Consider the following 288,358-nt stretch of genomic DNA (forward strand, 5'->3'; position numbering starts at 1 on the left):
TTTGGACAGTCTTTAATGTAAGTTTGATGTCTCTATATGCTGCAGGGACCACAAGGATTTCAAGGAAACCCTGGAGAAGCTGGAGAGCCTGGAGGAGCCGTATGTATTCAAAACACCTCAAACATTCAACCACAGAGACATTACATAATATATGGGTCAAACCTTCAAACACATCACAGAACATTACAGAACATCACATACAACATCAAACACCTCAGTACTGACTTTAGCAGTCAACAATAACAACATCACCTGATATAAACTTCCAAAACATCACATAACATAAAATAAAGCACATCGAACTCTTCAACCACAACACTACCTGTTATAAGCCTCAAAACATTACAGAACTTCACATCAAACACCTTGAACCTTTAACTACAACAACATGTTGTATCTATAGACCCTATAGACACACATAAGACACCAATGTATATGGGTATTTTTGTTTCTGCCTAACTTATAGAGCAGGGGTCTCAAACTCAAATTACCCGGGGGCTACTAGCCAGGTGGTGTTTTTCATCGAGGGCCAGTTGAGCAGTTCACCCACACACACACACACACACACACACACACATATATATATATATATATATAAAACAGTAACAAAGAAATAAAAAGTAATTAAGAATAAATTCTAAAAAAAACACAAAAACAAAACGGGTGTGAATATTTAACTAATTATATTTAAGTCTCATTTACCTCAAGTGCACATAAAAATATTTTGTTTGATAGCCTCCAAAATGTTTTAGTCCTCCTACTGTGCCCAGGTAAACTTCCCTGAAGTTTACTTTTTTATTAAAATCTCTCCTTTGGTTGACATGAATAGAGACGAAGGGCCTGACATGTGTTCTTTTCATTGTGTTTTTGATTTTTTTGCCATTAACACATAAGTGCCAGCTTTACAAACATTTGACAGAGTTGTAAAATTTACATCATGGTCTATTTTTACAATCATATTAGTTTAAATTTCCCTGGTATGCAGTATATTTGTCTCAAAAAAGTCAACATTTTCAGTAAAATCTAACAATACTTACAGTAATAATCATGAGACTGAACAAGCAGTTGTTCTAGAGAGCGAATGAGTGAGCGAGAGAGAGAGAATTGTAATGCCAGAATAATCACATAAGGATATGTAAACACGTGAAAACTGATGCGCAGTATGAAATACACAGAATATACAGTATGATGGTCCTAACTGTAGAAAGCACATCAATATGAAGACAGCCAAATCCTAGACATTTTTATCCAGTTTTCTAATTACCATCTCCGTAGATCATGATGGACACAATCAAGTTTTGTTAAATGTGGAATAAGCCATGTGGAATATATTAGGCTATTGTTTAATAATCCTTTAAGAGAACATTAAAGACCTAAACAAAATGTTGAAAGTTAAAATTAATTTGCGGGCCGGGTTTGAGGTTAAACTATTTACACTCACATTGGCCTTATGAAAATATCTCTTTAGATATCTACTGTAATATCAACAAAAAGGAATTTTATTTACAAAATGATAATCAAGAATATTCAACATGTACAAAATGGTACTAATATGCTAAAGAATACAATGAATGGAGAAGAAAAATAATGTGCTCGAGAAAAATAAAGATTCAAGTGGTTGCGTTGGATGTTGCTATGGTAGAGAATGGCTATTAACTTATGAAAAGATAAACTGCTGTTTCTCTGTTAACTAATTAGGTGAAGGCCTAATTTCTAATTAAACAAATAACTCAAAGATTATTTGCTAGACATTGGATGAACAAGTTATGCAATCTAAAGAGCATTAGGTAGTTATAAGCTGGTAATATACACTAATGCCATGGTGCAGAAGTTTGGATGTTGATATTTACATTCCGCTTAATTGAGTGATGAGCTTGGTGGTAGCGACATCTTCCACTGATTATGCTTGGCCACGTTGCAGTGTGAAAGGAGCTGGATTCCGTTTCAACAGCCATGAACATGAAGCATGGAGGAATGCTGATCCCCTGGAGCACCGGGAGGGTCATTGCAATCTGGAACACACAGATGAAGCCTTTTTGTCGGCACAGAAGTCCCTTTGATCACGAGAGCTTAACCGTGTATCTGTAGATGTCTCTCTCGTATGGGGACTATGAACTTTCCGTTGCTATTGTCTCATGGAGTGAAACTTGGTACTTAGTCGATCTGTTATTATCTCTGGATGGGAGACTCAGAACCTTGGATGATTCTGTTAGCGTTTCCCACCACTCAGGCTGGAGATTTAGATTTGGAGATGGATCCGTGGCCTTCTTTCCTGTCTTATATGAGGTGTTTGGAAGTTGTCAGAGCAGCTTTATCTGATGGCTGCTTGACATTTGTTTGTGTTGGTCCGGCATGATCCATTCAAAATATGGCAACTTTTCTTCACCATGTGAGTTAGAAAGGAGCCCTGCCATAAACTGGGGCCCTGGAATGCTATCTTGTCCATTGTTCACTACACTAATCACCTGATACAAATATCCAAAACATCACAAAATATCACAGAACATTATGTCAAATACCTTGACCTTCAACTACCACACCATCACCTGGCACAAACCTCCAAAACATCACTAAACACCAGTTCAAAACTCAGTTGTGAAAAATAGTTTCTTTCAACTGAGAAATATCGCTAAACTCAAATCTGTCTTATCATTTAATGACCTGGAGAAAGTAATCCATGCCTTTATTTCATCACGTCTTGACTATTGTAATTTATATCTGGGTGTAAGTCAGTCTTCGCTATCACAACTACAAAGGGTGCAAAATGCTGCAGCAAGACTGCTGACTAATACAAGAAAGAGGGATCATATACCCCCTATTCTGGCATCTCTGCACTGGTTACGTATTCATTTTAGAATACAATATAAGGTCTTGCTGTATGTTTTTAAAGCACTACATGGACTGGCACCAGATTATATTTCTGAGCTTATTAATTTTCACCACTCCCAGAAATCTCTTAGATCTAATAACCAGCCGCTCCTTGATTTTCCCCGGTCACGCTTAAAGGGTAAAGGAGATCACACATTCTCGGTCACTGCCCCAAAGTTGTGGAATGGACTACCACTATCTTTTAGATCCTCTGTAAACATGTTTAAAACCCGTCTTAAGATGTATCTGTTTAGCGAAGTCTTTGCTACTTTATAACGATCGTTAGGTGTTGAACATACGCATTTGTGATTGTTGTTATGTATTTTAATTAACTTTTATTTCCTTTTATTTATTTATTTTATAAGATATTTTTATTTTCTTGTAATTGTACAGCGCTTTGGTACACCATGTGGTTTTTTAAAGTGCTTTATAAATAGATTTGAATTTAATTTAATCACAGAACATTACATCAAACACCTTGACCTTCAACCACAACACTATCACCTGAAACTAACCTCCAAAAATCACAGAACATCACATCAAACACCTCAAACTTTCACACATAACACCACCTGATACAAACCTCCAAAACATCATAGAACATCACAGAACATCACATAACAGTACATCAAACACCTTTATCTTCTACCACAACACCATCACCTGACACAAACCTCCAAAACATCACAGAACTTCACATCAAACACCTAGAACCTTCAACCACAGCACCAAGTCAAGTCATTTTTATTTTTATAGTGCTTTTCACAATACATACTGATTAAAAGAAGCTTTACAGAAAAGTATGCTGTAGTGTCTGTAATGTCTTAAATGTCTTAGACTAGCCGCTTGTCCACTATTGGGCCAGTGCGAGCCAGGGCTATCAACTGACCAGATGGGCCAATAGCCTCAGACCTTGAGCTGCAAAACCAAAATCGATCTGCGTTCCCACCATCTGGCCATTAGCCCCACAGCATTGCCCTAAAACCCGCCTTAATACGCCGCCCTGGTGCCAACGTCACACACCTCGCCCATTTCACAAGCAAAAGGGAAGCTCAAGCTGAGGTATCATGTTATCTAGTTATCTAGATTATCAAGTTTATAGTGAATGTAAACATTAGCTAGCTAGCAAGATAAAGTAGCGATAACAACTCACTGGCAGTAACTGGATGTCCTGAGTGGTCTCTCCACTTACAGCTGGCCGATGTCCCAGCACACTGTCTATGAAAGTTCACCGAACCATGGAAAGTAATTTCGCTGCTTTGTCCATTGTGCGTTTTAACAGATTTGTACTGTGCACACATTTTTTATTAATTTTTTTCCTGAACCTGTACCGTTGTGCACTGTATACATATACTGACAAGTTCGGCGAAACTCCGCCTTTGCCATTGAGCCCACCTCAATCCCCAGTTGGCCTTGTTTGGCCCAAGGGTAATTGGCAGGCCAATTGGCTGTTGTCCCCGAGAAAGCCCAGAAGAGGCACGATGAAGCCCCGGAAGTGACAGTGGGAATGCAACTGGTCCTGGCATGCACTAGAACGCTCTCATTTGGCCCGATAGTGGAAATGTGGCAATTGGGTCAGTTTCATTGAAAATGTGGTTGTTCATAAGATGTTAGTAAATGGAGAGAAAAAAAAATCTTGGAAGAAACCAGGCTCAGCTGGGGGAGCCAGTTACTGTTTAGCTATACAGCATAAATATAATGCCAGTATCAGTTAGTAATATGTAATACAAGTCATGTATTAATTGAGTAAATTGAGTAGATTTTTGGTGAGCAATGTTTGGAACTGAAGGATATACTGTATACTGAACTGTAAGATTGATAATTAAAGGGATAGTTCACTCAAAAATGTAAATTCTCTCATCATTTACCCTCATGCCATCCCAGATGTGTATGACTTTCTTTCTTCTGCAGAACACAAACTAAGATTTTTAGAAGAATATATCAGCTCTGTAGGTCCATACACTGCAAGTGAATTGTGATCAGACCTTTGAAGCTCCAAAATTCACATAAAGACCACATAAAAGTAATCCATAACACTCCAGTGGTTTACTCCATATCTTCAGAAGTGATATGATAGGTTTGGGAAACAATACAATATTTAAGTCCTTTTTTTACCATAAATCTCTGTTTTCACATTTACTACTACGTATGAGGTGCTGTTTAGGCTGTAATTCAAAGTTTACCTCTTATATACAGACAGAACCCTCTCACATTTACAAGAAACATTCGCACATATACACAAAACGCATGCATATTCATATGAAACATACGCATATGCACACAGAATGCATGTACATACACACAAAATGCTCACACATACAACATTCATGCATTCACTTCTTTTAGCTCTCACACACACATATAATACTCACACATTCACTACTTTTACCTCTTGCACACACATATAACATTCGCACATCACCTGCTTTTACCTCACACACTCACACTGGGGCGGATTAATGCACAGGCTAACCTAGGCTGTTGCTTAGGGGCCTGCAGTGATCAGGGGGCGTTTTGCAGCTGCTGGACTTCACAGTCATAGGCCCGGGGATAACAACCAACCAGTGCACACAGGGAATGTGAAAGTGAAACTAAACAGGTGCCACATGTGACTTTCAGATGTGAAAGTGGAAGTGGAGATTTACAGTAAAAAAAGGACTTAAATAGTGATCTGTTTCTCACCCACACTTATCATATTGTTTTTAACGATATGGATTTAACCACTGGGGTCTTATGGATTACTTTTATGTTGCTTTTATCTGCTTTTTGGACCTTCGGATATCTGGCCACCATTCACTTGCATTGAAAGGACCAACAGATCTGAGATATTCTTCTAAATATCTTCATTTGTGTTTAGCAGAAGAAAGAAAGTCATACACATCTGGGATGGCATGGCGGTGAGTAAATGAGAGAATTTTCATTTTTTGGTAAACTATCCCTTTAACCTATACTGCACCTCCCCATACACATATTACACAGTCTGCGTAGGGCACCAACTCCCTAGGAGGGCACCATATTACCCTAGGGGGGCACCAGAAACTCCACCAGCTGCCCTTACTTTCACATTATACATTATTCAAGGACCCGATAGCTGTCGCGGTACAGACAATCGCCTCGTGCTCGGACTTTCACACCACGCCTCGCTACCTATTTTTTGGTAATTAGTTGTGGAAGTTGGTAGTTTCTTACTGACAACACTTTTTGGCTGTGTAGTAAACGAATATGTTGACAGGCTGAATATAAATGTATTCTTGTTGATATTATGCATCAGGGCCCTTTGGAGGGCCACGCAATTAATTGCAATAAAAACGCAAATGATTGGTGCATATCTTTAGCTTGACAAGATCTCACCAATTAGAGTGCACATATTAGGTAACAGTGTGAGAACAGAAATTGAGAATTTCTGCAAATGAATCTATAATTTAGGCAAGGCATTTTATGTGTTTATGTGAAATGTGTTTTAGAACACTGAAATGCATTTTTGAATTTAAAATGTGTAAATAAGAAACAATGTTTGCCAAAATAAGAAACACTGTTTGCAATTAAACTCACAATCACAATATCTATCAAAAAATCTCTAAAATGATATTTTGGTCCAGATTACACAGCCCTAGGGGCTTGAGGGGCCTGAGCATGCGGCTCAGCTCGAGCTCTAAGTTCCCCCCCTTCCGGACTACTTAACTGAAGTTAGTTAGGGTTAATCATCAAGGAGAGTAGTAGGGATGGTGGAGGGATGCCAGAAGAATCATCAGGGGAGTGAGGTAAGCTCTTAAACCTTTGTTTAGAACTCCATATTACAAATTTTCATGATGAATTAGTTGAGACGATAGTAAGAGGTACTCATGCGGGAGCACTCCTGTGGCAGTGGTGTAGTTGAGCCGATATATAAGGTGTTTCTATCAGAAAGACTCGTAGACTTAGTGAAGTTGACATGACATTTATTTTATGAAATGATATTGAACCACAGATTATATTTTCTCTTTTGGCATAAGCTCCGTCTGGCGGTCCTATGAGATTGCTACTCGAACCGTCAGATCCTGCCGGAGATAGGAGGCACGTGGCGAGGAGCCTCTCCCCGCGCAGGACTCGACTGGTGGCAGTGGGGAGGTGGAGGTTGCTGTGTTGGCACACTGAAAGAGCAAAGAGGTAGATTGAAAGCAGGCTTTTAAAGCAATGGCTGATGTATGATTTGCTCGGAGCTTACTAGATAATGGCATGATGATGTACAGCTGCGAGTCTCCCGCTAGAACTACACTTATGCATACATTCCTGTGAGAGCAGAGTGAAAGTACTGCTGTGGCAGTGGATTAGATTAAAATATTAAGATAATAGTAAAAGGTGCTCCTGCGGGAGCACTGCTGCAGCAGAGAAGTAGTTGAATCTATATTAAAGGTGATCCTGGGGGAATATGGTAAAAGTACTTCTGCCGTGGTAGAGTAAAAGGGGCCTCCTGTGGGAGGCAGGATTAAAGTGCTGCCATGATTTGTGTGTCAGTAGATGAAAATGATTAATACCTACTTTCTCTACAATTTAACGGACGCAAACATCCAAAATCTGAGGAGAATCATATTTTCTATGCATATAAAAAGAGCGTGTCACTGTCATAGAAATATGCCTGGCATTCATCAAGGACGCAGTTAATGCACAAAAGAACGTAATTTTCAATTCTTCTAATTCTTTGCTTATAGTCCATTCACACTACCGACTTCTTATGAATGTGCTGTCTTTGTTAATATTGCTGGTGCTTGTAGGAATGGAATATATAATAGGATGCAAAGGGTAGAATAACTAGAGAAAACCCTCAGAATTAAACTGCACTTGATCCAACCCATTTGCATCTTGCATGCGTGATTTTGCCTAGCCCACTTGCACCTAGACTTAGCGCATGCTTGCACGAAAATAGCCATTTCCACTGACTTTGTGCTTATGACTTATGGCTTAGCGCTGCGCTTATTGCTAGCGCTCTTAAACTAGGGACCGTAAAATACGGCGTGGGGACTTCTGGGAATCGGCATTTCACATTACACATTACTGGTGCACTGCAACTTGGTACAGCCATTAAGAACTCTTTAAAAATAGGTAATCAAATAATGAAAAAAGAAGGGATTTACAAATACTAAAATCCACCGATCAATATCACATATTGATTTTTGTGTCTATTCATGGCTATTTAAAATACCAATGTTTCAGTTTACACCCTGTATAGCTCAGCTGAACAGGGCATCCCTCCATTGTGGCGCGGCACGTCGAACGTTTTTAGTGGAGACAGCATCATTGATTTTAAAAGGAGGGAGTTGCTTTTGATGCGCTACATTGCTCGTGTCCTGTGTAGACAGAGTTTTTAAGGGTTACCAACCGTCCCGTATAATACAGAATCATCGCATATTTAACAGAGCAGTTTCATTTCCAGTATACACAAAATTATCTGGACTGACAGCTCAGGACTCATTCAAGAGCCGTTCAGCCGAATTTGAGAATCGTTTAGACTGATTCCTTAAAAAAAGAACATGCTCAAAAGAAAGATTTGCAGGCAGGTGCTGTGTGTTTGTGTCTGTGTGCAAGTGAGGTAAAAGCAGTGAATATGTGAGTGTTATATGTGCATGTGTATGCGAGAGGTAAAAGTAGTGGATGCGTGTTATATGTGTTTGTGAGATGTGAAAGCAGTGAATGTGTGAGTGTTATATGTATGTGAGAGATAAAATAAGTGAATGCATGAGTGTTATATGTGTATGTGTGAGTGTTTTGTGTGTATGGGCAAGCATTTTGTGAGTATACGCATGAATTATGTGTGTATATGTGATTGTTTCATGGGAATGTGCATGTGTTTTGTGTGTATGTGCAAACGTTTCTTGTAAATGTGAGAGTGTTCTGTGTCTATACGAGAGGTAAAGTTTAAATTACAGCCTAAACGGCACCTTGTAATTAAGTGTCTTTATAGTCCATCCCGAAATTGACTGTGGAAGTGCATGTAGATGCAGTGTCCTTTGTTATTTGGCTAATAAAAGCTTTAGTTGGCAGTAATTTATTGTCTATGCATTCCTTTTTTTATATATATGATGCAAGCTGTGGTCAGAGATAGGGCTGTCAAATTAAAATTTGAATATTCGTCGAATTCAAGAAAATAAATGCACATATTTTGGATGTGTGCCAAGCACTGACGATGACTTCAGATTGATCGCATTCTTGCATTTAAAAAGGCTAGACACAGCACAGCAAATACAGTTTAACAGAAAGCAGGTGTCTCAAGATGCTTTTTGAAGTTCTTCTTAATCAGACACAGCATCTAAAAAAACAGCGCTCCTTCACAAGATGCTGAATAAACAAAGCGAAACAAAGACGTTCGTCTAGCACGCTTTTACATAGAAAAACAAATGGATGGTTGCAGAAGTGTTCGGTGTGAACAGCCCCTTACACTAGGTGGTCTTTGGTTGTTACATCTTCCTCTCTTTAAGCATTTCTCAGATTAAGCAATGAGTTTTTTAAACGCTTTGTCAGAAAAGGAGTTCAACTTGGAAATGTGATCCTCGCATTCATTTCCATTCTGTTGTGTTCCATCTGTCTGAACAGCCCCTGGCCTGTACTCATTGTCTGAGCCGCTTCACCACCAAGTTAAGCCGAAATCCACTGCTATCTGGGAATATTGCTACCCTACATACAACTGTAATGAATAAAAAAATAATGTGGTATTTCGCTGTTATTATGAAGCTTGAGTCTGGGGTTGTATACTGTGGCATCAGTGCAATTGTAACACCATGTGAACTGTATATTGAAGCGTTTCCCCCCCCTAATTTTACTTTTGACTTTACATTTGAGGATATGGACTGACTAAAACTTTTTATTTATTTATTTTATGCACATTAGTTGAAAGTGGAATGCTCTTTTTTAACAGCCAGGAATGTTCTTTGCAATAGTATAACACAGTGTTGTATGGTTTATGTATTCAATGTGCCCTCTTGTGGACTAAGGAAACAAGGAAAACAACATCAATTTAAAAATCAGCTGACTTTAAAATTTTAATTTAATTTTAATTTTGAAAATATTTAAGGTAAAAATTTGAATTTAGTTTCTTTGCCCAATTGACAGCCCTAGTCAGAGAAGCATTACTCGCAATTCGATTGGATTACGGATGATAGCAGTTTATGCACTGTGTAGTCCATCCTAAGACCAAGATGATGCAAGGTGCTGATGATGCAAAATTATTAGTCAAAGAGTGTCATAACAAGCTGTGGTGGCTATTGCTAATGGCGTCTCTATGGCAACGGATTCTTGATTCACTAAAACATGATCCTTCACGTGATAGATGTGTCAGATTGTCCTCCTTAGCTGTCTGGAAAGTGTTAGATTCCATATTTGGAAATATCCAAGTGTCCCACGTGGGGTAAACAGACCCAGAGCGCACATACATAGACTGCGCACAAAAGGGCGTTCAACACACATTTTTTTTGGAGTGATGGAATAAGAAGCCATAGTGATCTGAGTTTTATCATTATGGACTTAGTTGATAAAATTGTCAATATTTGCATAGATTTTTTTAGATTTTTAAATTTCATAGATTTCAGTTATTGTAAAACCTGTGCCGAGTCAAATATGCAGATCATGGATGGTCCGCTGTGGCAACCCCTAATGGGAGCAGCCGAAAGAAGAAGATGAAAGTTTTCAGTTATTCTGTTTTATTGTTCAAGAAAACTTGCTTGGAGATGTTTTTGGGCATTTTGATAAATAAAAGTCCACTTTGGGAACCATGGTTCCAAATGCTTTATTTTTGGATTGATTTGCACTATAAACAAATTATTTAGTATAACTGACATATTGGAGAACAACACCAAAGTTAATTTGATGACTTTCCATACTTACTGCCTAAAAGGTATTATGTCAATCATGAATAATAACTGGAAAATATGTTTTTAACGCTCATGTGTTGTAGCATGAAAGTCTCTGAGCGTGATCAAAATATATTTTCTTCAAATTTTGAAAGGTTTTCTAAAAATTTATACCATGCAATTTACCTTCTTTGCCATTTTTTTTGAGTAATAAGCTCTTAATTTTGGGTATGCCATGACGCTAATAAATGCATGCAGGGGGATTCTTATTTGTGAACCATGTGAATCATTAACATAGACATTTTTAAATGTGGAAAATGTGTATGATATAGTATCTTAGTTAATGCTACTCTTGACAAGCTCAGATTTCTAAGCCGCGCACAATAAACAGAGACTGTAAATGGAGTAGGAGACCGCAGCCATCTGATCTGAACTTGAAATCACATTGTGCGCATTTTCATTCATAAAGTTTACACTTTAGTCATATTGGCTTTACAGACTCGTTATTTTGTTGTAATTTGGATGTTTATTTTAAATATCAAATATATGTTGGATAATCAGTCTAACACACTATTTTCTATTATTTGTTAGAATTAGTAATTCATTCATTATTTGTGCAATACTTAAGAAGGTATTTGGCTGCGGGCACATCCCTAATCCCTAATAATAGGGGTATGGGAAATTTCAGGAGGCAAGTGTCTATATTGTGTGGCACTGGAAATGACCAGTCATTGTTGCTTGAAGGAATTTTGCCCTTGTCCAACAGTACAGCCACCGGTGATTACATACTGTATTTTTACAGGTTGTTGGAAGATGTGCAAAGGTGCCATTAAATCGCATTGTTTGGAGTGGAGACTAGGAGTATGTTCGGTTTCAGCTGGACTGATTTCCAAACTGCCTTAAAAAGGGTGTGACTTTTATCTTGGGTAATGATCTAGCAGGGAGTGCGGTCTTGCCATGTCCCGTTGTGAATGATTCTCAGAAAGGTGACCTGACCAAATTATTTTCACAGGTATTTCTGGCATGTGTTGTTACTTGATCCAAAGTTAAAAGCCTGCAGGAAGAACAAGATATTAGCACCTTAGCTGATGCATTGCAAAACGTAGTTTCTCTTTGAGGATAGAAAAGAGACAATTTGCCTTTCTAAACTGCCTTTTACCTGAATAGTGTAAACTAGTGGATGTATATATAGAAATAAAGTTCTCAGAGTCAAAATAACAACTGATTACAAAACTGATTACAACATTTTGACAGAGAACCTCTCTGGTCCCCTTCTTTAATCAACAGGCACCAGATGTCGATTTTATAAGTGAAGGTTTATTGATGAAGATGAGGTGATCAGGAAGAATAATGCCAGTTCACACTGATTGTTGTGCCATACACACGCACTATGAAAAGTGCTACACCTGGTGGAGCATGGGTGGGCATTTGGGTATTTCAAAGACCTTGGAACATCTTGCTCATCACATTTATTGGCCTGGCTTATTGATGGATGTTGCAGAGTTTTGTAAATCATGCCATGTTTGTCAGTTGGTAGGGAAGCCTAACCAAATGCTGCCCAAGATACGATTACCCTTATTCCTGTGGTTTAGTAAAGTCATGTTGGATTGTGTTGGTCCATCACCCAAGACCAAAAATGGTTACCAATACTTGCTTAACATCATGTGCACAGCCACTCAGTTTTCAGAGTCTATTTCTCTGTGGCGGATTACTGCAACTAAGGTTGTAAAAAAGTTTTTCGCCACATCTGGCTTTTCTCAGGTGGCTCAAACTGATCGGGGTGCAAATTTGTCTAAAGTTTTTCAGCAGGTATTAAACATCGATGTTCTAGCTCATACCACCCTGAGAGTCAAGGTGCTCTGGAGAGGTATCACCAAACTCTAATGACTCTGCTAAGGACCTATTGTCAGGAAATTGGAAGAAGGACCAAAGATGCAGGATGGCAATGAAAGGTGTTTTATTAAAACAAAACAAAACCAATGAAATACAAACAAAACTCCCACGAAGGAGAAAAAAGAAATAACACAAGACAACAAAATAAACTAAGAACAAACCGACTAGAAAAACTGGACAAAAAAAGGAAACAAAAATCTCTCAAGGGAGAAACCAAAAGAACATGGAGAGAAAAACAAACCGACAGGGCAAACTTGACAAGAACCAACAGGACTAAACTGGAGACTGAACAAAACAAAACGATTGGACAAGGAAGACAAGACAAAGGAGAGAATGTAAGGGGAAGGAAGGACTGAAACCAGGTGCTGCCCATAAACACAAGCAGCACTAATCAGCAGCACCTGGGGAAACACGAGGGAGAGAAGAAAACACAAGCACATGGGACAACCTAAGAGCTGGGTGGAGGAAACTGTCATGACCCTTCCACAACAAGAATAAAACAAGTTCAAAATGGCAGGATAATGACACCTATAGTCTGGAGCCACGGTTTCCAAACTGGGAGGTGCACCTCCCCAGGGGGGCACCAGAGCATGTAAGGGGAGGTGCTGAGAATGATGATAAATTCAATAAAATTAAATCAAAATATAAATACAATAAAAATTTATTTGGCAGATAAATGAAAATAAATAGCTTAATAGATCATAGCTCTATGGCGTTATGATACTGTTAAATGTCGAGAGCACATACATGTCATGCGAGAGCACATCCATGTACCTTTTGCGTGAGCATGATTGTCTCTGCTTGCAAGCATCTCCCTGCTCTTGCTGAGAGAGTGCGTGTGCACACTCAAAACGTGTCCTGTGTACTCGCAAATGTATTATAATGCCAAATAGCTCTGCCTCTTTTCAATCGTACAAATTTTCTGCCTCTGTAGATGTATTATATCGAGGCAGAAACAATACTGGAGTTGGACAAATCAATAGGGGGTACGGCACAGTGATTAACAAGGAAAATGGCCCTTCATGTCAAAATTTTTGCAGAACCCTGCTGTACATAATTTAATGGTTATTTTAATGACTTTGCAATGTAAACATCAAAGTATTTACATACATTAATATGGTACCATACATGTTAGTATAGGCATAAAATGCAACACTCAATTTTATGCAATATGTAATGGGGGTCTCAGCTCTGTCTCTCAGTCAGTTGGACCTTTCTGTGTCCATGAACCCACTATGAAAATGAATGGAATAAATTGCCAGGGCGAAACCCACATCAAATCAAATCACTTTTATTGTCACACAACCATATACACAAGTGCAATAGTGTGTGAAATTCTTGGGTGCAGTTCCGAGCAACATAGCAGTCATGACAGTGATGAGACACATACCAATCTACAATAAACATAAAATTTACACAATTTACACAATTTAAAATCTAATATACACATAATTACACACAACACAATATACAAATAATAACATACAATGTACATTATACAATACACACAATATAGAATACACATTATACAATAAAAAATAAAATAGTATATATAGTATATATAAAATGTACAGTAGGTTGTATTGTACTGTATTGACATTCAGGCTGTCAGTTGATAGTCAGTTGCCAGTGTGTTGTTAAGATAATATAATTTATGACAGTCCAGTGTGAGATAATAAGATTAATAAAGTGCAGTGCTGATGTATATTGATCGTGAGAGATCAAGAGTTCAAAAGTCTGATTGCTTAGGGGAAGAAGCTGTCATGAAGTCGGCTGATGCGGGTCCTGATGCTGCGATACCGCCTGCCTGATGGTAGCAGTGAGAGCAGCCCATGGCTCGGGTGGCTGGAGTCTCTGATGATCCTCCAAGCTTTTTCCACAAGCCTGGTGTATATGTCCTGGAGGGAGGGAAGCTCACCTCCGATGATGTGTCTGGCAGTTCGCACCACACTTTGCAGGGTTTTGCATTTGTGGGCGGTGTTATTGCCGTACCAGGTGGAGATGCAGCCAGTCAGGATGCTCTCTAAAGTGCTGGTGTAGAACCGTGTGAGGATGTGGCGGTTCATTCCAAACTTCCTCAGCAGTCTCAGGAAGAAGAGGCGCTGATGAGCCTTCTTCACAACGGCCTCAGTGTGGACGGACCATGTGAGTTCCTCAGTGATGTGGACACCCAGGAACTTGAAGCTGCTGACTCTCTCCACTGGTGCTCCATTGATGGTGATGGGGCTGTGTTCTCTTTCTCTTCTCCTGAAGTCCACCACAAGCTCCTTTGTCTTACTGACATTGAGGGAGAGGTTGTGCTCCTGACAACAGCGTGTCAGAGTGTGCACCTTCTCTCTGTAGGCTGTTTCATCATTGTCAGTGATCAGACTTACCACCGTCGTATCATCAGCAAACTTAATGATGGCATTGGAGCAATGTGTTGCCACACAGTCATGTGTGTACAGGGAATACAGGAGTGGGCTAAGAACACAGCCCTGCGGGGCTCCAGTGTTGAGGGTCAGTGATGAGGAGATGTTACTGCCCATTCTAACCACCTGGTGTCTGCTTGACAGGAAGTCCCAGATCCAGCTGCACAGTGAGCTGTTTAAGCCCAGAGCCCGGAGTTTCTCATCAAGCTTGGAGGGCACTATGGTGTTGAATGCTGAGCTGTAGTTTACAAGCAGTGTGTATTGTAGATGCAATGGCATCATCAGTGGAGCGGTTGTTGCGGTAAGCAAACTGCAATGGGTCCAGTGATGGAGGCAGCACAGAGCAGATGTAATCTCTGATTAGTCTCTCAAAGCATTTGCTGATAATGGGGGACAGAGCAACTGGACACCAGTCATTTAAGCAAGTGATTTTGGATTGCTTTGGAACAGGCACAATGGTGGACGTTTTAAAGCATGTGGGGACTACAGACAAAGAGAGGGAAAGGTTGAAAATGTCCGTAAAACACCAGCCAGTTGGTTCGCACACGCTCTGATGACACGGCCCGGAATGCTGTCTGGACCCGCGGCTTTACGGATATTCACCCGTTGGAAGGATCGGGTTACATCCGCTACAGAGACGGAGAGTGAACTAACCTCTGTAGGTTCGGCTGCGGGAGCTCTCTCCTCGAGGGCGGTGTTATTTCCCTCGAAATGAGCATAAAAAGTATTTAGCTCATCCGGGAGAGAGGCAGCAGTGTTCACGGTGGAGTTTTTATTCCCTTTAAAGTCCGTGATGATATTAATTCCCTGCCACATGCTTCTAGAGTTGGTGGTGTTAAACTGTCCTTCAATCTTGTCCCTGTACTGGCGTTTTGCTGCTCTGATTGTTTTTTGGAGGGCATAACTGGCTTATTTATGCTCCTCCGCGTTCCCGGCATTAAAAGCGGAGGTCCGCGTATTAAGCGCTGTGCGAACATCGCTATTAATCCAAGGTTTCTGGTTCGGGTAGATCCATATTGTTTTGGATGGAACAACATCCTCTATGCACTTTCTGATGAAATACATTACGCTATCAGCGTAAACCTCGATGTCATCATCAGAGGCGGACCGGAAAATCTCCCAGTCCGCGTGATCAAAACAGTCTTGTAGCATAGAGTCTGATTGGTCCGACCAACACTGGATCGTTCTGAGGGTGGGTGCTTCTTGTTTCAGTTTCTGCCTGTAAGCGGGCAGAAGCAGAATGGAAGAGTGGTCCGATTTGCTGAATGGCGGGGATTTGTAGCCATCCCGGAAGGGAGAGTAGCAATTGTCCAAAACCCGGTCCCCTCGTGTGTTAAAACTGATGTGTTGGTGGTATTTTGGTGCAATTGATTTAAAATTGGCTTTGTTAAAGTTCCCGGTCACAGTAAACGCGGCCTCGGGGTGATTGGTTTCCTGCTTGCTTATAATCCCGTACAGTTCCTTGAGTGCCCGGTCTGTGTCGGCTTGTGGGGGGATGTACACAGCTGTGATAATGACCGCTGTGAATTCCCTCGGTAGCCAGAATGGTTGACACAGAAGCATGAGAAATTCCAAATCAGGAGAGCAGAAAGACTTGATAGAATGCACGTTCCTCTGATCACACAAGGATTTGTTGATCATAAAACATACACCACCACCTCTGCTTTTACCTGAGAGGTCTTTCGTTCTGTCCGCTCGGTGCACGGAGAACACCGCGGGTTCGATGGCTGAGTCTGGCAGACATCCAAGTTTCTGTAAGGCAGATAATACAGCAGTCTCTCGTCTCTCGTTGGAAAGAGATCCGCACTCTCAGCTCGCAGAGCTTGTTGTCCAGAGACCGAACATTTGCCAGTAGAATACTGGGTAGCGGGGGTCGATTTGCGCGACGTCTTACTCTGATGAGAACGCCGGTTGTGTTTCCCCTTTTCCTTCTGTGTTTTCGCAGCCAGAAAAAGGGCTCCGCTGGCGTGTTTGTAAACAGTGGGTCGGCATTGAGGAATCTGAAGTCTGGTTTACAGTGTGTAATTGCAGAACCAATGTCCAAAAGTGTTTGTCTGTCATAGACAATAAGGCAGACAACATCCAAGACAAAAAAACATAAGAAATGTAAACAAAACAAACAAAAAACTACAATGTTGTTTCGGAGCTCGCAGCAGCCATACTCGGCGCCATCTTGCATATACATCACACCCAGAGGTCATACAGATTGCAAATTTGATATGATGGGACCCTGAGGGCCCCTAATAATTATTCTGATGACATTTATCAATCAATCGAAAAATGCATTTAACCCTTAAATGCATGGTCATTTTCCCAAACACTCTTACATATTCAAAAATGTATGTACAAAATGCCCAGATAGTGTAACATTTTAAATATATTTTCAAGACAATTAGAAAACAGTAAAATAAAATATATTTTGATGTTTTATTGTTCATAAATTAAAGAGATAATGCAACAAATCAGGACAAATCAAGAACAGGATTCATTATTTTTACACTGAAATTTCATGAGATGCAACTGGCTGTCAAACACATACTGAGTTACACATAACACATAATCTACACATGTGTAATGTATGAGTAACTTGTGTGTAGCTTATGTGTAACTTATGTGTATTTTCTCAGGCACTTGTTGAGTCTAAATAGATGCACAACTTACATTATTTCAGTAGTACACCCAAATAACAATAGTCATATCATACTTTTCATGTGTTGTAATTGCAATAAATTGATGTTGTTTCTTCGTCAAGTAGCAATGTCAAATGTAAATCCAGTCAATCACTGAAACATCAGCGCCACCTTGAGTAAGAAATAACATGTACATTATGTATGTGTATACGCATTTAAAACACTGATAATTCACCATTATTGATAGTTCATTGTTGCACAAAAAGTCACCGTAATATAGTATTTATTTGTATGAATATAGTGCTCATTTCTCTTGTAATTAGTGCCTGACCGATATATCGGACGGCCGATATTATAGCTAACTAGCTAATCACGTACTTTCATACCTTGTCAGCGTGTAAACACGTATTCACCAAACTGTTTTGTTCAGGATTCACAGTTTGGTACCTCAACAATTCCAGTCATTGCATTTATAAAATGTAATATTTACAAGTCTGGTTTTCCAGACATTAAAATAGGATACGTAATAAAAGTAGATTTAATAAATAGTATATTTGCCCTGTGTAAATAACAATAAATAGGAACTGTATCTAAAATAAATAAGGGGTGATAAATAAATGCTAATACAACAGGCTGGAAAAATAGACATTTATCCATTTTAATATCCTATATAAATTTTGAATGTGTTGAAACTTGACGCCGGGCGATGCACCCTAAAAACTGCACCGTTGATCGGTTTCATACTGAAGAGCCACTTAAAAGTACTTTTTTTCTCTCTCTCATAAATGTAAACGAGTGTAAATGCCAACACCATTATATATGTCGAAAGGACTGAAGACTGTCAACCAAAACATGAGCTCATTGATGTCATTAAGTGAGTCTGCTTTTTTATTCCATCAGTTGCTCCTTGTCGGAGGTTTCCGTAAATATTTAGTTTATACGTAGGGTTACGTCCTACATAAATGTAATGGTGCAATGCTCAAATATTTAGTAGTGCATACATTTTGACTTAGTGCCCATTTACGCCACAACTAGGCCAAGTTGTAATGTACATATAGTTGGTGCAACCGGCCTCTGATGTTTATTTAGGTATTTGTTTTATTTGAATTTATTCTTTATTTTAATGGTCAGCATTTGACTGATACTAAACATACAGTACTGATGTTTATTTAGCTATTTATTTTATTTTTATTTATTCTTTATTTAAATGGTCAGCATTTGACTTATACTAAACATACATTACTGATGTTTATTTAGCTATTTATTTTATTTGAATGTATTCTTTATTTTAATGGTCAGCAATTGACTGATATTAAACATACAGTACTGATGTTTATTTAGCTATTTATTGTATTTTTTATTCTTTATTTAAATGGTCAGCAATTGACTGATACTAAACATACAGTACTGATGTTTATTTAGCTATTTATTGTATTTTTATTTATTCTTTATTTTTTCAGTGTTCATTTCTAGAATTTGTTGACAATGTATAATAATAATGTCAAATATTCTTTGATACAAATATTTGTTTAAGAAAGCAAATATTTGTATTTGTACACTCCTTCTGAGTCCCTTTGCATAGTCATATCGGTGCAAAATCGGTGCACAATCCACAGAGAAAAGGTCTGTTTTCATTCCAGCTCAAAAATTAGCTATATCGGCCACCATATCAGTAATCGGTGAATTTTCCCCCTCTAAAATCGGTATTGGTCTCAAAAATCCCTTATCGGTCGGGCTCTACTTGTAATACACAAAGAAATAGATATCCTGTGATATTAAACTTAAATAGATATGAAATAATTATAAAAAATATAATTTATGGAAGTGCTGCAAAAAAAAAAAAAAACACACTCTTACATACTGTACCTCGCTTTTGGACCCTATACATTTTTGTTACTTAAACCATTATATTTAAAAAATTGTTTGCAATTTTGGCATTTTTTGTGTGACTATTTATAAGATATAGATTGAGGAATACTAAAGAGTTGTGTGCACAACTCCACAAAATAGATGAGGTACAGGGGGTGGAATGAGGTTCCGGGTATCTAAAGACCAGAGGTATGTGTTTAAGGGTTAAAGGGCTCTGGGTGAAATTGATGAATCGATTATTCACCCTATGATGAAATCAAGTGAACAAAATGCAAAAAACTAAAACAAATATTAAGCACCGGGAATGACTGGAAACGCACTTAATGGTTTTGAGGGACAACTGGGTGCCATCCATTTATGGTATTGGGGGGCACATGGGGGCAAAGGCATGCATAACTGGCAAATAGTGGGTCTGTGGACAGAGCAAAACAGGTTAAGTGGACATTAAAGTGGCTATGTGGTCTATAATGGTACTATATTTATAATGGTACATGTCAGAGCAACCACAGTACAGGTCGTAACAGTGGAAAGTAATATAATAAAGAACAAATGAATAATAAAGAATGAATAGGTGTCTCCAAAGTTTAGACTAGTGTAGTGTAGTGGAGTTTAGCTGTTGTCTGTTATTACTGTTATTGTTTCTGAAATATTAAACACAATTAGATAAACACCTATAGAGTTTGATTTTGTTTTATGTACAGTGTCTTATTTAAATTAAAATGTTTTCACTTATAGTAAAATTTTGAAAATTCATATGAATTTTCAGATTCATATATATCTGGACTAGGGATGTGCCCAAATCCGAACACTTTATTATTCGGAAAGGATGAACAATGACTTCAAAACGAATAGTGAATTCTGCTCAATTACAAAAAAACATATTAGACTGTTTTACTGATTATACAATGAACGCAGTGATAGAGATATTTTAAATAAACAGATCTAAAATGACAATGCAATGGGGAGTCTGTGAAGCCAGTGAGACTAAAGTATAAACTTTATGAATGAAGCTTTGCACTTTGACCCCAAGTTCAAATCAGATGCAGTCTTCGTATATTTTGTGGGTTTAATAAATCTGAGCTTGTCAAGAGTAGCATTGACTAAGATACTATATCATATATATGTTCCACTTTTTAAAAATGTCTATGTTAATGTTTAAAACCTTCCGAGTGAGATATACGATGTTCAGGCAAAATATAAGTGCTGGTATTACTGGACTTCAGTGCTGCTTTTGACACTGTCAACCACAATATACTTCTAGACAGATTGGAAATCTGGCTAGGGCTCTCTGGGATTGTCCTCAGATGGTTCAGGTAATATCTAGAAGGGAGGGGTTACTATGTGAACATAGGCAACTTTGAATCTGAGTGGACATGCATTGTGGAGTCCCACAAGGCTCAGTTCTTGCTCTGTTCCTGTTCAACATGTATATGTTCCAACTAGGTAAAATTATGAAAAATAACCAAATTGCTTAACATAGCAGAAACCCAGATCTACCCAGCCCTATCGCCAAATGACTACAGCCCCATAGACTCTCTGTGCCTGTGCAATGAAGAAATAAACAGTTGGATGTGCCGAAACCTCCTTCGGTTAAACAAAGACAAAACAAAAATTAATTGTATCTGGCAACAAATATGAAATTCTCAAAGTGAACGCATACCTTTACTCCAGGGGTCTAAAGACAAAAAAATCAAGTAAGGAATCTTGGTATCATTTTTGAGTCAGACCTTAGTTTCAGTAGTCATGTCAAAGCAATAACTAAATCAGCTTGCTATCATCTAAAATATAGCAATAATTAGATGTTTCATGTCTAGTCAAGACTTAGAGAAACTTGTTCACACTTTAATTGCCAGTAGAGTAGACTCCTCACTGGCCTTCTCAAAAAGTCTATTAGACAGCTAAAGCTACAAACAAAAAAACTGACCATATTACCCCAGACCTCAGATCTTTACACTGGCTTCCAGTCACATTTAGAATTGATTTGAAAGTTCTATTACATGTTTACAAATCACTCAATGGCCTATGACCTAAATACATTGCAGATATGCTTGTTGAATATAAACCTAATAGACCTCTCAGATCATTAGGATCAAGTCAGTAAGAAATACCAAGGGTTCACTCAAAACAAGGTGAGACAGCGTTTCGCTTTTATACCACCCGCAGCTAGAACCAACTTCCAGAAGTTATATTTACTGCAACAGAAGCCACATTCAAATCCAACCTGAAAGCACATCTGTTTAGCTATGCATTTACTGACTGAGCACTGTGCTGCACATACTGTACAGCACTGTATCATTTTATTTCTGTATTCTGTATTCTTTATTCTTTCATTTTTACTTTTTTATTTTCATTTTCTTGTTCTTAAGTGATATTTAAAATTAACTTTTATGTATCTTTTTTTCTTCCATGTAAAGCACTTTGAATTACCACTGTGTATGAAATGAGCTATACTGTATAAATAAACTTGCCTTGCCTGGCCTAATAAGAAAAATAATACAAATAATATAATAGAAGAAGAAATTATTTTTTGAGTTATACAAGGAATATTTGTTAAATGGATTTTATAAATGGAATATAATCACATTTAAAATAGGCTTTTCATTTAGTTTGGAGGCACTTATGGTTTAAGCCCTGCCTACATCCAGTTCTATCTGAATACAAATACAGATAATTTTTCCATTGTTACAGATATAGACACAGATACAGAAAATGGCTTCGATGCACACCCCTAATCTGGACCCTTTTTAAATCAGTTTGTATAATTTCACATTTCTGCTTTCTCTTTTTGTTTTGATAGGGCCCACTTGGTCCTCGTGGCCCCCCTGGTCCACCAGGAAAACCTGGAGATGATGTAAGTATTTTTCCTCCACACATAAACCTCCAGCAGTGCATTTCAAATGACATGTCATTTTTTTTAAAGAAAAATAGCACAAGCACACTTTTTAAGCAAAATATTTGAAAAAAAAACAATCATTTTAGGTTTGAAATGATAAAACAATATATCTACTATTGAAAATCAAGACTTTTTGTTTGTCAGTGTGTTAGTGGAATATGTTGATAGTTAATGTGCTAAACTCAACCTGTGATTACTCTGCTAGGTCACCTGTGTGAACTTGAGAGGAAATGACTTCATACATCCACAAAAAAAAAAAAAAAAAAAAAAATCAAATTGATTCATAGAACATCAGTTGATTTTAAGCCATTGAGAAAGAATCACTTAGAAAAGTGAAGTTAGATCTGAAAATATCTCCATCAGCATTTGAGACACGCAGGTCACACTTGATTTAATGCAAAGACATTCAGATATCTACATGTGTAATTAGAGGTTAAATTGGGCCAGAACGGTCCAGAACGACATTCTGTTAATTCAAATTTACAGAAAAAAAAAGGTAGCTTGCTTGTCAATCCATTCCATTTGTTGAATGCCCGGGTCAGGTTTCTATTTGTCTTTAGTGAGTGTAGGCTACTTGCTCAAAACATTACAGGTTCATTACATTAAGTATTATACCTATAGTGATGGCATATTTGAGAGTGGCACTGTTCTTCAGAAAAACACGAGACGTGCACCCCGAAATACAGATGCGCACTACACCTCTCTATTGCTCCGCAGTCCGCTCTCTGTTCCACAGAAATAGTGAAATATGCAAACAACTTTGCACCATTTCTGACATCCACTGATATGCAGTTACAATTTTGCTTGGTTTATTAAAATGCAATATACACATAAAAGCTGTTAATAGGGGTTTATATAGGGGTACTGTGAGACAGTTTTGCTCGCATTTGCGATTTAAAAGAAAAATTATAATGTGCAACAACAAATTATAACCCATTCACATGCGTGTGATATGTGACACCTTCAAGCTAGGGCGTTGCAACAAAGAACATGTACAATGAGTCTGTCTGCTTTGCTATAGAGTGCAACAGTGCCCACCCACTTTTTCAGCCATCTAGGTTCCGAAAGTATTTTTCCCATTAATTTTTCCATAGACTTTTCATAAAATTCTCCATAAAACAGTTCTAAGCCATGAACCAAACAAAACAGCTCAGAGGTTAATCACATCATCACAAATTTGTTTTGAGGCAAAAAAAATATTTGAAAATTGGACAAAAAGACAAAGGTAAAATGCAAACTACTACCCATGAAGCATTGCAAATTATGTAATTGAATAAAAACTATGGTAATATATAAAACTGTTGAATTTAGGTTGTTGATTATAAGTATAGAAACAATTTATTTTACGTTAATTGCAAAATATTCCGATATGTACAAATAGATAACTAGTTTAAGGGTGAAGAGGACCAACTCGATTAATTCATTCATAGTGCATCATGGGAGTGGGTGGTTACCTCAAGGCAAATTTTGTGGGCTCGGTTGGCCTTGGTTTCTGATTGGTGAAGCGTTCTCTGCTGGACCATGGGTAATGTAGTTGTTTATCATGAATTCTGCTATCAAACACGATTTTTAAACAATTAAGCTTAAATGCAGGTTGATGTCTTCAACAGAAGCATATTTAATCGATTTCTTTCAAAAGCAGAATGAAATTATTATAATTTAAGATCAGTAAATGTGTTATTTATTATTGCATTAATCTTAGATAATTAATATCTTAATGTTAACTTTAACTTTAATCTGTTAAATTTTTCAAGGACCCCCTAGCACCCCCTTGCGGACCCCAGTTTGAAAACCCCTGCTCTAGACTATTCAAATTAGTTGTAGATGAATATGGAGTTTTCAGTGGTCTATTCTTAAACCATTACAATTAATGTTAATAAATGATTTAAAACAAAAATGATCATTGTAATAGCGAATCGGGAGGTTTGTGGCAATTCCCAGCCCTAGTTGTAAACCAGCCCTAGAAATTTAAACTTGCTCATTGTTGACAAAAATCTAAGGAAACATTCAGGTGTTTAGTCTCACCCTCAGATAGCATGCCCAGAGAATACCCACAGACCATTCATGGCATTCATGGCCCATCTGATGCATATTGCACACAAAATGGCAAGAAAATCCATTATGATTTGCAAGTCAAACAACTGTAAAAAGAGCAGTAGTAATAGTAGTAGTAAATAATAAAAAAATTAATAAGAAACGTCGTAAACGAGAACGGCGTTTTACTTGCACTGTTTAAGGATTAAGAGAAAGCAGTTTAACACACCTAGGTTTCTCCCGGAGAATGCGGATTATGTAGCCATGTAAATGCATAAGTGGAAGAATTCAACATTTCTGGATTACAGTGGAAAAAGGGAAAAACACTAAAAACTATACCCATTTATTCACACCAATTTAAAATATAGACTACTGTCCCTTACGTCCGAGTATGTGTGCTCAACTACATGGGGTGAATCCTGGAGTTAGACGTACTGTAAGAGGAAAACACCACTATTGCAACAATTCCACTGCAGGTTGCAATGGAAAGTTAAGGAAACAAACAAAAATAAAGCAAAGCAACGGAGAATAAAATAGTGAAGTCTTCCTCAGACGAAATGTTTGTTATTTACACAAGCATCGTGGGGATGCTCTATATTTATGTGTATACTAGCATGAGAATTTATTGATTTTTCCCACTGATTTTAGGGTTCTGCTACCTCCAAAATCCCAATTTAACCCCTGTGTGTGATTTAAGTAAACAAATAGTTTCTGGGACACTGAAAATCAGATGAGCTGAAAATCCTTATACTGTGATTAAGGGTTTGTGGTCACCCTTTATATTGCAGTGTTTGTATGAATTAATAAGTGGTAATAATAATGAACAGACTACATGTACTTACTGTGTTATACTATAAAACACTTTAAAAATGTACCCATCTCTTCTGTAAAGACCAACTACCAAATCTCCACAAATCAGTCTTATATCACCACTGCAATTCGGTAACTTCAACATCATCTCAGCACTCAGTAATGTTCCTCTCAGTAAAAATGCCAAGGTGTTTTTCCACAGTAATGTTCTCTCCATCTGTTCCGTTTAGACTCAACTCCATTCTTTCCATTCCTCCTGCCTAAATTCCAACACAACGCACTGAACCACAAGAGATATACCATGCTCTTTATAACATTACAGTTAGTACAGTAGCAAAAGCTTTTAACAAGAAAACCATTGGTAAATTAATATTCATCCATGTATTTTCTTAGCATTGTCTGTAAGTTCACCGCTAATTTAGTTTTATATCAGTAAATCTGATTTACAGTGCCCAAAAAATTATTAGTTCACTTCAGTCACACATGTAGATGTCTCTTGGATCACTTACAGTTTTATCTGAAATGGCTGTTTTTGTTTTTTTGTTTTTGATTTTTTAGGGTGAAGCCGGTAAACCTGGTAAAGGTGGTGAACGTGGACCTCCTGGCCCTCAGGTGAATGATTAATAGCTGAATCAGTGTTAAAGGGGTCATGTCATGCATTTATTTCCCCCCTTGAGGTTCACTTATAATGTTAATAAAGTTTTGTTTTTTTGCACAAAAAATATATGTAGTATTACACAAACTTTTTTCCATCATGTCTCTTGCCCTGAAACACTCTGTTTTTGTGTACTTCACCTTTAATACACATCCACTGTTATGATTGGCTAACATCTTTGCAGAGCAAAAGCAAAGCCTGAATCTTGGTTCTCAAAAGAATCCATAAAGAAATGTTCCACAAACATATAATTCCTCATTAATACATTATGGAACTTTGTTCGAAAAAGCAAGACATTCTTAATGTTGGGAGCCTTCTACAGGATTTGCAGTTTTTCCACAACCAGGAACACAACAACTTCTGGGGACCTTACTTGAAATCTTAATCTTTTCATTGGTTTAAAGCAAACTACAGTAACAATAGTACCATTTCAGTGTTGAAGTATGTCAGCCACTCTTTTTCACCACAATGATTATGTATATTGTGGAGGCAGGGCTATTCATATGAACACCACATTGTGACGTCACTATGGTTGATTTCAAAACGATAAATGCGCTTTTTGGAGAGGAAGTTTTACATTCTAAAACGTACAGTATATGTATTTTTTATAGTAAAATGGCCTCTTACATGTCAAAATATCAAGAAAAATTGGACTCCTCATGACATGACCCATTTAAAGTGTTTTGATCATGAGATTTGAATGTTGCGCACAGCTCAAGCTTTAGTCCAGATGTGAGGCTGCTGCTGCTGCCTCTTTTGTTGCCGCGAGCCAGATGGAGAAATAGGAGATTTCTGAATACTTTCGTTCAACTCATACCTCCTCTCTCTCTCTTTCTCTCTCACTCTCTCTCTAAACACAGGGGTCTCGTGGATTTCCAGGAACTCCAGGTCTACCTGGAATTAAAGGACACAGAGTTAGTGAAAAGTTTTTCATGATTTCATCATGTGGTACTATTTATTTTTCTTTTATGTAACACATAAGGTGATTGTAAGCAGAATGTTAGCCTCACTCAGCATTCTCTTTGCAGCTTTTTTTTTCCATAGAGAAATAATGAAAGTGAATGGTGACTGAGATTAAAATATTACCTAACATCTCCATCCAGGGAAGAAATAATCTGCTCCCTTTAATCATCCCCAATTCTAAACTGTTTAAAGGGGGGCAGTGATATAAAATGGGTCTGTACAATCGTGTTTGCAGAGGATGAAAGTTTCAGCTACAGTCAACCGTATTACTAAATTCTTTCACATTTCATGTCTTTAGGGTTATCCAGGTCTTGATGGAGCTAAAGGAGAGTCTGGAGCTGTTGGAGCTAAAGTATGATCTTCACAAATCACCTGAGCTCAGCTTTATCATCACATTTATGAGTGATTCAGTAGTTGAATCTTAGTATTACCCAGCATCATTCAGTTTAAAATCTCTCTCACAGGGTGAGGCGGGGTCTTCTGGAGAGAGTGGAGCTCCTGGACCAATGGTAAGTGTTTGGACTCAAATGTTCAACAGCCAAATTTTGCCAAATTTCAATTAGTTTCCCTTTATAAAGTAGGATTAGGGATAGGTATGACATGGTACTCCATCTACATTTAAAACAGTATTTTGCTAATTCTTTCATACTTATTATTAGTGTATTAAAAAATGTGTTAAAAAAAATTTACACAAATAACCATGCCCCCTGACCATGGATAAATCTCCCTGATAAGGATTTTTCCTACCATCGGAGCAATTCAAGCTTGAAGGACCAACTTTATGTTTTTACAGTCAGCAGGGGGTGGAAGTGAGGAGGGGGTAGCACAATATTTGCTCTATAGGCACACTTACCAAAAGCAGGCAGCACAAAATGAGAAGCCTCGCACAGCAGGACGCGTTCTTGCATTTAGATACAGAAGGACAGAGCACGAACAGAATGCAGAAGAGCCTCGAAGTGCACTTTTCAAAGTTTTAAACTATGTTTAACTTGACACAGTGTCCTAAAACGCAATGTTTATGGTGTGAGACACTGAAAATCAATAAGACACAACGCAGCCAAAGTGAGACGCTCAAAAAGTGCCCATCTGACACATGCGTACATAGACCAACAAAAATAGCGCAGACTGACGCAAGAACGCATCCTGTAAAAACATCTCTAAAGACTAATATATACACACCATACCTTATACTGTACATTCATATAAATATTCACCTAAAATCTTAATGTTAAACTATATACCGTTGCAGTAAGCTCTAAACACCTGCACATCTCTTTTTCAAATCAATAGTGTGGTTTACAATGATATGTTATGAACAGTTAAAGGAAGAGTTAACTAAAAAATAAAGTATAATTTAAATCATTTCTCAGTTCATGAGCACTATGAGAGAAGCTCGTTCAAAAAAATTACTAACATCTCACCAAAACCGTAGTTTCACCAAAATCTCACCAAAATTACACGCTATCAGAAGACTTGGAATATGACACATGAGTCACAATACAGCAGTCCTTGTATTGAAAAGACACCCCGGAATATTGTTCACTAAAAGCATCGCTGCAAAAAAAAATTCATATCAAGGAGAAAATACTGTAATATGGCATTGCAAATTATCATATTATCCCATAGGAAAGAAAAATCACAATAGAAATCTCTTAAATATCTCAATTGTTTCTCCTACAAAGCAGTGAAATTAAACGCAGACCAAATAGTCACTTTTGCTGCTGCTGAGAAATAGACCCTAGTAATCTCATATGTGTCTCCTCTGGAGTTTCAGAAGAGATCTCAATAATGTCTCAAACTGTGCTCAGGTTTGCCAAGATACCAAAGTCTGCAATTAAAAGTCAGAGATCTTAATATGAACTCATCTCCCATTGAACTCTGCCATTGTAAAGCTCTATACTCTTACAGTATAACAACAATTGATTAATTTGTGTTTATTTTTATTTCTCCTAAGGGATTATATGAGAAATCTCAGACAAAGTTGATACTCTGTTGGAAAATGACTTGTGCATGTAAGTAAATGTGTGTTTGTTGTCAGGGCCCTCGTGGTCTTCCTGGTGAAAGAGGACGCCCAGGACCTTCTGGAGCTGCTGTAAGAATCACACACTTCACCTTCATGAACCTTCTTTTTTGGATGATCTACAGAAGATTGTCGGATATGTACACAACTGTACTGTACATTCCTCTAAAAATGTATTATGTTGGCTTGACAAAGTCATAATGCTGTTATAATGCTAAACAACTTCTTCTTCTAAGACAAAAATGTCTAACTCCTAAAGCTTTCAAGCTTAATCCACCAAACTTGGCACAAACCTTCAGACTATTATGTCTTGGTGTGCTACATTTTTTCTAACCAGTTAGAATTTCGGTTTTGTATCAGACAGGAATAAAAAATCCCTCAACAATCCAACAGCCACCTACAACACCTTAGCATCTGCTTAGCATGCACTCAGATTACATTAGCAATGGCTTAGCAAGAACAGGGAAAGTTGGCCACATACAATAATGGGAAAATTGTCATGCCAACTCCAACGTTGTAGTGCCAGCAATCAAAGTTTGTCTTGATAAACTTACCTTTTCTAGCTCTTTTTCTACACAATTTTTGGAAATTTATTTATTCAATCTTTATTTTGTTGGTAATTTTAGTCTCAGATAATTTCAGTCTGTTTTTTGTTTTTTTATTCAACTCTCTTTTTGTCCTTTTAAAAACTTAAGAAATTTAAGATTAATGTTTGAAATTTTCCCATTTGCATTATATATGATGTTCATCATGCAAAATGTAAATTTTTATTGCATACTGAGTAGAGCGCAACAGTTGGGTTCTGGAAGTAAAAATCACATAATCTTTTTCCACAGGCAAATTAATTTTCAACATTAACTTATAAACCTTTTAATACAGACCTACCATGAGCGCAGAGGTAATTAATCAATGGTATATGCTTCTGTTGAAGCCATCAGTCCCTTTTATTTCAACGTATTTTTTTAAGAAATCGTGTTTAATAGGGAAATTCCTGGTGAAGAACTACACTAGCCATGGTCCTGAAGGGAAACGATCAACCAATCAGAGAATCGAATTCCAACAAAAGTCCATGCCAAACAAGTCCTGCAGCGACCGCCCACACCCATGACATACCGGTCTTCCTGCACTCTCAAACTACTTATATATATGTAAATAACTGAAAATTTTGCAATAAAATTAAGATATATTGTTTTTATACTTATAACCAACTACTTAAAATCAGTAGTTTTATATTTTTCCCTCATTTTTAATTCAGCTACATCATTCGCAGTGCTTCATTGGACTGTAGTTCATGCCCTGAGGAAAGACTGTACACAGTCTTGTACCTTTTGTCTTTTTGTCAGATTTTCAACTAATATATGCTTCAAATCAAAGTCTGTAATGGCATGATCTATTTAACAAATAATCTATAGCCGCCTATACACTGCAAAGACAGTGTTGCATGTGTGGATTTTTGTGTTCATTTGACAGAGAACCAGACACATACAGAGAGTCCCAAAGTTATCCAAAACTTTAGCTCTATCAACTGTCCAGTTAAGTCCAGAAAAGAATAAAAAATTCCAAGCCATGGGTTACCTTAGAATAGTGGTTTTCGATTTGAGTAAAATAAATTCTGGTTAACAAGAGACTCATGTTTTGTTCTATGATATAAATTACACAGTTATGCATCAATTAGGAATAAAAAAAAAAAAAACATTCTGTTGCTATGTACGCACTACAGCTACCACAATGATGTGAATTTATGTGTGTGATGAATTGGACAACCATTGCAGTTCTACTAAAGCAACTTGTTAGTAACTTACCTTATTTTTTTAAGACAGCAGCTTCAAAATTTATGTTTGATATATGATTGTAGGGCAGGGTAAAAATATAGATTTTTATACAGGGTTTTAGATGCCTCGCGATATCGTTTCTTAAATCCCAAGATCGATTTTTTACTCCATGCGGCAACCCTCCACAACGCAAGTAAAAACACTTGTGTTGTGCGACTAAAGTGATCAGCCACTAGCTGGTACATTTTCTGATTTCTTGTGGGCAAGAAGTTTAGTACTAAGGTCCTTCCACTACGTGTTGAGAGTAAAAGTTTGGTTTGAATCATTCCATGTAATGTGTGTCTAAAGACTCACTGGAAATTCCAGAGGGAGCCCATGGTGAAAGCCTTCCAGGTTGACCTATAAATTGACATCATGACAGAACAACTCTATTCTACTGCTTCCTTGCAAGCACATTTAGTTTATTTCCTTTCCTACATAGTACAAGCAGTAGATAATATGTGAGTGTCTACAAACTTTCATGCATGACATCACCGGTTCATTATCAGACATCTAAGGTGAATTTGAATTCTATGAGATTTTTCAGAATTTAATTAACTTAGTATAAACTTTTTAAGACAATAAAAAATATTACAGTTTACACTACTAATATATATACACACAACAAGAAAGGTTGCATTATTTTAAATGTCTGTTTGTGTTTGTATTGTACCAGGGTGCTCGTGGAAATGATGGTTTGCCTGGTCCTGCTGGTCCTCCGGTACGTTTTGAGATTTTAACACTTTCATCAGTTTTAATAACTCTATATGAATGTTTATATTAAGATGCTGTATTTAAGGTTAGTATTGGGGCATTGTATTGTTAGTAATGTCAGCATTGCATACAGTATATCTTGTGTTTATTGTGCTTAGTTTAAGATGGTGTATTTGAGTGTTGTCAGTAATGTCAGTGTTGTGTTTGTTTCATGTTTTTAGGGTCCTTTGGGTCCCGCTGGAGCTTCGGGGTTCCCTGGATCCCCTGGTGCAAAGGTGCTACATCTCTTAATTCTCTGTCACAAATCAGATATGAAGTACTGCTTTATTGTGCATATCTCACATTTGTCATACCATTTTGTCCCTGTGTAGACCTGGTATTAAGATGCGTTTCAGGTGATCCGATCACATCAGATGAGACACATCGGAATTTATACCTGGTATTAACGTGTCTCAGATGCATCTTCTGTGACCACTTGTGTTCAGATTTCAAAGGAAGGGTCTTTGATTTCATGACAACATACCTTATGTCAGTGTGTTACTGCATAATGATAAACCACAAACAGTCTGCACATTGTTGCTTCTAATATACTTCCACATTTTAATCTCACTGCAGATATGACATTTTGAGTGGAATGCACATTGTTATTTTATTGGAGTACCTGTGTTAACTGAGCTTTAGATGAGTGTGCTTCTCATCTGTCACTGCATGTTTATATCAGACACACTGAAGAGGTTCTGTGAAGTTCTCATGCAGGCATACAGTATGTGTGTGCTTTTTCACATTTTCAGATCAAATGGTTATTTTATTTTAAAACTGTGCAACTTGCAGTGTTTAAAACTCTTGCTGTCCATTTGTGATCAGATCAACTGAAGCATTTCTTAATACCACGAATGAATGGGCGGGGTAATAGATACCAAAAATAGCAATCATATAACATAGTTTAAGATAATTTATATGCCATATGTGACAACGAATGAAATTGCAAATATAATGACAAAATGGTTTGCCGAACACCCCAGCCCCAAAATATCATTCACAATAAGACCAGGTACATGTATTAAGAAAGTAAAAACAGTCCATTTTGATTTCATGTTTACTTTAACAATGTCTAATGACTTCAGTGCCACAATGTACAGCAAATGAATCATTTCAGTATTATACTGTATATGAAAATTATACGAATCAATTTATTTTCTTGGTTCCCTGCCTTCACTCACATAACACTGTAAAGTCATTCATATTCTCTGTTTCTCGCTGATAAGAATCTGTCATTTGGAAATGTAAAGGAGAATGGTTTTAGTAAATGTCTGACTTTCTGAAATTAATTCAGATCGATATGCAAAGTCGGCACTGGTAATGAAGTTTGGAAATGTTGTTGTCCATTAGAAGAAACAGTCCTGCAATAAAGTCAAGATAATAGACGAATGAGTAGTTTGTATCATGTTAAAGTTGTGTTTTGTTTTTTTCTAGGGTGAAGCAGGGCCAACCGGAGCCCGGGGACCTGAGGGAGCACAAGGACCTCGTGGAGAGTCGGGCGTCCCTGGATCTCCAGGACCTTCTGGAATTTCTGTGAGTCACCATAGAAACAAAAACAATTATTTTTGTAGACAAAAATGTCTTTGGCTTGTCATGACAAAAAGTCATGATAGAAATATAACAAACAAAGTACTGGTTAAAATTCAGGGCTGGTAACTGGAAGGTTGTTGGTTTGATCACTTTGATCAAGACACCAAAGGGATCACTTTGGATTACTGTATCTGCTAAATAACTACATATAAAATGTAAAATCTGCTGAAAACAAATCAAGAAATTTAGTGGGCAGTCTCAATGTTACATTAAATTCCTTTTGTACTAGTTCTGTACACAGAGCAACAATTAGGTGGTTCAAATGCACCAGTATAAGAAGAACTGAACAAATGACAAATTCTGTATAACAGGATTTGTCAAGCTTTTTTAAACAATGGACCCTTTGGACCCATCATAACAAACATCAAAGAAACAATATAGCAGCAAAACCATGTTTTGTAATATGTAAATTTATGCATTAGTATATATTGATCAACTGAATCATGTGCTTTATTAGCAGGAAATTACTTTATGTCATACACTAGAAACTTAAAATTGGCTTGCCTATGTTTAACATGCTCTGTCACACTAACACTAAAAATGTCTAGATGGAACTTGCAAGACTTTCATACATTTATACTTATAGTCAATGGCCTAAGTATAGAGACATCCCGTTCATTAATGAAATGAATGTACTGGTACACTTGTTCATGAACGACAAAGGAGGAGAGGTGAATGACAAAAACAAAAAATTACACAAAGCACTAACAACATGTCCTGGAACAAACATAATACATTAACTAAACTCAGAGGCATGGATGTAATTTTAGTTCATATAAAAAGTGTTTTGTTTGGCTAAACTGTATTTATCAAGATTCAAACATTTCCTATGCCCCCTCTGGCAAAGCACAGTTGGTCTATTCCACCCTCCTCTTAGAATTCCCAGAAACAGTTCAGTTTCCTGTTTGCACCTCTTGGCTACCAGTCCATCTTGAAATACTAACAGCAGGTACCAAATATTTTAGTTCAAGAAATTATAATAGATCTATATCATGTTTTAAAATGATATTTTAGTCGAAAGGAATTGTAGCAGTTTTAATCAAGTGTTATGGTCACATTTTAGTCACAAACAATTTTAACTGGTTTTATATGGGATAGGAAGTCAGCTGTAGTATTACTTTTTCCAGGGACATGCTGGAGGGTAAACCTATAAGGTTGTATAGAGAGTTACCAGCGGGTAATTCTAGCATTCATATCCCGCATTCGGTCCATCCTCTGTAATGGTCTGTGATCGGTTTCAAGGAGAATCTCTGCCTAGGAGGTAGTACCTAAAGGTATCTAGGGCACATTTCACTGCCAGGCACTCCTTCTTAACTGCAGAATACCGTACCTCCCTTGTATACAGCTTCCTGTTGATGGATCATCACATAAAGCAGCTGTTATTTCCTGAAAAGCTTTCTCTGCTTTCTTGGTCCAGCATATCTGGTCGGGCAATTATTTTGGGTCAGATTGATAAGGGATGCTTCACGTGTATGACCGGACCTGGGACTTTCTCTGTGGCAAAAGACAGCTTTATATAGCCTTAATCTTTTTAACCCTAGGTTCGCCATCTCCCTTTTAGCAAAGGCAGACTTAGATGGATTAATAGTGAGACCTGCTTCCTGAATGCGTTGAAACTATTCCTTCAAATTTGTTGTTGTTCCGAGGATGAGCTATAAACAATAATGTCATCCAGGTAAGCTGCTGCATGGTAATTGAGGCCAGACAGGACTTGGTCAATGAGTCTATGAAATGTAGCTAGGGCCCCATGTAAACCAAAGGGCATAACGGAACAAATGGAAAGCTGTCAACTATTTTGGTCGAGCACTTAATGGGACCTGCCAATAGCCCTTACATAAATCAATAATGGTCAGCCATTTAGCCTTGACCAGACAATCAATTAGTAAATCAATCCTAGATGTTGGATAGGAAACAAATTTAGACACAGAATAAAACGTTGAAAGTCCACACAAAAGCATAGACTACCATTCTTATTAGGAACCAATACCACCTGGCTACACCAGTCACTTCGGGAGGGTTCCGTTATGTTCATGGCCAGCATCTGATCAAGCTCCTCTCTTAGAGTTGTCAAGAGATGTTCATGGACATTGAATCTCATGCATCGAGTGGCTGCTTTGTCGCAGAGTAAAATGTCATGCTCTACCAAACTGGTTCTTCCAGGATTTTTTTTAACAGCTCTGGGCTACAGAGATCTTAAATCTCAGACTGCTTATGGGCTGAAAGGTTATGCTGGTCCAAAGTAGCATTAGATGGATTTGGCAGGTATTGTTCATCAACTTCCTTCTCATCTTCAACTCTACGAATCTTCAGCACCACTCCTTTTCCCAGTCTTTCATGCCATTCTTTTAGCAAATTGATATGCAGTGCTCGTTTGGATCGCTTCTGCCCTGGTGTAGCAATCTCATCTGTGGTAGATCCCAGCCTTCAGACCACCTCAAAGGATCAAATTTCTGAAACATCTTGTTGCATTTGGACTATATCTTCTCTACTGCCAGCTGTCCCAGCCCAGAGTGGTTACACTGCTAGGGGACTGGTGATGTCACTTGCTGTCTGTGACTAGGGCTCTTCTGGAACACTTGAAAGTTTGTTGCATGGAAAGCTCAGTCATGCTGGTTGCTTCAGCCAAGCCCCAGATTAGGTACAGGAGTGATTATTCCATAATTAAGCTAATGCCTTTACCGTTTTTCAAGCTTAACAAACCAGCGTTCCATTTAAAAATAGTATATCACTAAAAAAAATTATTTGGCCTTCCAGGGCACTATCTTACTACTTATTACTGTTTTAAGCACCATGCATTAATATGGATTTTTATGGGAGAGAAAATGCTTAACATGAAAATAGTGTATTTCTCCTTGGATTACAGTGTCATTGTTTTGGCAGTGAATAGTGTTTATCACAAGGCAAATGTAAGAAAATCACATTAAGCATTTTAACTAAACCTGAACTGCATGTTTATACTAAAAGTGCTGCAGTTTTCCTCACCATCATTTAGCTGAGTCTCTCTTCCAGAACAAGCTTTATGCAGTATGCAATGCAATGTAATGACATGCCATTAATACAGTAGGTGCATTACTGGTGTTTTAGAATCACAGTGGTAAGAAACACTTATCATGCACTCAAATGCATATGTTTGAAAAAATTCTTCAGCTTCTGATTGAAAACATGACAGAAAATGTGCGCTGATTGTCAATGATCTTTCCTCCAGCCGCTTCTGTTAAATGTGGCATCTGTGTAACCTTTAACAGCCAATATCTCACACAACTCACGCGAAAGGTGTGTGTGTGTTTTAGGTCCATTTCTCTCGGTTTATGAAACTTTCTCAGCAGTTTGGGTGTGAAATGACAAAATACGGGACAAATGGTGTTCCTTATGGATTTCATTTCACTTAAATACGGGACAATTCTGTATTATATGGGACAGTTGGCAACCCTAGGAGTAGTGCGGACATGTACCTCCTGTTGAAGCTGGCTAAACTGATAAAGGTGCACACTTACTACTCTGTAGTACATGTATCGGGCCAGTACTGGGGGGAAATGCTAGTACTTAGTATCTGTGTCATCATTTCATATTTCCGAGTAAGAGTACATTAACATGATGTGGTTGGCACTTGCTAAGCATGGCACTTCTACAACCACTTCTAAGACCAGTTTGAGGAACATTTTGATGTTTAAACCATTTAAATCTAGAACACCATTTAAAACTAGCACATGAGCTTTTATTTCATCCATCTTCACGTGATATATGTGACTTCTCTCTCTCTCTCTCTCTCTCTCTCTCTCTCTCTCTCTCTCTCCTCTCCCTCCGCATGCTTGTGTTTGAGGGAGAGCAAAAGAGTGCTTTCATCTGACTTGCCCCAGATGGTCTTTTTTGTCCTAAACACCGTGATTCCAAAAATACGTATTATGTATAAAAATGCTGGTAAAAGAGATTGAATACTAACATTTCTTGTTGAATACTTGGATTTCACTTGAAATCCAGAACAAACAATCAATACCAAGGCTGCAATGCCTACTCCGTGAATGCACAGAATAATATGCATAAAATAATACTGTTATAGCATGAATAACATATCATACATGTTAAATACTTTTGAAGGTAAGCTACACCCTGGTGAAACATAAAACTGGTAAAACGTTCCTAAATTGTCATTTTTAATTACTGAAAACACTTTTATTGGCTACATCAAGATATCAAATACAAATAGAAAGGCATACGTATACAAACATAAAACTAATCATAGAATCAGCCTAAAACCTCAAACTAGGTACTTGGTACTTGTATTGGTAAAAATTGGTATCAGTGCATCTCTATAAACTGGTGATGTAGGGACTTCCACCTGGTTTCCTGACTGGCAACACCCTGACAAAGGTTTCCCAATTCCATCTCAGTACACTCCTCTCCTGCCATGGCTCCTCCTATAGCTTCCTCAGCTTGCCCAAAAAATAGCTAAAATACCACTCACTACTCCCCACTATTGACCATCCCACCACTGCCACCAGTTGTGATGGATCTGCCATAAGCATTACAAACAAATCACAAAAAAGTTCAGAAGCCACAAAACTAGGGACAGAATGAGGGTGTATCAGTGAAAGTGTCTTTTATTAGAACTCGCTCAAGCAAGTAAAAACATTACGTCCAACATCAACAATTTTGAGAAGGAAAAAGTAAAAAAATTTAAAACATTTAAAAATGCAGTTCAAATCAGAAGCCACATGTAAGAAAAAATTTATTTCAAATGACAGAAAGTTGCATTTGCTCTAGCCTCTTAACCCTCTCAGAGGACAAATAACATTAAGCATAATGAGGGCCATGCACTTCAGAAACTACCAGCATTGGGAGGGTTACTTGATAAATATAATAAGTTAAAAATACTTATTAGCTAATAAAAATGTAATGAGTAAACCAATAAAATAACTAAAATAAGAAAGGAATGTAATCATATTATTTTTAAATACTTCTGGATTACCAAAAGGTCACATGTGTGAATAAAGTCAAAAGAAAAGCAATATGATCTCGAAGGTTTTTAATCATGTCTTCTAGGTGCAAACAAAACATTTTTTGTTATGAAAGTTATGAGTAATGTAGCTATTATTGTATTTATAGAAGAAAAGAAAAAAAAACATAAAAAGCAGGGACACTGCCTCCTTAATAGGAAACAGAATATAATCAAATGTAGAACAAGTATTTTTAAACAAATCAGGTGAGTCCTCTATCTGCTATAAAACAAAATACAGAAAAAGAACAGATGCACTGAATTATGTCTTGGTTAACCATGTATTGCAGTTAGTGTGTAGACCAACCCTTGTCCAAATGTTTTCTATTTGGGGCCAGATGCAGAAAAAAAAAAATAGGTATCACGGGCCATATCGCTGCTATCCAAGGAGTAAAAGGCATGTGCCCACTCAGCTGGGTAAAATTTGTGATTAAACGGGTTAACCTAGCTAATGTGATTTCCTTGTGGGTCTTACCTTTAAATGCTTCTTTAAATTATATGTCCTAGCAAAACGACAGCATCTTCACAGCTTAAAGGCATAAATTGCACTAAACTGTTATGTTGTTTCCATTTTCTCCTTTGAAGAGACAAGAATGTCAAAATTTCCATGAAAATAATGCAAATACACCTGTGGCTATCACGGTGAAGCAGCCCTTTAAATGTCTTGACCTCGTTTGTCTCGAGAGCACAGTTGTGATGTGAGACAGGTGTTATTTTGCGCATGCGACAGTAAGTGGCACTCCTGACTTATGTGAGTCGCGAGAGAGAACCAGAATAGCTGTCGTGCATGGATCATAATATCTGTATCACTCTAAAGCAAGCAGCGGTCTATATCATTAGAGGGAGATGCAAAAAAAAAAAAAAAACTATTTCACAAACCACTAACAACACATGTCCTGGAACAAACATAATACATTAACTTAAATCAGAGCCATGGCTATAATTTTAGTTAATATAAAAAGCTTTTTGTTAGGTTAAATCACTTTTATCAATATTACCATTTTTGCTATGTCCCCTCAGGTAAATCACAGTTGGTCTATTTCACCCTCCCCTTAGAATTCCCATGAAACAGGTCAGTTTACAGTTTGCACCTCTTTGCTGCTGGACCGGTCCATCTTTTGATACTCATAGCAGGTACCAAAAATGTAGTCAAAGATATTATAATAGATCTAAATCACGTTTTAAAATGATTTTAGTCCAAAGGAGTTTAAACTGGTTTTAATTATGTTGTTTTCTAGGCCAGCTAACTAAGCCCATACACTAACTTAGTATAATTGCAAATAAAAGTTGTAAATGAAACCAGTGGAGCAGTGTTCTTTCATTTCTTTATAAGTACAAATATAAAACATAGAAGCCATGTGTGACCTAAATCGTGGCCATCACATTCATGAACATGGATCTGCTGACCAACTGAACAAGAGGAGGAGTTATGTTGTACGTTCACTCAGTTGGACGATCTCCTTCAGCAAGAAAAGGGGCCAGATGAATTCTAAGTAAATATGTGATGACCACATAATGTATTGCATTTTGCATTTTGGTTCAATGCAATGACAAAGATTTGTCGTCACCTGGCAAAAAGGCATAATATGCAGAAATGTTCACTGAACGAATCAGTGAATGGATATTTTTGGTCAACAAATTTAAAAGACTTGATTCTCTGGAATTAATCAAAATCCCTACCACTACTGTATAATGACAGTCAAAATTTTTACTGTATTTTAGTTTTACCATTAGTGTTGACACAAATTGCTTGATGTAATTTGCATTACAAGATGACTTAAAATGTGCGTAGGGTGACATTAATGAACGGTCTTACCTGGCCCTAAGTCCAGAGCTCCCAAGTCCCAGGGAGACACTATTCGCTGTGTCCCCCCTTCAACAGTAGCGGAAGGAGTGCTTGTAAACGCGTTTAGCCAGAGACACTGTAATAAACTGAATATCTGAAATAAACTGATGTTAAAACATGGAGCCATCTAGCACGTTCACAGTGTCCATACCTGAGCCGTAAATGTCAAGTTACTAATCAATCTGGAGTTGCAGGAAAATGGTGACATGACAACAGTGACTGGCTGATGTTATCACAAGAACACACACAGTCCCTAATCACTAGCCACTATCCTGAATTGTGGTGTCAAGGGCAGCAGACAGGAAAAAATATAACTCCATTTCACACTATTAAGAGCTCTCCAAAAAAATATTCTTTGACTGGCAAAACATCTTCTATAATATAACGAAATATTTGTGATTTATATAATTCTTGCTAAAAATATTATTTCATCAGAATAAATGGCAACTTTTGAATGGACATCTTTGGAGAAAGATGCTTTTTTGCCCTTATTATGGTGTAGTTATTGCCAGTTGTCAACGTGCAGGAGCTAACTGGACCATGCTTACCAGCCAAACCTTTACCCCTTTGGGATTAATCATCAGAAGACAAACAACAAGAATGAAATTCAAAATAAAATTACACAAATAAAATAAGACACAGTTCCCCCCAGTAGTTGACAGGGGATGTTCAGTAAATTTTTAGTCATAGTCTAGAGACAGGAAAACAGTCAATGTAGCAGGCTGTTTCATTCAATCTGAAGTCAACAACGGCATATTGAAGGTCTTGTGTGCAAGTATGTGTACATATGCCTAGGTTTGAGGTGGTGAATTTAATACATTTAATTTTGGCATGATAAAAAACAGCTTTCAAAGAAATGTCTTAAAAGACATTTTACTGTATTCTGTTCTGTGACTTTCAATGTATTACCTTTTTGAAAACAGCAGCATTTTAAGAAGTACATTCATACATCCACCACAATTCAACTTGAAACCAGTTGATTGAAATTCATTAGCCACTTTCACACTTGAAACCTGGTAAGTTGCTGTAAAATTGTTGGATTGCCTTTACTGCTACCATATCTGCTATTTATACAAACATCTTTCTGTCTTTTTTCTGTTTTTCTACCATTCACACATCAACACTAAAATGCCATTAAACTCAGAGATGTAGTTATTTTATCAGTCAACAAAATACTTCATCTGCTTGGAAGCTCTTTAAGACTGGATTACACTTCTCAACTTCACAGAGGATCACTCCGGCTGTCAAGTCGATCCAATCACAAAATCACGCAGAAACACACGCCCCTGCTCTACGAGACACATGACAGATGTAAACAAACATGGATGAACCGAAGCTTCTGTTGTTGTTGCTGCTACTCTGTTCCGAGGCATTTGGGTGTGTTTTTGTGTGGATAAAGAATGCACCGCGAGTTGAAAATGAGTGGCGTTAAAAGTTAAGCTCCACTTTGAGCGCTTGTTCGCCACCTGCATTTCTTCATTATCCAGTTTCTTGGCCCCGTGTGCTCGATTTCCATTTGCTGCTCACCATATGACTTTATATTTGAGTTGTGAAACATCATAAGCTACAAGATTTCTTCTAAAATATCAAACATGTTTGATATCCTCTGACTAAATGGAATCATTTCACATTCTGTCCAATTTGATGACATATCAACTGAAACAGTAACTGAAACATTCAGAAGAACATGGTGATTGGCCCAAAGCAGACTTCTTATGTCAGAGCATCCTGACCTTGTCAGCATAGGACAAGGGGCATAGCACAAAATTTGGGCCCCAGGCACAGAACTATTTTAGGGCCCCCTGACCAATTTGAGTTTGTGGGTATAATATCCAGTATAAACATTTTAGATGGATATTTAACAGTGCTAATTCATTACTTTTTATGTTCAAACACAAATATTATTTGGATCAAGCAATACATTATAAAAAAAATATACAAAGCCTACTTAACAAAATGAATTATACATGTATAAATTTGTGAGTTTTCTTGTTGACAAAGTCACCATAACATTTGTGAAATTAGAAGAGTGCCAGGTTGTTCAGTTTATCCTGAGATATTTCTGCTCTCAGGTAGTTTTAGAAAGTCTTAACATGCTAACTGATATTTTGGTGACAATTTCCATTTAACTTAAACATAAAATACATTCTTTCTTAGCTCATGCTGATAATTATGAAGGGACCTTCTAACCTTCTAGAGAACCCATCTAGATACAATTTGAAAATTTTAATTTTACAAATTACCTGTATACTTTGTCAGTTTTTCATCTTATTGGTTGCATTTTAGCTTTTGAAATTTTTTAGAATTCCTTTATATTCCATCAATAAATGTCTTTAAAATTGTTCTGTTTACAATGATTTACACTGATACTCAGAACACATGTTAAATCGGTACTGTCTTTTTAAATAGACAATGGCACCTGAGCACAACAACAGATGATATTGTTCCTCACATAATATTCTTTTTGTGGCTTAATGTGAGAAATTTCACATGTATTTCATGGAGTTCTGGAGAAAAATGACATTTAGGATCATAGATAAACATCTGATGGCAAATTTTGCACTGAAGTAAAATATGTTTATACAGTAGATGCGTGAGGTTGATGTTGACAGTTTGATTTAATTGTGCACATCACTTTATTAAGCAAGCACCTGATTGTTGTTCACTGTTTAATGAAAATCATGTAATGATGTAGTAATAATGTTACCAACCACCCGGTGAATATTTCCATGTTATTTTCTCGCCAAAAGCCTTTTTTTTTCTCGCAAGTGTTAATTTTGGACCATGTTTACATAAATATCAAACAAATATTCACCTATAGCCACATTGACAGGTATGGCTCATATTTCTTCTGTAAAAAAATCTGCTACCTTCCGCTCTGTCTCTGCTCCTTTTTCTTTTGAATGTCCGATTTTGGATTCATTTCTGTAGATACATTAATGGACTAAGCAAATTATATCATGACATGTGCTCAGTTTGGACTGCGCAATGGCTGATGGACCAGACCACTTTCGCTTTTGTTGAGGGGGGTGGGGGTCATTAACATGGGAGGAGAAGGCAGATTATAGGGGAACTCCCCATTTTTACAGTCTTTCTTGTGATGTTTTATTCCAACCAACAGCATGTTATTACTATACTGAATATATATATATATATATATATATATATATATATATATATATATATATATATATATATAACAAATGATAATATGATGGAATATCAATGAAGCATTTCTATGGGCCCCCTCCAGTAAGGGCCCCTGTTACTCAGGTCTATAATTGCCTGCGGTCTAATGCCCCTGCCTTGTACATGTTTAAATCTATAATCTTACTGCTCTGTTCGCACAGAGCATCAAAACTTAACTTTTCAGGTAATGTTACAACTTTTCATTCAGGGTAATTGCCAGAGCTGATTAACTGGTATTTTCAACTGGTTTGTGTTTACACGTGACCTCTAAACTGAAAATTGCAGTTCATTTTCTGGAAAATGCTGTATGTGTTATAGCAACTATTGAGAAAAAATTATTCAAAAAGTGAAGTTGGTTCTGAGAAAAGCTCCACCAGCATTTCAGCACAGATAGTACTATTGTTTTGTCTGATGCAATGACATTCAGACATTTACAATTGTGAACTAAGTGAACAAACACTTTTGGTGCCCACTGTCATTTAATACATAAATAGATTTACAGCATATAAATATACAACAATGGCTGACTGTTTGTTCTCACTGAATGTGTAGGGCAACCCTGGTACTGACGGCATCCCTGGAGCCAAAGGATCCTCTGTGAGTTCATGCATACATGTATCTTCTCATAGATCAAAGTACTGTAAATAAACTATACTTCTAAATGTCTTTAGTTTATCTGAGCAGTCTTGCATCATTGATTTTGCAGTATTTTGACATGAAAGTCCTTTTTTGATAGTTTTAATGACTCAATATAAGTTGCTTGATTGTGTTTTTAATGTACCGTTGATTATCTATAACTCTGTCTCCTCCTGTAGGGTGCTCCTGGTATTGCTGGGGCTCCTGGTTTTCCGGGCCCTCGGGGCCCTCCTGGACCTCAGGGAGCGACCGGTCCGCTGGGACCAAAAGGACAATCTGTGAGTTTCCACATTTATTTTAAATTATCCTGTAAAGATAACGAATGCTGCCGTCTAAAATACATTATTCAGTTGCACATGATATAGAGAGACAAATTAATAGTTTGAACAAAATTAGTGACTGAGTGGTGAGCAATTAGTGTCATACTCAATGTCATACTCTGGCCTGTGTTGTAGTAGACTCATAATGGCTTCTTTCATGGCAATACTGTTAAGTATCTTCAGAAAACCTGTTTTTAAAAATCAGCTTTGAACTGGATCCTTCATTCAAATTTTCATGTACATGTGTACAGTGACTGCAGATTGTCACGTCTCCTACTTCTCCACAATCACAGCACCAGCATTCAGAATATCTTCTGGTCTGTTTATAATAATTATGCTCATGATTATTATAATAATGCCACTTCATTGCACTAAAAATGTAACTTGAACCTACTCTAGAATATACCAAAGAAACTGAAAATATAGTAGGCAAAAACAAAAAGAAAAAAAAGACCACAGATGAGATCACAAGCTTCTTGATGGCCAGTGCAAAGAAATAAAGTTTGCTCAAATGACTGTGATTTTTCATCATCTTTAGGGTGATCCAGGCCTCGCAGGGTTTAAGGGTGAAGCTGGTCCAAAAGGAGAGATTGTAAGTTCTGTTTATGTTCACATTATTTTCATACACCAGTAACTTCATTATGTGCATTACTATATTAAATAATTATGCAAACACTTCATTGCAGTTAGCAATTGTTTATATATATATATATATATATATATATATATATAGCATTTTTGGATCTCTGAGCTAAAAAATAAATAAATTAAAAAATAATTTGTCTTTAGGCCTGCAGTGAGCAATCCAAAGGCGACTGTGGCAAGGAAAACAAAACTCAATAAGATGTTAGTTAATGGAGAAATAAAACATTGGGAGAAACCAGGCTCACTGGGGGGGCCAGTTCCCCTCTGGCTAAACAGCATGAATATAATGTCAATATTAGTTATCTATGTGCAGTACAAGTCATGGTTTTAATTAGTAAACTGAGTAGATCTTGGTGGCCAATGTATAATCTTAAGGATTTTGTATGAACTGTAAGATTAATAACTAAGTGTCCTTAAAGTTCATTCTGAATTAACTGCGGAAGTGCACAGTTACTAATTGGCTGATGAAGGCTTTAGTTGCCATTATTTTATTGTTTATGATTTCCATTTAAAGAGAATGTAGTCCATCCTATGACCAAGATGATGCATGAAGAGGTCAGTGAGGTGCATCACAGTCCAGCTGGAAGCTTGTGGCAGTTCATTTAGTTAAAGTACATCCTATGCTTAAAGTATCCCATGCTTATGGTTGGGCTTGGCAGTAGTTCATCCTCTGTGATGTCCATCGTAGTAGACTGAAGTGATGCAGGCAGTGATCATCAATGCGCCCCTAGCTGTCTGGCTGGCATAGGCTACGGTGAGTAGTCATCTCTCAGTGACACATAGCAGTAGGAGTGTGCCATCGTGCAGGACCAGCTCTGGCAGGATCTGGTTACCTCTGGATATGTATCCCGAGGATGAGACAGGAACAAATAGAATAAAATTAACGTAGATGCCATTCAATTTAGAGCAGAATTATAGAATATGAGAAGTGTTTCCAGTTCCGGCAGACCTGACTAATGCAGCAGAACGATGAGTTGAGGGATAAATTAGGTGTATGCCTGGCTGAAGCGATGAGTCTTTAATCTAGACTCAAACTAAGAGAGTGTGTCTGAGTCCTGAACAATACTAGGAAGACTTCCTTAATTTAGAAGCCGAATAGGAAAAGTTTCTAACATCTACCTTCTTTTGTGGACTTTGTCATTCTAGGTTGAATTAACAGGCCATAGTTTTGCTATTGTAATGAACGTGATGGATTATAGCGTGATAGAAGGTTGCTGAAGTACTGTGGAGTTAGACCATTCAAAGCTTTGTAAATAATTAACAGAATTTTAAAATTAATACAAAATTTAACAGGTAGCCAATGTAGCAAGGATAAAATGGGGATAATATGATTCTTGGTTCTAGAAAGCACTCTAGCTGCTGCATTTTGGACCAACTGAATCTTATTTCATGAACGCATGAATTAGTTTCAGAATCAGAAACAAAAAGGATGTGTTATATCTTGGCAATTTTTCTTAAGTGAAAGAATGCTGTTCTACAAACATTGGAAATGTGATTTTTATAGGACAGATTGCTATCAAATACAGTATAACACCCAAGTTCTTTATTGTAGAAGATGACATTACAGTACATCCATCGAGAGTAAAATTATATTCTAGCCTCTTATTTTAAGAGGTTTTTGGCCCTCTAATAATTAAAACCTCTGTTTTGTCAGAATTGAGTAGAAGGAAATTTCTAGCCATCCAATCTTTGATATCACTGATGCTAACTTGGAGAATTGGGAACTTTTGTCAGATTTTGAGGAATTATAAAGTTGGATATAATATATAGGTTTGGACACATTTGACTTAATATATGATTGTGAAAATGTTTGTCATGTCTTCTATACCTTTTGATCTAAAGGCGTATGCTTCTACGTAAAGTAAAAGCAGTGAACAAGTGTCCAGCATGTATGTGAACTCCTTCAGTACCGTTTAAAAAGCATCCTGTTATGTACTTCATGTTGCTTGAGAGAATGAACAGAATCTACACAAACAAAAACCTCAACATTTTACTCACTACATAATTCCTATTCTTCCATTTGTGTAATTTCATAAAGGATTATGTGTGTCCAAACTTTGCACTGGTAGTGTTTTTTGTAAGTGTAGGGTTTAGGCCATTTTGATCACTGTAATATTTGTAATGTTTTAAACTGACCTTTTAAATCTAAAATGCAAGGTTTGCATTTAATATACAGTTTTATGTTAAACACTAAACATGGAAGTTGAAAGCAAGAATTTAAAAACACATCTGAAAAGAATGGATTATACTTTGTGTCAACTTAGAGCTGTCATAGTTCAAATAAACAAAATATAACAAATGGCTTGTTTAGGGTAACGCTGGTCCTCAAGGTACCCCGGGCCCTGCTGGAGAGGAAGGGAAGCGAGGACCCAGAGGAGAGCCCGGTGCTCTGGGACCCATTGGACCGCCTGGAGAGAGAGTAAAAGACCACTCATGATTATTAAACAACTTCTGATATGCAGTACCACAATCAATATTTCAAAATTCCTAGCATGGGTTAGATGGGGTCATTAGTTATTTTAAGTGAAGTATAACACTACATCTTGTTATCACTGAATAAGTATTACGTGTTTTTCTGTAGGGTGCTCCTGGTAATCGTGGTTTTCCTGGGCAAGATGGTCTTGCTGGTCCAAAGGTGTGACATCTCACTCTTTATTTTACTGAAGGCATAGAAGACATAGTCGAAGTTGGCTTGCACTGGAGTTGGGTTCATGAATGAATTGCACCCACTGATTTGCATGCACTGTCTGTATTGTTTTAGCGTACAGTTCATTACAGGAATATGTTAATCAGATTATGGAACAAACACACCCTAAAATCTGCACAATGCAATTCCCCATCTTGCATTTCAGTGTGCTAGGTTGTGGAGGTTGCAGTAGACTACCACAATCTGCCATACTTTAGTGGTGCATCTTTTTATTAAATTTGCCTCTATATATGTTTTTAGTTATAAATGATTTTAAGTTCAGTCATGAAACTACATGGTGCAAGCTGATTCTTTGAGCATGTTATATGTTAGCCAATTAGCTCTTGTACTTCATGGCCTAATCTGATAGGTCCTTTGACATGTCATTTGTTAGGCAATCAGGTAGTGTACTCCCTTTTGGTCTAACATTTACATTTCCTCAGTTGTTTCTGGTTTCACTGCAGGGCACTACAAGAGTATTCTCTCTGAAACCCTCCTCCTCCCCAGCATCAAATGTCTAGATCTGCTTCACAGGGATTTCATTTCTAATTGTGTAGTGACAGCATGTCTTACATGCTTGACACAATATGTCTGTGTAGTTCTAGCAGTAGAAAGTCTTCGTACTTGCTCTGCAGCATCAGTGTAAGCAGATCTAGTCTACCAAGACCAAACCTACTAATCCATTGTAATATTGTAAAACTTTTTTAAAGAGTTATGACTAAACTATTTTTTAGGAAACTTGGTTATAAAAACCATAACAGGTTTTTATATCTAAAGATATGAGTTCAATTTCTATTCAGATTTCAATATCTCATCATCTTGTTGTGTTTCAGGGCGCTCCAGGCGAGCGTGGAGCTCCGGGAGTGTCAGGACCCAAGGGAGCCAGCGGTGATCCTGGACGACCTGGGGAACCTGGTCTGCCTGGTGCACGGGTAAATCAGTGGATCTGTGTGCATTCAGGCAGCTTAAATGCACATTAGACTGAACATGTGTGTGATACTCACATGTGTCTGTCTTTATGTAGGGTCTGACCGGGCGTCCGGGTGATGCTGGCCCACAGGGCAAAGTCGGGCCATCGGTGAGTATCTGCGTTCTACATCACATTTTCACACTTTATAGGTTTGAAGCTGTTTTTACTATGGTTAATAGTTATTTTGTAGTAAAGCTGCCTGTTGGAAAAAGATAATAAGGTAAAGAATTGAATGAGGTTGTTAAAAATTTGTGATAGACTGATGAATCTAACAGATCGATAAATTGGCATTAGTACAACTTGTGTCAGCTATAAAAAAATCAACAGACAGCCCTCTCAAAGGATAATTAACTTTCAAATATTTGAATTAATTTGGATCAATAACTTGTTTTATTCTTTATGTATGTCTGAATTATATCAGCTCTCTAGATATCAGCATCGTCCATTGAAAACCCCATATTGGTTGAACACTAGTAATAATGTATTTCAGGGTTCTTCACTGTCATGGAAAAGCTTCAGGGAATTTTAAAATAGTGTTTTTCTGGCCTGGAAAAGTTATGAAATTAATTATGCAGTAAATTTTTCTTGTTATGCTTTAAATTATTGTGTGTACATATATATATATATATATATATATATATATATATACTGTATATATATTATAAAGAATAAATATATATTATAAAGAATAATACAATTTCTATGATAAATATATAAATATAGATGATAAATAATATATAGTATTTAATGTATAAATAAATTATTTAGTCAGATAGACATTGTGCCTGTGTTTTATAAAACTTGCTTCCAAGCCATAGTGATGTGGAATTTGCAAGCAAATCATTCTGAATCAGTTCTTTTCAATATATTAGCCAAACTTATTCACAAATCGATCTAAACAATTCATTAGTGAATCATTCTGAATCTAAATGATTCATAAAAATCCATATCCATTTATCACAAACTGCATGAAAATTCGAAGACAATTTATTTGTGAAAAGGTATGGGAACACTAGTATGTGTATGGTGAATAATTGTTGTCTTTTATTTATCCTGTGGTTTCCGTGATGATTCTGGATGGGGTGTAGGGCGCTCCTGGTGAAGATGGCCGCCCTGGACCCCCAGGTCCTCAGGGTACTCGAGGTCAGCCTGGTGTGATGGGATTCCCTGGACCCAAGGGTGGAAATGTAAAAATATAAACTCTACTATAAACTGTAAATACATGTTTGTGTGTGTTGCTTTGTGTATCAGAGCACATGAATTAATGTATTACTAATTGTTATTTTTATTTTTTATTTTTTTTGTTATTGACTATTATCTCTATAATTGAAACTTTATTTTATTACTGTGTATTTTAACTACTTTAACATGTCACAAAAATTCAGACACTGGCTGTACATGTTTCTCTCACTGCAGGGTGAAGCTGGGAAATCTGGAGAGAAGGGACTTGCTGGAGCTCCTGGTTTACGTGTAAGTTACTCATTTTTTTTTTTTTACAGTATCTTCAACAAATCGGCTGTTTGATACAAATCAATTTCAGTAGAATACAATACGACACAAAAAACACAATACAGTGCAGAAAATATAGTACAATACAATACAGAAAAAATTTATTAATCTTCATGGTGCAATTGAGTTTTGGGCATCTAAAATAGAGACACAGTCACTGGGGTACAGGTCAAGATTTGTGTCAATTTGACTGTTTTGCATTAAATATATAGGTAAATGATACATGATATGCAGATTAGTTATTCAAATTAATGCCATAGATCATATTTCTACCAGAAAGACTCGGATACAGCATTGCATATAAAAAGTTTATTAAACATTTAATAAAACAGAAATATGATAAAGTTCTTTGGCGTAAGCCCCTGTCCGATGGTCAGTGAGAGAATCTTGAGTGATGGTGATGGAGTGGTGGTGAAGGAGTTGGGGAGGTTGACATGTCGGCACACTGTAGGCTGTATGGTAGGCTGTTCACAGACCTATAAAGCGAGAGGTGCAATATGGTTGGTTAAACGAAATTATGAATGGGAGAGTAACGTGCCTGACTACAACGAGTCTTCCTGATAGAACTATCGCTATGATTTCATTTCTCAAATATATTGTCACTGGTTTCAACATCAGTGTACTTTTAAACATTTTCAAACTAGTGAAGGCAAAGAGGTGTTTAAAAACAAAAAAATCAGGACTTTGCATGACGTAAAATATACATTTTCCCTTATACTGTACATTCATATACATTTTAGCCTAAAATCTTGATGTTGATTAAAAAGAAAGTCTAGGGACACATTATGCATCCACTTCCCCAAGGCTTTAATGGTAAGAACCATTTCCAGTACCTCTGAAATTCTCTCTTTATGTTTCCTTGTCATTGAGTCTCCTTGAATTTGGATCAGGAAACTGAGTTTGTCCAGACTGCCGCATGTCTGTATGAATGAGAGAATATACAGTCAGTGTAAAGAGTCACTGCTTTTTCTCATTAGTGATGCCAAGTGCTTTTGGCAGTGTTTCCTCACCCATTATTCTCTTCTAAAGCTGAAGAGGTAACTTATTTTGTTATGGGAAAACTGGATATTTGGATGCATTTTGGAGGCTCTCATGTATATATATATTCAGACAGACTTCAAAATTCTGATGAAAACGTTTCTAAAAAATGTAATGCATATTTTCATGAATAAATACCAAATAATATATATATATATATATATATATATATATATATATATATATATATTGTATTTTAGTATTTATATAATGTACATATGTACTGTATAATATATTATATATAAAGAGAATCATTTTCATTTCAAATCAAATTTATTTGTATGGCGCTTTTCACAATAAATTTAATTCCAAAGCAGTTTTTTCAGAGAATATTACCTCATAACCCCTCTCAAGCTATATAATTCAGAAATGTGTGTTCATGTGTAAGGAAATACAGATGAACACTCTGTTTTGTTTTTGTTTTTAGATGACTGATTTATGCAAAAAACTTCTCATCAAGTAAGATTTGAGCCATTCCAGCTATTTCTCTGAAATACGAGATCAGATATCCACTCAGTGAATTAAAATCTTATAAACTCTTCTTTTTTTTTCATATTCTCATGATATCAAAAGCTGCACTGACATGAAGACTAAAATAGGAGCACTGGCCCTCAGTCTAAGATTGGTTACAATCACAGCACAAACCAATGCCGTTTCTGTACTTTAGTTATAACGAAAACCTTGTTGATATTTCTCAGCTAAAGACTACAAGTTTTACTTGTTTATATGGGAAGGGTTGAAATGGGCTGGACATTGTTAACCACATTCATTTACTTTTCTTTTTGAGTAGATGTTTTACCAGAGCAGTCTTCGAGGCATTTGAGAAATCACAAACATCTTAAAGTTGTTGGGAAAGGGCTAAAATTGCATGCAGAAGGCATTCTAATAGTTCTAATAGTTACCTGGTTAGCCACATAAACCAGCTTCATGGTACTGGTTACAAAGTCATATTACAATGTTCCTACTAATTAGATGCCAATGACCTGGAAAGCAACAATACAAAGACGGATGTACCAGTTGTTTAGAGTTATCTTTGAAGAAAATATTGCCACAATAGTAGAAGACGAGGATCAGCTACGTCAGTCCCATTATAAACATTTCAATTACCTTTAAAAACACTGTACAGCCATCTCTGATTGGTTAGGGGCGGACACGTATTGTGACAATACATGTCTGCTACATTCAAAGCACTCCTTTCATACCTCCCTCAGCTTCAGCTTCATGTTAGTTCACAGCATCAGGGTGGATTACCACACAACAACCTGCTCTACATCTGATGTTTGGAGATGTCTGTCTCTGTCTACTGTTCAAACGCTCACTCTGTCCTCTACAGGGTTTGCCTGGTAAAGATGGCGAGACTGGCGCAGCAGGACCCCCGGGACCAGCTGTGAGTATCTCAACAAGAACTATGTAGTTATACTGTATTTCTAGATTTCTACATCATCATTATTTAACTATATTAGAGTCCCAGATAAATCTGTGATGTCTTTCACAGGGTCCTGCAGGAGAGAGAGGTGAACAGGGTCAACCCGGACCCTCTGGATTCCAGGTAAATGTGAACCTTCTGTTAACCAGTTGTTTACCACGGTTAAGGGAGTTTAAAACAGCCCGCTTGCCATCACTTCTTAAAACTCTAGTAAAATCACTGTTATGCACGCCTCTCGTGGCTTATTGTTTTACATTAAAGGTGCACTCAGTGATGTTTTCTTTATGTTGTGCTAGCTAATATGGCAGTCATCTTGGACATATTGTACACTGATGAGCCAAAGCATTATGACCACTTACAGGTGAAGTGAATAATGTTGATCATTTCCTAACAAGGCCACGTGTCAAGGTCTGGGTAGATTAGATGGTAAGCGAACAATAATTTCTCGTAGTCAACGTGTTAAATGCATGATAAATGGGCAGGAGTAAAGACCTGAGCAACTTTGACAAGGGACAAATTGTTATGGCCAGACGACTAGGTCAGAGCATCTCTGAAATGGCAAGGTCTGTGGGGTTCTCCCAGTAAGCAGTGGTGAGTACCTACCAACAGTGGTCCGAAAAGGGACAAGCCACAAACTGGCGACAGGGTGTTGGTGCATCCAAGGTTCATCGATGCGCAAGGGCAACAAAGGCTATCCTGTCTGGTCTGAACCGACAGAAGGTCTACTGTGGCACAAATCACATCAAATTTTTATGATGGTTACGGGAGGAATGTGTCACAACACACAGTGCATCGCACCCTGTTGCATATGGGGCTGCATAGAGGCAGACCGGTCAGAGTGCCCATGATGACCCCTGTCCACCATCGAAAGCACCTAGAATGGGCATGCGAGTGTTGGAACTGGACCTTGGAGCAGTGGAAGAAGGTCGCCTGGTACGATGAGTCCCATTATCTTTTACAACACGTGGACGGCGTTGTACGTGTGCGCCGTTTACCTGGGGAAGTGATGGTACTAGGATGCACTGTGGGAAGATGACAAGCCGGTGGAGGGATTGTGATGCTCTGGGCAATGTTCTGCTTGGAAATCCTGGGTCTGGCCATTCATGTGGATGCCAATTTGACATGTGTCACCTATCTAAACATTGTTGCAGACCAGGTACACTCCTTCATAGCAATTGTATTAGCAGTGGCCGCTTTCAGCAGGATAATGTGCCCTGCCACACTGCACGCATTGTTCGGGAATGGTTTGAGAAACATGTTGAAGAGTTCAAGGTGTTGCCCTGGCCTCCAAACTCTCCAGATCTCAATCCAGTTGAGCGTCTGTGGGATTTGGACCAACAAGTCCGATCCATGACACCTCCTCATCGCAACTTCATCTCATGGGAGTGGACGTCATTTTAAACAGATTTTTCAATAGTACAAATCATTTTTTTTTTATTATTATTATTTTATTTTTTTGAGGTAACACTTTTTTTATGAGAAACAGTTTACTGACGCATATTTAAGTTAACATGGCAATTTTGAACAATAAAAATTTAATATACTGTATAAACAATTCTTCTCTCAAGTAGTTATATTTCATTATCCTAGCTGTAGGCTGTTTATGGTTGCCAAACAACATAAAGATCAAAGGTCATTATATGAAGGATGTAACTTTATCTGGGCATTTCCACTGATGGCACATTATTTAATTATTTATTGTGCAGTGGTTTCAAACACATTAACACATTAGCCAGCACCATACATTTTATATAACCATTTAAACCACAATATGTATGTGTTCTTAATTTCAATTGTACAATTAGACCTGAATCATGATTGGATTTATGAGTTTCACATTTAATTTAATTTGTCATATAAAATCATAATTAAAAGCAATATTAGATATGTATCTACTTAAATAGTAATACTAGTATTTTTAAAAAAAATATGTTTAACCCTTAAATAAATACTTTGGGTCTTTAGTAACTTGGGGCCTCATTCAACCCCCATTTACCTTACCCATTTTTTTGGATTTATGCCCCCAACCTTTTTAGTATTTTTAACTATTATCTTATGAATAGTGTAACAATAAATAAAAATGGCAAAATTGCAAAAAGAAAAAAATTAAATGCTCATTCTTTTTATAAACGCTTTCACTTACAGAGTAAATTAACCATGGCTGACAACAATTAGGGCAATTCTACAATGGCATTAGAAACTGAGAACTTCTGTGTCAGTGCAGCAAAAAAATGACTTTGTGCACCTTTAATGTTATAGAAAATCTAAAAATAGCTGATTATTTTTGTTCTAAGGGCCTGCCTGGACCACCTGGCCCCCCCGGTGAAGGAGGTAAACCTGGTGACCAGGTGAGAGTTCATGAATATGACTGATTTCAAGGAGTGCAATGAAACATTTTTGCTTGATATACCCTAAGTGTTATATAAATATTTTACATAGTAATGTACACTGTATCTGCTCTTGTAGGGTGTTCCAGGTGAGGCTGGTGCTGCAGGGGCGACGGGACCTAGAGTGAGTCTCAGCTCTTGAGTTTCTCTTTGGTTTGTCAGTATCTTGCCGTGTTTGGTGTTAAAGAGCCTTATGTGATGTTTCTCTCTCAGGGTGAGCGAGGGTTCCCAGGGGAGAGAGGAGGTGCAGGGCCACAAGGCCTCCAGGGGCCGCGAGGCCTTCCAGGAACTCCAGGAACTGATGGACCTAAGGTCAGAAAATCCATCCTCCCACCCATCCATCCATCCCTTTACCCACTCACCCATCCATCCATCTACCCACCCACCCATAAATCTATCCATCCATCCATCCATCCACCCACTCATCCATCTACACACCAATCCACCCATCCATCTACCCATTCATCCATCCATCCGTCTTTATACATTACCCTAAAAAGCCTGGCATATCATATTTGATGCATGATTTTCTAAAGCCTCTACATCAGCAACATGATCAATATATGTTGTATGCAATGTACTAAATGTCTACTATCTCATAATGAAGTTTCCATACTTTTCTAGAAGCAGAAGACCTTGTAACATAATTTCCAAAATGGCCACCTTTGGGTTGTGATGCTGCACGTCTTTTGTAAATCTTTGCTGATTTTGACAAGTAACATTAACGTTTATATTGTTACTGATATTTCAAAATTAATATCTGCTGAATTGAAGCAACTGCTTGGTTAAAATTTCGTACATAATTTTATAATAACATCACGTTGAATTTTGCGGTATATTGTCTTTTTATCTCACCAACATTTAGACGTCTAATGGACATTCACAACTTTCACAACATTCACAACTTGGGAAAATGTGTTTTCTTTTGCTGTAGATTCTGCAGTGGGGGAGCATACACATTTTTTGAGAGCACCAAAAAACAATTGTTCGTTCCGGTTTTCTTTTTTCGTTCCTTGAACCGTTTTTAGACCCTGCTCCTGAGACCCAGCAAAAATAAAGTTTTACAGTTTCACTTTTTTTTTGAACGTCAGTATAAACAACAGACACAATTTATGTCAATTCTGTTTAAACAATTAACTGAAACTCTCAATCTAAGAATAAAATGAAAGCAATATCAAATACCAAAGCATGTGTAAATAAAGCATATCACAACACAACAAAACACTACAGAAAATCACTACAGTGTCCGCACAGCCACTCAATAATTACTAGACTATTGTGAAATATATTTTTTCACATTCAGTGTCATATTTGCCCCAAGTTCTGATTAAATTCTCAACCTGCCTCACATACTTATATTTCTTTGCAAGTGTAGTTGTGGCTACACAACAGCCCTTAGAGTTGGCACAACACGCATGACCAAAGTCTTTATTTTAAAAGTAAGGGTTATGAGATTCCTTGTTTAAGGGTTTAGTTGATTGTAAGTTTTAACAGTCTTTTAATTCTTGTTGTTTTTTTTTTGTTTTTTGTTTTTATGTTTAGGGTGCTGTGGGTACTGCAGGTACTATTGGTGCTCAGGGTCCTCCGGGATTGCAGGGAATGCCTGGAGAGAGAGGAACCTCTGGAATACCAGGACCAAAGGGTGACAGGGTACGTGAAAACAACAACAACTACAAACACTGCAATTGTATGATATTAAAGTATTAGAGCATGTGAGATCTGCCTGCCAAATGTTCAAATCCATACACATGTAATCAGTGTCTATGAAACTATTCTTTTATCATACATATTTTTTCGTATTTACACATTTTATCGTACAAATTTACTACATTTTAAAATATATAATAAATGTATGCTGTTTATGGAAATGTGGCTAATGCTAAATTGAGGAGGAAACTCACTTATAAAATACTGTTGATAAGTAAACAATATAAATAGAATTATTATTGCTAATATGACACTTTCAACCTTTATTTAAGGTTTAACATGATTTTTTAAAGGGGTCCTTGGTATTTTGACATATTAAAAGGTCATTGTACTATAAAAACAAACTTTAAGTTTCAGAACTCAAAACTTACTCTCCAGTCCAAAAAGAGCATTTATTGTTTTTACTCGTTTTGAAAATGGCTACACTGGAAGGCTCGAGGGGCAGAGCCATGGAAGATTAAGGGGGTAAAGCTGCAGGAGGTGGAGACTCATGGGGCAGGGCCACAGGAGGCGGAGACTCATGGGGCCGGAGCCAAAGGAGGCGGAGACTCGGGGGCCGGAGCCACAGGAGGCAGAGCCATGGAAGACTCACTGGGCATAGCCGCTGGACAGGGATCAGCAGACTGGATGGCAGTCGCTGAATAGGGGTCATACTGGAAGTGGGTTGCCGTGGACAATGAACAGACTGGTAGCTTGTGTCTGACAGGTGCTGACCACTGGATTTAGCAACAGACTTGTCGACAGCTGTTGGGGACCGGACAGGATAGTCGACAGTCACAGGGGACCGAACAGGCTCGAAAGCCACCGGGGGCTGGACGGAGTCATCGACTGCCTCAGGGTACTGGACAGGCTCAATGAGTACAGGGAACTGGACAGGCTCGGGGAACCAGGCAGGCTCGTCGACAGCCTCGGGGAACCGGGCAGGCTCGTCGACGACCACCGTGGTCGGGAGCACTGGCAGCGACTAGGAAACAGCTTCTGTGTCCGGGAGCGCTGATAGCAACTGGGGAATGGCCTCTGTGACCGGAAGCGCTGGCAGCGACTGGGGAATGGCCACCGTGGCCGGGAGCGTTGGCAGCGACTGGAGATCAGGTGCCTTTCTCCTCCTCCTCTTCCGGACGGCGGGAGCACTGCTGTGGGAACGGCCTCCGGGGACACTGGCTCTGGGGCGGGCGAGGCTTCAGGTGCTGGCGTGGGTACATGCTTTTTGACCGTGGCAGGTGTTGGCCCTGGCAGTGGCACAGGATTACTGCCATACCCCACTGTGAAAGGGGAGAATGTGAACCTCAAAGCATAGTCAATGAATTCGACCAAGGAAAGTTCACATCTGCCTCCTGCCAGACAGGCTCATTAAGTCCAAACCAATAGCAGTCCTTGAGACAAATACCTCCCCAATTAAAATCCTAGGTGAGAGTGCAGAACTACTCTGTATATTGCTCAATGTTATCACCTCCTTGTCTGAGAGACAACAATTACCAAGCCACTAGATCCATAGTCTGGTAAGTTGTTCTGTAACTTTTGCAGGAAAGAGGCGAGAGAAGGGGATCTATGCGCAGGCTTTTTAATTAATACTCAGAGAAATAAACATAAAAGAACTTAAAACACAACAACAAAATAAACCGTTACATCCATTAAAAGTTAACAACTGACCAAAACAGAGAGAATACGAGGGCAATATATACACAAGAACTAACAAGGGTAACAAAACACAGCTGGGCAATCAAGGAAGAAACCAGGAACAGAGACACAAGAAGGAAAACACAGAACTTAAAACTAAAAGTCTTAGTCCTCCTAGCAACCTCTAGTGGCCGCTAGGGTAAATGTCCCAAGTGTTACAAGAACACAGTGGGCATGTATATTAATACAAATGCATGACATAACCCCTTTAAAAACCCTGTGAAATCAGAATAGGAGTTTTCTGTATTTTACTTTGTGACTTTTAGCTTTGTGACTTTTAGCTTTATACTCCTTAAAGTTGACCAAATCAACCATAACAGAAAAACAATTGAAAATTTAGTCTTTGTCTTCTGGGAAAATGGACGAAAAATATTGATGACATACAGTATTACAGTCAAACATGTACCTAAATTTTGATCTTATCAAATGCTCTCTATAATGTGAATGTTCCTCACCCTGCAGCTGAGTAGCAACAGCAAGTGGCAAATCATAGTTCACAGCTGTGATGTAAACTAAAGGCTACCGCAAAGGACAAGTCCTTTAATATGTTGTATCCCAATGCCCTGTTTCAATAGGAAATACCTAAACACACAAAAGAGAATTGTGCCTGTCAAATGATTTCATTGGGTCTTTAAAGGGGTCATGAAATGTTTTTTTAATAGTTTTATTATCATCCCTGAGGTGCACTGATAATGTAAGTAAAGTTTTTTGCACCAAAAATAATATAGTAAAATATATCATTTTCCACCCTGTCTCTGGCCTTCTGTCTGAAACGCTTGGTTTTGGCCTAAGTGCCTCTTTAAAACTTTAACGTAAACGCCCACTGTTATGATTGGCTAACATTGTGCAGCCCCTCAAATACAGCCATATTTGAGACTCAATCTGAAGAGAATGAATAAGATCCACAATATTATGAAAAAAAATTTCAGGGTTTACACAACACACATCCAACACATTGCATCTGAAAATATTACTCAGTTCATCTCAAGCTGTTAAAACTCAGCTCTATAAACTATCAAACTATGAAATATTCATGAAAGAAACAGTTGACATACGTTTTGATCGGGTCCAAGTTTTTAACTGCCACATCCTTCAATAATAGTTCCTTTTCCAAGCTTGAATCGTATTATTCCTGGTTCACAAGCAATCCATGCAGATATGAGCACAATAAAACATGCAGTCCACGCTGATATGAGAAAAAAAAAAACACATACATAGTCCAAAGCATGGTGACTAGACGCACGCACATCTGTGGAAATGCATCAAAATTGTCAGAGACGTCCATCTAGTGCATAGTTTACATACACCAACAATTAAAAATAGTGTAGATGGGGGGCCTGGGTAGCTCAGCGAGTAAACTACCGCTGACTACCAACCCTGGAGTCGCTAGTTCGAATCCAGGGCGTGCTGAGTGACTCCAACCAGGTCTCCTAAGCAACCAAATTGGCCCGGTTGCTAGGGTGGGTAGAGTCACATGGGTTAACCTCCTCGTGGTCGCTATAATGTGGTTCTCACTCTCGGTGGGGCATGTGGTGAGTTGGGCGTGGATGCCGTGGAGAATAGCGTCTATATGGTAATGCGCTCAACAAGCCACGTGATAAGATGTACGGTCTTAGACGCGGAGGCAACTGAGACTCGTCCTCCGCCACCCGGATTGAGGCGAGTCATTACACCACCACGAGGACCTAGAGCACATTGGGAATTGGGCATTCCAAACTGGGGAGAAAATTGTGTAGATGAGCAAAAGAATGCATCCATAATGCGTTTGTGCTCAAAACAGCAAGACACAGCAGCTGAATAAAAGAGAATGGCATCTGCACTTCAGAGTTGTAACTTGACACCACATCTTTTAAAAGCAGCAGCAGATACATTACAGGGGTCATAGACATTTGTGTAGTGCATGTTTCTATACAAAATTATTTCAAAATAGTCCAAATGGGTCCCCTTTGGTATTCAGGAATAGTTAGAGGGAGCAGGACAGAAAGGCCTAGTGTGGCCTGAGTTTACGAACTGAAGCACCAGTGGGCGGGGCCAAGGATGTGATGACCAGGGGTGTAAAAGTGATCAAATTGCATAGTAGCTCAACTGACAAAGTGCTGAATATGCAATACAAAGGAGTCCTGAAGAGCACGCAAGTCGGCACGTGAGCGAAAGTGTCATAGAAGCACCACGAAATGACATGGTTGCTTCAGAAATTATTTTTTTATTCTTCAGAAAGTATTTTTTATGACACTATCGGTTAGGTTTAGGTTTAAGGTTTAGGGTAGGGAGGTCGGTTTTATTAATCTAAATCTCAATTGAACATTAACCTTAAAAACCTAATCTGTTTGGGAGAACATTTCACTTGCTTTTAGCACCACACAGTGGACATTTCCCTACGTAACTGCCCTGAGACGTGTAATGAACCACAAAATTGTATTTTGCAGAAACATTGCCACAGTCACGTAATGCTCGTTGCATGGGAGAAGACACTCACAAATTGCGATCTCAGAGCACCCCAGCACCTTGAGACATAGAGAAAAATTCAAATGAAGTTTTGATGAAAGTTAGTAATGTTGTTGGTTTTGTGAATTGTATTCTGAGGTTTGCTACCCAACTTTGCTGTTTGGCAGATAAAATAATTCATATTTACTCAGATTCCATTATTTTTATTATAATTATCATTGCTGGTTTTATAGTTATTATTACAATTAACAGTTGCCTAAAAACAACAACAATAAAAATTCAGCAAATAGGAGTAGAAATTCATAGATATGATTTAAAAATGACGCCAAGTGTAGAAATAAATGACATGTACACAAAAATCACAAAAGCTTTTTGTTTTTATATATATATATTTGCAACGTGAATGATAATTTTTTACTTCATAACTGTCCAATCTGTAGAAGTAGCAGGCATATAGAAAGTTCTAATACATCACATTCAGTTGGGCATTCACATACGGTCTAGTCGCACAAATATTTCAACGTATCCGAAGCTCAAATCAAATTCCACCTCTGCAAATGATCAGAACTCCACACAACCATTATGAGACACTGCATTTGAAATGACTGACCTCTGGTCTGTCATCTGCCATTTGTCAGATGCAGTGAAATGGCGGCTTCAGTCCAGTAAGACGAAAGAAAATTATCTGCAAAAATATAGTTAGTACTTTTCAAGTTTAAATAATATTGTAAGGAGTAAAAAGTACTATTTTGTCTTTGGAAATGTAATTAAGTAAAAGTACATGTATTCTGTTTAAATTGCACAAAAAAAAAATAATACTAAGTATAATACTAAGTATTTTTACTCAATTACTTTACACCCTTGGTGATGATGTAAAGTAGGCATTGATGTTTTTTCGCTGTAGAGGCGGTCATGAAATAATGGGCCCCCAAATGACGAAGAAAAGTAGCGGAAGTAGAGAATGAGACGTTTTTGCAGCTTGGTTTCAATAAATGCTTTTAATGCATTTGGGATTAAGTTTTGAGTTCTGAAATTAACAGTATGTTTTTAAAGTAGAATGACCTTTTATATGTCAAAATATCTAGGAAAATTGGATTCCTCATGACATGACCCCTTTAAAACAAGTATATGGAGTGTGCGCAGAATAACTTACATTAGTGAAGAAATACTGCTGTGTTTGATAATCCTAGTAATTCATTATATTCATAGTCATTATTGATGGATGTGAAGTGTGTAATAGCAGATAATAGCAAACATGACATCAGAAACTGTTTTCATACATTTTTGGATAAAAGTATTATAATGAATGTGATTTCTGAGATATCTCTTTTTGTCTCACAGGGTGATAATGGTGAGAAAGGACCTGAAGGTGCTCCTGGTAAAGACGGTGCAAGAGTAAGAACATTTACAATCATTATGATCCTCAATAGTTTCTAGTCAAATTACAATATGCGTGCTAATGATCTGAACTCTTAATATTCACTCTGATTTTGTCTTTTACATGTACAGTATGGTCATCTCTCTGTTGGACTATTTCAATACACTTTTTGATGTAATGTTATTGTACAAACCTGGGTTAGGTTTCTTTGAGACTGTAACTTCTTAGAATCTGTCTGCCTGTATGTCTGTCTGCCTTAACCTTAATACTGTATAGATAAAGTATTCATCCTACATAAAGTCTATAGAGCCTTCAAACTTCTAAGGATTTTACACAAGGCTTTGAGGATGCAGTACTTTAGGGGTGCTCTGTTTTGAGGGTGTTACTGTTTTGTGTTTTTCAGGGTTTAACGGGTCCAATCGGTCCTACAGGTCCTTCAGGACCCAATGGTGAAAAGGTAAACTAAAGTTCACAGTTAATTATTAGGTCATACAGCACTGCTCTGTGATGAATATCCAGTAGTGATTTAATAGTGACTTGTTTCAGACTGATTTTGTCAAGATTTCATCGGTTTAACTGCTTTTTTATTCCTCAGGGGGAATCTGGACCCGCAGGACCACCTGGCGCTGCTGGTACTCGAGGTGGTCCTGTAAGTCTCTCACAAATCTCTCAATAATTAATTATATATTCTCACAATAGTACCATTTATATGCTTTCCATTCCTTGTAAACTAACCCAATACATATTTTGCAACTTGTGAATGAGGCATGTTGTGTGCACCCAGAAATCCTTTTGAAATTAAACTTTATACTGAAGCAAGTAGTAATAAGACAGAGTAATAATAGCTGAGGGTTTATGTCTCTTTCAGGGTGACAGAGGAGAGACCGGCCCCCCTGGCCCTGTTGGTTTTGCTGGTCCACCTGTAAGTACAGCAGTCCAGTCTATTGAGCTCATTTATAGTAGTGCTATTAGTCACTTTAAGTAATGTTCAAGTCTTCAACTTTCAAAGTACCAGAATCGCTTTACACAACAATCTGTCTGGACATCTGTCATGTTTTTGTCACAGTATGCATACAACTCGGCTGAGTGCAAATAAAGCCCACAAATTAAAAGATATCCGAAAAACAGGGCTTGATTCATTAAACATAAGCAGAATGAATTACTGTGTAAAACAATTAACCATACATACATTGTTGAATCATGCTTACTGTGTATTTTTATTTTTTATTTTTTTATCTGATAAAGTATGTAAAATTAAGCATTTGGTCTCAATATTTAGAATAAGAAAAGTGCTCATAATAGAAAATACGTTTGGAAATTTTGGAGAGTTTGTGTTCAGATCACATAAATGTCAGTGACGGCAGTGAGCGATGATTTGTCTATGATCTAGGCTTTTAATCTGAGCTATGCTCTTGTGATGTGAACTTGCCTTTGATAGATCTGAGTGAACTATACTGTAAAGTTTAAGCTTTATGTTATGCTAGAGCTCTGGAAAGATTTGTGAATAACATGATAGGAAATTATCTGTTAATTATTATTGTTTTAAGCACTATTGATCTTTTTATATTTAAAAAAATATATAGAAAGTGTAGTGGAGGAACAAACAAAGTTTTATTAAAATTGTACTTCAGGACAATAATATATTTTACAACAAACCTGATTTTAATCTATATTTGTAATCAACCATAACAATCAGTGGCATGTTGTATTATAGATTTCAAAAGTTATTTTGATTGTGAATCAACTGCCTTTCTATCTTGATCAATGAGGGTTGCGTGCTCATTCTTACACCGATAACGCTAAAAAAGCCAACCATGTGTATGGGGATATAAACTCATTAAACGGCGTTCCCTCTGTGAAATGTTATAAAACTGCGTAAGAATAAACCGATCGACATGGGTAGATTTTTGCCCGTAACACCGATTTCGCATTGCACGTAAACACCTTAACTGTCATTCTTACTGGCTTATCCAATGTCCGCATGTGTTGTGCACATGCCTCTTCACGGTTTGACGTCAAAAGCAGAGAATAATGCAATTTCAAATGTCAGGTAAACGCAGATTTCTTGCTTTGTCCGATTTTTTAAATAAGCTGATTTTTGGGAGTAACGGTCTGCCTTCTCAATGTTTACTCTTGACCGCGAGGGCATAAGGACGCCTTCAATGCGTGCACACTACTACTGCTTTGTACAGTCAATGGTAGGCACATGTGCAGATGATGAGAACAGACAAGGACACTAGACACGCAAACTGTGCTGATGGCGAAATTTGTGACATGCACATTGTGCGCAAGATGTAAAGGCCTTTAGAACACTAACTTATTTTTATTGGATGGTTTGTGATTTTTCTTCTTTATTAGGGTGCAGATGGGCAGCCAGGTGCAAAGGGAGAGCAGGGTGAAGGAGGACAGAAGGGTGATGCTGGTGCTCCAGGTCCTCAAGGACCTTCTGGAGCTCCAGGTCCTCAGGTAACATGCGTCAATTTAATTTCTTTTTCTCAAGTATCCTCATGTTCAGGCTACAATTTCAGTTTTTATTGAAAATATGCATGTGGTTTTAGGGACCAACTGGTGTTTCTGGACCCAAAGGTGCCCGTGGTGCTCAAGGACCTCCTGTAAGTACATATAAAAAAAGGTGTTTATTTTACATATAGATCACGAAATGAAATACTAATGGTTTATGTGTTTTGTAGGGTGCCACAGGTTTTCCTGGAGCTGCAGGCAGAGTGGGACCACCGGGTCCCAATGTGAGTAAAACACTGTGGCATAAAGCTCATTTAAAAAGGAACAGTATGTTATGATGAACTTAACATCTTTCGAATGGAAAATATTTGTGTAATATAATCTTTGTTCAAAATGTATAGTCCCCAAAAGTATTTGTTCTCAGAAGTTAGTTAAAAATGGCAATGCATTAGAAACAAATTATCCAAGCAAGAAAGATAAAGCACAAGTACACTTCTCAAGCAAAAACATTTGACAAAAAGACGTTTGAGGTTTGAAATGCTAAAAGATTAGTTTTAAGAAAAGCTCCAGCAGCATTTGAGACACGTAGATCACACTGATATTTTCTCATCTAATGCAATGATGTTGTGTATGTTTGGGTCAGTCACTTACTTGTGCTGCATCAGCCCAAATTATTCATTTAAAAAAATCACCTCCAAGTGCATAAATGTCCGACCAGTGTCATCTCAGCACTCCTCCATCTCTTCATGATTTCAGTATTAATGTTCGTGTGATGATGTCATTCTCAGGGTAACCCGGGTCCCGCCGGTGCTGCAGGTCCTCCTGGGAAAGATGGGCCTAAGGGTGTGCGTGGTGATGGCGGAGCTTCAGGCAGACCAGGTGACGCTGGTTTACATGGGCCAGCCGGACCCCCTGGGGAGAAGGGAGAGCCTGGTGAAGATGGTCCTCCTGTATGTACAAACATGACTGACTTTTGAATGTTTATGAGTTTGTTATGAACATGCAGGAAAAAGAATATAAGAATCATCGTTCTCTGAGCACTGTGTGTGTCAGTGCAATAAACAAAGACCACATGTGTGAGATCATATTAAGGGAAGATTGGGGCTAGTTGTCACAAGGGCTATATCTCCGTAAATATAAGATTTGTAGTCAAAAGTCAAGTACATAAATTTGTGTTTTCTCTAGCAGTGCTTTTGTATGTTGGTTTTAAACACATAGTTCAAAATATAAATATTAGTCTCTATTTATTTATATGATTTTAAAATAATCATAAATATCCCTGGTATTTAACAGTAGTTTGTAAGAGCATTTGATGAGAATACCTGTGTGCTCTTGAAACAGTTCAGAGCATTTGCGGCACAGAGGACAAAATTGCTTGAATTTATAATTCACAAAGAAGAAAATACTGTATTATTTACACGTTAAGCCATCGCACAACGGAACCTGAATTTAAACCCCAAATATATATGCCATTGTTCAAAACTGATGCAGAGCAGAGAAATTCGCCAAGACATGCTATTTTGCACATCTAAAAGACGCAGTCCTACTTTTTCACTGGAGTAAAAAGTGTGACAACTAGCCCCAGTCTCCCCTATCCAAGGATGAATTTATCATGACTCAATATTTTGGTAGGCTTGCTGTACTACAGATTTTAAATGAAAAGTTCTTTATTTGAGACTGCTAATGTTGAAATAGCAGAAGAGTCTTAGGTCACTGAATTTCCCACTTCAATAACTCATCCGTTTCAGTGTTACTGTAACTTGAGATCAAACCTGCAATCTTTCAGTATGCAGTCTGTTACCTACAAGCCTTAAAGGAATGGTTCACCCAAAAATTTTAATGCTCTCATCATTTACTCACTCTTAGGCCATCCCGGATGTGTATGACTTTCTTTCTTCAGCAGAACACAAATGAAGATTTTTAGAAAAATATTAGGGGTGCACCGATCAAAATCTGCCGATATTTGTTCTCTGTGACGAACATCCGTGATCAGCGATCGGTTGATCGTGCCTAAAAGCAGGGCCAATCATTTTTGCAGAACGCAGTGAATCACACATACACTGCTACTCTAATGAATGACCGCTTTCTCAGCCCTTGAAGCATGACAGAGTGGCCTTTGAAGGGTTGTTGTTGTCAGTTATAAGCATTCACGAATTTAAACTTTCAGACATTATGTAATTCGCATGAATTTGCATTTTTTAATTTTTTATTTTTTTATTTTATTTTTATATAATGTGTAAGAATTACACGTGTATGAATATTAAGTTGGCCATTTTCTAGAGTCATTACGGTAGTAATTCTGACTCATTGCACAGTGGGCAGGAAGAGGATAAAGAGGCTGCAAAGGGGTATACAAATGAAATAAACAACAAATAAACATGCAAATACAAATATGAGGACACGTGATGTAATGTGAGTCGTGACAATCAGACATTGTGTGGAGCGATAGAGACTGTTTGAGCGATCATGAGCGCTTTTAGCTTTAATCTCTTTAACATGAGCGCTTTCTGTGTCAATCAAACATGCAAGCTCTCCAGGTGCTCTCAATATGTCATCATCAGTCACTCATCGCAGCACTATTCTGTGAGGATCCCAATTTAAATCAAATTAATGCTGGTCACAATACCACTAATAACAGATATAACTGTATATAACCTTCAATAACGGCACCGCGTTTTATGTATTTGCTTAATAATTAGTGATTTGTGTTACAAGATGCCAAAGACAGTAAACAAATCATAGATATTAATGATTTCTCACTGGAGCAGTTTTAGAGCTTGTAATGAATATGTCTATCATATTTTTGAAAGTATCTCTGCTATGTGTGATGCTCTCATGGTTTTTGGTTGCCAGTATGTCACAGTGACCTTATGATATTGACAACAGAACTATTCGTAACTGTTTTCATTACAAATAAATGTTAGCAATTCACAATGAATGTAATTTTAATGTCATTTTGGTAACACTTAATAAAAAGGTTTAATTTCTTAAACATTAGTTAATGCTTTAGGTATCATGAACAAACAATGAATATATTTTTACAGCATTTATTCATCATAATGTTAGTTAATAAATATACAATTGTACATTGTTAGTTTATGTTAGTTCATAGTGCATTAATGTGCATTAACTAATACAACTTTTGATTTTAAAAATGTATTAGTATATGTTGTAACTAACATTAAATTCATTAACTCATTTTAACTACTACAGTAATGTTGTTATATAATGTTAACAAATGGAACCTTTTTGTAAAGTATTACCATCATTTTAATGTGTGGGCAAAAACATATAACTGCAGCATATAACTTGCAAAAGTGTGGCAAAGGGCACTTTAAGAAAAAATCAGTATCACCAATCTTAGTGTTAAAATTGGTATTGGCCTCAAATTTTGTGATCGGTGCACCACTAAAAAATATCTCAGCTCTTTTGGTCCTTACAATGCAAGTGAATGGGTTCCAGAATTTTGATGCTGCAAAAATCTAATAAAACAGCATAAAAGTAATCCATATGACTCCAGTGGTTAAATCAATGTCCTCAGAAGCGATATGATAGGTGTGGGTGAGAAACAGATAAATATGTAAGTATTTTAAGTATCTTTCTTGCTTGGATAAAAATATATAATTTTTTTACTATAAATTCTCCTCCCTGCTCATTCAACCTCCACTTTAACTTTCACTTTTACATTGTTCTTCTTGTGTTTTTGGTGATTTACATTCTTCATGTGTATGCCCCCTACTGGGCAGGGAGAAGAATTTCTAGCAAAAATGGATTTAAATATTGATCTGTCTCTCACCCACACCTATCATATCACTTCTGAAGATATGGATTTAACCACTGTCATATGATTTACTTTTATAATGACTTATGTGATTTTTGGAGCATCAAAATTTTGGCACCCATTCACTTGCATTTTGAGGACCTACAGACCTGATATATTCTTCTAAAAATCTTCATTTGTGTTCAGCAGAAGAAAGTCATACACATATGGGATGGCATGAGGTAATGATTAATGAGTAAATGATAAGAGAATTAAATTTTTGGGGTGAACTATTCCTTTAAAACATCCTGCTTAAAACATTTTAGGGTCCCAGTAAATCAAGAAAGACAGTATAAAGCAGGCACGTGCCATGGGCTTTGAGACTCGGCAAGCATCAAAGATTTTTAATACACATTATTAAACGCTGTGCCTAAAACATATTATACGGGTGAGTGTAATGTTGTGGAAATGTAGTTGACGTAAATTGTTGCCTTAGAACCCACTAGTCAATGGGGAAAAAAAATTGTCACAGTGGCTAACTTCATGACCAAATTGTTTTAAATTCAGTACAGTAATATTGCTCATATCACACAAATTAAAGATTGTCATATACTGAGCCAAGCATGTTTATGTCCATTAAATCATGCAATGAACCATAGTGCCAGAAGAGCTTGTTTTGACATACAACAAACAGAAAAAGATTGCCAATTACTCGTTTCAACATCATAGGCCTCACATGTCACTCTTCCCACAGTTCAGACAACAATCTGAATGCACAAGGCTAATGTAACGTAGACACAGCAGTCTACATCCCTTTATATATATTTTTTAAACAGACACTGCGCCCTAACATTAACTATAAAACAGACATAGCATAACACAAGGACATGATTGCCAGATCAATACTTCATAGCCTCAGACTAACCAGAAACAATAGCCTAGTATCTATGACCTAGTAGCAATAACACAGATTTTTTATAAATATTTTAACTTACCTTTACTTGAACACAAAATCAATGCGTCTCTCCTTGCTAATTAACATCTCCGTCACTTTGTTGTAAAAAAGTTGTAAGTAAAATTTGCCTGCTTGTTGAAGTTTCGATAGCCTCTCTTTCTCAATTCCATGAAATCAACTTCACAAAATCCTTGTATGTCGCTGATGCTTACACTATATCCATTTTAGCGCTAAATAACGCATTAGTTATGTGAACTTGAGCGTGTTGACGTAAAAAAAAATCTATCAGATAGCGTAACTGAAGGAAGGAGCATTCTGATTGGCTTACTCATTATGGTAAGCATGCTTACCTTGGTCATTTGTAGTAGCGGCATGATTCAATTTGAATGAACGTACAGTGTTGAATGAAAGGGCGGTAAACAATGCTTTGAATCCAAGTCAGAGGAAGCATAACATAAAGTGCTCATACCTGAGGGTGTCGCCAAAGCGAAAACTGTCTGTGCTGCTCAACTTGAGTAAAAGATGAAGAATTTGAATGAAATCAGTAGTTTATATTAACGATTATATTTAAATATTTCATAGTGTCATTTTTCTTTTCACCCTTCTGTAAGGTAAGCACTGCTAAACTTGCTTATATGGATGGCATGTCCCTGGTATACAGTATAGAGAATATTCTCAGACCTGTGTGCAGTGTGTGTGCTGATTGCTGGGGCAAGAAGATCTTTTGAATTTTAAAGCTTATGGTTTGAGAATATGATGTGATTTGATGTTCATATATCCTCTTTCAGGGTCCAGATGGTCCATCAGGTCCTCAGGGTCTTGCTGGACAACGGGGTATTGTTGGACTTCCTGGTCAGCGTGGTGAGAGAGGTTTTCCTGGTCTGCCTGGACCCTCTGTGAGTTCAGCATTCTCACATAAACACACTGACATTTATAGTGCTACTGATGTTTTACTGGGCGATATGTTGATGGTTTATTAAACATACTTACATTTCTAACAGTGTCAGATATTTTAAAGATTCCAATAGGGATGTTCCGATCATTATCGGCCACCGATTGTTATCGGCCGATATCATAGGCATCATTTACAGGTGGGACGTGTCCCTACCACTTTTTGCCTTTGCCAATTTTGTCCCCACCACTTTTTGAAATAGCTTTCATCAGGTAATTGTCTTATGCAGAAGTAACATCTCCAGTTCTTGAGCAGGAGTTTCCACGTCATTTGTGTGTGTTAAAATAAGTGGCAATCCAGCAATGGATTTTGTTATTTTTTAATATAATAATGAGTGCTCGTTGTGGCTGTCATCAGTGATATTGAGTGACAGCAGGCAGCGAAGTTCTCTCCTGCATCCAGACCATTGATCTATACAGTATATAGAACTGGATCGCTGACGCAAAGGTAAACTGCCAGCAGGAGGTGAAGCCACCAGAATTGTTCAAGCGGCCATCTTGGTGTGCTCCAACTGCTACAGAGCATCAATGACTGACAGCTAATAACGCAGGCGTTTCACCGTCTCCGAGCTCCGGATACAACAGTCGCATGTCGCCCTCTAGTGACAATCATGTTTAATGTTTAATTTGCTTGTTATTAAATTAGATTATGGTATGGTATTACCAACAGGGTCATTCAGTTAACAGTGACAGTGCAGAAAGCTTACATACAGTGCATCCGGATAGTATTCACAGCGCTTCCTTTTTCCACATTTTGTTATGTTACAGCCTTATTCCAAAATGGATTAAATTCATTATTTTCCTCAAAATTCTACAAACAATACCCCATAATGACAATGTATTTAGGATATATATATACACATATATGGCGACAACGATGGGCGTGGAGTCAATAATTCCAAGTATACCACATGGATATCACACCTCAAGACATGTTTAGTGTGTTTATTGAAAAGTAATCAACACCTTAGAAGTCTGTCAATCAGAATCAAGCATTTAACAGTGTCATGGTATAATGTATATGTATTTATTAAGATGTTGCTCCTTTTAATAGCTTCAAAGTGGCTAACTACTTGTAGCTTGTAGTGTAGCTTACTACGTTTGCCTCTTGTTATTGAACTACGTTAAATAATGAGTAGCTTGTAGGCTTGGGATCGATCCCTTTTTCAAGCACTGATAATTTCCCTGATGGTTAATGAGCTACTGTATATCGGCATTTTTTTCAGATATAAATAGGGCTATTCGTTGCTACACCAAATCCTTAAATCTACTTAATTCTTCGCACAATGGGTCTCATTCATGAAACTTTCCTAAATATATCAATTCGGAGTCATTTGCACGTAAAATGGATCTTCACAAAAACTTTCCTCCGGATTAACGAACGCTTCGTCCACCCAGATTCGTAAATGGGGGCGTATGCATGTTCATTCATAATTATCATAATTCACGCCCATGAAAATGCCATATAAGGAAGGCATCAGGAAATTCAAATAGGGATATGCGGAACAGTAATGAAAGGATTTTAAAATGAAGGGCATTCAAATCACAACATTTTGATTTAGCAAACATTTTGGTGTGGTCACCAGGAAATTAGGAATTTACTGTAATCGCATGTTTTGGCTGCCAGAGGTTCTTTTGTGAATCAAACAGTCCAATAGGTCAATAAAAATGGTTTGACATGAAGCTTTAGTGTAAAAAATGTTCAGTTCTTTTTTGCAGGAGGATGTCCACCACCATTAACATTAGCCTATTTGGCTCAGTCGAATACATTGCCAACATCATTGGTGAACCAACTTGTCGGGTAAATCCTGATGGTAACAGTGATGTACTTGCAACTGGAAGAATCTTCAGAAAAATTAATAGAATGCCTGAAGAAGATCAAAGTTCGAAGGCCGAAATGCTGTAAGCTAATAAAGATTTGCAAGCTACAACAGTGTGCAGGGCTTTTTACTATTTATTTTTCTGTTGTATTGTGTACGCACCTGCCCGAGATGTGTTTATTAATAGGTTAACAGCATTGGCACTGGCCATACGTTATCAACTGAATGTGATTTATTGATGCCTATACTGAATTATGAAACCTAAATTATAGAGTTCATATCAAATAAAGAAACTGTCCAACAGTTTGTGTCTTTCCACAAACTTTTTGCCCCATGCCAAGCAATTCTGCTGGAAAAATTATAAACAATTTATGAAGCAGAGTTGGGAATAAACTTTGAGGAAATAAATGCAAGCAACAAAAACATTTTTTTAATGAAGTATATGGTTTAAAAAGATAATGACCAACCACATTTGTTTATTTTTAAGATTAATTTTACTTAGATCATTTTTCCATTACTTATTTAATTTCACTGCCCAATACAAGCAGAAATATTTTTTTTTTAGTTTTCGTATTTTCAAAACGTTAGTTGGTACGAACGACATTTACATCTGCTCCTGACCACGTGTAAATTGTGCGTAAGACATCTGAAAGTGTTGTGTTCTTTCAGGCAAACTGACATGACTACATTTTGATAAAAGTTAAATTAAATAAGTAATGAAAAATTAACCAATAATTAAATGAGTTTAAAAAAACTTTTAAAAAAATAACATAAATTAGTTAAAAAAAAATCTTTGATTTCTTTTTAAACCATAGCCTAAACTTAGTTAGAATCGTTTCTTTGCTGCTTGCATTTATTTCTTCAAATTATAGTGTATTCTCATATCTGCTTTGTGTTGGATTTTCTCGAAAAAATGAATCTAACGTGACTGGTTGGACAGTTTCTTCATTTGATATGAGCTCTATAATTTAGGTTTCATAATTAAGTATGCAATAAATAATTTGCATTCAGTTGATAACATATTGTCAGTGGTAATGCTGTTAAACCTATAAATAAACACATCACGGGCAGGAGTGTACACAATGGGGAAAAAATCGAAATATAGCTTGCAAATCTGTACTATCTTACAGTGATTCAGTCAAAGATCTTCTTCAGGTATTCTATTAATTTCTCTAAAGATTCTTCCAGTTGCAAGAGAGGAATATCACTGTCACCATCATGATTTACCCAAGAAGTTTCACGAATGATGCTGCACAGAAACAGAGAAGGTAAATAGTGGTGGACATTCTCCTAGCGGCATATATATATATAAAATATACAATATGTGTGTGTGTGTGTATATATATATATATATATATATATATATATATATATATATATATATACAATGTATACATTTTTACGTCAAACCATTTTTATTGACCTCTTAGACTTTTATTCACAAAAGAAAGTTCCCCACTTTTTTTGAGATGTTATTGTGTTTGCCGAATCTAAATTTTACTATGTGAATGCACTTCACTCATTAAAGCGGTTTCATTACTGTTCCGCAAAGCTGTTAAAAGCATTTACTATCAAGCCTGGTGCCTTCCTTATGTGGTGTTTTCATGGGGGTGACTAATGGTAATTGTGAATGAACATGCACATGCCCCCTGTTTACAAATGTTTGGAATTTACTAACACACGTTAAATGAGCAAGTCTGGGGGGGTGCTGATCGTTTGTGAATACAGAAGAGATTTTTTGTGAAGGTCCATTTTACAGGCAAATTACTCTGAATATTTAATATATTCATGAAATTTCATGAATGATACCCAATAGTCTTAGTCTCTTCACACATATTTCTCAACACAACGTTAGTCAATTATGAGCGGCAGGGTAACTTCAGCTCCTCTAACATGTTTCGGAAAAAGGGACTCTCCACCATGTTTAGTGGCAGCATATCTCTGACTATTAACTTAGCTACACAATTTGTTAGCTTCTTGGCCTGTGGCAATTCAATTGCTAATTTTTTCCAAGGGCTGACGTGCTTTTTAAATTCTTCACATGCGTTAACGCGTTAATTATGACAGCAGACATGAGTTAAGCGTTGTATTTAATTATTTGCATGATTTTAAATAAGACCCCCCCCCCAAGCATGTGCAACTTTCCAGGAGGTCTCCTGTTGCATTCAGGGGGGTCTAGACCCCCTAGACACTCAGTAATTCACACCATGATCATAACATAAAGTTACCCACAACGAAACACCATGCGAAACACCAGCTGCACAAATATAGGGGTTACAGAGGTGGCGATAACTTAGTATTACATACAGTATATGTTATGTCACCCCCTTGTGTTCTCCCAAAGCTATTACGCCAGACTAAATTAAATGGAAGGTCAACAGACTGAATTGGAAAGCACACAAATTAGGCTTCTAATTTAAATGTTGGCTAATATTAATATATTGATGCCTCAAAACCCTATCAAGAAAATAACGTGCCGATCAATAATCCATATTTTATGACATTCCTAGTAGCATTGGATGCTACAGTTTCAGAGTAGCTTTAACAATTACATTACAGATATGGTTACATAATGAGACATTTTCTCTGAACGTTGTTGTTTGTCTCATTGCACAAAAAAAATCAAAATATCTCCACTAAAAACTAAAAAAGTAATGTTGCTTAAAATGGGATTGTATTGTAAAATTTGCTGAATTGCACCTCATGTAATATAAAGAAAAATGCTGATAGGTAAGCTTGTAAATCACATTTCATTGATGAATGACAGGGTGAGCCCGGTAAACAAGGAGCCTCTGGAGGGCCTGGAGACCGTGGACCCCCTGGACCCGTAGGATCACCTGGTCTGACAGGATCTGCTGGAGAACCTGGTAGAGAGGTCAGTTTTAACCAGAGACCCTAACTTTTCCAAAATATTTCTTTAATTATTAAAGATATTCATTGAGACATACAGGTATGTTAAAAAGTTTACAGAAAAAAATGCCACATGGAAAGATTAGATAAATGTGTCTACAGTCACTTTTCTTACAAAATATTTTTGAATGACTTTTTGCTCTTGTTTTAAAATTGTTAAATATTCTCTATTGTTCTGTAGGGTAATCCTGGATCTGATGGACCTCCTGGTCGTGATGGTGCTGCAGGAATCAAGGTGACTTACACACTGTGCCTCACAAGGGTTTACTAAATATATTACATGATATTACATCATCACTTTACATTTGTCTTGCATTCTGTATTCTTACTGCTTACTCTGATGTCCATGGCCATCTTGTACATGTTCCACCAGCTTGTACACTCATTGTTTTATAGTTTGAATGATAACACTGTCTGATGAAGGGATATACTGTAATGCCTATGCTCTGTCGTGTTGTTTTCAGGGTGACAGAGGTGACACTGGTCCAGCTGGTGCATCTGGAGCTCCAGGTGGTACAGGTGCCCCTGGTCCTGTTGGACCCACCGGTAAACAGGGAGACCGGGGAGAGGCTGTAAGTACAGATTATCCAACTATCAGACAAAATTACATTCAAAATTTTCCATACAGTATGTCACACACAGTTTCCTTAAATAAATACAACATATTTGACAGAATATGTTCCTCAGGTAGAACTAACCATTGGGCAGTATGAGTCTGCTGTGAGAAATTTCTTTATTATTCAGAAAAGACATGTTGACCTCAAGCGGCTGAATACTGAATTTTTTCAGCTAAGATGTGTGAAATAAACTGTGAGGTATTTCCACCCTGTCAGTAACAAATTTCAGACTGCTAAAGCAAATTATTTTCACATCTGTGCTGTGCAATTGAAGCCTGATTTCATGTGCGCGTCTCGCAAGCTATTGCAGAATCACTCGCGGCAATTATCTGCTCTGTGCTATCTCTGGGGCATGCAGGTGCACACGTGAGTCAACAGGCTTCTCTTGACATGCGTGCTGCAGGGACGGAATTGTGCATAGCGGATCACACACGACACCATTGGGACTCAATTCGCTTGATATCGCAGCACAGATCACAAAATTACGCAACCCATTTGAATTCTACTGAGAAGTTTTTAACTGACGTGGAAAATGGTTACAATGCTGTGCCATGTGCCAAAATAAAGAGTTTTTAAACTACACATCATCACCCTTACTAAAATGTATCATGGTAAACTGTAACAGAGATTTTATATAGAAAATGATCTCTCAGGAGGAATCTATCTGAGACTTTAACATAAAGGCAAGCAGAATGTAGAATAAAGGGCTTTAAAGTCTGGACCTTTGGAATTATTAATAAATTATTAGCAAAGTTGTCCTCATCTGTAATATATGTTTTGTTCTAATGAGGTTTGATATTAGGAAACAAACCGGCCATGTTTGCCTTCAGATATTCACAGAGATTACTTAAATCATTAAGAGCCTGGTGAAAAAATATCTGTTAAGAAGTAGGAACAAACTTTTTCACTAAAAGCACATTTTCAACTCTTTGTACAGTCAGAATGTTAAAACTAGCCTTATTTCTTCTTCAAAGTATCTTGGAAAATCAAAGTCAAATTCAAAATGTTCTTGATGCTTAGATGATCAAAAATAAGTTGTATATCCAATGTATACATGATATACAACTACATAATTACGTTAAATATTAATTAATTGCAATTATGTATAAAACAACTTTGTGTGTGTAGATCACCGTGTACATCAGCCACCACCGAAGACCATTGTAACCCAGGAAAAACCCTGAATTTGTAATGTTAACTTACTGTATTGACTGCCTCTGTGTTCCCTAAATGTAAAGACTTCAGTTAAGATTTGTCTAGAAAAAATGTTGATCAGGGCATTGAACTTAATCATTCAAGTTATGTCAAGTCCCATTAAACAGAGTGGATAGCTTGGCATCATCTTTGTATATATCTGAATTAACACACTTATCACTCGTGATCTTTTAACTGCAGGGACCGAAAGGACCTTCTGGACCTCTGGGGCCTGCTGGAGCTCGGGGAATGCCTGTAAGTACTTCTCTTGCCAACAATTAATAACCCATGAGTCTTTTCTATATTTCTTTTATTTCTGACCTATTCCAAAAATTCAGATGCCGAAACTCCCAATTCTAGTTTCAGATGTCTTAATAATTAACATGTAGTTCATGTGAATACAGCATATCCATTTAATGTGCAGTTGCTCATGTCTGTATATGACAGGGACCTCAAGGGCCACGTGGAGATAAAGGAGAGTCAGGTGAATCGGGCGAGAGAGGTCAGAAAGGTCATCGAGGTTTTACGGGTCTTCAGGGTCTGCCTGGACCACCTGTAAGTTCATATTTCACTGTGACACATAAACTAGATCAGTGTTTCTCAACTGGATTTGCTTCAAGACCTACAGTATGGGGCCTGGGTAGCTCCACAAGCAAAGACGCTGACTACCACCCCTGGAGTCGCAAGTTCGAATCCAGGGTGTGCTGAGTGTCTCCTGCCAGGCTTCCAAAGCAACTAATAGGCCTGGTTGCTAGGGTGGGTAGAGTCACGTGGGTTACCTTCCTCGTGATCGCTATAAGGTGGATGATGCTGCGGTTAATAGCATGAGCCTCCACATGCACTAGGTCTTTGCGGTTATGTGCTCAGCATGCCACGTGATAAGATGCGTGGGCTGACTGTCTCAGAAGTGTAGGCAACTGAGGCGAGGCGAGTCACTGTGTCACCACAACGAATTAGAGCACACTGGGAATTGGCATGTCAAATTGGGAGAAAAAAGGGGATAAAATCCACAAAAAAAAGACCTACAGTATATTTTACATTGGACATCAAATGGTGACCCGACACAGTATTGAAATTGTTTATCCAACAATAGTAAAAAAAAAACTTCCTTAAAATCAAACACTGACTTTTATTATTATTATGTTCTTATTACATTTAGTGGTCGACATAAACCATGTTTATCCTTGCTGCAAATTAACCTGTATTTAATGTAGTCTGGGTGGTATTTTCTTTTACCTTGTGTAGTTTTGTTGATGATTTTGAGGATAAGGGCATTTCACACGACCTGTCCATGATGACATCTGCATAATTTGACGAGCTTCTCACATGTGACAGATTAATTTGTGATAAAATACCATAATGCAGAGGTATTCAGTTAACGTTCCAAGCAGGGACCAGAAACAGTTCAAGGAGCGAAAATGATCAACATTTTTGGCTGAATGTAACAGAAAACAGGATAAAGAAAAAAATGGACTGACTGTTGAATAGTGCACACATTTCTTCTCATTATAAACATAGCAGAAGACAACTCTAGTATACTAGTTAGGGGCAAAGCACCTTCTGGCAGCGTAGTGAAGTGGATTGTGTGCAGAACTGTTAAAATGGGCCTGTAGTTGGTGACTTCAGAAGGATCTAAACCTGATTTTTGTTTTTTGAAGAATTGTTGTGAAAGCAGCAGTTTTTAAGTCTACTGGAACAGTGGCAGAAGCAAAAGACCTAATATTTATCAAGTATGAGATGGGAGCATGTATACCAGATAAACATGTTTTGATAAGAACAGTAGGAGCAAGACATGAATGTTCTAGCGGTGGTCATTCGCCCACTTTTAATGTGAATGGACCATTTGTCTGTGATTCGTTTCACATTATCGTGCCTCTGGTGTGCAAAGGCCCTAATGTGTGCCCATCAAAGATAAGATCCATGCACTCTATTTTCTTTGAATAATGTCTCTTTTAACCCTTTTTGGTATTGCGGGTCATTTTGACCCGTTTTTAAAATAGTTCTAAATGGGTCTGAAAGTTCTGCAAGGCCAAGGGAGGGTTAATATCATTTCTGTTCTTTAAAGTCAGTTGTTGATCAAAAAGTAAAAAGAAACATTAATTCTAGTCAGACATAGCGCAGATGCGATAAAGAAACCACACAGCTTCTTTCTGGTTAATGTGCACTCGATCAAAAAACAAGTCTGCCAGACACTCGCTCTGAACTGCCAGTATTCCTAAAGAGACAGTACCATTTTAGCACTTGTCAAAGAAATTAATGTAAAAATTATTTCTTTTACTTTTGTAAAGTCATTGAAAATGAAAAATTGGTGGTGATTTCAGTCTTTGATTTCCATTCAATGATGCCTGTGGGAGCCCTGTTAAAAGCGGTCCTGTATATAAGCAGGTGCTCAGCGTACACTATAGAGTTGGCAGTCAGGCCCATTTTCCTGTTTAAGTACTCAAGGCATCTTCCAGTTGCTTTTGTGGAAGAAAATTATGAAAGTACAATAAAATAAGGTTGAGGATGAGAACAGAAAGCTCTAGAACAGAGCGAGTAAGAATGAGTAAAAGAGTAAGTTAGTAACAGAGAGAGCTGTAAGGAAGGGTGAGCAGAGTTTAAGAGGAAGTCAGAGATGAGTGATGTTGTGGAGGGGAACAGAGGAAATCAACTAAACAAAGTAATCAAGTATGTAGATGAGACTTCTTTGAATACATTAAGACTTTTTTGAATAAACTAGCTTTGTTAACAAGCTCCTTAAAAGGTTAAGAAATATGTTTTAACCAATCAGTAATTGCCATTTATATTTTCTAGTATAGGGGTATGTAATCTTACTATAGGATATATTGGTTTTCTTATTTGATGGGTGAAACTGAAATCAATGAGTTTATGGTCAGATATTCCAATCTTTCAGCCATAGGTTTGGACATGGTTGAGACCAGAGGAACAGATTGGGTCAAGTGTGTGACCATGAGGAGAGTTAAGGTTAATATTTAGCTTTAAATGAAGTATTGACATGAATTCATTGGTTTTAGCACAGACCGTATTCACATGGACATGGGTTTAATCACAGACATAGCCATCCATTTAATAAATTCAATATGTACACAAAATAGAGGGAAAACGACAGAAGTTCTAGAACCCAATCCGCCCATCAACAATTAGTCGCTGAAAGGACAGTTACTCAACCAGACAACACGGTCAACATAGTTGAGCAGGTGGTATACACTTACTAACTATTCAGACAAGCAGTGGACAGACAGGGAGAGGGCTTGTGGTATGCTGAAGCAGTTAAGAGGTTCTTTTCAGACTATGGCGGTATGTAATAGTAAACCAATCGAGAGATACAAACTTATGTGCAAAGTAGTGGATGAAACAGCAGAAAGTAATACAGTGTAATATACCCAGTAAATATGGGAAATGTCGGCAGCATACAAAACTTAAATAAGAAGGCCAGTACAGGGGTTGTCGAAGTCCGAAACACTACAATCTAGAGGCAGGTGGTCAAAAAGATTCCAACAAAGGTTAAAAAAATACAACCAGAGTGGAAAGTTGTGAACAAAACAAACAAACGCAAAACAGAGCAGTGGCAGCCAGTTACACACAGCATGATCTCACAGGATGGAAAGTTCCCACATACCAAGTGTGTGCTGAGAGATTTGTTGATTATAATAGGAATCTAGTTTTGTTGCATCACGCTGCTCGCTTCCAGCATATAAACAGTGTCAGAGGGTTGTCCTGTCATAAACAGTTGTCATAATGTCTCGCAGTCCGGATGGAATGGCTACCAAAGAATTTGATTTTATGTAAATCCTTTGTCAACAAGACATGGTAGCATTTTCTCCTTACTTATAAATGTTGTTCAGTCTGTTTATTTTGCAATGCTAACAAAATTATTGCATGGTTAGTAACAGTTTAGCATAGTTTTTCACTACTGTCCACAACTTTATGAGAAAAGACCTGCGACAACTTTTTGGGTCGCAACCCACCAGTTGAGAGCCACTGAACTAAAGCAATTCAAATGCTGCAGTAAGATGTTCATTTGTTAACACAATGACATTTGTCCACACAGGGGCAGCCCGGTGATCAGGGGGCATCTGGACCTTCTGGACCTGGTGGTGCAAGAGTATGAACTGTGACATTCAAGGATGAATACATACTAATCTTAACCCTTACTGATGTGTGCTGAGACTCACTCTGTCTGACTCTTTGCAGGGACCCCCAGGCCCTGTCGGTCCGGCTGGTAAAGATGGAGCGAATGGTTTGCCTGGACCCATCGGACCCCCTGGACCTCGCGGACGCTCCGGAGAGACTGGGCCATCCGTGAGTACCAAAGAAAACACATGCTGAAAAGACAAACATTAGTCTATATATCATGATAAAAACAAACACTAGTCATTATGTCCCGATCAGACAAACATTAGTCTATATATCTTGAAAAGAAACATTAGTCTAAATATCCTGATAAGACAAACATTTGTCTACATACCTTGAGTACACAAGCATTAGTCTAGTGGTCTCCAACATGGTCCCACGTTGATCCTGTGAGTTGCCTGTAGAGCCCTTAATAAATAGCCTCGATTTCAATCCTTGATGTCCTTTCATTTCTTTTTCCATAAAACCTGAATGAGAATGTCAAAAAGAGCTATTTAAACATTTAATGTAACATGGTTTTTCCAGAAATTTTAAATATATATATTTTCACAGTGACTCAGTGAAACGTTACTAGTTTTAAAGATATGTTTGTGTGAGAGTGAGAGCGTGTTTACCTGCATATGCCCTGGCTCTCAATGGCTTAAGTCACATTTTGACATTTGCCCCATTCAGCCTTCGCTCTGCTGTTGAAATTGCCAATGCAAAATAGAAAATAAAAAGCCTGGACCTTTGTGAATTATAGACAAAGCTAGTTTTCCTTCTGTGTAAAATCTGTTTTCTTCTAATGCTCTCTGATTGTAGAAAAATATAACTGGTTTTGTTTGCCTTCAAATTTCCAAGAGATGATTGAATTTGAATCAACAAGAGCCTGATGAAAGGAATCTCAATTCAGCCACACTGTCAGAATAATTTAGTCCTTTATAAATTAGGTGTTATCTTTTTAACTTTTTATAAATGTTATAGATAGCCTTCTTGGTGATGATACCAGTAAATTTACATCTGCATACCAACTCAAAATCAATGCCTAACTGTCGAATTAACATTTCAGTGGGGCAAAATATGCAATATTATTGTTATTTGCAGTTATTTTTGTAGTATAATAATAATATTAGTTAATAATTGATTAATTAATTATTTAATATTAATAATAGGCCACAGACTTCTGCCCTTCACTGGTGCTACCAAATGAGGTGCTGGTGTCACTAATAGACTGAACAGACTAATCTGGAGCACAGTAGACTGAACAGGACTGAATCGGTCAGGAAACTCACTTATGGTTTCGATGACTTACTCTCACTAAACCGCAGGCTATTATGTCTGACTCTAAATGAGCCTAGAACCGTTACTGTGTTATGTTTACTTTTTGAAATATAAATTCTGACTGGTTGTTCATATGAAATACATATATTCATATACAGTATATATAAATGGTGAAAGGTTTTAAAGTTAAGTATTTTTCCCTGAATAAAAAAGTTTTACACAATTAAATTAATAGTACTTTTAAAAAGTATGGTTAAAATAATGTATACTTACATGAGATATGCAGCACAACAAAATATAAAAAAATTGTTGTGTATAAAAATTTAGTATTGACTCTTTCAAGCTAACAAAATTAAATTAAAAGTGAAGGACAGTAAAAAATTTGATTCATTGCTCCTCCTCAGGGTCCCCCTGGAAATCCTGGACCCCCTGGTCCTCCTGGCCCTCCGGGGCCTGGCATCGACATGTCGGCCTTTGCTGGTCTGTCTCATCTTGAGAAAGCTCCTGATCCCATGGGGTACATGAGGGCAGATCAGGCCGCAGGAGGTGTTCATCAGAATGATGTAGAGGTGGACGCGACGCTCAAAATTCTCAACAACCAGATGGAGAACATCCGCAGCCCTGATGGCACTAAAAAGAACCCTGCCCGAACCTGCAGAGACCTAAAACTTTGCCACTCAGACTGGAAGAGCGGTGAGTTTGCATTGGAGGCATAGCCTAGCTGTTAGCATCCATGCTTCAGTCACATAGAGCAGCAATCTTGTGTAGCCAGACCTTTAAGTAAACGGCAAATGGTCTAGTACACATTGCTGCTTATTCTGGCCAAGAAACGCCCAGAATAAGAGTCATGTAATGCAGCCAGTCTCAGTTTGTTTTGTTTTTATGTGTGCTTTATGTGTGGTTTCTCTGAGATAGATTATACCACAATTTAGACTGGCATACAGAACATTAAAGGAATAATTCACCCAAAATGAAAATTATCTCATCAATTACTCACCCTCATGCCATCCAAGATGTGTATGACTGTCTTTCTTCTGCTGAACACAAAGATTTTTATAAGAATATCTCAGCTCTGTTGGTCCATACAATGCAAGTGAATGGGTATCAAAAATTTGAAGTTCCAAAAGCACATAAAGGCAGCATAAAATTAATCCATAAGACTCAAGTGGTTAAATCTGTATCTTCAGAAGTGATATTATAAGTATAGGTGAGAAACAGATCAATATTTAAGTCCTTTTTTACTATAAATCTCCACTTTTATTTTCACATTCTTCTTTTGTTTTTTGGCGATTTGCATTCTTCTTGCATATCGCCACCTACTGGGCAGGAGAATTTATAGTAACCACTGGAGTCTTATGGATTACTTTTATGCTGCCTTTATGTGCTTTTTGGAGTTTCAAAATTTGGGTACCCATTCACTTGCATTGTGAGGACCTAGAGACCTACAAAAATCTTTGTTTGTGTTCAGCAGAAGAAAGACAGACATACACATCTGGGATGGCATGAGGGTGAGTAAATGAGAGAATATTCATTTTTGGGTGAACTATCCATTTAAATTTAAATAATAGACCTTATTTAGAGTAGCGCCATATTTGATTTTTGAAAGGAATGAAAATGAGGCTGTGAGGGATAGAACTAAAGTCAGTTCAGTGGGTTGTACTGTTGCTTAAATTGGTGTTCATCATTCAGCTGATGGAACACTAAACATAAAAAACATATTTCCAAACATTTCAGTAGATAAAACTCCTGATAACATACATCTTTATACAGTGCATGCCATTGTACAGAGTGGAAGCATGGGTTAAATTGGAATTGTGAAGTTGGTGGAACCCTAAAATCGGATGGCGATTCTGGTGCCCTAAGGGAGATATGAGATGATGCCCCCCAAATTTGTGATGTAATTTCTCATTATTTGGACTTTATGTTATGTGTCAAGTGGCTTTTATTGTCATTTCAACCATATACAGCTAGTACAGTACACAGTGAAATGAAACAACGTTCCTCCAGGACTATGGTGCTACATAAAAACAACATGAAACAACATAAAACAAACACAGAACTACATGAGACTGCACAGAACTAAAAGACCTACATATTTCTACACATTTATGTCTCACAATATACTGCAATAAGAGGAATCTTTCAAGGAGGTTGTGTAGGACCATAATCCATCCTTGCAACAGGTGCAAAATAGCAGTTTGAGTTTGTGAGGTATCTTTACATTAACAATACTTGATTAATCGTTTCTTCTTTTTGTAGGCGAGTACTGGATTGATCCTAATCAGGGCTGCACTGTTGATGCTATCAAGGTGTTCTGCAACATGGAGACCGGTGAGTCCTGTGTCTACCCAAAACCCTCCAACATCCCACGCAAGAACTGGTGGAGCGCCAAGAGTACTGAACGCAAACATGTCTGGTTTGGAGAAGCCATGAATGGTGGATTCCACGTGAGTCAATAATAGCTTTGAGTTGGGTTCAGGAAAAATTTCAGTGGTATTCTGCAATGTGTAGTTTAACCTCTAGGTCATGAACATTCTCTGTCTTTGACCGCCACAGTTTAGCTATGGACATGACAATCTGGCAACTAACACAGCCAGTATTCAGATGACGTTCCTGAGGCTGCTGTCCACTGAGGCATCGCAGAACCTTACCTACCACTGTAAGAACAGCGTGGCCTACATGGACGAGGCCACCGGCAACCTGAAGAAGGCATTACTGCTGCAGGGTTCCAATGACGTGGAGATCAGAGCTGAGGGCAACAGCCGCTTCACGTACAGTGTTCTTGAAGATGGCTGCACGGTGAGGAAACACTTGAACAGTGTGCTTATTAGGTTGGGAATTAAGTGAAATAATTTTCATTATGATTTGTTGTTTACCACTCTTGAACATCTGCATTCTTTTGCGAACGGAACGCTGTAATAATTTAGTCTGATAGTGTTTCCAGCACTGCTGCTGAACCTATAGTTAAATTATGAGTTTGGAGTCTGAACTGAAATAAAGGACAGAGAAAAACCTTCCTCGCTAGTGCACAGAACTAAAATCGTTTAGTGAAATCATAATCAGAATCACTAAACTCCTACGATTCCCCTCTCTAGTGCTAATACAATGTGATTAATGCTTAAACCTGTATCTTCTTACAGTTGAGTTCTTTGTTCCTACAGAAACACACAGGGCACTGGAGCAAGACAGTCATTGAGTACAAGTCACAGAAGACGTCACGTCTACCTATCGTAGACATTGCACCGATGGATATTGGAGGAGCAAACCAAGAATTTGGAGTGGATGTGGGAGCAGTCTGTTTCTTGTAAAGACAGATGAAACCAGTAAACAAAATATGAGACACTCCAGTGTGAGGAATTAAGTAGGAGAGGAACTCAAGAATCAGATCTTTTTAAAGTGGGACATGTTTTTGACTAGATAAAGTCCTTCTGAAGGTGTTTTTTAGGATATGCACTGTTAGGCACTAGCAGTACTCATCTGCAACTGTACAATTCCTCACCAGCAGACACTCTCCACACGCCCTCAGCCCTCTGGGAACATCTCAAAATCCTACAGAATGGTACATAAGGGAATATGCCAGAGAGAAAGACAGGAAAACTATACGTGTGTCTTAGTTTTATTTATTTATTCTTAAGGTGCTATCCCTCTGCACATTTGGATCAACCGTTGAACATCACAAAGTCCAAAACTATTAGATTATCTTTTACCATCTATCACTTCCACATTTTTTTTTTAAATTTTTTTTTTTTTTACAAAACTCTGAACTTTGACAATCACATGCAAGTCACCTTTCTTATGACCACAGTGTATGTAAATTGCTGTGCATTAAAACATTATAAATGGTGCTAATCTTATAAAACGCCCTGTTTTTTTTCCAATAACTAGATATAAAATACTTTTACATTTTTATTTGTGTATATGCGTGCATGGGTGTGTGAGAGTTAGGTCTTTTATTTTTAATGTCTTTGCTAGTCCCTACACCTCTAATATCACTCTTTATTTGTGTATTTTTTAAAAGAGACCTTTTATATTTGTGGTCTGAACCCCAGTTTTGAACTTTCGTTTTAAGCTACCTCATGCTGGACAAAACATCAGATAAAATCAGCATAATCAAAGTGTGATTGGGCTATGTTCAAAATGTAAAAGATAAATTTCAGCGATCGGTACAAGAACATTTTATATTAAATTATATTCAAGAGTTCTTACATCCTTTGAAAATTTGTATTCAGAGTGATATATGATGTTGGCAAGATTAATAGATTTCTTAATATGTAAGAAATCTATAAAATAATTTTGTTATGGTTTTATAAAATGTAATTTTAATTGGAGATTTTAAAATGTAAAACCCATTGCTTGTTAGTTTTTTTCTTTCCTTTATCTATTTTTTGATGTTGGTTTTAGTTGCACTCTTTAGAAATAGGGTACAAGCCAGCTACTCAAGCACATCAACCCATCACGCTTCTGTGCGATGTGTTGCTTTTTGTTTTGTTTTGTTTTTTTTATGCTGAAATAAAAGGAGAATACTTTGTGTTGGTTTATATAGTATATGAGGAACAGAGGTGGGTTGATTTGACCTTGTTTTCCTGGAAAATAAAATGAGGATATGACAGCTTAAGTAAAATAGTTAAGACAATCAATATTTCAGATAATGTGTCTAAGTACAGTAGCACACACAGTAATTTGACCTTTGTCAGTCTGGTTAGTGTATGTTGAATAAGTAAATTTCAACTTGTACATTTGTGATCTGTTTTTCCCTGATTCACCGTAGCAATAACAGAATAATTTCTATGAAATAAATAGAGCAATTCTGGTATCTCTTTTATGTTGTTTTTAAGTATAATTTTGTAGCATGCAGTTTTACTTGTGTAAGAATTGTTATCAGAATCTTCTGTTATGAGTTGGGTTGGATCCCCACTGGGGAAAAACAAAACAAAAAACAGCTTAAAACATAAGGGCTGATCTGTTGTTCAGCTGGTGTGTGAATCCCTGGAAGTACTTGATACTGGCATTTTAACTCACAGACCCTCAGTTCTACATACAGGTTTTTGTTTTTTGAGCCAATCACCAGAGCAATACATGTCATATGACTAAACACAATGCTGATGTTACTACACGAAAACAGTATTGAGCCCTTAACTAGTCCTATCCTATCCTTGGTTGTGACGTCAAAGGCAGCAAAAGGGAATAATATGCCCATTTCACACTTTTAAGAGCCTTCTAAAAATGGTCACTGGCAAAACATATACAATAATATGAATTTTGAGATTTGTTGAGAGTTATTTTGTAAGAATACATGGCTACTTTTGAATGGCCGTCAACAGAGAAAGGTGTTTTTAGCCACCAAAATGGTGTAATTAAGTTATATACCAGCTAATTGGACCATACTAACCAGCCAAACCTTGACTCCAATGATACAACCAGCAAAGTTTTTGTCTATTCATCACAAGTTCAGGACGGGAGTGTGTTTTATGGTTAACACCATATGGTGACACCATGATATTCTATTGGGATGCTGCTCACCAAATCTGGATCAACATTTCTACCTGCTCTGAGAGTTCACCTCAGTCTTCACTTTGTAAGAAAAACTTGCCCTGTTGAGGACACAGCCCTCAACTAGGTTTAGTACTTCAAGAGGAGTGTAATATTTATAAACATATTATCATAGCTCTACTAAACCCTATTCAAGATGGATACAAAACCGACAAACCTCCTCCACTATGACCAATATCCAGAGTGATTTTCAGGCCTACTCTCAAGCTGCGCTTCACTTCACAGGGTCCCTAAGAGTGTCCACTAGGGAGTGCCCATAACTAACTCTCATAGGCTCTTTTCACATTTCATTGGCGTACATTATAGGAAATGTGGTCATAGTAGTGCCTAATCAAAAGTGATGTGAAATTGTGTTGCAGACGGGTGGGCAGACACCCAAACTTTGTTGACCCTTACCCTCTAGGGGCCCCAGCATTGCATTGTGAATGTGTGGCCTCACATGATTCCAGCTACATGGTAAAGTTCGCTGTTTCACACCCAAAGCAGACATATCGCTTCAGAAGACATGAGATATGTCCCAAACCGCACTATTCTACACCATTTTGTAGTGTAAGTAGTGAAAGTAGTATGTTTACACTGAAATGCAACAAAAAGAAGTGTACTATGAGTAATCAGATGATGCACTTCTTCAACCTTCAAAACGGAGTGTGGAATGTTGGACACTTCATGCACTCAGCGCTCATGGCTTGCCGTGAGTAGCAGAAGGGGCAGAAGCAAAGAGAAACTTCAAAGAAAGACAGCACCTTACAGGAATGTTTTACCATCACCCACACTGTGTTAATATGTTTATTATTTTAGATATAAGTGTTAAACTAAGTGGCAGTACATTACGTGCGTTTTTAACGTCACTTCCATCAGCTGTTAAGCGCTTCCGTGTAGTAAAAAATACATACTACACTTTGTAAATGTATACACTTCATGGCTGAGTGCATAGTATATTCTATAAGGGCATAGTGTATAGTGTGTCATTAGGGACACAGCTATGGATTAAACCACCCGAGTAGTGTATATTACCTTTATGCTGCCTTTATGTCCTTTTTTAGAGCTTGAAAGTTTTGGACCCCATTGACTTACACTGTATTGACAAAACGCATAATATATCCTTCAATAAATAAGGCGTAAGGTGAGCAAATTATGAGAGAATAATGTTTGGGTGAACTTTCCCTTTAAGATGAGGCAATTTATTCATATGTAGCATCATATGGGCCCTACCTATTAATATATAAATTTAACTTCATAACTTTAAACTTCATCACTGCATGTCTCCAAAGCGTTTAATTGTCGTATGTACATCTGGAGCTGCTCTGAGAGTGGTCAACTTAAACAGAGACAGTCGGAGATAATTTTTTTTACATTATGCAGTACTGTACCGGAAAATGAAACATAAAATGCATTTCATGGTCATAGTTTGTCTGTGCATAAAAGGCAAGACACAGGAAACGGATGACTCAATAATTGCATTAATTTATTTGAACGCATTAAACAGTCCACATTAATCACAGAAATTAGCATGTTAATTTTTCTCAGCACTAATTCTAATACTGCCAAATGTGGCAATCATTTTACTGAATAGATGAACTGAGACTACAGGTATGGAGGACCGAATGTGACAATATTAACCCTTTCATATGTAATAACTGGCCACCGCAGAGTAGCATCACACATACAGTATGTGTTTCTGCAACAGCCAGTTACGTTACAAGCTTCCAGATTCAAATTCAAATTTTGCGCCGACACACAGAGAGCGCCTGTCATTCATATTTGCACAAATATTAAATAATACAGTCTTTTCAAGCACATGATAAGTTTATTTTATACTCACATCCAAATGGTCACTAAAGTACAACGATAAAAAGTTTACAGCTCATATACGCAAAGTCAAAACCAGTGTTGGGGTTAGCATGTTACAAGTAACACGTTACTTAATCAGATTACGTTTTCGAGTAACGAGTAAAGTAACGTGATAGTTTTTTATTTTAGACCCATATCTGTTACTTTTCAAATAAGTAATGCGTTGCTTTTGCACACCTCTCCTTTCCCCGTATTGCGATAAATCAGGGATAAAAGTGTGCAAACTTTGGGGAGGAGAAGTAGTGCGTGATGGGCATTGTAGTTCTAGAGAGTGTGAGGCTTGAATACCAGAGATGCACAATGAAGTTGTAGTATATGTGCGCATGATGGGTATTGTAGTTCTAGAGTATGATGAGCCATGCTTATCAGCGATGGACAGAGCACAACAATAATTATTTTAGCCCACCATGAGATTTACTATATGTTTTAAAAACTGCTAAATATTGCTGGTAAAAGAATGTAAATCTGAAGGCTTCAGTGGAATCCAGTTGTACTCATCATTTGCAGTGCACTGATTTTTAGTGCACTAGAGCTTGCATGAGTAGCCGTCATGAACTTTGCTGTTGTCATGACAATCACACTAAGAGTTAAGAAATGTGTCCTCAACATTTCTTAACTCTTTCATCTTCAAGGCAGTATTTTGTAAAAAATGTAACATTTGGGTAAGTGAAACTTTGATTCTCGCGATTGATTCATGTACACTGCATTTAAAAGTGTGTAAACACATTTTGGTAGTATAATATAGCACAGGCATAAGCCCGGAGAAGTCTTCCCGTGGTCACGGCATGATTATACAGTTGCATGCAACGTGGAATGATCGCTGACTGTTTGTGCATCCAAATTTCTTTGTTTTAAAGCTGCCCGTAACCACTGCTCTAGGATCAGTTTGCATCTGAACTGCTCCGTGTTATGCATTTACTGTAACATTCAACATTTGGTTGAGTGAAACGCGATTGATTCATGTGTGCTGCACACTCACACGCTGCATTAAAAAATCAGTAAATGCGTTTAGGCAGAGGGATTATAAGACTAGCCTTCCACTGGCCACGGCATGATACACAGGGTGAAATACTCACTCAGTTCGCTGATTTATGCAGCCAAACTGCTCTGTGTTAGAGCTCATCCCTAGGAGAATGGGATGAGAAAAGCTGACTCTGGATCAGTGGCTGCGAACTTAACGTTCGTAAATGTGTACGAAGACAAAATGCCTTAATTTCATAAAATATTCTACATTTTTTTTTATAATAAACAAGTTATGTGATTTGTGAAACATACCGTTTTTATGACATTTTGGTAACATTAAAAATGATTCCATTCAAGTTGTTTCAACATGCACATTTGCAGTAGGCTGTGCGCTGTATGCACCATGGATCAACTCAAAACAAGCTTGCACTGAGATGACTTAAGTGAAAAACATTATTTTTTTCACCAGACTAAACCTTGGAACATGTTAGGTTCTCCACTGAATTTTATTCTGACTTCTGAAAAACATCTCAAGTTGACTCTGGGTTGTCGATGAGCACCACATATGATGACTTGTGATGCAGGTTCAGATGTTGAACTTTGTTGCATTAGGTAAGACAGTGGATATTCTTCATTATTCACGTTGGCTGCCATGTCAATGGAAAAACAAATCATGCATATTCCTGTTATTGAGTCTTTATTAAAAGATATGACATGAAGACCTACTGATTGTAGACTTTCTTAATATCTGTTTGTTTAGTATGTTTTTTTGACATGAGTGTTGTACATATAGCATGACCTGTAATGTCTCTTGTATGCAATGCATGGCTTATTTGTATGGAATGCATAGCATAGCAGAAGAGAGAGTGGCGGTGAGAAAAAAAGTAATGCAAAAATAATGCAAAAGTAACATAATGCTTTACTTTCCATAAAAAAGTTCATTTTTAATTAATTGAGTTACTTTTTTAAGGAGTAACGCAATATTCTAACGAGTTACTTTTAAAACTAATGTTACCCAACACTGGTCAACACATCAAACGCGATCATCCAATGTGTGCGGCAACGTTTGTTCACATTAGTGGATGCAATTGTCATGTCACAAACAGCTACTCAAACAGTCTTTTCAAGCATATGATACATTTATTTTATGTAACAGACAGCCAAATTGTCACCAAAGTACCACAATATCAGTTTACTCCCAGTCAACACAGCGCGGTTATCCCGTGCATTCAGCCGTCTCATTAGATGGACTCCAGAATGAAGCTTGGAGTACACAGTGAAATCTTGTGGTTGAGTCAAATAGGTCAAATAGGGAATGAATGATCTCTATTGAATGAATGACTTAAGAAGCTGCACTAGAAAAAAAAATGTCACTTTGGTGGACTGAGTATTTTCTGTCATGGTCTATCTTTAGCCTTCATTCTTGTTTTCGTTTCATAAGTACTGGGCCAACATCCAGGGGTGTAGCATCCATTATCATGGCACATACATGACAGTGGATATATGATGGATATTTTTTTACTTCTCAGGCACAAATATGACAAGACCTGATCTGATAAATAAATAAATAAATAAACAAATGTAGAAAAAAATAAATATGGAAATAAAAACCTACATAAATAATTGTGGGAATTAATAAATGTATAAATGAGGAAATAAATAAATGTGGAAATAAATACACTAATGCAAAAAAGGAAATAAATGTATAAATACCAATTTATTTAAACATTTTATTTAATTCAAAGTACACATTTTCATTTTTTTTATTTTTGTTTTTTTATTTCTTTGCAAATATATTTATTTATTTATCTATTTTTAATATTGTCACATTCGGTCCTCCATATATAGGATGGTTTCAAAATGATTTGCAGCTCCATCTACAGAATTTTCACCATGGTTAGACAGAAAATCTGAAAATCATATTTCTGACAGTGTAGACAAATAGTATGGACACAGCTGTGAAACCTTATTAAAGAGGTGTACCTCTTACTATTGTCAGAACAAGTGTTTTTTTTTAAAGATATATTAATATTTCTTATTTTCTTGAGTTTATATACTGTATATTTTCATCTATGTGTAGTGTAGGTTGGGGCCTATGAGAACTAGTTATAAACTTTTTGGAATTTTTTATCTATCGGCATCTGCCGATACATTTTTCTGTTTGGCTGATTAGTTTAGCAAGCCACGACCGCTCTGAGAATCACCCATTTGCATGTGAAGGAGCCATCTGAGGCATGTAAACAACCAATCACAGTTTGTTTTGCTGTAACGTGCCATCGTGTTACCTCAATAATAGACTGGCGTGCAACACAGTCTCATTTAAACAATAACTCCAGCCCAGGAGCAAGTGCACAAGCTCATGATGTTTCAGGTGCTCACACTTTTATTCTAACAGTTCATTATAACTTTTAACTGTCTTGTCTAATGAAAAAAGGGCAAATAGTACTAAAACTTATATCATATAATGTCTGCAAATATGTGGGTTAAATATCTTTTAAATACTTAACCCTTTAAAGCCTGACATATGAAAGAATTGAACTGAAGAATAACACTAAACCCACATATGACATTAAACTGTTTTTAGTACAGACTAGACAATTTATAGTAGACAAACTATAAAAAGAAATTATATATAAAAAAATTATCATATTTAATACATTAGGCTTTAAAGGTCATTATCCTCCTGAGGCCCAGCAATTCATTTTTGTGTAGGACATTTGTTATTTAAGTTTTTCTTAGCCCATACATTCTACAGTGTTAAATGTTGGGGTATTAACAGAGGACTCCCTGGGTTTTTCAGAGATGCCAAATATTTGAGAGTTTGGCTATGACAACTTTCTCTCCTTGGTCTATAAATATGAACTGAAATGTATCACCGTTCAGTTCAGCACATCATATAGAATATGAATAAAATATTAATTACATTTATCATTTACATTTATTAATTATTAATTATTTTTTATCATACTGTATGTATTTTATGCACCAAACACTATACTGACATTTAAAAAAGGGAAAATGTAAAAAAATTTCACTGAAGTCTCAGGAACTTATGGTATGATGACATCATAATAACTTGTAATGTAAAGTAATGAGATCTTTATAATGACAGAGCAGGCTGCATATATGAAAATACACAGAAATATTAGTTCACACTTTAAATGTATCTTATAAATGTATATGTTAGAATTTTCAAAGCTCTGTGATATTTTTGTGGTGGGCATGAATATAATGTAATGCCTATTGAGAGATATACCTCAAAAGCCTGTTGTATCATATTTGATACATGGATTTCAAAGTAGGGTTTTCAGTAAAATAATATTCAAAATTTTAACCAACCACAAGTTGCTTATATTCAGCAAATACTCATTTTAAAATAACAGTTACAATAGACAGTAATCATTACTGTCACTTTTACTTTATTAAAATAAGCTGTCATTTATCCCAACGTAAGAGTCACTTTTCGCACAAGTCCGCTACCATTTTGAATAGATCGATATAAACATTGAAACCACTTTTTTCACAAATAACCACTAGATGGTGCCATAAACATGTGAAAGTTACATAGGTTGTTTGGCTCGTCAGCTTGAACAGAGAGTGAAACAGGAGCCATCAAACGTTTGCACTTGCTGATCGCTGTGCTTACTGTGTATGTGTGCAGCTCTGTTCTCTGTTGTGTATTACACATGATAGTTTTTTCAGAGCGGTTCTGTGTCTAAAAACATACAAATTCCATCTCGTGCTCAGAGTTAACAGACATGCTCGAGTTAAGTTCGATGTGCCAACATGCACTGAGCGCTCTAGATTCACTAATTGCACATTTGGGTAATTCCAAATAAGCTTGGCCACTAAAAGTTACTATCCAAATCTAAAGGAACCCCATAACAGCAGGTTTTTGTAGATAGAAGAGTGATTGAGAGCATTTCACTGCATTAAAAGGCCATTGTCAACTAAGCCACAAACAGAAAATCAAAAAATAATTCCTTCAGTTATCCGCCAAAATAAAGGCTTGAGGGCTAAACTGGACTGCATAGAAATGCCACATGCAAGTTAAGAAATTATTACAGAAAAATTTTACTATTGTGTAATGTTAATAATAGCTAATAATTATTATTATTATTGTTATTGTTATTATTAACTATTATCATTACTGTTATTATTGTACTAGGTCTTTTTGTGGAAAAAAAGTGATTGCTAATGTGCACACCATCTGTGGTTACTGGATTACTATGTGCATTGTTATTTCCTTCTTCCTATTATTAATGTTTTAAATTTCTTTATGTGTTTGGGGGATGACTAAATAGAAACCGGGAGAAGCTGCTATCTAAAGCATACAAAAAACTATATATATATATATATATATATATATATATATATATATATATATATATATATATATATATATATATATATATATATTTTTTTTTTTTTTTACAAAGATTTCTGTGAAAGAGTAAATATTATGCTAAATAAAAGTTAATTAAAATTTTTAGCAATTTCATGTACATGTAATTTACTATGTGTGTATATATACTGTGGCAAGAAAAAGTATGTCAGCCCTTTGGAATTACATGCATTTCTGCATTAATTATTCATAAAATGTGGTCTGATCTTCATCCAAGTCCTAATAATAGACAAACACACTCTGCTTAAAGTAACGACAAACAAATAATTGTAGTTTTCATGTCTTTATTGAACATGTTGTTTAATTATTCACAGTACATGCTGGAAAAAGTATGTGAACCTCTGGGCTTCTGATTTCTAAAAAAGCTAATTGAGGCAGGTTTTCCAGTCAGTGAGCTGAGATTGTAGGTGTGGACTTTAGAGCTGCCCTGCTGTATAAAAACAGCACAATCTGGGTACTGAAAGAGTCTGAACTTCTTAAGAAGCCTTTGAACCATGTCCTGATCAAAATAGTTGTCTACAAAAGGATGCAATTCAGTATTGTTGCTAGTTTGACTACGAGTGAGCGTTCTCCACAGTTTACCCCAAGAGCACAACATGCAATGCTGAAGGAAGTTAAAAAGAATCCAAAAGTAAAAGCAAACGATCTGCAGAAATCTGTATCAATTATAAGGAAAACACTGAACAAGAATGGTGTTCATGGGAGGACAAAACGGAGGAAACCACTGCTCTCCAAACAAAACATTTCTGCATGTCTCAATTTTGCAAAAGACCACCTTGATGCTCCACAAATATTCTGGAATAATGTTCTGTGGACAGATGGAACAAAATTTAACTTTTTGGCAGAAACACACAACACTATATTTGGGGGGAAAAAAGGCACGCCACACCAACACCAAAACCTCATCACAACTGTTAAGCATGGTGAAGGAAGCATCATGATTAGGGGCTGCTTTGCTACATCAGGGCCTGGACAGCTTGCAATCGAGGGATCAATGAATTCAAAAGTGTAGCAAGAGATTTTACAGGAGAATGTCAGGGTAGCGATCTGTCATCTGACAGTTGGGGGATTCAAAAAGACAATGACCCAAAACACACAAGCAAATCAACAACAGAATTGTTAAAGAGGAAGAAAATGTGTGTCTCGGAATGGCCAAATCAGAGTCCAGAACTTAACTCAATTGAAATGTTGTGGCATGACCTGAATCCCAGAAATATTAATGAACTGAAACAAATTTGTAGGGAGGAATGGTGTAAAATCCCTCCTCTGTGATATACAAGGCTGATAAACAGCTACAGGAAACGTCTGGTGGAGGTTTATGCTGCTATTAAATACAAGGGTTCACATACTTTTTCCAGCATGGACTGTGATTAATTAAACAACATGTTCAATAAAACATGAAAACTACAATTATTTGTTTGTCATTACATTAAGCAGAATGTGTTTGTCTATTATTAGGAATTAGGTGAAGATCAGACCACATTTTATGAATAATTAATACAGAAATGCGGGTAAGGGTTCACATATTTTTCTTTCCACTGTATACTGGGTATCTGCAATATATCTCTTTAGATATCGACATCGGCCATTAAAACACCTTGCCTGCCCTGAAAGACCATTTGGAAGTGGTATTCGGCCTAGTATGGATTTAGTGTGTTAAGTGCACTAAACTTTGGCATGTTTCAGACATGGTAAAGTCTTGCAGACTTACCTGGTGCCACGTGCACTTAAGTGTGCAAGACCGCAAGTGTGGGTATTGAGACAGGGCAACAGTTTCAGGAAAAAACTAAAAATGTGTCGTTTGTTCAATATCAAGACGCCTTTAGCTCCAACGCTTCATTAAAACACATTTAAATTGTGATTAAATATATTACTCCCTGCATGCAGTAAAACTGTTAATTTCACCCGCACGTGTTTTAAAATTGCATCCATCAATATTAAGAAATGCATGTTTTTCAAAAGCTAGGCTAAAGTCATATGATGACGACGATGTTGTATGAGTTGAGGTGTAGTTCTACATTTGTCCCATCATTTGTCACTGTAGACTCAATCTACAAACACTCAAACTAAACAACATGGACTTAAGATGCATGCCAAAATATGTGTTTTTATGAACATACTGAGGATTTTAAAGCAGTTTTGTGAGTATTAAAAGTATATTAAGTGCATATATTTTAAGATGTTTTCACATTAGAACAAAACAACCAAGATACAATTCTGCTGTTCAAAAATCATCTGAAAAAACTGAATTACGCACTTTTATGGATGGTTTCTTAAAGTCAATTATCTTGCATCAACATCAAATACAAATACACCGATCAGCCACAACATTAAAACCACCTGCCTAATATTGTGTAGGTCCCCCTTGTGCCGCCAGAACAGATCTGACCCGTTGAAGCATGGACTCCACAAGACCTCTGAAGGTGTCCTGTAGTATCTGGCACCAAGACATTAGCAGCAGATCCTTTAAGTCCTATAAGTTGCGAGGTGGGGCCTCCATGGATCGGACTTGTTGGTCCAGCACTTCCCATAGATGCTCAATTGGATTGAGATCTGGGGAATTTGGAGGCCAAGTCAACATCTTTTTGTCATGTTCCTCAAACCATTCCTGAACACAGTTCTAGCCTACACCTCATTGGAACTTCGGCTGACATTAAAATATGCGCACTTCTGGCGAAAACATTAATAGTAGTATAGCATGGGAATTTACTGAAAAGGAGTGACTACTAGAGTCAGTGCTTTCATATTCTTGATAGAAAATAACGAACAAATTGATGTCTCTCTCACGCAATCAAAAGGTCAGGCTTCAGCAAACATTAACAAGTTATGGGCGCTTAAGAAACGTGTTTTATTAAGCTTTCAACTCTTATCAAACAATTTATTTTGATTTAATGCTCCAAACGTACATCACACTGGTTAAGTCATTTGATTTCAACAGCAGGTGTTGCCAGCGTGTGGCGGTAAGAGCACAACAAACACATTATCATTTACTGAATCATTTACCGAATAAACAGATTCACTTGATTCAGAGCTCCAAGAAGCTTTATGTAAACCACCATTTCAACAAACTCTATCACACTTAACTCAAAGGAACACTAATCTCACCCAAGGTAAATAATAAAAATAAAAAAAAGTCATAACATAAAACGACACAATTAACATTAAACGGAACTTAAAACATAACTATAACCCCCAATAACTTTTAAATGTTAATTAATAACACACCCAAACAGTCCCCAAAACCTGCACTGATGTACCGCATTAATTATGCAATGATGCAACAGCCAATAGCAAGACCTCAAGCATAAACAACAACAGATGTTAAAGTATATTCCTGGTAAGGTCTATAATTCGATGTAGTTTTAGTATCTGATATTCATTTAAATAGGTAAACATGCCATTTTGACCTTTGCACCAAGAAAATTGAATTAATGCAAATGTCTGATCGATTCATCTAACCACTGATCCACAAAAGCCCCCGAACCTGAATAAATAAAGCAAGAATTGAATGAAAGTTCATGAGGGCACTCTGGCTTGCTGTCACTGCCATTCTATGTTGTTTGTAGACACGTGTTGAACCATAAGGAGATGTTCCATTATACACAAGTCTAGATGTTTATGTAAGTAGTTATAACTTGCATGATATGACTTATATGATAGTCACAGAATTACCATATACTGTTTGCACAATGTTATCAAGCTTATCAAGTGAAATAACTGTTTTAAAACCTATGTGGGTATAGTGTTATTCTTCTTTCAAGAGGGAAATTTAAATGAATTCACAGTAAGACAAGACTGATACCGATGATCAGTCATAAAGTTAGCAGAATTAGACAAAGTAGGATAAAGAACAAATATTGCTTTTGTATCGTATTATTGGGGATGAGGAAATAACTTTAGCCTTTACCTTTTAAGTCACACAATGTCGAATGCAATATGCTGCTTTAAAAAGGTATAAAACACAGGGCATATTGTGCTTGTATAAGGTTGCTGAATGTGAACACAAACAATAAAACGACTGTCAAACGATTTAATAGACACATAAAAAGAGGGACCAATACACAAGAACACGCAGTTGAACCAATAAAGTTTTCCCGTAGTACCCGAAACCGAAGACAGCTGTCTCATCAAAGGTATGTGTGAACTGTGAATATAATGACAAGTGTATTGCCAGTCTGTCTGTTTCAGCGAAGAAGCAGATTTGAATCTCTTTAGTTAGATTACTTCAGCATTCTAACTGTGTATGTTAATAAATAACTAGTCAGTCACCGTGATTTTGACATTCTTGGAAGCTGGTCTGGTATAAATTGGCCATATTAATTTTTTTATTATTATTATTATTTATAAATTGGCCATATTGACTGCGGAATGATGTTGTGTTGACGTCACAACCAGCCTAGTTTGCGTAGAGTAGATATAAATCTGAGCATTTAGAGCATAGGTATTAATCTGTCCACAGTTAGACAAATTGTCTATAAATGGGCATGATTTAGTATTGTGGCTACTCTCCCTAGAAGTGGCCGTCCAGCCAAGATGACTCAAAGGGCACACAGCAGAATGCTCAGTGGGGTAAAAAAGAACCCTTGATTGACAGCTAAAGACTTGAAGGAATCATTGGAACTGGTTAACATCTCTGTTCATGAGTCTACCAGGGGTGTAAAATAACAAACTGCAAATACTCTCATTACTGTAAAGTAGTTTTTCCCAGGTATTGTACTATTTTAAGTAATTTAAAAATGGTATACTTTTATTTGTACTTGAGTATATTTTAAGTGCTGTAACTGTACTTTTAATGTGTTATTTTCCCTCCGTCTGTGTTCGCTACTTCTCTTTCCCGATTTTATTTTTATCCATCAGTGTGACTGGTTACGAGAGTCTTGTGACTCCTGTCCAGTGTTGAGTAAGTTACTTTCAAAAAGTAATCCACCACTGATTAATGATTACTTATGTAAAAATTGTAATCAGATTACTATACTAATTACTTCATGTGGAAAGTAATCCGATTACTAATTACTTTACTTTGAAGTTACGTTCTAAAACCAATCAAATCTGCGAAAAAAACAAATGTGACACTAATAAAAGAGCCGTTTGCATAGCGAAGTCTTTTTCAAGACTGATAAATTCTTTATCAGAATTTATTTCTTTACTGATAAAATTTAAATCATCAGAAATAAAATTGGAATTATGCAATCATCTGTCACAGTACCTCAGAAAACAGTATCTCATAATTTTCCACACAAGCAAATTCAATCCTTCACTGTCATAGGTCATGAAGAGCTAAAAAGACTTATCGAAACATCAAAAGCCACAACATGTATGTTAGATCCAATACCAACTAAGCTCTTAAAAGAGGTATTCCCTGTAATCTCAGAACCTCTTCTTAATATTATTAACTCCTCACTATCCTTAGGACATGTCCCAAGAAACTTTTAAATGTCCGTTATCAAACCGCTTATTAAGAAGCCACAGCTTGATCCTGGAGAATTGGCTAATTATAGACCGATTTCAAATCTCATCTTTATGTCAAAAATACTAGAAAAGTTAGTGTCCTCCCAACTATGTTCATTTCTACAGAGAAATAGTATATATGAACAATTTCAGTCAGGATTTAGGCCCCATCATAGTACAGAGACTGCACTTATCAGAGTTACAAATGACTTGCTCTAATCATCTGATCGTGGCAGCATTTCTCTTCTAGTGCTTTTAGATCTTAGTGCTGCCTTTGACACCATAGATCATGACATTCTCTTGAATAGGCTTGAGAGTTATGTTGGCATTTGTGGACTTGCATTAGCATGGTTTAGGTACTTATTTAGCAGACCGCTACCACTTTCTCTGTGTAAATGAGGAATTGTCAAATCAAACAAAAGTATGGAGTGCCACAGGGATCAGTTTTAGGGCCTCTGCTTTTCTCCTTATATATGCTTCCCCTGGGAGATATTATCAGGAAACGTGGAATAAGTTTCCACTGTTTTGCCGACGATACTCAACATTATATTTCTTCGGGTTCAAGTCTGGGCTCTGGCTGGGCCACTCAAGGACATTCACAGAGTTGTCCCATAGCCACTCCTTTGTTATCTTGGCTGTGTGCTTAGGGTCGTTGTCCTGTTGGAAGATGAACCTTCACCCCAGTCTGAGGTCCAGAGCGCTCTGGAGCAGGTTTTCATCAAGGATGTCTCTGTACATTGCTTCATTCATCTTTCCCTCGATCCTGACTAGTCTCCCAGTTCCTGCCGCTGAAAAACATCCCCACAGCATGATGCTGCCACCACCATGCTTCACTGTAGGGATGGTATTGGCCAGGTGATGAGCGGTGCCTGGTTTCCTCCAGACATGACGCTTGCCATTCAGGCCAAAGAGTTCAATCTTTGTTTCTCATGGTCTGAGAGTCCTTCAGGTGCCTTTTGGCAAACTCCAGGCAGGCTGTCATGTGCCTTTTACTGAGGAGTGGCTTCCGTCTGGCCACTCTACCATACAGGCCTGATCGGTGGAGTGCTGCAGAGATGGTTGCTCTTCTGGAAGGTTCTCCTCTCTCCACAGAGAAACGCTGGTGCTCTGTCAGAGTGACCATCGGGTTCTTGGTCACCTCCCTGACTAAGGCCCTTCTCCCCCGATCGCTCAGTTTGGCCGGGCGGCCAGCTCTAGGAAGAGTCCTGGTGGTTACAAACTTCTTCCATTTACGGATGATGGAGGCCACTGTGCTCATTGGGACCTTCAATGCTGCAGACATTTTTCTGTACCCTTCCCCAGATCTGTGCCTCAATACAATCCTGTCTCGGAAGTCTACAGACAATTCCTTGGACTTCATGGCTTGGTTTGTGCTCTGACATGCACTGTTAACTGTGGGACCTTATATAGACAGGTGTGTGCCTTTCCAAATCATGTCCAATCAACTGAATTTACCACAGGTGGACTCCAATCAAGTTGTAGAAACATCTCAAGGATGATCAGTGGAAACAGGATGCACCTGAGCTCAATTTTGAGTGTCATGGCAAAGGCTGTGAATACTTATGAACGTGATTTTTTTTTTTTTTAATAAATTTGCAATGATTTCAAACAAACTTCTTTCATGTTGTCATTATGGGGTATTGTTTGTAGAATTTTTGAGGAAAATAATGAATTTAATCCATTTTGGAATAAGGCTGTAACATAACAAAATGTGGAAAAAGTGAAGCGCTGTCAATACTTTCCGGATGCACTGTATCTTATGCAATGTTGTTTCTAAAATAATATAAATCAAATTTATCTTGTTTTAAGGATTTTTAGATATTTTTACAGGAAAACAATACAAAAATTATCAAGAATATGATTTTTACCCTAATATCAAAGGTCTTACTAGAAAAAAAGAAATTATGATCCAACGTGAATTTTCTTGATAAAAAAATATGATCGTACCTAGTAACGTGCATGTAAAATGGCTAGAAATAGCATTTTAGCTTAGCATAAAGCTGACCATTTACACAAGGTTTATTTCTATTTCTTCTGCTCCAAACTTACTTCTCTGTCTGCTCTTATGAATGTAACACATCAGAAGAAAGTGTTTCACTGCTGTTCAAATGCACTTTGGATCGCATCATGTATATGTATACATTTTTTCCATCTGAAAGGACTAAATATTAGATGAAACAAATGACAATAAAATGCAAAGTAATGTCTTCAGTAATCAAAATACTTTTTGAATGTAACTGTATTCTAATTACCAATTATTTAAATTGTAACTGTATTGGAATACAGTTACTTATATTTTATATTTTAAATACGTAATCCCATTGCATGTATTACGTTACTCCCCAACCCTGCTTGTGTATTTACTAGCTAGTCAAGTGTGTAAAGCATTACTCCATGTTGGATAGCAAGAAAAGTACCCACTGTTTTACACGTGATTTATTTAATAGGGTTTGCCACAAGTAACAGCAGGCTGCAGTGTAACCTGGACAGAATTATACATAAAAGTATAGAAATGGCTGCTATTTGGCATTTTGTACCATGTAAGTTTGTAATCATGTACCTGTTTATATATAATTTTCTTTAATTGACTGAAGAGGTAGTTAAAATGAAAACAAAAGTTTCTAAGCAGTTGTACACCAAAATATTCTTTGCATTCAGAATAGGCCCGGATACATTTCAGCCTAATAGTGCTACTTCACTGAATGGCCGATTTTACATATTTATGTATTTTGTGTATTTTCAAGATACAAAATACTATTTTATTTTGATAAAAAAATTCCACACAGTATTTGATATTTTATTTTGATACATTTAAACTGAGGTATTTTGTCTTTTTATTTTAAATAAATTTTCATGTATTTGTGCCCATCACTGTCTATACACCATCGTGCAGGACGTGACAATTTTTCTGCTTTTTTAGCATCGTTTTGAACAATGTTTTATGTGCAAAATAGCTCACTCTGTCACCATTAAAGGCAATTTAGACCCTACACACAAACTGATTTTAATGTATTTGTTTCATCATCCCCCCTGAAATCTATGCCCCTGATTCTGCCATTCCCCTGACAACCTGAAACACACACACACCTTTCATGTGAGTTCTATGAGATATCGGCTGTTGCTTTACACGCTACACTTGACAGAAACGGCTGGGGAAAGATCATTGACAATCATTGCGTGTTTTCTGTCAGAAGCAATATAATTTTGTCAAAATCATATAGCACTCAAGCGCATGCTAATTGTTTCCCACCATTGGGATTTAAAAAACACCAGTAACTGCACCTATTCATGACATGCCATTACATTTTATTGCACATGTCAGAGCTCATTCTGGTAGAGAGAGAGAGAGAGAGGTAAAAAAAAACTGGATTACTGCATTACTTCAAATAAAAGTACAGAAGTACAGGTGTAGTTAAACACGTAACATGATTTTCTTAGATTTTCCTTATGATAAACACTTTACTGCCAAAACGACACTAATCCAAGGAAAAATACACTATTTTCATGTTATGCCTTTCCTCTCTTATTCCTGGTCGTTGTATTAAAGAGTTTTTAATTTCAAGTTTAGTAGGGGACATTCACACTGAACACGTTTTTGTGTCCGTCTCGCACAGGAACGCCTGTTGTTATTATTGGTCATTCCTACAATTCTGTGTCATTTAAGTCCCCATTACAAGTGTGTGTGGCATTTATATTGTTTAATTTCACCCGATTGCAATTTTGATCACTCTTGTTAAAAAGATAATACTTTTTATAATGTTACACACTTCTGTGGGCATAAAAGTTCAATTGTAAATAAATGAAATCCTTTTCTATTGCACTATCACTGCCTCATATCCCAAAAACTGCACGTCAAACATCTTTGACAAAAAAAAAATAAGTGCCCCAATAATAATAAGTGCACAATAATTGCGGTTATCTGAAATAACTGCGGTTTTATCAAATAATCACGACATACCTACTAAGCAGTATGTAGTATGCACATTGTGATTTGAATGAAAATTTTTGCACTGATTACTGAGCACCCTGCACAGAACACCGTATCCCACAATGCAATGCGCTTGACTTGACCTTCCATTTCCAGTGTGATGAATGAGCAGCAAGTAATAAACCAATTTGATCAGACAGCCAAAAGTTTATTATTTTAGAAGAAAAATTTGATTAAAACGCAAAATAACCTTACACAGTGAATACAAATGTAAAATACAATAAAGCCTAACATTTGTTTTATATGCATTTATTGTCGTTTATGAAAGCTGTAATGGTAAATGTGGTTTAGGGGTTTGTTTCAGTTGCGTTAAGGTTGGGGTGCCATTTGTAGCGTTCTTTTGGCCATCTCTAGAGCGCCCTCTCGTGTCTTATTCCCGCCGATAAAACCGCTTGCATGGACGAAGATACAGTCAGGTATCCCGCTCAGCTCAGAGAGCGCATCATCACGAATGCCTCGCCATTCTTCTAGCAGACTCAATCTACAAACACACACATGCATCACATGATTAATGAAAACAAAAAGAAAACATTTGTTAAACATTTTCAGAAATAATAATAATAAAAAAAGTCCATAACTAAATAAAAAATAAAAATATTATTACCATCATTACATATGAAAATGCCACCAGATGCCGATAACAATAGACAGCTAAATAAAAGCTAGGGCTGTCAATTATACGTGTGATTAATTATATTAAAAATAACATGTTAAACAAGATAATGTAATTAATCATGATTGCTGACTTGTACGTAAATTCCGTAATAAACCTTGATGATTTCCATTCTGCACTCAGCGCAGCCTCAGCTTAGGGCTGTACCACAGAAATAGGAAAGAGTGGGCTGTACAATATAGGGGCGGTGGGCGTTTTTCAAAGTTTAAAACTACTTTTAACCTGACGCAGCTCACTAAAATGCACCGTTTATGGGGCGAGATGCTGAAACTTGACACAACCAAAGTGAGATGCATCTGTCTGATGCATGTGTACATAAACACGTCAAATAGCACAGATGGAATGTGTCCTGTAAGAGATGGACAAACTCAGTTTAAAATGGATTGCTGTTGGGTGTTGGTCAATAATAAGCATATGTTCAATTATATGGAAATAAAACACTGAATTTTAAAGCCAGTTTTTGTCTAATCAATACTTAATTGCCAAAATAATGTTATGTATTTGAATTGTGAATTATTATATTTACTACTTACATATTAAATAATCTTTATGTGGGGGCATTTCTTTTTTTTTTTTTTTCTAACAACAATTTTATTGACTCATAAATTAACAAAAAATACAACAACATATATATAATGAATCAAACACTTTAAACATTAAACCCCCACTATATCCCCTCCTCCTACCAAACTCTCAACCCACCCTGACCCCCCCACGAACACCCCTGTGGTCAATAGAATATAGACACACACACAGAAAAACTAAAACAACATAAAATAACATACAATAATCAAGTATAATAATAAAAAATAAAAAAAAAAAATAAAAAAAAAAATCTAAATTACTCCCTCCTCCGCCCAACCTCGAGATTCCCTAAAAAATGCTAAATAATTGCCCCATTTCTTATTGTAAGATTCCCTAACCTCCATCCTAATGCTCGACCCCTCCTCGAAGGCAGCCACCCTCCCCATCTCCACGCACCACTCCGGGAACGAGGGTTCCAACTCCTCAAAATAACCTGCCTACCAATCATCACACTGGTCAAAACCCAGTCCTTCAAGTACTTATCTACCAAATCCATGACCTCCCTATCTCCCAAAATACAGAGTCTGGGGCAGAACGAGACCCGAGTGCCCAAAACATCACACACAAAACTTTGCACCTTCAGCCAAAATTCTTGGATCTTAAGGCACCCCCAAAAAACATGGATGGTGTCTCCATCTTCAGTATGGCATCGACAGCAGATGGGTGTGTCCTTAAGACCAAGCCTATACAATCTAGAGGGGGTCCAATAAAATCTATGTAAAATCTTAAATTGCATAAGGCGAACCCTTGCATCTCTAGATGCAGACTTGATATTTTTTAGAATCCTAGCCCACACTTCCTCCTCCAATAACAAATTTAAATCTTCCTCCCATAATCTTTTGAGAGAATTTAAAGCTAAGTCCCCCAGACTCTGAATTAACAGGGAGTAATACACTGATGCCTCATGACCCTTCCCAAAAGCAGAAATCACCACTTCCGGAGTATCTGCCGCTCTAAGGGGGTGTATGCTACTCCCAAAAACAGAGTAGAGCAGGTGGCGCAGCAGCAAATACTTATAAAATTGAGATCTGGGAATCCCAAAATGTCGAATCAAATTTTCAAAAGATCTCAATACTCCACCCTCATATACAGTGCATCCGGAAAGTATTCACAGCACTTCACTTTTTCCACATTTCGTTATGTTACAGCCTTATTCCAAAATGGATTAAATTCATTATATTCCTCAAAAATTCTACAAACAATACCCCATGACAACGTGAAAGAAGTTTGTTTGAAATCGTTGCAAATTTATTAAAAAAAAATTTGAAAAAAAAAAAAAAATCACGTACATAAGTATTCACAGTACTTTGCCATGACACTCAAAATTGAGCTCAGGTGCATCCTGTTTCCACTGATCATCCTTGAGATGTTTCTACAACTTGATTGGAGTCCAACCTGTGGTAAATTCAGTTGATTGGACATGATTTGGAAAGGCACACACCTGTCTATATAAGGTCCCACAGTTAACAGTGCACATCACAGCACAAACCAAGCCATGAAGTCCAAGGAATTGTCTGTAGACTTTTCTCCTGAGACAGGATTGTATCGAGGCACAGATCTGGGGAAGGGTACAGAAAAATTTCTGCAGCATTGAAGGTCCCAATGAGCACAGTGGCCTCCATCATCCATAAATGGAAGAAGTTTGTAACCACCAGGACTCTTCCTAGAGCTGGCCGCCTGGCCAAACTGAGCGATCGGGGGAGAAGGGCCTTAGTCAGGGAGGTGACCAAGAACCCGATGGTCACTCTGACAGAGCTCCAGCGTTTCTCTGTGGAGAGAGGAGAACCTTCCAGAAGAATAACCATCTCTGCAGCACTCTACTGATCAGGCCTGTATGGTAGAGCAGCCAGACAGAAGCACATGACAGCCCGCCTGGAGTTTGCCAAAAGGCACCTGAAGGACTCTCAGACCATGAGAAACAAAGATTGAACTCTTTGGCCTGAAATGGCAAGCGTCATGTCTGGAGTGAACCAGGCACCGCTCATCACCTGGCCAATACCATCCCTGGAACTGGGAGACTAGTCAGGATCGAGGGAAAGATGAATGCAGCAATGTACAGAGACATCCTTGATGAAAACCTGCTCCAGAGTGCTCTGGAACTCAGACTGGGGTGAAGGTTCATCTTCCAACAGGACAACGACCCTAAGCACACAGCCAAGATAACAAAGGAGTGGCTACGGGACAACTCTGTGAATGTCATTGAGTGGCCCAGCCAGAGCCCAAACTTGAACCCGATTGAACATCTCTGGAGAGATCTGAAAATGGCTGTGCACCGACGCTCCCCATCCAACCTGATGGAGCTTGAGAGGTCCTGCAAAGAAGAATGGGAGAAACTGCCCAAAAATAGGTGTGCCAAGCTTCTAGCATCATACTCAAAAAGACTTGAGGCTGTAACTGGTGCCAAAGGTGCTTCAACAAAGTATTGATCAAAGGCTGTGAATACTTTTGTACATGTGATTTTTTTTTTTTTTTAATACATTTGCAAAGATTTCAAACAAACTTCTTTCACACTGTCATTATGGGGTATTATTTGTAGAATTTTGTGGAAAATAATGAATGTAATCCATTTTGGAATAAGGCTGTAACATAACAAAATGTGAAAAAAGTGAAGCGCTGTGAATACTTTCTGGATGCACTGTAGGTCAACAAGTGTATTAACCCCCCTCACAATCCAATCTGACCAACAGAAAGGGGACTTATTAATACATAGTTTAGGGTTCAGCCATATGTTCGAGGCTATGTTTAAATAAATATCAGAATTAAACACTCTGGACACTTTTGTCCATATCGAGTGCAAATGCAACATAACGGGGTACGACTTAACCTCTCCAGCCAGTTTAATCAAAAGGCTTTGCAGTGGCGATATAGGGGCAAGAACTTCCTTTTCAATACAAAACCAGGGAGGAGCTCTCTCAGGTGGAAGCAACCAATGAACCAAATGTCTAAGACTGAATGCATAATAATAAAATAAAATCTTGGGTAGGCCTAACCCACCTTTGTCAATCGGCCTATGTAACTTATTGAAATTTAACCTGGGACGTTTACCATTCCAAATGAAGGACTTCGCTATGCTATCAAATTGCTTGAAATAAGAGAGGGGGACATCTACAGGGAGAGATTATAGCAGGTAGTTAAATTTTGGAATACAATTCATTTTAATAACATTAACCTTCCCAATCATCGACAAGTGTAATGAAGCCCACCTGTCCACATCATTCGAAAAACTTTTTATTAAGGGATCAAAATTAACTCTGACTAAATCAGACAAATTTGCTGGGAATAAAATTCCCAAATACTTAATTCCCTGTTTGGGCCACTGGAAGGCACCCGGCTGGAAGGCCGTTACTGGACAATACGCTGTCAAAGCCAAAGCTTCGGATTTAGACCAATTGGAAAAGGAGTTAATAATTCTGTGGAGGCAAGGCATAGATCTAGTAAGGTTGGAGATGAATAATAAAATATCATCTGCGTAAAGCAGAAGCTTATGCGCCACACCTCCCGCCGTCACCCCTGGAAAATCATCCTCCTTTCTTATCGTGGCTGCTAATGGTTCCACCCTGCCGGGTGCCCCTATCCAGAGTAAAATAATTTGAAATTAACCCATTTGTTTGCACCGCTGCTATAGGGTGTCTATAAAGTAACTTAATCCAACCAATAAATGTACTCCCGAACCCATACCTTTCCAAAATCTTAAAAAGATAATCCCATTCTACCATATCAAACGCCTTTTCGGCGTCAAGAGAGATGGCAGCAACCGGAGATTGATCATTCACTACTGACCACATGATATTGATGAGACGCCTAATATTATCAGAAGAGCTACGGCCTCGAATAACCCCTACCTGATCTATAAGTGATGTGATAACTTTACTTAATCAATTAGCCAGAATTTTGAACAACATTTTTACATCTAACTGGATCAGGGAAATTGGGTGGTAACTTTTACACTCGCTTGGATCTTTGTCCTTTTTTAGAATCAGAGTGATCCGGGCTTGTGTCATGGTTGGCGGAAGCTTTCCGTTCTTTAATGATTCCGTATAAACTTCTAACAAAAGTGGAGCCAGTTCTGTGGCATAAGATTTGAAAAACTCAGAGGAAAAGCTGTCAGGCCCCAGAGCCTTGCCTGTAGGCAAGGCTTTAATTACCTCATCAAGCTCCTCCAAGGTTATCTCAGAATCAAGATAATTTTTTGCACAGTCGTCAGTTTAGGGAGATCTAATGATTCCACAAAGTTCCTAATATCTTCATCAGTGGATGAAGACGTGGAACCATAGAGATCAAGATAGAACTCTTTAAAGGCATTATTAATATCAATAGCCGAGGTAAATATTTCACCACAAGCAGATTTCACTGAGGGAATGATAGAAAAAAAGACTCTCTCTGCTTTATATATCTAGCCAAAAGTTTTCCTGCTTTGTCCCCCGACTCAAAGAATGACTGTCTTGCCCTGAATAACTAAAACTCCACTTTCCATGACAAAATAGTATTATATCTATATTTCAATCGGGTCAGTTCTCTGACGCCATCAGATGACATACGGCGCTTCAGCTCTGCCTCGGCACTTTTAATATTTCTTTCCAACTCTACAAGTTCTTGTGCTTTGGATTTTTTAATGAATGAGGCATACTGTATGATCCGACCCCTAAGAACTGCCTTAAGTGCCTCCCAAGCCACACCCACAGAGGATACTGAGGACCAGATGGTCTCCATATAAACAATGATTTCAGTCTTTAACATTTGTTGGAAATCAGGATTTTGCAAAAGGACACATTAAGGCGCCAACTAAATGATTTCTTTTTCTCTGTATAGGGCAACACCTTTAAACTCACCAGAGCATGATCTGAGACTAAGATATTTCCAATTGAGCAATCAACAACAAATGAAATGAGGGATTTGGATATATATATAAAAAAAAATCTATTCTAGAATAAATCTTATGGACTGATGAAAGGGCAACACCTTTAAACTCACCAGAGCATGATCTGAGACTAAGATATGAGGGATTTGGATATATCTAAAAAAAAAATCTATTCTAGAATAAATCTTATGGACTGATGAAAAAAAAATTATAGTCCCTACCAGATGGGTTCAAAAGTCTCCAAATATCTGTAAGACCAAGATTTACATCCTGTGAAGCGTCAATGTTGCTCTAGGGGACTTACACACTTTTGTTTCACTATGATCAAGGACTGAATCCATCATAAGATTAAAGTCTCCTCCCAATATTATATCATGAGGGGTGCCAGCGGTTTGCAACATCCCTTCAAGATCTATAAAAAAGCCCTGATCATCAGCGTTAGGTGCGTAAATATTAGCCAAAATCAACTTTTGCCCTTGAATTTCAGCTAAAACAATAATGACTCTTCCTAATTTATCTTTAATCTGTTTGAGACATTTGAATTGTAGATGTTTATTTACCAATATAATGACTCCCTTGCTCTTACTTGAGCCAGCACTAAAAAAAACATGTCCACCCCATATCTTCCCAAATTTTTCAGCTTCCTGCGGGGAGAGATGTGTTTCTTGAAGAAACACTACATCATATTTCTTACGTTTAAGAAAAGTAATAACCTTCCTTCTTTTTATGGGGTGCCCCAACCCATTCACATTCTATGTGGAGAGAGATAGTGCACTCATATTAACATTTTGATATAGTAGAAAAAAATAAATTGTGTATCAAAAACAAAATTATACAGACCACATTCCCCATTAGTGAAACAATCAAACCCCGAACTTCCCCCCGAACAAAACAAACAGAAAAAAGAAAAACGTGCGCTTCAACCCCACGCACGACAGCGCCAACCAGTGACAAACCCTCTAAACTCCATGAACACCCACGAGTCCCCATGAAAACTTTGCCATCGGATTACTCAATTTTGCCTCACAAATTTTTTCACAAAAAAAAAACAAAACAGAAAATACTTTGTAAAATAAGCCCAGTCAATAGGAAAAATAAACACAAAGAATGTGTAGATTCATTCACAGAACTGTCTCAAAGGTGTGATCTTCCACAAAACAAATTCCAGCTGATATAAAACCGTTCAGATTCCTCGGTCAGACAAACAAATGTTCAGTAAGCCAGCTGTTATGAGTTCAACGGATGAAGTATTCATTCCAGTGTCCCGTAAAAATACTCAACAAAACAAACCACAGCCAGCAGAAGGAATAAACACAAAGAACGAACAGATTAATCCACAGCTGTTCCAAATGAGTGTTATTCAATAAAACAAGCTCCAGCCGCTAGGCGGAACCAACGTAAAAAGAAACAAAACCGGCATCCCGGTACCCCGGATGGTCGAGTCAATTCACTCGGAGGCCGCATAAAAGTATATACCATGACTTAACACAATCCGTCAACTTTATAAAAGACATCCTTTGTGTGAGCATGTAGATATTTTGCGGTCATCCGCAGTGTCCACCCCCAAACCGGCCTGGAACTTCAATGCAAAAGTAATCTTTCGTCAATGCAAAAGTCTCTTCAAGTCTCTTTTGTGTTACTCACAAAACAAGCTCCAGTCGCTTGGCGGAGCCAACGCAGTTTACTCAGCCAATGATTCAATAAAAGACATTGCCTGATTTGGACACGTAAATACTTTGTGACCGACCTCCGTTTCTATTCTCAATTTGGCCGGGAACATTAGAGCAAACGAGATATTTTTCTGATGTAAGAGTTTCTTACATTACTTGAACCGATCGCTTTTCTCTCGTCGAGTTCGCAAAGTCCGGGAAAAAGAAAATATTATGGTTCTTCCAAGAAAGCTTCCCTTTGCTCCTCACCTGGCGCAACACCAGATCTTTATCGGATGATCTCAGAAATCTGGCCAGAATTAATCGAGACCTATCTCCCTCAGCAGATCTGTGAGCTGGGACTCTGTGAGCTTGCTCGATTTCCAGCTTGTGGCCTGTTATGTCGAGCAGACTCAGGAAAAGCTCGCCTAGGAATTTCACCATATCTCTGCCCTCCTCATGCTCAGGAATTCCAACAATTCGAACATTATTCCTGCGGCTTCTATTCTCAAGATCTTCAAGCTTTTCAAGAATACGTTCCAGATCAACTTTGGTTGCGGGCAGATTAGCAGATAATTCCCTCTCTGAAGATTCCAGAAAATCGATTCGTTTCTCAGCATCAGTCACTCTTGTAACTATCTCAGAGAATTTTATTTCCATTGCCGTAATCAATCGACGTATTACAATGAGATCCTCCAAGTCAGCAAGAACCTTTGTCAACATCACTGACATGTTGGACAACTGACGCTGGATCTCCTCTCCCACCGCGCCATCCAAATTGTCAAATTTTACCAAATTATAACACGAAAATAATCAAAAATTTAGCAAAGTGCGCAGAGCTCGTCGCTCACACGTCTGCTTCTTGCATAGTGTCATGTGACCCACCCCCATGTGGGGGCATTTCTTAATTGATATTGATGTATGTGCTTACTTTAATCTGCACATTCTGTAACAAATTTCATTCAATAATGTAATCAATTGACAGCCCTAATAAAAACTGAATATAATGAAAAACTAATAAAACAACAGTCATAGGGAAAATTAATCTACAGTGCAAATTCAAAACAAAATACTACAAACTATAGTAACCCTGCTTTCAACTGCACCTTACAAAAGAAAGCAATGTTCTTTATTTAAAATCTACTTTGAATGTATTAATTTACAACCAACAACAGTGAACATCATAAGGCAGCCATGATGCCTTCAGTTAGAGTCTTTCACATTTTCTTTTCGTGAAGCAGAAAAACTAAATCGCTCCCGTTATGATTAACAAAGCTCTCTACACTAGATAAGGCAGCTGATTTTATTTAGTTCAAACACCAACCACTTCATTTTCCCCATTCATCTGAACTTTAAATAATAATAAAAAAAACCTTACAAATATTGTGAGAGATTTTTTTTAATGATTTTTTACACATTTAAATAACTTTGGACTGTTGCATCAAAGCTCATCAAGTTTCTGGTCACTGACCTATTAGTATAAATCATGTTTTGTTTCCAAACATAAAGGGTACACATTGTGCTAAATTGTTTCGCTATTCTAAAACAGCCCATGCACAGTCAATTTTTATAGAAATGGATTTCAGTAACTAGAATAAAGGGGTACAAAAATTATTTTCAGTATACCGTTACTACATTTACTGTTAACTGTTAGCTTTGACACTTCCAGTCTCATAGACTCATGCGGGTGCAACATTACGTTTGAAATATTTGCTTGTCGTTAGCACGCCACTAGTACTACCACACATTGTTGTCATTTATATTATGGTTAAATCTGCTAATATATAGTGATTTTACACCGCACAGAATATGCATCAAAGTAGCAAATACACCGATCAGCCACAATATTTAAACCACCTGCCTAATACTGTTTACCAGATGGGCTGGTTTGAGTATTTCTGTAACTGCTGATCTCCTTGGATTTTCACATACAACAGTCTCTAGAATTTACTCAGAATGGTGCCAAAAACAAAAAAACATCCAGTGAGCGGCAGTTCTGTGGATGGAAATGCCTTGTTGATGAGAGAGGTCAACAGAGAATGGCCAGACTGGTTCGAACTGACAAAGTCTACAGTAACTCAGATAACCGCTCTGTACAATTGTGGTGAAAAGAATAGCATCTCAGAATGCTATTCTGAGATGCTGGTTGGTGCTGTTTTGGCAGCACAAGGGGGACCTACACAATATTAGGTGGGTGGTTTTAATGTTGTGGCTGATCGGTGTATACTGTATGATAAAACAGCTGACGGGTTTTGATATATGGAGTTTTTCCATCACAAGATTTGCGGTACGCCACTGGCCGCGACTATTTCGTTTAATATTTAAATAAATATTACATTAATTAAAAACTTCAGGGAAATCTAACCGAATCTGAGTGAGCTTTGCTTAGTCACTTGACTGTCATGTTTAATAGTTCTATTTAAAACATATTAGCAGATACAGTTAAAACATATTACAGTAGACCCAAAATGTATTTGTTAATTTAAGACCCTTAAAATCACGGTCACGCCAGTTGACAAAGTCAAATGAGCAAAAATGAAGGAAAAGTTAGTTCTGAAAAGGTTCAGCAGCATTTATTTGATATTTTGTATGTAATCTGGGGATTACAGTACAGTGTTAATTCAGTACAGTAAATTGTTTTTTTTTTTTAAATCACGTTAAAGAAATTGACGCAATTAATGATGACCACTGACCCATCTGTAAATTTAGTAATAAGGAATTTGTTTTTGTAATAAGGAATTTATTTGTAATTTTCAAGCAATTAAAAATATAGCAGAAGGAAAACAAGAAAGTGTTTTTCTAGTAGTGAACACCACTAATTCTGCCTCGAAGAGATTGACAAAATCGATCGAATGGATTGCTGTGAACTGTAAGCTAGTAAAAGGTTCATATTCAAATGATTAGGGGATAAAACAAACAATATATGAACTTCTAATGGTATGTTGACATGATGTTGGAATCAGCATAAGTACGAGATTCCGACTTGTAAAAAGCGCCCACGTCTTCGTAGAGCTCGCAATTACAAGTTGTAAACTCAGAATTCTATAACAGCTCAGACATACTTTGCAACAACATATAAAGGTGAATTAATGTAGTGATAAATATTTTGTTATTATTAACATTAAAGCCTTTTTGCCGTTATGTTTGTTGCCATAGAAACTAAAAACTTCAGAGGTCCCAGGATGTGAACAGCTCTGAGCAGAATCTCAGAGTTGCCATCTCGTTATTACAGTGTGAATGCAGCTTTAAGCCACTTTTTGCATTGGTTATTTGTCTGCGACAGCAATGTATTGTCTTTAAATTCATCTTTATTTGGAGGGAAGCTTCTTTTACTACAAAACCTACAACCTTTACAATAGTTTTCCTTTATAAATGGAAAATATAAATTTTTCCTTTGATGTGTTTCCTTCAGCACTTTACAGAATTAGCACTTTGTAGGGTAAAGATAGACTTCTATTACAGAGTTGTGCAATATTTTAAAAAGTATTATCCAATATTTTAACATTTTTGGACCCTAAATGTTATAAAAGTAATGCCACTTGAAGAACAAGTGTAATCACATAGGAAAATGTCAATATTTAAAATGTGTTAAGTTATTCTAAACAAAGTCTATTTGTTTGGTTTTCAGACTAAATGTTTCATTTCGTTGCATCTCTAATGTAATTAATTTGATTAAATAATCAGCATTTCCTGTAATAAATTCTAACAAAAGAAACTAACATTTTTAATCAACTGACAGCCCTAAAAAAAACACAAACTTAAAGACTTCAGAAACAGTTGTGTGTCTGTGTAAAAGTGATGTTGCATGTCACCTGTTTTGAAAGGTGTTGAGACCGGTCGGCACACACTGAACTCTCCAATGGTTGTTCTGATCTGTGTACAGCGCAAACTTGATGTTCACGTCCACATTCAGCTCTTTCTCCAGAGTAAACAGATGCTCTTTCCATGGACAGCCACCTTGAGACAACACCACAATCTCTCCGCTTGGATCCACCTGTACGAGAAAACTCTACATTCACACCAGCACTGCTGTGATTCGCTAGTCACACATTTAATTCTCAGACTTACTAATCAAGTTTAATCCTTCATTACATTAGACTTTATCCTAGTAATAAAGTGTCAAATGTCACTGAATAACATCCTTTATGTTAACTATTCTGTGTTTTGCCTTTGTCTCCATGGCCTTGTTCAGACAGGCTGCAAAAATCTGACTCAAATCTGTTTTGTGTAAACTGAACAGACAAAACACGTGAAATCCAATTTTTACAAGCTCGATCCAAACCACCACCAGATTTTTGGTAATGTGTATGAACGTTCAGACTTGATTACAAGTGTTTTTTCGTCATTTGTTGTGCAACAGAGAACAGAATTAGTTACGTTTAGTGTTGGTAAATGAAAATGTGTCACATGTCATACCTATGTCAAAAGGCAGGCAAAGCAGTGCAAACCTCTTTTACAATAAACCTCTTACGTAGTATTAACTAAAATCCAAGCACAGATACTAGTTACCTGATATCTGGTCTGAACAGCTTGTTCTACGACCTCTCTTGCCGGAAGCCAGGCCTTCATGTAATAATCCAAACGGTCCAGGAATTCAGCTCCAACCAGAGCCATGGCTTTATGAAACCCCTCCTTTGAAAGAAGAGTTTATATCATTAGTCCTTAATCTTTACTAGAGATGTGCCAGGGTGGTCGACTAATCAACTAGTCATCCAACATCTGACTAGTTGATTAGTGGGGTCGACTACAAACAGTAATATTTTTAGTGGTTGTGGTTTTAATGTGAGACGCAATTCTCAAATTAAGAAACAACTTCTTGAAGAGCATTTATGCATGTTGATAGCTTGCTGTAATTAACAGTGAAAAACAGTCAACACAGTAAAACCCTCTGCAAGAAGTTTTGTCTCTTTAATGCTTTAGGTTTAGTCTTTTTATGCGCCATTGTTTCAGTAATCAAAGCACCCCATTAACCATACATTTCTAGAGGATCACAGCTGGACATTAAATCCTCTGCTGTAAGTGATACTCCTGTATTTGTGAGGTGTTGTGGAGAGATTGAAGTCTTTTGCAGATTTTGTCAGACACTGCTTAAATAGTTTCCGTAAAAAGGTTTAAACTGATTGATGTCATGAACTAGACGTGTAACTGCAATATTATCTTGCTACACTGCGCATTTGAATGTGCAGTGAGGATCGGACTGAAGCACTCTGGTATCTGGCACCCAGACATTAAAAGCAGATCCTTCAAGTCCTGTCATTTGTGAGGTGGAGCCGCCATGGATCGGACTTGTTGGTCCAGCACATCCCACAGATGCTCAATCAGATTGACATCTGGGAAATTTAGAGGCCAGGGCAACACCTTGAACTCTTTATCATGTTCCGCAAACCATTCCCAAACAATGTGTGCAGTGTGGCAGGGCACATTATCTTGCAAAGAGAGGCCACTGCCATCATGAAATACCATTGCCATGAAGGGATGTACCTGGTCTGCAACGATGTTTAGGTTGGTGGCACGTGTCAAATTGACGTCCACATGAAATGGCCAAACCCAGTGTTTCCCAGCAGAACATTGCCCAGTGCATCACACTCCTGTGTAGACTGTGTCGTCTACCCACAGTGCATCCTGGTGCCACCTGGTGTTGTGGGTAGACTGTGTCGTCTACCCACAGTGCATCCCGGTGCCATCACTTCCCCAGGTAAACGGCACACATGTACACGGCCCTCCATGTGATGTAAAAGAAAACGGGCCTCATTGGACCAGGCAAACTTCTTCCACTGGTTCAATGTTCAGTTCCCATTTGAGGGAGCTTTCAACAGTGGATAAGAGTCATCATGGGCACTCTGACCAATCTGCTGCTACGCAGCCCCATATGCAGCAGGGTGTGTTGTGACAAATTCCTCCCGTAACCATCATTAAAATTTTCTGTGACTTGTGCCACAGTAGATCTTCTGTCGGTTCGGACCAGATGGGATAACCTTTGTTGCCCTCATGCATCGATAAGCCTTGGGCGCCCAACACCCTGTGGCCGGTTTGTCCCTCCTGGGACCACTGTCGGTATGTACTCACCACTGCTGACCGGGAGCACCCCACAAGCCTTGCCGTTTCAGAGATGCTCTGACCGAGTCGTCTGGCCATAACAATTTGGCCCTTGTCAAAGTCACTCAGGGTCTTTACTCCTGCCCATTTCTCCTGCATTCAACACTTTGACTACGAGAACTGATTGTTCGCTTACCATTTAATCTACCCAGACCTCACATGTGGCCTTGTTAGGAGATGATCAACATTATTCGCTTCACATGTGAGTGGTCAATGTTTTGGCTCATTGTGTTGGTACAGTATCTTTAACACCAACTAGTCGTTCAAAAAACCGACTAACAATTTGATTATGAAAATTGGTAGTTTTGCACATCCCTAGTTTCTACACGAGTATAAGAACTACAAAGACTGATCTTGCAGTGTATAATCTCTCTTTTGAAGATTACCATGTAGATTTGCTACATGGTTACTGTGATTAGCTGTTTTCCACACCTTTCCATCAATGTCGACAGAGAAACTGTGCAAACGTTTGATACAGTGTAACGTGATGCTAAATTAAGGTATATAAGACATGTGGTGAACTCTGCTTCAGACTGCATATTGAGTTTAGAGGTCTGAACCTGACCTGTGCACAAGACCCATACAGTTGTACAGTTCAATTGTATGACCAATCCAAACTCCAAATCACTCTCTTTGAGAGTGAACCCAGGCACGGTGTGTGCACAAAATGATTTGTTTAAAATTTAAACATAAATCAAATCACTTTTATTATCACACAACCATATGTACAAGTGCAAAAGTGGGTAAAATTCTTGGGTGCAGTTCCGAGCAACAAAGCAGTCATGACAGTGATGAGACATATACCAATTTTACAATAAACATCAGATTTACACAACACAATTTACAAATAATAATATACAATGTACAGTATACAATACACACAATATATAATACACATACACATAATATAGAATACACATACAACAAAAATAGTATATAAAAGTATATATAAAATATACAGTAGGTTGTATTGTACTGTACTAACATTCAGGCTGTCGGTTGATAGTCAGTTGCCAGTGTGTTGTTAAGAGAGAATATAATTTATGACAGTCCAGTGTGAGATAATAAGATTAATAAAGTGCAGTGCTAATGTATATTGATCGTGAGCGATCAAGAGTTCAAAAGTCTGATTGCTTGGGGGTAGAAGCTGTCATGGAGTCGGCTGGTGCGGGTCCTGAAGCTGCGATACCACCTGCCTGATGGTAGCAAGTGAGAGCAGCCCATGGCTCGGGTGGCTGGAGTCTCTGATGATCCTCCGAGCTTTTTTTCACACACCGCCTGGTATATATATCCTGGAGGGAGGGAAGCTCACCTCCAATGATGTGTCTGGCAGTTCGCACCACCCTTTGCAGTTGTGGGCGGTGCCATTGCCATGCCAGGCAGTGATGCAGTCAGGATGCTCTCTACGGTGCTGGTGCAGAACTGTGTGAGGATGTGGTGGTTCATTCCAAACTTCCTCAGCCATCTCAGGAAGAAGAGGCACTGGTGAGCCTTCTTCACAACGGCTTCAGTGTGGACGGACCATGTGAACTTCTCTGTGATGTGGACACAGAGGAACTTGAAGCTGCTGACTCTCTCCACTGGTGCTCCATTGATGGTGATGGGGCTGTGTTCTCTGTCTTTTCTCCTGAAGTCCACCACAAGCTCCTTGGTCTTGCTGACGTTGAGGGAGAGGTTGTGCTCCTGACACTAGCATGTCAGAGTGTGCACCTCCTCTCTGTTTCATCATTGGCAGCGATCAGACCTATCACCGTCGTATCATCAGCAAACTTAATGATGGCATTGGAGCTGTGTGTTACCCCACAGTCATGGTGTGTACAAGGAATACAAGAGTGGGCTGAGAACACAGCCCTGCGGGGCTCCAGTGTTGAGGGTCAGTGATGAGATGTTGCTGCCCATTCTAACCACCTGGCGTCTGCTTGACAGGAAATCCAGGATCCAGCTGCACAGCGAGCTGTTTAAGCCCAGAGCTTCACATAAAGCTTGGAGGGGACTATGGTGTTGAATGCTGAGCTGTAGTCTACAAACAGCACTCACACAAGTGTTCCTTTTTTCCAGGTGGGAGAGAGCAGTGTGTAGTGTAGATGCAATGGCATCAACAGTGGAGCGGTTGTTGCGGTAAGCAAACTGCAGTGAGTCCAGTGAGGCAGGCAGCACAGAGCAGATGTAATCTCTGATTAGTCTCTCAAAGCATTTGCTGATGATAGGAGTCAGAGCAACAGGACACCAGTCATTTAAGCAAGTGATTTTGGATTGCTTTGGTACAAGCACAATGGTGGATGTTTTGAAGCATGTGGGGACTACAGACAAGGAGAGGGAAAGGTTGAAAATGTCAGTAAAAACACCAGCCAGTTGGTTCGCGCATGCTCTGATGACGCAGCCCGGAATGCCGTCTGGACCCGCGGCTTTATGGATATTCACCCATTGGAAGGATAGGGTTACATCCGCTACAGAGACAGAGAGTGAACTAACCTCTATAGCTTCGGCCACGAGAGCTCTCTCCATGAGGGCGGTGTTATTTCCCTCGAAACGAGCATAAAAAGTATTTAGCTCATCCGGGAGAGAGGCACCGGTGTTCACGGCAGAGTTTTTATTCCCTTTGTAGTCCGTGATTATATTAATTCCCTGCCACATGCTTCTAGAGTCGGTGGTGTTGAACTGTCCTTCAGTCTTGTCCCTGTACTGGCATTTGGCTGCTCTGATAGTTTTGTGGAAGGCATAACTGACTTGTTATGCAGAGGAACACTCCTCCGTGTTCCCAGAATTAAAAGCGGAGGTCCGCGCATTAAGTGTGGCGCGAACATCGCTATTAACCCATGGTTTCTGTTGGGGTAGATCCGTTAGGTTGTGGTCAGAACAACGTCCTCTACGCACTTTCTGATGAAACTATCAGCGTAAACCTCAATGTTGTCATCAGAAGGTGGACCGGAACTTCTCCCAGTCCGCATGATCAAAACAGTCTTCTAGCATAGTATCTGAATGGTCCGACCAGCACTGGATCATTCTGAGGGTGGGTGCTTCCTGTTTCAGTTTCTGCCTGTAAGCGGGCAGAAGGAGAATGGAAGAGTGGTCTGATTTGCCAAATGGTGGGCGGGGGAGGGATTTGTAGCCATCCTGGAAGGGAGAGTAGCAATGGTCCAAAACCCGGTCCCCTCGTGTGTTGAAACTGATATGTTGGTGGTATTTTAGTGCAACTGATTTTAAATTGGCTTTGTTAAAGTCCCCGGTCACAATGAACGCAGCCTCGGGGTGCGCGGTTTCCTGCTCACTTATAGTCCCATACAGTTCCTTGAGTGCCTGGTCTGTGTCGGCTTGTGGGGGGGATGTACACAGCTGTGATAATGACCACTGTGAATTCCCTCGGTAGCCAGAATGGTCGACACAGAAGCATGAGAAATTCCAGATCAGGAGAGCATAAAGACTGTACGTTCCTCTGATCACACCAGGATTTGTTGATCATAAAACATACACCACCACCTCTGCTTTTACCTGAGAGGTCTTTCGCTCTGTCCGCTCGGTACACGGAGAACCCCACGGGTTCGATGGCTGAGTCTGGAATCTCCGCAGACATCCAAGTTTCTGTAAGGCAGATAATGCAGCAGTCCCTAGTCTCTCGTTGGAAAGAGATCCACGCTCTCAGCTCGCAGAGCTTGTTGTCCAGAGACTTGCCAGTAGAATACTGGGTAGCCGGGGTCAATTTGTGCAACGTCTTACTCTGATGAGAACGGCGGCTCTATTTCCCCTTTTCCTTCTGCATTTCCGCGGCCGGGCAGCCCAGACAAAGGGCTCCGCTGGCGTATTTGTAAACAGCGGGTCAGCATTGAGGAATTTGAAGTCCGGTTTTCGTATGCAATTGCAGAACCAATGTCAAAAATTGTTTGGCTATCGTATACAATAAGGCAGAAAACATCCAAGACAAAAAACATAAGAACTGTAAACAAATAAACAAAAACTGCAATGTTTTGTCAGAGCTCGCAATGCAGCAGCCATACTCGGTCCCATCTTGAGTCCAAACTTATTTGTAAAATGTAATCATGTTTTGATTACATGATTACATTTAATCAAAATGTAAAAAAAATGTAATCATAGTTGTAAAAAGAATATAATTATAGAAAAAAATTTACTTTTCATGAATTACAAACCAAAAGTCAACGCAAAACCAGAGTTACACATGACAAACTGACCTGAACAAGATCTGAAACCAGACCGTTGTGATCCAATTGGGCTCGGTTAGAGTAGCAGAAGACTATGTTAAAAACATTCAACACGTGTGTGTGTGTGTGTGTGTGTGTGTGTGTGTGTGTGTGTCAGTACTCTTTTGCACACTAACTTGTGTTTCCTGGTTCCTGCTGTTCCAGCGTGGGTTGAAATGACCGACACGGGCGCTGAGGGTGGTGGTGATAGAGTAACGTGCTTCTCCATCACACTGACTGATCCCATTATCTACAGCATCCACCTCCTCTACAAAGTTCTCGTACATCTGAAAGAAGAGCAATAAAATAATTGTAGATAAATCACATATGGATGACGGATTTAATTGAATTCAATAATATCACCTGATAGTTATTTAATTAGGGTAATAAATTCCCTTACGCAATTTAACAATGGTTTTACTAGAGTAACCTTAATTTAACCATGGTATTTTAAAGTAAAACCATATTAACCACAAAACTAACCATGGTTAAGTCATGGTTACTACAATACTATAGTAAAACCAAGGTTCATTTTCGTTAGGGTTAAAAAATAGGATGACAACATTACATTTAACAAATTTATACTTAATATACACTAATACTACTAGAAAACACCATATTTTAGATAACAGAATCAAAAGAGATATAAACAACAGCAATAAACTAAATATTTCGCTTAAAGGCTGCGGGGGGCTCAAGTGAACCAGTGAATCATGTGAACTAGTTAATTTACATGTGCTGTCAAAAAGAACTGACTCACTAAAGTGAAGTTGGACTTAAATTTATGGGAATTGTTTATTTTAACAGGTTCATTTATTTGAACAGTCCAAAAGAACCTATAAACTTCAATTATTTGGTTTTCCCAGAGCTAAAATAAAGAGAGAGAAAACGGTTTAGGTGAACGTGTTTGCTTTCTCTTTAGGGTCCATTGATGCATTGACAATACAATGTGACAAATGTAGAATTTTGAGATGCTACTCGCTGAGAAATGAAGCTCGCTACTGTGTAAATAGCATAACTACAGTCATGGTACTGAAAAATTTAGTCAAGTTAGTAGCGTCGCTACTTTTAGTTCACTACTCCCCAACACTGAACAAGAGGAATGTTCGTTGAAGACATCTTGACACATTGCTGTTTACACCTGTTAGTATCTGTCTTAAATATCTCAAATGTGTCTGCAGTGACCACTTGTGTTTGGATTTTGAAGGGAGGGTCTGATTTCATGACTGCATACATCACTCCCTACGTCAGTGTGTTACTGCGTGATGATAAAGTGCAAAATTCCGCAGGCGAAGACAAATTGGGCCAATGTGAAGCACGTGTAAAACCAGCAAAAAAAAAAACTACTCGTCAAGCAGCCTCTTTTTTTATGCTAAACTTTAAACTCAGGGAGAGTGAAATTATAAAGAAACTCACCACTAAAAAGATTTCCTTGTCAAATGTTAGGGCCCTGAGAAATCTATTTTATTTTTTTCCAAATTCCGTTTTATTTTTTCCCAAATCCATGCTTTATCACTTTTTTTAAATTCCATATTCAACAGTTTTATTCAATTTTATCATCACAATGCTGACTAATCAAATTAATTCATTAAAACTTCAATTTAAACAACATTGTATACTTTTAATCAAATTAAGTGGTTTATTACTCCTCAAAGCACAAACCAAAACACAACATTAGTTACTTTTGTAAAATACAGTGCAACAGAGAATCACAAAAGATATTGCTTCAATAAAACAATTACTTTTACAGTGCTATTACAGTGAATATAACATACTGTAACTCTACAGTAGTGATATATCTGTCTTTTTATTTTTCACGTCTAGTTATATCAAACTTTTATTTTCCTGGAAAACTGAGTAAAGCCCTTTCAGTTTTTTGTGTTTTGACAGTAGTTTCTCACAGCCTAGTAAGCAGTTATCTACATGGCCCAGTGTGCCTATTAAACCATAAAAAGCTGATTTAATTAAATATAGTCTGCAAGTGCTGTGCGCTGCAAAGTAAATGAGCATTTTACTCTCTGTCATGTACTACACACAAAGAGTGTGCGTCAATCATGATGCTTTGTTCCCCTTTAAGCCTGTTACTTCAATGCTGCGTAAGTAGCTGACGCTATGGGAACACCTTCAAAGATAGTCACTCCTGGGAGCTCTATAAAATCATGCCAATCTATTGGCAGATGGAGCTCGACACTCTGCCCCTAATGTGCACAGCGTCATCGCTGTCATATAAACCGGGGCACAGCACCATTTCATCAGAATTTTTCTCTTCATGGTTGCAAATTCATCTCTCTTGCTCTGGATGCCTGAATCTTCACTTTGTCATTAAAACTGCACACCTTAACAGAGAGTGGATTATTTCTACCTCCCTGCTTGTGCTCTGAAGAACAGTGTATCCTTTTTACACTTCCGTGTTTGATATTGTACTTTGAGTTTTGTTGTGTTTCTTTTAGTGAAAATAAACTAAAAGAGCGTTTTGCTTAATTTCTTTATAAAGATTACATTTTGCAAATGTTTCCACAAGCACATGAAAAAAATTTACTGTTTTTTATAAGCAGCACTTGTGAACGCATGAAACTCAAGACACTTTGCTTTTTGCTTGCTTTCGTTCTGAAAGCCGAAGCCGTTCCCCTCTCTGCCTGCTATTCTCTTCCTGCAGCTTCTGAGGATTTGCACGAGGGAGGTGTGCAAGGATGGGGAAAAGGGGGGGGCCTGGGTAGCTCAGTGGTAAAGATGCTGGCTACCACCACTGGAATTTGCTAGTTTGAATCCCAGGGTGTGCTGAGTGACTCCAGCCAGGTCTCCTAAACAACCAAATTGGCCCGGTTGCTAGGGAGGGTAGAGTCACATGGGTTAACCTCCTTGTGGTTGCTATAATGTGGTTCGTTCTCGGTGGGGCACGTGGGGAGTTGAGCGTGGCTGCCGCGGTGGATGGCAAAGCCTCCACACGTGCTATGTCTCCGTGGCAACACGCTCAACAAGCCACGTGATAAGATGCGTGGGCTGACGGTCTCAGATGCAGAGGCAACTGGGATTCGTCCTCCGCTACCCGGACTGAGGTGAATCACTACACGACCACGAGGACTTAAAAAGCACATTGGGAATTGGGCATTCCAAATTGGGGGAAAAAAAAAAAAAGGGGAAAAGAGCACAGAGGATTTTAGGAGGATGTGTTGCCAGCCCAGCCTTGCCTGCCTCCTCTCCTAAATATCAAGCATCTTTGTCCTATCAGAAAAAGCACTGTTCTTGCCTGGGCTGAGCCCACGCTGACACAGCATTCGCTGAGATTGATTGCCTTCATTGTGAGCACATGTAACTTGAAACTCTTCGATCTCAGCTTGCTTTCGTTATGAAAGCCAAAGCCACTCCCCTCTCCTCCCGACATACTCCTTCTGCGGTTCTCAAGGGACCACACGAAGGACGTGCGCAAGGTCGGAATATAGAGCAAGTTGAGTTTGAGGATGATTTGTCGCAGGCTTGGGCCTTGAGTCTCTCCTCTTCGCCATCTAAAGTGGCTTTGCCTGTCTAGTACAGCTGGTGGGCATGATACATCCACATTTGGCGGAGATCATGATGAGGGGTGACTATATCGCTTAGGTTTATCCCTGTCATGCACGCAGTGCTGGTTGAGATTGATTGTGTTCACTGCGAGCGCATGACACTCAAAGCGCTTCGCTTTTGGCTTGCTTTCCGGGAATTCTTATGCCGGTCCCCTCTCTTCCCTATATCTAGCGAGGACGGGATACGGAGCATGGATAATTTGGCCAATTTGATGCCTGTTTTTACTATTGTTGGTGACGTGCCAGAAGGCTGCAATTGCGTATTTGTGAGGCATGCATGCTGGTTAAACCCTACTGAGCGAGTTCTTCCACATTCTTAGAACAGCGCTCTCGCTTTCCCCACCATTGTATGCCGGGATTGAGAATACAATTCTAGCCTTGTAACTGTTGTATTGCCATTGATGGCATGGCAGAAGACTGCCATGCCCCAGCGAAAATGACAGACCTCGTTGTGGCTGCACAAGGCCCACCAGCTCTAATTGACCAAGTCTTGATGAGTCAACCTCCCCAAGGGTGGGAGGTGCACCGGCATTGATGTTCACTGAAGAACCTCTGTGCACAATGGTCAGGGTTTCCACTGGGTACTGAGCACAGAAAGAGCAGATATGTGCTTCAGTTCATGAGATGACCACCTCACTTCAGCAGTGTTTTGTCCTCTTCCATACGTTGCAGAATGCGCAAATTTTAGAGATACAGTGTCTCCTTGCCAATGATGTGTTAGGGCAAGTACTGGTGTGCAATGCACAGAAAGGCTTCTACAGCTGGTAATTTCTGGTTGCCAAGAGGGACGATGGGCCGCGGCCCAAACTGGAAGTCCTTGAACTGGACACTCATGTCTCCATTCAAGATGGTTACTCAAAATCAGATTTTGTTTCTTGTCCGTCCATTTGACTGATTTGTATCAGTGGACCTGGATGCCACCCCCTCAAGGATGAATCTCAAGATCCTTGCTTTGGCTTGTCCCTTGCTTCACGCATATTTATCAAATGTGTCGTTCCAGCTCTCACTTCACGGAGACTGGGTGGCGTCCGTGTGCTAATTTACGTTGACGATTGGTTCCTCTTAAGCACAATCAGAGGAACAAGCGTACAAGCACAGGGATCTGTTGCTCATGCATTTGGGGCTCAGTGTCAATTTGGCAACTCAAGAATGCCTCATCATATGTAACGACGCAAGCGCTTACATCTCCTTTTCTTGCACCACAGTGTGGACGCACTCGCTCTTTGGAGAATGCATTGTTCTCTTGGTCAAGTGTTGCGCTGGGCCAAGTGACCAGACGCAGAGTTGTCACCGGACAAACAGAACCCCTGGGCGCTGGCACCCTGGCTCACAAATGGCCAGCAAAATGTAAATATGCCATCCTTTCCGCTTACTACACCAAATTATGTGCAAGGTTTGGGAAGACAGGGAATCCGTGCTGTTGGTTGCGGTGGAATGGCCCAACTACCTTTAATTCCAAGAGACTGTAGAACTTTTGGATGCCCCCTCATTGAGAATTTCACTGAGAAGAGATCTCTCAGGCACGAGGCATGATCTGGCATCCTCGGCCAGAGTTGTGAAAATTTCATGTCTGACCCCTGAAGAGGGCTCGTCCGACACAGATGGACTGTCGCAGCCAGTGCTCGACACCATAATTCAGGCCAGAGTCCCCTCCACCAGACAGCTGTATGTCTTGAGATGGCAAATTTTGCTGACTGATGTTCCTCCCGAGGTGAGGACTCAACGCATTGCCTTGTGCAGACAGTGCTTCACTTTTTGCAGGAGCATTTGGATGCAGGACTCACTCTATCCACGCTTTAAGTGTATGTGGCTGCTATATTTGGCTTCGGTTAAACGTATTGATGGACCTTCCGGCCTCGTCAGTTCATGATTCTTGTTTAGAGTTCAGACCGGGATTGTCTAAAGCTGTTCTCAAGCCTGGGGGGGGGGGGGCATGAATTTATGCAAAGCATTAAAATATTGCACATTTTTTTTCCTTACACTTACAACTTGATTTACACATTTAAATTGTGCATGCAATTTTTTAATTTTCTGATCAGATGGTTATTTCATTTTAAAGTTACACGTAACTTGCAAAGTTTAAAACTCTTGTTTTAGCCCAGTGGTTGATTGACAGGTGAGGAGGCAATACTTTGTTTCAGTTTGGAAAGCATCAGTAAGGATTAGTGTTTTCACCTCAAATGCTATGTGGTCGAAAGCTTTTCATTTGTCCTCTGAATGTGGTTTTTGTGATCCGATCACAGAATATTTTGGTTGTCATTTACACCTGTATTTATTGGTGACCACTTGTTATTGGTTCACCCGAAACACATCTTAAAACAGTGTCGGGTCTGTGTCATACACTAGAGCAGGGCTTGGGAACCTATGGCCGGAGAGGTAATCACTGATGCGCAAGCAACATCCAGAGATGAGTATTTATTTCGAGTATTTATTTTATTTATATGATGTAATCCCTCCTCAATGACGCACATCAGGAGCCTCTGATACGAGGAAAAATTCATGACAAAATTAACTAGAAAGTAGAAACATTAAAATTCCACACAATTTTAGGTCTCAAATCAAATAAGCAAATTTGTGACATTAACCATGTTAACTCCTTTTGTACAAAAGGTAATGTTTTCTAACTTCCACTGAAGCACATAAGATGCTCTGTGTAACCTTCACAAAACATGCTGGCATAACATGGTTAATCAGGTTTTGCACAAAGTTTTCACTCAAACATTTCTAATGAAAAATAAACTGTATAAATACAGTATAATAAACTGCATTTTCACAACTGGACTTTTAAAACACACAGGCATACATACATAAAGTACAGTACATACATTCATGTCAAATAGGTTTCCGACCTGTACGGCTAGAGCATGTGTGCTCTGGTTAAAATAGTTTAGGTTAAACTGACCTTGTCATAAAGCACCTCTAGATGTTTGTCATCTGATTTCAGCTGCGTCAGGTGTGTGAGAACTCGTTTGCCAAAATGAAGGTAAATCAAACCTGCTGAGCTTAACTTAGTCACCCACCGCTTCTCTGGACACAAAGTGCTGAAGCTCTCCACAAAAGATCTGTAACAAACAATCAGTCATACAGGTTTAGAGTGACATTAGGATAAGAAAATAATGAACTTTCCTTTTTTTGGGGTGAAAGATCCCTTTAACATGAGTTGCTTCACCTCTGATTACGATCCTAACTGTTAATACAGGCTGCTGTACCTCTGATGATGATCATAACGGTGATGTTTTGGATCATATTCTCCACCCACATCAACCACAACATCACATTCAGACAGGACTGATGAATCTCTGCTGCGGATAATTTCAGCATCCTAATAAACACCAAAAAATGCATATATTATTCAAAGAAGTATATAAAACATCACAGCTTAATGTCAAGACTCAAATATGAGGTTTGATGTTCCTGATGTGTTGATATTTGATTTGGGTGCTGTATATGGGATTTGATCAATGATTTGATTTGAGTGTGTGAATAACTTACATTTCAATTGGTTCATCACACAGTGATTGTATGGCTTCAGAAGACTTGGAATATAGTAAACAAGTTGTACTGATTACTTTTACTGTGGTTTTATGGTGTTTTTTTGGTCTCTTTTGGAGCTTCACAGTTCGGAGTGACTATTAACTTTCATTAGGCTATATGGTGAAAGACTTAAAAATAACAATTTGCATTTGCTTTAACTCTTTGTATAAAATGTTTTCTAACGTCCATTGAAGCACACAAGATGCTATGTGTAACCTTTATAAAACATGTTGACATAACATGGATCATCAGGTTTTGCACAAAGTTTTCACTCAAACTTTTATGCTGATAATATAATTTGTAATGAAAAATAAACTGTATAAATACTGTATAATAATCTGCATTTTCACAACTGAACTTTTAAAACACACATGTAGACATACATACAGTAAATACATAAATGTGGAGGGGGGGGGGTTGGGACATCGGCACAGGGATTAACAGTGAAAAATAAAAATGCCAAAAAGGTTGCCGAAAATAATGATAATACAGTAATAATTAAATAAATAATGACAGAATTTGCATTTTTTGGGTGAAATAGTCCTTTTAAAGCCATGACATTTGATATTTAAAAGAATCTGAAAAACTGCTTTATTTTAGCAAGAAACTTCATATTGACCTATGATCATTGACAACGCAATAATAAAATGAATCTGTGCTGTGTTGTGTGCTGTCCATACAAATCCGTGCTATTAATGTATTGTTTAGTCCTTAAACTACATAGGACTGTGTTGATATTTATATATTTATTCATTTAGCAGATGCTGTTATCCACAAAAGTAATACTTCAATAAAAAATAAAAAAAAAACATTAGAAATGTTACAATAAAGTCGGTTTTCTGTTATTCGCCTTTAATGTGATACAAGGGGAAATGAAATACAGTGACTCAGTGCAGAACATTTAACAATGCTACACACACACATATATATATATATATATATTCACAAATTCATAACACAATTCACATTCACAAAATAAAATTATTTAGGACTGGGTAAAAATATACATTTTCCGATACATCTCGATATCGATTCTTGAATATCAAGATCGATCTTTTGCTCTTTGCGGCAAACCACTACAAAGTGATTCGTTTGCATATGTGACCAAATTTCGTGATATGGGAGTAAAAATGTCTAATTAGCCACTGGCTGGTAAACTTTCAGATTTTAGTAGTATAGTAGTGCAGTTTAGGAGAAGATCCTTTCACTGTGTGTTAAGAGTAAAAGTTTGGTTTGAATCGTTCCGTGTGATATGTGTCCAAAGATGAGATATACAATATATGCATACGTTTATTGATGGAATACACTGAATTTTAACATTTTACAAAAGCTAAAATGTGACCAATATGATGAAAAACTCATAAAAATATAATTTGTAAAATTAATATTTTAGAACATGTTCACTGGTCCACGAACATGTTTTATGGGGATATTTAAGCTAAAAGCATCAATTCTAGCTAGTTTAAGTATTGCAAATTAACTGCACAATTGTGCAGAATTAGCAGCAAAAAAAAAAAAAAGGGTATTTTGGTGTTGTGTGCTTCTGTTGAACAAATTTGTTCAGTTTCATTAACTGATTAGTTCAGCGTCCACTTCTAGAGATGCCACTAAGTGACTACATGAGCAACTTATGTGCTATGAGTAAGACATTGAAAAATTTTGAGTCGTTCATTACCGAAATCTATGAAGAGACTTGTTAGAGAATGTTTTTTATAAGAACAAAGCCGATCTATAATTTTCCTTCAGTTTGTGAACGGCTGAGCATGACAACATCATCCAAAAAGACAACAATAATAGTCTAATAATAATGAGTTTCAATAACGTTCTTAACTTCGACTTTATTAAAATTTGAATGTCAACAATCTACTGACTTCAAAAGAATGTTTAAACATAAGAACAAAGAAGATCTATCATTTTCCTTCTGTTTGTGAACGGATGAGCAATAATAGTCTAATAATAGAGTAATTGGACATGCTGCGGATTATTTTCAATATTACGCATCTTATTTTATACATTAGCCTACTGTTATTCTTAATGTACATTATATCACTGTATCTGCTTTTATACACCGATCAGCCACATCATTAAAACCACCTGCCTAATATTGCATAGGTCCCTCTCGTGCCGCCAAATCTGTGTCAACCCGCATCTCAGAATAGCTTTCTGAGATGATATTCTTCTCACCACAATTGTTCTAGGCCAGATAGTTCGAACTAGTCTGGCCATTCTCTATTGTCCTTTCTCATCAACAAAGCATTTTCATCCACAGAACTGCTGCAAAGTGATTTTTGTTTTTGGCACCATTCGGAGTAAATTCTAGAGACTGTTGTACATGAAAATTCCAAGAGATCAGCAGTTACAGAAATAATCAAACCAGCCCATCTGGCACCAAAAATCATGCCATGCTCCAAATCACTGAGATCAAATTTTTTTTTCCCCATTCTGATGGTTGATCATGAATATCAATTGAAGCTCCTGTCCCGTATCTGCATAATTTTATCCACTGCACTGCTGCCACACGATTGGCTGATTAGATAATCACATGGATGATTGTTGGTGCCAGACGGGCTGGTTTGAGTATTTCTGTCACTGCTGATCTCCTGGGATTTTCATGCACAACAGTCTCTAGAATTTACTCAGAATGGTGCCAAAAACAAAAAACATCCAGTGAGGGGCAGTTCTGTGGACGGAAATGCTTTGTTGATGAGAGAGGTCATCAGAGAATGGCCAGACTTGCTTGAACTGACAAAGTCTATGGTAACTCAGATAACCAACCGCTCTGTACAACTGTGGTGAGAAGAATAGCATCTCAGAATGCTATTCTGAGATGCGGGTTGGCTCTGTTTTGGCGGCACGATGGGGACCTACGCAATATTAGGCAGGTGGCTTTAATGTTGTGGCTGATCGGTGTATTATTCAGGCATTAATCCAGGCATTATAAAAAGAAAATTTGGGTCGGGAAGTCCGATGTTTGTAGAACAGCAACAGCGAAGTGGTCTGGTTCATGAAAGAATTGTCTGAACTGAACCGGTTCTTTTCAGTGAATGAGTTGAACCAGTTCAACAAATTGGACTGAATCGTTTGAAACGGTTCACGTCTCGAGTCAACACTGATCCACAAGTTACTCCATCTTAACCTGTCTCTCAAACATGCCTGGCACTCCCAGAGTAATATAATCTTAGAACTGGTGATTTCTGCTTTTCCTAACTCTTCTTTGCAATGAACCGCTCCGACTAGTTCACAAATCAGACTGAACACCTCAACTGCAACAGTTCTTGAGTCAACAGTACGAGTCGCTCGCAGCAGTTCTCAAGTCAACAATAAGTCGCTCACAGCAATTCTTGAGTCAACAGTACACTGAACTGAGAATCACATCTTTCGGATGTGTTCGACATGCTGAGAACTGATGAGCTGATAATACCAAGCATGAGTGAGCGTGTGGTTAAGGGGTACTAAACGTATGTTTCTGATGTATTTTGCTGAACAGCAGAAAGTATAACAAATAAAATAGTGTAAATATGTTTACGTCTTGATTGCATTACTGTTTTACCAACGTATGATGATGATCCGGTCGCAACAGTTCGAGTCAACAGTACAAGGATCCAGTCGCAGCAGTTCTCGAGTCAACAATACACTGATCCGGGGACAGCAGCTCTCGAGTCAACAGTATGTTGAGTTGATCATAGCAGCTCTCGAGTCAACAGTATGTTGAGTTGATCATAGCAGCTCTCGAGTCAACAGTATGTTGAGTTGATCGTAGCAGCTCTCGAGTCAACAGTACAATGGTCCCGGGACAGCAGCTCTCGAGTCAAAAGCACATTGAGTCGATAACAGCGGTTTCTTTAATAATAAATAAAATGTACTGGAAATATGCATTCAACTAGTTTTATTAAACAATACTTTTATTAAAACATGCAAAAACCTTTCAGTCAAGAGATGTAAATTAATTTATTTGACTATTGAGTATTACGCATGCACATTATATGTTAAGTTGTTATGAGCTGGATTGTTTTTTCTGTAAAATGGGTGTGTTGATAAAGACTGATTTATTCACTTTATATGCTTTAGACAAGTAACATCAACGTTTCTACATCAGTGTCTGTATTGGGTGCTTTAGGTGCAAAACGTATGAAACTTATCCAAGATGTAATCAATAGCTGTCAGTCGTATTCGAAGTGTAGGATCACTGAAACACTGATGAAAATAAACACCCTTATTATTATAAATTAAATTGAATAAAATGTAATTATCAGCCATATGGCTTTATTTGAATGTGTTTGAGCATGTATTCCACGAAGCTGGGTTGACGTAAAAGAACTGCTGAATCGGATTTTTGAACCGGTTCATTGAAACAAACTGTCCGAAAGAACCATTTCATCATCACTACAACCGCGCCGCCTACTGTACAGAGGGTGAAACAGTTTTTCGTTTCATTATTTATGGTTTCGGGTTGAATAGACCTTCCATCAGAAGTTAAGCTCGTGAAATCTACACAGATTTGGCGTGAACAGGCCTTAAAGGGATAGTTCACCCAAAAATTAAAATTCAGTCATTGTTTACTCACCCCTGTGTTGTTATAACCTTATAATGACTTTTTCCTTTTTCTTAACACAAAGGGAGAAATTGTGAATACAAATTTTGCTCAGTGATGTCATACAATGGCAGATTATGGTGACTACCTCTTCAAGCTTAAAAAAACAAAAACACAAAAGTATAAATCTGAAGTCTAATAAATTACTCCATGAGATGATTGTTAAGAAAGCATACGATAAGGTTTGGTGAGAAATAAACCATAATTAATGTACTATTCAGTAAAACTGTGGACTGACCATTGATCCCCTTTGCTCATTCTTTTGAAGCTTGAAGAGGCAGTTACCATAAACAACAATAATTTCTCGCTTTGTGTAAAAAAAGAAAGTCAGTCATATAGGGTCATACAGGGGTGAGTAAACAATGACTGAATTTTCATTTTTGGGTGAACTATTCTTTTAAGTCACCATTTGCGGATACCAATAAATGGGGAGAGTCATAAACTGACACCTACCTGTCGCAAAACTGTCCGTGACTTCTCTTATAAAACAGCAATTTTATCGTAGTAAACACCACACATGGTTCATTCCAAAAGGATTGTTTAGTGTAAAACATGTTGAAGATTACTGGACAGGCGGTCAAGTAATTAAGTGATGAGCTGTTTCCCCACTAAAGCAGTTTATTCAGAACCCTGAAGCATCTCCTCAATAGACATCCATTAAAAAAAATACGGCATCTTGTCACCTCGCCACTGTACCGCCATAGAATGTCTACGGGACAGAGCATTATGCTATTTTATCCTAAGCTTGTAGGCTCCCCTATGTAGAAGGGTTCTGACCACCCTCCTTTGCCTCCATGTCCTGAAATAAAATCATTTAAAGGTGCACTCAGTAACTTTTGTCTTTGTGTCATCTTGGACTTACACTGACACCTAGCGGCTTGGCTGCAGCATCATTTTAAATAAATAGTTTTCAGTTTCAGATGCCATTGTAGAAATGTAGTATTTACAGTCAGCCATGATTACTTGAATCAATGAGTGAAAGTGTCAAATAACAGGACGGTTACTGAGAATAAGCGAGTAGTATTCGGCTGGTCATGTGATTCTAACATGGCAGACCCCATGTATGGACTCCGTATAGATTAAAACTGCTTTTATAATGTTACTGATATGTCTTGAGTCTTCATTTTAATGTGATTGGTCATGATTTCCTACAAAACATGCAACATTACAATTCATGTCTTTAGGAGTTTAGGAGACTATTTTAATGAGGAAAAATACATATATATTTTTTTGTACCTTATATTCTTGCAGCTGTTTAATGAATTCTGTGTCAGTAATAATATTTAAAATGAATGTTTTGTACCTTATTTATATGCAGCAGTAGTGAAGCTTACGTCAGTAAATGTTCCATAATAAATGTACCTATTCCTGAAGCTGTTTAACTAATCTTGTGTAAGTAATTTTCAATATTGAATGTTTTGAACCTTATATTACTGCAACCGATTAATGAATCTTGCGTCAGATAAAATGTTTAATCATGAATGTTTCGTACCTTATATTCCGGCAGTTGTCGCAGCAGAAAACACGCCAGAACCTCATCACAGTGAAACGTGCCGTTATGAGTCCCGATCTTCATGCTGATCAAATGTTGTTTATTAATAAACAGATTAGTGATTCTGCTGCTAAGAAAGCAGCGGGTGATGCGCATGAAGTTAAACTATAAAGTTCTAAAACATCGATAATGACTGCACCGCGTTCGCTCATGTGCTTAATTTTCTTCTCTTGAGCTCTACAGCAGACTGAAGCGCTTTACTGACATCTACTGGACATGAGCAATTACACTAGAACTGTAGTTCCTGAAGGAAAGACCAGACCAGCAGTTCTGCAATCTTTTTGACATCCAGTGCCCTTTTATTTTTGCTGTGCCGAACACCCCCATCAAAAAAAAACAAAAAACGTACGTGTATGTGATTTTCAAATGTTTGAGTCCACTTGTGAAAAAAAAATATATATATATTTTGCATTTTTCTTGTTTAATCGTTTTATTATTATTCATATAATGATATTAATGATCATATCATTTAATTATCACAAATGATATGATCATCATAACAGTTATAGTAAAAGGTTTGTGCAAATCCCAATGATGATATCTTGTAAAAGAGCATCTTGTGAAAGTGCTTCAAACAGAAATTCTGTCCTTTTGTGCAAGATGAGTTAACAGTTAATGTCAAAAATGTGCTCATCTGATTAGTGATCAAGAAATTGTGGAATATTAAAAGTTTCTTATTTTATGTCATAACTTTTTCAAAATCATGCTGAGGGGTAATCACCAGCACGAAAGCAACAGCGAGAGGAGTAGTAGGCTATTTTATTTATATGAAATCCCTTGGCACCTGCATGCCAATCTACATCTTGGTGTATTCCTTCCTCATGATTACGCAATGTGTTTTCATGAGTGCTCCTGGTCAGCAGTGTTGAGTACCTACTGACAGTGGTCTGAGGAGGGACAAACCACAAACCGGGTCCAATGAGTCCTGTTTTTTTTTTTGGTTTTTTACATCAGGTGGATGTACGTGTGCGCCATTTACCTGGGGAAGTGATGACACCGGGATGCACTGTGGGAAGACGACAAGTCAGTGGAGGGAGTGTGATGCTCTGGGCAATGTTCTGCTGGGAAACACTGGGTCCAGCTATTCATGTCAACGTCAATTTGACACATGCCACCTACCTAAATATTGTTGCAGACCAGGTACACCCCTTTATGGCAATGGTATTCCCTGATGGAAGTGGCCACTTTCAGCAGGATAATGCACCCTGCCACACTGCACACATTGTTCAGGAATGGGTTGAGGAACATGATGATGAGTTCAAGGTGTTGCCCTGGCCTCCAAATTCCCCAGATCTCAATCCGATTGAGCATCTGTGGGATGTGCTGGACCAACAAGTCCGATCCACAGCGGCTCCACCACGCAACCTACAGGATTTGAAGGATCTGCTGCTAATGTCTTGGTGCCAAATACCACAGGACACTTTCTGGGGTCTTGTAGAGTCCATGCCTCGGTAGGTCAGTGCTGTTTTGGCGGCACGTGGAGGACCAACAGCATAATAGGCAGGCGGTCATAATGTTTTGGCTCATCGGTGTAAATACAAATAATGTTCAGAAAAGATTTTGAATCTTCTTACAGTTGTGCATTCTTCTGTTAAACACAATGCATTTTGCATTCATTTCTTATCCAAAATCAAATTTTTGAAACAGTGAATGAAACCTAAACAGGTTTTGTTTTTTGTTTTAGTTTTTTTTTTTTCCTGTATAGTTCAAATTTTCCCACCAATCATATTTTCATCTTTAGCATATTTTGGAAAATAATAATGAATACAAAATAATTTAATAGAATTTTATGACTAATTATTAAGCCTAATATTCTGATACATTAACAGGAATACCTACTCCATTGATGTGTCATTAATTTTTTTTTGTTTTTAGAAATCTAAATCATGCACGCGCACCCACCCAGCGACTGCCCCTCAAAATGTCTGTGCACGTCCCTGTTGTGGGGCGAATAGATTTGTTATGAAGAATGTTCAAAGTGGGCTCACATTGACCGATCCAATCACAATGGAGATTAATTTGTTTATAGAATACTTAAGATGTTTGAAAGGCCAAATGGGATTGAAATTAAAGAAAAAAGTTAACCCTTTTTCTGAAGTGGTTATTTTGAATAAGTATTATCTAAATTTGTTACTCAAAAAAGCATCTTGCTGTCTAAAAAGTATTTGCCTAAGTTGACAAATTTTGCCCTATAACTATTGTCCCTATATCTACACGATATTACTACAACCCCCCTCGGGGCCTTTAACCCATTTGTGGGAGCCTTTTACCCCAAGGTGTACCCAGGTGTAAAAGGCTCCCTCGCCAGCTTTAAAAAAAAAAAAAAAAAAAAAAAAAAAAAAAAAATATATATATATATATATATATATATATATATATATATATATATATATATATATATTTTTATCAAAACACCGTTCTGTTATTCTTTTGACATAAATTATGTTGGTCCATCAATATTCAATAAAAATAAACATATATATATTTTTTCCAATCTTGATAAGGGGCGCCATTACTATTTTTGGGCCCCCTATCATATCGCAACCCGTAAAAAAAAAAAAAAAAAATTCATTAAAAGATAGCATTATTAATAAACATGAACGCAAGCATGATTGCACATTCAATAAGAGACACTAAAAAAAAAACAATTTAAGTTTGAAAATACCTTGCATTGCATTTAATAGAAATAGCAATACAATAAATGAACATATACTATACATTAGAATGTTTGATAATGTCATTTTAGTGAGTTTGGACTTTGTTTATAATGGAAAACATTTATTTTTATGTTTTAAATGTTTATTTTAGTAATCTCTTAGATTGTCTGAAGGCAAACAAAACCAGATTTTTCCTCCTACAAGAGCATTAGAGTAGAACGGTTTTTAAACAGGTGAAAAACGGATAGCTTGGCCCATAATTCAGAGAGGTCCCTAATTTGACTTTTTTCATTTGTAAGAATCACCACAGGTTTGACCATGTCTTATCAATACTATAGCTATTAATTTTGTTATGGAAAAAACAGTAGCCTAAACATTAAAAATATATCTAACTAAAACTGTCTTTGTTACAATAAGAGTGGACTTCTTCACCTTTTATAATTTTAATTCATAACATTTCTGTCAAATCATATCTGTGTTACTACAGTTGGTTTTACTACAGTAATATGTCATTTTTACTCTAAATCTCCACTTTCACTTTCAGATGTGAAAGTGAAACTAAACAGGCACCACACGTGGCTTTCAGATGTAAAAGTGCAAGTGGAGATTTAGAGTAAAAAAGGACTTAAATTTTGATCTGCTTCTCAATCACACCTATCATATTACTTCTAAAGATATAGATTTAACAACTGGAGTAATTTGTATTACTTTTATGTTTCTTTTATGTGATATTTGGAGCTACAAAGGTCTGATCACCATTCACTTGCATTGCAAGGATCTACAGAGCTGAGATATTCTTCTAAAAATCTTAATTTGTGTTCTGCTGAAGAAAGTCATAAACATCTGGGATGGCATGAGGGTGAGTAAAAGATGAGAGAATTTTCATTTTTGGGTGAACTATCCCTTTAATGGTGCCAGATTACTAATGTTAAGAAGTTCCTTCCTTGACAAACTGATTATTATGTGCTCTTCAAGTGGTGTAATTACAAGTTCCTAGTACATGAATGACCCAGCAAAGTTGTATTTACAAATGGGAAAGTCGGAATTTTAGATGAAACATTAGTTTCCGAGTTGGGACTTTGTGGGCCGTGTCTACATGAAAGATGATGGAAACCAGTGATTTTGCAGTTATTTTAACTTCTGTACTTAATTAAAAAAAAAAAAAAAATGTTTTATATATATATATATATATATATATATATATATATATATATATATATATGACAGTCAACTAATGACTCACGCTTTGCGGTTTAAGCAAATTAATTAATAACTTTTTGGATACCATGCATTAATAAATCATATATGTTGTGTATAAGTGATGCGGGTTTACCAGCACAACAAAAAAGAGCTTTTGTCGTTGTTTGTTGTGTATTTGTTTGAGTTTGGCTTCTTCCATATTTTGTTTCTACTTGAATGTGTGACATGTCGTAGTAACGAATGTCCAATTTGGAGGTACAAGCTTCCTAGGTCCACTTGAAGGCAGCATTAAAAACACAGAGCAGACAAAAACATCAAAACCGGTACAAGCAACAGGGTGTCACAAGGTTGAAAATGTATTTATTGAAAAAGTGTCAGTGCTTTATAATTATTAGTCATGATACATTATGCAACTTAGATCATTATTACACAATTATCTTAAGTTGAAATGTGTTAAATTACATTTGAAATTAATTACTTGATTAATCACATTCACTTAGAATGGCTACATAAACCAAAGGATTAATTTCAGAACTATTTTATCGATTTGGAATTGGAAAATCCATTTCTTCATAAATTCCTCATCATTAAATTTGATCTACAATATATTGTTTTTGGATGTGAAATGACACTAATGTTAAAGCTGTAGTGTGTAACCTTTTCAAAGTTAAAACACCCCTATCCTAGCTTATTATGCAGAAACAACTATAAGCCATTTGTAGGTTGATTTTCTCGAGAACTGTAAACACTGTGGGCCCTATTTTAACATTGCTATGCCTTCTACACAGCACTATGCGACTCATCATATGCGTGAAATAGGTGGGCATGGCCATCAAGTTTTGGTATTTTCATGCAAGCATGAGCTAAGTCTAGGCACAAGTGGGTTTGGCAAAATTGTGCTCGCAAAGCGCTAATGGGCTGGGTCATGTGCACTTTTAATTCTGTGGTTCTCCTCTGGTTATTGCACTGTCTGCGTCCTATTATATAGTCCACTCCATTCCCTATCAAGCACCAGTGAAAGAAATAAACAAAGACAGCAACTTCATAAGAAGTGAGTAGGCCTAATGTAAATGGGCTTTACGCAATGAATTAGAAGAACAGAAATATGGACTTGTTGAATGTCTGACATATTTCTATGACAGTGACACTATCCTTTTATATGCATAAAAAATGTGGTTCTTGTCAAGACTTGGATGTATAGGCTCTGTTAAATTATAGAGAATTTAAGTATTATTGATCATATTGATCTGCTGACATGGCTAGTATCAACAGTGATTGTATCAGCCTAACAGGTGGAAAATTACCAATACAAATTAGATCATAAATACAACTGTAGATATAAAACATAATAATAATCGAAAAATAAAACATGACCTCTAGAAAGTTGAACAAATCTCATAAAGATTTGTTGCATAAAACAGCTACAACAGTGATTATCAGGGACGTAACAGGGACGTAATATGACGTTTCACTGTATTTTCAGAGTTTGGACATTAAATTTATTACCACATGCTAGTGGAATCTCCTGACTATAATAATACAAGTACTGATTTTGGAAATGGCCCCAAGAATAGATGTGCTTCTCAAACATCTCAGCACAATGACCAATTTTTCAGGAAAACAGCAAATTGCGCTTTGCACCACTTCATTAACATACAATTCACCCACAGTTTGTGCACATACACCCACAGACAGCGCAAACACCCCCACCCACTTGCGCTTTGCGCTGGCACAGAAACTGCACAGATTTAGTGCTCTCATGAAAATTGGATAAGACGATGAGCATTGTATGTTGCACTGCTCTTAGAGCGGTCACAAAAATAGAGCCCTGTGTCTCTGTGGCACTATAAAAATTCCTGTGCAGCGGCCCGTCCAGCCCAACACAACAACACTGACTCAACCAATGGCATGAAACTGGGGCGGGACTATCTGTTTGTTTGATCTGCGGCAGACAGGGCAATATTTAGGAAAGCTTTAAAAATATACTGTATACTTTTGCATTTCTGTTCTGGTGGTGCTAGTGGCACAGAAATTACACACTTCAGCTTTAAAATATAGGTGCTATTTCAAAATCAAATCTCAATAACCCAAAAGTATCCAGGCAAAATATACTTGAGTGAAAGTATTACAAAGCAAGCATTAATTTTAAATTTCATCTAAAGAAATTGATAAAATCAAGAGAGTGAAGATACTTTCTCACTGAAGTAACTTTGATGCATAAAGGAAAGAAACCTTTTTAATCACAATTCACAAATTGAAGCAATTGTCTGACATTTTAATATAGTTGTCAAATTTGCCCAACTTATAATTAAAATGCATTACTTTAGGTCAAAGACTGTTTTGGTGACTGTTGTACTGCAGTCAATTACACTCTTCACTGAAAGTACAATATTACTAGTAGTAAAGTACAATAAACTGATCAGCCACAACATTAAAACCACCTGCCTAATATTGTGTAGGTCCCCCTTGTGCCACCAAAACAGCGACAACCCGCATCTCAGAATAGCATTCTGAGATGCTATTCTTCTCACCACAATTGTACAGAACGGTTATCTGAGTTACTGTAGACTTTGTCAGTTCGAACCAGTCTGGCCATTCTGTTGACCTCTCTCCTCAGCAAAGCGTTTGCATCCACATAACTGCCACTCACTGGATGTTTTTTTGTTTTTGGCACCATTTGGAGTAAATTCTAGAGACTGTTGTGCGTGAAAATCCCAGGAGATCAGCAGTTACAGAAATACTCAAACAGCCCATCTAGAACCAGCAATCATGCCACGGTCCAAATCATTGAGATCACATTTTTTCCCCATTCTGATGGTTGATGTGAACATTAACTGGAGCCTCTGACCCGTATCTGCATAATTTTATCCACTGCACTGCTGCCAAACAATTGGTGGATCAGATAATCTCATGGATGATTGTAGGTGCCAGATGGGCTGATTTGAGTATTTCTGTAACTGTTGATCTCCTGGGATTTTCACACACAACAGTTTCTAGAATTACTCCGAATGGTGCCAAAAACAACCAGTGAGCGGCAGTTCTGTAGATGCAAATGCCTTGTTGATGAGAGAGGTCAACAGAGAATGGCCAGACTGGTTTGAACTTATAAAGTCTACGGTAACTCAGATAACTGCTCTGTACAACTGTGGTGAAAAGAATAGCATCTCAGAATGCTATTCTGAGATGCGGGTTGGCGCTGCTTTGGCAGCACGAGGGTGACCTACACAATATTAGGCAGGTAGTTTTAATGTTATGGCTGATCAGTGTATTTAACTATTATTATGGTGTACAATTACTCTGTTACTTTACACCCCCACATGATTATCCATTTTATTGCTGATGGTCATTTGGTCAGTTATCTGCCCAGACATTTGGAAATTAGACATAAATCTATTTATTAAGAGAGAGGAAAATAATCAGTGCATAAAAGCATCATCATCTTCAGTCAGAATCACTGCTGCTGCTACTGCTGCTCGAAGAGGAATGCTGCAAAAAAAAAAAAGATTTCAGTGACGATCCACTTCAACAACACTATAATTACGCAAAGGAGTTAAAGAAGTCTGGCCACATTGACAGTTAAAGTTTCATCACTCTAATTCAGGGGAGTTCAGCCTTTTTCAGGCCAAGGACCCCTTGGAGGTAGAGAGACAGAGCTTGGGCCCTGTTATAAACTGTAAAAAACGCACTGCATCTTCAGCTTGGCCAATAATATAAATATCTGTTTAATATGCAGAGTTGACTTATAAGGCTATGTCCACATTAATCCGGATCGAAGCGCTATCGTCCACACAGCCGTTTTCAAGCGTTTTCCAAAAGTTGCTTATCCACACTAAAACATCTAAAAACGCTTAAATCCCCTTACTGTGGATGCGAAAAATCTCAAAAGTTGTCAAAAGTGATGGTACTTCGGTACCAAGTCGATACTAAAATAAAAAAGATGTAACGATACCAGTGTTTCTGCAATACCGGTAGTACCGAGCACCGATTCAATCTGGCACCAGCAGACTGACACATGACTGCTTTAAAATGCTCACAGTCTTATTTTGAACGCGTGCTCTGTTACTCCTTTTACACTGAAATGGAAAATGTATCAAATTAAAATCGTGACATGTCCTAGTGTGATTTATTAAACCACTAACGGCTGCCATCTTAGTGGGGATGAGCTGTGTACTTTGAATGTATAAATCCGACCGCTCATACACTGGAAACTCCACAGCCTTTGAGAATCATTCATGACACGTTGTATCAGATGACAGAGCAGAGCACTGATCTACTGTGAATGAATGAATGAATGACCGTTACATTTATACAGCGCTTTTCTGACACTACACTCAAAGCGCTTTACACAGTGAACAGGGGACTCTCCTCAACCACCACCAGTGAGCAGCATCCACCTGGATGATGCGACGGCAGCCATAGTGCGCCAGTATGCTCACCACACACCAGCTATTGGTGGAGAGGAGAGAGTGGAGTGTTAGAGCCAATTAATGGATGGGGATTATTAGGAGGCCATGATTGAGAAGGGCCAATGGGGGAATTTGGCTAGGACACCGGGGTTACACACCTACTCTTTTCAAGAGGTTTCCTGGGATTTTTAATGACCACAGAGAGTCAGGACCTCGGTTTAACATCTCATCCAAAGGACGGTGCCTTTTTTTACTGTGAACCACGCAGCACATGTAAACTACATATTTATATAATTAAATCACAGCATTTGCACTTTAATCTCAACTCAACTTTATTTATAAAGCATTTAAAACTACAGAGTTGACCGAAGTGCTTCACAGTAATAACATTTCAAAATTACCACATACACAATAATCTAAAGTCCAAACACTCAAAAACTGTGTCCTACATTTAATTTTCAGACTCACAGGCCAGTGAAAAGAGATGAGATTTCAAACGTGACATAAAAGTCGTCAATGATCACACTGTGCCATGTCGCGAACTGTTTATCAGGAAAAGTGAAGCTTTCGGCAAAAGTCACTCATCACAATAAAAGCACGATTCAAAATAAAAGCTAGATGCCTGAAATTGAAGAAATTGTGACAAATATATAACAACTGTATAGTAAAATGTAATATTCACTGTAATAATAATAATCAAGCAATATATCACAAGCAAGACTGCTGTTGAATAAAAGTTTGAAAAAATAAATTCAATGACATGTTGAAACGTTCCATTTTCACTTGTTAAAAGTTTTAAGAATTCATTGATTAGACACCATTTTGATGATGAAATGTAATTAAACTTTAAAAACGTGGAGTTCTGGAAAATAATAATAATCATTAAACTATCATTATTAAAATAATTATTAAATTATAAGAAATAACAAAATTTGTGTGATCAGTAGCACATTATCATTGGTATTGAGACCCGTGAAATTTCACTTGTATCGGTACCGACTACTTAAATTTTGGTACCGTGACAACACTAGTCGCTGGACAGCAATTCCGAGCAAACTTTGCTTCGCCTATGAAGGAATGCATTGTGAAGGTTGTACAAAGTAACATTTATCTTTAACAATGCTCTCAAAGTGAATAACAGGCACAATAACGCCGCTATAATGTGGGCCGCCATCTTGATTGTTTTGGGTTGAATGGATCACATGACTGCGTCACATGACAACAAATACCTCATGGTTTTCAGATATCTCCGTCTTCCACATTCATACTACTACGTGAAGATGGCGTTTTCAAAAAAACTCAGTTTTTGCTGTCTAAAACGCTGTCCCAGTGTGGACGGAAGGCCAAAATGTGCGTTTTCAAACAAAAATGTATTAGTGTCGACGTGGCCTAAGTAATTCATTGCTAAGTTGATTCCCCTGAAAAGTGTAAACATAAACTCTGTGGTGTTATCAAAATATTGCTCTGTTTACGTGTCCTGACCAGCAATACTGACTCAACCAATGTTGTTAGCTTAGTGCGGGACTATCGGTTAGTTCACCCAAAAATGAAAATTCATCATTTACTCTCCCTCATGCCATTCCAGGTGTATATGACTTTCTTTCTTCATCAGAACACACTTGATGAAAAATAGAAAAATATCTTAGCTCAGTAGGTCTTTAAAATGGAAGTGGATGGTGATCCAACCTTTGAAGTTCCAAAAAGAACTGACAGTCAGCATAAATGTCATCCATAGGACTCCACTGGTTAATGTCTTCTAAAGTGAAATGGTCGCTTTTGCTGTGAAAAACATCAATATTTAAGTACTTTTTAAACTATAAATCATCGCTTCTTTTTGGAGCTTCAAAAGGTTGGATCACCATCCACTTGCACTTTAAGGACCTACTGAGCTAAGATATTTTTCTATTTTTCTTCAAATGTTTTCTGATGATGAAAGAAAGTCATACACACCTGGGATGGCATGGGGGTGAGTAAATGATGAGAGAATTTTCATTTTTGGGTGAACCATCCCTTTAATCAATGGAAGACGAGGGAGTGTTCAGCAAACCTGTCTGAAAACCAGACTGATCTCATTGTTAATTCTGTGACAGTCAAAAGTTGTTGTTTTTTTTAAGTTGCTGAAAAAAGTCTGTGCTTACCGAAATTTTAATCACTGGCCGCAGTGGCTAAAGCTGGAAGTGTTGTTGATTGTATTTGCACGTGTGAGCTCCAGTTTCCGGGTGAAATGTCCACAAAGTGGCACCAAAAGCAAGTTTTTTAGTTGTACATGATGCAATACAGTCAACAGTAAGGCATATTTTATTAACCATACGCCCTAACTCAAAGCCCAAACCTAAACCTAACAAGCAGTGGAATATGTTCTGCATGTTCATGTTGCTGAGAACAGTCAGTATTTTTGCAGTTCTGTTTGGTAACAATTTCACCTATTAAGTATTTGTCATGAGTTTTACTTTACTATCCAATTTAACAAGAGTTATAATTTCTACACAGTTGATGTCTCTCGAGTTCATCCACATGAACTAAATGTCTGCAACCCAACCTGGGCCCGACAGGACCTGAGAAACCACTGGTATCCGGGTTGGTTTCGGGTACGTTTTTCCAAGTATGACTTCGGGTTTGTAATTAATGAAAAAATAAACAGGCCTACCTAACTTGTTTCGCACACGCACTTTCACAGACATGTGCGAACAAACGATTTAGGGGCCGTTCACACCGAACTTGTTTTTGTACGCGTCTGCTCTCTTTTTCCATTGCTTTCCTATGTAAACATATGCTGGACTGTTGCACTGCATCTCGTTGTTTCTTCAGTGTCTTGTGCAGGACTGCCACATTTTTTAGACACCATGTCAAGTTATAAAAGATTACAAGTTTCAAAAACGCATGTCAAGACATGTTCTGTTCCATTCATTGCACTGCCTCTAGCTTGTTTTTAGCACAAGTGTCACAAAGATTGTGCTGAGGTCCCCTGTGCCTTCTTAAAATTGTGTATATTTATTGTTGCAAGTGTTGCCTATGATGCTTACATAAAATACAGCCTATTGCAACAATACTTGCTTGAAGAAGGGTCAGATAACAGTTTCAGGTACGGTTTGGTTTTCATTTTAAGGCCCATGCAGACCTCTAACCTGAACACTTAACCTGAGTAACTCAACATTCACCCTCTTACCTTGCCATGCTTCATGTGTTTGTGTTCCTTGTTAACTTTATGAGCTTTCTTGCCTTTCTTCATCTTCTTCATCTTCTTGTGTTTCTTATGACCAGGCACACTCATACCTGCTGGGTGTCCTCCAAACTCCGGGACAGGACAAGGGTACCCTACACCAGGAAATGGTGCATGTGGACCGGGGGCAGCTGGAGGAAAGGGATGTTGGTTTGGTGTCATGTAAGGGAGGGTCATGGGGTGATTCATGCCTGGTGGGTAGACAGGGTTCTGTTCGGGTGGGTGGGCTGGTATGGGCATGGCTGGATATGAAGGGTTTGGAGGTGGAGGAAATGCAGGATTGGGCGGCTGAACTGGAGGTCCTGCATATCACAGCAAAACAAATATGAGATGGACAATAACAGAAATTATTAAATGAATAAACATATAGAATAGATGGTAAGACTATACAATAAGGTTCTACATTAACATTAGTAAATGTATTAGATAACATGAACTAACGATGAACAATAATTTTTATAGATAGTCAGCTGGTCATCTTAATATGTGCGCCCACATGAGGCGACCTGCTCTATGTAAAAAAAAAAACAGCTTTTATTATGCTACTGATATGATATGAACTCTTCATCTCATGTGAGTACACATCATTTTAAACAGATCTGTCAAAAGTACAATTAATTTCTTTAGGAATAAGACTTCTTAAAGAGTTAAACATTACTAAGTGCACCATTAAGACATGCATAGAGTAATCATAACACAGCTCTCATCTATATTTATTTATTTTCTTGCAGAAAAATAAAATAATCTTCAATTTTCTTGGAAGATTGTCTGTGCTTCATATACTGCTGTTTTTCTATCATAGAGAGTGAAACAGATTAAATTGTTGACAAATAATTAATCTGAATGTCAGTTTTGAAATACTTTTGAATTACTTTGTGAGATTTGTTTTGTTATTTAATAAGATATAATAGTGTTTAATAATATAGACTTATACTTGCTATGATTCTGAACACTGCCTGTGATAAAAGATTTTGATAATGAAGATATTGCATGTTTCTGTTTTTACTGATAACATGGACTTGTGGAACAGGGGCATTTTTTATTATAACCAAGGTAAATGTGGAGCCATTAGACAAAAGTTAGAAGAAAATGTGAGTGGTGCTTCCAGTGCAAAAAATGTTTGCTATGATGCTAGGGTGTTGCGGGTGATTGCCAAGGCATTACTATGCAATAGAGTGCAACAGTCAGGTTCCTAATGTAAAAATCCCATTCATTTCTGATACTTAAAAGGGTCATGAAATGCTCTTTTTTATGTTAATAATGTTTTTTGGTTTGTTTGATTTTTTGCATTAAAACATTCATTATTTAGTAATATATGATAATTTTCCACCCTGTCTCTGGTCCTGTCTGAAACGTTCAGTTTTGGCATAGGCGCCTCCTTAAAACTTTAACGTAAATGCCCACTGTTCTGATTGGCTAATATCATGCAGCCCCTCAAATTCAGATATTTTTTAAACTCATTCTGAAGAGTATGAACAGGCTCCTCAATATTAAAAAACAATTTCAGGGGTTCCATTTTGCGCTGCATGCGTTGGTGCTACTAATGCCAACAACACAAATAAACGGTTTAGAAAGTTTGCGTCGATGCGCCCCATGTAGACAGCCTCAAGCAGTTGTGTCGCGTCACGTTGCGTCAATAGGCGCGCCTGGTATAAACAGGATGTCAGCATCATAAACTATCAAACAGTCATGACATTCGAAATATTCATGAATGGAACGGTTTACTTACTGTTTTGCATCGGGTCCAAGTATTTTTAACTGCCCCATCCGTCAATAACAGTTAATAATAATTAATAATAATTCCTTACATTTATATAGCGCTTTTCTAAGCACTCAAATCGCTTTACATAGTATAGGGGGAATCTCCTCAACCACCACCAGTGTGCAGCATCCACCTGGATGATGCGACGGCAGCCAAAGTGCACCAGTACGCTCACCACACACCAGCTATTGATGGAGAGGAGAGTAGAGTAGAGTGATGTAGCCAATTCAGGGATGGGGATTATTAGGAGGCTATGATAGATAAGGGCCAACGGGGGGAATTTGGCCAGGACACCAGGGTACAGCCCTACTCTTTACGAGAAGTGCCCTGGGATTTTTAATGACCACAGAGAGTCAGGAGCATGGTTTAACATCTCATCCGAAGGGCGGTGCCTTTTTACAGCATAGTGTCCCCATCACTATACTGGGGCATTAGGACCCACACGGACCACAGGGTGAGCACCCCCTTGCTGGCCTCCCTAATACCTTTTCAAGTAGCAACCTTAGTTTTCCCCAGGAGGTCTCCCATCCAGGTACTGGCCAGACTCAACCCTGTTTAGCTTTAGTGGGCAACCAGGAAAGAACTGCAAAGTTCCTTTGCAAAGCTTGAATCGTTTTATGACTGGTTCACAAGCAATACACATTGATATGAGCCGAAAAATATGCAATCCACACTGAAATATGCTGAAGACACACCAACATCCAGTTTCATCCTGCACTGAAATCGCATCACTGGAAATGCATCTAAACGGTCAAAAGACGTCCATCCAGTGCATGTTTACATACACCAACAATTAAAAATTGTGTAGATGGGTGAAAGAACGCTTCTATGATGCATTTGTGCTCAAAACAGCAAGAGGCAGCAGCTGAAAGACAGAGAATAGCTTCTCCTCTTCAGAGTTGGTTCAAGGGTGCAATGATTTTAAGTAGGCATCAATGTTTTGAGCTGTAGAGGCGGTCATGAAATATTGAGCCCCCAAATGACGTAGGGAAGTCGCAGGAGTAGAGAACGAAATGTTTTTGCAGCTTGGTTTCATTAAATGCTTTTATTGCATTGGGAATTAAGTTTTGAATTTTGAAATTTACAGTATGTTTTTATAGAAGACCTCTTATATGTCAAAATATCAAGGAAAATTTGATTCCTCATGGCATGACCCCTTTAATAAATTAAAAATAACTTGATTTTTGATGATAACTTATAAACAGACCTACTGTACCATGAGCTTCAAAGTTGTCTATCGATTGAATATGCCTCTGTTGAAGTCTCAGTCCACATTATTTTAACTTCATCGTTTCAAAATCATATTTAATTGGTAAAGAACTACATTATCTATGACTGAACAGATTAAAAAATTCAGAGTCTTGGCCACAGCGCACCAAAAAAGTTCTGCACTGACTGTCCACTCCCATGATGCACTGTAAACACAATCAAACCGATCTCCCTACACTCTCAAATGTATTTGTATTTGCAAATATCTATATAGTCTTTTTTCCTGTTTTAAATTTTTATAGATCACAATTCTTCATGGGATGCTTCATTCCATCACGAAAGATGGTATATACACAGTGTTGTATAGTACTTTGTCTTTTTGTTCTATTTTCAAACATTTATTGCTTCAAATCAAAGTCTGTAATGTTGTGATACACCTCTGAGCTAGTTGGTTTGCTTCATGGCTTAGACCTCTTTTATGAAGTACTTTATGAAATCTCTATGGAAGAAATAAATGTGAGAAAAGGCTACTTCTGGAACCAAGGCAGCAGAAAAAGTGGACGGGTACTGTTGCGCTCTATTGCTGAGGTGCTTGGAGTGGCTTGAAGCGCATTGTTATGCAGTTGCTACAGTTCTTTGACAGACCAACTCAAGAGTTCACCTACAAGTCTTTATGATATTCTGGTCTCTAGATATGACTCGAGTCCCTCCTTCAATGTATGTCTATGGAACCGTTTCAACTGTTTTATCGTTCACCAGGTTGAAATCATGTGTTTGATCGTTATGAAACTTTCTGATGCCGAGGACCCCCAAATATGATGGTCCCCTTGGTAGGGACCCTTTCCTAAAATATAAATGCAATTGGTGGAGGCAATCTTGCCTAGGGCACCAACAGAGTCTGGGTCGGCCCTACCATCTCATTCAATCACATAAACATTCAAACGTGGAATACAATGTGGTCAGAGTCAGTATTATTTTTATAATATGCTTCATTCATTTCGGTGCAACACAAGCGTAAATGTTGGTGCAAAAATCAATACACATGTAATAAATGATTTCAGTGAAAACTGAAAACAATGGTCACCTTGATTCGGCCACATGTCTGTCTTGTCCAATTGATCTGCAACGAAAGCAAAAACATACACAAGCAAGATTTTAAATAGCTGAACTTTCACTACTTAATTTATGGATGTAAGGAGATCAATAATTTGCATCCAATTGAAACTAATTTTACACCCATTTACTTGCATTATAAGGACCTGACAGAGCTCTATCTTCTTCTAAAAATCTTGGGATGGCATCAGGATGAATAAAAAGAGAATTACATTTTAGGGTGAACTATTCCTTTAAGCTAACAACACACAAACAATTATAATCTTTCATGTCTTTATTGAACACATCCCATTAAACATTTACAGTGCTGTGGAAAAGTAAGTGAACCCTTGGATTTAAAAACTGGTTGATCCTCCTTTGGCAGCAATAACCTCAACCAAGTGTTTCCGGTAGCTGTGGATAAGACTTGCACAACGTTCAGAAGGAATTTTAGACCATTTTTCCTCACAGAACTGCTTCAGCTCAGCTATATTCTTAGGATGTCTGGTAAGAACTGCTCTCTTGAGGTCATTCCACACAAAATCTCTATTGGGTTAAGGTCTGGGCTCTGACTGGGTCACTCCAAAAGGTGGACTTTCTTTTTCTGAAGCCATTCATTAGTGGATCTACTTTGATATTTAAGGTCATTGTCCTGCTGCATCACCCAACTTCTACTGAGCTTCAGCTGGCGCACAGCCAACCAAATATTATCCTGTAGGATATCTTGATAAACTTTGGAATTAATTTTTCCCTCGAAGATGGAAAGTGGTCCAGGCCCAGAAGCAGCCCCAAACCATGATGCTCCCTCCACCGTACTTCAACTTTGGGATAATGTTTTCATGTTGGTATGTAGTGCCCTTTTTAACACCATAAGTAGTGCTGCGTGTTCTTGCCAAACAAGACATCAGTCTACAAAACATTTTCCCAGTAGTGTTGTGGTGTCAAGTTGGTCTTCGGTGAAATTCAGGGGTGCAGCAATGTTTTTGTTGGAAAGCTGTGGCCTCCTTCGTGGTATGCTGCCATGGACACCATGGCTGTTTAATGTTTTCCATTTAGTAGACTCATGGACACAGATGTTAACCAATTCCAATGATTCCTTCAAGTCTTTAGCTGTCACTCTAGGCTTCTTTTTTGACTCACTGAGCATTCTGCGGTGTGCCCTTTGAGTATAGCCACAGTACTTTATCGACTCCATTTATAGATGATTTGCCTATAAGTGGACAGATGAACATCTAAGCTCTTCGAGATAACTTTGTTACCCTTTCCATCTTCATGCAAAGCAACAATTCTTGATTGTAGGTCTTTTGAGATCTTTTTTGTGAGGCATGATCGATGCTTCTTGTGAATAGCAAACTCAAAATGTTAGTGTTTTTATAAGTCAAAGTATTTCTAACCCACACCTCCATCTCCTGACTCTAATTAGCTTTTGTCTTTAGCCAAGGGGTTCACTTACTTTTTCAACAGCACTGTGAATGTTTAATAGGATGTGTTCAATAAAGACATGAAAGATTATAATTGTTTGTGTATTGTTAGCTTAAGCACATTGTGCTTTGTCTATACATGTGAAAACCAGCTAATTCCAAAAGTTTCACATACTTTTTCTTGCCACTGTACATTAGAGGTCGACCGATATATTGGATTTACTGATTAATCAGGGCCGAAAGTTGTGTTTTTTAACTATCGTCAATCAGAAAATATCAACTCTTGATTTTTTGTTTGTTTAATTCCTCCGTGGCAGGTGCTGGAGTGTTCAATGTTCATTACAGTATAATGGCGCCCTCTAGAGGTTAAATTAAAACAATCACTGACCCTGCATGTAGTTTGTTGTGCCATGTGACTAGACTATGCAGAGTGATGGATGCTTCAGAAGCTGATTTAAAGCATTGACAGAGAAAAGCCCAAATGACTCAGTGTTCACACCCCTTTCATAATTTATACAAATATAAGAGACAAAAAACATTTTTATTTTTTATTTAGTACTACCCTTCAGAATCTACATAAGCAGATATTTACATAAAGCATAGTATGCATATAGTAGTGTGTTGCCTTCTTGAGCATCAATGAATGTTTGCACCTTGTGTAATAGTTGTGTACCTCAATTGTCCTAAGTGTCAAAAGCTAGATCTCATATATATATATATATATACATATATATATATATATATATATATATATATATATACATATACAGGTGCATCTCAATAAATTAGAATGTCGTGGAAAAGTTCATTTATTTCAGTAATTCAACTCAAATTGTGAAACTCGTGTATTAAATAAATACAATGCACACAAACTGAAGTAGTTTAAGTCTTTGGTTCTTTTAATTGTGATGATTTTGGCTCACATTTAACAAAAACCCACCAATTCACTATCTCAAAAAATTAGAATATGGTGACATGCCAATCAGCTAATCAACTCAAAACACCTGCAAAGATTTCCTGAGCCTTCAAAATGGTCTCTCAGTTTGGTTCACTAGGCTACACAGTCATGGGGAAGACTGCTGATCTGACAGTTGTCCAGAAGACAATCACTGACACCCTTCACAAGGAGGGTAAGCCACAAACATTCATTGCCAAAGAAGCTGGCTGTTCACAGAGTGCTGTATCCAAGCATGTTGACAGAAAGTTGAGTGGAAGGAAAAAGTGTGGAAGAAAAAGATGCACAACCAACCGAGAGAACCGCAGCCTTATGAGGATTGTCAAGCAAAATCGATTCAAGAATTTGGGTGAACTTCACAAGGAATGGACTGAGGCTGGGGTCAAGGCATCAAGAGCCACCACACACAGACATGTCAAGGAATTTGGCTACAGTTGTCGTATTCCTCTTGTCAAGCCACTCCTGAACCACAGACAATGTCAGAGGCGTCTTACCTGGGCTAAGGAGAAGAAGAACTGGACTGTTGCCCAGTGGTCCAAAGTCCTCTTTTCAGATGAGAGCAAGTTTTGTATTTCATTTGGAAACCAAGGTCCTAGAGTCTGGAGGAAGGGTGGAGAAGCTCATAGCCCAAGTTGCTTGAAGTCCAGTGTTAAGTTTCCACAGTCTGTGATGATTTGGGGTGCAATGTCATCTGCTGGTGTTGGTCCATTGTGTTTTTTGAAAACCAAAGTCACTGCACCCGTTTACCAAGAAATTTTGGAGCACTTCATGCTTCCTTCTGCTGACCAGCTTTTTAAAGATGCTGATTTCATTTTCTAGCAGGATTTGGCACCTGCCCACACTGCCAAAAGCACCAAAAGTTGGTTAAATGACCATGGTGTTGGTGTGCTTGACTGGCCAGCAAACTCACCAGACCTGAACCCCATAGAGAATCTATGGGGTATTGTCAAGAGGAAAATGAGAAACAAGAGACCAAAAAATGCAGATGAGCTGAAGGCCACTGTCAAAGAAACCTGGGCTTCCATACCACCTTGCAGTGCCACAAACTGATCACCTCCATGCCACACTGAATTGAGGCAGTAATTAAAGCAAAAGGAGCCCCTACCAAGTATTGAGTACATACACAGTAAATGAACATACTTTCCAGAAGGCCAACAATTCACTAAAAATATTTTTTTTTATTGGTCTTCTGATGTATTCTAATTTTTTGAGATAGTGAATTGGTGGGTTTTTGTTAAATGTGAGCCAAAATCATCACAATTAAAAGAACCAAAGACTTAAACTACTTCAGTCTGTGTGCATTGAATTTATTTAATACACGAGTTTCACAATTTGAGTTGAATTACTGAAATAAATGAACTTTTCCACGACATTCTAATTTATTGAGATGCACCTGTATATATATATATATATATATATATATATATATATATATAGCTCTGGAAAAAATATTGAGACCACTGCAAAATTATCAGTTTCTCTGGATTTACTATTTATAGGTATGTGAGTAAAATGAACATTTTTGTTTTATTCTATAAAGTACTGACAACATTTCTCCTAAATAAAAATATTGTCATATTGTCGAGCAGCTCAGCTTTGTTTGATGGCTTGTGGCCATACATCTTGATCACATTCCAGAGGTTTTCAATGGGGTTCAGGTCTGGAGATTGATCCAGTGATCCACACCTTGATTGACCTGGCTGAGAGGCATGGAGCATTGTCCTTCTGGAAAAACCAATCCTCAGAGTTGGGGAACATTGTTAGAGCAGAAGGAAGCAAATTTTCTTCCAGGATAACCTTGCACATGGCTTGATTCATGCGTCCTTCACAAAGACAAATCTGCCTGATTCCAGCCTTGCTGAAGCATCCCTAGATCATCACAGATGATGATCAAGAGTGGATGGCCACAAGCCATCAAACAAAGCCGAGCTACTTGAATTTTTGCACCAGGAGTGGCATAAAGTCACCCAAAAGCAATGTGAAAGACTGGTAAAGAGCATGCCAAGACGCATGAAAGCTGTGATTGAAAATCAGGATTATTCCACCAAATACTGATTTCTAAACTCTTCCTAAGTTAAAACATTATTTAAGGTCTGATAACACTTAATCTTTTATGTTATTTTGACCAGTTGTCATTTTCTGCAAATAAATGCTCTAAATGACAATATTTTTATTTGGAATTTTGGAAAATTGTTGTCAGTTCTTTATAGAATAAAATTTTATTGCACATACCTATAAATAGTAAATCCAGAGAAATTGATAATTTTGCAGTGGTCTCTTAATTTTTTCCAGAGCTGTGTGTGTGTGTGTGTGTGTATATGTATATATATATACACACACACACACATACACACACACACACACACACAGGCAGCCAAAAGTTTGGAATAATGTAAAGATTTTGCTCTTATGGAAAGAAATTGTTTTTTGTCTTTTATTCACCAAAGTGACATTCAACTGATCACAATGTATAGTCAGGACATTAATAATGTGAAAAATTACTATTACACTTTGAGAAAAAAAAAAAAAAACTACTTCAAAGAGTTCTCATCAAAAAATCCTCCATGTGCAGCAATGACAGCTTTGCAGATCCTTGGCATTCTAGCTTTCAGTTTGTCCAGATACTCGGGTGACATTTCACCCCATACTTCCTGCAGCACTTGCCATAGATGTGGCTGTCTTGTCGGGCACTTCTCACGCACCTTACAGTCTAGCTGATCCCACAAAAGCTCAAAAGATTTTCTGTTTCAAAAGTGGCTTTTTCTTTGCAATTCTTCCCATAAGGCCTGCACCCCCCGAGTCTTCTCTTTACTGTTGTACATGAAACTGGTGTTGAGCGGGTAGAATTCAATGAAGCTGTCAGATGAGGACATGTGAGGCACCTATTTCTCAAACTAGAGACTCTGATGTACTTATCCTCTTGTTTAATTGTGGAAGGCCAGATGTACATCTCTTTCTGTCCTGGTTAGAGCCAGTTGTCCTTTGTCTTTGAAGACTGTAGTGTACACCTTTGTATGAAATCTTCAGTTTTTTGGCAATTTCAAGCATTGTATAGCCGTCATTCCTCAAAACAATGAATGACTGACGCGTTTCTAGAGAAAGCTGTTTCTTTTTTGCCATTTTTGACCTAATATTGAGTCTACTACATACTGTGGCAACTCAAAAACAAACACAAAGACAATATTTAGCTTCATTTAACTAACCAAATAGCTTTCAGCAGTGTTTGATATAATGGCAAGTGATTTTCTAGTAACAAATTAGCAATTAGCATGATTACTCAAGGATAAGGTGTTGGAGTGATGGCTGCTGGAAATGGGGCCTGACTAGATTTGATCAAAAATGACTTTTTTCAAATAGTGATGGTGCTGTTTTTTTACATCAGTAATGTCCTGACTATATATTGTGATCAGTTCAATGCCACTTTGGTGAATTAAAGTACCAATTTCCTTCTGAAACAGCAAAGTCTGTACATTATTGGCCGCCAGTGTATATAAGTGGTGCAGGATCTTGAATTATAAAGCCCTAAATACACATGGGACTCTTAATTTGAAATGTCTGTGCTCCCAGTTGTGAACTCACTGGCGGCTGATTCACTGAGAAAGTGACTCTGATTCAAACTGCTAACCTGAGCTCCAGAGTTCAAATCCTCAGTTCTTTATGGGTGATTGTTGAAAAAGACCCGGTTCAAAAGTCATTTGTTCACGACTCTCTCTCGCTGGTTTTGTTGTCGTGTGCAGTGCAGCAAGCTCATAATCACAACAAAACGGGTGAAAAGAGGCGCGCGACACACTGGTGCACGCTCTAAAACTGTATTCAATAACTCACAAGATGATATCTGACGAAACCTAATATGAACGCACACAACCTGACTGTCACCAATGGCGACAAGATTTTTAATTATTGTTGCAATCAATTATTTTTGGTCGCATTTGCAAACATTTTAGTCACAGTCTGGAGCCCTGCAAGGAATATATACATTACACTTTATCATTACATATATTAATGGGGGGGGGGAAATCTATCATTTAAGACAACTAAAGGTGGTTTGATAATTAATTTGTGTATAACCAATTGCTGCACTGGATAACTGTATTGCCGGTGGGGTGGAGAGGACGCTAACAACATTAGCTGTTCAAGTGGTTAGAACAGTGTTACAAAGTCAAGCTTGGAAGCTGCCTACCTTTCCTCTTAATTCGTCATTTTGAATCAAATAAAGTAACTTATGAGATGGGTTATGGGTTGAGGGGCGAGGGGCATCCAATTTGTTCCAGTCAGGTTATAAACATGAGTGCTCCGAAGAGGTTTTTTGCTAAGTAGATTAATATGAGAAAATTCTTCGAGTTTTTGCCTTTGATCGGCCGGCCGTTCGCTTTCTTCAGAAGATCAAGCATGAGTACAGTTCATTGCGTGAATGAACGTGCACAGGAACAGTTTAATATTTTTTTTTTTCATCATAATCATAAAGTTTCCCAAACTTTTCTTCATTCTGACAAAATAAACTTCTGTGCAAGCTTCCTATGTTATGACGTAGTTATGTGCAAAAGAAACATAAGAGCATGGTCAAGTATATAAATCTGAAATATAAATTTGATTTTCATGACAGGGCACACTGTTATATATAATGTGCTCATGTGAGGGCACATGAATGTATTACACACACACACACACACACACTATGCCATTCTAAAATTTCAGTTAAAAAGACAAGACATGAGTTGATGTTATATTTTGTGCATTATTCATAGATTTAATATGACAATTAAATAAAATAATAAATATTCTCTGTAGTGATGAAGTAGTAGCTATTTGGCTGAACAACAAACACATTTGACCTGTAATATTTTTGTTAATATTTTTATTAATTTCAGATGACAAAGGCTTTAATGAAGGTACCAGTGAGGGACAAATTTATTGAAGAATTGCCATGGAAAGCGATACTTACTTAAGTTCAGCACTATTTTACATTAAGTGAACACTTTCATTCATATTATAGATTTTAAAAATTATCAGCTAATTAATCGGCTATCGGCCTGTTTTCCCACCTTAGTTATCAGTACTGGCAAAACCCACCATCAGTCGATCTCTAATTCACACAGACGTGTAGAACATTTCCTAAAACTACTACTTTAAGACCAGCTGCAGGGACTTTGACAGAAGTGTTTAGGTCGAATGGCTTCTTTACAGCATCCAAGCTATGAGTGATGTGTCTTTTCCATGATCACTTAACCAGTCATTAAAAAAAAAAAAAAATTCCTTTATTTGAACTTTATTCTGTTTTGAATACTATTATGATGCTAGTGATACTTTGTAATACAGCACTTTTCATACCACTGTCTCCTAAGATGATTCGCTTATGTTTTCCTCTTTTGTAAGTCGCTTTGGATAAAAGCATCTGCCAAATGAATAAATGTAAACGTAAATGATTAGAATTAAATGTTTCTTTTGTTGTTTTTGATCAACAACTGACTGTAAAGTACACAAAAGATATTAAAAGAGCCATTTTTCAATGACAATTGGACTGCATGGATTTGGTCTTTGGACACACATTACACGGAAAAGTCAAAACTTTTACTCTCGGGGCCTGGGTAGCTCAGTGGTAAAATACGCTGGCTACCACCCCTGGAGTTCGCTAGTTCGAATCCCAGGGTGTGCTGAGTGACTCCAGCCAGGTCTCCTAACCAACCAAATTGGCCCGGTTGCTAGGGAGGGTAGAGTCACATGGGGTAACCTCCTCGTGGTCGCTATAATGTGGTTCATTCTCGGTGGGGCGCGTGGTGAGTTGAGCGTGGTTGCCGCGGTAGATGGCATGAAGCCTCCACATGCGCTATGTCTCCGTGGCAACACGCTCAACAAGCCACGTGATAAGATGTGCAGGTTGACGATCTCAGATGCAGAAGGCAACTGGGATTCGTCCTCTGCCACCCGGACTGAGGCATATCACTACGCGACCACGAGGACTTAAAAAAGCACATTGGGAATTGGCCATTCCAAATTGGGAGAGAGAGAAAAAAAAAACTTTTACTCTCAACATGCAGTAAAAAAAAACTCTGTGCTGAACTTCTTCGCCACTATCAACACAGTTCAAACCGATAGTGTCATAAAAGCAAATGTAATATGAAAAACACAACAGCTGAATAATCCACGTCATTCTGTGGTTCTTCTATGACACTGACATTCTCACATTTTGCTAAATAAAATTGTTGTTCATTACATGTATCGCTGCAGTTCTGAAGTGAATCGTCCACTGAGGGTGCGCTAAAAGTACGTTAAATGTTTTCCCAAAAAGATTAGGTTAAGGTTAATGCTATATGGAGTTTAAAATAAACAAAACCTACCTCCCTAACCTTTAACATAAACCTACCTAATAGTGTCATAAAAAACAAATGTGAAATGACAGAGCATTAAACTTAAAAACCTTAAGTTTTTCTAATTTTAAATAATAATAATAAATAATAATAATAAACGTCCCTACCCTAAATCCTACACCTAAACCGAACGGATAATGTCATAAATGCAAATGTGTGGTGAACAAAACTACCCTACCCTAAACGTAAACCAAACCAAGTGTAATAAAAGCAAATGTGAGATGAAAAGCACAACTGTAGCAACCACGTCATTTTGTGGCACTTTTATGACACTTTTGGCTCATGTGTTGACTACCCCAGTCTTCTTTGTCAAAGTCCAATACTCTGTCAGTTGAACTTAGGCATGTGACGGTATATCACAGTAATTAACATGCACACCATAAATAATTCTAGATAACCTTTTAGCTAAATTGTTTCGATTTTTCTGATCACAAATGGTTTTTACCCCACCAACGAATCAAGATTCAGAACACTGCGTGTATGCGGCACAAACGAACATGCGCACTCTGATGTAAACGAAAGCAACGTGGACAAAAGCATGGTGGAAGGAGGAACGCTTTATTCGCCTTCTAATAGTTGGAAGTATTCTGGGTTCCATAAAAATGCAGAAGGATTGTTGGTTGAAGATGGCTTCCCTTTGTTTAAAAAATGTGGCAGAAAAGTTACAGCAAAATTTTTGTTGTAGTAACAACTAAAATACATTTGTAATCAGCTAATTCTAAGTCCTGTAATTAATAATGGCAATGTGGCATAATGATGATTTAAATATTAAGTTCAAGTTGAAATACCACGCAATCGTATGTTGCCATACAGTGCGAGTGAAGTTGTTAGCGCCTAGCTATATATTAGCAACCAGCTTGTTATCCAGAGAAAAAAAAACATGCATACTATTGTTGCCGCCTAGTAGCTGGTCCGATAAAATTGGTCAAGCCTAACTTTAACATTAGCCTAAAAATGAGAAGTTGTAGGTCTGTTTCAGTAATGATTAGCGACCCCGTGGCATAGTGACCATTTAAATACTAAGACATCAACTTAAAGGTGCAGTATGTAAGATTCAGAATCCCTTGTTATTACTGACACCTGTGGCTGTTAAGTGAACTGCAGCCAGCTACCTGTTGCTTGTGCTCATGCACACACTCCAAAGGGACACGAGCGAGCATCGACCAAAACAATGACGTAACGTACAAAGAGGCTGAACGTGATTCACTGACATCATGCTGACAGATGAGGTAGCATAATTAAAATCACACAGTTATGATTGTTTTACTACAAACTTTGAGACTGTATATTATATTTGACTCTCCAGTGATGGAACAGGGCTAAAACAAAGTGTGGATATAGGTCTGGCTATGCGAGACTGTAGTTTGAAGTAATCACTTTTCTTTGCATGATACATTGACTGCATTTATACGATTGCTTATGACGGCATTAGCTAGCTAGCCAGCTTTATCAATAGCTGTTAGCTAAATTTGGTGGATGATGACAGTAGCTATTTAAAAAATAGACTGTAAATTATATGCTGACAATTCAGTATTGATGTGATTCCATCACAACTGTCATTTTGATATATCGATGCACTATTGTTTTATAATAATAGAATGTATATAATTTCTGTATAACCAAGTTTTGTTACACTAATGAATGGGTCTTTTGCATTATCTTGAACATTGTCTAGCATTCATTTCATGTGTTATTGTAGTTTACCTTGCTGAATAATTACAGATTAACATTATGTCAGTTACTGTGAATCAGCATACCTGACTTTTAGTATAAAGAAAAGATCGCTGAAATTATTTGAATGTTACGAAGCAAGGTAGCTTGCAATTCGTCAGCAGACAAGATCAAGTTAGCTAAAATGACACAGATCAATCCTTATGGCACTATATTTCACATGCTTTGCAGTTATGTAAGCTTACCTGTCCAATAAGAAGAATGCCAATTCAGGTTCAGTTTTGATCCCCAAAACCGAACGAAGGTCCCTCCAGGAATCAAATGCCCTGCCGATGTTCACTCTAGTTTTCGCTCAACCATGATCACGTTCCCGCTTAGCCAGACGGGATTCAGTAGATACATTTTTTAAAAAATGTTTTTGGCTCACTCGGAGTTTGTGTAGGAGTCGGTGATGTGCTGGGAGCTGGACGTTTGCTGGATTCCATCTCTAAGATAACGTTACCTAGTGTTGTAGACAGTTGTCGCTGTTAAATAGCGGAAGAGACGCACTGAGGCAAGGCTCTCGGGAGCTCGCATAAACGTCATCCTTTGGATTTTCCCGGCAAAAGCAACCTGCTCCCTTCACATGAAAATCAGTCTACAGGCTTTAATCGGCAACCTAGGAAGTCCAGGAAGGGCTCATTTTTTAAGTTGCGTTACAAGCCGTTCTCACATTGGCAAAAAAAAATAATAATTGTTACATATTGCACCTTTAAAGTTATATTTGGCTTTGTGTCTATAGTTCTAGTTGATGGTAGTTTTTTAAATGTTAAGGGTTATTTTCCAATTTCTTTGACTGTTGTCAAAATGTCAATTAAATGTCTGTTCATTTAAAAGGCTAGCTTGGTATTGAAAAAGTAATTAACCTTGTTATTAAGAGAACAGCAATACCATTTGTTACAGTAATGTGATTCTATGAGGCCAGGTTGGCATATCAACATGAGGATTTACACATTCTAAAGGACTAAAATCATGTACAGAAAAGGCAATATATATATATATATATATATATATATATATATATATATATATATATATATATATATAAAAATTTTGCAGTGCGCCACTGATCAAGCCCTCTTATTAGGGGCCCTGACAGAGTGGGTTTCCACCTGAACATTAAATCACATGGTTCAAATTATATTGTAGGATACACAAGCACAAAGTAAAAAGGCTTGCACATATAAAATTATATTAAACTTTTTAATCTAAATTCATCTAAAAGCGTTTACATTTTAAATGAATATCTAAAGATAGTTTAAGCCTCTGCACTTAGTCCTCCATATCATCTGGAGCTATCTGAGCGCAGCACAGGAAGACGCCCTGGATAAACAACAGCTTTTTGTTATACATGTCATTACTAAACAACAGTACTATCCATACTGGCCTATTGTATAATGTATGTTTCTTGCACACAGTATTGTATACTTGCACATTCACACGCGATTTTATTTATGTCAAAAACATAAAGGACTGTAAACAGCTTCATTGTAAACATTGAACATTAAATATTTCAAATAACAACATCAATAACGCCAATAATAACAATTATGTAAAGACGCCATACCTGCTTGCTGGGGAAACTAAGGCACTGACGCTCGTTTCCGCATTCAGCGAGCACACCTATCACCGTGGTGACGTCATCGTGTCGCGCGGACTCTGAACGGCCCCACCCTCGATGTCTCATGCTGCATTAAACTTATCAGTTAATACTAAGAAAATCACATTTCTATTGCATTAAGACCTTGTTTTACTTTCTAATTGGGCATATGTTATTTTTTTTTATGTTGTTATTATTATTATGTTTTGAAATGTGATCCAATTGTATTTTTGTTTGTACATCGTTTAATTCAGTGTTTGTATTGTTCTTTATACAAAGTACAACAAAAATTGTTTTAATGTTAACACATTATTTAAAGTATATTTTATATGTAAAAAAAACAAACAAAACAAAAAAACTAAGACAAAATAAGTTTCCTTCCATCTCACACCGATAAGGAGAAATATGTATCAAACATTTCATTGTGATATGTGGGAGAGTTTAGGTACAGTTGATATTTTGTTTTGTATGAGAAGTGTGTAACTTGTAGCCATGTGATTAAACCATGATCTTGAGTGGTTCTCGATCAGATATGCTGGCTAAATATTAACACTTTATATAGTATGGAATATGGCAACAGGGCTGTAGCTAGTGGGGTGAAAGGTTGTAACGATTCTAGGGGCCCAAAGGTCCAGGGGGCCCCACAACAAATTCTAAACTGTATGTTTTAATAGGAAAGGGGCCTAGAGCAATATACAGTCAGGGGGCCCAGATTATCTTGCTACGGCCCTGTATGGCATACTGTCTAATTTTACCTAACAAATTGCACTGTTGGCAGTTTTTAAAAGTAACAAATAGGGCCTAACATTGTGTATTTGTGCAACATGGCATCTGATTTTCCCTCCAGGACTTTTTCCTGGAGTCACTCTTACAGGAGAGACATATGTTGAGGTGCTCCTCAAATTGTGCTATTAAACACATTTCGGTACATTTCTCATTCAATAGTATTTTATAAAATGTTTTGCTTCATCTTTGATAAGTTAGGCCCAGCGTGTCCACGAGAGAAACAGTGAATTCTGCAGCTCAGTTTTAGTATCTTACTGCACTGAGGCACATCAGGTATTTAGACGACCTGCTTCTTCTTTATTGAAATGTTGGACATAATATGAATACACAAATAGTTAAATATAAATATCAAAACACGGATCTAAAGTATCCATACAATATCAAGAGAAAAAGTATCGCAATATATCGATATTTGATTGTTTCTACAGTTCGACGCAGTCCTAAACGATAGTGTCATAAAAGTAAATGTGACATGAAAAATGCAACAGCTGACAGTGAGCTGTCTGTCTTCACTGGTCTCAGAACAGTTCGAAATGCACCTTATTTTCATCCTAACTCCATATAAAGCCTCTGAATGCAACATTTTTCAGCTTTTGGATGAACCAGTTGATTGTCAATGTGAAAATGCACAGTAAACATAGGATTTCTAAGGAAAAAAATTGCAAATGTACAAATTAGTGTACATTGTGTTTAGCAGCGTGGCATTTCGCTATAAATCACTCAAATTTTAAAAATGGCACATCAGATGAAACTAGAGACTCTAATCTGTTGAGTCAAACAGGTTTCAATCTAAAAACTTAATTAGGTTTTTAACCAGATGTAGTTTTGTTGGCGTTTCTCTTAAAGACAAACTCCGCTGTGATCGGCACCATGTTGTTTTGCCACATGAACTGAGATCAGTCAGTTTAAATTAATTTAAATTATGCGTTGCTTATAACAAAGCCAAAATTCAACGTCCATGCATGTGTACGCATGGTCACGCGAGGTTAAAGGTCATTATCTTCCTGAGACCCAACAATTCATTTTTGTAAGGACTTATTTTTTTACGTTTCTCGCCCATACTTGCCAGAGCAGTAAATCTTGGTGTATCTTAAAAGGACACCCTGGGCTTTTCAGAGAGTTTAGCCATGACGATGTCCTCTCCTTGGTCTATAGCAGTGGTTCTCAATTTTTTCGGGTCACGCCCCCCTTTGAAACAAAAAACTTTAAGTGTTAACTGACCTCGTCACTCATTTGAAACTGGCGCGCACACAAGAATTGCCTTGTTTACACGAGCGCACCTGACATCAACGCTTTGGGCTGTCAAGAGCTGCGCACGCAGGATGCCCCACACTTTGAGCACCACTGGTCTATTGAAATGTATGACATTACAATTCAACACATCAAATACAATACGACTAAAAAAAAAATAAAAAAATCTATCTATCTATATATATATATCTATCTATATATATAAATAATTCTCATACATTTTCTATACAACAAACACTATTGATGTTTAAAAAAGCAAAACTGAAATTGTGGCTCAAAAATTTTAATTTGAAACAGTGAGGCAAAAGGGTCCTATAAGAGGGCTGGGGGCCCTCATAGTCACTAACCATTACAGTGTCAACCATAACATGATGGACCCAACCAACATGTGTATGCCCTACTGGGTGCAGAGGATAAAGTCATACTGAAGCAAGCAGGCAGAAAGACAACATGCTCAAAAATGTGATGAGTGCCAGGCAAGTGTCCAGAAGTTTCTCGCTGGTCACCTCTGCTAAACCCAGGATTGAGCCAGAGACCTTTGGATCTTCAACCTAATGCTCTCCCAACTTAAATATTTTGGCTACCATAACATTTACCTGTGCTCTGCATACTGTTTACGCAAATGTCAAAGAGAGGAGCAGTGCAGAGTTCTTGTGGAGGTCGAAAGCTCCAGCACAAAAGGCTCTGTGGTCCATATGCGACTGAATCCACTACCTTGTTTGGGCCAAAATCCCATTAAATAATTAATGGAAAATTGACACTGGGCAATTTAATTTACACTTTCGGCACATGGTAACCCAAAAGATGTCTAGAGAGTAGGCAGCTTCAAAGTGGAAGCCAGGCTTGTCCCAGATTTAAACCCAGGACTTCTCACACCCAAAGCTAGAATCATACACCTAGACCAATGAGCCAGCCAGTGCCTTAACTCCACGTTCTATAATCTCCATGATTCATAGTGCTCCAAAAGATGTTAGTTGGTGGAGGGCAAAAACCATGAGAGAAACCAGACTCAGCTGGTGGAGCCAGTCCTTTGCTTTACAATAAATGTATACATGCCAATATTATTTATCTATATAGTATGTGTAACACAATCATGTATTCATTGAATAGATTAAGTGTATACATTTTTTTTAATGACAGTAAGGCAATATTTAAAACTAATGATAATTATTAATTGTAAGGCTACTGATTACGAGTCTTTGCAGTCCATTCAAAATTGACTACAGGGATGTAGGCAGCAGTCAGTAAAGTGTCTTTTGCTGTCGGGCTGGTTGGCAGGCTTTAATTAGCATTAGTTCTTGGTCTGTAAATTCCATTTTAAGAGACTGAAGATGGTGGTTGGAGTGTCAATCGCTGCCCGCCTGGCATGGGCCACAACTGATAGTAGTTTATTCTCTTTCAATTCAATCATAAGATGAATTGATGATGCAGGCAGTGGTCAGTGAAGCATATATTGCTGTCTGGCTGGTAGTTGGCATTAGCTCATTTTATGTCAAGTCCATCCGAAGTGATACAGGCAGAGGTCATTAAAGCACCCTATTAAATAAAGTCCCTTTACACCACAAAAGCTGCTTTTTCCTGGTTGTGGGATACCACCACGCCCCATACATGGCACTGCTGAACAGGACAAACTGGATAAAATGGAAACAAAAGTAAATGATTGTTTATTTTGTAAATGTTTGGCTTTTTCCATATTTTGCTATGAAAAGTAAACACTATGTGTGAATATTATTTTTTATTTACTTGTGTAAATTATTTTTTTTACTTTTTACTCTCTAAATGTAAAATCACTTTGAGCTGCACTTGATGAAAGGTGCTATACAAATGTATTTTATTATTATTGTTGTCACTGTAAAATATAATGTATATGGTATGAACTCTACTTCCTGCTACAGGTTTGGAGGGAATGCATACATGCTGATCCATAACATCTCAAGCATGCTGTTAATTTGGACTGCTGTGGTCTCTTTAATTTGCACGGTGTTTGTTCTTGAATGGTGTAGTTTGCTTGTCTGTTTTAAAACTTTTTTAAACACCCTGAGCATGGGAAAAGCCCTATTTAACTCTGTCAAATTGAAAAACATTGCTAGCATTTCATTTGTTGTAAAATTTGTGGAAACCTATTTTTTGGGGGTAAAAAAAAACAACTTCTATTCAGGTACGGTAGTTTCTGCCCTTCAATTACAATTTATTGTAATTGAAAGTAGTCTAAATCAGTGCATCTTATCAATGTGAATACTAACAATGGGAATATAAAAACTTCATTTAGTGGTGATCACCATTTGCAAAACATGCCCTTCATCACTTATTTTGGAAGGGGGGGGGAGATACAAATTCATGTACACAGAAATACCACTTCAAACAATTTCAAAGTAGAGAAAGCAAATCTTAAATAACAATTACTAAAAGTATTTATGTAGTTATTTTTAATTTAAAAATTATAAATGCTTAACACCAAAGGAGTAACATTGCACCTGAGTTAACATATTATAGAAAGTGTAAAGCTATGGTTTAATTCAAAGTCATAAGATACCCCTTTTAAAAGCAGAGTTTAAGGCATTTCGATTTTTACTGGTGAAAATCATTCCCGATAATTTACTGCTTGATAAGACCATAGTGACCAAGAAAACGGGGACATTTAGCATTACTCAACAGCATGTATTTACTGTAACTTGTGTATTGTATATCAGGACTGAAGCAATACAAAAAAAAAAAAACAACAACTATAAAGCAAGTTATAGAGCACCTACATAATATAAAAATGGTGACATTTAAGTTTAAGACATAATTCATATACACATTCGCAAAACAAAGACAATTTCAGAATTTGCATGGTTCCATCCTTAGGAAAAATATAACTTATGTACAAAAACAAAGCAAAATGTTTCAAATCTTTTGTTTCTTTTTTTTTCTTCTTTTTTTTTGTGGTCAATACATGGGAGCATGATGGCTTTTGGGTACACTATTAAAGATTAAAAAAGACAACTATGTAATATAAGTTTCCCACTTGTCCTGTTTTAACCCAATTGATCATCTCTTCTGGACTTCAAGAGGATCAGAGTGAAACATTCATGAGCACAACATGATTTCAGTTCAAGGCATCAGTAAATGAGGGAAAAGGAAAGTTCAAAGGATTCAAAATACATATGGAGGGGATGAAAAAGAAGCGAGAGGCAGGAGTATCAGCGAGAATGAGGTAACAAACACCTTTGAGATAAATTACATCCCATTCTATCCCCTCTGAAAGCATCCCTCTTGGCTGTCGTTCACAGGCGGCTCTGTGCTTTACCAGATGTTGTAATGCCAACAATCTGCAGTGCATTCACCTTAAACACTCACTTCAGCCTTCATTAATAACCATTGCTGTTCAGATTAATGGAGTGCAAATCTGTGACTTGCAAGACACTGATGCCGCTGGAGGCTAACCGCGCAAACCCCTCTGATGACAGCGTGTCCATGGCCATGAGAGTTTGCTGATCGGTCGTAGCGTCGTCTGCAGTGCAGCTGTCAGTGGCGGCCACAGTGGTACCGGTGTTGTCATTGGTATTTGCGGCACCAGATGAACTTTTCTTATTCAAATGTGTCTTGATGTGTTTGGACAGGTGGTCGCTACGCATGAAACGTTTGGGACACACTGGGCATGGGAACTTCTTTTCACCTGCAGACACACACAAGTAAGTTTAATGTTTAGAGTAAACATTTAAATTAAGTGCACCACTGCAAAAACACTTTGTACCAAATGGAACACTTGATTGTGGTTGGTCAAATGCAAGTGTTCAAACATTTATCAAGCTAACATACAATTATTGTATTTAAGCTTATTCTTTTTTACTTATGAAATCAAATTCTTTAATAGTAACTCCTCCAAGAACTTTCAAGCTACATCCACCAAACTCAGCACAGATCTTCAGGCTGTTTTGAATGCTATCAGAGTTAAAAATGTGTTAATTTTTTTTACACAGTTTTTTTTTTTCCAAGTCAGTTTTAGACTTTTGATGAAAATGTCCTTTAAATTTAGTCAACATTTCATTATATTCAATCATTTTATTAAGTTTCACTCTGGCATATAGTTGATAATAATGTGCAAAATGACAAAAAGACACATGCCAAACTGTAACAGACCAAACTTTAATCAAATAATCCAACATTAATCCAGCACTGAACTGGTAAGTGGAAGGTTGTTGGTTCAATCCCCACAGCCACCACCATTGTGTCCTTGAGCAAGGCACTTAACTCCAGGTTGCTCCAGGGGGATTGTCCCTGTAATCAGGGCACTGTAAGTCGCTTTGGACAAAAGCGTCAGCCAAACTGAATATAAAATTTTACTATAGAGCTGTAATATATTTCAGCACAATTTCTTTAATTTCACGCAACCAGGTAGATAAAACTTATTTCGGAAGAAAACTGATTGAAGACCTTTAAATTTCTGTGTATTTGACAGTGGTTTCTCACCTCCAGATAAGCAGATATATTTAAAGCACAGCCTTTTGCAGTTTATTCATCACACTAAGACATAGTGATTTTATGCAATTTAATTACATTCAAAATAATCATTTTAAATTATAATATAACCTATAATTATAATAATAGGGTTAAAAATAAGCATTTACTTTGATTCTGAAGCAAACCAAGAAATCATGCATTTGTTTTGGATTGATCTATTTAAGGGTCATAAAATATTTAATCGTGATTAATTGCATATATTTCATAATCGCAATTAACCGCAGATTTAGAAAGTACTTAAATTTGATGATATACAGTATACACATCTATTCCTGTCAAAATGCATTTAGTTAACAATATGTAACAATGTTTTCTTAACATTTTCCAAACAAAGTTGGAATGACATGTTTTGATTTTAGCGCTGGCACTGAGCATGTAAATGATACATTATCTAAACTGCCCTGTAAGACGGAAGCACAACGCGACGCCGGGAAGATGCTGATGCTTCACTCCAGCAAGTCACGTGAATGCAGCTTCACAGGTCCCATCCGAGTTTGTTTTGAACAAAAAAAAAACAAAACAAAAAAAAAAGGTTAAAAAGGTCCTATCACCATTACTTGATCCTTGACAAAGAATCACTTTTAAGTCTGTTTGTGGTGTGTGCGTCAGTGTGATGACCCTGGGCGGACACATCACAAAAGTTCTGCCCTATCCCAAACAGTGTTCAGAACTCACACAGAGCTGAATTAAATGTAAATTCAGTAAATGCGTTAATCGCGATTAAGAAAAATTAATGCGATAAACTCTTTAAATTAATCGCGTGTTAACGCGTTAATGTCGACAGCTCTAACTAAAAAATAGTTTTAAAAATGTTAACAGATTTGTATTACATTTTATATATCTATAATTATATAAAAATAATATAAATGTGAGAGCAGAATAGCATCTCAGAATGCACAACTCGTCAAACCTTGAGGCAGATGGGCTACAACAGCAGAAGACCACGTCGGGTTCCACTTATGTCAGCCAATAACAGAAAGCTGAGGCTGAAGTGGGCACAGGCTCACCAAAACTGGACAGTTAAAGACTGGGAAAACATAGCCTGGTCTGAATAATCTTGATTTCCTCTGAGGTACACAGATTGTAGGCCCACTGCAGCCTCAACTTTCTGTTCTTGGCTGACATAAGTGGAAACCGACATGGTCTTCTGCTTAGCCCATCCGCCTCAAGGTCTGACAAGCTGTGCATTCTGAAATTCCATTCGGCTCACTACAATTGTACAGAATGTATCCGAGTTACCGTAGCCTTTCTTTTAGCTCAAACCAGTCTGGCCATTCTCTGTCTGGCACCAAAAATCATGCCACGGTTGAAATCACTGAGATCACATTTTTTCCCCATGATACACACACACAGTATGTATGTATGTATGTATGTATATGTATATATACACTATATTGCCAAAAGTATTCGCTCATCTGCCTTTACACGCATATGAACTTAAGTGACATCCCATTCTTAATCCATAGGGTTTAATATGACGTCGGCCCACCCTTTGCAGCTATAACAGCTTCAACTCTTCTGGGAAGGCTTTCCACAAGGTTTAGGAGTGTGTTTATGGGAATTTTTGACCATTCTTCCAGAAGCGCATTTGTGAGGTTAGACACTGATGTTGGACGAGAAGGCCTGGCTCGCAGTCTTTGCTCTAATTCATCCCAAAGGTGCTCTATCGGGTTGAGGTCAGGACTCTGTGCAGGCCAGTCAAGTTCTTCCACACCAAACTCGCTCATTCATGTCTTTATGGACCTTGCTTTGTGCACTGGTGCACAGTCATGTTGGAACAGGAAGGGGCCATCCCCAAACTGTTCCCACAAAGTTAGGAGCATGGAATTGTCCAAAATCTCTTGGTATGCTGAAGCATTCAGAGTTCCTTTCACTGGAACTAAGGGGCCAAGCCCAGCTCCTGAAAAACCCCACACCATAATCCCCCCTCCACCAAACTTCACAGTTGGCACAATGCAGTCAGACAAGTACCGTTCTCCTGGCAACCACCAAACCCAGACTCGTCCATCAGATTGCCAGATGGAGAAGCGTGATTCGTCACTCCAGAGAACGCGTCTCCACTGCTCTAGAGTCCAGTGGCGGCGTGCTTTACACCACTGCATCCGACGCTTTGCATTGCACTTGGTGATGTATGGCTTGGATGCAGCTGCTCGGCCATGGAAACCCATTCCATGAAGCTCTCTACGCACTGTTCTTGAGCTAATCTGAAGGCCACATGAACTTTGGAGGTCTGTAGCGACTGACTCTGCAGAAAGTTGGCGACCTCTGCGCACTATGCGCCTCAGCATCCGCTGACCCCGCTCTGTCATTTTACATGGCCTACCACTTCGTGGCTGAGTTGCTGTCATTCCCAATCGCTTCCACTTTGTTATAATACCACTGACAGTTGACTGTGGAATATTTAGTAGCGAGGAAATGTCACGACTGGACTTGTTGCACAGGTGGCATCCTATCACAGTACCACGCTGGAATTCACTGAGCTCCTGAGAGCGGCCCATTCTTTCACAAATGTTTGTAGAAGAAGTCTGCATGCCTAGGTGCTTCATTTTATACACCTGTGGCCATGGAAGTGATTGGAACACCTGAATTCATTTATTTGGATGGGTGAGCGAATACTTTTGGCAATATAGTGTGTGTGTGTGTGTGTGTGTGTGTGTGTGTGTATATATATATATATATATATATATATACATACATACATACATACATACATACATACATACATACATACATACATACATACATACATACATACATACATACACACACACACACACACACACACACACACACACACACACAGGTGGCCAAAAGTTTGGAATAATGTACAGATTTTGCTCATGGAAAGAAATGTTCTTTTACTCACCAAAGTGGCATTCAACTGATCACAATCTATAGTCAGGACATTAATAACGAGAAAATGTATTATTACAATTTGAAACAAAAGTATTCAGAACTTCTTAAACTACTTCAATGAGTTCTCATCAAAAAATCCTCCACATGCAGCAATGACAGCTTTGCAGATCCTTGGCATTCTAGCTGTCCGTTTGTCTAGATACACGGGTGACATTTCACCCCACGCTTCCTGTAGCACTTGCCATAGATGTGGCTGTCTTGACGGGCACTTCTCGTGCACTTTACAGTCTAGCTCAGGGGTCTTCAACTACGTATTTTCAGGCCAAGGACCCCTTAGTGGGTTGAGAGACGGAGCAGGGACCCTCCTTACATATTGTATAAAATTGAGTGTTGCGTTTTATGCCTATAAAAATGTGGATGGTAGGCTACCATATTACTGTATGTATACTTCATGATGTTTACATTGCAAAGCCATTGAAATAATCATCAAATGCTGCTCTGCTGAAAAGACCAGCTAAAACCTGCATAAGCTGGTTGGCTGGGATTAGCTGGTTGCCCAGCCTGGTCATAGCTGGTCAGGCCGGTTTTAAAGGGGTTTTGAACCCTTTTTTTAGCTGGTCAGGCTGGCCTTAGCTGATCAGGGTGGTCTTAGTTGGTTAGGCTGGTCTTAACTGGTCAGGATGGTCGTGGATGGCTTCCCAGCCTGACCAGCTAAAAAGTGTTCAAACCCCCTCTGAAACCAGCTAACTGACCAGAATGGCTCTTCAGCAGGGATGCACAGCAGTAAATCCTTGTGCCAAACCTCCTCCAAAAACAAAGAAAATGACAGACAGACAGACAAACAGACAGACCCTGTCCATGCAGAATAAAACAACTTTTATAAGGTTGCTAAAATGGAGTCATCTCATGTGAGTGATCAATTTCATACATATATTTTAAAATTACTGTTGATTTGAGTAAAAATGTGTAATGAGGAAAACAATGACAGAGTGCACCTTGAATTATGTTGATTTGAGTCACTGTCTTGTGTGTGTGGAATGTTAAGGACCGTGTATGCCAGCTTGATAATCTCAGTGGTAACTATTTACACCAGGCAAGTAAGCTATTGTTCTAAAAGCAGGCTGTTATCTGCTCAACCGCAGAGCGCGACCAATGCAAAGCAGACGCGTTTGCTCACGCGACCCTCCACTGCAGCGCTGCTGAACTGATGTGTGTCGCGCTTTGTGCAGCTTGTGATGAGCAGTGGTTGTGTGAAGGGTTTGTCCGGGCTGCACGTTTCTGCTGACTAGCGCTGTTTAGACACACTTTAAGATTTGGCATGCAGCTGCGAAGGACTTCAACATGTCGATAAATCATACTCCTGCCTCTCACTGTCGCTCACATGCGAGTGATTATTACAAATGCCACCAATGGTGGATCAAACAATAATTTGCGGATCCCCTGCAGTACCACCGCGGACCCCCTGTTGAAGACCCTTTGTCTAGCTGATCCCACAAAAGCTCAATGGGGTTAAGATCCATAACACACTTTTCCTGTGTCCAATGTCTGTTTCTTTGACCACTCTAACCTTTTTTGTTTTTCTGTTTCAAAAGTGGCTTTTTCTTTGCAATTCTTCCCATAAAGCCTGCACCCGAGTCTTCTCTTTACTGTTGTACATGAAACTGGTGTTGAGCGGGTAGAGTTCAATGAAGCTGTCAGCTGAGGACATGTGAGGCATCTATTTCTCAAACCAGAGACTCTGATGTACTTATCCTCTTGTTTAGTTGTACATCTGGCCTTCCACATCTCTTTCTGTCCTTGTTAGAGCCAGTTGTCATTTGTCTTTGAAGACTGTAGTGTACACCTTTGTATGAAATCTTCAGTTTTTGTTTTGGGTAATATCAAGCATTGTATATAGATATCATTCCTCAAAACAATGATTAACTGACGAGTTTCTAGAGAAAGCAGTTTCGTTTTTGCCATTTTCGACCTAATATTGACCTTAAGATGTGCCAGTCTATTGCATACTGTGGCAACTCAAAAACAAACACAATGTTAAGCTTCATTTAATGAATCAAATAGCTTTCAACTGTGCTTGATATAATGGCAAGTGATTTTCTAGTACCAAATTAGCAATTTAGCATGATTACTCAAGGATAAGGTGTTGGAGTGATGGCTGCTGGAAATGGAGCCTGTCTAGATTTGATCAAAAATGACTTTTTTCATATAGTGATGGTGCCGTTTTTTACATCAGTAATGTCCTGACTATACTTTGTGATCAGTTGAATGCCACTTTGGTGAATATAAGTACCAATTTCCTTCCAAAACAGCAAAATCTGTACATTACTCCAAACTTCTGGCCGCCAGTGTGTGTGTGTGATCTGTTTGGTGTTTTTTTGGGGGGTAAAAAAAAAGTTTGATAATTTATTTAATCCAGAGAATGTTGCCAACATGTATCAAAAGTAAGGTAATATAAATAATTTAATATAGACTTGGACTTATGTTAGTGTTCCAATAAACCACACTGAAGCTGTTCTCCTAGTATTGTGTATTTATATCAAATACATGCTCTGTATTGAGGTTTTGATATTTTAAAAGCAAATTTACAGTGAAGCAGTAGTTAGGGGCAAATTTTGCCATGGAGCGGACATGGAGCAAGGTTTCTCTTATCAGTGAGCGGGGAGGGAGTGGGGAGCGGGAAATAGACAACCTGGAGCAGAGTGATTATAGAATGCTTTAAGAGTGGAGGTGAAATTGTTACCGCTCCACACAACTCACGTTCACTGAACTGAACTGAAACGGGTTTTATACCACTTTAAATACTTGAACATTTTTGGTGACTATACACTTAATATACAGTGCATTCAAAAAGTATTCAGACCCCTTAATTTTTTTTAACGTTTTATGTTGCAGCCTTCTGCCAAAATGCTTTATTTTATTTTATTACATCAGTCTACACTCCATACCCCATTATGACAAAGCAAAGAACAGATTTTTGATAACTTTGCAAATTTATTAAAGAAAAAAAAATATCACATTGACAGGTATTCAGATCCTTAACTCAGTACTTAGTTGTAGCACCTTTGGCAGCAATTACAGCCTCTGGTCTGATGCAACAAGCTTTACACACCTGGATTTGGGGATTTTCTGCCATTCTTCTCTGCAGATCCTCTCAAGCTGTCAGGTTGGATGGGGACCGTCAATGGACAGTCATTTTCAGGTCTCTCCAGAGATGTTCGATTGGGTTCAAGTCCGGGCTCTGGCTGGGCCACTCAAGGACATTCACAGAGTTGTCCCTAAGCCAGTCTTGTGTTGTCATGGCTGTGTGCTTAGGGTCATTGTCCTGTTGGAAGGTGAACCTTTGGCCCAGCCTGAGGACCTGAGCACTCTGGATCAGGTTTTCATTAAGGATATCTCTGTATTTTGCTGTGTTCAGCTTTCCTTCAACCCTGACCAGTCCCCTAGTTCTTGCCGCTGAAAAACAACCCCACAGCATGATGCTTCTACCACCATGCTTCACCGATGGGATGGTATTATGCAGGTGATGAGTGGTGCCTGGTTTCCTCCAGTCATGACGCTAGGAATCGAGGCCAAACAGTTAAATCTTAATTTCATCAGACCAGAGAAACTTGTTTCTCACAGTCTGAGAGTCCTTTAGGTGCTTTTTTGCACAGAGGAGAGGCTTCTGTCTGGGCACTCTGCCATAAAGCCCAGATCGGTGGAGTGTTGCAGTGATGGTTGTCCTTCTGCAAGTTTTTCCCATCTCCACACGTGATCTCTGGAGCTCAACTAGAGTGACCATTGGATTCTTGGTCACATCTCTTACCAAGGCTCTTCTCCCTGATTGCGCAGTTTGGCCAGGAGGCCAGCTCGAGGAAGACTCCTGGTTGTTCCAAATGTCTTCCATTTAAGAATTATGGAGGCCAATGTGCTCTTGGGAACCTTCAATGCAGCCAAAACATTTTTGTAGCCGTCTCCAGATCTGTGCCTTGACACAATCCTGTCTCTGTGCTCTGCAGGCAGTTTCTTTGAACTCAAGGCTTGAATTTTGCTCCCGATACGCATTTTCAGCTGTGATACCTTATATAGACAGGTGCGTGCCTTTCCAATTAATGTCCAATCAATTGAATTTGCCACAGGTGGACTCAAATAAAAGTGTAGAAACATCTCAAAGATGATCCAAAGAAATGGGATGCACCTGAGCAAAATTTCAACTGTAATAGCAAAGGGTCTGAATACTTATGTCAATGTGATATCAGTTTTTTCTTTTTAATACATTTGCAAAGTTATCAAAAATCTGGTTTTTGCTTTGTCATTATGGGGTATTGAGTGTAGATTGATGTGGAAAAAAATAATAATTTAAAAAGCATTTTAGCATAATGCTGCAACATAAAATGTGAAAAAAAGAAGGTAATTTTTTAAATTGAAAATATAAAAAAGTTTGCTACATTTATGTTAAGGCGGAAGCGAGGTAACTCAGCAAGTAAAGACACTGACTACCACACCTGGAGTCGCAAGTTCGAATCCAGGGTGTGCTGAGTGACTCCAGTCAGGCTTCCTAAGCAACCAATTCGCCCGGTTGCTAGGGTGGGTAGTCACGTTGGGTTAACCTCCTCATGGTCGATATAATGTGGTTTTCGCTCTCAGTGGGGTGCGTGGCGAGTTGTGCGTGGATGCCGTGGAGAATAACGTGGGCCTCCACACGTGCTACGTCTTCACGGTAATGCGTTCAACAAGCCATGTGATAAGACGCGCAGATTGACGGTCTCAGACGTGGAGGCAACTGAGATTTGTCCTCCGCCACCCAGATTGAGGCGGATCGCTACACCACCACGAGGACGTAGTGCGCATTGGGAATTCCAAATTGGGGAGAAAAAAAAAAAAAAAAAAAAAAAAAAGGAGAAAACGCACCATAACAGGTCTGTGAAAAGGGTCTATAGGTCATGTACAATACAAGTTTTATTTTATTCACATGTGCTCAGTTAGACATTCAAAATTGTATTTATTCTCAAAGACTACAAAGGAAACTCACTGTTAAAGATCCAAGAGATTTTATTAATCAGAAACATACAAAATCAATATATGATACAAGTGTCTCACCTGTGTGTGTTCTCTTGTGTCGTTGCAGCTCATCAGAGCGTGTGAAACGTTTCCCACAGAAGGACCAAGAGCAAACGAAAGGTCTTTCTCCAGTGTGCCAGCGCAAGTGTGCTCTTAAGTGTGATGTCTTCCCATAGACCTTCCCACAGCCGGGGATATGACAGATGTGCTGCTTCTTTTTACTGGGGTCACTGCTGTAATCAAGGCAGGTCAGAGAACACAGTTACAAATGGGCCTGCATGGTTCAACTGCAGTTTAAAGCTCATGATGCTCAAACGGTTCCTGGTATCTCAGTTTAATGTTCAGTCAACTATAAAGATACGGTCTTTAAAAAACACATTATTTCAACTGTTTTTACATGAACCATCATGTGAAATCGCACAGCATTGTGCAGGCGGGTTTCTTTTAATTAAAATACATTTGTTTCACCTCACACAATAGGCACCAGGAGGTGCATGGAAGTCCCAAAGTTCTCTCTTTTGGATGCATTATATTGCATGCGCACTTTGTGATTGTGTAACCTGGCAAAATCACAAAGTGGTTTTCAAAATATCAGTCAAAATCTTTTTTCCTCTGATTCCTTGGCTCATGCAGTCAAATGCATACCATGGTTTCAATTTCCACCTGAATATTTTCTCTGCCATACAATTCCCCCCCCCTACCTTTTTCAACTCCCCCTAGGCTGTATATCTGATTTGCCTGAAATTTGGCACGTATCCATTGATGGTCGGCCACATTTCCAGTCCGCCATTCTTAATGAAATTGAAAACATCCTTTTCTGATCTCCTCCTAGTCCATACATCTGATTCGCACTAAGTTTGGTGTGTATCATCTGGGGACACTCGCTACAGAAGGTTATCAAAAGCTTTTCGATAGACAAAATGGTTCTTGAATAACGCATCAACGAATTTGTAGTGAGGCCGCCACACAGTATTTTATGCAATATCTTGGCAAATCTTTGGCCTATTGAAAAGAAACTTGGTATTTTACCTTATGGTCATGTCCTGAATCGTTATGTTAAGTTTCAGGACAGTGTCAACTAGTGGTCAAAAGCTATATTAAAAAAAAAAATGTATATCTACAAATAACAAAAAACTACTTGATTTAAAATTATGATTCTGGACAGATTATGCTGCTAAGATGTTTACTCTGCTGTTTAAATGCTTGGCCTTGATAATTGTTGCTACCAGCTATACTGTAGATTACTATTTTATCTCGGAGACCTCTCGGGTAGTGTTATATTTCCGAACATCCCAGCAAATTACAAATAAAAGAAATAGGCAAATGTGTTTTGAAATGGAGGACATCAATATTTAATTTATGCAAATATTGACCTCATTGCTGTGCCTGGTAAAACAAACCTGTTAAAATATTCAAAATAATTTATAATATTTCTCTTTTTAAACAGGCATGCCTGACACTGCAGCTTGTAATATTGCTAGTCAGGAGACTCGTGTGATGAACTATTAACCAGTTATTGTCATTCATTCTTAGAATTGCTATAATTATCAAGTAATTGTCCAAACCAGTTTTCTGCCTTTTCATTTAGGAATCTAGAGCAGGTATATAACTTATGTTCTATATTAAATTTAAGGTCTTAATTAGGGATGGGAAGATATGGTTCTCACAATTTGGTTCGATAAACGATATGAGGTTCACAATTCAATATAATCTCGATTTCATAGAACACTTAAAGACAGAATAATTTTTTTTTAATGTTTGCGCAAAAGGCACATTATAATTTAATTTTAATTAACATTTTATAATCAAGTTCTTTAACAATATTAAATAAGAATTAAATAAGAATTTCTCATATACCTTTATAAGATCACAAACAAATAAGCCTTCAAAAATTGTTGGGTACATTCAGGCTGATCAGGTGCAAAACAAGCAATAGAACTGAACAGAACATGTCCATGAATTGTGAAAGTGTGTGTGTGTGTGTGTGTGTATATATATTTTTTTTTTTTTATTTATTTATTTTTTTTATTATAACATTTAAACTTTTTAAAAATATAACAATTTCTACATTCTATCAATTAATTGTCATGAAATTGTATATATAATAATGATATGAGCTATCAATGTTTGAAATAATGTGTACAATTTACAATAACACTCATTCATTGTATTACAAGTGCTAAAAAGGGTACTGTCACTTTAAGAGTTCAACGTGCATCAAACAGACTCTCACAGTGTCCCGGTTTGAGAGAGAAATCTAGTTTTTTGTAGCGTATCCGTGCTATTTGTGATTAAAATTATTTATTTGAACTTTATCTGACTGTAAAGAAAAGAAAGGATATTTATAGACAAATTATTCTATGAAAGTTGAGTGCATGGATTTCATCTTTGATGGACATAGGGCTGTCAAATTAAAATCAGAAATTAGAATATTCGGCGAATTTAAGAAAAGAAAATGCACATTCGAATGCTAAAACTGTGCATTCGAATTTTAGATGTGTGCCAAGAATTGACGATGACTTCAGATCGATCTCATTCTTGCGCTAAAAAAGCTAGTCACAGCGCAACAAATATAGTTTAACAGAAAGCAAAAAGATGCTTTTTAAAAGTTATTTTTAATTAGACACAGCATCTAAAAAAACAGCGCTCCAGCACAAGATGCCGAATAAACAAAAAGCAAAACAAAGACGTTTGTCTAGCGAGTGTTTACATTGAAAAACAAATGGATGGTTGCAAAAGCATTCGGTCCCTTACAGTAGGTGGAGGTCTTTGGACGTTGCGTCTTGCTCTCTTATAAGTGTTTCTCAGATTAAGCAATGAGTTTTTTTAAATGCTTTGTCAGGAAAGGAGTTCAACCTCACATTTTGTTCCATTCTGTCTGTTTGAACAGCCACTGGCCTGTGCTCATAGTCTGAGCCGCTTCACCACCAAGTTCAGCCAAATACCACTGCTTTCTGGGAATACTGCTACCCTACATACAACTGTAATGAATTAAAACAATGTGGCATTTTGCTGTTATTATGAAGCTTGAGTCTGGGGTAGTATTCTGTGGCATCAGTGCAAGTGTAACACTATGTGAATTGTCTATTGAAGCATTTTCCCCCTCATTTTACTTTTGACTTAACATTTGATAACACTGAGCACCTAAAACTTTTTATTTGATGCACATTAGTTGAAAATTTAATTCTTTTTTTTTGTTTTGGTAACAGTCAGGAATGTACTTTCAATAACATAACAGTGCTGTATGATTTATGTATTCAATGTGCCATCTTGTGGACTAAGGAAACAACGTTCATAAAAAAATAAATAAATAAATAATACTTCAAAATTAGAATTTAATTAGAATTTTGAAAATATTTAAGGTAATTTAGGAATTTAGTTTCTCTGCCCAACTGAGAGCCCTTGATGAACACACATTATACTGAAGAAATGTTGTTTTAAACTCTAGAACCTCTCAACAAAACAAGGTGATTTTCCAGGTATTCCCGTTTAAGCACCTCAAGGACATTTAGCGAACCCTGTAAATGGTGGAGGAAAAAAAAAAAAAAAAAAACGCAGTAGGGGGTAAAATCAAGCTGTAGAGAGGTTATGTTTGACAGGTCATTTCATTTATGTTCACACAACAGAAAGCAATGTTGCAAATTTCAAAATATTGAGTTGTCTCGATATGGTTTGTCATTTTGTCTAGTTTGTGACATATCATCCCATCCCTAGTCGTAATGCAATAAAGATAGTTATCAGAATACTTTAAGGGTGTTTTGCAACTTCAAATGCTACTTATTGCCTACTGATTTACTTGCTTTATTCACAAACATAGGGTTCCTCCATTTGTCCTGAAAAAATGTGTCTTAATATAAAAATATCAGATTTTTTATTTTTATAAACACACACACACAAGGGTTTAAAGGGGTCCTCTTTGTTTATTTTTTTTATTTTATTTTTTGTCACATGACAACAGAATGGCTATCTGCATGTTGGTTACAAACCTGACCCTGACATAATGGACAAATTATAATTTTTTTAAACAATTGTTTCACTGCTTCAATAACTTTTCAATTGTTTTAAGAAATAATGATAGAAAACATTTAAATCTACTTATGCCTAATTTTATATATATATATATATATATATATATATATATATATATATATATATATATATATATATATACATATATATACAGGTGCGTCTCAATAAATTAGAATGTCGTGGAAAAGTTCATTTATTTCAGTAATTCAACTCAAATTGTGAAACTCGTGTATTAAATAAATTCAATGCACACAGACTGAAGTAGTTTAAGTCTTTGGTTCTTTTAATTGTGATGATTTTGGCTCACATTTAACAAAAACCCACCAATTCACTATCTCAAAAAATTAGAATACATCATAAGACCAATAAAAAAAACATTTTTAGTGAATTGTTGGCCTTCTGGAAAGTATGTTCGTTTACTGTATATGTACTCAATACTTGGTAGGGGCTCCTTTTGCTTTAATTACTGCCTCAATTCGGCGTGTCATGGAGGTGATCAGTTTGTGGCACTGCTGAGGTGGTATGGAAGCCCAGGTTTCTTTGACAGTGGCCTTCAGCTCATCTGCATTTTTTGGTCTCTTGTTTCTCATTTTCCTCTTGACAATACCCCATAGATTCTCTACAGGGTTCAGGTCTGGTGAGTTTGCTGGCCAGTCAAGCACACCAACACCATGGTCATTTAACCAACTTTTGGTGCTTTTGGCAGTGTGGGCAGGTGCCAAATCCTGCTGGAAAATGAAATCAGCATCTTTAAAAAGCTGGTCAGCAGAAGGAAGCATGAAGTGCTCCAAAATTTCTTGGTAAACGAGTGCAGTGACTTTGGTTTTCAAAGAACACAATGGACCAACACCAGCAGATGACATTGCACCCCAAATCATCACAGACTGTGGAAACTTAACACTGGACTTCAAGCAACTTGGGCTATGAGCTTCTCCACCCTTCCTCCAGACTCTAGGACCTTGGTTTCCAAATGAAATACAAAACTTGCTCTCATCTGAAAAGAGGACTTTGGAACACTGGGCAACAGTCCAGTTCTTCTTCTCCTTAGCCCAGGTAAGACGCCTCTGACGTTGTCTGTGGTTCAGGAGTGGCTTAACAAGAGGAATACAACAACTGTAGCCAAATTCCTTGACATGTCTGTGTGTGGTGGCTCTTGATGCCTTGACCCCAGCCTCAGTCCATTCCTTGTGAAGTTCACCCAAATTCTTGAATCGATTTTGCTTGACAATCATAAGGCTGCGGTTCTCTCGGTTGGTTGTGCATCTTTTTCTTCCACACTTTTTCCTTCCACTCAACTTTCTGTCAACATGCTTGGATACAGCACTCTGTGAACAGCCAGCTTCTTTGGCAATGAATGTTTGTGGCTTACCCTCCTTGTGAAGGGTGTCAATGATTGTCTTCTGGACAACTGTCAGATCAGCAGTCTTCCCCATGATTGTGTAGCCTAGTGAACCAAACTGAGAGACCATTTTGAAGGCTCAGGAAACCTTTGCAGGTGTTTTGAGTTGATTAGCTGATTGGCATGTCACCATATTCTAATTTTTTGAGATAGTGAATTGGTGGGATTTTGTTAAATGTGAGCCAAAATCATCACAATTAAAAGAACCAAAGACTTAAACTACTTCAGTCTGTGTGCATTGAATTGATTTAATACACGAGTTTCACAATTTGAGTTGAATTACTGAAATAAATGAACTTTTCCACGACATTCTAATTTATTGAGATGCACCTGTATATATATGTATATATATATATATATATATATATATATATATATATATATATATATATATATATATATACATATATATATATATATATATACACACACATACATATATATAAAATAAATACTTTTTAGTGTATTCAATGAATTGTTTAGTGTTATTTACATTATAAGTGTTTTTTGGAATAACTACAGATCCAGACCAAAAAAGGAAAGAGCATTATGCCATTGACCCATATGTAGCAATGTTTCTATATTTTTATAGCATACCGTCCCTCTCCATCTTTGCAGTATGGGCAGGTGCAGGCTTCCCTCCGTGTGCGTCTGCTGGCGGGTGTCGGGCTGCTCTCTATATTCTCATCTAGTACACTGCTGTCCTCCATACTGTCTGGTACCGTACCATCCACATCACCTGTAGAACAATCACTCTACATTACACCCACATACAGTATTTTTTTAACATGATAAATGACGTAAATAAGGGGCCCCTCCAGCAGGGTTTTTCATGAACTGAAAATTCTTCAGTGGCCATATAAGCAAATAAAATTATATTCTTACTGCTATCGTTCTTCTTATCTGAAGCAGTTTATTTTGTTACCCTAATACCACAGTTCGAAAGATTTTCAAAAGTATCACAAAGTGAAATATGATTTCTGATAGACATCAAGTACAAACGACTCTTTTTATAAGCCCCAAATAGCTAAAAACTTTATATCTGCTTTACCTTAGGCAGTTTTCTAAAAACAAATTAGCCATTTTTTACTTGTCTGTGAGCTTGCTTGTGCGAATAATCCAATGTTATTAGGGATATCATAAAATATCAATATATCGATTATTGATCGGCACATTATTATCATCAATATATTTTTGAGGCATTGATATTTTAAAATTGAAAGCCCAATTTGTGTGCTTTGCCATTCACTCAGTTGGCCATCTGTTTAACAGTCTGGTGTAATAGTGTTGGGAGACCACAAGAGGGCGATATACCAGTTACTGAGACCGGTCGTGGTCACAATCACACACGACGAGCTGATGCAGCGCAGGAGATTGCAGTCCAAAGTTACAAAGGTATTTGTACTTCTAGAATGAACAAAGTGACATTGATTTTGCAGGTTAGTGAAACTGGTGTAACTGCGCAAACTGAACTATTAGAAATGGTAACGTTTATTATGCAATTTCTCGATTAGAAATGGCAACGTTTATTATGCAATTTCTCTGTATGTAGCTTTGAATAGGTCTTTCATTCAAGCTGTCAAACCAGTAATAATTTCAGTAATTATTTTAGTAATTTTGAGGAAGAATTATTTGAAAATGAGGAACGCAATTCTTATTGGATTTACTGTCCTCTGCATTCTGTTACCAAATGATCAGATCCTTTAAGATTTCTATAGAGCAGATATAATAAATTAGAAATAAATTTGATTTTTATTTATTTATTTTTTTAAAGGTGTGTTTGCTGACTTTTTAGAGACTCTTTAATCCAGTTCAATAATTTATCCTAACTAGGCTATATTTAAAATAAAATAAAATTCTAAACAAGAAATGTGATGGTATATGCAATTAGTTAATTATTTTTTTATTATTAAATTCCTTGTATTACAAAACTCATGTATCTTTATACACTTTCATATGAACAAAAGTCAGTAACCGTTTGATTAAAGTCTCAAAGGTCTAAAATAACATGACATAACAGTAACAGTTCCAGAGACAATTTAGACTGTGTTCTGTTGTCTAATGTTGTACTTCAAGCTTGTAAGACTTATACAGTTCTTATTTAATTTCAAGTTGGACATTCATAACTTGCACATCAGTGTAAGATTAATACTATACTGGACTAGACCAGAAGCACCATATGTTTTGTGCTGTAGATTCAAAAGGACCGGCTCATATGAGTCATTCTTTCAGGAATCGGACTACACTGAAAGCACTGTTTCATGCTGTAAATTCAACAGAGCCAGCTCATGAGTCATTAATTTGTGTGTTTTATGCTGTAGACCCAGTAGAGGGCAGTGCTGCTGCTGAAATGCACTGCTGGAAACACTGTTAAGAGTATTTTAGTGCAGTGTTCCATCTGCATCGGCAGAAAATTCAAGCAGAAAAACCATAAACGGAACCGAAATTCATGCAGATCATACGATTCCGGTATTTTGTAAAGAATGGAACAAGGAATTGTCTGATCAAGCACAAGTACTGAGTGCTGCAGGGCAGAGCCGGCATAGACTCTGTTGGCGCCCCAGGCAAGATTTCAAATTGGCTCCCCTCCAACACCGGTAACACTTATTTCCAATTGAAATAACATACTAGTTTAAGTTTATTGTAATTATAAATGTACTGCGCTAAAGTTATTTCTCTTTAAAAAATAAATACAAAATATATAGGGACTTCTGGGCGGCGAGACAATGGAGTAGTCGGAGTTTGAGGCACACAATTTCATTTGGAGTTAAGAAACACTTAACATATTAAAAAATGGGATAGTTTAATCTTTAACACCTTCTACCTCCTTTGACTGTTGATTCCTTCTAAAATGACGAGTAAATCCGTTAAGAAATCAATGGCAAAGCAGAATTGCCTTGATAGCCCCAGTCTGAAACAAGCTGGCATGGAAGCCGCCACTAATGTTAGTAACACTAGCAACTGTGAAGACACTTCTCTGAATCGGAGGACAGTGTACTTTATCAGCTGACAGATCAGATGACAGATATTATCAAAACAGAGATGGTGAGTTTTCGCTCTGAAATAGGACTGATCATTGAAACATTGTGGACAGATACCAAGACCAAAATTGATACTCTACAAGTCACGAGGGAATTCCGCTCCATTCAGGCTACGTAGTCTATCACTGTGGCAGATATAGGAACATAGCTCAGCTATAAGCACAGCTCAATAGAGGCAATGGAATCAACAATTTTTAGTCTGCAAGATCAGATTTTAAAGCTACAAGAGCAACAACAGGATTTGTAATATAGAAGTCATCTCCAAAATGTAAGAATAACTTGTACACCTGAGGGTGCAGAGAATGGCAGGCCTGGACATAAATGACTTTATGTCCAGGTTTTTCAGAGAGGTGCTAGGTGATAATTTGCTGGAACTTCAATCAGTAGTGCTGGATAGTGCTCACAACGTTCCAGTTCCGAAACCCCGCACCAAAGACCCTAACCGCACCGTTTGCCTGCATTACTTTACAGACAAGGCCAGAATTCTCCAAACCTCCAGGAAACACAGCGAGCTTACTTATCATGGTGCACGAGTTCATATTTTTCCAGAAATGAGCGCCGAATTAAGCCATAGAAGAGCTGCCTTCAACCCCGTGAAATCCAAGCTCAAGCAGGCTGGGATTTCCTCCGGCCTACATCACCCAGCTGGATTGCTCTTCACTTTTGACAATACTAAATATTTGTTTAAATCACCATCGGATGCAGAAGGCTTTTAAGAAACACATCAAACCAACCATGGAAATTAGGGCTGGGTATTGATAAAGATTTCCTGATTTGAAGTCAAAGTCTTGATTCGATTTGATTCCGATCTCGATATCGATTAATATGGGTACATTTCTGCTTAGGTGTCCATTTTGCTTGTATATAAAATAAATTCTCATTTATAAAGGAAATTTCGTCTAATTATAAATGAACGAAGTACAATTTGAAAATATTAATTTTACAAATTAGATACGAGTATCAAATTGGTCACATTTTAGCTTTTGAAAAATGCTCAATTCAGTCTATTCTATCAATGTCTTCAAATTGCATATATTATGTTGCATATATTTTCTTCTTACATATTTTTTTCCTTGCATAATTTTTACTATTTACATTGATTTGTACAACATGTGCTTAATCGGTAGTGTCTCTTTAAGAGACATACGTCAGTCAGCACATATAATGAGAGAAGATGTGTGTAATTTCTTTAGCACATTCATGTGTGATTAGAATCAAATGTTTCTTTTTTGTTGTTTTTAATCAACAACTGACTGTAAAGAACAGAAACGGTATTAAGAGAGACATTATTTAATGACAATTGGATCTGTGGATCTCGTATTTGGACACACAGAACCAGTTAAACCAAACTTTTTACTCTTAACACCCAGTGAAAGGACCTCTGTGCTACTTCTTATCTACTATACTACTCAATCACTGGTGAGTGAAATCTGAACATTTACTAGCCAGTGGGTAATCATAGACATTTTTATTCGCATAGCGTGAGATTTGGTCGCACATGCGAGTGATTTACTTGCATTATAGAAGGTTGCCACATAGAGTGAAAGATCGATCTTCCAATTTAAGAATCGATATCACGATAGTTCAAACAGAGATCACGATGCATCGGAAAATCTATAATTTTTCCCAGCCCTAATGGATAGGCTATTTGTTTATTTAAATCTCAGCCTATATATGGTTTAATCATCACACTAGGACATATCATGATTTTAATTTGATTGTGCATTTATACATTAATTTCATCCCAAATATGTAAAATTCCATCACATTGTGTTTTATAGTTATCTATAAATGTACTTTTATCAATGGAATCCGCATTTCCGTCTGTGTTTTCTGCAATGCGGAAATCATAGGGCCCTACTACATTGTTGCCCATAGTTGACTGAAAATTTTAAGTTGGTTTATTTTGGACCTATTATTCATTCATTGCACGATATTCTCAACTGAGTGCTAAGAGGAAGTTCAATACATTTGTAAACGCTGAGTCAGTTACAAGTGGGGTGTTTCCTTGCTTTTCGTTTGGGGAGTTGCAAGGTGGGAGGGGAGGGGAAAGGATACGTGTTTGATGTGTGTACTTAAGCTGTAGGGTACAGTTGACTCAATTTCAGATGTCACCATTTCAAACTAAGGTGCTTTAGATAACCCTGGATAACCCGCTGCATAGCAAGTCAATTGCATTTAACTTCATGATCTGGAATGTGAAAGGGGCTTATCAGATTATAAAACGCGTCAAGACTATTATTCATTTAAAGCATTTGGATTTTAACAGCATTTCTTCAAAAAAATCATCTTGTATCGTCTGACCATTTTAAACAACGCAAATCATGGGCTGGGGTTATACCACTCAGATTTTCAATCTAGAGGGGCAGCAATTCTCATTAGCAAGAACATGCCGTTCATTATGAGTGAGGTCCAAGCTTAAAAAGGGGGAGATCTGTCATTGTGTCTGGCTCATTATACTGTATAATGTTCCTATAACACTAGCCAATATCTATGCTCCCAACTGGGATGATGTGTCATTTATGAAATCTTTCCTGACCAATCTACCAAATCTGAATACACACAAATTAATTCTAGGAGGAGACTTTGTGTTACATCCCACTCCTAACCACTAGAAGATAACTAAAACTGCTATTTCTATAAATGCATGTTCTCTGACCCATGGCATTTCTTGCATCCTAATTTCAAACAGTTTTCATTCTTTTCTTCAGTACATCATACATACTCTCGAATCTATTTCTTTTTAGTAGACGATCAACTTTTAACTTCTATTGCAGACTGTAAATATTAACAAATCATAATTTCAGCCCCGTAGTATTGAAGCTAGGTTTCCCTAAGACACCTACTCAGAGAATATGCCACTTTGATAATACCACTGTTTCTAGTCTATCCTTTGTGAATTACATTGATAATAAAATGTATTTCTTTGTCACTTAATAACACTAAGATATTATCAAAGCTAAACTTTGGGACACCTTAAAAGCCTATTTGAGGGAGGAAATAATTTCTTTTTGGGAGAGTAAAACCAGAAACCAGCACTTCAAAGACCTAATCAGTCAGATTAAACAACTAGATTCAACATATGCTGCTGCTGTGCCTACATCTGAAATTTTCAAGGAGAGAACACTCAGTACTACAGGTCTTCACGGGCCCAAATATTTGTGCCCGAACCCAAAGAGACCCGGAATTGTACTACCCGGACCCTTCTATTATTTGAAAGCTTGGACCCGTACCCACGCAGAACCGAGAAAAGCCAGACCCGGACCCAAACCAGTCTATTATTTGAAAGCTGGAACCCGGACCCGGCCGGGAGACACAGACTTGATCGACACCGATTTCACAGCTGATTGCTATTAAGTTAATTTAGAAGTTGTGATAAAACTTTGTGTCTTACCTAATGTAACGTTAATAGCCTTCTCCCCTGTGCCTGGCTGTGACGCATATAATCCATCCTCCTTGCCAAGAAAGTTGGTAAAATACATCCAGGTTTTCTGTGATTCCTCTCTTGCTGACTGAAACAGCATAGCTAATCCAATCATTATTTCAGCTTCAAAAGTCCACTTGTTGTCACGGTGACGGATGACAAATGCGACTTTAGAATCAGCTTTGCAGTGTTTTTGTATCTCGCATAAGATAACTTAGACTGTTTGCCCTTTTGAACTAATAACGATTGCTCGTTCATTGCCACGGCTACTAATGTTAGCACTGCTATTTTGCTATCGTGTGCCTTAACTCCGCTCTGCCTCTGATGTCACTCAGCTCGTTGTGGCTCCTCTCCGTTTATCACCTTATTTCCCACCCGCACTTTCTCATCCTAATTTTACAATGTTGCAACTTAGTTACAACACACACACACACAGCACCATCATCATCAGCGCTGTCTGATCACGGCCGGGTGTTCTCGGATCGACTCGGGTATTACACATTATAGAATGGGACCCGACCCGGACCCAGCTGACCGTATAAAACGTGGATCCTAAACCATACGGGTCTCGGGTCTCCAGGTTAGGGTGGACCCGTGAAGACCTCTACTCAGTACTACCAATAATTGTGCTGTATGTTATGTGCATTGAAATGCACATTTGACAGTACAGCATTTATTTTGAGGTTGGGATGCAGATGGAATTTATGATATTAACAAAAGTAATATCTGTGGAAAAAATGAAACCTAATTTTTATAGGGCTAAATTGAAATATACTGACAGTGTGACTAAGTAGGGTCTTCTTTACAGATTCCTTTAATCAGGCTCCTAAACTGAAGCCATGTCTTGGAATTTCTGAAAGCAAACAAAACAACCTACATTTTCCTACAATCAGAGAGAATTAAAAGAGTACAGATTTGGAAAACCGATGGCTTGGTCCATAATTATGAAAATGCACCATAGTTCTTCTACAGTATCCATAGTTTTAACAATGATATTTGTAATGAGACCATTGTAACCATAGGTCTGAACCAAAGGATAGACTAGTAACCACTGGTAGCAAACAGATATTGACCTAATAACAACTGAACAAACAACAAGCAACTTCTTCAGTCTCGTTCTAAATTATATGAACATTCAGACAAGGCCGGAAAAATTCTTGCACAACAAATAAGACAGTCTTCACTCTCTAATCTAATAACGTCCATCCGTAAGGATGATGGTGTAATCTCAAAAGATGAACTGGAAATCATAACAGTTTTTTAATAATTTTATAATTCCCTATATTCATCAGAAAATATGCATGATCCAACCGAGCTCAACTCCTTTGACTCTATAACAATGCCCCAAATTCATGTAGGTGACCAAACAGAACTAGAGAAGCACCTTAACTTAGAACTTAACTCTGCTATTTTGTCCAAAAGCTCCTAGCATGGTTAAAACTTCTGTATGATCATCCCTCTTCATCTGTGGTCACTAACGGCCTTAGCTCACATTTTTTTCCACTACAAAGGGGAAATAGACAGGGATGCCCCAAATGTCCTCTACTTTTCGCAGTAGCGACTGAATCGTTAGCTATTTTGTAGGATTGTAGGACTATTGGATAAGAACAAAATCAGTTATTCAGGGAATTATTAGAGGGGACAGAGAGCATAAATTATCACTATATGCAGATGACCTGCTCTTTGCATCTCAGATCCACATAATCCACTTCCTCATGTTATGGCTGTGTTCAAGCATTAGCATTCTTTCAGGATATAAACTCAACCTAGACAACAACAAAGACAGCCCTTATTAACTGGTCCAGGCTTCCCATCTCATCGTCTGGAAATATCAATATAATTAAGAAAAAACTCCCTACATTTTTATATCTATTCCAGACTATACAAATATATACATACATAAATCTTTTGTATATTTAAATATATTTTCTTTGTAATAAGAAACCTCCAAGAATATGCATGTTTTTTTTTTGTTTTTTTTTTAAAGAATCCCAAGTGGGACGGCTCTTCCACATTTCCAGTAGTATAACTGGGCTTGTAATTTAAGAGATTTAGGATATTGACGAGATTCACATAATACTAATTATATACCTGATTGAGTCCATATAGAATCCTCAGCTTGCCCTCCTTTTTCACTTCCAGCCCCTCTATTCTCACATTTACCAGTCAGTCTTGACTCTCTCGTTACAAACTATGGTATCAAATTTTGTTCATATCTGGGTCCAAATTCGTAAATATTTTGGATGGCAAAGAGGCTCTGCCTTTGCAACAATTGCTAGGAATTATCGTTTTTCCCAGCCACTTAATGGCCTTGCATACTTACGGCAAAAAAAGTAATTGCATCATTCAAAGACCTCCTTGTTGAAGGGAACTTTCTATCATTGCAGAATTAGAATATAATTTTAATATACCCAAGACTCGTTTCTTCAGATATCTGCAGGTCCGTGATTTTATATGCAAAAATTTCACCTAATTTCCTTCCCTTCCTGAACCAAATCCAACTGACCAGACAGTCTAGCTCAGAGGTACTATCTCTGTAATGTACATTCGATTTGCATCATTGTTGACAGCTTCCATTAACACACAGAGAGACACTTGGCAGCTAGATCTTAATGTCCACCTGACAGACAAAGAGTGGCATGAGACTAAGCGCAGGGTTCATGGGTCTTCTACCAAACTTTATCTGTCTAAGGCTCAGTTGGCAAAGATGTATACTTCTATTGACTCAACCTGCACGAGATGCAAACAGTCCTCTGCTACACTTGCCCATATGTTTTGTTTTTGTCCCATACACTTTGTTTTCTGGTAAAAGATTTTTAAAACTTAAACTAAAATATTCCAAGTAAACATCAATCCAAATCCTCTAAAAGCCATTTTTTGGTATTGTTAGTGAAAAGAACACTCTTTCAAAAGTGAGATCGACTGCATCACCTATACTTCTCTGCTGGCTAGGCGATTGATCCTGCTAAATTGGAAACAGATTTCCCCTCCTTTTAAACAGTGGGCTAGAGATGTGCTACAATTCCTACGTTTGTAAAGGATAAGACTGAATTTGAGGGGTTCTAGCTCAGAGTTCACTTTTATGTGGTGGCCTTTTATAAGCTATCTTCAGTATCAGCTGTAGCTGATATTTGTTGAGTTGATGCTGATACCTGACTTTGTATGCAATCTACTTAAATGTTTTTAATATATACACACCAATGTGTCTTCTCTTTCTTAAAGGTTTTTTTTTTCTTTTAATGTGAGTCTAAGTGTAGTATTGTCTCTTCTGTCAGTATGTAACTACGTATGTTGTGGATTGCAGTAAAAAAAAAAAAGTGGTTATGATCGACAACTGAAGATGGGCAGGTGGTTTACCTTACCAGCACGACAATGACCCTACAATGACAAACAATACAGTGGCTTAAGGATAGGAAGGTCAAAGTCCTTGAGTGGCCAAGTCAGAGTCCTGACCTAAATCCAATAGAAAACTTGTGGTTTCTTCATTCTACAAGAAGAGTGGGCAAATATTCCTCAATCTAGGTGTGCAAAGCTAGTAGAGACATATTCAAACAGACTGATGGCTGTCATTAAAGCTCTACGAAGAATTAAATCCAGGGGTAAGATCACTTTTCAAACCCTGTTCAATGTTTCCCCTATATGCATTTTGCAGCGGCGGTGAGCCACTGCTGAATAATGAGCGCCGCTGTTGGGATTTACCATGGTTCATTTAATATTCATGATGCAACATAACGCTTGTCAGCCCCAGTCAGCTGTGTGCTTTCTACACTGCGAAAGAGACCCCACAACACACACACACAAATACACGCACAAATTCAGTGACATCACCGCATAACAAGGGTCAAATTCGCTTAATTTCAAGTGGTCCGCAAGCTAATTTCTGAAACGTATGATGGCAGGGGATCGCAACGTTTCACTGAACAATCAGTTAACACTTTCCTTGTGAATATTAATGAGCCTTCCCATTGTCATTTGTATGTTTTGGAATGCATTTTGCTCACATCAAAAGAGGAATGAAACAGTGCAACATGGGTCAATTATCAACACGGCTAAATCATGGATAAAGCAGCATGGGCGCAGAGCAAGTGCAGTAATTCGTGGACTCGTCTCAATCGAACAGACTATTTAAAATGCGCTTGTGAATCGGTGAGATGTGCGGCGGGGATTGCAAAACCCGTTTGAATGCAGTACAGAATTGTCTGTTGCAAAACTCTTATGTCTCGGTGATGAAACTAGTTTAAAACAAACAGCCCCCACATTCTAAACGGCACTGACAGAGAAAACAGGAGAAAACAAGTTAGAAGGCTTTTCAATTCTTGAATCACAACACTAACGAACATTTACCATGGATTTACTGTAGTAACACTAACTGTACCTATTAACTATGGTAGTTAATAAGTGGCAGAAAAAGTTTCTAAATGTATCAAAAACATTTTTTTTTTCATTACAAAAATGCCATAGTTCTTTATACAGAAACCATAGTTACTAATCATGGTAGTGAGGAGCCATGCATGGTTTTACCTATGGTTACAATGGTCTCATTACAAATAAAAACCATGGATACTGTAGAAGAACTATGGTGCATTTTCATAATTATGGACCAAGCCATCGGTTTTCCAAATCTGTACTCTTGTAATTCTCTCTGATTGTAGGAAAATGTAAGTTGTTTTGTTTGCTTTCAGAAATTCCAAGACATGGCTTTAGTTTAATCAGTAGGAGCCTAATTAAAGGAATCTGTAAAGAAGACCCTACTTAGTCCCACTGTCAGAATATTTCAATTTAGCCCTATAAAAATTAGGTTTCATTTTTACCACAGATATTACTTTTGTTAATATCATAATTTCCATCTGCATCCCAACCTCAAAATAAATGCTGTACTGTCAAATGTGCATTTTAATGCACATAACATACAGCACAATTATTGGTGCTACCAAAAAAAGGTGCTGGTTCAACATTTTCAACAGGCCCTTTCATGGCCCAAATAAACCCTAATGTGGCCCATGCTGAAACTGAATTTGACACCTCTGAATTCCTCGACCAACGTGCGTTAATACGGGTCCGGCGTTGCGGGCTTGTGGACACGCACACAACAGCACAGCTGCTGAAAAAAATCCTAGGACAAACACTGCTGTTATTTTAGTTTTTCATCTTTTATAAATTTTTGTAACTGTTGCCTTTTTTTCCCTGTTACTTGAATGTAGGGCTGCAACTAACAATTATATTGATAATAGATTAATCTTCGATTATATCTACAATTAATTGGATAAAAATGAAATTTTATTTCCTGTATTTTATTAAAATATGATTTTTCAAAAAAACTGAAATGATAAAGGGCGTAAGGATTTGGTTTGATTTACATTACTCAATTAATTATTCTTTACTCACAAAACTTTGAACAAAGCCTGAATCATAAAAATTTAAGTTCAAATGTATTATTACTACTTTCAGGACATATGTGAAACAGTTGCTAAACTTAACAAAAAAATGCTCATCATTAAAGAGTAAAATGATCCATAGGGCATGGAGTGGAACAAAAGATCAGCCCAGCAGAGGGCAACAGTGATATGAGAACAGAAATTTTAATAATTCTGCCCAACTGAAAAAAGACATAATTATGTTAGATACATACAGTATGCTTGTACACTGTCACTGATTATATACATTTAATTATTTCAATATTATAGTTTTTAAAATAGTATTTTCACTGATTACATGTTTCTAAACTATTTTTTTCAAAAAATTGTGTATGTTTATCCACTAAAATAATGTTTGCCATTGTATAAATTTACTAGTGAAATCAGACATTACATGATGTGGCATTCAGGACCCTTAGCATTATTATACATTATATTCACTATACAGTTTAATATAGTACAATCATCTGTAAACCCTGTGCAAATTCACTCTCATGCTTGAAAAAACTCATCCCGGTGCTCACTGTATTACATGCATACTTACGTGAGCAGGAGAAAACACTTTAGAAACCGGCACACCTTGACTGAGACTTCAGTCTGATATCCATGAAAGCTTCACAACTGATTACATTGAAACTGAAATCGTGGTATGATGCTGGACAGTTTAATCAAAATGATTGCCATCCATGGTTGCTGGGCTACTGTGTGTACTGTTATTTCCTTCTTCCTAATATATTGACAATTTCTTCATGTGCAAATAAATTACTAAAATTTGATGACTAAACAGAAATCAGAAGAAACTGCTATCTACTAGGAATGGGCAGTCATCAATAATTTGGTATTCAAATTTTTAAGCTAATAAAAAAAACGAATACTCGAATATTCTATTATTTAAATGAAAGTAATTAATGAGAGAGATATTGTAAAATTATTTTTTTTAGTCATAAAGGTTGCATCACCATTTAAAAAAAAAAAACAAGCTTCTAATTACATCCAAAACAAGCTTATATGATGTCCTGTGTTTTTTTGTTGAAAACAAATTACAGAATGAAAGCATTTAAGCTCATGCAAAGCGAAGAAACAGAAACGCTAATAAAGTAGACTGACGTAATTAACATACATGATGACTATAAACACACTGCATATACTAGTTATGTTTATATTGTATCTCATGTCATGTTTTTGTTGAGAAAAACAAGCATATACACATGCTCAGTAATCTATACTCATTTATACACACCAGTTTAATTGATGGAATGTCCCTCTGCTAGCAAAGTCTTTCTCGGATGCCATGTTTGTTGTTTACAGAAGTGTCACAGGGATTACGTCGCAACAGGGATGCTGCTTTCTGATGAGTTGCACATATATGGGAGTAAAGAGTACACCGCTTATACAGTACATTTAAACAGGAACCCAGCTTTCTCACAGTAAGCCACATTCTCGCAATAACCCGCTTTTTGGTGTCCATCTAAACGTACTGACAGAACGGTTTGCACATCAAATGTGATCAACTTGTGTCCACACTCAACAGCGCCACCCAGTGCATTCTGTTATAACTGAGTTTTAGATTGCGTGTTCAGGATTTAACATGCATCTCACTGTATATATGGCCAGCAAAGCAAAATTTTGCAAAATTCGAATAGTATTTTTACTTTGAATACTTATTGCAAAACGAATACTCGAGTATTCGACTACTCGTGCACATCCTTACTATCTTCCATTTAAAATACAATATTATTTTATATTTAGAAGTCCAAGCACCAAAGGTGGATGTGTCAGGATTTTTATTAGGGGGCCAAGAAGTGAAGCTGTTGGAACCCTATTGTAATTGTACTGATTTTCTTCATAGTTTTTTTCTGCCCTAAAAGTATCTGGGTGTCAGAGACCATAAGTCATATGTGGGATCCCCACCAACTCAGGCACACAAACGCACACCCATCTGACCCTAGGTGGTGCTATAATAAACACTTTTACGTTTTGACTCATATCTCTGCAACCATAAGGGCTAGTATCAAGAAAATGTTCCCCTCTGATTCCTTGAGTCAAGTCCTGCAAAATGTATACCTCCAATTTCATGTCTAATTTTTTTACTGCCATTTTGAATGTTTTGAAAAACCTACTTTTTCTAACTCCCCTTAGACCGTTTGTCCGATGAACATGCAATTTGGTATACATCATCTACAGATCCCCCTGACAAAAATGTATCAAAAGAATTTTGATATGTCAAATCATTCAGAAGATATTAACGATACAATTCCTTCAGTTTAACGCAATTTGAGTAATTGATAAATATCTACTCAACCAAACTCAGTACACAGTCAACAGGACGTTTAGAAGATTTCAGCAAAGTTTCGTACAATTCCAACCCTAGGGGGCGCTACAACTAAAAAACTGTCATTACAGTCATTTGAGTGACACAGTTCAAAATTAAATACGCATCTTCTTTGGTTAAAATGCATACATTTTCTTAAAAAAAAAATCGATTCAACAAATTAACAAAAATGGCTGCCAACGGCCAATCAAATTTCAGCACCTTATAACTCTTATTGGGAATAGCAGAGGGTTATGGAAATTACTATGCATAAGCAGGGTGTCAACTCAAAGCCACATATCAAATTTTGTGACAATCGGCCACACGGTGGCGGTATAATTAGCTAATTCATGTTTTTGCTCATAACTCCAGAACCGTATAGGCTACAATACAAATTTTTAGCTTCTCTGAATCCACCAGTGCCCCCAATGATATGGCCACAAGGACTTCCATTTGCGCAAGAAAGCTTTTTTAAAATCACAAATATTTTTTTGAAAAACCTACTTTTTCTAACTCGTCCTAGGCCGTTTTTTCGATTTGCACACAAATTGGTATACATCATAACACCCTCCAGACAAAAAGTTATCATCACATACGTTTTGGGCTGTGCCCCATAATATCTAATTATCTAATCTAATTGTATCTTGAGCACAATTGTCAAACTTAGCAAAACCTTTAAATAAAAATAAAAACGATGGAAAAAGAAACATTATAAGGTCACTTACAAAACTGCATCAATTTGGCAGAGCTATGACAGAACAGCTAATTTTACAACTGCATTTTTAAACAGTTAGAAATATGGAGAAAGACAGGCTGTTTTACTGTTTGTCCACCAGAGGGAGCCACACAACAAGAAATGTATTGTTTTTTCTTGCACTACACATTAATCCTGCAGTAACACAGTAACGTAATGATTGATGTATTGCAGCTCGTGACAGATATAGGTGGGTCCAGGTGTTGTGTTAACTGAAAAATCTCCATCATTATCACGGTCCCGGTGAGTTTGACAGGTTTGTTCTGTGTGTGTGTGTGTGTGTTCAGGTGTTGCTTGGCGAGCGTGATCAGCGTTTCTATGGAGACACTGAACGCGCGGCTCGTTGATTATCAGCCTACCCGTCCTTCATTTTCTCTCCCTATATAACTCGTTTCTGTTGTTTGTCACCAGTTCGTAGTGTGCTTTTGAGTAAAGCCAGGTGAATACGGTGCGAGTTCTGACACTCGGGAGGTCGTGAGCCCTAGCATGTTACGAGTCAGTTTATCTGATAATCGTACAGATTAAATCGTACACGATACGACTTCACGACCTTGCGAAATCCAGAGCAATCGCATGAATTTTAGCGCTATTATTCATTATAAGACATAAAGCCAGAGGAGGACATTGCTTCCTTGTAGCTTGCGATTTAAAAAAAAAAGAAATAAAAAAGACTGGCATGGCCAGGGGCTGCATTAGCTGAAAACTCATCTGCAGATTTAAATATGGATAATTACTACAAATGCTGTTCAACATCTGAAATCTGAATCTGTCAAAGGGAGGCTGTGAGATTTTATGATTGCATACATCAATCATAATGTCAGTGTGTTGATGCTGCCAGTTACTGCATTATAAAAGTGCACAAAATGTACAAGATTATAAAGTGCGGAAAATTCGCACACCGTTTGTCGGTCATACTTGGATTTAATTTAAGCGCAAACATGACGTTTAGTGCAGAATTTTCAGTTATTTTAGTGGAGTAGGCTACCTGAACTATACAGCTTTACATGTAGGCTACGTCCTTTTCATCTGTCACTGCTTGCTTGTTGATAGCAGACATTCTGAAGAAGATCCAAGAAGGTCTTGTCCATGTAAAAGTTTATAAATCTTGTTTTAGTGCAGCAGTTGATTGACAGGTAGAACTTTCAACCTAGAATTCCTTTGTTTCACCAGACACAACCTTCTCCCGATTGGTCAACTTAGGTAGATCGCCAAATCGGCTCGTTCAACTGCACACACCTCACGAATTCAAGCCGACAGCAGATTAATTTTTTAGACTGTTTTAAAAAAATATTAGGAGGTCGTGAGCTGCTCGGCTCGACTTGTAATTCCTCACATGATGCAAGCTGCGACCACACGAGCACCAATGATTTCCACGTGATTTCTCCCGAATGAAATCAGACGCCCGTACTCACCTCCCAAATGCTTGCCTTGGTCGGTGTGTTTGTGTATTTGCTGTCTGCGTTTGCATGGACACTTTGTGTTTTAATCGGAATGAAATCATTCCGATCATACTGTTTACATGAACACTACATAAAGTGATCGGATTGATGTGAGCATTTATATGTATCAAGCATCAAATCGGAATTACTATTGTGATGCGTGTACACTGCACGATTATACAGCATTCCCTCGCCGTTTGAAGGGGTGTTCACACTTGTCTTTGAGCACACACAATTATTTCGGACGTCTCTACTAATGAGGACATGATGTCATGCGTGACGGTTTGTGGTTTTAATAATCAGTACATCACAAATAACAAAAAATTAATTCAAAATGTTCAAATATACTACCTGCTAATTTTCCAGCAACAATAAAAACATTCAGCTTTGAGATATACCACCTTTGAATAGAGCCAAGAAGTAGCCTTTCTGTGTTCTCTTGTTGAGCTAAAAGCAGATCTTACATTCATACAGGCAGAATCATCACAGACGTTTTGTAATATTGTGACCCAGTCAGACTAGAAAACAACACAAACATTTGTGACTCCTGAATGAGAAACGTTTACAGTGATATTCCGCTGCGCTCGCCGGTCACACGTCAGGCGCTCGGCGGTCACACGTCAGACTCTCCGGCGTCCGGAGATGAATCATGAATAAAATATATTTAAATGTCTGCGAAAGTCAAATCTGACAAAATTTCTGCTTACTTCAGACCTGTAAACACTTTTCCTGGCACTTGTCATGTATCAAAAGCAACATTTGGATGCTTTCTGATGTTGTTTCACAGATGTGAATTTACCGCTGTTGCTTCTTTACGCTGATGGTCACAAATATGGCCACTGTGATGAAAGTGCGATGTGTGCGTGAAACGTCATCACGCCATTACTGTGTCAGTACTGAACATATGCAGATCGTCCCAGTTTCACGTGCAAAGATGCATGAAAACTGTGATTGAAAATCAGGTTTATTACACCAAATACTGATTTCTGAACTTAAAACATTAGTATTGTGTTGTTTATAAACAAACATGAACTTGTTTTCTTTGCATTATTCAAGGTCTGAAAACACAGCATCTTTTTTGTTATTTTGACCAGTTATCAATTTCTGCAAATAAATGCTCTAAATGACTATATTTTTATTTGGAATTTGGAAGAATTGTCAGTAGTTTATAGAATAAAACAAAACAATGTCTTATTACCTGCCCTTGTCTTTTGATTTTCAAACCATTTTTTTATGTCTGGCTTGTCAGGTCCAAGTTGTCTGATGGCCAATTTGTCTGAATTTGCAATAGAATAGACATTGTTACACATGTTTATCAATAGCAGTCACCATGTTAGCAAACTGTAAGACTGCTGGCACACACTAAAGTTACCTTTGGTTTGATAGTTCATTATGGGCAGACTCGTTTCTGCCCCACTGCATCTCAATGAGGGCTCATTGCAGTACCATATTTGACCACAGATTTCCATAGGAAAAATGATTGGCACTGTGGTGTTCTGGAGGGCAGCAGTTTCTCTGTCCCACATGCACTTCTCTCTTCACACAGTGTAACAGTTTTCATTAATTATTTCAGACTTAAAAAATATTCTATACTAAAATATTTATATAATCAATATTATTGTTTTGTATATTAAAAAAAATGTAATTGACTAATTCAGATGGCAGAGAAAATACCTGTATATGTCAGATGGAGCTCTAGAGAGGTGGAGATGAGAAATATAACAGGTTTAACTCTGCAGCTGAGTAGTTCTATTAGCTTTACAATTCTTGTCAAAGGTGATGTAAAATAAGGAAGCGCCATGATTTGAAAGGCGTTAAAAAAAAACGCTCCAACCTCGCGCGCTTGCAAATTGCAACGTTGACAGCTTTGTTGATTATAAACAGAAGCATTAGTGTTAGCGCATCGCTCGCTTACAGAGATGCAGAATAACAGCATTTGCGTTTCGGATTAACAGGTTTATGAATGTTTATACACGTGTAACAGCGTAAGTTCAGTAAAAATGCGCTTGCTTGCGCTTCTCTGCGTGCGCTCACACGAAACTCAGAGAGAGAGAGAGAGAGAGAGAGAGAGCGCAAGATGATTTTGACTCTGCTGTTTTAGGCACGCCCCAAAACGTAAGACCTCAGTAAACAAAATTTAAGACTTCTTGTAATTTAAGAATTAATAAAAGTACATTTTTAGGACCCTGTATACAAATTAAATATTTTGACGAAAAAAAATGCGTAAACCCTAGGGTTGGGCAATATGTCTTAAATCATATATCGATATTTTTCAGCCTATTGATGACATTCGATATATATCTCCATAATTATGTATTCGTTCTAAAATGGCTCTTTTTTTTTTCTTTTTTGTTTTTTTTTTTTATCAGAGGAACCATAATTTCATCCAAACAGTCATTGTAGCCAAGTAGATTAAATATTTTGAATCATCTTCATTGATATGCACTTTATATTTATATTTCACACACAATAATACATAGTAGCTTAATTAAAAGCATTATTTACCTTCAAATATTTTTACTGTGCAAAGCTACTTTCCTGACTTTTTTTTGAAACCGCAGTTGAACATTGCATAATACTAAATTATTAGTGTGGGACACGTCAGGTTGATTATTATAATATAATGCTGAATTACCATTATTATTCTGATTATTAGATTTGCGTTATACATAAGTAATATATTTCTGTCCTGTTTACTTCATCTTCACCTGGAGCTTTTATTTTGGCACCGAAAAAGGCACTGTGTATTTGACAGTTTACAATGTTCTGCATTTCCTGAAACGCTGTAATCTCCTTTTCTGTTATTCTGTGCCACGTCTGTAGATTTGTATAATAACTTGCAACTGTTACTAATGTTTGGAATTGCGCGAATGCTTGAACCTGCATTACTTTGATTTCACAATGCACGTGAACTGATCTGAGAGCGCCACCATGCGTGCACACAGATCAGCATGTTACTGGTTTGTTCTGAATCACACACAGACCATGTTTATCTGTCTTTAAATCACAGCCTTTTGTGGATTAATAATCACATATGATCCAACTTGACATTTTGATGTTATTTTAACTATGCAGCCCTGAGGGATCATGAAATGAGTCTACTGATGTGCTCTTTATGAAACTTAATGGCCAAATTAAAGCACATGATATTGGTCAATTTTACATCGTCAGCAAAATTATCTAGATTATATTGTTAATATTCAATATATCCCCCAGCCCTAGTAAACACTAAAACATAAATTTAAACCCTAAAACAACCATAAAAACAACAATTTAAACAACTTTACAGCTCAAACAATACATAAGTTTTAATAGAATAATTAATGTAAGTGCTTTAATAAAAATAAGCTTCACATTTCTGTCTTTAAAACCTACAAAAACTGGCCCGACTGTAACCTCGATATTTTTATTAAGAAATTTGATTAAAAAAAAAAATTTTTTTTGTGGTAAATCAACATTATGGTACAAATGCTGTCGATTGAGCTTGACTTGTATTGAACCTGGATTATTCCTTTAAGACAACAAGAGGAAAACAGATGTTCTCAGTATGAGAAAAGAAGACTAACCTGTAGCATTGGTGATGGTGATGGGAACACCCTGCAGCTGATGCATTTGCAGCCCTGTGTTGCCAAGTGTGTTTAGGTTGATGGTTTGAAGACCAGACAGTTGCACATTTCCTGAGGTCCCAGTTTGTGTCAGCTGTGGCAGCTGTGCCAGTGTGATTTGCGTGTTAGCGGGACTCTGCAGCTGAAGCGTCTGCCAGCTCACCTGCCCGTTTGGACCAACGGTTCTAATCAGGATGGGACTACCGTTTGCAATGGTCTGGATCTGAACATTCTGCAATCCGTCCTGTGACAGCGTCTGCGTCGCAAACACCTGACCACCAGCCGAGATGGCACTGGGCTGAATGGTCTGCAGGACCTGCTGTGGCTGGATGAGGATCTGAGCTTGACCAGGTTTCTGTCCATCTCTGGTATCAGACATATTCTGGAAAGGTTTTCCCGCTTCACCTTTGTTGCTCTGGGTTGCATTGCCAGCAGCCATCTGCGTGCTGATGGAGGTGGTGCCGTACACTGTTGCGGCTGAAGATGACACATTCTGGAGCAGCTGTTGAGAAGTTCCTAACGTTCCTCCAGTGTTTGCATCACTTCCAGCTCCAGCAGGAGCACCAGATCCCACAGGCAGCAAGGCAATATTGGCATTTAGTGGAACAGGCACATTGGCAAGGAACTGCGTCTGATTGGGCAGCACAGTATTTCCCAGACTGATGTTTTGTAGAGGTATAGCTTGTTGAAACAGGCTTGGAACGGTTAAGATGTTTCCAGAGCCAGCAGCTCGGTTGGAGGAGGCCGCAATGAGCTGCTGGCTGCCATTGGGAGAGGACACAAGATGAAACTGTCCTGTCGCTGCAGCGGACACATCTTGAGGTGCGGGATTAAATTGGAGCTGGTGTCCGTCTATGGTCTGAAACTGTGGGATAACCTGATATTGGATATTTGGCATCACACCAGAGAGCGTGGTGAGCACTTGTTGACTTTGTAGGTTTTGGGAGGACGTCATCACAAAATGCTGTTGAACAGCAGCACTAGTTGTCTGTCTGCTTTTATCGTCCGAGCCCATCGTAGGAGAGGCTGCACTGCTAGAGCTGGTCGCGACCTGTGTGCCAGCGGGGATGATTTGCCAGCCGTTAGTGCCGTGTGACAGATGTGACTGCAGCAGATCAATCTGAGCGTCTTGGCTTTGTCGTGCCTGCTGCTCCACGGCATCGTTTTCGTCAATACGACTGCAGGTGGCAGCCAGCAGGGCTAACGGTGATGGCTGCTGCGAGTCCTACAGAGAGAAACATTTTAAAGATCACTGTTATCCTTATTTGAAGAATGCAATAATAATACTTTTTTCTTTTTTTCTACGTAGCTCACATCTTTCTTTAATCTTTTTCTTTCGGTATGTAGACAGCAGTACAACACACACTAGGCCTGTCGCGATTAAACCATTTGATCGCGGTTATTCGAGATAATAGCAATTATTATGCACTTTAAATTCCAATCACATTTTACTTCAAGTATGGGAATTTTAAGTGACTATATAAATGCTGTGTTTGTCTCATTCAATTGAACTCTGACCGTCTCACTGGCCTGCACCGTGGACCGCACTCAGAGTTGCTCTTGAAGAGAGGTTCACGCCAAATTCTTGCAAAACTTTAAACAAGTATTTGATAGTAAACGCAAAGTGTTCCAGTTTCACTTTAAAGTTTGTCTAATGGCAAATGTTCTTGGTCATTGCAGGTTTAAACACGCTTACACTACTTCTGAAGGATAAAATGAAGAAACATTTTAAATACACAGAATAACAAATGTCTTCCACAATGCGAAATAAGGGCTTGTGGGTTAAATCGGAGAGCCTAAAAATATTGTGAGAAAATGAAGAATTTAGGAGAGAAATGCTACTATTGCATTATATAATATAGTATAATATAATACAGTGGCAAGAAAAAGTATGTGAACCCTTGGATTTAATCATTGGTCAATCCTCCATTGGCAGCAATAACCTCAGTGTTTCCGGTAGCTGCGGATTTGACCTGCACAACGTTCAGAAGGAATTTTGGACCATTCTTCCGTACAGAACCGCTTCAGCTCAGCCATATTCTCAGGATGTATCTATTGGGTTAAGGTCTGAGCACTGACTGGGCCACTCAAAAAGGTGGATTTTCTTTATTTTGAAGCCATTCAGTGATGGATTTACTTCAGTGTTTACGGTCATTGTACTGAAGCATCACCCAACTCCTACTTAGCTTCAGCTGGCGCACAGCCACCCTGATATTATCCTGTAGGATATCTGGATGCATTTTGGAATTTATTTTTCGATGATGGCAAGCGGTCCAAGCCCCGAAGCAGAAAAGCAGCCCCAAATCATGATGCTTCCTCCACCGTACTTCACTGTTGGTATGATGTTTTCATGTTGGTATGTGGTGCCCTTTTTACACCATACGTAGTGCTACATGTTCTTCCCAAACAATTTATCCTTCGTTTAATCAGTCCACAAAACATTTTCCCAGTAGCATTGTGGAGTGTCAAGGTGGTCTTTGGCAAATGTTAGGCACGCAGCAATGTTTTTTGTTGGAAAGTAGCGCCTTCGTGGTGTCCTGCCAGACACCATGCCCGTTTAAAGTTTCCGTTTAGTAGACTCATGTACAAAGGTGTTAAATATTTCCAATTATTCCTTCAAGTCTTCAGCTGTCACTCTGCTTACTTGATTGAGCATTCTGTGATGTGCCCTTTGAGTAATTTTGGCTGGACAGCCACTTCTAGTGAGAGTAGCCAAAATACTAAAATGTATACATTAATTTTTGTCTAACTGTGGACAGATGAATATCTAAGCTCTTCGAGATAACTTTGTAACCCTTTTCAGCTTTATGCAAAGTATCAATTCTTGATCATAGGTCTTCTTAGATCTCTTTTTTGCAAGGCATGGTCCATATCAGCAATAATGTGTGTTATTTGTTAAAACAGATTGAGTGTTCATTATTGTAACTTGGATGAAGATCAAACCAGGTTAAGACACATTTGTAAATGCAGGTACTTCCAAAGGGTTCACATAATTTTTCTTGCCACTGTATATTATTAAGGTTGGCTGGGTTCCAAAAACAAAAAGGTAAAATTAGGAGTGGGTGAAATTTTTCACCGTTGCATTCTCTCTCTGATGACTCAGAATCAATTCTCAAATTTTGAATCTATTCTGAATTCACTTTAAACCGCGGCAGCACAGTGGCACTTATGGCACTTTTCCACTGCACATTACGGTTCGACTCGACTTGCTTTACTTTTCTGAGCTTGCTTTTCCACTGCAGTTTAGTGCAGCCTCAACGTGGGTGGGATTATAGGCTGATCGTCATAGTTGGATCTCCTCCTCGGCTACCAACGCGAGGAACGTCTGCACCTCGTTTATTGACCACGGCGTGGTTTTGCGCACAGCCATTTCTTTTTTACAATTCGAAAGTTGCGTGAACAAATGATACTGCTATCGCTGTTACTAACTTTAAAACTAGCAGGTTGATGTCCCGTGTCGCAAATCCAGTGAGGCTGGTAGTGACAATTCTCTCTGACCAATCAGTGATCTGCAGGGTTTTGACGTCACATTTAGTATCGGCTCGGCTCGCTTGGAACCTTGACCGAAGTGGTACTAAAAAAAGTACCAGGTACTATCCACAGTGGAAAACCCCCAAAAAGCGAGCAGAGTCGAGTTGTACCGTGAAGTGGAAAAGCCCCATTATGTGCATGGCAGAGATAAAGTGAGATGGTAGAAACAAATAGTTAGACACACATATACTAAAAGCCAAGCACACACTACACGACTGATCGCAGACTGGGTATATCAACCAAATGACCATTTGACCCTGACTGAAACAACAATCATGAAATTCATACACAAACTTATACAGAAACAGTAGAGTATTTTGTGATAAAATGTCAAAAAAAGAACATAAAAACGGGCTGGAGCCTGTTTTTGCACTGATTTTTACAGAACGGGGCGAACAAAAACAGCTTATTAAAATGATGATATGTTTGCGAGACGTAGGTGATTTTATTTTCTGTCTCTTGCTTCCCAATGCTTTTCTCTCCTCTTGCGCTCTCTCTATACATCATTGGCTGTTGCTCATTGCCAGTCTCTTGCTCCTCAGGAAAGAGTGAATAGGAGTTGCTTGATAGATTACTTAAGCAGCAACCCTGCTATTTGTGTTGCACCTGTTGTAAGGAAATGAAAAGCTGACATCCTGCACTCTCACAAAAGCAGATATCTCATGTAGCCAGCCTAAACCAGCGATCTCAAGTGTGGTTACAATAAAAAAAAATTATATATATATATATATATATACACATATATATATACACACACACACACACACACACACACACACACACACACACACACAAGGCTTGGGGTAGATCTAATTAATTTAATACTATTAAATAAACAATTAACAATGCTTTAAAAATAAAAAAAGAAGTACAATATAATCATTTGAAGTATTTAATTTAATAGATGCTATCAAATGTTTCAATAGAGAAACAATATTTATTTTCTACACAAGAAATGGACTTGTGGAGTCCATGCCTTGACGGGTCAGAGCTGTTTTGGCTGCACGAGGGGTGCCAGGTGGTTTTAATGTTGTGGCTGATCGGTGTATCTGATGATCTGGGGATGCTTCAGCAAGGCTGGAATCGGGCAGATTCATCTTTGTGAAGGATGCATAAATCAAGCAACATACAACATAACTTGTTTTCTTTGCTTTTTTCAAGATCTGAAAACACTGCATCTTCTGTTTTTGACCAGTTGTCATTTTCTGCAAATAAATGCTCTAAATGACAATATTTTTATATGGATTTTGGGAGAAATGTTGTCAGTACTTTACAGAATAAAACAAAAATGTTCATGTTACTCAAACACATACCTATGAATAGTAAATCCAGAGAAACTGAATTTTGCAGTGGTCTCTTTTTTTTTCTAGCTATATATACACAGATGTAGCCTTTGAGAATGCGTGTTTTTTCATGTGCTCTCATGCAAACCAACATGTGAAATCACGCAGAACCACGCAGACGGGCTTCTCAGAATTTAAATAATTTGTTACATTTCTCACAATATCCACCAGGTGGCACATGGGAGTCCGATATTATCTTGTGGGTGCATTACAGTGTATTTCATGTGCACTGATTTAACCTGGCTGGCAGAACTAGTTATTGTAGCTAACGTGAATAAAAGAGGTGCTTGGCAGCTAGAGTAATCATGCGTGTGGAGGATCAGCTGCCTATCATCATATTGTAGAATAGATTATTATTTTTGTGTCGGAGACCTCTCGGGCTGTGGAATATTTCCAAAAATCTGAGCAAATTACAAGTAAAAGATAAACAGGCCAAAGTATTTTGAAATGGAGGACAACGATATTTGATTTTACACAAATATTGACCTTTTTGTTGTGCTTGGCAAAGTAAACGTGTTAAAATATTTGGGGTATTTCAAGTATTTACTTTTTCTTTTTTCCCCACACAGGTATGTCAGACATTGTAACTTTATGTTGCTTGTTGCTTGGTTAGATATTAAGCATACAGGTTTTTAGGATAATATTTCGATTTTCAAATATTTTTGCTTGGAATTAAATATTTTAAACTGATTCATTTTAAACCTGGTTTATTTGTTTTACAACTCAGAAGCGTGTGGCTGGCCACGGTTGACGGGGATGTGTGAATTATTAATAAAGGGAAATCCGATGGTCACTACGGGAAAACGCTGGCCTGTAACTGCTGGTCTAGGATCAGCTTCCCCTCCTCAAATTCAAACCTTAATAACTAGTGAGAAGTGAAAGGCTGACTCTAGATCAATGGCTGTGGACTAATTCATCTTACATAGCTTGAGTGGTTTCGGCTGATCACTGCATCCATGCAATCATGGACGTGGAGAATGTCTTAATTTATGAAATAATTTCACATTTTAATATTAAACAGTACAATTCTTGGATTAAAGCATGGATTATAGATAATGGTAGCACTGAAAATGAGATCAAAAGTGTTCCTTTTTTTTTTTTTTTAAGTTTAGGCCTATCCATTCACATTCAAACCAGTAATCATCCAATCAAACTCTAAACAACTTGATGGAAATAAGACACATCCTCAAACTTGTGAAGACTCTCTCCACTGGATTTTATCTTAACCTCCAAAACTTTTCAAGTCATCGCTGCACAACATTGTTGGTGCAGACCACTGGCATTTTTGATTCAAACGGTCCAGATGTTTCCATTTTATTTTGCTTCGAAAATTCTTTCTAGAAAAAAATAAATAAAAAAAGTAGCCTATACACATGGAAAAATTGTTGCAATATTAATTTAAATGTCTAAAATACAAAGCACTTAAAAGTTCAATTGTGATGCATTTTGAAATATGTACATTTCTGGTTTATAATTTGCCTAGGTTGAAGTTCAATTAATATATGTAATGGTATGCAGCCTAACTGATGTTTGTAAAAGGTATGTGACACTATCATATTTAAATAAATGTATTGTAAACCAAAAAGTTAAATTTAGTGCATCTTAAATGCATTTTATCATATAATTCATTTAAAACATAAATTTTCTCTCCACACATTACTGTAGGCATAAAGTGTTTATTTTATAGTAGTTGTCCTGCCACAAATGGATTACTTAAATCTCAAATTCTTAAAAAGCTTCAAACTGCCCCATTCATGATTCTTTTGCTTCACATAAAACACGTCTCTCCTTTGTGGGAGTCAACAGGATATTGGGGGAGAGAAGGGCTTTATTTTTTGAGGTAGGCCTAAACGTTTATTGTAAATTGGTATGTCTCATCACTGTCATGACTGCTATGTTGCTCGGAAGTGCACCCAAGACTTTCACCCACTGTTGCACTTGTGTATATGGTTGTGTGACAATAAAAGCGATTTGATTTGAAATGTGATAAAGTGATCAGAATACATTACATTAGCTTAAATTACAATTCACAATGAAAGCCATAACTTTAAGAAATTAAAGGTACACGCTCAAGTTTATTATTAGCCACACTTACATTACAAGTGTAGGTGTGATAATACGAGGGTATAGGTATCTGCTGTAGGCGTGAATAGTCCCCTTCAATGTCCGTAATTTTAAGGGTTAAAGACTGTAAAAATGCTACAGTAAAAAAAAAAAAAATAATAATAAATTTTTTTTACAAATATATTTAAAAGACAATACTGGGAGTCACGTGAGGCCATGCAAGGTTTGGACATGTGAATGGCGAGCTCTGTGCACTTTGCTAGTTTTCATACTTTTTATGTCATAAACCAGTGAGATTCGATACACTCTGATCCTTAACTGTTCTAGAAGACAATATGTCAAAGAATTCACGATCCTCGGGCTCTGGAGACATTAAAAGACACTTGTATCTTTTATTTGGCTGGAGAAGTGAAGGAGATTCGGTGAGAATTGTTGAAAATGTCGGCAAGGTCGTTGCTGACTTGGAGGATCTTGCTGTAAAACGTCGATTGATCACTGCCATAAAGACTAAATTCACTGAGGTGGTTACAAGAGTGGGGGATGTCGAGAAACTGACCGATTATTTGGAGTCATCGGAGGGAATAAGCTGCTAATCTGATAGCAACCAAGGTGGATTTGAAGCACGTCTGGGAGAAGTTGGAAGACTTTGAGAATCGTAACCGATGGAATAACGTCTGAATTGTTGGAATTCCTGAGGACGGGATGTGGTGAAATTCCTGGACGAGCTCTTTCCAAGTCTGCTCGACATAACAGGCCATAAACTGGAGATCGAGCGAGCTCACAGGGTTCCGGTTTGGCGATCTGCTGAGGGAGACAGGCCCCGATCAATTCTGGCCAATTTCTGAGATCATCCAATAAAGATTTTGTGTTACGTGAGGAGTAAAGGAAGGCTTTCTTGGAAGAACCACAGCATTTTCTTGTTCCCAAACTTTGAAAATTCGACGAGAGAAACGTGATCGATTCAAGGAATGCAAGAAACTCTTACATTAACAGAAGGTCGCTTTTGTACTGATGTTCCCAGCCAAACTGAGAATAGATGCTATGGATGGCCGTAAAGTATTTACCAACTCACTGAACATTCACTTGATCGTCCGATGAAGCTGAGTGCCTTTTTTGTTTCTTTTTATGCTGGTTCCGCTCAACGGTTGGAGTTTGTGTTGTGTAGTAACATTCCTTCGGGACAGTGTTGTGGATAAATCTGCACGTTCTTTGTGCTTATGCCTCCTATTGGTTGGAGTTTCTTTTGTGGAGTATTTCTTGCAGGACATCTGAGTGACTGGGTCATTTATTGCACTCATGTAGGAGTCAAATGGGCCGCTCACTGAACATTCGTTTGACTGTCAGGAAACTAAAAGGCCTTTTTGTGTGTGTGTGCTGTTTCTGCTAGCGACTGGAGTTTGTTTTGTGGAGGAACACAGCTTCAGGACAGTTATGTGGATGAATCTACACATTCTTTGTGTTTATTCTGCCTATGGGCTGAAGTTTGTTTTATAGATTATCTTCTGTTGTGTAATTCTGTGTTAAATTTGTATAGAAACACTGGACTTGAGCAATCCGACGGCAAAGTTGTCGCGGGGTTCTCACAGGCGTACGTAGACTGTTTAAGTTTAGAGGGATGGACGCCAGTTGGTGCTGTCGAGTGCGGGGTTAATGCGCACGTTTTTCTTTTTCTGGTTTGGTTCGGGGGGAAGTTTGGGGTTTGATTGTTGCACTAATGTTGAAATGTGGACTTTATAATTTTCTTTTTGACACACAATCTATATTTTCTAATATGTCAAATGTTAGTATGAGTGGATTGTCTCTCTCCATGTGGAATGTGAACGGGTTGGGGCACCCCATAAAAAGAAGGAAAGTTATTTCTCTTCTTAAACATAAGAAATATGATAGTGTTTCTTCAAGAAACATCTTTCCCCGCAGGTAGCTGAAAAATTTGGGAAGATATGGGGTGGACATGTTTTCTTTAGTGCTGGTTCAAGTTAGAGCAGGGGAGACATTACAATGATAAGCATCTACCATTCAAATGTCTCAAATATATTAAAGATAAATTAGGAAGAGTCATTATTGTTTTAGCTGAAATTCAGTGGCAAAGTTTGATTTTGGCTAAAATGTATGCACCTAATGCTGATGATCAGGGCTTTTTTATAGATTTTGAAGGGATGTTGCAAGCCGCTGGCACCCGTCATGATATAATATTGGGAGGAGACTTTAATCTTTTAATGGACTCAGAACTTGATCATAGTGAACAAAAGTGTGTAAGCCCCCTAGAGCAACATTGACGCTTCACAAGATGTGTAAAAATCTTGGTCTTACAGATATTTGGAAACTTTTGAACCCATCTGGTAGGGACTATACATTTTTTTCATCAATCCATAAGATTTATTCTAGAATAGATTTTATTATATCCAAGTCCTTCATTTCATCTGTTGTTGATTGCACAATTGGAAACATCTTAATCTCAGATCACGTCTTGAGTTTAGAGGTGTTTCCACATATGGAGAAAAAAAAAATCATATAGTTGCCAGTTTAATGTATCCCTTTTGCAAAATCCTGAATTTCAACAAATGTTAAAGGCTGAAATCAATGTTTATATCCTCAGTATCCTCTGTGGGCGTGGCTTGGGAGGCACTTAAAGCGGTTCTTAGGGGTCTGATCAAACAGTATGCCTCATTCAACAAAAAATCCAAAGCACGAGAATTTGTGGAGTTGGAAGGGAATATTAAAAGTGCCGAGGCAGAGCTAAAGTGCCGAAAACTGACCCGATTGAAATACAGATATAATACTATTTTGTCGCGGAAGGTGGAGTTTTGGCTATTCAGGGCAAGACAGTCATATTTTGAGTCAGGAGACAAAGCAGGGAAGCTTTTGGCTAGATATATAAAGCAGAGAGAGTCTATTTCTATCATTCCCTCAGTGAAATCCGCTGGTGGTGAAAAATTTACCTTGGCCATTGATATAATGCTTTTAAAAATTCTATCTTGATCTCTATATTTCCATGACTTCGTCTACTGATGAAGACATTAGAAACTTTGTGGAACCATTAGAACTCTGTAAAACATTATCTTGATTCTGAGACAACCTTGGAGGAGCTTGGCGAGGTAATTAAGGCCTTGCCAATAGGCAAGGCTCCAAGGCCAGATGGCTTTGCCGCTGAATTTTTTAGATCTTATGCTACAGAACTAGCTCAACTTTTGTTAGAAGTTTATGCAATCATTAAAGAACGGAAAGCTTCCGGCAACCATGACACAAGCCCAGATCAGTCTGATTCTTAAAAAGGACAAAGATCCAAGTGAGTGTACGAGTTATCGTCCAATTTCCCTGATCTAGCTAGACGTTAAAATATTGTCAAAAATTATGGCTAATCAATTAAGTTACGACATCCCTTATACATATAGATCAGGTGGGGTTTATTCGGGGCCGCAGCTCTTCTGTTAACATTAGGCATTTCATCAATATCATGTAGTTAGTGTCGAATGATCAGACTCTGGTCGCTGCCATCTCACTTGACGCCGAAATGCATTTGATATGGTAGAGTGGGATTATTTTAAGATTTTGGAAATATACAGGTTCGGGAATACTTTAATTGGATGGATTGTTACTTTATAGACACCTGGTAGCGGCAGTACAAACAAATGGATAAATTTCAAATTATTTTACTCTGGATTTGTTCCATCTTGCCCTGGAACCATTAGCAGCCGCGATAAGAAAGGAAGATGATTTTCCAGGGATGGAGGCGGGAGGTATGGTGCATAGGCTTTTGCTTTACGCAGATTATATTTTATTATTAGTCTCCGACCCTACTAGATCTATGCCTTGCCTCTACAGAATTATTAATTCCTTTTCTAAGTTCTCGGGATACAGAGTTAATTGGTCTAAATCCAAAGCTTTGGCTCTGACAGCGTACTGCCCGGCTTTTCAGCTGGGTGCCTTTCATTGGCCCAAACAGGGCATTAAGAATTTGGTTATTTTATTCCCAGCAAATTTGTGTGATTTAGTTAGAGTTAATTTTGACCCTTTAATAAAAAGGTTTGAGCGATGTGGGCAGGTGGGTTTCATTACATTTATTTATTATTGGGAAGGTTAATGTTATTAATAAATGAACTGTATTCCAAAATTCAACTACCTGCTACAGTCTCTCCCTATAGAGGTCCCCCTCTCTTATTTCAAGCAATTTGATAGCATAGCGAAGTCCTTCATTTGGAATGGTAAACGTCCCAGATTACATTTCAGTAACTTGCATAGGCCAATTGACAAAGGTGGGCTAGGCATCCACAAGATTTTGTTTTATTATTATGCATTCGGTCTCAGACATTTGGCTCATTGGTCGCTTCCACCTGAGAGAGCTGTTGTGTTTGGTTCAACATTTTGGGATTCCCAGATCTCAGTTCTTTAGGTATTTACAGCTGCGCCACCTTCTCTGTACTATTTTTGGGAGTAGCATACACCCCCCTAAAGCAGCAGATACTCTGGGAGTGGTGACTACTGATTTTGGAAAAGGTATTGAGGCATCAGTTTATTACTCCCTGCTAATACATAGTCTGGGGCACGGAGCTTCAACTTCTCTCAAGAGATTATGGGAGAAAGATTTAAACTTGGTATTGGAGGAGGGACTGTGGGCTAGGATTCTAAAAAATGTCAAGTCTGCATCTAGAGATGCACCTTATGCAATTCAAGATTTTACATCGATTCTATCAGACCCCCTCTAGATTGTATAGGCTTGGTCTTAAAGACACCCACCTGCTGGCGATGCCAATCAGAAGATGGAGACACAACCAATGTTTTTTGGTGGTGTGTTAAGATCAAAGAATTTTGGTTGAAGGTTCAGAATGTTTTGTGTGACGTATTGGGCAATCAAATTTCATTTTGCCCCAGACTCTGTATTTTAGGCGATGGGTGGTTATTAATATTTGGAATAAACAAACAATTGGGTTCTCACCAGTGTTATGATTAGAGCCCGACCGATATGGGATTTTTGAGACCGATGCCGATTTTAGAGAGGAAAAATTCACAGATTACCGATGGTGACCGATATAGCTAATTTTTGAGCTGGAATGAAAACAGACATTTTATATGTGGATTGTGCACTGATATGACTATGCAAAGGTACTCAGAAGGCTGCTTTCTTAAATATTTTTATCAAAGAACATTGGACATTATTATTATACATTGTCAACAAATTCTAGAAATGAACACTGAGAAAAAGAATAAATAAAAATACAATAAATAGCTTAATAAACATCATTACTGTTAGTATAAGTCAATTGCTGACCAATTAAATAAAGAATAAAAATACAATAAATAGCTAAATAAATATCAGTACTATTTAGTATCAGTCAAATGCTGACAATTAAAATAAAGAATAAATTAAAATAAAATAAATAGCTAAATAAACATCAGTATTGTTTAGTATCAATCAAATGCTGACCATTTAAATAAAGAATAAATTAAAATAAAATAAATAGCTAAAACTTTAGGGGCCGGTTGCACCAGCTATATGTACGTTACAACTTAGCCTAGTTGTGGCGTAAATGGGCACTAAGTCACAATTTACGCTCTACTAAATATTTGAGTGTTGCACCATTCAATTTATGTAGGACGTAACCCTACGTATAAACTAAATATTTACGGAAGCCTCTGACCAGGAGTAACTGATGGAATAAAAAAGCAGACTGATATTTTATGACATCAATGAGCTCATGTTTTGGTTGACATGCATCAGTCCTTTCGACATATATGATGGTGTTGGCATTTACACTCATTTACATCAGTCATTTCAACACATTCAATATATATATATATGATATTAAAATGAATAAATGTCTATTTTCCCAGCCTGTTGTATTAGTATGTATCACCCCTCATTTATTTTAGATACAGTTCCAATATATTATTATTATTTACACGGGGCAAATATACTATTTATTAAATCTACTTTTATTACGTATCCATTTTAATGTCTGGAAAAACAGACTTCTAAATATTACATTTTGTAAATTCGGATGAAGGGGGTACCAAACTGTGAATCCTGAACATAACAGTTTGGTGAATACATGTTTATTGAATTAACTTCCACTCAGCTGACAACAATGAAAGCAGCTACGTGATTAGCTAGTTAGCTTTAAGCTTGTTGTCACGGAGAGTAAAAGATGGACTTTATTTACTTTCCAGCATTGTGCCTCACCAACTAGGCAACAGCGAAGCATGAAATCAGCACTCACCACACACAATCCACCAACGCACCATTGTCTGTTGAGCTGCAAAAAGATGCTCTGATGTTTACCTTTCAATCTGCTACATTACTTACTGCACTGACAAACTATAGCTGGCTAACAGCAAACAGATGTGATAAACATGAGTGACATGGATGTCAGGGACAGGGTTAACGTTATATTAGTTATATAAAATGATGGGGTCATTTTTTATTAACTCTCCAGTATGTATTTCACAAACTAGTTAGCAATTTAATGAGAAGAGATCGCTCAAATCGACACCGTTTAACTCCGCCCTATCTGCAGAGCCACCATCAGCTCAGAGTCAGCTCTGTAAACAGTGGAGTTGGAGCACGCTCTGCTGGACAAACTACGCTATGAGACCAATTCTTAAGTATTGTTTTCTGCATTATATGTTCTGAAAAAAAGTTTTCATATCGGCACATATCGGTAAAATATATGCCGATACCGATATATCGGCGAAAGGATAATATCGGCCGACCGATATATCGGCGAAAGGATAATATCGGCCGGGCACTATACCATACACAATTTTCTGGTTTACAAAAGAATGAAAAAGCGCACTTCTTGAGAGAAAACAGGCAGCTATCAGTAAACTTAAGATGCTGTACATTAGACGTCACACCGTGATGTCACTTTTGTCTTTATGGGATTGTCCCAGGATGTGTGTGAATGCAAGCACAGACTACGGGAAACCTCTTGCAGTGTGAATGTACAAATTTTGCAGTACCAGAACAGTTGCCGGAACGACTTTTCCCGGGATTAATCCCAGGATCTGTATGAAAGGGGCATGACTGGTAACTTGTATAGATTTTCATTAAATCTATTAGGGCGAATCTATCATTACAAATGCTACTGTTAAACAATTGTAAACTTTCAAATAGGCAAGTACAATTTAAAATGAAGGGGTTAAAACTTCTGTGAATTATGGACAAATGACAAAGTTTTCCTCCTGTTCTAACTGGTCATGTTTGCCTTCAAATATTCTAAAGGTGACCTCAATCGTTAGTCTTGTGTCCTGCTAAACTAATATAATTCTTGTTCCAAAAAAAAAATACACAAAAAAAAATCCAAACTGGTTACCCAGGGTTCCAGACTAAAAAAAAAAAAAGACAGGAGCCATTGGCTCCTAAACTGAAACATTAAGGAGCCAAATGGCTGTTTTTAGTCACCAAATCACAGAGTTGCTCGATTTAGATTGCTGTTCAGAAACAAGACACAAAGCCAAAAGGAAAACTGCAGATAATAACCCATTAATCTGAGGTTTAATATACAGTATATATAAAGAGCACCTATTATGGTTTTTCAAATATTACCTTTCATGTAGTGTTATATAGCTGTTTGTGAATATAAAAAAATTCTGCAATGTTTCAAAAAACAAAGTGCACGACAAATGGAGTTTTTGACTCCCAAAAGAAAGAACCGATTCTGAACACCTAAAACGAGTTGTTAGTAATTCCAGACTTACTTCCTGTACTAACCTACGTAATTTGGTAACAAAAAACCCGCCTCTGGTCTTCATTGGCTGTTCGCGAACAGCTTTGACCCGCCCTCAAACACTACACTAAGCGAGGCCAGTCACAACAGACTGGGACATCTGAACAATCAGAGCAGAGTAGGCTCTCTGAAAGGAGAAGTTTAGAATTAATCCTTTAGAACGGATCATTGAACGAGTCATTTTTGACACTGGGAAAAAACGGTAATGCTGCAATTTAAATTGAGCAAATTAAAGTGTTTTTTGAACTTGGATGCATGTAAATCTATTGTATGAGACCTTTCAAACAAAATTAGGCACATTTAAAAAACCATAATAGGTGCTCTTTAAGATAAGTATGGATTCCCCTTTTGTCTCAAATGTTTAAACCCTTTTCTTAACTCATACATACATAAGATTTATTTAGTACTGCCCTTCAGAATCTACATTACAGATATTTACATAAAGTATAGTGTGCATATAGTAGTGTTGCCTTCCTGAGTATCAATGAATGTTTGCACCTCATTTGTCCAAAAAAAAGTGTCAAAAGCTGCATCTCATTTACATACATCTCACTCATATACACGCACACACACAGTTATATCTCACTTTCAACTGCTTTTATTTTCAGCAAACTTAACGTGTAAATATTTGTATGAAGATTAAACAACCAAGACATAAACCGAACAAGTTTCACAGACATGTGACTAACAGAATTGAATAATGTGTCCCTGAACAAAAGGGGGGGGGGGGGCAGTCAAAATCAAAAGTAACAGTATCTGGTGTGGCCACCAGCTGCATTAAGTACTGCAGTGCATCTTCTCATGGACTGCACCAGATTTGCCAGTTCTTGCTGTGAGATATTACCCCACTCTTCCACCAAGGCACTTGCAAGTTCCTGGACATTTCTGGGGGGAATGGCCCTAGCCCTCACCCTCTAATCTAACAGGATTGAGATCCGGGCTCTTCGCTGGCCATGGCAGAACACTGACATTCCTGTCTTGCAGGAAATCACACACAGAACAAGCAGTATGGCTGGTGGCATTGTCATGCTGGAGGGTCATGTCAGGATGAGCCTGCAGGAAGGGTACCACATGAGGGAGGACAACGACTTCCATGTAATGCACAGTGTTGAGATCAGACCATGACGGATCCTCCACTCCAAATCGATCCCGCTCCAGAGTACAGGCCTCGGTGTAACGCTCATTCCTTTGACAATAAATGCGAGTCCGACCATTACCCCTGGTGAGACAAAACCACGACTCGTCAGTGAAGAGCACTTTTTGCCAGTCCTGTCTGGTCCAGCGAAGGTGGGTTTGTGCCCATAGGCGACGTTGTTGCCAGTGATGTCTGGTAAGGACCTGCCTTACAACAGGCCTACAAGCCCTCAGTCCAGCCTCTCTCAGCCTATTGCAGACAGTCTGAGCACTGATTGAGGGATTGTGCATTCCTGGTGTAACTCGGGCAGTTGTTGTTGCCATCCTGTACCTGTCCTGCAGGTGTGATATTCGGATGTACCGATCCTGTGCTGATGTTGTTACACGTGGTCTACCACTGCGAGGACGATCAGCTGTCCTTCCTGTCTCCCTGTAGCACTGTCTTAGGCATCTCACAGTACAGACATTGCAATTTATTACCCTGGCCACATCTGCAGTCCTCATGCCTCCATGCAGCATGTCTAAGGCATGTTCACGCAGATGAGCAGGGACCCTGGGCATCTTTCTTTTGGTGTTTTTCAGCGTCAGTAGAAAGGTCTCTTTAGTGTCCTAAGTTTTTATAACTGTGACCTTAATTGCTTATCATCTGTAAGCTGTTAGTGTCTTAACGACTGTTCCACAGGTGCATGTTCATTAATTGTTTATGGTTCATTGAACAAGCATGGAAAACATTGTTTAAACCCTTTACAATAAAGATCTGTGAAGTTATTTGGATTTTTACAAAATTATCTTAAATAGTGTCCTGAAAAAGGGACGTTTCTTTTTTTGCTGAGTTTATATATATATAATTTAAATTGTTTTCAAATATTGCCTTAGTCCTTCTTTACTGTTACCGATGGACCAGACACAGAGACTACAAGTGCAAATTGAATGAAATCCCAGATGCAGTTTATTGTGCTACTCCTATCCCAATCAATTACCAGAAGATTAAAAAAAGTGGTACATAATGCAGGACTTTTAATTATAAAGAAGCTCGAAAAACACAACATACTCTTATTCTGAAATGTCTGCTCTCCTAGTTGTGAACTCACTGACACTATGGCTGATTTGCTGAGAAAGTGACTCTGATTCAAACTGCTAACCTGAGCTCCAGATTTCTTTTCAGGTGATTCATGAAAAAAGTCATTTGTTCACGACTCTTGAGCTAGGTTTGTTGTTGCATGCAGTGCAGTGAGCTCATCACAACAGAACAGATGAAAAGCAGCACAAGACACACTGGTGCGCGCTACAAAGATGTATTCAATAACTCACAAGATAATAACTGATGACATCGCATATGAACGCACACAACCTGACTGTCGCCAATAGCGACTAGATTTTAAATTATTGTTGCAATCAATTATTTTTGGTAGCATTTGCGACCATTTCAGTCGCAGTCTGGAGCCCTGTTACCTTTACAAGTTGAGGGAATTTGGTTAGTGAAAATGCTTCGTGGGTAATAATCTTGGAACACTACTAGCCACAGTGGCCAGTGAGCCAAAAAGTTAATTTCAAACCCTGATCATAATCGTTGGGTTAAGTATCATAATCAAATCAAAGTCAGATTAAATACTTACACTCCTACAGGTTTTGTATTGATAAACAGGTATGAGCCTTAAACAGGGATCCAGACTAAAAAATGACTTAGGAGCCATTGGCTCCTAAACTGAAACAGAGTCAAATGGCTGTTTTAGTCACCAAATCACAGAATTGCTCGAAACAAGATAGTAAGCCGAAGACAGCTGATAAACCATTAATCTGAAGTTTAATAAACAGTAAATATAGTTGATAGTAAGATAAGTTTGCATTCCTTTTTGTCTCAAATGTTCACACCCCTTTCATAATTTATACAAATATGAGATCAGATTTTTTTTATTTAGTACTGCTCTTCAGAATCTACATTACAGATAATTACATATAGTATGCATTTTAGGGATGTGCCCGAAGCCGAATACCTTATTCGGAAAGGCACGAATAATGACTTCAAAACGAATAACGGATTCATCCGAATAATAGAAACAATATTCGGAAGACTGATCATTCAACAAGCACAGGCATAAAGTGATATTTTAAATAAACATATAGAAAATTACAAAGCAAGGATGAGTCTGTGAAGCCAATATTACTACATACTTATGAAAATGCACACGTGATTTTAAGTTCAGATCAGACGGCCGCATTCTCGACTCCGTTTGCAGTCTCCGTTAATTCTGTGCGTCTTAGAAATCTAAGTTTGTAAAGAGTATTAATTATATCATACACATTTTCCACTTCTTGAAATGTCTGATCACATTTACGATAAATGTTTCACACATAAGGATTTATAAACCAACCTGTACGTGAAGTTTAACTCCTGACCAAAGAAGTGATGATTTTATAGTGTTGACCTGTAAGTTGACCCCATTTATATCCACATTAATGTAATTATCTGGTTAATCATTTATTCCAAAAATGTTTTAATGCTGCATAGAGGTTTAAATACTTCATAGTGTAAATCTATTCAGAATATTCCTGCACACAGAGGATTTTTTTTTTAAATGCGAATCTTTTTTCGCTTTACATTTCTAGAAATATATAGAGGCTCGATCTTGCAATTTATTCCACTGCATTTCACTAATTCTGCACATGTAATTTAACTAATTATGTCCTCCACAAAAATGTGAACACAAAATAAGCAGAGTGTATCATAAAACTTTCTGATAGAGATTTAAGGTGCTTTCAGTTTGTAGGCTATATTATTCTCATTTATTTTAATATTCATAATTGTATTTATTATTTGCTGCAAAACGTGTACTTGACACCTCGTGCCTCCAGAATAACACTGTTACTTGCACACTGCACAGACAAACAAAAATGTTGTTTCAGCAGATATTAATGTCCGAAATACCAGGAGAAACACCAGTTAACAACATATTCCACAGTTTATGTAGCCTGCATATTCAGCTTCATCTGGTGTTAAAATAAAGAATATATCAATAATATAATTAAATTATTATTATATTAATAATAATAAAAAATAATAATAATATTTAAATAGGCCTTTCCGAGGCATACTTTATATACAGAAACTATAGCCTAAAATGTAAGAGTTATATTTTAAGATTTGTTTTGATGCACTTACGGTTTAGAACCGGGTGTGGTTTATCCGAAAACAGACACAGTTACAGATCATTTTGTCATAGTAACAGATACATATAATGGCTTTGCTGCACACCACTAATGCATAAAGTAATGTGTTGTCTTCTTGAGCATCAATGAATGTTTGCACCTTGTGTAAAAGGTGTGTACAAGTCCCTCAATTGTCCTAAGTAGTGTTGTCAGAAGTACTGGTACTTCGATACCAAGTAGATATTAAGATAAAAAAAAAAAAAGATGCAATGATGCCAGTGTTTCTGCAGTACCGACCAACGTCTCTGTCTGGTACCAGCGTGCAGTATGACTGAAAAATACTCACAGGCTTATTTTGAACGCATGCTCTGTTACTCCTTGTACACTGAAATTGACAATTAATCAAATTAAAATCGTGACATTTCCTAGTGTGATTTATTAAACCGCTAAAGGCAGCAATCTTACTGTGGACAAGCTGCGTACTTTAAACAAATCTGACCGTTCATACACCAGAAACACCACAGACATTAAGAATCATTCACGTTGTACGAGATGACAGAGCAGAGCACTTATACATTGTGAACCACGCAGCACATGTAAAATATATAATTAAAATCACAGCATTTGCGCTTTAATCTCAGCTCAGCTTTATTTATATCACATTTAAAACAATAGAGTTGACCAAAGTGCTTCACAGTAATAAAATTTCAAACATAACATGTCAAAATTACCACATACACAAACACCAGGGGCTGGTAGCACCAGCTATACGCAAGTTACAACTTAGCCTAGTTGTGGCATAAATGGGTACTATATCACAATTTACACACTACTAAATTTTCGAGCAATGCACCATTAAACTTAGGTAGGACGTAACCCTACATATAAACTAAATATTTATGGAAGCCACCGACCAGGAGTAACTGATGGAATAAAAAAGCAGACCGATATTTAATGGCATCAATGAGCTCACGTTTTGCCTGACAGACATCAATCCTATCGACATACCGTATGATGTTGACATTTACACTCGTCATTTACACTTTCGAAAAAAAAAACGTAAAAAACGGCTCTTGAGCATGAAACTGTTCTAACAGTGCAGTTTTCAGGATGCGTCACCCGGTATCAAGTTTCAACACATTCACAATATATATAGGCTATTAAAATGAATAAATGTGTATTTTTCCAGCCTGCTGCACTAGTATTTATCACCCCTTATTTATTTTAGATAAAGTTCCTATATAGGCTCTTGTTATTTACACAGGGCAAATATACTATTTATAAAATCTACTTTTATTAAGTTTCATATTTTAATGTGGCTATAATTTATTACAGCTGACAGTTAAGTGAGCAAGCAAGGTTTGAACATCAACAGTAACAAGATCAAATAGAAATTAACAGCTTTTTAACACATCTGTACACAAATTTGAAGGCTGCTTATTGGATCAATTAAGGTAAACATCATATTATGTGACTACGTATTACTTTACGGAGAGCTTATGACCTACTAGCTAAGTCTTGCCATAAGAACAGGTGATGCAACCAAATTAAGCACTGACTTAGTTACAAACTAACTAGAAGTTACTAAGTGTGAACTTTACGTCCCAAATTACGTGAGACCTTACGCACAGCTGGTGCAACCCTACTCAGTAGTCTAAAATACAAACTTTCCAAAACTATGTCCTACATTTCATTTGTCAGACTTAAAGGCCACTGAAAATAGCTGAGATTTCAGACATGACTTAAGTCTTCAATGATCACACTGCGCCGTGACATGAACTGTTTATCCGGAAAAGTGTAGCATCTGGCAAAAAGCACACATCATAATAAAAGCACAATCAAAATAAAATCTAGATGCCTGAAATTGAAGAAACTGAATAAAAATATCCAACAACTGTATAGTAAAATGTAATATTCACTATAATAATAATAATTCAATATCACAAGCAAGACTAAAAAGTTTGGCAAAAAAATTGCAATGACATGTTGAAAAGTTCTATTTTCACTTGTTAAAAGTTTTACGAATTTATTGATGAGACACCATTTTGATGATGAAAATAAATTAAACTTTAAAAAATGTTCTGGAAAGTTCTGGAAAATAATGATTATTAAAATATAATTATTAAAGGTGCTATATGTAAGATTGACAACAAGCGTTTAAAATGTGTACTGCAGTCCAAATTCAAAATATTGGAGAGTTGTCTGCCAGTCTAAGCTCATGCGGGTTGCCAGAATGTTGACACGCAAATTAGCCAACTCAGCATCAGTTTTAAAGGATTTCTGGGCTTTAAGCTGTCTCCATCTTCCAAAGGCATCTCCAATATTTATCCTTGTTTTACTACGCCTCTGGTCATGGTGGTATTTAAACGGATGGCGGGGCTTTTTAGGTCGGATGGAATCTGTTATCTCTGATCCAGTTCGTTTGCTGGCTTCCATGGCTACAGCACGCAGTGCTGTTTGCCTGCAAACTTGTTCAAATCTGGCAATCCGGCAGTGTCGAAATACTATTGGTGAGTGGGCAGTGGGCGGGATCACACAGGCCAAAACATAAACAGAAATTATGGCCCGGAATGGAAACTTCAAAGTAGAACATACTGGCTGTAGCATTGTTATTGGAGAAGCCAGCATTTCAACTTAGCATGTTTCCTAATTCTCTAATGACATATTATGGTCATTTTATGATTTAGTACAGTAAAAATATTAAATATAGCACCTTTAAAATCATTTTTAAATCATTAAAAATAACTAAACTGGTGTGTTCAATAGCACATAATATTAGCATATTTTTGCTGTGGTATCGCAATTGGTATCGAGAACCGTGAAATTTCACTGGTATCAGTGCAGACTACTGAAATTTTGGTACAGTGACAACACAAGTCCTAAGTGTCAAAAGCTTGATCTCATATTATATATATTTGTTTTAAAATATTGCCTTCATCTTTCTTTACTGTAACCGCATGGCCCAGACACAAAGACTAAAAGAGAGCAAATTGTATGAAATCCCCGATCCAGTTTATTGTGCTACTCCAATCCCAATCAATGGTTACCAGAAGAAAAAAAACTGGTACACAATACAGAAGCCCAAAATACACGTGGCTTTTATTTTGACATTTTTCTGACAGCTGATTTGCTGAGAAAGCGAATCTGATTCAAACTGCTAACCTGAGCTCCTGAGCTCAAATCCTAAGTTATTTTCGGGCGATTCATGAAAAAGACCCGGTTCAAAAGTGTCATTTGTTCACGACTCTCTCGCACTGGGATTGTTGTTGCGTGTGGTGCAGCGAGCTCGTCATCACAACAGAATGGGTGAAAAGCGGCACAAAACACACTGGTGCGTGCTATAAAGATGTATTCAATAACTCACAAGATGATATCTGACGAAACCGCAAATGAACGCACACAACCTGACTGTCGCCAATGGCGACTATATCTTAAATTGTCGCAATCAATTATTTTTGGTCGCATTTGCGACCATTTTAGTCGCAGTCTGGAGCCTTGCTTAAAGCAGGTTTAACCGGACCATGCGTTGGCCAATTGATTGAATCTGTATTCACGTACTTGCGTGGAGTATGTTTCAGCCTTTACTGGTTGTGCTTTGGGGGTATTTACGGCAAAAAAGGTTGGGAAACACTGCTTTAGTGCTACCAGTCGCGGTGGTTTTGGTAACTGAAGCGGCTTCTGACACGTGATCCAAATCTCATATTTTATTGGTCAGGGCATTTCGCCGCAGGGTGAAGAAAACAAAATTAACTGACATGCTCACCGTAAAAATAAGTACAAAAAAAACTTGCTTTGTAAGAGCTTGAACGTTCGCTCCGGGTGTGAATGGCTTCATAGGAATCCATTATTTCTATTAAAATATTCACTGTGGTAAGAAATCGCAGAGAAAATTCGCCTTTGGTGTGCAAAGGTATTTAGTTGTGTTGTATTTACAGTATAGGTTTTAATAGCTGACCCACCCATTTCCCTCCAAACAGGAAGTGACAGTAGTCACACAAGCTCTTAATAATTAAACCACATGTATACAACTTGCACGTGCAAAAACTACAACAAATTACTTAAAAAAATAAATTATGACTTTAGCTTGACAGACATCCTTAACTCATCTATACAGTAGTTGCACTGATAAATGTGTAAAACGACACCCTTCTTACAGAGTCTATGGCATTCACAAGATTTCGTGAGACACAAAGACCAACCAAACTGTTAAGTTAACCAAAGTTTGTTAAAAGTTATAAATGTAGTGAAATAAGAGAGTACTCACTTGAGTTGTGTTGGTGTTTCTCTTCTGAGTAAAGTTCGTGTCGTTTTCCACAAGCGCGGCCATTTCACGCTGCTGTGGATCTAACACACAAACACACAGAACTTACCATAAATTGACAATAAACCACCCACAAACTTACCATAACTTAGTATAAACTCATTTAATAAGCGTTAGTCTTGCACTGTGTTTATCTTGTGTGTGTTTATATATGAAACGATTTAGCAGAGTAACATTAGCTGAAGTGTCCTAACACGCGTTCAGTGGCTACATTATTTACGACTCAACGAGCTTTAATATTCATTCGCATAATAATCACAATAATTCTCTGACTTCATTGAGCTTAAAAGTGCTGTCTATGATCGCTTGTGTTATATACCTCGATGTAGGTCGCTGAAAAGAACAACACAAGTTCCACAACTCAGCAAACAAACTCAAGCTTACTCTCATTTACTTCAGAAAAATCAGCTAAATTTACTACGATCTCAGACAAATAATTTATGGAGGGATTATAAAAGGATTATTTATTCTTATATGTGATCACCATCAGGAGAACATGAACAACATGACTGAGTTTTTATTTTAAGAGAATCTATGACGATGATTGACAAAATAAATGTCACGTTAAAATCCACCAAATACAGTTGGGCAGACAACAGTTTATCTAAACAGTAATCATATTTCCGATGAACACACTAAGTTATGTGAAAAAATACATTACGTTTAAAGTAACTTACCACTCATAATGTGTGAAGGCGCGAGTTTTTCACGCTTCTTCAAGTCTGTCATGAACTCTCACACAACTCAACCAAACTTGACGAACGGAAGAAACAGTGTCAACCCAGAGCATGCAATAAGCCAATCAGAGGACGAGTTGCTTTCTCCTCACCCAATAGGATTCTTTAGTTTAGTCCTTTTTATGACGATGCTCAGAAACTTTCTTATTAGCTCACTTCTATACCGTGAGCGTCCGTTGACGCGACGCTCCACAACGGTTTGAAGCCTTGTTTATCCTTTCGCCTGGCAGCGCATCAGTATGGAGGACCGAATGTGGCAATATTAAAAATAAAAATGTAAATGTAAAATGTAAGTTGCAAAGACATGTAAAAAAAAATTTTTTATAATTATTATCCTCAGTTTGGCATGCCCAATTCCAAATGAGCTCTAAATCCTTGTGGTGGCATAGTGACTCGCCTCAATCCAGGTGGCGGAGGACGAATCTCATTTGTCTCCATGTCTGAGTCAGTCAATCCACACATCATGTGGCTTGTTGAGCACCTTACTGGAGACATAGCGTGTGGAGGCTTCACGCTATTCTCTGCAGCATCCACGCACAACTCACCATGCGCCCCACCCAGAGCGAGAACCAAACATTATAGACCAGGAGGTGGTTACCCCATGTGACTCTACCCTCCCTAGCAACTGGGCCAATTTGGCTGCTTAGGAGACCTGGCTGGAGTCACTCGCAGGCCCTGGATTTGAGCTTGCGACTCCAGGGGTGGTAGTCAGCGTCTTTGCTTTACCCTAATTGTACTTAGAAATAAATAAATACAACAAATAAATCTGAAATAAATTAGTATTTGTACATTTATTTCCTTATTTATGCTGTATTGTATTTATTTCTACGTGTATTTATTTCCTCATTTATTTATTTATACATTTATTTATTCCCAAATTTATTTACTTATACATTTATTTATTTCCACATTTATTTATTTCTCCATTTGGTAATTTCTCCATTTATTTATTTCCACATTTATGTATTCTGACATTTCTTTGTCCACATGGTTATGAGTGGGCATGTTTTCTACTTCAGGCATAGCAGTCAAGCTCAGAGTGCTCTAGAGTGAAGTTTTGATGCCACAGTGACATCTTGACTACGTCCAAAACACTTTTCTCACTAAATAGTATTGATGCTTCAGATCCATGTATCAATATTTATATTCAACTATGTGTGTATTCATATCATGTCTAGCATTTCAATAAAGAAGCAAGTCATCTTAAGTGCAAACTCTGAAAGCGCTGTTCCTCAGTGATGTCACAGGTGCTTCTATAAGGAGCGAGTGAGACTGAAACTGAGCCCGTTTCTCTCGCGGACACACTGGGTCTCTCTCACGCATTTGGCTCTAGGGTCGGGCAAAAAAATATAGATTTTCCCCTTTATCACAATCTTCATTTGAACAATTCCAATTTCAATTCTTAAAATCCCAAGATCGCTCTTTTTTCTACCTGCAAAAGATGCCATTCGACCAAAACACTTTTGTCAAAGTCCCTGCAGCTGGTCTTAAATAGACTATTTTAGAACTTGTTCTACATTTCAATGTATATACTTGCAAATAGTACAAATTATGCATGTAGAAAACAAATATGTTACATATATATATATATATATATATATATATATATATATATATATATATATATATATATATATATGCAATACCAAGACATATTTATTGACTGAATACATGGACTTTGTATATTTTAAAAAAAGCTAAAATATGATCAAAATGATGAAAATCTAATGATAAAATTAATTTTTTACAATTAATATTTCTGCAATTTAACAAGTTAGAAGGCCCCCTGTATAATTAATAACAACATTAGCTTTCATACTGGCATTATAACTGAAATATACCAAAATGAAAAGCTTGTGAATCAGAATTGGATCATGATATTATGATGTATCACGTTATATCGAATCGTGGCATGTGTATTGCAACACATATCGTTTCGTGAGGTGGCTGGAGATACCCAGCCCTACTGTATACGGACGCAGGATGAAAATAAAGTGCTTTGTTCTGAGACCAGTTATCTTAAGAGTTCTATTCATTCAAAAAACGCTGTCGATTAAGCCATTAACTGATCATGCAGTGCGGCAGAAAGTCAGCTGCCTACGTTTTCAAATGCAGCCCTTGTGGTTAAGGCAAATAGGTTGAATAGGGAATGAATTATTTCTATTGAATGAATGACTTAAATGTGGGTGATATGACCAAAATCTTATACCACTGTTTAAGTCAATTCATGGGAATAAAATCTTGTACAGTCAGGCCAAATACACACTGACAAAGTAGATTAGAGTGGCTAAGAGAAGCTACTCTGAGAAGCTGAAAAACAAGTTTTCAGCTAACGACCCTTCATTACATTGGAGAGGCCTGAAGGACATTATTAACTACAAGACATCACACCCCAACTCTCTAGGGAATCAACAACTGGCTGACGACCTGAATGTGTTTTACTGTAGATTTAAAAAAGCCCAGTCTCACACCCCACACCCAATCTGACCTTTACTTCACACAAACATCAACACCTCCTGCGACCCCCCTCTGCCCCCCTCCTGCTACTCAACCTGCACTTAGGATCTGTGAAGAAGATGTGTGCCAGGTCTTCCGGAAACAGAAGACAAAGAAAGCATCAGGCCCCGATGGCGTTTCACCTATCTGTTTAAAAACCTATGATGACCAGCTGGCCCCCATCTTCACACAGGTCTTCAACAGATCACTAGAGCAGTGTGAAGTTCCCTGCTGCTTTAAATGCTCCACCATCATCCCCGTCCCAAAGAAACCCAAGATCAAAGGACTTAATGACTACAGACCAGTGGTGTAGTCGGGCCATACGCACGTATATGCTGTATGCATACTTTTTTCCCAGGGCTGTTTGCGTATAACGACTTCTAATGATCAATATTTGTGTATACCCTCGGTATACCCACTAGTTTTGCTGCTTCATAAGTCCATAATCTACTGTCGTGTTAGTTTCTCTTTAACTGTATTGGGTGCTGTTTTGTGAAACTGGAGATTCTTTGATGTAATTGGTACATTATCACTTGAATTGTACCATTCCCTGCCCCTGACAACCATTGTCACCGCCATCATCAACTGAAGGAATTTATGACAGTGAGTGGAGAGAGAGAGAGTCACCCTTACGCTAAAGTAGTATCAGGTAAAATTAATTACCAAAATATGCCAAACGTCCTGTAAAATAAGGAATCGTCCCGTAATAAAGGGAAAAAACTGTGTTCCATATGAAATCCATATGCGATGCCATTTGTCCCGTATTTTAGCATCACACACCCAAACTGCTGAGAATGTTTCACAAATTGAGAGAAATGGATGTGAAACACGCACACCTTTCGCGTAGTTGTGTGAGATATCGGATTGTATTGCTTTACACGGACACTAAACTTGACAGAAACGGCTGGGGGAAAGATCATTGACAATCAGTGGACGTCTTCTGTCATGTTTTCTGTCAGAAGCAAGATCATTTTGTCAAAATCATTTAGCATTTGAGTGCATGCTAATTGTTTCCCACCATTGGGATTATAAAACACCAGTAAACACACCTATTCATGACATGCCATTACATTTTATTGTATATGTCAGAGCTCGTTCTGGAAGAGAGTGAGAGAGAGAGAGAGAGAGAGAGAGAGAGAGAGGGGTAAGATAAACTGCATTACTGCATTAATTCAAAATAAAATTACAGTAGTACAGGTTTATTTAAAACACTTAACATGATTTTCTTACATTTTCCTTATGATAAACACTATTTACTGCCAAAACAATGACGCTAATCCAATGAGAAATACACTATTTTCATGTTAAGCCTTTTCTCTCCCTTTCTCTCTTCTTCCTGGTCTTTGTATTAAAGAGTTTTTCATTTTAAGTTTAGTAGGGGACGTTCACACCAAATGCGTTTTTGCATCCGTCCGCGCTGATTTTCAATGTTAAGCAGCGTCTCGCACAAAAACGCCTCTAAATATGGGTCTTTCCTACAATTCTGTGTAATTTAAGTCCCCATTACAAGTGTGTGTAGTATTTATATTGTTTAATTTCACCCGATTACAATTTTGTTAGGCTTGCTAAAAAGAATAAAGACTTTTTATAATGTTACATACTTCTTTGGGCTTAAAAGTTAAGTTTTAAATAATTTAAGTCCTTTTCTATTGCACTGTGTCACTTCCTTATGTCCCAAATGCCCGACAAAAATATTTGACAATAATAAATGCTAAATCATTGGATTTCTATTTTTTCCCCACATACACTTAAGAGTTTAGTGTTACATTCTCTCACTAACATGTTTTCATTTGTAGTAAATGTGTAATTTTAACACTGATAGTGGAGGTTTTTTGTGTGTCCCTTAATATATTGCGCACCCTGTTATGTCATGATACTATGACCTTTCATTGAAGATATATGTTAGGAAATTACATCACACACACTGGATGGAGGTGGACATCAGCCATGCTGCAAAATTACTTTGAGTTATTTGAAGTTTATAACTCTATTGTTTTATTTATGTTTTCCTTTATTTTGTGCTGTTAGTCATACGTGGTCAAGCAAAACATGTCCACCCTATTATGGGAAGATTTATGGGAAATTAATATAATTTTAAAATTTCAATATACAGTATTTATGTTAACTGAAATAAAATCATAAATATTAGTTTACAAATATGTTTCATAGATATCAATCACAGACCACGTATTGGCTCATTTATCCACTGAATGTCCACCCTGTTATTGTCCACCCTGATGCTGCCGATTTAACTGGATGAACATCTGAATTGTTTTAGTAATTTAGCTTGACAAGTATGACTAATACAATCTTTAATATACATGAAACATGAATAAACTTGTAAAAGTATGTTATATTTTTCAAAAGTTTCAAAGACGGAATGTCATCCCCAGGTCAGACGAACAGGGATTGGGCAATAGTAAACCACTTTTTTTGGTAGGACTACATCACTGCTACAGACCCGCTGCTCTGACGTCTGTGGTCATGAAGTTATTTGAGAGACTGGTGTTAGCCCACCTGAGGGATATCACTGGACTCTTTCTGGACCCCCTTCAATTTGCTTATTGAGCAAACAGGTCTGTGGATGATGCAGTCAACATGGAATTGCATCATATCCTGCAACATCAGGACAGACCAGGGACATATGCAAGGATCCTTTTTGTTGACTTCAGTTCAGCTTTCAACACCATCATCCCAGCTATTCTCTGGACTAAATTAAACCAACTCTCTGTTCCCACCTCTGTCTGCCAGTGGATCACTAGCTTTCTGATGGACAGGCAGCAGCTAGTGAGACTGGGGAAATTCACTTCCAGCACCTGTACTATCAGCACTGGCGCCCCCCAGGGATGTGTGCTCTACCCACTATTCTTCTCCCTGTACACTGACGACTGCATTGCGAAGGACCCCTCTGTCAAGCTCCTGAAATTTGCAGACAACACTACTGTCATCGGTCTCATCCAAGATGACGATGAGTCTGCATACAGAAGGGAGGTTGAACAGCTGGCTGTCTGATGAAGCAAAAACAACCTGGAGCTGAACACGCTCAAAACAGTGGAGATGACTGTGGACTTTAGGATTAGCACCCCAGCATTACTGGTCCCACCCATTACCATTTTTGTGTCTTATTGTGTATTTTTATATAAACTTTATATTCTATTCACTTATTTTTATTCTATTTTTTGTATTATTTCTGTCTTGTTGTTGTATTGTTTGTGCACTGGAAGCTTCTGTCACCAAGTCAAATTCCTTGTATGTGTAAGCATACTTGGCAATAAAGCTCATTCTGATTCTGTTCCCTCCAATACATTGTGTCTTCCCCACTGACCGCATGATACTATAAAACCACCTACCAGCATTACTGCTTTCCCACCTTCCTTGCCATGCATTTATTAATTTTCCTTTTATTACATATTTTGCCTCACTCCTCCCCATGGGTACCTCAACATCCACCAGATTTTTATCTAATTTTAGCTAACTTATCAGAAACTTCATTCCCTATTACCCCAATGTGTGCCGGCACCCAACAGAAATACACCATTGCACCAACTTCCTTCAATCTATATAATAATGAATAGACTTCCACCAAAAGATCCTCTCTGTCTGATCTTGCAAACAGGATACTTTTAAGAGCCAAAGAAGAATCTCAGCATATTACAACATTAATTGGTTTAACCTGTTCAACCCATTGCAACCCTACTATTAAAGCAGTTAATAAAGTGCAATAGAATCGATGTTAAATCTTAAATTGCATAAGGTGTACCTTGCATCTCTAGGTGTAGCCCACACTCCCTCCTCCAACACCAAGTAAACAATGTTCTCCCATAATGTCTTGAGAGAAGTTGAAGCTCCGTCCCCCAGACTCTGAATTAGCAGGGAGTAATACACTAATGCCTCATAATCTTTTCCAAAAGCAGTACTCACCACTCCCAGAGTATCTGCCGCTTTAGGGGGATGTATGCTACTCCTAAAAATAGTACAGAGCAGGTGATGAAGCTGTAAATACCTAAAGAATTGAGACCTGGGAATCCCAAAATGTTGGACCATATTTTCAAAGGATCTCAACACTCCACTCTCATATAGGTCACAAAGCGTATTAAACTCCCTCACAATCCACTCTGTCCAGCAGAAAGGGGACTTATTAATACATAATTTGGGGTTCAGCCATATGCTTGAAACAACATTTAAATAAATGTCCAAATTAAACACTCTAGACACTTTTGTCCATACCGCATGCAAATGTGAGATAACGGGGTGTAACTTAACTTCTCCGGTTAGTTTGATATTAAGGTTTTGCAATGCCGAAATAGGGGCAAGAACTTCCTGTTCAGTACAAAACCAGGGAGGGGCTCTCTCAGGTGGAAGCGACCAATGAGCCAAATGTTTGAAACCAAATGCATAATAATAAAACCAAATCATGGGTAGGCCTAGCCCACCTTTGCCAATCGGCCTATGTCATTTACTGAAATGTAATCTGGGATATTTACCATCCAAAATGAAGGACTTCGTTATGCTATCAAATTGGTTGAAATAAGAGAGGGGGACATCTATAGGGAGAGATTGTAGCAGGTAGTTGAATTTTGGAATACACTTCATTTAAATAACATTAACCTTCCCAGTCATAGATAAATGTAATGAAGCCCACCTGCCTATATTACTTGAAAACCTTTTTATTAAAGTGTCAAAATTAACTCTTACTAAATTACAAACATTTTCTGGGAATAAAATACCCAAATATTTGATGCCCTCTTTGGGCCACTGGAAGGCACCTGGCTGAAAAGCCGTTACCAGGCAGTACGCTGTCAGAGCCAAAGCTTCGGATTTAGACTAATTCACTCTGTATCCTGAGAACATAGAAAAGGAATGAATAATTCTGTGGAGGCAAGGCAAAGATCTAGTAGGGTCGGAGACAAATAATAAAATATCATTTGCATAAAGCAAAAGCTTATGCGCCAGACCTCCCAACACCACCCCTGGACAATCTTCCTCCTTTCTTATTGCGGCTGCTAATGGTTCCAGGGCAAGACAGAACAATAATGGGGAAAGAGGGCAACCCTGCTGAGTGCCCCTATCCAGAGTAAAATAATCTGAAATTAATCCATTTGTTTGAACCGCTGCTACCGGGTGTCTATAAAGTAACTTAATCCACCCAATAAAAGTATTCCCAAACCCGTACATTTCCAAAATCTTAAAAAGATAATCCCGGGGGGGGTCACGTGGCGCCATGCAAGGGGGCAGACGTGTGAGCAACGAGCTCTGCGCACTTTGCTAAATTTTTTAAATTATTTTCATGTTATAATCTGGTGAATTTTGATACACCCAGTTACACATTTGCTCTTTGATGCAAAACATGGCAAAGAAGTCAAAATCCTCGGGCTCTGGAGACATTATAAGACACTTACGTGTTCAGGATGAAAGCCCCGACAGACTCGATTTGGATGGCGTGGCGGGAGAGGAGATCCAGCGTCAGTTGTCTAACATGTCGGTGATGTTGACGAAGATTCTTGCTGACTTGGAGGATCTCGCTGTAACACATCGATCGATTATGGCGATGGAAACAAAATTCTCTGAGTTAGCTACAAGATTAACTGATGTTGAAAAACGAATCGATTTTCTAGAATCTTCGGAGAGGGAATTAACCGCTAATCTGCCCGCGACCAAAGTTGATTTGGAACATCTTGAAAAGCTTGAAGATCTTGAGAACAGAAGCCGCAGGAATAATGTTCAAATTGTTGGAATTCCTGAGCATGAGGAGGACAGAGATATGGTGAAATTCCTAGAGGACCTTTTCCCGAGTCTGCTCGACATAACAGGCCACAAGCTGGAAATCGAGCGAGCTCACAGAGTCCCAGCTCACAGATCTGCTGAGGGAGAAAGGCCCCGATCGATTCTGGCCAGATTTCTGAGATCATCTGATAAAGATCTTGTGTTGCACCAGGCGAGGCGCAAAGGGAAGCTTTCTTGGAAGAACCATAATGTTTTCTTGTTCCCGGTCTTTGCGAGTTCGACAAGAGAGAAACGCGATCGGTTCGAGGAATGCAAGAAACTCTTACATCAGAAAAAGATCTCGTTTGCTCTGATGTTTCTGGCCAAACTGACAATAGAAACGAAAAACTGTTGCAAAGTATTTACATGTCCAAATCAGGCAATGTCTTTTATAGGATCAATGTCTGAGTAAACCATTGGATGTTTCTCATGTGAGTGGGTCGACTCGCTGTACTTACTCTTGAGGAAGCTGGGTGTCATTTTGGTTTATTTTTTCTTTTTGCGTTGGCTCTGCTGGAGCTAGTTTTGTGAATAACACTTTTCCTTAAAGAAATTTTGCATGGAAGTTCCCGGCCAGTTTCAGAGTGGACACTACGGATGATCGCAAAATATCTACATGCTCACACAAAGGATGTCTTTTATAAAGTTGACGGATTATGTAAGTCATGGTATATACTTTTATGCGGCCTCCGAGTGAATTGACTCGACCATCCAGGGAACAGGTATACCGGTTTTGTTTCTATTTGTATTGGTTCCGCCTAGCGGCTGGAGCTTGTTCTATTGAATAACACTCCTTTGGAACAGCTGTGGATTAATCTGTTCGTTCTTCATGCTTATTCCTCCTGCTGGCTGTAGTTTGTTTTGTTGAGTTTTTTTTACGGGACATTGGAATGAATACGTCATCCATTGAACTCATAACAGCTGGCTCACTGAACATTCGTTTGTCTGTCCGAGGAATCCGAATGGTTTTATATCAGATGGAATTTGTTTTGTGGAAGATCACACCTTTAAAACAGTTCTGTGAATGAATCTACACATTCTTTGTGTTCATTCTTCCTATTTGCTGGGTTTATTTTACAAAGTATTTTCTGTTATGTAATTTTGCCTCACAAATTTGTGAGCAATCCGATGGCAAAGTTGTCGTGGGGGCTCGTGGGCGTTCATGGACCTTTTGAGTTTAGGGGGATTGTTGCTGGTTGGCGCTTTCGTGCGCGGGGTTAATGTGCACTTTTTTCTTTTTTCTATTTGTTTTGTTCGGGGGGAAGTTCGGGGTTTGATTGTTTCACTAATGGGGAATGTGGTCTGTATAATTTTGTTTTTGACTAATTATTTTTTCTACTATATTAAAATGTCAAATGTTAATATGAGTGTACTATCTCTCTCCACATGGAATGTGAATGGGTTGGGGCACCCCATAAAAAGAAGGAAGATTATTACTTTTCTTAAACGTAAGAAATATGATATAGTGTTTCTTCAAGAAACACATCTCTCCCCGCAGGAAGCTGAAAAATTTGGGAAGAAATGGGGTGGACATGTTTTTTTTAGTGCTGGCTCAAGTAAGAGCAAGGGAGTCATTATATTGGTAAATAAACATCTACAATTCAAATGTCTCAAACAGATTAAAGATAAATTAGGAAGAGTCATTATTGTTTTAGTTGAAATTCAAGGACAAAGGTTGATTTTGGCTAATATTTACGCACCTAACACTGATGATCGGGGCTTTTTTATAGATCTTGAAGGGATGTTGCAAACTGCTGGCATCCCTTATGATATAATATTGGGAGAAGACTTTAATCTTTTGATGGACTCAGTCCTTGATCATAGTGAAGCAAAAGTGTGCAAGCCCCCTAGAGCAACATTGATGCTTCACAGGATGTGTAAAAATCTTGGTCTTACAGATATTTGGAGACTTTTGAACCCATCTGGTAGGGACTATACATTTTTTTCATCAGTCCATAAGATTTATTCTAGAATAGATTTTTTTTTTGATATCCAAATCCCTCATTTCATCTGTTGTTGATTGCTCAATTGGAAACATTTTAGTCTCGGATCATGCCCTGGTGAGTTTAGAGGTGATGCCACATATAGAGAAAAAGAAATCATATAGTTGGCGCCTTAATGTATCCCTTCTGCAAAATCCTGATTTCCAACAAATGTTAAAGACTGAAATCAATATTTATATGGATTTACTGGTCTTCAGTATCCTCTGTGGGCGTGGCTTGGGAGGCACTTAAGGCGGTTCTTAGGGGTCGGATCATACAGTATGCCTCATTCATCAAAAAAATCCAAAGCACAAGAACTTATAGAGTTGGAAGCAAATATTAAAAGTGCAGAGGCAGAGCTTAAGCGCCGTATGTCAGCTGATGACCTCAGAGAATTGACCCGATTGAAATACAGATATAATACTATTTTGTCGCGGAAAGTAGAGTTTTGGTTATTCAAGGCAAGACAGTCATACTTTGAGTCGGGTGACAAAGCAGGGAAGCTTTTGGCTAGATATATAAAGCAGAGAGAGTCTTTTTTTACCATTCCCTCGGTGAAATTTGCTGGTGGTGAAATTTTTACTTCAGCCATTGATAATAATAATGCTTTTAAAGAATTCTATCTTGATCTCTATAGTTCCACGTCTTCGTCTACTGTTGAAGATATTAGAAACTTTGTGGAACCATTAGATCTTCCTAAACTGACGACTGAGCAAAAAAACTCTCTTGATTCTGAGATAACCTTGGAGGAGCTTGACAAGGTAATTAAGTCCCTACGTACTGGCAAAGCTCCGGGGCCAGATGGTTTTGCCGCAGAATTTTTTAGATCCTATGCTACAGAACTGGCTCCACTTTTGTTAGAAGTTTATACTGATTCATTAAAGAACGGAAAGCTTCCTCCAACCATGACACAAGTCCGGATCAGTCTGATTCTTAAAAAGGACAAAGATCCAAGCGAGTGTAAAAGTTACCATCCAATTTCCCTGATCCAACTAGATGTAAAAATATTGTCAAAAATTTTGGCTAATCGATTAAGTAAAGTTATGACATCACTTATACATATAGATCAGGTGGGATTTATTCGGGGACGCAGCGCTTCTGATAACATCAGGGGTCTCATCAATATCATGTGGTCAGTAGCGAATGATCAATCTCCGATCGCTGCCATCTCACTTGATGCCGAAAAGGCGTTTGATATGGTAGAATGGGATTATCTTTTTAAGATTTTGGAAATGTATGGGTTTGGGAGTACATTTATTGGTTGGATTAAGTTACTTTATAGACACCCTGTCGCAGCAGTACAAACAAATGGATTAATTTCAGATTATTTTACTCTGGATAGGGGCACTCGGCAGGGCTGCCCTCTTTCCCCATTATTGTTCTGTCTTGCCCTGGAACCATTAGCAGCCACGATAAGAAAGGAGGATGATTTTCCAGGGGTGGTGGCGGGAGGTGTGCCGCATAAGCTTCTGCTTTACGCAGATGATATTTTATTATTTGTCTCTGAACCTACTAGATCTATGCCTTGCCTCCACAGAATTATTCATTCCTTTTCCAAGTTCTCAGGATACAAAGTCAATTGGGTTAAATCCGAAGCTTTGACTCTGACAGCGTTCTGCCCAGTAACAGCTTTTCAGCCGGGCGCCTTCCAGTGGCCTAAACAGGGCATTAAGTATTTGGGGATTTTATTCCCAGCAAATTTGTCTGATTTAGTTAGTGTTAATTTTGACCCTTTAATAAAAAGGTTTTCGAGTGATGTGAGCAGGTGGGCTTCATTAAATTTATCGATGATTGGGAAGGTTAATGTTATTAAAATGAATTGTATTCCAAAATTTAACTACCTGCTACAATCTCTCCCTGCAGATGTCCCCCTCTCTTATTTCAAGGAATTTGATAGCATAGCGAAGTCCTTCATTTGGAATGGTAAACGTCCCAGATTGCATTTTAATAAGTTACATAGGCCAATAGACAAAAGAGGGCTAGGCCTACCCAAGATTTTGTTTTATTACTATGTGTTCAGTCTCAGACATTTGGCTCATTGGACACTTCCACCTGAGAGAGCCCCTCCCTGGTTTGTTATTGAACAGGCAGTTCTTGCCCCTATTTCGCCATTACAAAGCATCTCTATCAAACTAATCGGAAAAGTTAAGTTACACCCTGTTATTTCGCATTTACACTCGGTATGGACTAAAGTGTCAAAGTTTAAAGTGGACACTTATTTAAATGTTGCCTCGAGCATATGGCAGAACCCAAGACTGTTTATTGGCAAGTCTCCTTTCTGCTGGCCGGAGTGGATTGTGAGGGGGGTTGCTACACTCGGTGACCTATATGAAAGTGGTGTGTTGAGATCGTTTGAAAACTTGGTCCAACATTTTGGGATCACCAGACCTCAGTTTTATAGGTATTTACAACTGCGCCACCTGCTTTGTAATATTTTTGGGAGTAGCACACATCCCGCTAAGGAGGCAGATGCTTTGGGAGAGGTGATTGCGGCTTTTGGAAAAGGCCATGAGGCATCAGTGTACTACTCCTTGTTAATTCAGAGTATGGGGGACGGAGCCTTAACTTCTCTCAAGAGAGTATGGGAGAAAGATTTCAACTTGGCATTGGAGGAAGGAGTGTGGGCTAAGATTCTTAAAAATGTTGTCTGCATCTAGTGATGCAAGGGTGCATCTTATACAATTCAAAATTTTGCATAGATTTTATTGGACCCCCTCTAGACTGTATAGACTTGGTCTTAAAGACACACCCACCTGCTGGAGATGCCAAATGGAGGATGGAGACATGGCCCATGTTTTTTGGTGGTGTGTCGACATCCAGAAATTCTGGTCGAAGGTTCAGAATTTTGTGTGCGACGTGGTGGGCACTCTGGTTTTGTTTTGCCCCAGACTTTGTGTTCTGGGCGATGGGGCGGTCATCGATGTGGGGGATGGCCATATAGGGAACTGGATTCTGACATGTGTGATGATCGCCAGGCAGGTTATTTTGAGGGGTTGGAGGTCAACTGGTGCGCCCCCATATCCGGAGTGGTGCACGGAGGTGGGGAGAGTGGCAGCTTATGAGGAGGTGTCATCGGGAAGACGGGGTGGCTTGGATAAGTTTATTTGGAAATGGGGCAGGTATTTGGAGTATTTGGAGGGCTCTCGGGGGGGGGTGTGGAGAGAGCAGTGTATTATAGTTAGTATGATTATTATGTGTGTGTATGTATATATGTATGTGTATATATATATATGTATATGCATTTATGTTTGAATGTGTATGTATGTATATGTGTGTGTATATATATATATATATATATATATATATATATATATATGTATATTATGTGTCGGTTTGATTTTTATTTCTATATATTTTCTTATGTTTGACCACAGGGTTGTTTTTTGGGGGGCGGGGTCGGGGAGGGGGGTTGTGGGGTTTAAATGTTGATTATATATATATATATATATATATATATATATATATATATATATATACAGTGGTGTGAAAAAGTGTTTGCCCCCTTCCTGATTTCTTATTTTTTTTGCATGTTTGTCACACTTAAATGTTTCAGATCATCAAACAAGTTGAAATATTAGTCAAAGATAACACAAGTAAACACAAAATGCAGTTTTTAAATGAAGGTTGTTATTATTAAGGGAAAACAAAATCCAAACCTACATGGCCCTGTGTGAAAAAGTGTTTGCCCCACCTGTTAAAACATAACTGTGGTTTATCACACCTGAGTTCAATTTCTCAAGCCACACCCAGGCCTGATTACTGCCACACCTGTTCTCAATCAAGAAATCACTTAAATAGGACCTGCCTGACAAAGTGAAGTAGACCAAAAGATCTTCAAAAGCTAGACCGAGATCATGCCGAGATCCAAAGAAATTCAGGAACAAATGAGAAAGAAAGTAATTGAGATCTATCAGTCTGGAAAAGGTTATAAAGCCATTTCTAAAGCTTTGGGACTCCAGAGAACCACAGTGAGAGCCATTATCCACAAATGGCGAAAACATGGAACAGTGGTGAACCTTCCCAGGAGTGGCCGGCCGACCAAAATTACCCCAAGAGCGCAGCGACGACTCATCCAAGAGGTCACAAAAGACCCCACAACAACATCCAAAGAACTGCAGGCCTCACTTGCCTCAGTTAAGGTCAGTGTTCATGACTCCACCATAAGAAAGAGACTGGGCAAAAATGGCCTGCATGGCAGAGTTCCAAGACGAAAACCACTGCTGAGCAAAAAGAACATTAAGGCTTGTCTCATTTTTGCCAGAAAACATCTTGATGATCCCCAAGACTTTTGGGAAAATACTCTGTGGACTGACGAGACAAAAGTTGAACTTTTTGGAAGGTGTGTGTCCCATTACATCTGGCGTAAAAGTAACACCGCATTTCAGAAAAAGAACATCATACCAACAGTAAAATATGGTGGTGGTAGTGTGATGGTCTGGGGCTGTTTTGCTGCTTCAGGACCTGGAAGATTTGCTGTGATAAATGGAACCATGAATTCTGCTGTCTACCAAAAAATCCTGAAGGAGAATGTCCGGCCATCTGTTTGTGACCTCAAGCTGAAGCGAACTTGGGTTCTGCAGCAGGACAATGATCCAAAACACACCAGCAAGTCCACCTCTGAATGGCTGAAGAAAAACAAAATGAAGACTTTGGAGTGGCCTAGTCAAAGTCCTGACCTGAATCCTATTGAGATGCTGTGGCATGACCTTAAAAAGGCAGTTCATGCTCGAAAACTCTCCAATGTGGCTGAATTACAACAATTCTGCAAAGATGAGCGGGCCAAAATTCCTCCACAGCGCTGTAAAAGACTCATTGCAAGTTATCGCAAACGCTTGATTGCAGTTGTTGCTGCTAAGGGTGGCCCAACCAGTTATTAGGTTTAGGGGGCAATCACTTTTTCACACAGGGCCATGTAGGTTTGGATTTTGTTTTCCCTTAATAATAACAACCTTCATTTAAAAACTGCATTTTGTGTTTACTTGTGTTATCTTTGACTAATATTTCAACTTGTTTGATGATCTGAAACATTTAAGTGTGACAAACATACAAAAAAAATAAGAAATCAGGAAGGGGGCAAACACTTTTTCACACCACTGTATATATAATGTTGTACATTTAATTGTTATTGTATGATTTAATAAAAATGTTAATTACAAAAAAAAAAAAAAAAAAAAAAAAAAAATCCCATTCTACCATATCAAACGCCTTTTCGGCATCAAGTGAGATGGCAGCGACCGGAGTCTGATCGTTCACCACTGCCCACATGACATTAATGAAATGCCTAATGTTTCCAGAAAAGTTATGGCCCTGAACAAACCCCACCTGATCTATATGTTAAGAGATGTCATAACTTTACTTAATCGGTTAGCCAATTTTTTTTACAATATTTTAACGTCTAGCTGGATCAGGGAAATTGGATAGTAACTCTTACACTTGCTTGGCTCTTTGTCCTTTTTAAGAATCAGACTGATCCGGGCTTGCATCATGGTTGGTGGAAGCTTTCCAGTCTTTAATGATTCCGTATAAACTTCTAGCAAAAGTGGAGCCAGTTCTGTAGCATAAGATCTAAAAAAACTCAGTGGCAAAGCCATCTGGCCCTGGAGCCTTGCCTGTAGGCAAGGCCTAAATTACCTTGCCTAACTCCTCCAAAGTTATTTCAGAATCAAGAGAATTTTTTTGCTCAGTCATAAGTTTAGGAAGTTCTAATGGTTCCACTAAGTTTCTAATATCCTCATTAGTAGATGAAGATGTGGAACTATAGAGATAAAGATAGAATTCTTTAAAATCATTATGAATATCAATGGCTGAGTAAAATATTTCATGATAGAAAAAGACTCTAATATATATAAGTTTTATATATCTAGCCAGAAGATTTCCCGCCTTGTCCCCCAACTCAAAGTATGACTGTCTTGCCCTGAATAGCCAAAACTCCACCTTCCGTGACAAAATAGTATTATATCTGTATTTCAATCGGGTCAATTCTCTGAGGCCATTAGACGACATTCAGTGCTTCATCTCTGCCTCGGCACTTTTAATATTCTCTTCCAATTCCACGAGTTTTTGTGCTTTGGACTTTTTGGTGAATGCGGCATACTGTATGATCCGGCCCCTAACAACTGCCTTATGTGCCTCCCAAGCCACACCCACAGAGGATACTGAGGACCAGTTGGTCTCCATATAGACATTGATTTCAGCCTTTAACATTTGTTGGAATTCAGGATTTTGCAAAAGGGATACATTAAAGCGGCAACTATATGATTTCCTTTTCTCCATATGTGGCAACAGCTCTAAACACACCAGTGTGAGATCTGAGATTAAAATGTTTCCAATTGAGCAATCAGCAACTGATGAAATGAGGGACTTAAATATAAAAAAAATCTATTCTAGAGTAAATCTTATGGACTGATGAAAAAAAAGTGTAGTTCGTCCCAGAAGGGTTCAAAAGTCTCCAAATATCTGTAAGACCAAGATTTTTACACATCCTGTGAAGCATCAATGTTGCTCTAGGGGGCTTGCACACTTTTGCTTCACTATGGTCAAGGAGTCCATCAAAAGATTGAAGTCTCCTCCCAATATTATATCATGAGGGGTGCCAGCAGCTTGCAACATCCCTTCAAGATTTATTAAAAATCCCTGATCATCAATGTTAGGTGCATAAATATTAGCAAAATAAGACTTTGCCCCTGAATTTCAGCTAAAACAATAATGACTTTTCCTAATTTATCTTTAATCTGTTTGAGACATTTGAATTGTAGATGTTTACTTATCAGTGTAATGACTCCCCTGCTCTTACTTGAGCCAGCACTAAAGAAAACATGTCCACCCCATATCTTCCCAAATTTTTCAGCTTCCTGCGGGAAAAGATGCGTTTCTTGAAGAAATAATATATCATAATTCATATGCTTAAGAAGAGAAATAACCTTCCTTCTTTTTATGGGGCACCCCAACCCATTCACATTTCACGTGGAGAGAGACAATCCACTCATATTAACGTTTGACATTTTGACATATAAGAAAAAAATTGTGTTGGGCCTCATGTATTCAGATATAAGACAAAGACAGGCCTGCACATAGCCGTTCACCACGTCTCTGAGTGATAAACTAACAGCTGCTTTCTCTCCCAAGATTGCGACACCGGTTTCGGTGCCGCCACTTTATTCTCTCTCTCTTGTACTAACCACACACACATGCAACCCCTCACAAACATACCCGCACACACATTTGGCTAGTAGATAACTTGGTGATGAAGCTCAGCTTTGTCCCTAAGTTATCGTACAAGCAGAGACATGTGGTAAATGGGCAGGTGCCATTAACCAGCTTCTCTCCGCCCACATTTGCAGCCATATTCTCTGGCCGTAAATCTCGTGTGACATACTCTCAACAAGAGTCACGTCTGCCATTTTGTGCATGTCACTCCTTTCACACACACACACACACACACACACACACACACACACACACACACGCACCTTCCTCTCATGTGTTATAGGCTTATTTTGGTTACCATATCTAATCATGTCACTGTTTAGTTTGTAGAAATCGGAAGTTTATTGACTGCATTGTATTGATTATTAATTGATATTACTGCATCAATAAACTTTGTTATATTTCAAAGAGAAGTGTTTTGGTTTGTTTTGCATACACCTGTGTCAAAGGCTGGCAGGGGATGTCAGTTTTCGGATTCACACCTTCATTGTTTCCTTTTCAATGTTGATGTTCTCCGGACGTCGATATTCCTAAGAGAACAATCTAATATTGAGACTGTTATACTCTCTGGTTATTAGTCCTTGATTCCAGGGTGGTGCCCCGGCGATATTAATCCTTATTAATATTCTATTGATTTTGATAATTGATCATTATCTTTGATGATTGTTGAATTTGAAGGATAAATAAGCTAGTGTTAATTCTAATCAATGTTCCATTGATTTTAATAATGAATGATTATCTTTGATAATAATTAATATTCTATTGAATTTGATAATTGATGGTGACCTTTGATGATTGTTGATTTAAAGGATTAAAAAGCTAACATTGATTCTAATCAATGTTCTATTGATTTTAATAATTAATAATTATCTTTGATAATTATTAATTATTGCTAATAACCAAACCCGCTCCTGAACGTAGTGCATAACAATAGATAGAGTGTAAAAAAAAAAGATTATAAAGACCACATTTCAACATTAGTGCATCCATCAAAACCTGCACATCCCCCAGAACCAAACAAACCGAAAAACGTGCCTCACCCTCTAAACTCAAACAGTCCATGCATTCCTACGAAAACCCCACAACAACTTTGCCGTCAGATTACTCAAGTCTGGTGTTTCTATACAAATTTGTGAGACAGAATTACATGGCAAAAGATAATCTATAAAACAAACTCCAGCCAACAGGCGGAATAAACACAGAGAGCATGTAGATTCATGCATAAAACTGTCCTGAAGGTATGTTACTCTACAAATAAACTCCAGCCGCTAGGCGGAACCAGCACAAGAAGAGCGCACAGATTCCCTAAACAGTCAAGTGGATGTTCTGTGAGCCAGTGTACTTGGCTGCAACGTGAATACCACAAGATGACTTACTCACTCCATTGACTTTATGAAAGACTTCGCTTGCTGTCGGTATGTAATGTTTTACGGCCATCCTTAGCATCTATTCTCAATTTGGCTGGGAATATCAGTGCAAAAGCAACCTTCCGTTGATGTAAAAGTTTCTTGCATTCCTTGAATCGATCACATTTCTCTTTTTTCTAATTTACAAAGTCTGGGAACAAGAAAATGCTGTGGTTTTTCCAAGAAAGCCTTCCTTTACTCCTCGCCTCACGTAACACAAGATCTTTATCGGATGGTCTCAGAAATTTGGCCAGAACTGATCGAGGCCTGTCTCCCTCTGCAGATCGCCAAGAAAGAACCCTGTGAGCTCGCACAATTTCCAGCTTATGGCCTGCTATATCGAGCAGTCCATTCAGGAATTTCACCATATCCTGACCCTCTTCAGCCTCAGGAATTCCGATGATACGGATGTTAATCCACCAGCTACGGTTCTTCATGTCCTCCAACTTCTCCCAGACATGCTCCAAATCCACCTTGGTCGCTAGTGGATTAGCAGATAATTCCCTCTCCGATGACTACAGATAATCTATCCTTTTCTCTTGTAACCACCTCAGTGAACTTTGCCTCCATGGCAGTGATCGATCGACGTATCACAGCAAGATCCTCCAAGTCAGCAATGACCTTCGTCACCATTGCCGACATGTTCAGCATCTCTCGCCACATTTTCTGCACCTCTCCGATTAAATCGACTCCCAGGCTCGCGGCCTGCTCAGGGGCATCAGCTTGAGCAGGTAAGTGTCTTTTAATGTCTCCAGAGCAAGAAATTTTGAATTCTTTGACATATTGTCCTCCTAGAACAATTATGGAACAGAGTGTATCGAATCTCACTGGTTTATGTCATTAAAAGTGTTAAAACTAGCAAAGTGCGCAGAGCTCACCGTTCACACGTCCAATCCTCGCATGGTGTCATGTGACTCCAAACAGGTATTGCATTTCTTGAATTATTGATAGCATTCATTAATTCAAAAGAATTAAACTCTTCATCCATTATGCTATCAGATTCCTGTTTTTTCCTGCAAATATTATTGTGTGTATTTATAACTTCTTGTCTTCTTTTTAAGAATTTATCATCTAAATTTTCAGGGCTGTGGGCATTAGCAAATGTTTGAGTCAGAATTTCTGCCTTCTCCTTATTTACTTCATACGGTCAGGAATCTGTGGTAGCCAATTCATATGTGAAAATGATTCCTCATGCTCATTGAACCACTCTTTCACAATTTGAGCCCAATGAATCTTGACATTGTCATTGTAACGTCTGTGTAAGATCAGTGATGGCTAATTACACTTTGTTTGAAAAAAACTTTGTTTGAAAAAAACCTTTTAGCCTTTTGACATTTGCATATAAATTACTGACCTGGTCTCCACGTTTACATTTATATGGGTGCTAAATTGCAGATGGTCTTTATCACTATCAAAAGGATGCTAAAACAGGTCTCCTCTGAAGTGTCTCCATCAAGCTTCAAACACATTCCACAGAGAGGAGGGTGACCCCCCCGTGCCAGGCACCAGAGCAGTTGTCTGTCTCCAGTAATTCCAATACACGTCACACACACACCTAAAGACATTTTCTCTATTTAGGCCATAGTAAGCAGTTATAAATGTATCTGCTATATGCATGTGTTGTATGTATATTCCCCTATTATATTAACTTGGTTAAAACCCTTTACTTGTATTAGTTAGACGTTAAACGCATATATTCAAGTGTATGAGTGTATCTCTGCTTTAATATCGTCTGGAGGTTACCTTCTTGGTATCAAAATGATCTTCTCTTTATTTCTCACATTATAATGGGTGACCCCCATGCCAGGCACCAGAGCAGTTGTCTGTCTCCAGTAATTCCAATACACGTCACACACACACCTAAAGACATTTTCTCTATTTAGGCCATAGTAAGCAGTTATAAATGTATCTGCTATATGCATGTGTTGTATGTATATTCCCCTATCATATTAACTTAGTTAAAACCCTTTACTTGTATTAGTTAGACGTTAAATGCCTATATTCAAGTGTATGAGTGTATCTCTGCTTTAATATCGTCTGGAGGTTACCTTCTTGGTATCAAAATGATCTTCCCTTTATTTCTCACACAATAATGTACACCATGTGATCGTGAAATGCATCGAACAATTCTTACTATGTTTTGAATTAAAAGCTGCACTAGCGGTCCAGATCAGCAATAAAATGCGAATGGGCCATAAACGGAGACAAAGGATGTTTCTCCCGCTCAAAATGCATGCCTCTGATTGGCCACTCCACCCACAAAATGGGTGCGGCAATGAACAATCAAAACTCCAGAGCGCAGACTAATCATCGCTCAAAACATCTTCTTCTTGAGACCAACCCACTCCAAAACTCTCTCTTGAGTTTAACCTTCTGGCAGTGTTTACCTTCAGGTAACTTTGTGGATTTCCTGTGGACTTCTTCAACTCACTCCTAAAGAAATCATAGAGAACCTCGTCTACCGCATCAAGACTCTTATTCAGCAACAAACCAATGCAAGTAACCATTTACAACTGATTAGATGCGCGTTTAAGTTTGAACCCCTTTTAAGGTGAATTGTGCCTCTGATGATTCTCATTTAGGTTGTGGTTAACTGAGAGTTTTAAAACCCTTGAAATACTGCCATTCTTTGCTCTCTCTCTCTCTCTCTCTCTCTCTCTCTCTCTCTCTCTTTTCCTTACATTCCTTCATTCTATATATGTATGTTTTGCTTAGTTTGTTTGTATGTTAGTTATAGTTTCATTTATTAAATCCCTTATATTCACGATTGATTGTCTCTGTGTTCCGCTCACAATTCAAAGTCACTGAATGTTGCTCCTTGCTACATGCTAAACTACTGCTAGCACTGTATAAGTAGGAAGACTATTGTTCCTTGGCCAGGAAAGTAGTCTTCCAAGAGTTGATAAATAATTATATTGTCTGCTCGCTGGACGGACAGATCAAGTAATTGTAATATCGATTCTGCTACAGTTAATTCTAAGATCTAATCTAAATATTTATTATTGATTATAACCAGTTATAATTAATTATAAATAATTCCCTTTTAAGCTAATTTGCTACATCATTCTGGAATATACCCGTGCCTTCAGGGAAGAAAAATCCATTGACGGAATAACCTGGTCATTCAGTATATTCAGGTAGTCAGCTGACTTGATTTTATAGCCGCATAATGTTGCTGAGCCTAAACTTGACTAACTGAAGCAACCCCAGATCATAACACTGCCTCCAGAGGCTTGTACAGTGGGTGCTATGCATGACCAGTGCATCACTTCATGCACTTCTCTTCTTACCCTGATGCACCCATCGCTTTGGAATATGGTAAATCTGGATTCATCAGACCACATAACCTTTTTCAATTGCTCCACAGTCCAATATTTATGCTCCCTAGCAAATTGAAATTGTTTTTTTCCAATTAGCCTCACTGACAAGTGGCTTTCTTGTGGCCACTCAGCTGTTTAGTCCCAATCCTGTAAGTTCTTATCGCATTGTGCATGTGGAAATGCTCTTACTTTCATTATTTAACATAGCTATGAGTTCTACTGTTGATTTTTTTTTATGTGACTTCACCAAGCTTTTGAGTGATTTTTGATCACGACCATTCAAGATTTTTTCGATCACATTTCTTCCACGTAGATGACTGTTCACCACTACCCTTCCAGGTTTTAATGCGTTGGACAGTTCTTAACCCAATTCCAGTAATTTCAGCAATCTCCTTAGTTGTTTTCTTTGCTTGATGCTGGCCAATAATTTGCCCCTTCTGAAACACAGTAACATTTTTTCCACGACCATACGTCTTCCGACATGGTTGTTTAAGAAATGAGAAGCTACACACTGCATCAATTAGGGTTAAAAGAATTGTTGTCAGCTGAAACATATTAATCACTGTTTTTGCAGGTTTGCTTCCTTCATTTACCTCTTCTTTCAATTTAAAATTTCATGGACCCGTTCAGCTGATATTCCAGCTAAGTTTAGGAATTTATTCACACATCAAACCACTATTCTCAGTTTGTCAGATTTCTTTTCTACTTGTGATGTGCCATTTATCACTGCACAAATAAATGCCACAAAATCAATTTTGCTTATAAGATAAGCTGGCTCAATCCTTGAAGGGTCTAACTGTCTCATTGATTTGTTTTGATGAGAAGGTTCCGTATTAAATTCTTTACCGTTATGCACCTTTGTTTCTGTTTCTGATATACATTTTATTCTGCGGGCGGCTTCTGCATATGTCAAGTTCTGAATTGTCTTTACCTTTTGTATTTCCGAGCTTGTTGTTGTATTGAACAACCTGCATTCACTGCACTATGTCCTCCCCCACAATTGCAGCATTCTATCTGTTCCCTCTTCACATTTCCCATAACTATGTTCTTCTCTGCATTTTGTACACCACACTTTCCCTTTGAAGACAGCTGCAGTATGTCCCATATGCTGACATCTAAAGCAGCGCAGAGGCGGAGGTATATATTTCCATACCGAAAAATTTAGGAAACCTAATCTTACTCTTAACAGTAGGGAACTTCAGTCAAACTGAATCATCACAGACAAACTGTCACATCTCTTATTCTCCTTCCATGTCTGCTGTCTTCTAGCTTAAATGATTTTGCCTCCATTCAAATTTCCTTTGATTTCCTCCATGGTTATGTAGGGGTACCCAGGACAGAATATCTTTCCACCTGCTAGTGATTTCATTTTTAGAATCTTTCCTTACTGCTTCTCATCCTTACATTTAATCAATACCCTTCCATTACTAAGACAAGATACTGCTTTTGCCAATCCTATTTCTTTCTCAATTGCTTTCGATAATTTAACAGGATGCATTTGTTATTCTGATTGGTTTACAAAAGTGATCATTACTTTGATTTCTCTTTCATCTACCTCTTTTACTGATCCATTTCTTGCATTCCTAGATTTATTACTAACTGTTTGCTCACAGTCAGATCCATCACACATGCTGTTTTCTTTTTTCCTTTTACTATAGCGTACTTCCTGAAAATCCATATCTTGGTCATTACCATCATCCGAAGTATCATCCCATGTCGCCGTCCGAAAGCAGTTCCGCCAAAAAAAAAGAAAAAAAAAAAGCTTCCCAAAACAGTTGCAAAGTCAAGTCCTACTAGAGATCAGAGCCGCGCGGTCTCGCGTTCATCCTGGGCTGCGTTCCATTTCAAATGTGTATCCACTTCCCTCGCAAACTTCACTCCGTCTCATGATCAATTGGAGCATGTTGAAGGCTGATGTCAATTTGTGGAATTATTTAGTTATTTTTGCACCTGTAACATCTGAGGTTGTTACCCATCCTACCAACCACCAGAGGGAGCCCTCTCCTGAATACTGATCTTCACCATTTCTTCTCTGCTCATTTCCTGTTTACCACATGTATGTATATAGCCATGCATTTCCATTGTTCATTGTGAAGTATTGCCAGTTTACCCTGCCTTACTGAGTGTTTTTCCATTGCCATTATTTATTGATTCATGCTATGACCATTGCCTGTTTTTCTGGATTTACTGCTTTTTGGATTACCCTTTGTTTTGTTTGCCTGGTTGGACTGTCTATTTGGTTTATTGGATTTATCTGCCTGCTTTACGACTATGTCTCTCTGCCTGCTGTTTTGGATTGTTTGCTTGTATCTCTTTTGAACTTCCTGCACATGGATCCTAACACCGTCTCCATGGCCAGTTCATTACAGCACCTGAGAAAACAATGTTTTCGGAGATTGATTTCAGAGGCTTATGAATAAATCTCGTATGTTTAATTTTGCATTAGAATTAATTAATTGTTAGAAAGGATTAATCAAGATTTACACAAATGAAAATTTTAACATAAGAATGAACACATAGGCTATAACTGTGTGATAAACGATTTAAGGTAGCTACAAGTATTATGCTGTTAAATCTCAATATAACTTTTCTAAACTGTTTAATTGACCCAACTTCACTGCCATCATACATTAGAGTTGTGTGGAGGTGGGGTTGATGAAGCGCGATATGCTGTCACGTCACATTCGAGTTGTATTTTGGGATATGGATCTGCCTGAAGCATACATCAGAGTAGGCTCACTCTGTCGGTCAAAATCGAGGGGTTGAGGGCCTGTCAGTAGAAACTTCCCTCGCTCACTTAACGAAGTGTAACAGACTTCCAAAATGGTGGCGGGGATTCCCCGAGGGGAAGTGCTTAGGGGAGTTAGCAAGTGGATGTTAAAAGTGAAGTGGAACGCAGCCCTGGATCGCTCACCATTCGCTCTTTCTGTTTGCTCGTGTGGATTTAATCTATCGCACGTGTGAGCGTCAATAATGCGTGCAGATTATTGCCATTGATTTGCCGTCATACGTTTACAAACTTCATTTAATGCTGGCTGTTGCGTTTGGAATGATGCATGAAAAACAAACAAGCATGATTTCTTTTGATTTGGAAAATTGGAAAAGGACGTACTAATTTTGTGATTTAAGCAGAGTGAATGGGAAAAATTGTGTTGAGCCTTGTGTTTCATTACATATTTTCCAGAGGGACAGATCAAATTACATAATGTAAAAAGATTGTCAATATTTTTAATTCAAGAGTGTACTGTAGGATTATTGGCTTGTAATGTAACCAGTTCTGTTGTATTTTGCCAGATATTCAAGTCAATTTCTTCTAATAATCCCAGATATAACATGTGCACGTTAGTTAAGTTATATGATCATACATCGAGTGACATTAATGTGCAAGTATATATATGCGTCCATGGGGTTGCTGGCATGCATGTGAAAATGTGCATCGAGTTTCACATATTCGCGAGCCATTTTTACTTATGTTTGAGTAATCAAGATCTATATGTAGTCACTATATTATTTAAGGTTAATAATAATTAAACAAAAAATTTTAAAGTCAGCTCCTGCATAGGCACCATAAAATATTGGCTACCGAAACTCTATATAGAACATTTCAACTGTTATTACAAAGAAAAAAGTACACATCTGTGTAAATTGACTTTTTACTTAAAACATTAGTTGCTGAGATATACTGTAGCCCCTGAGACAACTTTCCTGTGTGACATCTTGTCCTGGTCTCCCCTATTTCATTTTGAGTTTGTGTGTGTGTGTGTTTGTTTGTGTTTGTATGCAGTTGTTTAACACATGCAGTAAGTGCAGTTTGATTTAAACCTTTCATGGGTTTTTCTAACTTTTTTCTCTTAACTTTGTCAACATGTGAATATCCATCTTTCCATATAGCAGCAAGACAAGTTGTGCAGCAACATTTGGAATCCTATAGGAGGAAATCATTCATAGATAACGATTCAAAATATATAGATTTTTTTAATTTTACAGTTGCCTGTTAATTGTGTTCAGACATTGTCAGATAATTGGACAGTTTGTCTGCTTTGAAGACAGTGGAAGAACATGGCTATTCTGATTCTGTTTCCACCTCCACTGAAAAGTTCTGCACTATGAAGCTTTAAATAAGACTTGTAATTTCTCTGTTTGTTTGTTTTTCTTTCTGCTTTTAGTGCCCATTTTTTCAGATACATTTTTATTGGTTGCTCCTCAAGCATGACACATAACACAACAAAACATTAATGTACAGAGTCAACCATTATCCTCCTTAAACCCCATTATTTCCCTTCCCCCCTCTCAATCCCCAACCCCCAACAAACATCCCTGTAGCCAGGGGTGGTCTGGCCATCGGGAGAACCGGGACTTTTCCTGAAGGTGCGGCCGCGAAACGGGGCCGAATGGACCACAATAAGCTGAAATGGGCCGCCGCGTTATGGAGAAAAGGCCACAAAATGGCACTGCGATATGCCGAAGGGGGCAGCGATATGCAGAAAAGGAAAGCGACACCAACCGCCCCATCGCCTAAAATACAGAGTCTGGGGCTAAATGAAATTTGAGTGCCGTCACACATAAAACTTTGAACCCTCAACCAAAATTCTTGGATCTTAACACATCACCAAAAAACATGGGTTGTCTTTAAGACAAACCAATGTAAAATCTTAAATTGCATAAGGCACACACTTAATCTCTAGATGTAAACTTGATCTAGCCTACACTCCCTCCTCCAATACCAAGTTTAAATCTTTCTCCCATAATCTCTTGAGAGAAGTTGAAGCTCCATCTCCCAGACTCTGAATTAGCAGGGAGTAATACACTGAAGCCTCATGACCTTTTCCAAAAGCAGTAATCACCACTCCCAGAGTATCTGCCACTTTAGGGGGTGTATGCTACTCCCAAACATAGTACAAATACCCAAATACTTAATGCCCTGTTTGGGCCACTGCAAGGTGCCTGGCTGAAAAGCCGTTACCGGACAGTACGATGTCAGAGCCAAAGCTTTGGATTTAGACCAATTAACTCTGTATCCTGAGAACTTAGAAAAGGAATTAATAATTCTGTGGAGGCAAAGCATAGATCAAGTAGTGTCGGAGACGAATAATAAAATATCATCTGCGTAAAGCAAAAGCTTATGCGCCACACCTCCCGCCATCACCCCTGGAAAATCCTCCTCCTTTCTTCTCCTCTGCTAATGGTTCCTGGGCAAGACAGAACAATAAGGGGGAAAGAGGGCAACCCTGCCGGGTGCCCCTATCCAGAGTAAAATAATATGAAATGAATCCATTTGTTTGTACCGTTGCTACCGGGTGTCTATAAAGTAACTTAATTCATCCAATAAAAGTATTCCCGAACCCATACGTTTCCAAAATCTTAAAAAGATAATCGCATTCTACCATATCAAGACATACAACTTCCTCGCCAAGCTCCTCCAAGGTTATCTCAGAATCAAGAGAATTGTTTTGCTCAGTCATCAGTTTAGGAAGTTCTAATGGTTCCACAAAGTTTCTAATATCTTCATCAGTAGACGAAGACGTGCAACTATAGAGATCAAGATAGAATTCTTTAAAAGCATTATTTATATCAATGGCTGAGATAATGGTAGAAAAAGACTCTCTCTGTTTTATATATCTAGCCAGAAGCTTCTCTGCTTTGTCCCCCATCTCAAAGTATGACTGTCTTGGCCTGAATAGCCAAAACTGCACCTTCCGTGACAAAATAGTATTATATCTGTATTTCAATCGGGTCAATTCTCTGAGGCCATTAGACGACATCCGGTGCTTCAGCTCTGCCTCGGCACTTTTAATATTCTCTTCCAAATCCACGAGTTCTTGTGCTTTCGATTTTTTGGTGAATGAGGCATACTGTATGATCCGACCCCTAAGAACCTCTTTATGTGCCTCCCAAGCCACGCCCACAGAGGATACTGAGGACCAGTTGGTCTCCATATAGACACTGATTTCAGCTTATAGAATTTGTTGGAATTCAGGATTTTGCAAAAGGGATACGTTAAAGTGCCAACTATATGATTTCATTTTCTCCGTATGTGGCAACACCTCTTAACACACCAGGGCATGATCTGAGACTAAAATGTTTCCAATTGAGCAATCAACAACAGATGAAATGAGGGACTTAGATATAAAAAAATATATATTCTACAGTAAATCTTATGGACTGATGAAAAACATGTATAGTCCCTACCAGATGGGTTCAAAAGTCTCCAAATATCTGTAAGACCAAGATTTTTACACATCCTGTGAAGTGTCACTGTTGGTCTTGGGGGCATGTACACTTTTGCTTCACTATGATCAAGGACTGAGTCCATCAAAAGATTAAAGTCTCCTCCCAATATTATATCATGACGGGTGCCAGCGGCTTGCAACATCCCTTCAAGATCTATAAAAAAGCCCTGATCATCGATGTTAGGTGTATAAATATTAGCCAAAATAAAACTTTGTCCCTGAATTTCAGCTAAAACAATAATGATTCTTCCTAATTTATCTTTACTCTGTTTGAGACATTTGAATTGTAAATGTTTCCTTATCAATGTAATGACTCCCCTGCTCTTACTCGAGCCAGCACTATAAAAAAATGCCCACCCCATATCTTTCCAAATTTTTCAGCTTCCTACGGAGAAAGGTGCGTTTCTTGAAGAAACACTATATCATATTTCTTACGCTTAAGAAGAGAAATAACCTTCCTTCTTTTTATGGGGTGCCTTGTGACAATTTGACACAAGAAAAAATAGATAGGCACCAGCACAAACCCCCCATCAGACGAATGTTCAGTGAGCCAGTCCACTTGGCTGCAACATGAGTGCAAGCAAATGACTTACTCCAATGACTCAGAAATACTCCACAAAATAAACTCCAGTCCATAGGCGGACCAAGCACAGAGAGCATGTAGATTCATCCACAGAACCATCCTGAAGGTGTGTTGCTCTTCAAAATAAACTCCAGTGGCTAGGCGGAACCAGCAAAAAAAGAGTGTGCGGAATCATCAAACAGTCAAGCGAATGTTCAGTGAGCTGGTCCACTCGGCTGCAACGTGAGTACCACATGATGACTCACTCACTCCATTGACTTTATGAAGGACATCGCTTGCTGTGGGCATGTGAATGTTTTACGGCCATCCTTAGCATCTATTCTTAATTTGGCCGGGAATATCAATGCAAAAGCGACCTTCCGTTGATGTAAAAGTTTCTTGCATTCCTTGAATCAATCATGTTTCTCTCTTGTCGAGTTCGCAAATTCTGGGAACAACAAAATGCTGTAGTTCTTCCAAGAAAGCCTTCCTTCCATCTGCAATACAAAAGGGAGAGAGAAGTTAGGTGCATGCAAAAGCGGCCCCCCGCAAAGTGCGGCTTTAACCTGCGAGAACGCCTGTTGGTACTGCTCCGTCCACTGGACCGGGTCTGGAGCCCCCTTTTTAGTGAGATCAGTCAGCGGGCTTGTGACGTCCGAATAATTAAGCACAAACCTCCTCAGCCAGCCCCAGGAACTGTCTCACCCCCTTTTTGGTCTTGGGACTTGGGCAGGTTGCAATCGCTGCAGTTTTGTCAATTTGGGGACGCACCTGCCCATGGCCCAAGTGGAACCCCAGATACTGTACCTCCACCCGCCCAATCGTGCACTTCTTGTGGTTTGCTGTGAGCCCCGCCCATCGCAGCGATCTCAGAACCACCCTCAGATGCTGCATGTGCTGCTGCCAATCATTGCTATAAAATTATGATGTCATCTATATAGGCAGCGGCATAAGCCGAATGCGGTCTGAGGATTTGGTCCATGAGATGCTGAAACGTAGCCGGGGCCCCAAACAAACCAAACGGAAGCGTCACAAATTGGCGCAATCCAAACGGCATGGAGAAGACTGTTTTTTCATGGGAAATTGGTGTCAAGGGAATCTGCCAATAACCCTTTGTCAAATCCAATGTCGAATAAAATCGAGCAGTACCTAACCGATCGAGCAACTCATCAACGCGGGGCATTGGGTACGCATCAAATTTAGACATCGTGTTGACTTTTCTATAATCCACACAGAACCGTACAGACCCGTCGCACTTGGGAACTAGAACAACTGGGCTGGACCAATCGCTGTGGGATTCCTCTATTACCCCCATATCGAGCATTGCATCCAATTCCTCCCGAACTGTTTCCTTTTTGTGTTTGGGCAAGCGATAGGGACGGCTACGTACCACCACTCCCAGTTCGGTCTCGATGTGGTGCTGGATGAGGTTCGTATGACCCGGTAGAGGGGAGAACACATTCACAAATTCTTGTTGCAACTTGGCAACCCCTGCGAGCTGGTACGGTGAGAGGAGGTCTCCGCAAGTGACCGGAGTGTTCTGATTAGGCTTTTTTTATTCACATCCGGGCCGAGCTCCGCCCTCTCCGGAACTACCATAGCCAACGTCACAGGGACCACCTCCCTCCACAATTTCAGGAGGTTGAGATGATATATTTGACGTGCGCCCCCTCTATCGGTTCGCTTTACCTCATAATCGAGATCCCCCACTCGTTGTGTGACCTCAAAGGGTCCTTGCCACTTGGCGAGTAATTTGGAGCTCGATGTGGGAGTAATACGAGTACCTTATCTCCTGGTGCAAATTCACGCAGCCGAGCTCCCCTGTTATACAGTCGGCTCTGTCGTTCTTGAGCTTGGAGCAAATTCTCCTGTGTTAGTTGCCCCAAGGTGTGGAGTTTTGCTCTAAGATCAAGAATGTACTGGATTTCATTTTTGCTATCTCAAGGTCCTCCCTCCCAAGCTTCGTGGATGACGTCAAGCACCCCGTGCGGGCGCTGCCCATACAGCAGCCGTGGAGGCTTGCAGGACCTCTATTACTGCAAATAACAGGGGGTCGAGCCATTTATCCCATTTTCTGGCATCCCCATGCACGAACTTACGAATCATGTTCTTAAGGGTTTTATTAAATCGCAAGACCAGGCCATCTGTTTGTGGATGGTAAACGCTGGTGCGGATTGACTTAATAATTCGTACAGCTCGCGTAGTGTCCGTGACATAAAAGATGTGCCCTGATCGGTAAGGATTGCTTTCGGAATCCCCACCTGGGGATTGCGTACTGAGATGTTGCGCAAAGGCACTGCTTCCGTATATCGCATTGCATAATCCACTAGAACTAATACAAAGCGATATCTGTGTGCTGTCCGCTCTAATGGCCCAACGAGGTCCATGCCAATTCTCTCGAAGGGGACTTCGATCAATGGAAGGGGGTGCAACAGCGCTTTTGGGGTGGCCGGTGGATTCACCAGTTGACATTCACGGCATGCCGCACACCACCTGTGGACATCGCCGCCAATGCCTGGCCAATAAAAACGGGCTATTAAGTGGTTCAGTGTCTTTTTTTCCCTTAGGTGAACTGCCATCAGATTATAGTGAGCCGCCTGGAACACCATTTTCCGGCTGCTCCGTGGTATTAAGAGCTGGGTTGTATCTTCCTTTGTTTGAGCATCCTGCATCACTCTATACAACCGCTTGTTTATAATCTAAAAATAGGAATATGAAAGTGCGACGCTCGGTCCGAGTTTTTGAGTTTTTGTTTGAGGATTTCATCTCGCGACTGCTCCTAAGGGAATTCCCCTTCAGGAAATCCCCTGAGGATGGGAGGGGCCGTAGCCTCTCCCCCCCACGTTATCTTGACGTGGAGTTGACGAAGACGGCCCCGGCTCCGCCTCCCCGCCAGAGCATTGCACATTTCACATCCCACTGCTTTTACGCAGGACCCATCCGCACATATTCCCTTTAATACATTCAGAAATTCAGACCAATTAGTCCCCAGAATCAGCGGATGGGTGAGGCGGGAACTAACCGTGGCCTCCACTCTAAGTTTTGTTCCCCGAAATTTAATTGCAAGGGTCACCACAGGGTATTTGTGAATATTCCCATGCGCACACTTCATCCTCACCGTTTTAGCTGTGCCCAGTGCCCCGTGTTGAACCAAATGTTGGTGGATAGTGGTTTGATTACAACCTGTGTCCACCAAAGCTTGGCGAGTACCCCCCTTGATTCTTACCGGTATCCGGTATGCTCCGGCTCGGTTGGGGGCAGCCTGCGGGGTGTCGGGGATCCGGACAGCCGTCCCCAGCTCCATCACGGGGTATTGATCCCGGAAGTGTCCCGGATCCCCACAACTCCAGCAGGCCGGCCCAGACACCACACCCACACCTGCATCGGCGGACACTTCCACCTGAGAGGGAGAGTGGCGGGGCACTGTAGAGGCAGGGATGTGTGCCCACCACCTCGCTTGGGGAACTGGCCGTGGTGGCGGAGCTCCTCGCCTCCGTGGTGCAGGAATGGGCTCTGGGGAGAGAGTAGAGTGAGGGGGAGGGGGGAACACACAGGGGGAGGGGGAAGAGAGAGAGAGAGAGAAGAGGGCTTTTCCGCTCTTGAGTACGCAGCCATATGGCCCTCCGCCAGTCGGACTCCTTCCTCCAGCGACGCCGGGTGGTGGCACTGGACCCACTCCGCCGTTCCCTTTGGTAGTCGAGGGATCAGCTGTTCCAGCACCACTCAGTCGACCACTCCCTCGAGTCCCCGCCAGCAGCCACTTCTGGCATGCATCTCAGAGCCATTGGGAGAACGCAAACGGGTGGCCGGTCCTCTCCATCTTCAGGGTTCTGAAGAGCTGCCGGTACTGCTTGGGACTGTGGCCAACCCGTTGCAGAATAGTCTTCTTTAGATCCTCATAAGCCAGGAGTTTAGACACCGGCAGTTGTTGCGCCACGAGCTGGGCTTCCTCAGACAGCAACAGAAGGAGTCTGGCCGCCCACTGGTCATGTGACCAGCCCCAGATCTCCACGGTTCCCTCAAAGACATCGAGGAAGGCCTCTGGGTCATCTTCCGCCCCCATCTTTAAGAGTGTGGGTGGTGGCAGGGGACTGTGGCTGTCCGGGGTCTCGGCCGGGGCTCTCTCCTTGCTGAGGAGGCTCCGGATCACGTGCCGGTCCTCTGCTTGAGCTTGCAGAATCTCAAAGAACTGGCGGTCTTGTTCTTGGCGCAGCTCAAGCAGGGTTTGTTAGTGAGTTTGATGCAGGCCGCAAGGGACTGGAGGACTTCGGCCAACTGGGTGGAGGGCTCCATGGGGCGTACTTCCAACTTCGGATCCCGGGTTTCGGCACCAGTGTGAAGGCAGTCGATAAGGAGGGCACGGGAGGCGGGTTGCTCCACTCATAGGTAAGGATTTTAATGACCACACTTCAGCGCTCACAGCTTCACACACTAATCTCTTCAGCTTCACAATAATAAATTCTTAGTTTCACAATAATAATCTCTTCAGCTTCACAACAATAACTTTCTGGACCCAGGCTCTCTCTCGTCTGCTGGTTGTGTGGCTGCTTTTATGCCACTCTCCCCATGCTCACTGGAATTAGAAACAGGTGTTAGGCATAATTTAGCTCAGGTGTAAGCACCCTTACCGCTTTCTCTCTCTCTGGATGGGCGCTTGACCACGCCCCCACTGCCACAATGACCTCAAGTTGAATTTTCTTAAAAAGCGTGATGCAGAAATGCTACTTATATATTTTTTTAGTAAAATCCATCATATATATTCACTGTCATGTATATGCCATCATAATGGATACTACACCCCTGGATGTTGCCCCAGTACTCCAAGAATGAAAATAGACCATGACAATAGAGCTATCTCTAAGTAATTCATTCAATAGAGATCATTCATTCCCTTTTTGACCTATCTGACTCAACCACAATATTTCACTGTAGCCTCCAAGGTTCACTCTGCAGAACTCTAAACTTGATTGGTATGCCTGAAGTAGAAAACATGCCCCTTATTACCATATAGACAAAGAAATGTAGAAATACATAGATGTGTATCGAGAAAAATAATAAATGTGGAAATAAAGAAATAAATGTATAAATACTAATTTATGTCAGATTTAAACACTAATTTATTTCAGATTTAAACATTTATTTATTTCTAAGTACATGTTTTTTTTTTATATATTTTTTTATTTTTATAGTTTATTTTTGCAAATATATTCATTTATTTATCTATGTATTTTTAATAGTGTCACATTCGGTCCTCCATACAACAGGTCCTACACGCGCAGCATTCGGTGGCACGAGGGAGTAGCCCCAGATTGCAGTTTGGAAGATGGGGCAGGGCGACACGTACACAATGACATGTGTAACCCCACCCCTAAATACCAAATAGCTTCGACACAAGGCACAGTTCAAACTTAAAACAGTGGAAGGATTTAGGAGGGTGAACAAAAAGATGCTGTCCTTGCGCAAGGTGAGAGAAACTGGTCAGTGTAAAGTTAATTAATATATTAAATAAATAATAAATAACGTGATGTTCGAGAATTGAATGCGGCTTTATAGCTTAAGCATAGCTCAGTGTCATTCACAGCAAATATGAAGCACCATACTGTCCTATCAGAGACAGAACATAAGCAGCAAGGGGTAAATTGTAAGATGGTTTTCAATACATTAAGTTGATCAAACTTGCTCATAGGGGTAGAAGGAGAGAGACCGATACGTTTTTTTCTTTACTCCAGCAGCAGCATGAGGCATATTAGTAGATGCTCACTACATTGCAACCCAAATAAAATGATAAAGTTCACTTGCATTATAGAAAAAGTGCTAATAAAAAGTTATGGCAAACTCATCCTATGTGTCCCTCATTTACCTTTTAATAAAATATGAATGTGGAGCAGTATGTTGGATCTTTAAATTTTTTAAAGCTGTGTAGAGTGTTGTTGCGCTCACAAAAATGGAAAATTCCTGCAGGTGCGTGAAGCCAGAAAATCTTGCCCAAATTTTAGAGATTGCTGTCTGCATACTGAAAAATTATCCAGACTAGTCAAGTCTATCAAAAATGATCCATCTTTATTGTAAAAGTGCACACTTAAACGTTTGCTCGGTTTTAAATTCACTGCACTGTGCACTTTTCGGGACAGTTGTGGATGAATCTGCACGTTCTTTGTACTTGTGCCTCCTGTTGGCTGGAGTTTGTTTTGTGGAGTATTTTTTGCAGGACACTGGAAGGATTAGGTCATCTGCTGCACTTATGAAACAGCCGGCTCACTGAACATTCATCTGACTGCCCGAGAAAACTGAACGGAATTATTATTAATTTTTTTTTTGTGCTGGTTCTGCTAGCAGCTGGAGCTTGTTTTGTGGAGGAACACACCTTTGATACAGTTTTGTGAATGAATTTCCACGTTCTTTGTGTTTATTCTGCCTAATGGCTGGAGTTTGTTTTACAGATTATTATAACGATGCTGGCAAAGACAATGATGAAGACGATGACAATGAAGTGACAAACCCAAATGCAGTTTATTTTTCAAATGTGGAATCCCAAAACCCTGACTACAAACGTGAACTAAACATAAACATGAGCTTGACTTGACTAGAATATGAACTTGGCATAAACTTGACTTGGCTAGACTTGGCTTGATCAAAACAAAGTTACATTCACAATACCTGACACCAGACAATGGCAAACATGAGGGCTTAAATACAAGGACATGGGTAACAGGTAAACAAGACAACCAATCACAAGACTAAACTATAAACAAGATAACAAGACTAAATTAACTTTAACCAATGAAAAGACAAGACCAATAACAAAGTAATCAAACAATGAACCAATGAAAACAATACACATGAACAGGGGAAACACATGACAAGATCACGAGGAAACAGGAAATCACATGAAATGACAGGAACAGGAACTAAACTTGAAAATGAAAGACATGAAAACAAGAACAAAACACATAAACATGACATATCCCCCCTCTAGGGGTGGCTACCGACACCCCAAAAAATAAGAAAGTTAATTAGGGAGCTGGAGGGGGGTGGTGTCTTTGAGACGTGGCCTGTCGGGCGTGGGAACAGGGGGGGACATTGAGTGGTGGAGCTGATGGGGATGAGGACCAAGGCAGAGCCATAGGGATGGAGATCCCCAGTGGAGCAGAGGCGGGCCTGGACCATGGCGGGCCTGGACCATGGGACAGAGGCTGGCCTGCACCGTGGGGCAGAGGCTTGCTTGTGACATGGCATGGAGCAGTCTGGGGCTTGGCTGTGACATGGCATGGAGCAGACTGAAGCTTGGCTTTGACATGGCAAGGAGCAGACTGAAGTTTGGCTGTGACATGGCATGGAGCAGGCTGAGGCATGGCTGTGACATGACATGGAGCAAGCAGAGGCATGACATGGCATGGAGCAAGCAGAGGCATGACATGGCATGGAGCAGACTCAGGTGTGGCTGTGACATGGCCTGGAGCTGACTCTGGCGTGGCTGTGACATGGCCTGGAGCTGACTCTGGCGTGGCGGCCATGATGTGGAACTCGGGCTTGGCGGCCATGACGTGAAACTCGGGCTTGAAGCAAAGTCGTGAAAGGCGGAGCCATGGGATTCTCAAGGGACGAAGCCGGGGTAGGCGGAGCCGTGGTAGGCTCAAGGAGCAAAGCCTTAGAAGGCAGAGCCCTGGTAGGCGCGAGTACGACCTCTGGGGTCGTGGGCATAGACAGAGACTCGGGAATGACCTCTGTGGTCGTGGGCATGGACTGAGATTTGGGAACGACCTCTGTGGTCGTGGGTGTAGTCAGAGACTCGGGTACGACCTCTGTGGTCGTGGGCATAGACAGAGACTCGGAGACGACCTCTGTGGTCGTGAACATGGACAGAGACTTGGAAATGACATCTGTGGTCATGCACATGGGCAGAGACTCGGGAACAGAAGCCTTTCTCCTCCTCTTCCTCCTCCGGATGGCCGAAGTTGGCAACGCTGGCTCTGGCATGGACAAGGTTGGCAATGCCGGCTCTGGGACGGATGAGGCTTCCAGCTCATTGGCCTTGTCAGGTGTGGGCATTGGCTCATTGGCCGTGGCAGTCGTGGGCATTGGTTCACTGGCCGTGGCAGGCGTGGGCGCTGGCTTGTTAGCCGACTCCCCTATGGTGAATGGTGAACCACCCATCAGTAGGGTAAGGTCGATATACCGAGCAAGGCCATCTGCACACCGACCGTCAGGCATCAAAGAGGTAATTGGCTCTTTCAGCCCAAAACGGAAACAGTCTTTGAGGGCCACCTCATTAAAATCCACCCTGCAGGCCAGAGCGCAGAATTCCTTCACATAATCCTCCAGGGGATGACTCTCCTGGTGTAGACGAAGGAGCTGAACTACTGGGTTCATCTTGTGTAGGTCAGGTATTCTGTAACGATGCTGGCAAAGACAATGATGAAGACAATGACGATGAAGTGACGAACCCAAGTGCAGTTTATTTTTCAAATGTGGAATCCCAAAACCCTGACTACAAACGTGAACTTAACATAAACTTTAACTTGAACAAAACATAAACATAAACTTGACTTGACATGACTAGTCTATGAACTTGGCATAAATTTGACTTGGCTAGACTTGGCTTGAACAAAACAACAAAGTTACATTCACAATACCTGACACCAGACAATGGCAAACAAGAGGGCTTAAATACAAGGACATGGCTAACAGGTAAACAAGGCAACCAATCACAAGACTAATCTATAAACAAGATAATAAGACTAAATGAACTTTAACCAATGAAAAGGCAAGACTAATAACAAAGTAATCAAACAATGAACCAATGAAAACAAGACACATGAACAGGGGAAACACATGACAAGATCACATGAGGGAAAAGGAAATCACATGACATGACAGGAACAGGAAATAAACTTGAAAATAAAAGACATGAAAACAAGAACAAAACACATAAACATGACAAGTATTTTCTGTTATGTAATTCTGTCTCGCAGAATTTGTATAGAAACACCAGACTTGAGCAAGTTGTCGCGGGGACTCTTGTAGGTGTACATTGACTTTTTGAGTTTAGAGGGATGGCGCTGTCGTGCGCGGGGTTAATGTGCATGTTTTTCTTTTTCTGTTTGTTTTTCTTTCTGGGGGATGTTCGGAGTTTGACTGTTGCACTAATGTTGGAATGTGATCTTCATAATTTTATTTTTGACATTCAATAAATTTTTTCTGATATGTCAAAATGTCAAATGTTAATATGAGTGGATTATCTCTCTCCAGGTAGAAAGTGAATAGGATGGGGAACCCCATAAAAAGAAGGAAGGTTATTTCTCTTCTTAAGCGTATGAAATATGATATAGTGTTTCTTCAAGAAATGCATCTTTCCCCAAAGGAAGCTGAAAATTTTGGGAAGATATGGGGTGGACTTGTTTTCTTTAGTGCTGGCATGAGTAAGAGCAGGGGAGTTATTATAGTAAGCATCTACAATTCAAATGTCTCAAAAGATTAAAGATAAATTAGGAAGAGTCATTATTGTTTTAGCTGAAATTCAGGGGCAAAGTCTTATTTTGCTAATATTTATGCACCTAACATTGATGATCAGGGATTTTTTATAAATCTTGAAGGGATGTTGCAAGCTGCTGGCACCCGTCATGATATAATATTGGGAGGAGACTTCAATCTTTTGATGGATTCAGTCCTTGGTCATAGTGAAGCAAAAGTGTGTAAGCTTCCTAGAGCAACACTGATGATTGGTCTTACAGATATTTGGAGACTTTTAAACCCATCTGGGAGGGACTATACATTTTTTTCATCAGTCCATAAGATTGATTCTAGAATAAAGATTTCATCTGTTGTTGATTGCACAACTGGAAACATTTTAGTCTCAGATCACACCCTGGTGAGTTTAGAGGTGTTGCCACATATGGAGAAAAAAATCATATAGTTGCTGCTTTAATGTATCCCTTTTGCAAAATCCTGATTTCCAACAAATGTTTAAGGCTGAAATCAGTGTTTATATGGAGACCAACTGGTCCTCAGTATCCTCTGTGGGCGTGGCTTGGGAGGCACTTAAGGCGGTTCTTAGGGGTCGGATCATACAGTATGCCGCATTCATCAAAAAACCCAAAGCATGAGAACTTGTGGAGTTGGAAGGGAATATTAAAAATGCAGAGGCAGAGCTGAAGCGTCGAATGTCATCTGAATGGCCTCAAGAGAACTGACCCGACTGAAATACAGATATAATACTATTTTGTTAGTAGTTTTGGCTATTCAGGTCATATTTTGAGTCAGAGGACAAAGCAGGGAAGCGTTTGGCTAGATATATAAAGCAGTCTTTTTCTACCAGTCCCTCAGTGAAATCTGCTGGTGGTGAAATGTTAACCTCAGCCATTGATATTAATAATGCTTTTAAAGAATTCTATCTTGATCTTTATAGTTTCACATCTTCGTCCACCAATGAAGATAATAGAAACTTTGTGGAACCATTAGAACTCCCTAAACTGATGACTGAGCAAAACAATTCTCTTGATTCTGAGATAACCTTGGAGGAGCTTGTCAAGGTAATCAAGGCCTTGTCTACAGGCAAGTCTCCGGGGCCAGATGGCTTTGCCGCTGAGTTTTTTAGATATTATGCTACAGAACTGGCTCCACTTTTGTTAGAAGTTTATATGGAATCATTAAAGAATGGAAAGCTTCCGCCAACCATGACACAAGCCCGGATCAGTCTGATTCTTAAAAAGGACAAAGATCCAAGCAATTGTAAGAGCTACCGTCCAAATTCCCTGATCCGGCTAGACGTTAAAATTTTGGCAAAAATTTTGGCTAACCGATTAAAGTTATGACATCTCTTATACATATAGATCAGGTGGTATTTATTCGGGCCGCAGCTCTTCTGATAACATCAGGCGGATAATTAATATCATGTGGTCAGTGGTGAATGAGCAGACACCGGTCGCTGCCATCTCACTTGATGCTGAAAAAGCGTTTGATGTGGTAGAATGGGATTATCTTTTTAAGATTTTGGAAATATATGGGTTCGGGAAGACTTTTATTGGATGGATTAAGTTACTTTATAGACACCCGGTAGCGGTGGTACAAACAAAATTATTAATTTCAGATTATTTTACTCTGGACAGGGGCACCTGGCAGGGTTGTCCTCTTTCCCCATTATTGTTCAGTCTTGCCCTGGAAACATTAGCTTCCGCGATAAGAAGAGAAGATGCATTTCCAGAGGTATGGCACATAAGCTTTTGCTTTACACAGATTATATTTTATTATTTGTCTCCAACCCCACTAGATCTATGCCTTGCCTCCACAGAATTATGAATTCCTTATCTAAGTTCTCGGGATACAGAGTCAATGTAATGAGTCAGGAGAGAACGGAGGATCTAAATGCAGCATCTTTAATAAAAGACAAGTAAACCAGGTAACTCAGAACCTAAAGAAACAAAACACCAGGAACAAATGTACAGAGCACAGTGTAATACATGTGAAGACTGACAAAGGAAACAGGGAAAATACACAGGGGCAAACAAGGGAACGAGGAACAGTTGTGGAAACAATCAGGGGAAAACCAATCAAAATGAAACTACAAAGGGCTACAAACTAACAGAAAACATGAACATGGGAACTAAACAAGAATTTCAACATAAAAGTTAATACAAACACAGGGAAAACATGACAGTCAGTTGGTCTAAATCCGAAGCTTTGGTTCTGACAGCATACTGCCCAGTAACGGCTTTTCAGCCAGGCACTTTCCAGGGGCCCAAACAGGGCATTAAATATTTGGGCATTTTATTCCCAGCAAATTTGTGTGATTTAGTTAGAGTTAATCTTGACCCCTTAATAAAAAGTTTTTCAAGCGATGTGGGCAGGTGGGCTTCATTATATTTATCTATGATTGTAAAGGTTAATGTAATTAAAATGAATTGTATTCCAAAATTCAACTACCTGCTACAATCTCTCCATGTAGATGTCCCCCTCTCTTACTTCAAGCAATTTGATAGCATAGCAAAGTCCTTTATCTGGAATGGTAAGCGTCCCAGATTACATTTTAATATGTTACATAGGCCGATTGACAAAGGTGGCCTAGGCCTACCCAAGATTTTGTTTAATTACTATGTATTCAGTCTCAGACATTTGGCTCATTGGTCGCTTCCACCTAAGAGATCCCCTCCCTGGTTTGGTATTGAACAGGAAGTTCTTGCCCCTATTTTGCCACTGCAAAGCCTTTCTATTAAACTAACTGGAGTCATTGAGTTATTTCCCCCGTTATTTCACAGTTACACGAGGTATGGACAAAAGTGTCCAGAGCGTTTAATTCGGGCATTTATTTAAATGTTGCCTCGAGCATATGGCTAATCCCAAAATGACGCATGAATAAGTCCCCTTTCTGCTGGTCAGAGTGGATTGTAAGGGAGGTTAATATGCTCGGTGACCTATATGACAGTGGAGTGTTGAGACCAACATTTCAGGATTCCCAGATCACAGTTCTTTAGGTATTTACAGCTGCGCCACCTGCTCTGTACTATTTTTGGGAGTAGCATACACCTCCCTAAAGAGGCAGATACTCTAGAAGTGGTGATAACTGCTTTTGGAAAGGGTCATGAGGCATCAGTGTATTACTCCCTGCTAATTCAGAGACTGGGGGACAGAGCTTCAACTTCTCTCAAGAGATTATGGGAGAGAGATTTAAACTTGGTATTGGAGAAGGGAGTATGGACTAGGATTCTAAAAAATGTCAAGTCTGCATCTAGAGATTCAAGGATGCCACTGATGCAATTTACGATTTTGCATCGATTATATTGTACACCCTCTAGATTGTATAAACTTGGTCTTAAAGGCACACCCACTTGCTGGCGATGCAATTCAGAAGACAGGGACACAACCCATTTTTTTGGGGGGGGATGTGTTAAGATACAAGAATTTTGGTTGAGGTTATAGAGATTTATGTGTGACGTATTGGACACACAATTTTCATTTTGCCAAAGACTATGCATCTTAGGTGATGGAGCTGTTATTAATTTTTATGGTTGGAAGGCAAATTATTCTTAGGGGGTGGAAGATGGCTGGGGCACCTTTGTTTCAGGAGTGGTGCGGGGTGATGGGCAGGGTGGCAGCATTTGAGGAGGCTATTTTTAGAAGGTTGGGAAAATGGGATTTGTTTAATAGGAAGTGGGGTGGATATTTGGCTTTTTTGGAGGGGCAGGGGAGAGGGATTTTAAATTTTTAGTTTGATGTGTATGTGTATTCTTGTTTTTTGAAAGTATATTTTTATAGGTTTTCTATTTTTATTTTTATGTTGCAAGTGACCACTGTAGTGCGTGTTTGTCGGGTTGGGGGGGGGGGGATTGTTCGGGGGGAGGGGTTTAAGTTATATAACTGATTCCGTATTTTATGTTGTGTTTATTTGCCTTGTAGATGGAATCAATAAAAAAATAAAATAAAAAACAGTGCTATTAGTGTCACATTTGTTTTTTTCGCAGGTTTGATTGGTTTTAGAAAGTAACTTCAAAGTATAGTAATTAGCAATCTGACTACTTTCCCAACTAAGTAATCAGTAAAGTAATAAGATAAAACATTTTTGAGAAGTAATCAGTAGTGGATAACTTTTTGAAAGTAATTTACCCAACACTGTTCAAGACCGCGAACTTCATCTTCGTCTTGGAACCCTTTCTGCTTTGCCAATGAGATATACTTACAGTGGACAGAACTTCTCGGCAAGACGTGAACAGGACGACTCGTCGCCTGTGCTTAGCGCCTGCACTGAGAGACTTACCACTCCCCTGTGTGTTCCGGTGAAGAGTTCTCCACATCGCCATCGAAGATGCTTTTGGTTAATGGGTTCTTTGCTTCAGATGCTTGTCATTGATCAACGCGGCGCTTCAGCGAAACTCCTACCTGCTTCTCACAGTGCTCCGGCTGAAGTTACTATATCCTTATATATATATACACAGGTGCTGGTCATATAATTAGAATATCATCAAAAAGTTGATTTATTTCACTAATTCCATTCAAAAAGTGAAACTTGTATATTATATTCATTCATTACACACAGACTGATATATTTCAAATGTTTATTTCTTTTAATTTTGATGATTATAACTGACAACTAAGGAAAATCCCAAATTCAGTATCTCAGAAAATTAGAATATTGTGAAAAGGTTCAATATTGAAGACACCTGGTGCCACACTCTAATCAGCTAATTAACTCAAAACACCTGCAAAGGCCTTTAAATGGTCTCTCAGTCTAGTTCTGTACGCTACACAATCATGGGGAAGACTGCTGACTTGACAGTTGTCCAAAAGACGACCATTGACATGTTGCACAAGGAGGGCAAGACACAAAAGGTCATTGCAAAAGAGGCTGGCTGTTCACAGAGCTCTGTGTCCAAGCACATTAATAGAGAGGCGAAGGGAAGGAAAAGATGTGGTAGAAAAAAGTGTACAAGCAATAGGGATAACCGCACCCTGGAGAGGATTGTGAAACAAAACCCATTCAAAAATGTGGGGAGAACCACTACGCACAGACGTATGCAAGACATGGGTTTCAGCTGTCGCATTCCTTGTGTCAAGCCACTCTTGAACAACAGACAGCGTCTGAAGCGTCTCGCCTGGGCTAAAGACAAAAAGGACTGGACTGCTGCTGAGTGGTCCAAAGTTATGTTCTCTGATGAAAGTAAATTTTGCATTTCCTTTGGAAATCAGGGTCCCAGAGTCTGGAGGAAGAGAGGAGAAGCACACAATCCACGTTGCTTGAGGTCCAGTGTAAAGTTTCCACAGTCAGTGATGGTTTGGGGTGCCATGTCATCTGCTGGTGTTGGTTCACTGTGTTTTCTGAGGTCCAAGGTCAACGCAGCCGTATACCAGGAAGTTTTAGAGCACTTCATGCTTCCTGCTGCTGACCAACTTTATGGAGATGCAGATTCCATTTTCCAACAGGACTTGGCACCTGCACACAGTGCCAAAGCTACCAGTATCTGGTTTAAGGACCATGGTATCCCTGTTCTTAATTGGCCAGCAAACTCGCCTGACCTTAACCCCATAGAAAATCTATGGGGTATTGTGAAGAGGAAGATGCGATATGCCAGACCCAACAATGCAGAAGAGCTGAAGGCCACTATCAGAGCAACCTGGGCTCTCATAACACCTAAGCAGTGCCACAGACTGATCGACTCCATGCCACGCCGCATTGCTGCAGTAATTCAGGCAAAAGGAGCCCCAACTAAGTATTGAGTGCTGTACATGCGCATACTTTTCATGTTCATACTTTTCAGTTGGCCAAGATTTCTAAAAATCCTTTCTTTGTATTGGTCTTAAGTAATATTCCAATTTTCTGAGATACTGAATTTGGGATTTTCCTTAGTTGTCAGTTATAATCATCAAAATTAAAAGAAATAAACATTTGAAATATATCAGTCTGTGTGTAATGAATGAATATAATATACAAGTTTCACTTTTTGAATGGAATTAGTGAAATAAATCAACTTTTTGATGATATTCTAATTATATGACCAGCACCTGTATATATACACTGATCAGCCACAACATTAAAACCACCTGCCTAATATTGTGTAGGTCCCCTTCATGCCGCCAAAACAGCGCCAACCCGCATCTCAGAATAGCATTCTGAGATGCTATACTTCTCACCACAATTGTACAGAGCGGTTATCTGAGTTACCATAGACTTTGTCAGTTCGAACCAGTCTGGCCATTCTCTGTTGACCTCTCTCATCATCAAGGCATTTCCGTCCACATAACTGCCACTCACTGGATGTTTTTTGTTTTTGGCACAATTCTGAGTAAATTCTAGAGACTGTTGTGTGTGAAAATCCCAGGAAACCAGCAGTTACAGAAATACTTATACCAGCCCATCTGGCACCAACAATCATTCATACGATTATCTAATCAGCCAATCGTGTGGCAGCAGTGCAGTGCATAAAATCATTCAGATATGGGTCAGGAGCTTCAGTTAATGTTTGCATCAACCATCAGAATGGGGAAAAATGTGATCTCAGTGATTTGGACCATGGCATGATTGTTGGTGCCAGACGGGCTGGTTTGAGTATTTCTGTAACTGCTGATCTCCTGGGATTTTCACATTGTATTTATTGAGGAAGACAAAACGGTAAACAAAAAAATGACTGCGTGCAAGCATAGTTTTACACATGTCGCCTACTCAAATGGAAACACTTCCAACATGACTGCACATCTGCGGTGCCATCACCCAGCGAAATCACTGTCTGAAAGCAGGATAGTAGAGCAGGCAATATAGTCATCCAAAAAGCAACAGTCCCTCACTGATTGCTTCCAGCATACATACACAACTGGTTCAGAGAGACACAAAAAAATAAAAAGGCAGTGGGGGTGTTCATTGCCAAAGATTTGCAGCCGTTTTTTGGTGATTGGAAATGTGGGCTTTCGCCACCTTATGAAAGCTCGATCCGCTTTACAGACTACCGTCTCACACTTTTATCAGCGCCGAGGTAATTCCCGACCTCTATGAAAAGATACGCAATAGTATCGTAGATGAATTAGCTGACCTAAGTGATATTGCACTTTACATTCTGAATGAAGTCTACTGTACTGGAGTACTGGTAAGTTTAATTGAGATGGTTAATTTATGTTTACTGAAGTACAGGTATGTTTATTTGAAATGGTCAATTTATGTTTACATGTATGTTTATTTTTAAAATTTAGGAATTCATGTGTTCCCCAGTTTGTATATGGGCTACCAGCAGCTGTGAGCTGCCAGTGTTAATTTTTACATATATTTATTTTATATTATACAATACACTAGGAATGTGTACAAGTGGAATTTTTTTTGCTTTTTGCTTTTAAGTAAAATAAAGAAAGAGTATTGCAATGAAAATTTTTATTTTTTTCTCCTTAACCTCTTACTGTTCCTGTCGCCTAAGCATAGAATAACAAAAAACACTCTGATGTGCCAAGCCATCAGAACCGAACCGAAAACTGTGGTTAAAAAACCGAGGTATGCATTTAACCGTGTGCTAACTGTATTGTTGCATCCATCATTATGTTTGGCAACTCTGACGATGATGCTGTGTCACTCACAGCTTCAGGCGAGTGGTCCACAGAGGATGTTGCCGCCCCTTCCCCCAGTGAGAGTGAAGAACGTGCACACGCCATGGACAAGGAGCTTCTTCGTGTCCTTGTGAGGGCGGTTGAAGAGCTCGGTCTTGTGTGGGAATTAGGGGTGTTATTAGTAGAATTTGTCATTAGTAGCTCTATATCGCTAAGGGTGCTATAACCATAAAATTTCAACAGTCCAGAGCTGAACGCATCAAAGCTCTTTCTCACAATGTCACGACCATTTAGTTGGAGGTGGTAAGGCATGTTAAGCTTGGTTTTCCAACCACCATAAAAGAGAAGAAGAAACAAACGCAAGAACACCACAACATTGATTTACTGGTTGCATAAAGACTCATGATAAACACTTTCCAGCAACACTGAACATTCACGAGGACGCCCATGGTTTGGAGAGTAAATTTTTCCATTTATTCATTAGAAAGAATTATTATCATTATCAAATTATCATTTGTGAGTATTTTTATACATATGCACAGATGTTATGAGCATTATCCCCTCCATAAGAGCTAGAAAAGTCTCACCTAGATTAATGGTTTTTGAAAACCAGCCGTCGTCAACAGACCGCGGTCCGGAGGAGCGCACCATTCTTCCCTGTGGTCCACACGGAGCTCACAAAGACCTGACATGCACCCTACTCTTCACGCACTCAGGTCAGAGGTGCTGCCGTCCTCACTAAAATGGACCACTCCAAGGAAAAAGGCTACTAATGCTGCAATGGGATGGAAATCCTGCCCCGCCCACCCCTCCAAGCTGTGTCGACTGATGTCCGCACTGGCTGGAAGAGCTTATACAGCAGCAGGCCAAGCTGGTTCAGCACTTCACAGCATGTCAATGTTCCAGGTTTTTCAAGCTAAGCTCCTCAAACAAATGGATGAGCAAGGCTCCAAACCAGAGCTGTTCAAAGAGCTCCGCACCGCTACAGATTTGGCGCTGCAAGCCACAAAAGCTACCACTCAGGCCATCGGCACAGCAATGAGCAACCTGGTGGTTCTGGACCGGCATATTTGGCTAACTCTTATGGAGATGTGTGATGCAGAGAAAGCCGCCCTCGACACCCCGGTGTCGCCCAATGGTCCCTTTGGCAATGCCGTGGAAGGCTTTTCAGAGCGCTTCAACACAGGTTGGGGCGCGGTGTGCGATGGACGTCCGACTTTCGCCACTTGGACAGGTTCGAAACAGGTGTGGCACATCAACTACCTAGAACTACTGGCTATCTTTCTAGTTTTGAGAGCTTTTCATTCCGACATTGTGAATCACCATGTTCTGATTTGTTTGGACAACTCAACAGTTGTGGCGTACGTAAATCTCCAGGGCGGACTCCGATCGCCACAATTAATGAGCATGACACAATGCCTCCTCCACTGGAACGGATGTCATCTCCTCTCATTGCATGCGACACATGTCCCGGGCTGTCTGAATTTTGGAGTGGAACTACTGTAACGCCAGGGAGCATTACCAGGGGAATGGAGACTTCATCCTCAGACAGTGATGAGGATTTGGGAAATAGTCCCCTTTGGCACTTCATGTCCCAAGCCCCACTGGGTGTGGATGCGCTGGCTCACAAATGGCCGCCAAAACACAAGTATGCGTTTCACCCAGTGCGCCTCCTTCATTCTGTCATCAGCAAAGTCCGAGTGGACATGGAAAGAGTTCTGTTAATAGCGCTGAAATGGCCCAATCAGTCCTGGTTTCCAGAGATGATAGCAATACTAGACGACCCTCCATGGAAAAGACCTTCTCTCTCAAGCACAAGGCACAATTTGGCATCCCCAGCCAGAGCTGTGGAACCTACATGTGTGGCCCCTGAACGGAGCACATCGGATGAGCTAAAATTGGCTCAGTTGGTGATGAACACTATTTTACAGGCTAGAGCACTGTCAAAGAGACGCCTCTCTGCACTTGTTAGCAAACTGGTGCTCTTCACATGGTAAAGGCCCGGTGAATTGCCCCATGCTGAGATTTTGCAAGCCTTCCCCCCCCCCACCGTTTAATTTGGACGGAGAGCAATCTATGCATATGTTATGCCCAGTGAGGGCATTATAAACATATGCTGAGCACACCCATCAGTTTAGGCTGTCAAATCAGCACTTTATTTGTTATGGAGGATGCACAAAAGGAATGTCCGTCTCCAAACAAAGGCTCTCTCACTGGATCGTTGATGTGATCGCCCACGCTTAAAAATCACAGGGTGCAAATTGCCCTATTAGTGTCAAAGCATATTCAACCAGAGGCATGGCCTCGTCATGGGCATGGACAAACTGTGTGTCCTTACAGGAAATATGTTTGGCAGCAGGATGGTCCTCACAAAACACATTCGCGAGATTTTATAACCTGGTTGTGGCGTCCATCTCCTCACAATCCTCTCTGTATAGAGGGCTTCTTACATTCAAGCAGGTGAGCCCAAGCCCTTATTACGGGTGGGCTATCATCTACAATCAACACAGCCACTTAATTACATACTGTTAAACTGCCCATTTAAAAGTCATAAGCACTCCCATAAGAAATAAAACCTACTTTTCCAACCATGTTTTGAGAGGGGTAATAAACTATACTGTGTATATTTATATGGTTCATATAAATCTCAGACTACATTAATTTCCATCTGGTGTCCATCCTTGGGACAATTCATATACACTTAAATATGACTTTTAAGTTATTGGCCTGTGGCCTGTGACTCCTTATGATTATCTCTATTTAGTGTGATGTCACAAAATGCGGCGTGATGGGATATCGTTCCCCATAGTGCTTACAGCAATGCCAAGTAAACTGAATCGAAAGGGAACTTCTCCAGTTACACATGTAACCATGGTTCCCTGAGATGAAAGGAACAAGACATTGCGACACTACTACTTCAGAGTTTCATAATACAAGTGACTCACTCTTGTCCCTCAGTCAGAAAATTCTGAAGAAATTATGACTAAGCACCTGCTTATATAGGCCAACTGTGCACCTAAAGGGGCAGTGCTTAGACACCATAGCCAATCAGAGGACTGGCGTGATTGTATAAGGGTTTCAGCAAGGTCGTGTAGAAGGACACTCCCCATAGTTCTTACAGCAATGTCTCGTTCCCTTCATCTCAGGGAACCGAGGTTACTTGTGTAACTGGAGACGATTTCCCCACTTGAGCTGCGTGAGTTGAACTAATCACCAATCATCTGTCTAATTAACACCATAACTTATAAAAGATAATGCTAATATTTTATACTCTTTAAATGCTATTATCAGGAGCGCATGTTTTCACAAGAACAGTTTATATTTGTTATTTATGATCATTAATCTAAATCAGTTCATAGAAATGTTTCTGTAGTGAAGATGCCGGGGCAGTAATGTTAAGATCCATATGCAGTTTAATAAAAGTATAAAAAGTACAACAAAGTAGCAAATCAAAGGGTAAACAAAAAGCAGGCAAGGGTTCGGTACACAGGAAGACATTCCAAGAAAGGCAAACCAAGTAAATCTGAGAGAGAGAGAGGTAATCCAGTAAACAGGCAATAGGTCCAAAAACACACAAGCAGGCAGGGAAATATGATGAACAGGCAGGAGTCAAAACACAGGGAAAACAGTAATGGTAAATAACGCTCAGAATTGCAGACTAGGCAGAACAAGACTTCACACTGAATGCATGTAAACAGGGAACTTAAATAGACAGAAATAATGTGAAACAGGTGGGTGAGTAATCCATCTGAGCGGAGTCTTATGGGAAATGTAGTTCATGAAGGAAAGGTTAGTACGCTGGAGATGGCGACCTCTGGCGGCGTTCAGGAGAGATAGCAGGCACTGCTGATGTAACAGAGCGCCCCATTCCGCCCCCCCCCCCCCCCGCGAGAGGCTCTTGACGAGAGGAGGTTGTCTGCGTCGGGGTCTACCGTGATCTCTGTGAGCGGGATGATTAGGGAAATCGTGGTGGAATTCAGAGATGAAAGCAGGGTCCAGAATGTCCTCTGAGTTCATCCAGGAATGCTCCTCAGGACCGTAGCCCTCCCAGTCAACCAAGTATTGGAGAGTCTGACCCCGGCATTGAGAGCCCAGGAGCTTGTGTATCCAAAAGGCTTCCTCTCAATCAATGAGGAATGGAAGGTGTCTCTGGGGGTCTTGAGAGCCCTCCTCTCTCGGTGGCGCCACGGGTTTGAGCAAGGAAACATGAAAGATGGGGGAAACATGGTAATTAGCAGGGAGCTGAAGCTTGAAGGACACAGGATTGATTTGCTGAAGGATTTTGAAAGGACCAACATACCTGGGACTTAATTTCTTGCATGGGAGCCGAAGACGAAGATCTCGGGTGGATAGTCAAACCCACTGTCCTGGAGCTTAGTTGGGGCCAGGCCACCGATGGAGATTGGCCTGCTCCCTCTGTCGGCGAATAGCATGATGTAAGTGGACGTGAGCTTGATCCCAGATAGCCTCACTGCGCTGCATCCCGTCATCAACTGCAGGCACATCAGACGGCTCCCCGGACCGGGGAAAGAGTGGGGGTTGAAAACCTAGGATGCACTTGAAAGGAGTGGTTCTGGTGGCCGGTTTGAACAGGGAGTTTTGAGCATATTCGGCCCAGGGAAGGAAACGGCTCCAGTCGTGCTGGTTCACTTGATATTAAGCCTGGAGGAATTTACCTAGGTCCTAATTTAGGCGTTCAGCTTGTCCACTGGATTGAGGATGATCTCCAGAGGTTATACTCACGTTGACGTTGAGCAATTTGAAGAATGCAGACCAGACTCGGGAGGTAAATTGAGGACCATGTTCGGAGACAATGTCTTCTGGTATGCTATAGAAGTGGAAGAAATATTGGAACAGATTCTCAGCACATTCCATAGATGAGGGGAGCTTGGGCAGAGGGATGAATCTACAGGCCTTAGAGAAGCAGTCCACCACGGTTAAGATTGTAGTGAAACCCTGAGAGTTGGGTAGATCCATGATGAAATCCACAGTGACATGGGACCAAGGATGACAAGGGGCAGGCAGAGGTTGAAGGAGACCAGATGGGAGCTGTGGAACAGACATAGAGGTGGCACACACATTGCAGTTCTTAACACAGTCAGTGACCTCAGGCGCTAGGTTCTCCCACCAAAACCGGTTTTGAACTAACCTGCAAGTAGCTTGTGCACCTGGATGTCTGGAGCAGGCTGAGTCATGTACCCACTGAAGAACTCTGTTACGTAAGGTTCTGGGAACAAAGACCTCATCAGGAGAGCAGTCAGTGGGAGTGGGTTCTTGGTTCTGAGCTTGGGTGATGTCTGCCATAATGTCCCATTGACAGGAGCGACAATGAGGGTTGGTGGGATTATCAAAGTCACAGGGTTGTTGCAAGTAGTGGACCCATAAATGCGGGACAGGGCATCGGCTTTGGTATTCTTGGAGCCAGGTTGAAAGGTTATGGTGAAATCAAACCTAGAGAAGAATAGAGACCATCGAGCTTGACGAGGATTTAGACGCTTAGCAGACTGGATGTATTCCAAGTTGCAATGATCCGTGATCACCAGGAAAGGATGATGATCTCCCTCTTACCAATGTCTCCATTCCTCGAAAGCCACTTTCATGGCCAACAGTTCACGGTTGCTGACATCGTAATTTCTTTCAGCAGTTGACAACTTGCATGAGTAGAAGGCACAGGGTTGGAGTTTGGTGGGAGATCCTTGTCATTGAGAGAGTACTGCACCAACTTCTGAATCAGAGGCGTCCACTTCAGCATGAAGGGTCGAGTGGGGTCTGGATGATCGAAAATGGGTGCAGTTGTAAAGCATCGTTTGAAGTCATCGAAGGCTTGATGAGCAGAAGGTGTCCAGATTAGTTTCAGAGCTTTTCCTCAGAGCAATGAGGTGAATGGAGCAGCCACCGAGCTGAAACCTCAGATGAAACGTCTGTAGAAATTGACAAAACCAAGGAAGCGCTGTAGTTCATTGACAGACACAGGTAGTGGCCATTGCAGCATGGCTTGCACCTTAGAAGGGTCCATGGTGACCCCATCAGGGGAGATGACATACCCCAGGAAAACGATTGTAGATTGGTGAAACTCACATTTCTCCATCTTGGCATACAGTTGATGTTGAACGAGGCAGTTGAGCACCACTCTGACATGTTGAACATATTCATCAAGGGAAGAAGAGTATATCAGAATGTCATCGATGTAAACAATAACCCATTTGCCAATAAGATCGCGAAAAATGTCATTTACATAGGCTTGAAAGACAGATTGACTGTTGGAAAATCCGAAAGGCATCACCTGGTTTTGATAGTGGCCAGTGTGTGTAGAAAAGTCAGTCTTCCATTCATCCCCCTCCCAAATGCGGATTAAATTGTAGGCATTACGAAGATCCAGTTTGGAGAAGATTTTGGTGCATCATAGCTGCTCTAATGCTGCTGGTAACAGAGAGAGAGGACAGCGATATTTGATGGTGACTGTATTCAGGCCTCGGTAGTCAATGCATGGACGAAGGCCCCCGTCCTTCTTTCCTACAAAGAAGAAACCAGCAGAAGCAGGAGAAGTGGATGGTTGAATAAATCCTCTTTCTAGGGACTCCGATATGTACTCCTCCATAGCTTTAGTTTCAGGTACAGATAGGTGGTATATTCGTCTGCGTGGAAGAGAGGTGCCCGGCAGAAGGTCAATGGCACAGTCACAGGAATGGTGAGGAGGAAGTTGCGAAGCCTTTGATTTGCTGAATGCCACCTGGAGATCTGAATAATAATGTGGCAGGATTGACATCTCCTTCTAAGTGAGGATAGTCGTGGTGCTTACAGGAGGGAGAGAGATGAGTTCAGGAAGGTTGAGGCAAGATTGGAAACAGGAAGCACTCCAGCGAGTGATTTGTCCAGATCTCCATGAGATCTCAGGGTTGTGATGTCTCAGACATGGCAGGCCAAGAACAATCGGGTTCTTAGGAGAGTGAGTGACCAGGAATTGAATCTCCTCATGATGAAGGAATCCACCTTGAAGACAAATGGGTCAGGTGATCTGTTGAATCTTGCCAGAGCCCAGAGGTCATCCGTCTAGCGCTGATACATGTAAAAGAGGGACACAGGGAACAAAAAACAGATTTAGATTTGTGGCGAGACCAAGGTCAGTAAAGTTACCTGCAGCCACAGAATCTAAAATTGCAGATACATGATGTTCATTATTTAACACATGCAAAGTAACAGAAACTTCAAACTGTTCGATATGAGTTAAGTTTGAAAGTTTCAAATTCACTGGTGCATCCCCCTTCCTAGGGGGACGAGTAGGGCAGGCAGACAGTAAATGTCCCGACTGTCCGCAGTAGATACATAATTTCTCCCGGAGATGGCATCTTCATTCTTCGGAGGAGAGAGAAGAAAGACCCACTTGCATGGGCTCGTGATAACTGGTTGTAGCGATATCAGAGTGAAGTGTCTGTAGAGGGCTGTCTGGACGACGGACTTTGAACAGGTTATCCAGGCGAATGGCTAATTTGATGAATTCATCAAGCGATCACCCCTCATCACGACATGCTAGTTCAGCTTGAAGATCAGGATTTAATCCCTGACTGAACAACAGTTTCAAAGTGTCCTCTACCCACACAGTTTGTGCTGCTAGCATGCAAAAGGATAAAGAGAATTCAGCAGCAGACCTCTTCTCCTGTTTTAAACACAATAGAAGTTCACCTGGGTCCTTACCACCCTCAGAGTGTTCATAAAGCTCCCGTAAACGAGCTAGGAAGTGAGACAAAGAGCATTTTAAAATGTTCTCATGACTCCATACTGCAGTAGCCCAGTCTAGTGCCTTTCCTGACAGCAGTGATACAATAAAGGAAACACGAGCTTCATCATTGGGATACATTTGAGGTAGTTGAGAGAGAAAAAGCTCACATTGCAAGAGAAATCCTCGACACTTACTGGGTGATCTGTCAAACTTCTCAGGAAGTGAGAGTCAAGGATTAACAACAGCTGTAAAGTGTGATGTGCTGCTGGCAGAGTTGCTGGTGGAAACCCCCAACGGAGATACTTGCGGTTTTGGCTGCACGGATTTAAAGAGTTCTTCCGTGATAGAGGTGAGCTTGCACAGCTGCTGATGGTGACTGGTAAGCATTGCTGCTTGCGCTGTAACAAGCTTGTGTAACTGTTGGAAGGCTGCTGGATCTAGGTTTGGCGAAGCCTTCTGTAGCGAAGATGCCGGGGCAGTAATGTTAAGATCCATATGCAGTTTAATAAAAGTATAAAAAGTACAACAAAGTAGCAAATCAAAGGGTAAACAAAAAGCAGGCAAGGGTTCGGTACACAGGAAGACAGCCCAAGAAAGGCAAACCAAGTAAATCCGAGAGACAGAGGGGTAATCCAGTAAACAGGCAATAGGTCCAAAAACACACAAGCAGGCTGGGAAATACGATGAACAGGCAGGAGTCAAAACACAGGGAAAACAGTAATGGTAAATAACGCTCAGAATTGCAGACTAGGCAGAACAAGACTTCACACTGAATGCATTTAAACAGGGAACTTAAATAAACAGAGATAATGTGAAACAGGTGAAACAGGTGGGTGAGTGGAGGGTTATGGGAAATGTAGTTTGTGAAGGAAAGGTTAGTACTCTGGAGATGACAACCTCTGGCGGTGTTCAGGAGAGATAGCAGGCGCTGCCAGTGTAACAGTTTCAATAAATGTTTATACATTTTAATTTTTTATATTTGACTGACACATTTTTTTATAGCATTATAGGGTATTATAATGCAAGTTTGATGTCTCCAACACCCACCTGCGAAATAATAATATTTAGACAGAAGAGAGATGTTGTGAAATAAATAGACAATTACGAAAATATATGGCATGTCTATATTTCCCTAACAATCGCTGGTATTTTTTTACAGTATGTTTGTTGTCTATACTGTACACTTAAACAGTTATGTATCTCTATCTGTCATTTGCTTCAGGCTGCCCTTATGAAAAATCGAAAGTTCATGACAAATTTGCTGCAAACTTGCTGCAAATTCGCCACTGATAATTTTACATGTAAATGAGCTTTGCGGCAAACTTGGGGCAAATTGTTGCCAAAGGTCTGCCAGAGGTTCACCACTATGGTGAAAAGCTGCAAACTTCTGACAAAAATTTGTGGCGAATCAAAAGTTAATTTGCATGTGAAAATAACAAGCCGCAAATTTGGGGCAAATTTGCGGCAAGTTTGAGGCTAGTTTAGATTTTTTGTAAGGGTGTATATTCAATAAAAATCATGTTGATTTTGCACTTATTACAGGGACAATCCCCCTGGAGCAACCTGGAATTAAGTGCCTAGCTCAAGAACACAATGGTGGTGGCTCTGGGGATCGAACCGGATATTTGCATTAGATAATGTATAATTTTAAATGTTTACGTACTGAATTCATGTCACCAGTGCTAACACTAGCATGCTAACCTTGGCCATATTTGCATCTGTTACCCTCTATTATTGTATTTTATGATGGAATGTGTAAAAATAGTCTACATAAGATCATGAAAAAGTTTTTATACTTATACTATAATTTTGAGCCCCAAAATATTTCCGAAGGGAATAGGGTATAGGGATGATCACTTCTGAATGAAACTGCTTTTCTCTACTTTTTGTTGCATTCGACTTCCAGGTTAAATACACGTCACGCAGCATCTGTTTTTCAGAGCATGCGCATAACGCCGAGGCCGACTGTGGACCGACTGAAGTTTATACATGCTATGCGGAACTGATCTAACCACATGATCTAGGTCTGTTAGTTTGATTTCGCAAAAACCGGACTGTACTATTTTGGTCGGACTAACGCGTTTACACAACATTTAAAAAAGACAAATTATTGTATTAGTCTGACTGAAATCAGACTTTTAAAGGTGCAATCATTAATTTTTTTATAATTTAAAAAGTTTTACTTCTAAAGAAATTAATTGTAATTTTGAAACATGTCTAAAATCATGACCACTCACATGAGATGAAAACTCATGTGACAGTCATATCAGTAACCTTATAAAAGCTATTTTATTCTACATGGAGAGGGTCTCCTCATGGGGGCTGATATGTTAGGATCACATGACCAGTCGAATATTACTCGCTTAATCTCAGTAACTGCCCTGTTAATGGGAGACTTTCACTCAGGTATATAATTATATCTGGCTGGCTGTGAATAGTACATTTTTACAATGGCGTCTGTAATGGAAAACTATTGAGTTTGAATGATGCTGCAACCACTCCCCTAGGTATCAGTGTAAGTCCAAGACAAGGTGAACAAAAGCTTAATGAGTGCACTTTTAAAGTGCATGTAAACAAACACACTCAATTATATTATAATGAAAATGTTTAGATGCTCATGAGACTTTTATTTTGAAACTTCTTGTGGCTCTTAGTATTCCTTAACTTATGCATTCGTTGCTATAACATTTACATTTATTCATTTGGCAGACACTTTTATCCAAAGAGACTTACAAAGAGGAATAATACAACATATGCGATTCATCTTAAGGAGGCAGTAGTACGAAAAGTGCTGCATTACAAAGTTTCAATTGCATCAGAATAATGCTATTCAAGACAGATTAGAGTGCAACAAGAATATACACCGATGAACCAAAACATTATGACCACCTGCATAATATGCTCTTCGCCCGCCATGTGTCACCAAAACAGCGTCGACCCGCCGAGGCATGGACTCTACAAGACCCCTGAAGGTGTCCTGTGATATCTGGCACCAAGACATTAGCAGCAGATCCTTCAAGTCCTGTAAACTGCGAGGTGGAGCCGCCGTGGATTGGACTTGTTGGTCCAGCACATCCCACAGATGCTCAATCGGATTGACATCTGAAGAATTTGGAGGCCAGGGCAACACTTTGAACTCTTCATCATGTTCCTCAAACCATTCCCGAACAATGTGTGCAGTGTGGCAAGGCATATTATCCTGTTGGAAGAGTCCACTGCCATCAGGGAATACCATTGACATGAAGGGGTGTACCTGGTCTACAACAATATTTAAGTAGGTGGCACGTGTCAAATTGACATCCACATGAATGGCCGGACCCAGGGTGTGGCAGCGGGGGTGTGGTCAAGCATCTCTCCGGAGAGAGAAAGCGGTAAGGGCGCTTACACCTGAGCTAAATTATGTCTAACATCTGTCTCTAATTTCAGTGAGCACGGGGAGAGCGGCGTAAATAGAGCGACACAACACTCAGTTGAGAGAGAGACTGGATACGACAGAACCGAGCCAGAGCAAGGATTTTTCTAGTAGTGAAAGTTTATTTATGAAAGCAGTTTGTGTTAGTGTCAGTTTAGTGTGTGAAGGTAAACTGTAAAGTGGTGTCGCCAAGAGGGGAAAATGAAGCCTCACCTGAAGAAGGAAAAACTGCTCCTCACCTCATCTCTTACACTGGTGCCGAAACCCGGGATTGAAGTTTGGGTCGAAGATGGATGGAGGTCATCCCGTAGAGTCCTCCCAGTTGGCGGAGATCCTCCAAGCCCTCGCCAGCCTACATCAGAACCACCAACAAATGCTGCTTGAGCTCCGACAAGATCAAGACCGCCGGTTTGTCGAGCTCATGCATGCTCAAGCCGAGGACCGGCAGGCGATCTGGAGCCTCCTCGGCCAGGGGCATCCTCAGTCGCGACCCCAGACACACCCACGCCGTTACCCCCGCCAGCATTACAGAAAATGGGGGCGGCGGACGACCCCGAGGCCTTCCTGGATTTGTTTGAGCGGACCGCCGAGATCTGGGGCTGGCCGCTCGGCCAATGGGCAGCCTGACTGATCCCACTATTGTCCGGGGAAGCCCAGCTCGTGGCTCAACAACTGCCAGCGTCGAGCCTCCTGGCCTACAGAGATCTAAAAAGAGCCATCTTGCAACGGGTTGGTCGCACTCCGGAGGAAAGTCGTCAACTCTTCCGGAGCTTGAAGTTGGAAAGCTCCGACCGCCCGTTTGCCTTTGCCCAGCGGCTCCGTGACGCCTGCCGAAGATGGCTGCTAGAGGGGGATCGCGACGTCCAGGGAATTATCGACCAGGTGGTACTGGAACAGTTTATAGTTCGACTGCCAAAAGGGACGGCGGAGTGGGTCCAGTGCCACCGCCCGGCATCGTTGGAGGAAGCCATCCGACTTGCGGAGGACCACATGGCGGCGATCCCGAGGGCGGAAGATCCCTCCTACGTTTTCTCTCCTCCCTCTGTTTCTTCCCCCTCCCCTCTCTCTCTCTCGTCTGCTCTCTCTCCAGGTCCCGTTCCTGCCCCATGCAGACGAGGAGGAACTCAGCCCTGAGACCAGTCCCCCGGGTGTGGGAGGCGACACCTTCCCCTACTCCAATGCCCCGCCGCTCTCCCCCTCAGGGGGGGGGCGCCCGCCGACGCAAGTGCGGGCGTAGCGCCTGGGCCGGCCTGCTGGAGGTGCGGAGACCCGAGCCACTTCCGAGATCAGTGCCCTCTGATGGAGCTGGGGACGGTGGTGCGGGTCTCTGACCTCCCACAGGCTGCCCCCAACCGGGCCGGAGCATACCGGATACCGGTAAGTGTCAAGGGGGGTACTCACCAAGCGTTGGTGGATACCGGGTGTAATCAAACCACTATCCACCAACGCCTGGTTCAACCCGAGGCATTGGTCACATCCAAAAAGGTGAAGGTGAAGTGTGTACATGGTGATATTCACAAGTATCCGGTGGTGACCCTGACAATTAAATTTCGGGGGAAAAAGCATAGAGTGGAGGCTGCGGTTAGTTCCCGCCTCACCCATCCGCTGATTCTGGGGACTGATTGGCCTGATTTTAGAGTTTTATTAAAGGGAATTTGCGCGGATGGGTCCTGTGTGAAAATAGGGAGATGTGTGATGTGCGGAGCCGGGGCGGAGCCGGGGCCGTCCTCGAAAGCTCCACGTCATGATGACGAGAGAGGGGGAGAGGCTGCAGCCCCTCCCCTTCTCAGGGAATTCCCTGACGGGGATTTCCCTTTGGAGCAGTCGCGAGATGAAACCCTCAAACACGCCTTTGACCAAGTGAGAGTCATCGATGGTCAATGACTCCAGCCTGACATCGCACTTTCCTACCCCTATTTTGCAATTATAAATGAGCGGTTGTATCGAGTGACACAGGACACTCGGACCAAAGAGGATACAACCCAACTTTTGATTCCAAGGAGCCGTCGGGAAATGGTATTCCAGGCGGCTCATTATAATCCCATGGCAGGTCATCTAGGAGAAAGGAAAACACTGAACCGCCTAATAGCCGTTTCTATTGGCCGGGCATTGGCGGCGATGTCCGCAGGTGGTGTGCGGCATGCCGCGAATGCCAGCTGGTTAACCCACCGGCCACCCCAAAAGCGCCATTGCGCCCTCTCCCTCTGATCGAGAATTGGATGCGATGCTTGATATGGGGGTAATAGAAGAATCCCACAGCGATTGGTCCAGTCCAGTTGTTCTAGTGCCTAGAGGGGAAAATAAAGCCTCACCTGAAGAAGGAAAAACTGCTCCTCGCCTCATCTTTTACACAGGGTTTCCCAGCAGAACATTGCCCAGAGCATTACACTCCCTCCACCAGCTTGTCGTCTTCCCACAGTGCATCCTGGTGCCATCACTTCCCCAGGTAAACGGTGCATACGTACACGGCCGTCCACGTAATGTAAAAGAAAACAGGACTCATCGGACCAGGCGACCTTCTTCCACTGCTCCAAGGTCCAGTTCCGACGCTCGTATGCCCATTGTAGGCACTTTCAGTGGTGAACAGGGTTCATCATGGACACTCTGACCGGTCTGCGGCTATGCAACCCCGTACGCAGCAGGGTGCGATGGACTGTGTGTTGTGACACATTCCTCTCATAACCATTATTAACATTTTCTGTGACTTTTGCCACTGTAGACCTTCTGTCGGTTCGGACCAGACAGGATAGCCTTCGATGCCCTCGCACGTCGATGAGCCTTGGGTGCACAACACTCTGTCACCAGTTTGTGGCTTGGCCCTCCTCGGACCACTGTCGGTTGGTACTCACCACTGCTGACAAGGAGCACCCCTCAAGCCTTGCCATTTCAGAGATGCTCTGACCCAGTCGTCTGGCCATAACAATTTAGCCCTTGTCACAGTCGATCAGGTCTTTACTCCTACCCATTTCTCCTGGATTCAACATGCTGACTATGAGAACTGATTGTTTGCTTGACATGTGGTGATTAGAGAGAGAATGACACAGTTGGTGAGGTAAGTTAGCTGCCTATCCATTGTCATAAACTCATCAAAGGCACTTATAAGTGCATGCAATAGGGTAGCTTGTGCGAAACCATCCTTTGTTTTATGTTTTCTCATCTCAATGTGTACTATTTGAGCAGGATGTGGCAAGCGATACCTAATGTTAACTGACTAGCTCTCAGCCAACCGTAGCTAGCTACCAATGGCGATCGATTACACTGCTTCATGTAGTGCATTTCAACATTTTAGCAATATTTTAAGTGTATTTTTTTCCGATTTTCCATGCACCATTTTATTAGCCCGTTTCCACATATGTGGTTACAGATTAATTATATAGAATATTTAAATCGCTCAGAGAAATGTTTAACCTCTGTGTTGCCTGCAATTCACTATAGTATTTTTTTTTAAATTATTATTTAACAACATTACTCAAAGTAAATGAGATATACTGTAGTGTCTGACATGTGCACAGTATTTTAGAAACAGTCGGCAATGAGGATAATAAGGATACATTGGCTTACACAGGAAAAAAAGAAAGAAAAAAAAACCAGGGTATTTTAAATTTAGAATATCACACAAAAGTTTCTAAACACGTAATTTTGAGTCACAGCCGAGCTGTGCTTCACCAAGGATAAGTTCAGAATGGCATACTATCCTTACTACTCTTACTATTTCTGTCACTATGTGTAGTAAAGAGTAAAGAGTAGTAGTTCTGTGATGGGGCTTCATGCGTACTAATCGCATAGGGGAAATAATCTGATTGTTAAAGTAATATTCCAGGTTCAATACAAGGTAAGCTCAATCGACAGCATTTGTGGCATAATGTTGATTACCACAAAAATTAATTTAGCCTTTTATATAAAAAAAGCAAAAATCTGGGTAACAGTGCGGCATTTAATATGGATGTGAATGGGGCTAATCTGTAAACGTTAAAATACTCTGGGGTAGATTTACTTAGAATCAATTGCAGGCGCTAAAAGTGCAGTTTTTTGTACATGCTAACTGCGCTTGTTTAGTGCCCAATTCACTAAAGGAATTATGCAGATTAGGCCACAGCGCAAATGCGCCCACAAAATTGCTCACCTCGATCATCTCTTAAACATGCAGAACGTGCGCTTGATGACACCGCATATCTGGATATATGCCAGGTTATAATCAGTGTTGGGGAGTAACGGAATACATGTAACAGGATTACGTATTTAAAATACAAAATATTAGTAACTGTATTCCACTACAGTTACAATTTAAATAGTTGTTAATCAGAATAGTTACATTCAAAAATTATTTTGATTACTGAAGAGATTACTTTGCATTTTTATTGTAATTTTTTCCATT

At 38.7% G+C, this 288,358-nt stretch overlaps 4 protein-coding genes across 6 annotated transcripts in view; 1 reads left to right on the forward strand and 3 right to left on the reverse strand.

Moving 5' to 3' along the window:
- Positions 1–85,792, forward strand: part of col2a1b (collagen, type II, alpha 1b) — a 103,013-nt gene extending 17,221 nt beyond the window's left edge. For both annotated transcript variants that reach the window (XM_051673227.1, XM_051673228.1), the window contains 45 exons: positions 46–99; positions 22,289–22,342; positions 25,787–25,840; positions 26,744–26,797; positions 27,145–27,198; positions 27,311–27,355; positions 28,885–28,938; positions 31,354–31,398; positions 31,613–31,666; positions 32,865–32,963; positions 43,601–43,645; positions 43,864–43,962; positions 44,543–44,596; positions 46,961–47,068; positions 47,231–47,284; positions 48,169–48,267; positions 48,360–48,413; positions 49,394–49,492; positions 49,722–49,775; positions 52,186–52,239; positions 52,348–52,401; positions 54,573–54,626; positions 54,745–54,789; positions 54,879–54,977; positions 56,208–56,315; positions 61,836–61,889; positions 62,276–62,329; positions 62,468–62,521; positions 62,741–62,794; positions 64,231–64,338; positions 64,431–64,484; positions 64,563–64,616; positions 65,121–65,282; positions 69,836–69,943; positions 74,586–74,693; positions 74,910–74,963; positions 75,193–75,300; positions 76,741–76,794; positions 76,987–77,094; positions 80,591–80,644; positions 80,734–80,841; positions 82,338–82,626; positions 84,193–84,380; positions 84,490–84,732; positions 85,095–85,792. In XM_051673227.1, the coding sequence (XP_051529187.1) occupies positions 46–99; positions 22,289–22,342; positions 25,787–25,840; positions 26,744–26,797; positions 27,145–27,198; positions 27,311–27,355; positions 28,885–28,938; positions 31,354–31,398; positions 31,613–31,666; positions 32,865–32,963; positions 43,601–43,645; positions 43,864–43,962; positions 44,543–44,596; positions 46,961–47,068; positions 47,231–47,284; positions 48,169–48,267; positions 48,360–48,413; positions 49,394–49,492; positions 49,722–49,775; positions 52,186–52,239; positions 52,348–52,401; positions 54,573–54,626; positions 54,745–54,789; positions 54,879–54,977; positions 56,208–56,315; positions 61,836–61,889; positions 62,276–62,329; positions 62,468–62,521; positions 62,741–62,794; positions 64,231–64,338; positions 64,431–64,484; positions 64,563–64,616; positions 65,121–65,282; positions 69,836–69,943; positions 74,586–74,693; positions 74,910–74,963; positions 75,193–75,300; positions 76,741–76,794; positions 76,987–77,094; positions 80,591–80,644; positions 80,734–80,841; positions 82,338–82,626; positions 84,193–84,380; positions 84,490–84,732; positions 85,095–85,241 (3,810 nt within the window). In that variant the 3' untranslated portion in view covers positions 85,242–85,792. The remainder of the gene's footprint in view (positions 1–45; positions 100–22,288; positions 22,343–25,786; positions 25,841–26,743; positions 26,798–27,144; positions 27,199–27,310; positions 27,356–28,884; positions 28,939–31,353; positions 31,399–31,612; positions 31,667–32,864; positions 32,964–43,600; positions 43,646–43,863; positions 43,963–44,542; positions 44,597–46,960; positions 47,069–47,230; positions 47,285–48,168; positions 48,268–48,359; positions 48,414–49,393; positions 49,493–49,721; positions 49,776–52,185; positions 52,240–52,347; positions 52,402–54,572; positions 54,627–54,744; positions 54,790–54,878; positions 54,978–56,207; positions 56,316–61,835; positions 61,890–62,275; positions 62,330–62,467; positions 62,522–62,740; positions 62,795–64,230; positions 64,339–64,430; positions 64,485–64,562; positions 64,617–65,120; positions 65,283–69,835; positions 69,944–74,585; positions 74,694–74,909; positions 74,964–75,192; positions 75,301–76,740; positions 76,795–76,986; positions 77,095–80,590; positions 80,645–80,733; positions 80,842–82,337; positions 82,627–84,192; positions 84,381–84,489; positions 84,733–85,094) is intronic.
- Positions 85,793–104,265: 18,473 nt separating this feature from the next.
- myg1 (myg1 exonuclease) lies at positions 104,266–135,606 on the reverse strand. 2 transcript variants are annotated; one of them, XM_051673421.1, is made up of 7 exons: positions 135,367–135,606; positions 128,959–129,071; positions 128,652–128,811; positions 122,330–122,479; positions 116,413–116,535; positions 115,716–115,897; positions 104,266–104,619 (listed from the first exon to the last, which is right to left on the reverse strand). In XM_051673421.1, the coding sequence occupies exons 1-7, from the start codon at positions 135,520–135,522 to the stop codon at positions 104,448–104,450; spliced, it is 1,056 nt and encodes a 351-aa protein (XP_051529381.1). In that variant the 5' UTR covers positions 135,523–135,606; the 3' UTR covers positions 104,266–104,447. The 2 variants fall into 2 exon arrangements, with proteins under 2 accessions (XP_051529381.1, XP_051529382.1); XM_051673422.1 differs by lacking the exon at positions 104,266–104,619 and having other exon boundaries at positions 115,712–115,897.
- Positions 135,607–142,492: 6,886 nt separating this feature from the next.
- On the reverse strand, positions 142,493–163,081 carry prr13 (proline rich 13). The gene is made up of 4 exons (XM_051673484.1): positions 162,991–163,081; positions 150,965–151,000; positions 146,856–147,211; positions 142,493–142,769 (listed from the first exon to the last, which is right to left on the reverse strand). Exons 2-4 carry the CDS (start codon positions 150,978–150,980, stop codon positions 142,725–142,727), a joined length of 417 nt encoding a protein of 138 aa, XP_051529444.1. The 5' UTR covers positions 150,981–151,000; positions 162,991–163,081; the 3' UTR covers positions 142,493–142,724.
- Positions 163,082–167,739: 4,658 nt separating this feature from the next.
- On the reverse strand, positions 167,740–226,921 carry sp1 (sp1 transcription factor). Its single transcript, XM_051673474.1, has 6 exons — positions 226,817–226,921; positions 226,083–226,162; positions 202,837–204,100; positions 183,485–183,626; positions 177,499–177,692; positions 167,740–168,718 (listed from the first exon to the last, which is right to left on the reverse strand). The coding sequence occupies exons 1-6, from the start codon at positions 226,866–226,868 to the stop codon at positions 168,411–168,413; spliced, it is 2,040 nt and encodes a 679-aa protein (XP_051529434.1). The 5' UTR covers positions 226,869–226,921; the 3' UTR covers positions 167,740–168,410.
- Between the last annotated feature and the right edge of the window lie 61,437 nt (positions 226,922–288,358).

The sequence above is a fragment of the Myxocyprinus asiaticus genome, chromosome 35 (genome assembly GCF_019703515.2).
Source record: "Myxocyprinus asiaticus isolate MX2 ecotype Aquarium Trade chromosome 35, UBuf_Myxa_2, whole genome shotgun sequence".
Lineage (NCBI taxonomy): Eukaryota > Metazoa > Chordata > Actinopteri > Cypriniformes > Catostomidae > Myxocyprinus > Myxocyprinus asiaticus.

Excerpts from the sequence above, each read along its gene's own strand:
- sp1 (XM_051673474.1), bottom strand. The coding sequence starts at position 226,868 with ATGACAGACTTGAAGAAGCGTGAAAAACTCGCGCCTTCACACATTATG. Across the intron at positions 226,163-226,816 it reads GCCTTCACACATTATGAGTG|ATCCACAGCAGCGTGAAATG; the intron begins GTAAGTTACTTT and ends TTTGTGTGTTAG. Across the intron at positions 183,627-202,836 it reads CACCATCACCAATGCTACAG|GTGATGTGGATGGTACGGTA; the intron begins GTTAGTCTTCTT and ends ATTGTTCTACAG.
- myg1 (XM_051673421.1), bottom strand. The coding sequence starts at position 135,522 with ATGCGCATCACCCGCTGCTTTCTTAGCAGCAGAATCACTAATCTGTTT. Across the intron at positions 129,072-135,366 it reads GACAACTGCCGGAATATAAG|GATGCTGAAATTATCCGCAG; the intron begins GTACGAAACATT and ends GGTGTTTATTAG. Across the intron at positions 128,812-128,958 it reads CGTTATGATCATCATCAGAG|ATCTTTTGTGGAGAGCTTCA; the intron begins GTACAGCAGCCT and ends TGTTTGTTACAG.
- prr13 (XM_051673484.1), bottom strand. Across the intron at positions 142,770-146,855 it reads AACACATGAAGCATGGCAAG|CATTCCTCTTCGAGCAGCAG; the intron begins GTAAGAGGGTGA and ends TTTTTTTTGCAG.